Genomic DNA, 287,563 nt, shown 5'->3' with positions numbered 1-287,563 from the left:
CAAAATTTTTTTACTTTTCTATAAAACATTCTCAAATTTTATATCACATCAATCACTTCTTACTACTATTCAAATAAATATCTCACAACCTAACTACTTACCAAACACACCCATGGGTTTAACTCTTTCTTTTAAACACCTTTATCCATTTAACTTTTGGATCATGGAATGCAATCATGACCACCCAAACCGATGGATGATTCAAAATGTTGCCATTAGGCAATGCACTGAGAAAAGTGTGCCCTTTCATACCTGCGTACTAGGCTACTAGCTAGTTTTCTGTGAACCAAGATTCTTTTGCCTTTTAAGTTTGATTGATACAAATTTGAAGTAGACTTCTATCTTTTGAAGATTGGTTTGTAAAGTTGGAGATGTCTTAAAATTTCTATACATATGGTTTAGATTTCAAGATTACAATTAAGTCATGCATGTAACATATCATTATATTTTAAGGTCGATGTTTATAACGGTTCACTCTATTTTAGTAGAAACTAACTTTTTATCTTTTGACAACTTTACTCACCTATTAATATTCATTGACTTAACACTATACTAATACATAGTACTAAGAGTTTTTAATCCAGTCTATAAGTTGCTTCAGGGATGCACATACGGATACGATTGCAGGTATTACAAAATGCGAATATCACTCTTAGATATTTGCATCCGCATCTGTATCATGTTTTTACTAACTACGTTCACACTATTACTACAATTATTAAATGCGGTTATTATTCGATATCCGCATATTAAGTACCGGACCTTTTAAGCCTTCTTTAAGTTTTTATTAGGTATATTTTAAACGATTTTGAAAATAATTTAGGTTGGTTTTTAGTGTTTTGAGTTTTTTTTTTTTTTTTTTAAGCCCAAATCTTTTAAAAATATATTAATTTTCACATTACTTTTGCCTTTTTTTTCAAGTGTTACACGAGAAAACAACACAGTCAACCAAACCATTGTAACCATGACCTATTCCTAATCCAAAACGACGTCGTTTTGGTGAATTTATTAAATATAATATATAAAATGTATGTTGATGTGGTTAAAAATTGCATCCATATATCCTAAAACCGCTATCCCCATCCTCATATGCAGATATTGATTTTTGTTAACTGTATCCACGTGTCCGAATAGTAGACGCCCCTTGGTCGCTCCCTCCATGAATCGACCACAAAGCTATATATAACGCATTTGATCTCATACTCGACGAGCTGCATTTGATTCCAAGCTCAACGTGACGATTGATTCTTATATCAAATAGTACAAAGATCAAGTAGAACTCACCCCGAAAAATTGACTTGTAAAGAGAGAATAACCAAAAATTTATATACATATAATTATAATTAAATTATACTTAAACCATGTAAAACACAAGTAGATAATGACATCGATGTAGACAGCAAATGAATAGTTCAAGATCTAAATAATATTGGTAGCAATTTGTGGAAAAGAGTTCACATTGCAGAGGCTCAGAGAGTCAAGCAGACAGATAGATACCAGAAGAGTGGACATGGGTGAGAGGTAAGGGACATTGAATGACTGAGATGTGACATTATTTTGTTGCATTTTGATAATTCCATGAGATTTGTTTTCAATCATTTTCATAATATGAGTGTTCCTTTGCTGTAGGAGACGATCGGGTTTCCCTCGTCTGTATGCTTTCCTTCACGATAATGACTATATAAGTCGCAGCGAAAATACTGTGTGGAGTTTTTCTTTTAGCTTAATTACAGAGCACTAATTACAAACATATTCACATTCATTCATAACTTATTTACATTTTTTGTTCAATACATGCAATTTACAACCATAATTACACGGTTTACAAGCTAGATCATGAAACTTAATACATATAAAATCAAAACTTTTTTCCGATAGAGATTCTTTCTCTTTTGTTAACTGAAAAGATCAGTGCAAATTCCCTTTGTTGAATTAAACGAGAGTTAACATTGATATACTGAAACTGAACTCATACTAACCTCAAGTACTGCTACGACTACTCAATTCTCATTTGGAGGTTAATTAATTAGTTTCTGTTTCTGAACTTATCTTGAAAACTTTAATATATTCGATTTGAATTCAATCTAAGGGTGTTGAGCATACCATCCTGCTCAAATCAGGGTTGACGAGCGTGCAATCCCGCTCGTCCTAGAGTTTCTGAGCATACAAACCTACTCAATTAACTTAGAGTTGTTAAGCATACTACCCCGCTCAACCTAGGGTTGTTGAACATATGACCCTGCTCGACCTAGAGGTATCAAGCATACGACCCCACTTACCTAAGGATGTTGAGCGTATGACCTTGCTCGACCTAGGGCTATCTTAGGGTTAACTTGCATGTTGAAAATGGCTTATACTTTTCTTACTTTTAATAATGTTCTTAAAACTGATTTTTTATGCTGAAAATTTTCTCTTATAAGTGGTTGATTGAGTTTTAATAACTAACCTCTCTTTTTTTTCTTCTTTTTTTCACTAATCAGCTATGGAATAATTTTAGTACCTTCAATATAGTGAGGTTTTGAAAAATAATGAAATTGTAGAAGAAGAGAATAGTTCAAATTTGAATTTAGACTTAAATAGGGAAATCAAGAGAGAGAGAAAAATATAGAAAACTTATAAAAGAAGAGTTTATATATGAATAAAATATTTTGAAAACTTTCCATCTTCTTAGCATTTAATTTTTTTTTTTCCCGTTTTATTTTGAATGTTAGACTTGTGTAGCATGCTTTACATTAACGTTTGGAATAAATTATATATTATTAACATTTATTAGCATTGAATGTTAAAACAATCCATGTCTCTTACAAGTTCCCTACAAAAAAAACAAGGGATTCACCACGTGGCTACAATAGCAGTTACTGTAGCCACGTGGCCATATAGCAACGTGTCTTCCAAAACACGTTGTTATATGTAAGAGAAAAGCCAAGGTAAGTATTTGGCCACGTGTAATTTGCGCACGTAGCCATATGGCCGCATGTAATTATTTCACGTGGCTAAAATATTCATATTTTTTTATAATTTTTTCAGGAATTGAAATTTTTTCAAACTTTTTTTTAAAGAATTAAAATTTTAGTCACGTGTTTTATTGGCAATGTGGCAATATATTGGCCACGTGGCTTATTGCCACATTGCCAATTAGCCACGTGTATAATAAGACACGTGGCTAAAATATTCATATTTTTTTCAAATCTTTTTCAAAAATTAAAATTTTTTCTGAATTTTTTTGAGGTTTGAAATTTTAGCCACGTGGTTTATTGGCCACGTGGCACATAAACCACGTGGCTAAGTAATTCCCTCAAATCCATTTCTAATTTACCCCTCCCCCTTTAACTTTTCATTTCCCCCCTTTTTTTTTTTCCATTTCCCCCGCCCCTTTATCTTTTCATTTTCTCCTCCCTCTTTTTCATTTTCCCACGCTCCCATTGACTTTTCTTTTCATTTTCCTCTTCTTTTTTCTTCCTTCCGGAGGGTCATGGCCCAACGCCGGTGAAGCCAAAGGGGTGTTTTTCCGGCATTTTTTGAGGTTTTTTTTTTCTTCTGTTTCTTTTGAGTTCTCTAATCTGAAAGTTTGTGATTTTTTATTTTTGTTGTTGATTTTTTGTGATTGTTGGTATTTTTTTGGTGTATTGTTGGTATTTTTTGGTAATGCGGGTCGACAGAGGATTTTTGAGGGATTTCTTGGATTGGATTTCATGGGGGAATGAATGTGATTTTTGGTGATTGTTAGTGATTTTTTGGTATTTTGTTAGTAATTTTTGGTAATGTGGTCAATAGAGGATTTTTGGGGGATTTTCTGGATCAGATTTCATGGGGAAGTTTTGTAGTGATTTCGCCGGCCTTGCAGAAATTTCCGGCGAAGGAAAAAAAAAAAATTGCAAAAAAAGTTTCTGGCGAGGGCACTGGCAAAAAAAAAAAAAAAAAAAAAAAAGGAAGAAGAACAGAAATTAATTTCTGTTTTTCTTCTTTTTTTTAAAAAATGTGGTGTTAGCAACATGTATTAGTTCCACGTGGCTAAAAGTGTTTTATTTTTATTCTTTTCAAAAATAAAATGCATTTAGCCACGTGTGAGTGGCACGTGGCTAAACGTCACGTGGCTAAATAGCCACATATATAAAAGGACACGTCTCTAAATGTACATTTAGCAACAATCTGATTCACTACTCGTAACCCACGTGGCTAACAGTTAGCCATGTGTATGATCCTCATACACGTAGCTAACTGCAAGTGACTAAAAACAAAGTTTTTTGTACTGGTTGCAAATGATTCAATTAGCAGTTAAGATCAAAATTTATTGTTGTCGGAAAATGGGTTTTATTTAAGAATGTCTTTAATATTATTTAATACTATCAATTTTTTAAGACTTATTTCAATAATGAATGGAATGTTAGATAATTAAGTTTTTAGGAAAATTAAATGATATTAATCCCTTTTTAATTACTTATTACAATAATTATGGGCCTTAATAAAAGAATAATGACTATAATTAAGCATTTACATATTTTTTAATTAAAAAATATTTATTAATATTCATTAATTAGAGGCCTTAAGCGACCGCCTAATTCATCTCATGATAAAGCCGACCCAAGTTGTTGTTTCAAGTTTCGACTTATCATCATGGTTCTAGGATCTTTTATTCTAAACTTTAAATTTCCATTTATTTTGATTTTAGTACAATAATTCATTGTAAAGTATATTTATACTGTTTATAAGTATTTTTAATATCAAATATATGAATGTGGTTTTTAAAAAACTTTAAAAAAAGAAGAGAGAAATAGAATAGTTAATTTAATCTCAAAATTAAATGGAGCCCTTGATATATTTGTTGTTTTATAATAGACAAAATACTACATCAAATTTAACGAAGAATTAACTACTGAACAACCAATCTTTATAACATAATCAGAATGCAATGTTGAAATTAAAAAAAAATACTGATAATAAAAAAACTATTGAGAAATACTTATAACGAAATAAAATTAAAATTAAAATCAATAAGTCATATAGACAATCCATTATATTACAAGAAAGATTAAATAGAGAAACTATATTATTTATTGAGAAAAATATATTAATAGACTTGAATATACGAATTTGAATAATTTTTGTATCTAAAAAATTGGAATACTGATTTTAGATATTTTTACATTAAATTCATATAAATATATATTATTGTTTTAAGGCTCTATTTGTTTCGACATAAAAATGTTTTTCGCTGAAAATATTTTTCGGCGTTTAGCGCATACGAAAAATCACAAATATTTTTTAGGATAAAGTCCACATACCCCCCTCAAACTACCACCCAATTGATAATATCCTCCTAAACTTTCAATATAGACAATATCCCTCAAACTATCAAAAAATGTCAATATTCTTCAATGAAACTCAGAATCGAAAAACAATTTACAAAATTTAAAAATAATTTTAAAAAACTAAAGAAATTGTTTTTGTCATACAGAAAATATTTTCAATTTGACTATTATTTTTATCGTACACCAAAATAAGAAAAGCATTTTCAAACAAAAGGAAACTAAAATTACAAAAAAACAAAAAAAAAAAACAAAAAACAAAAAAAACAAAAAAAAACAAAAAAAATCTTAGTTTAACTTTATGCCGACCTCATATTTTATTAAACCATTGATGTGGGGCCGCATTGGTTGGGTTCATGGTCGTCATCCACATGCTCCGACGTGACTTTATGCACATCTTCTTTTTTTCTTTTTTGAATATTAAAAATGAGGGATTTAAAGTAAACAATAAAAATCCTGAGTACGTAATGTCATGTCACCTTTGTTTTATATTGATGGACACCAAGTGTTTTAAGTGCTTTATTATTAATTATATAAAAAAAAATTAAAAAGAATATTTAAAATTTAGTATAAAATAAATAAGTATTAAAAGTTATATTATTAATTTTAAAAAAAAAATGTAAAATTGGTCATTGTGGTTAGCTAAATTTACAAATCACTCAATGTAGTATGAAAAATAATTTTAAAGTCCTTGTGGTAGGCGAAAATTACAAATTACTCTATAAAGTTATTTTTCGTTAACAAACTTAATAGAGTTTGCTAAGTTTTCACATCAATCCCAATAAAAACGCAACACGTAACCACCTTTGGGTGGCTCGCGGGCAATCCCAGAGCTGGCTGAGCGCAGGCCACCCCCAGCCCATGTCAGATCCGAATTTCGACAGTACTCCTCTGGCTCCTGTCAGATCCGACTGTATCAGTGGCCGGATCCGGTCAAATCAGGCCAGATCCCAGCCATTTTGGCAAGATTCGGCCGGGTCCGGTCATATCCAGCTAGATCCCGGCCATTTTGGCCAGATCCGGCCAGATTCTGCCAGAATCTGGTCTGCCGACATCCGACGACGGTGGCCGGATGTCTCCGGATTCCAGCGCCTGGATGATGCCGGATTTCGGTGCCGCCTGGTTTCGGACGACCGACTATTGCCGGATTCGGGCAGTCAGATATCAAACGTGCGTACAATGACAAAGAATATAATTTCAAAAAATGATTTACGGTTTTTAAAATCGTAAATCTTTTTCCAAAAATTAAAGAAGCTTTTACAGTCAAACCGAAAATAGTTTCGTTGACCATTATTTTCGCCCCTACCAAACACCGTAAAATACCGAAATCATTTTTTAGAAATCATTTTATGCCAAAACAAACTGAACATAAGAGTGACACGTGTCGCATTTTTGGATTGATGTAGTAACCTAACAGACTCTATTAAGTTTATAAACGAAAAATGACTATATAAAATAATTTGTAATTTTTACGTTAAATTTATTTTTTATATCACAGATAATAATTAATAAATTAGTCTAGTCATAATTTTAGATTTTTTCCCAAAAGAAAAATCTGATATAAATCCGAAGCACCAATCATGGTTACGGCCCATCCCACTCTCACTGCCTCAAGACTGAGTCAGAGACCTGAGTCCAAATGTCCAATGATAAGTTCCTAACTCTCTCACCCGAAAACGTGTCGTCGTTTGACTCGTCTCAGTTTCAAAACCGAGTTGGCTCGCACGATTCAACACCCAACACCGAGTGTGCTGACTTAACTCTTCGATCAACGCGTCTCACACTCCCCTCCTCGAAGCTCTCCCAACAGTTCAAGCAAAATACTCCACCACACTCCTCATCGCGACTGAGATGCACGCCCCCTCTCATCTTTCATCTATCGGTCTATCCACGTCCTAACCCAACTGTCACGTTTGCGCGTGCTTTTCAAGTGGCAGCGGCGCCCTACTCTTTGCGTCTTATCTTCTCCAGATTAAACGTCTATATATAGAGGGGGTTTATTGGGAGTATATGGGTGGTAGAGAGGCATCTGTTTTGTTGTTCTCCTTGCTCAGTTTGTTTTTGTTGAATTGAGAGAAGGAAGGCCTTCTAAAAATCCTGCAAATCTTTGTATGTATGTTTTTCGCGCTTTCTTAAAGAGAATTCGCTTAGATTTTGCGGAAAAATATAAAATGGTCTCCATGGTGTCCTCCCGCACCGGCAGGTGTTTGCAGCGCTACGATAGGAAAGGCTATCGCCAAGTTGTTGGGTATGTAAATTGGCGCCTGATTTTTCTTGAATCCGTGGGAAATTTCTCTTTGCAATCTTCATTTGAGAAGTTTACCCAATTGGGTATTTGTCAAATTGATTAAAACTGGGAAATTTTTGGATTCTTTTGTCATTTTGTGCAGAATTTCCCTTTACTTTCTGTTCTTCTTTCTTCTTCGAATTTTTTGTTTTCTTATGGTGATGTTTCAAATTGTGCAGATGCATACCGTACAGATACAGAGATACCAGCCAATCTTCTTCCATTAAGGAATTAGAAGTTCTTCTGATTAGTTCACAGAAGGGTCAAGCAATGATGTTCCCAAAGGTACTATTATGCCTTCCTTTTGATAATCTAATAAATTGGGTCATTTCATTTGTGTGATCTTCATCTAACATTGTTTTGCACAATTGCGTTATAACTACAGGGAGGTTGGGAACTTGACGAATCTATGGAAGATGCGGCCAAGCGTGAGACTTTAGAGGAAGCCGGTGTTACAGGCAAAGTCGAAGTGAGTATCTTGAAGTCAATTTCTTATTCAATCTCTTTTGTAATCTTCTGCCAACTCTTTTTTCTGATTCAATTGTTTGGGTTTAATTTTCCAGAAGAAATTGGGCATGTGGTTGTACAAGAGCAAGAGATGTGACATAATGCATGAGGGCTACATGTTCCCTTTGCGTGTCAACAAGGAGTTAGACCAGTGGCCGGAGAAAAATCTCAGGCAACGGAAATGGGTATGTGTCTAAAATGCAACATGCTCTGTTTTTTCCACTACCATCTCGTTTTGATGTTGTGTGTTCTAAATTTCTTTTTGTGTTTGCGTTATGTAGATGACCGTGGCCGAAGCTGGAGAAGTGTGTCAAGGTGCGTGGATGAAGGAAGCTTTAGATAAGCTTGTTAATCGACAATTGAAACCTCAGGAAGCAAATGAAACAACATAGAAGAACACAGGCAGTGTCCTTGGCTTGTTTTCTCAATCTGCCACATCTGGCATGAGGGTGGCCTGCGGCTTCTGTTCTGAACAACGAACGACTGGACCAAGAACGAGTGGGGGAGGGGGCAAAAGATGTCAAGCAGAACCAAAACTTGGATTTCCAACATAAGCAGGAATTGAAGAACTTTTGTATCTGTTCTTGGTGTCTTCATTCTTTGATTTTTTGTTCTCAATTGAGAGTGTTAACACAAATTCGCGAATCTTAGGATGTGTAGTTGAAGGCAGCAGAGGAATCTGTTACCATTTACAAATTCGATTCATTCTTCAATCTAATTGCTTCGATTCTTTGTGTATCATGTTTTGTTTGTGTTTTCCTGGATTTAACATATTAATGGTATCATTATGGTAAATGATTTGTGAGGACAAAGAACATTGTTTGAACTGTTTCCAAGACAGTTTACTTCTCTGGCACCGACAACCTCTAACCAACGGTTATATATGTCAATCGTTTTACTAGTTAGTTGAAGATCATAAGCATAACAAGATCATAACCTAACCGCTCGTTGCTTTACTTATTTTGGGATTTGGATTAGATGCTGTAATAAAATCAACAGCAAGTTCATCAGCATAGTACAATGGAGGGCAGTTATTGCTCTTGCATTGCGCTAAGAGTGTGAGTGTGGATTAGGATCGTCTTAAATTATCTGTACGAATTAAAAGAGAATTTGAACGGGTGATTGTGAGAGATCACTTATGAGACCTATCTGACTGAATAAGTGGTTGGGCAGCCTAATTTTTATTTGGTCAGGTGGGTCCTATAAGTTGTCTTTCACAATCATTTGCTCGAACTTGAGAGAATTCAGACAGATAATTTGAGAGGATCTTGATCCTGCGTTTGGCGCTATGATTTTGTGGATACAAATTGCGTTTTAAATAAAATTGCAAAAAATGCATGTTTGGCGTTTTGAAAAGGGTTAGTTTTTATTTGATTCGGATTTTAGTTATTGGGTTTTTAATTTCAAGAATAGGCTATTGAGTTTTGTCGATGTTTGAAGTAGGCATTTTTGTCGTTTCACCGTCAAAGTTAATAATTTGTTACCGATAACACTTGTCTAAATTAACACGCCACAATCCAATGGGCAAACTGATGTCAATGTCACGTCAGCAAGTGTTTTATGTCATCCACGAAAACACAAACAAAAAAAAAGTATACCTTCCCTTTATTATGAGATAATGAAGAAGAGAATAAAACTTAGAATATTACTAGATAAAAACCACTTTCTACAAAGGCGATGAAGAGTAAATACTAGAGATTGTTTCAATTTTTTAACAAGGAGAGAGAGCAAGGACTAAGGAGGAAACTAACAGTCAGAGAAGTCAGGGGACAAAGATACGAAAAATGAATTACAAAAAGAAATTGAGAAGAATGAGGTGACTATGAAATAATGCTAGAAGTCTCTTTTGTGTTAGTCTTGTATCCCTTTAAAAATGAGATAGCTTTTAAAATTATCATTAGGGTTATGATTGATCACTATTAAATTTTGATTAAATTGTGATTTTAAAAGTCGTCTCATTTTTGTAAGAGCACGAGAAATTCCTAGAATTACTCGGTGACAATGTGGTTGGCGAAGAGCTAAGCATTGAGAACAAGATAAAAACCAGTAATAAGGACCTCAAGCTAAGAAATAAGAAGCTAACATGTCATATGAATCTCTTCACATTTACTTGATGATGCGACCTCCCACTTTCTCAATTCCTATCTTACGTTATGATTTATGAGTAAGCTTATGAATTATCTTTTTATCTTTCCAAAGTTGAAATGGCTTTTAAAATTACAATTAAATTCGTGTTGGATCGCTGTTGAATTTTGATTCAATTATAATTTTAAAAAACATATCAATTTTCGAAAGATAAAAAGATGGTCCCCAACATTACTCATTGCACGATTATCTACATGACAAAATTAGGAAAAAAAAGAAAAATAAATTGTACCTTTTTCAGAAGCGACATTTCTTCGGTGAGAGCTTCTCAATTCACGTTTTCAGATTTTTGTTTTTCTAAAGCTTTTTTTAGATGACTTGCATTTGCCGACATAGCATTGATAATAGGATGTTGACATCGATGCGGATGTATCAAATGAGACATACGTGATAAATGACAAACTGTTCACTTTGATAGTAAAATGACAGAGGGATCTATTTAAAAGATCTCTTACTTCTCCATCTCCAATTTATATATTTTTTTTTCAAACTAACAATTGGATCTATAACCCCCATGTGGGTTCTATATTTAAAACCTAGAATCAAATGGTTGGCTTTTAAAAAAAATAGGCAGAGATGGATGGAAGATGGGCATGAGATGAAGAAATAATATTTTTCTATTTAAAAATCTGGCAAAACTTGAAGACGTTATTCTTGAAATTAGAAATCTAAAGACTAAATCCAAATCATTTGAAAACTAAGAACTAAATATGATTTTTCCTCTTTTGAGAAGAGACGGTCTTAAAGGAGGTCGAATCGCGATGTTAAAAGACAAACAACAATTTTTACAAACGATTAACTTAGTTTTTAAAAATCATATTTTTATTAACTACGTTTCGAAATTATTACTTTTTTTCAACCGCAAATTTTTAAACCTTTAAACAAAATCGACACTAAAAGAAAGAAGAACTCTCATCTTAACACCAACCTTTGGCTGAATTTATATTCCTTATGAGTATGAGGTTAGTGTTGGGTAAATTGTAGTGTAAAAGAGTAAAATAAAGCTTAGCAACCAGCCAAAGGGAACTAATTTTGTTTTTGAAAAAGAACAAAAAAGGAGTTTATTTGTCCGTTGGAAGTTGGAACGGCCATCACTAAACAGGCAAAATAAATAAATAAATTTAGAAAAAAAAAAAAAAAGGTTTCAACTTTCAACCATTCCGAAGGGTGCAATAGACACTCGTTGGAAACGATACAACCATTTAAAATTATGCATCAATTTAGAAAACGTGCAAATTTTTTTAAGAAAACGTGCAATTAATACTCAATACACTTTTTAAAAGAGTTCAGTTGCATAATATTTTCAACAACTACTCACTTATTCTCTCTATTAAATTATAATTACAATTTGAAAAATGCTACACACCTACTCCTGATATTCAACTTTTTTACAATTTGTTGACACGTGTCAACGTGCGATTAGAATTACCTCAGTTATTAAAAAAAAAAATTAATACCTTCCAATCATATGCTGGCACGTGTTAACAAATTGTATAAAAGTTGTAGATCAATTGTAGGTCTAACATTACTCATTTATTCTTTGCGGAAGACAGTTTGTTATTTTGCAAGGCAAACTCTGTGGAATGACGGAGATTATGAGATTGCTGGAGAAGTATGAAATTGCCACTCGCCAGAAGCTCAACAAGGCGAAAACGTCTATCTTTTTCAGCAAGAATACAAGTCCAGAAAGGCAACAAGAAATTTCCCAGCTTTCAGGTTTTCAAGTCACTCAGAGGTGTGAGAAGTACCTTGGGCTGCCTACACTTGTGAGGAAGTCTCGCTCCCGAGCTTTCCAAAGCATAAAGGATATAAAGTGTGGAACAGGCTACACAATTAGAAGGTAAAATTCTTTTCACAAGCAGGGAAGGAGATCCTCCTCAAAGCAGTTATTCAAGCTATCTCTATGTACAACGAGCATCTTGCAGCTTCCCATTGGTTTGTGTAAAAAAATAAATGGTATGATGCAGAAGTTTTGGTGGTGACACAAAGAGAATGAGACCAAGATCCACTAGATGAGCTGGGGCCGAATTGGAATCTTGAAAAATCAAGGGGGTTTGGGCTTCAAATATTTGGTAAATACTTCAATAAGGCTCTACTAGCAAAGCAATCTTGGAGACTTTTGACGAACCCTACTTCTTTGGCTGCTCAGATAATCAAAGCAAAGTATTATCCAAACTCTACTATTCTGGAAGCTACTATGGGTAAACGACATTCTTTTGCTTAGAGGAGCTTAATGCCTACATGTGATGTACTTAAAATTGGGCTTATATGGAGGGTGGGTGATGGTCGAGATATTCAGATTTGGGGTGCCAAATGGATTTTGACTCCAATTTCCTTTTTCTATTCAAACTCCATGCCGAGGCTTTGTGGCGGATGCTAGAGCGATAGAGCTTATCGACCAAGACACAAAGTGGTGGAATACAAGGCTCATCCATGATAACTTCTCTTAAAACGGAGCTCATACTATCTGTCAAATTCCTTTGTGCCCGGTGCAAGCAATGGATTCTCTAGTTTGGCGAGGTACAACTAATTATGTGTTTTCTGTTAAAAGTGTGTATCACATGGAAAAGGAGTTACAAGCTATTCAACGCAGTTGGAGCTCTCGGGAGGGTGTTGGGGATTCTGTTTGGAAGATGATTTGAAACCTAAAAATCATGAATGCCGTCAAAATGTTCATGTGGAAAGTGTGTAATGACCTTCTTCCAACCAAGGTGAATCTTCTCTGACGAGGGGTGGTCTCTGATTCATTATGCCCGATATGTTTGCGAGAAGATGAAATGGTAAAGCATATTCTATGGAGTTGTCCATCCGCCCAAGATGTATGGGGTTGTGGCCCCATAAATATTCAAAAAGGCATAGTTGGAGGTCTCACTTTTTTTGCTATCTTTGAGGAACTCATGGGGTGATGTGATCTTCAGGATCTTGAGCTCGTGCTTGTTATGGCTAGAAAAATCTGGTTTCGACGGAATGGGGTGGTGCATGGAGGCGAATTCACTCATCCCCAACAAGTATTCAGGGAAGCAAATGCCTCCATTGAAGAATTTCAAATAGTTGAAGGGCTAAGTATGACAGTTCCAAGCCCTACCCCTGCTAGTTCTCAAGCACTATGTAGGCCACCTCCCTCAAGTTTGTTTAAAGTTAATTGGGATATACAGATGTGGATAAAAAGCAAGGGAGGATTGGATATGGCCTTATTGTTAGGGATCATGAGGCGGCTGTCTTGGTTACGCGAAGCACTACAAGGAATTATCTAGCAACACTTGAGGTGGCTGAAGCGCTGGTAGCTCACCATGTTGTGGCAACAAGTAAGGAAATGGGTTTCCATGATATCAAACTGAAAGGGGATGCTTTACAGATTGTCAATGTGATTAAGGCGATATGTAACAACTGGAGTAGCATTGGTCACATAGTGGATGGAATCAAAATGGAATTGAGGCAGCTACGATCTTGGAGAATTGACCATGTCAAGAGGGATGCAAATCAAGCAGCTCATACCATAGCCAAAGAGACTGTTTTGGGAGTCAGGTAGAGTTTGGGTTTAAGAAATTCTAACTTGTATCTGTAATATTAAATCTAGGGAGCTTGTACCCCTAGGTGATTGAAGTTTTTTCAATAAAGATTATCATTTAAAAAAAAAAATTATCCATACAATTTGAAAAAGAAGTTCTGAAGAGAACTTTTCAGAATAAGTAATGCTACATATTACATATCATCATCTTCATTCTACTAGGTTGATGTAACAGAATCTATCAGCCATTATTAAAAAAAAAAATAAAGAATTGATAAGTACTGCCACATCAACGCAAAATAATAAGAGTTGTGATTGATGCATAACACAATTATACAACACTTGCACAACACAAGACATATGGGTGGAACCCATGTAGTGGATGGGGAGTGATTAAAACACTTACACTACACAACAATGACACAACACCAAGACACAATGAATGTGGGCCTCACTCCATTGTGCCTTGGTGTTGTATCATTGTTGTGTAGTGTGAGTGTTTTAATCATTTCTCGTAGTGGATTCCACTCACATGAGTCTCACCCTATGTGTCTTGTGTTGTGCAAAAATATTTTCTCCAATAATAAAAGTATAGTATATAACACTACTCTTTTAGAATTACTATACCCAAATTTTAGGTGATTTTTCTTTTTGTATACTAAAGGTGATTTGTTTTGGTAATAATTTTCAATAAGTGGGGACAAATATCACCACAAAGATAGTGTGTAAAGGCTCAAAATCGTTATCCAATTTCCATGTCAAATGTCTTTCTTGTCTACTATTATTCAACAAGTGGGTTTAATAATATTTTTAAGAAGATACCAAGTAGCACTTCTTTATTTCACAATTATTTTAGTATGTTAATGTTATGGCCGGGCTTCGATATTTGTCAGTGAGACTGCTAGTGAAATAACAATAAAAGTAACAATTTGACACTTCAATGAGCCAAGTCATCTTCTAGCACACGGTTATAATCTCACCGGTTTTCTGATAATAATACTCTGGAAACGCATTCTATTAATAATGCTGAATTTAAATACAAATTATTCAAATAACTACCCACAAGATCGATGGAAATGACTAACCACTACCCATAATATAGGATAACTTCTACGGTTGAGACCCACCAACACATTAACTTCCACCTAAAACAGCAGCCCATTAACAATAATTGCTCATAAACAATTAACCCTAATTACATAACTCACAACTACTAAACATATTAATCCTATCACTACTAATTAATTACATTAACCCCAAAGCAATTAATGTAATAGTCATTTACTAATCATTAGATTTTACTATAATGAGTAACCTCTCCTCCCTGATCGAGACGGATGGACATTATCCCGTGTAATATGGTTATCCTAACAAGCAATATCCGAACCGCCAACCAATCACGTGAAATAGCAACTAAGAATCTTAATCCTTTACGAATATGCTGTTGGTTGATAGTGATTAGTGGGTCCATTGAGAGAAGAATTAATATTATTGTTCTTTAATTTGATTGACATTGATTGGCGGTAGGCTTCGTGTAAATTAACCAATGGACAATCTTGCTGTGAGTAACGGTTACGTTCAGTCAGATGGAAAGAGTGCCATTGAAATATTTAGTTTCCGACAAGACAGCCATTTTTGTAGCAATCAGCTTTGCCTTTGATTCATTCTAAGCACCCAATAAATGATGATCATTACACACTCTTTTTTTTTTTACGCAAGAATCACAACCACATACTTTTCATTGGTGTGAAAAGTAGTTCCATATCAATATCATTGCAAAGACCAACCGTTGTAAATGAAGTGAGCAGTGTCTTTTCATCAACTTGTTCCTGTTTGTGTTGGATGATGAGAGATGGTTGAGAAGGCAACGTTGAGTGGAGCTCACCAAATCCTAATTCGAATCTTATGTTAAGACCATTTATATTGGGCTATTAATGTAGTAAAAAGTAATAAAAAAATATATATATTTTTTCATTATTCGACTACCCGCTTTAGGGTGCGTTTGGGATTACGATTTCGTAGAGAAAAAGTGCGATTTTAAACCAAATCGCAGAAAATGAATCGTTTGAAATTGTGTTTTTAAAAAATTGCGATTTGAAAACGCAGAAAAGTGTTTATTCAAATCGCAGGCAATATGGTACTTTTTTGAAAACGCAGTATTTTAAAATGTTAAACTACGATTTTAAAGGCCAAACTGCGATTTTGCCAAACGCTTAACTGCGTTTTTAAAAATCACTTTTTTTAAATCGCACATTTTAAAATCGCTATTTTTTTATATCGCACTTTTTTAAATCGCAAACCCAAACAAATCCTTAATTAAAGAATTGGCTAGCTGCTACGGTTTGCTCGTACCGTAGCTTAATAATGTATAAATAAAAGTAATAAAAAAAAATTAATCTAATTCTATCTCTTTTCTTTGAAAATAGTAAAAGTAGATATAGAAATAGAGAAATGATTAAAACACTCACACTACACAACAATGATGGACCCCACTTCATTGTGCCTTAGTGTTGTGCCATTGTTGTGTAGTGTGAGTGTAAGGATCATTCCCCATAGAAATATACTTCAATTTGAACAATGAAAGAGTTGAGTCGGATGTAGGTAGTTTAGAAAAGTTGGTAGTTAAAATAAAAAAATGTGTTTTTTAGTTAAATTTTAGCTAAATATTATTGAGCCGGATGTGAATGCTCATAAAGAATAATGAGTGGTTTTAGATACTTCCCGAGTAGGATTCAAATCCGCATTATTGTATGGGGTGCAATACATTTTTTATGGACCATTCATTTAAAATGAATAGTCCAAACAGTGCCAACAATGCAAAAAAAAAAAAAGAAAAAAAAAATAAAGGGAAAGAGGTGGCTTGAATAGTTTTGGTGGGGCAGCCAAGGGTGGTTCGACCATGAAGGAGACAGGGTGACTTGGGGCCATGCCTCCCTCCTGTTCCCCCAATGGCCCGCTTGAGCTAAAAAAAAAAATATTTACATGACGTTTTTAGGCTTAAATCCAATGGAGTAATTTAATTCATCACTCCATCAACTCCATTCCTCCAAATCTTATGTGGCGTGGTCATCCCAATTTAAAAAATCAATTTTCATGTATTAAATGCTATGAGAAAAGATGCTACAAAAGCATTTTAGAGATGAGAGTAATGTATAAAATTACTCAATCCAAGGTACTCCCCCACCCTAAAAAAAATCTAAAAAAATAAAATAAAATAATTATTTGGCGATCCGGCTCTCTAAAAAAAATTATATAAAAATGGTCTCTCACAACTGTTTGTAGATTTTTGAAGTCTAAATTCAAAAGCACATAATCTAGCCGCTACAAAAAAAAAAAAAAAAAAAAAAAAAAAAAAAAAAAAGGGAAATGCTACACATTTCAAAAAATTTCTATAAAATTTGATTCACAAATGATATGTCACAATCTTATGTGATCTATCATTTTAGCAAATATGTTTCAATTTCATGGAATTGTAACACATCAGCTAGAAGCATAATTTTAGAAAAAAATAATAATTAGGAAGTCTAGAATTTCTCAAAGAATAAAGCTGGCCTGGACTCAAATATTTAGTAAATCATCTTCCTCTTCTAGCTAGGTTTAATTTTTCTTTTCTTTTCCTCGTAGCTAACCCCATTATCTAGTGTTATTTTGGTTGGATTAATATTGATTAAGTTAACTATTTTAATTAGCAGGTAATTCGGACAAAAAGAATTTAATAAAATTTTACGAAATAATCTCGTTGAGAGACAGTTAGATAGGAGCATGCGAATCGGAATGGTAGGCAGCATAGGGCACACACTTGACTTCTCAATTAGTTTGCCATATATATATATATATATATATATATATCTTTTGTTTATTTATTTATTTATTTTTTGATTAACTTCACTTAAGGGTACCAGACTTTTACCATTTGAAAGAAAGTATCTGAACTTCAAAACGTCTCAATTTAGAGTATCTATTTTTCGGAAAGTCTCAATTAGGAGTCATCCATAAGAATTTTCCGTTAAATTCTATCAAAATTCTGAAATTACTCCGGTATTTATTTTTTTTTAAAAAAAAAATTATAAAAATTATCAAAGATTCAGGCATGGGTATTTTTGTAAATTTCGTTAAATTCTAACCAACACCTAAATCCTAGCAATTTTTTTCCTAAAAAAAATGAGTATTTTTTTTTTTCGAACAAAGAAAAAAAAATGAGTGTTTTAGGAATTTGATAGGATTTAATGAAAAATCCTAACAGAGAACACATAATTAAAACTTTTCGAAAAATTGATACCCTAAATTAAAATATTTTGAAGTTCAGGTACCTTATTTCAAACTTGGTGCAAGTTCGGTACCCTTAAGAGAAGTTCTCCCTTTTTTTTTTTTTTTTTTTTTTTTCTTTTTTATAAATTTATCATTAAATTTGTAGAATTCACATGTAAATCCTACAGATTTAATGATAGATTTGTCCATCTCTTGTACGGAAATTAATAAGGGATGGGCAAAAGATAGAAACCGACTTTTTTTTTTTTTAATTTTTTTTTTTAATTTTTTAGAAAATTCGTTTTTCTTATAGATTTATGAGGATGAGTGATCTTTCCTTCCTCCAAGGTGGAATTGGAGAAAGGATATTTAAGATTATATTGCACGAGTGACCAGCAATAATTATAAAGCCCATGAAAATACATGTTGACTTTATTTTGATTTTCTAAAAAAGAAAATTAAAAAAATTTGATTTAATACCTTCTTGCATCCTCAAATTCACAATCTAGTAGCCATGCGTGTAATGGATCCGGCTTCTGTGCTGTAATTCTCATTATAGCACAGATGCTGTAAAAATATTGAAAGGCTTAGATTTAATCACATTTCTTTTCAGCTACACGTCGTCGTTTTTAATCCAAAGTCGTCTTCTTTTGTTTTTTACCCAAAGTCTTCTTCTTCCCTTAGGACCTTACAGAGAAGAAGAAGACACATTCTCTCCTTGTCTCTTTCACGTGTCTTTTTCTCTGACTCTTCCCTCTCAAATGTCCTTCCCTCCTCAAACAAGAAGCCACTTACCATTCCTTCTCCAGCAAAAAAATTATGCTTCAATGAAATTTCAAGAGGAAACTTTATAGCAAGAAATCAAGAAGCCGAAATTGAAGATTTCAGTGAAAAACATAGAGAAGTATGGAGAGGGTGTGAGGATAAAAGAAAAAAGAAAAAAAGAAAAAGAACCGGAAAAGAGAGAGAAGGCGTGAGGATAGAGAAATAGAGGTGAAGCCGTGAGAGAGAGAGAGAGAGAGAGAGAGAGAGAAAAAAAAGAGGACTAAAGCTGCAAAAGAAGGTATAAAAACGCCTCATCTCTCTCTCTTGATTTTCATGGGTGAGAGTATAACTGTATGTGTGAAATTGTGCAACGGAAGATTTAGTAAAACCGTCTTCTCTGCAAGGGTCCTAAGGGAAGAAGAAGAAGAAGACTTTGGGTAAAAAACATAAGAAGACTTTGCATAAGAAACGACGACGTGTGGCTTAAAAGAATGGTGATTAAATCTGAGCCTTCAAATATTTTTACAACATCTGTAGTTCTCACTAAAGCACAGAAGCCAGATCCCCATTTGTTTCGGTGTAAAATGGTTTTAGCATTTTTCGATGTTTGGTGAGGGGCAAAAATAATAGTCAACCGAAAAATAATTTTTGTTTAACAAAAAATGCTTAATAAATTTCAGAAAATTATTCATGCTTTTTAAAAGTGTAAATCATTTTCCCAAGACTGCAGATGCAGTCAATCCTCTTTTAAACGACGTAGTCGACTTTCACACTCAAGTAGTCGACCATCATAGGAATCCGACAATCATCACCGGATTCTGACAAGTCAGATTCTAGCACCGGTCGAAATCCGACAACGTCCGGCACCGTCGACGAATTCCGACGGTACTATGCTAGATTCTGGCCAGGACGCCCAGATCTCGGCCATCTGGCCGAGATCCTACCAGAACGGCTAGATCCCAGCCAGCTGGCCGTTCTGTGCCAAATTCCATCCGTTCTGGCCAAATTTCGACCTCCTTTGCTGAAATCCGGCACAAAGGGCCAGATTTCGGCCACCTTCGCTAGAATCTAGCCAACCCAGATTTTAGTGATACTGACCGGATTCCGGCCTTCATCGCCAGAATCCGGCAACAATAGCCGAAATTTTACTGGTCAGTGTGGAAATCTCGTCACCAGTAATTTTTTCATTGGTGATTTATGATTGAACTTGAATGGTAATATTTATAATTGAACTTTTGTGGGTAATTTAAATTTATTGTCGGATATTTTTTATGCCTCTCTCAATTTGAAAATATATGATTATTGTTAGTCAATGTGTATTTCTTAGTTAAACGTAAGTTTTTAGTTGTTTTTTAATATTATTTTATATTAATATTTTTATGTTGTGAATAAAAATTAATTTTTATAAGTTAATATGATTGAATGAAAATATAAAAATTTCGTACGCGTCAAACACCGGAAAATGTTTTTCGCCGAAAATATTTTTCTAAAAAATGACTTCCTTGAAAATATTTTACGATGGAAAACATTTTATGCCGAAATAAATGGAACATCAAATGTATTTCCGTTTAAAAACAAATTAGTCATATTTATAATTTTTTTTTTTTTTTTTGACATGTCCACACAAGAGGGGGAGGAGAGATTCGAACTAGTGACCTCCGCTTCATGAGGCGTGGTCTCCAGTCAATTGAGCTACCTCTTGGGGACTAGTCATTTTTATAATTAGTCTAAGAGGGTTACAGCCTTTGTTTTTTTTTTTTGGTAGGGGTTGCAGCTTTTTAATGATGTGAGAAACAACCTCAAAACTATTCATAAAACACAAAGAAAAAAAATTATATTAAATTGGTCATAGTTACGTTATGATCTTTTTTTTTTTTTTTGAAAAATAATGATAAATGATATCATTATTTAAAGGAAATATGTGACAACCCGCCGCCGCGGGGGGGGGGGGGGGGGAAATTGGAAAAAAAATTGTAAAATAATTTTTTGGCCGCTAGTCTCTGCGCATAAGATCTTTTGGCTTCGTCCCTGGACAAAGCTACCTTAGCCATTCGATGGGCAGCTTTGTTGGCCTCCTGTCGAACATGCCTCACATCATAATACATAAGGCTATGAAACCGAACCTTGACATCCTCAATCAATTGCCCATAACCACTCCAACAAAAGGAATCTTGTCGCAAAGCCGAAACTACTAGCAATGAGTCTTCTTCAAGAACCACCCTTTGAGGTACGTTTTGATCTAGTGTCAAATAAATTTATGAGGTTTCAAAATAATTTTATAACTCCTGCGGTAAGCTTTTGTATCAAAATAACCATTCCATATAAATTCCAACCATTTTTTTTAACAAAATCCTAATGAAATCATAATTTTACCTTCAAGTATAAAATAAAAATAAAGGAAATAAAAATGTCAGATGGGGTGTTTGGCCACTCCTTTCGGCTAGTTTTGGAAGTGGTCTCGACCACCCAAAAAATGATCACTAAAAATGGCTGAATCACTCCCAGAAACCTATGGAAGTATTCGAATACCCTCAAACCCAATTAGAAAGGGCGGTCAACCACCCTTAAGGGTCTTCTCTTTATTTTTATTTTGAGTTAAATAACCTATTGGTACCTGACTTTTACGTGTTTTTAAATTTAGTACATCAATTTTGTTTTGTATCATAGGTGGTACATGAATTAGAAGTAAAAACGCATTTAGTACCTCTATTAGATTTTTTGTCCAAATTTTAATGCCTTGCCACTTGTCAACTGCTGAGGTTGACATGTGGCACTATATAAAAAATTAAAAATTAAAAACTTTAAAAAATTAAAAAAAAATTAAAAAAGAAAAAGAAAAAGAAAAAAGAAGAGGGGTGGCTCATGGCAGAAGAAAAAAAAAATTATGGGTTTTGGCCCTTGGGGGTGCATTGGCCACCCCTCTTCTTTTTTTCTTTTTTTTAATTTTTTTTTAATTTTAGTTTTTTTTAAAGATATATATATATATATATAAGTAATGATTCAATGCCACCCAAAGATACAACTTTTCACCATCTTGCCTATGTGGCAAGGTAGTCCCCCACTATTTTTTGAGTTTTTTTATTTTTTAAAAATAAATTAAGGTGGGGGACCACCTTGCCACATAGGCAAGGTGGTGAAAAGTTGTATATTTAGGTGGTAGTAAATCATTACTCTATATATATATATATATATATATATAGTGTCACATGTCAACCTCAGCGTTTGACACCTGGCGAGCCGTTAAAATTTAGACGGAAAATATAACAGAGGTACCAAATGAGTTTTTACCTCTAATTCAGGTACCACCTATTATACAAAAGAAAACTGAGGTACTAAATTTAAAAACACGTAAAACTCATGTACCAATGAGGTATTTAACCCTTTTATTTTTTTATAACTTTATTTATTTGATGATAAAGCTATATTTTATATGAGTAGTGTCGAAAAGATGGCCGACATTCGTATAGAACGAAGATTTTGATATAATGGCGTACTATTACCACATGATAGTAGGGATTTATTTGTTAGAATAATCATTTTAAAATCCTAGGGATTTATTTGTTATGAAGTTCAACCGCATGGACTAAAATTAAAATTCTAATTGATCCTTTCGATCGGTTCAAATTATTAAGCAAAAAAATTACACCATTGGTTCTTGTGGTTTGCTCTTTTTTATATCAAAATTAATTCAGAGATTCCTGTGGTTGGCTTAATTCACAAATTGCTCCCTACAGTCAAATTCCGTTAAATATTTTGACAGATTCCATTAGGCGCCACATCAGCGACAATAAGATGGCAACACGTATCTTTCAGACTAAAAAATTATAAATATATTAAAAATATAAATAATACTTAATTTTTTTTAAAAAAAAATTAGAAAAGAGGAGGCCGCATGCCAACCCCAGCCACCCTTATTGGCTGGGGGTGGCTGCTGATTCTTTTCTATTTTTAATTTTTTTTAATATTTTAAGTTTTATTTATTTATATTTTAAATATATATATATATTTTTTTTATTTTGATCGACATGTGTCGCTATTTTATTCCCGTTGACTTAGAGGCTAACGGAATCTGTCAAAATTTATAACGAAATTTGACTCCTGAGAGCGATTTGTAAATTAAGCCAACCACAGGGATCACTGAATTAATTTTGATACTAGAGAGCGATTTGTAATTTAAGTCAACTACAAGGACCAATAGTGCAATTTTTCCTTATTAAACATGCGCCATCCATGGGGTTCAATGTGGACATGTTAACCTAGAATTTCATATCCAAATATGCAAATCAAACTCTAGGCACTCCTAGTTTAAGTGTGAATAGTAAACCTAATTCAGGTTTGACTCTACCTCTTTGTCTATAAATAGGCTCATACTCTACGTATAAACGATAGACTAATTATTTTATGCAATGAACATATTTTTTTCTCATAAGCTAATTTAGACATTGAAGCGAGATCCCTGGAAGGATCTCTTACAGTTTGAGAAAATCTTGACAAGTCAAAACTCGATCATTTTAAGGAATGATGAGCATTTAAAATGGCAGAAATTCCCAAACAAAAACTCACCTAGCTAGTCTTAAAAAAAATAAATTACGGTGGCTTTTTTATTTATGCACCACTTTTTGTATTTTTATAATCATCCTATCATGTGGTGAATCTCACATTGTGGCATCCACATGGTGAGATGATTCTTGATTTAAGGCTCTATTTGGTCGTCACCTTCTGCTGTTTAATTGGTTCGCATTGAAAATATGAAACCATTAACATCTAAATTTTGAAACAAAGTTTCCTTAATTAATTAAATAATTTCAAAACCTTTTTCATGCTCACCTAACCGTGCATACCTTGCCTATTATATATATATATATATATATATATATTTTTGAACAAATAGCATGTGTTATTATTACATCTGAAAGCCCAAAAGCTACATCATGAGAAATAAGGGACAAACCCCCCACACTCTTAAGTCAGAAGGATCTGACTTAAAAAACAATTACATATGTAGAATCTCAAATTTTACTAAAATTACAATCAGCCCCCTAACAAAGAAAATTTTAGTAAAACTTAAGTTACACATAAGCAACTGTACATAGAAACTAGAGAATACACAAACACATCTAACAGAAAATTCAATCCAAGTCGTCGGAGGAGAGCACTGTCTTCGCCGGAGACCGGTGCGCGTACAACACGCGCCTCCCCCGAAGCCGCCAAACATCAGATCAGCCACCCAGTGCCCGGCCATCGCCTTTGCATGACGAAAAACGACAGAGCGAGACCTCCACGCGCCGGTCGAAGAGAAAACTTCACTGGCGTGTGACAATCACGCGCCGGTCACCGATGATCCCGACGGCCGGAACAAGAAGACACCGGTGAACCCATCTGAGCGGCGCATGTCTCTAAAAAGCCGATGGATAAGCGTAGATCTAGCATCAAAAGTTGAACAGTTTAGGCACTAAACGCTCCACCGGCGAGACAAAACGAAACACAAAACTCCCCACCGGACGCCTCGAGAAGAACCTCCTGCCAGAGAAAACGAGAAGAAAGAAAGAAAAACCAGCTAAAAACAACACAAAACTCCAGAGCCCAAAAGACTCGGAGAACAAAACTCCACAGCCTTACAACTGGGAGAAAACTACCATACCCATGGTACACACCATGGAGGAAACAAAAAACTCCACCAGAAGCCTCCCTTCCCGGCGATCATCAATATGCTTGCCTATTATATTATATATATATATCCCATTCTCAAAACCCCATTTTTCTCAAACCATTTCATTAAACACTTGTCAGAGCATGTCTGGTTTCTTCCCTCATTTTGCAAACATGTCAATCATAGAGCTCTTCACAAACACATAAAAGACACACCCAAGACATAAACACTTGGCTACGCCCGCCAATGAAGTTGGAGTTTTACTCAATTTGTGTGGAATGGACATGCACTTGCACGAGTTTGGAGTATAAACGATATATCTGCCACCTCATCTCGTACATGTGCAGCATCGACTTCATGTCCAGATTCATCGACACGTCTAAATTCATTTGAAGACTCATTTAAACAATCTCTAACTAACGGATAACTTAGAGATAAGATATTCTGTATTTTTGAATTATATTTTCTGTTATATACTTTTGAATTTCAAACACAGATAGGATTATATGTAATCTAAACCTCTATATATACTGTTTTGAAAATCAATGAAATCATTCAAGTTCAAAACCTTTCATGGTATTAGAGCCTTAATTGCTCACGCTACTTTTCGATCTTTGTATTTTTGAATTATATTTTCTGTTATACACTCTTGAATTTTGAACTTGGATAGGATTACATGTAATCTAATCCTTTACATAAACTGTTCTAAACATCAATAAAATCATTCAAGTTCAAAACCTTTCAAGGAGTTTGCCCGACATGAATGGATACACAAAATAGCTTTGCCTTAAAGGAATTCTTGGGTATAAAAATAATAATAAGAATCATTTTATGCATCATATTTACTCTTCCTTTTTCTTTTTCAATATATTTGAAGGTTGTCAATCGATTGCATGTGTTGTGGCATTGAAGAAGTAAAAGAAGGTGCGTGCTAGCTTCTATGCTAAGTTGGGGGAGGTGGCACTAGTAGAGGGTGGCTTAATTTGGTGGGAGTTGGTGTTGATAGTGGTGATTCTGGTGAATGTCTGAAGAGGACTATGGGTGAAAATATTTTATTTTAAGCCTTAAAAAATATAAAGGGAAAGCTACATTTCCCCTCCCCTTCCGACAACTACCCAATTTACAATGTCTCCTAATTTTTCAATATCTTCCTAAGTTAGGAATCTTTGTTAAGTTAAATGGCAAGCGCATCACGTGATCTGCATGTGATGTTAAAATAACCATTAAATTTATCCTTAATTTAAAAAATTCTAATAAAAAAAAATCTAAACGGATCTGTTGCGACACACAGCTTGGCCATGGGTCCATGTGATTGATCTAAATTACAAATCGTTCATTGTTATATCAAAGTGAGTTCAGAGGTCCGTAGGCTATGCCAAAGAAATAATTTAGTTCATGAAGTCAAATGCCGTTAAAACATTTGATGGATTCTATTAAGTGTCACATCAGCGCCAATAAAATAATTACGCGTGTCACTCTTAATAAAAAATATACATTTATAAAACTAAATATATATATATATATAAACAAAAAACAAACAAAAAAAAGAAAGAAAGAGAGGATAGGGGTGGCTGCCCAATGGGTTGAGGGTGGCTTGTAGACCACCCCCACCTCTGGGGTGGCTCATGAGCCATACCCAACCATTGGGATTGATTTTACATTTATCTAATTTTAATTTATTTAGTTAATTTGGATTATCAAATAATGATATAAATTTTTGTACGTTCCATTGATATGAATATAAATACATCATTCAAAATGATGTATTATTATATAATCATATTTCTTAGGGATGTACACGCATGACAATTATTAACTACTAATAATTGCTAACCACATAACCATAAATAACCGCAATCGAATAACCGCTTAAGTCGGTTGCGATTACCGATTATAAAGATTGACAAAAGCGGTTAATAACTTGGTAAGAAGTAACTGGTTTTATAATATATTATATATATTAAAAATATATAATAATAATAATAATTGTTCCTGCTGAGGTCTTTGATTGTGCAATTGCTAGAGATTGACGTTTATGCATGCTTACAGGAAAACATGAAAAAATGGAAATTGTATGGTTTATCAAAGTCTAGCTATACTTGAGCTTGAGGACTCACTCAGCCTGGTGATGATAAATTATTGTAACTACTAATACCAGCCATCTAAATCAAGGCTTGCTTGATTTTATCTGAATTTATGTTTATTTTAATATGCCATTATTTATAAAAAAATATATTGAAATGGTGCAACAATCAAGGGTTAAAATAAAAAAGTGTTTTAGATTTTTATGAAAAACGGTTATAGTTAATAACCAACTTTCAATAACCATACAATCGCCGGTTGCGTTTAACCGTAACAGGCCTAACGGTTATTAGGGCTGAGCATGAGGCGGGGGGGTGGCGGGGATGGGGATTTTTTGACCCCGTCCCGCAGAGGTGCGGTTTCTCCAAAGGGAACCCGCACCCCGTGAAAATCCCCATGCACCCGCGCGGGGCGGGGATCCGCGGGTATGTGGGGATCCCCGCGGGTTTAGTTCCCCCAATAACCAAAAAACAAGACCCAAAATTCAAAATTCCAATTCTTTCCCTTTTCCCACACTTTCCCAGCATCCAAACATAGAACACAACTAAAAATCAACCACAACCCAAAAATCCAGATCAATAATCATAAGTAGAATTCTGTATATATATAATGAGCAAACCATCATATTCAGAGTAATACAAACTTCTCTTTTACTAAATATGGAGTTTCATCAAAACAAAAAATAAATTGGTTAAAGTATATATATACATGCTAGGCATCGTCAAACAGGGGAGAAAAAAAAAAAAAAAAGGGGGAAAAAACTAAAATTTGAAATAGCAGTTCCTGGAGAAGAAGAGAGAGCAGTACCTGAAGAAGGCTTTGGAGAAAAAGAAGAAGAAGAGGGACTAAAATCACGCCCCCTTCTGATTTGCTTGGGAGACCCATCTGGGGAAACACTTCTTGACAAACTCCTCCCTCAGTCAGGAGGTGACCTAGAAAGAAGAATCTAGAAGAAAAGAAAAAGGAAATATGAAGGGGGGGCACTGGAAGATAATAAGAAGGGTTAACAAATTAGGGTTTTTTGTTTTGTTGTTGTTGTCGTTTTTTTTTTTTTTTTTAATTTAGGTGGGGAGGGGCGAGGCAGGGCGAGGATTCGTGGGGAAAAAAAAATTAAAACCCGTGCCTCGCCCCGCACAGGTTGGTTAAAATCCAACTCGTACCCGCGAAAAAAACACTAAAACCCTCGTTTTTAGGGGTGGGGGTGCAGGTTGGGGCGGGTTTGCCGGTTTTTGCTCTCCCCTAATGGTTATGGTTCTTTAAAATTGAATAAACATCTAAACCGGTTGTGATTGAGGTTAGGAGGAAATAACATCAACCGCAACCGATTGTATACCCTTAATCTTTCTTCATACTCTCTTACACCATTCAAAACTTCAAATCTCCCACTAATATAAATATATAAATGTTTGTTTATTGGCATTATTGCTTCTGTTTTTTTCCTCTAACATCAAATGGCGCAAGATAAGTGCGTTTGATTATGCAACTTCATAGGTGGAACGTGTATTTTTCAAACAAAATTACAAAAAGCGTCTTCTTTGGAGTGTTCATAAATAATAATAATAATAATAATAATAATGATAAATAAATAAAAAAGGCAATTTGAAATTATGAAAAAATTCATATTTTCGTGTAGCAGGTAAGGATATACAATTTTAAAATGTATGATTTTTGTTAAGCAATTTCCTTTATGGTGGCACAAACTTCTAGAAAATTATTTTTTATTTCTTGTAAAACAATGAAAATTAGCAAAAGAGCTTGTTGGGGTGTAAGCTGGTCCCACTTCAATGCTTAAGTCAGTCTTTGGGAAGAATATGTATCAACTCTCAATAATCAATAATATCTACGGAAGAATACATGATGGCTTGTGCATATTTATAGTGAGACTTCAACCGTTCACTCCAAATATGGAGAGAAACGATTCTCTGATTCTGAGGGGTAATCTCGGACTATCCAGGATCCTACAATTTGGGTGTCTCTGGTTTTGATATCTCCGAAATACTCCCGGGTATCTCGAAATTTGACATCTCCAAGATATTCCTGGCTATTCGCAAGTTGTTACTAGATGGGCTTAGACTTGTCATCCAGTAGGCCATGTAACTGGCCTATTTTAGGAATAATATATGTGGATGGGCCGCCAAGAATTAGATAAGCTCATCTACTAGCTATTATGAATATTTCCTAATAATTTAAAAACCAAATCATAATTTTAAAAACAAAAAAAGAAACATCATTTTACAAATTTTGCCAAACTCTTAACTATATTTTTAAAATCGTATTTTTATTAATTGTGTTTTAAAATGTTGATTGGTTATAGATTAGAAAATTTTTTCATCCATGGCAAAGAATAAGATTTTTTAATTAATTTGAAGTGATTGTCAGATTGTGGGTTAAAATTTGAAGTTTAGCTGTCGTTTCCGTGTTTACCGTTGAAGTTTTAAATTCAAAAATGTCCTCCCCTTCAATACGACAACACCTGACCGTTGGGAAAACTCAGAAACAAGTTCTACCGCGACGGTCATTTCTCCTTGCAAGACCCTCCGTCCCCAAAGACAAAACCTTGGCCCTGCACGGCTGCGCCTCCCTTTTCCATTTGGTCGAACCAAAACAATGGGAAGACTTCGAACAAAGAGTGACTACGAAGACCTCCGAAATGCAAGAATCTTAGAAAACCAGGTTCTCTCTCTCTCTCTCTCTCTCTCTCTCTCTCTCTCTCTCTCTCTCTCTCTGTGTGTATAGATATATCCAATTTTGTGTTTTGATTTTTTTCTTTGATAATGAATGATTATATATTCACTGATAATGAACTGGGAACAGGCTCGCTTGGCATCACTGGGACTGCAAAAAGCAGTCTCCGTACTCCGGTCAATTGCTTCGTCGGCAAAACCTGCGAAGTCGAAGACCCAAGTTAGAGAATACAATAAAAAAGACAACAAGATCACGCCTTTGCGTCGCTCCGATCGTTTGAAGCAGACAACTGCCACCGCCGACGTCACGCGCAAGCAAATTTCGCGGCGCCGGTCTGAACGCTTAAGAGGAAAAGAAGGTATCTATTTGAGATTTATTTGCTTTTGTTTTTCTCTTTTTCCGTGTGCTTTATTTGGTAGCGGAGGTAGTGTCGGAAAAGAATAAAAAAAATGAAGTTTTTGAGTTGGAGACCTTTTTGAACTACAACTGTTGGGAAAGTGGGTGGTGTTTCAGAGGAGAGTGAAGAGAGATATCCTAGATATGGAAGAGAAGGGAGAAGGCCTGCAAACAAGCCTGTGGTGAAAGTAAGTGGTTTGGAGCTTCATCTGTCGCCTGAAGATTCTGCCCGGCGTTGCAAAAGCAAGGGAAGGGGCAGCGTCTATAACCCTGTGTTTGGAATTTCTTGCCACTACTGCAGGTTTTGTCTATAACCTGGCATCACAATTCTAATTTTTGTTTAATAAATAATAGATTATACTGCAATTTTAATTACCTCCTGAAGTGTTCATAGTAATCTCTTAAATTCGCCCTACGACCCCAAATAACACCTAGATGGGGTGAATTGGTGTTTGTCCAATAATCACAATCAACAAAAATATCGGAACTAACTACACACAATCTCATCAAAATTAAATAAAGTAGTAAAGAGATCAAACACAATAAGTTTGGTGATGAAGTAGAAACTTTTTAACAAAACTCTTTGAAAGTAAAACCATTCCAGGAGCAGCCAACTCCAGGAGACTTATCCACTATAGAAGATTCAAATTACAATTGGTTATATTTACAAAACCTTTGTAGTAAACCTGAATTGTACCCAACTAACGATTCGTTAGTCTCTTCTATTACAGTAGCTTCCAAAACTCTAACCAATCTTCCTCTATAATTCGAAACTCTGGTGGCTGAAGGTTTGATTTTTGTGTTTGTCTAGAAAAGGTTTAAGAATGAAAGCATAGAGATGCTAAAACTTTCTTCAAGAACACAATAATAGCCTCAAGGTCTTGTGAAAATTATAGGTAATGATTCTTATATAAACCCTTGGAAAGCAAAGGCTTTAGGTGCAAGTCAGTTTAGAAAATACATTGTTTGAGGCAACGGTGTTCGAACGAGATAATGACGTATTCAAATGCGTGCTAGGATTTCACAGTTTTCTCGCTAAAGACATTTAAACGGGGTACGAACGACACCGCGATGAATATCTTTGGAACAAGCTTGTGATCAAACTTCTTTGTGGCTCCTTCTGAAACACCTCTAATTGAAAAGGGTTCGAAAGGTATTGTGAACGAGGCTTCGGTGGTATCTTGAAAAACATAGTGTGTTTCATCCTCATTTGAATGCGAGGGAAGAGAATGTCCACTACTGGCTACAATACCCCTTCTCTTGTTAGTTATAAATTGTGTTTTGATTTTGTTGCGCCCCTCTACGTTTTTTATTGAATTTTATTAGTTATCAAAAAAAAAAAAAAATTTGTGTTTTGATCAATCTCCAGCAACTGAAGGAGAGAATGTGGATATTTCTCATGTACCATATGCATATTTGCTATGGTGTGCAGTAGACCAAAGATTGCACAAGCACTGTCGAATCTGTGTAAAGATCATTGGGCTGCTGTGAAGTGGATTCTTCACTATTTGTTACAGTGGTCAGAATATCGACTTGGTTGGTTATATGGATGTAGGTTTTTGTAGGAAATTATGATAAGGGAATGTCCACTACTGGATATGTTTTCAACTTGGCTGTTAGTGCAATTAGTTGGATGTCAAAATTCCAGTTTGTGGTGGCTTTATCAACTACAAAGGCGGAGTACATGTCAGATACAGATGCATATTAAAAAGCTGCTTGGTTGAAAAGATTGCTTGGTGAATTAGGGGTTAAGCAAGATAGAGTCATCGTTCATTGTAACATTTAGAGCGCATTTGACAAAAAAACCCTATGTTTTATGCACGGACTAAGCACATTGATCTTCAATATCACTTCGTTCGTGAGACGGTAGGAGATGGGTTGATTGTTTTGGAAAAGATCCATACCAATGATAATATTGTGGATATTTTGGCGAAACATATAGCAAGAGAGGAGTTTTTATGGGCTTGAGCTTCTCTGAGCTTGTTGTCACTTGACAAATTGTGATGTAGGCAGCATGTTCGCTGTGCTATTCATAAAACTAATCTGCAAGTGAGAGAATGTTGGAATCCTATAGTTTCAAGATTAGAAATCCTAATGCCTTCTTTCATAGGATTGTGTATCCTCCTAGGATTATGAGTCCTATTATTTCTCTATTTGTGAATCATGGTTTTCTCATGAGAGGATTGTATTTGTCTATAAAAAATCCCTTATCAATAGGCTTACACATTGTATCCTAGAGGTAGTTTGAGGTTTCATGAGAAAGAAGGGGAGAGAGGTTCATTGTATTTTTTCTCGATACTAATGAAGAAGAAACATCGTTGTTGTTGCTTAACCACTTTAAATTCTTGTATCTTAATTGTTGCTTCTTCTTTGTTGACATTTTTCTTGAGCGTGTGCTGCGGATTCTGCACATCTTAATCGTTTGCATTCACATCAATGCTGCAAAAGAAAAACTTATTAGAGTTACCAAAATTATTGGGACAATTATCGAATTATTAGAAAAACAAATTTGGTGTCAGATTTAGTGTCCCTTGGTTTTAAACTTTGTAGTGTGTTTTTGTCTGAAATGAAATTGTGATTAGAGATGATATGTCATTGTTAATCCAAAAATTCATAACTGCAGGCAAAAGACATTGTGTGTTGAAGAGGATTGCAAGAGATGTGGTAGTTTTGACATGGATCAACCATGCATAGGTTAGTTTTATTTTTGAAATCACTTGCTGCATTCTAAATATTTCTTGAATGACTTTGACATTCTCTGAACACATTCTTCTGAACAGGGAAGACAGATTGTTCAGTTTGTCATTCTAGCTATGGTGTTCTCTGTCGAGCTTGTCTCAAGGTTAGGTATGGTGAAGGTAAGTCCATATATAAAGAACCAAGGAAAATGTTATATAGATCAGATGAAAGGAAACAAATTATGAGCATTAAAATGAGACATATATTTGGAGCCAGATCATCCATTTTCTATTCTGTTTTTTTTTTTTTTGGACCAAATAATAGGAATAACCTTATTTGAGTGGACACTTGTTCACTTCTAACCGTCAGATAAGGACCTTCTTTAAGAGGGAAACAAAAGAAACATAAGGTGGTGGGTTTGGGGTTATATAATTTGGTGGGGGTCTTGCAAAATAATTACTTTCTCTATGAAGAAAGGGGAGACTTCGAAATAATTACTCTGAACATTTCTATTATAATTCTTTGTTAGAGATGGAGGAGGTGAGAAAGAATAAGGAATGGATGTGCCCTCACTGTGTAGAAGAAACTGGATTGTTACCCTACTGGATATGTAACAGGTATGGCAGTCACTATCTGAAGATTGCCATCAGTTTAAATCATAACTTAGTAGTCTCTTGTGATTTTTTTAAGCAATACTATCATATATCCAAATTCATTTGCTGCGTCCTTTTCTGATGAACTGATTGAAGCTTTTGTTTTTGTTTTGGATAGTTCACTTTGCCTAAGGAAGCGAAAGATGTCTCCAACTGGCCTAGCAATATACAGAGGTTTGTCTAACTTTCTTATTCTGTTCATGATATCCAACTCAAATTCTCATTGCTAAATTTACTTGCAATCTATTGACCTCAAAGCTCGGGAGATGGGATACAAATCTGTGGCACATCTACTAATGGATGAGCTTCTTCAACGAGCAAACAAGAGCAGAAGATAAGGATTTCCTTTTCTAAAAAAGATAATGATGTACTGAAGTAGAGCAACAGATCAGCAATAGAAGCATAGAACTGACTGTTTTTATTGCTTCTAAAATCAGTTGTATTGTTCTTATGACAAAACTGTACACATCTGTGGCTTCGAATGTGTATTGGAACTCAAGCACTTGCATGTTGCAATCTAAATCCATTTTGTACAGTGTAATTATTTGGCCATGAAAAGTAGAAGCTTAAAAAAAATACAAAGGGCAATGAGTGTGTTGAAGACCAGAAAGACCCATCATTTCTAGAATGCAATGAAATGAATCAGAGGTTTGAGCAGCCAAAAGCTTGACACAGGTGTCCTTGATCAAGTAATGCCTCAATCTACTCAACCTTGGTTTGCATGTTTGAATCAAAGTTCAGGAAAGTGATTAAAGATAATGTTTTAAAGGTCCTGTTGTTCACATGAGCCTCTCAGCCAAGAAAAGGTTGATTATGATAATCTCATCCCATTTGCAGTGAGACAGTGAGAGATTTCTTGCCATATTGTTCTATTGCTACTGTAACTGCAATATTATTCAGGTGGAAACAAGAATCACAAACAAACAGACCCAAAATTTCTTGACTTATTCTAAAAAAAAAAATTAAATAAATAAATAAAAAGTTACTGACATAATGCAGCTCAAAGTTTTATCTTTCTCTTTCTTTATTCAACAGTCATCAACTTATCAAGCCACATAAACAGGAACTTTTGTCAAAAACAAACTAGGAGCTCGTTTGGGTGTGCGATTTTTTTGTATTGTATTAACAGTATTATACTATATTTTACTATATTCAAAATACCAAGAAAATTTGTTTTTTAAAATTATGTTTAGATGGTTTAGAAAACCTGTGACAAAATTGAAAAAAAGTTGGATAAAACTTGAATAGAATTTGAATTTCAAAAATCAACCCAAACATATTTTTCAAAAATAATAAAATATAATAAGAAAACATGAGTTACCCAAACATGCCCTACGTTTGGCGAAGAAAAAAAAAATTACTTTATTTAAAAACACGGCATTTTTCTCAAAATCATTAATAAATCATTCAAAATACAAAACATTTTTTAAATGTGAACCGCACAAAAATAAAAGAACATTACTCACCTTTATATAAAATAGTTCATTCCACACGAAAACACTTTTCCAAATCAAAATTAAAAGAATATTTTTCAAAACCATTATTATGCTCTTTATTAATGTGTACAAAATCTTTGAAATTGTGCTTTCACAATATGATATTACCTAAAAGTTTTCAAAATAGTTTTTAGGTGCATAATTAAACAGCAATCTTTATATATATATATATATATTTTAACTTCGTTTAGGGGTATCAAACTATCGTCTTTTTTTACTTAAGAGTACAGAACTTCAAAACGTTTTAAACTGGGTATCCAATTTTTAAAATGTTTTAATATCATGTATTTCATTAAGATTTGCTGTTAAATCTTGCCAAAATTTTTAAAATATCCATTCTTTTTTTTAAGAAAAAAATTACTCGAATTTAAGTATTGGTCAGAATTTAACAGAATTTGTAAAAATACTCATGCATAAATCTTTGCAAATTTTTATAATTATTTTTTTAAAAAAATAAATAGATGGGTATTTCGATAATTTTGACAGGATTTAACAGCAAATCCTAAAGAAGTACATATTATTGAGACGTTTAAAAAATTGAATATCCCAATTTGAGACGTTTTTTAAATTTAATACCTTTCGGTTAAATAAGTCGATAGTTCGATATCCTTAAATAATTTTTTTTTTTTTTTTTGGTGGACATCCTGAGGCTCGTCACCAACAAAACCCCTAAAACCCAAACCCTCTAAACCCCTCACCATAACCACTGATATCCCAAGCTCTGCAACCATGGCCATAACCCACAGTCCCTTCTCTCATGCCAATCTTATAAACCCTATCTCCAACTGCCCTCCATTTCCCAACTCTGCGGTTCGGCCCTATTCCTTTGACGCGTCCTCATCAACCCTTATCCGATTGGGTCTGAGCTCCAATGCTTCCAGATTCTTCAACAAAAGCGATCGGATTTCGAACCCTAACTGTGGTTTCATCAGCAGGAGATCGCGCTTCGCTTCAATCAGGGCCGCCGGAACCGATTACTACTCGACTTTGGACGTCGGTCGCAGTGCCACGTTGCAGGAAATCAAGAGCGCTTACAGAAAGCTCGCTCGTAAGGTTTGTGATTGTTATGCAGTCGAATTTTTATCAATGATATGAATTACTTATCAAACAAGAAAAAAATGTAGTCATTTTTTAACTTTTAAAGCAGATTTCGATATTGGGTCTGAGGCTTTTCTTGTACTCAATTTTGTTGTTGTTGCTGTTGTTGTTATCCTCTGTTTATAGATGGACAACTAAGTTTCTAATTGCTATCCATAACAAAGCTGAAATTTTGAAGCTTTTTGTTAATGTGCTTTTGTAATGAATAATGTGGAAAAAATATGCATGACATATCATTGCAACAGCTCTAACAAAAAATGTGGGATGGTTTACATTTCTATTCATTCATTGTGTCAAGTTACATCCTACTGGAAGATTGATATCTCCTTCTATGGAACAGTACCATCCAGATATGAATAAGGGCCCTGGGGCGGAAGAGAAGTTTAAAGAGATAAGTGCGGCATATGAGGTAATTCTTCTCCCCATATACTGCTCTTTCCTCCTCCATTTATATTTGTCCATCCTATAACTGCCTTTTGAACTAATGAATTCTTAGTTGGTTTCTTAGATATTCTTTTTTTGAATTAATTTTTCTTTTCTTTCCATTAATTTTTTCATTCATTAATTACGTTGCTTGGATATTGTGCTTCATGCGTTAGTATCAGTAAATGTTCTCCTTCTGGGGATGTATGGCTTGATGTTGAATCAAGTAGATTGAAGAGTTCTTTATAGTAAATGATTATATGCAGCCGAATTATCTTTTTATACTTCATTTTTTATTCATGTGGTAATAAAGCATCTGTGTAGGTCCTTTCAGATGATGAGAAAAGATCTTTGTATGATCGCTTTGGTGAGGCAGGTTTACAGGCAGAAAATGGTGGGCCGGGCAGTGGTTCACAGGGGGTAAGTTCATAACCAACTCTTCTGTTTTTCACGATGTCCCCGCTAAGCCTATCTGCTTGGTCACTTAGAGGGAGGGAGGGTGGGGGTTGGCTGCTCATTCCAAGTACTTCCTGACACATCTTTTCTTGTTTCATTTTAATTGTTAAATTTTTAGGTGGATCCATCTGATGTATTTAGTGCATTCTTTGGTGGGTCCGATGGGCTTTTTGGTGGAATAGGTGAACCAGGAGGCTTCAGTTTCAATTTGAGAAACAAGCAGAACGAGGCTCTTGACATTCGGTACCAATCTATGTGCAAAATTAATATGAGTTGATATTGAATCTATTACAGTTGTGCCCCCATTCAATGGCCAACATCACTTTATGTTGATGCTAAAAGTCTACTTCCTCCATGTCTTTCAAAAGAATTTGTTTCCTTTCAGTCTTTTCTAAAGTGTTACTGATAGATGCAGCCTTACCTTGTTTAGAAACACATCCTAAGCTTCTAACAAACTCTAATCATGCAACTTTGCATGGCCATAGAGTTGCAAGTAATCTTAAATAATTTTCATGCAAAATGTTGGAATATTTTTTTGCCATATTCATAAATCTGTCTTTACAAACTCCAATCATGCAGCTTTGCATAGCCATAGAGTTGCAAGTAATCTTAAATAATTTTCATGCAAAATGTTGGAATATTTTTTTGCCATAGTCATAAATCTGTCTTTAGATCCTTAGTGAGCTCTTTGAAGCATGGTTATTACTCTTAAACTAAATTGTGTTTAATTACAGGTATGACCTTTATATGAGCTTTGAGGAATCGATTTTTGGTGGACAGCGGGAAATTGAAGTTCCTTGTTCCGAGACATGTGATAAGTGTGATGGAACAGGAGCCAAATCTAATAGTTCCATAAAATCATGTACTGATTGTGGTGGTAGAGGAGGGGTAATGAAAAGTCAGAAAACACCATTTGGAATAATGTCACAGGTATATGACCTATTAGAACAGAAAAATATTAATTAGTGAGGGCATAATCTGGCTAGCATGAAAGGAAAATTTTGTTTCTTCAGTTTAATTGCATCTCCAGCACAACATGTTGACATGTATTATTGTAACCTACTTTTTATTGCATCCCCAATACGATAGGACCTAGATGAAGATGACACGGCTATTGTAACTACTTTTTATCTTAATGCATGGATGAAAATGGAAGTTAATCATCTAACAAATGCATAATCTGAAGCTTGCAGAAAACTACTTGGCCTATGATTGTTGCCTCCACCAGATATGGCATTTGGGCCCCCTATTTTAACTTTTTCACATATAGAAAGAAAAAAGGTAGAGGCGGTAGCCTTCTCGTTTCTTGTTCCTCTAATATTTGATTCACACATGTACTTCCATGAATTAACTCCCCCTTTAAACTGTTACAAACCTGTATTATCATCAAATAGCTAAATACATATAGCTATCAACTTGCTTATGCTCTGGATCTTCATTAGGCTAATGCTACTTTTCTCTTCTGTGAACCAAGCTCTGCCTGAGCTGATTTTATACACTATAAACACAATAAAAAGGGGTTATCATAAAATATGTCTCCTGCCATCTGCTCTTGTAGATTTCACTTCCTATGTTTGACATATGCTGCATGGATATTATTTTATGGCTTTTAGATATCAACTTGCTTAATGTGTGGCGGTGATGGCAAGATAGTCACTGATCACTGCCAAAGGTGTGGTGGCAGTGGTCAAGTGCGGTCGAAACGAAACATGAAAGTGGTCATCCCACCTGGTGTTAGTGATGGAGCCACGATGCAAATTCAAGGAGAAGGGAATCTCAATAAGAAAAGGTGTGATCAATTGAAGATTTTTCTTTTTGAGTTGTGTTGCTAATGCAATATTTAAATTGGATATTCAAAGCTTTGGTAAGTGACTCTAGAAATTGGCTATTTCTTTTTCTATATGGTACTTTGTGAGCAGCTCTAGGAACTAAGTAAGATCAATCAGAGGAAGGGATATGAGAGAAGTAGAAAGAGTGAAAATGAAGCATACCTTAAAGGCCATAGTTTTTGCTTCTTGCTGACTGTCATAACTTGATTTCATTCTGGTCCTAGGAATGGTTTTAATTTGCTAATAATTTTGTTTGTGGAGAGTTATTTAAGTCCTTGGGGAGTGGAGAAGATACCCTGCAACATAAGTCTAGATTGCAAGTTATATGCAAGGAACTGGTCACTGTGTCAAACAGCCTTATATTACCTTCAGTCAAACTTGTACACTCGGAAGTATTTATCTATATTTCTGATCTTTGTAGTTAACTATGTTTTAACAACTCCAAGGTAGAGCAACCCTTTAATTGGAGATTAGGGCTATATGCGTCAACATCAATGCATTAGCACTATCATTACATAAAATTTATGTTGCATAAGGCAGTGTAAGTTGTTGATGAATTAAAATTTGGTATATAGAATTTTAGTTGGTTCATAGCCTAAAATTTGGGGAAAAAAAAAATTATTTTGGAGTTTCTTGACATGGAGGTATCTTTAAAGATTTTCAAGAACATGAAAAGTGTATAATGGTTTGGATTTTTGAACAAAGGGCTAGAGTACTGGAATAATTCGGTCCCAAAGATTGTGCTGTTTGTGGTTCAGAAGTCTTCACAGCATTGCAAAAAATAAGAAATAAAAAGAAAGACAGTAGAAGAAGAAAGTTTTTTTTTTATAAGGAAGAAACCAATCTCATTAAAAAAGTGTAAGGCCCCCCTTGGTACACAGGGAGTATACAAGGAAGATTAAGACTCACTGATTCATTCGTTGTGGGAGTCTAAAACCCAATGGTGCTAGAACCTCATCCATTCAACCAAAACTCACCAAAAGCACACCTTTATCCTGTGTGGAACTTGGTGGAGCCCAGATTGGCTTTACAAATATCTAAAAATACCATTTTCACTACTTCTCTGTCTCCAATCTCTCTCTCTCTCTCTCTCTCTCTCTCTCTCTCTCTCTCTCTCTCTCTCCACCTGGCATTTCATTCTTCGTCGTCCCCTTAATCATCTTGCTACATGCTCATTTTTAGGGCAATTTGGTTCTGTTATCAGAAAATAGTTTTTAAAACAGTTTACAGAACAAGAAAGAAATCTAGAAACGTGTTTTTGGTCATTTTGTTGACCCTAAAGTGGGAACAAAAAAAGAAACTGAAAACTTCGTTTTGATTCTCTGAATATAGGTTGTTCTTAAGAATATCTGTGACAACAGCTTTAGGAAACACCTATCGCAACACATTTCTGGTCTGTTTTCTGTTTTTATGAATTTGAGAACAGAATACTCTATAAAATTGGAAGCCAACAGACCCTTCTATGTCGCTTTGTATTGTGCTTTTCTTTCTATGTGACATAAAAAAAGATATTGTATCATGAAAGCAACTGTATAAATTTTGGTGCACTCTTTTCTTTCTTTCTTTATTTTTTATTCTTTTCTCCTTTCGGCAGAGGCATAGCTGGTGATCTCTATTTGGTCCTCCATGTAGATGAAAAGCGTGGAATTTGGAGGGAAGGTCTACACTTGTACTCAAAGATTAATATTGACTATACTGACGCAATATTGGGGATTGTAGTAAAGGTAACAATAGTTCCTAGTATTATTAGACATGGAGCAAATCTTTGCCTTTCTTCTAAGTTCTATTAGCATAATTCATCACCAACTAAAGAGATTATTATTACTTTTGTAATCTTTAATTTGCATGGAAAATTGATGATTACGTTGTCTGAGTGCTTTATATGATAAACTATGGTTATTGAATTTTATATGTTTTACCATATATAACTTAGGAAATATTTTTTTTTTAGGATTAAATACATTTTTGCCCCCTGTGGTTTAAAACTTTTATTTTTTGCCTCCTCAGTTTTGCTTTTTTCCATAAGTGGTACATGTGCTATAGGAAAAGATGGAGATAATACTTCCATCCATTTTTCCGTCCAAAACTGAGGGATTTACATGTCAGCGATACATGGCACCATTAAAATTGCAACACATGGCTGCCATTTTTTTTTTTTAAAATAATTCTTTTATTTTGAGGTTTTTTTATATATATATATATATGGCTCAGCCACCCCTTTGGGCCACAAGGGGGTGGCCGGCTACTCCCATTTTGGCCAAGGGGGTGGCTTAGGCCAGTTTTGGGGTGACTAAACCACCCTCATGGCCCTAGGGGATGGTTCGGCCACCCTCATTTGGCTTGGGGTCGTTCGGCCACCCCCAAAGTTTTGGCCCTTGGGGGTGGCCGAACCACCTCCAGGCCAAATGTGGGTGGTTTCGGGGGGTTAATGGGGGTTGTTTCGGGCCTTTGGCCACTCCCATTTTGGCCCTTGGGGGTGGCTAAACCACCCCCAAGGGCCATGGAGCCACCCCTACATTTATATATATATATATATATATGGCAGTCACGTGTCGCAATTTTAATGGTATCACGTGTCGTTGACGTGGAAACCCGTCAGTTTTGGACGGAGGTTCCATCTCCGTCTTTTCTCATAACACAGGTACCACCTATGAAAAAAAACAAAACTGAGGGGGCAAAAAATAAAGGTTGTAAACCACAGGGGGTGTAAGGTATTTAACTCTTTTTTTTTTATGACGAGGAACCCCTCTAAGGCAGGGCCACTTCGTTTACCCACCCCTATCAAACAGACTCCTAACCCGTGCAAAGTGCTCTCTCCACATGGATCGGGTAAGATTCCAGCTTCGCGAGTGTGGTCCCAAGGAATTGTTTGCACTTAAGGGAATTCAAATCTTAGACCTAATGGGAATGCCACCAAGACCCTTACCACTTGAGCCAACCCCTTGGGGTTAATAACTTAGGAAATATAATGATTGTTAGTAAATTAAGTTAATTCAAGTCTGAGAATATATGGTTACAGGTTGAAGGCTTTGTGGACAGAATTAAGTTGTGGTGGACTTCCTATCATTTTCAAGGCTCCCTGAGCTTTGCTTTAGCTCGCAAACTTAAGGCCTTGAAAACTGATATAAGAGTTTGGAACGAGTAAGTGTTTGGTAATGTGGACAATCAGAAAAAGACACAAGATGAGTGATATGTTCTTGATGGTTTGGAGGAAGAGAGCTTTATGTGATGATGAGAAGTTGAGGAAAGACAAAGTTATCGGTGATTTGGAGAGGACTAATTTATTGGAAGAGATGAGTTAGAGGCAAAAGTCGAGGGCGCTCCTGCCAGACCTCTTCAGGGCTGGGCTCATAAATGGGGTGGGAGTGGAAATGGGATTTGCAACCATGCTTGTCTTGAGGTAGGTCATTGTATGGTTTCAGTCACTTCTCTGAAGCCAGGATTCATTATACAAAGATTATCACGGCCTATGAAAGAATCCACCATTGGTGTTGTCAGATTATCACTTTAAGAGGCTGCCAACTGTTTTACATAGGAGGGAATCCACATACAAGATTTAAGTTTGAACCAGGTTTGGCAAAGTTGAAGGTGCTAGTTCAACTAATCCTGCTTTCACCGGCAATTTGGGAGACGTAAGGGAAGGGAAAAGATTACCTCTTGCTGTGTGCTTATAGGCCCATGGGTGTCTAATATACCAGAAAAGTCAAGCAAACTTCTTGTTAAGCCATTTAAATGTTCCATTTTTTTTTCCATTATTATTTAAAAATATTATTATTTTTTCTTGTATTGGAAATCTGTACTTTCATTGTACGATGTTATTGTAGAGAACTCTTTGAAGTTATAGACCTAAAACACAGTTTTTTGTTAGTATATTTTTGGTTTTCATATAGTGGCAACTTTTACTACATGAAATGGAGAAATTGAATCAACCTGATGAATCCAACAAATAATGGCCCTACTTGTTATATAGGAAACATAGAGACTTATTTCAAACTACTGCTAACATATGGTGAAAACTACAAATTGTGATGTTTACATCTAATATCCATTGGAGTAGGATTCTTTCTTTTATTGTTAAATGTTTTTACAAGTCTATTCCCTAACATTTTTTCCTCCATTTCTGTCTCTTGAATATTCTATCTGCTTTGGTGTAATTGTGTATTTTTCTTTCGTTTTCTGCTTTCTGTCATCTTTGAAGTGAAGTATGGGTCTCATAACCCTGAGTTTTTATAGTATTTTCCAGAGCACTATGGCTAGTGGTATTGGTGTGCTGCAAATATGATTACAAGTTGTTTGACACAGAAAACTCAAAGTGACTTCAGGTAGAAACTGTTGAGGGTTGGAAAGATCTTCAAATTCCTTCTGGGATTCAGCCTGGAGAGACAGTTAAAATCTCACGCATGGGAGTTCCAAACATCAATAAACCTTCTCTTAGAGGTGATCATCGCTTCATTGTGAATGTTCTGATCCCAAAAGATATCAGGTCTGTGTCCTTTTACTATTTAGAACACTTCTTTCTTATACAGTAGTTTGATTTGGACAGCTTTTACCTTTGTATTTCCATCTACGTTTTGTGTAATAGTTGAGCTAACCTAATCATTGAAGTTTGTTTTGCGTTTCAACTGAGTATATTCCTCATATGACCTCTTAACCATTGTTTTAATAATTTTGACCAACCATATATGTTTTGTTTTGTTTTTCACTATAGAATATTTTTCTTTTTTAACCTATGTTTTACCATTTATTATATGTTTCTGGGCAAATTTCATTTAAAATATCAAGATGCAACATGAGTTTTCCTTTTGAAACTATGCCGGTTGATACCAGTTTTCTCCAATATGTATGTCTGTGTGCATGTGTGGGTTTTTTTGCCTTTCTTTTTTGTTACTATACATTTGTATCTTGAGGCTTATGCCTTGCTTTGCTGGTTCAAAACATGTTGCACTTTGCAATTGCCTTCAAAACAATGATTAATAATGATACCCGTGTTGGATTAAGCACTGTTGTATCGATGACACTTCATGAAATGAAACATAATAATTTACTGAACAAAGTACAAAGTAATTTGTAGTGGGTTCTCCAAGAGAGTAATAAAAACATACTATTGTGGCTTAGGTGTCAGCTTAGTTGCACAAAAAAATTGGTACAGGATACTTGATTTCTTAGTGTTCATAATGAAATCCTTTATATCTTTCTGAACAAAAAAATTGGTACAGGTCTCACAATCTTGACTGATCATGTCTCTTGTTTATAGCCCTTTTTCTCCCCATGCTGTAGATGAAGGACACACCATCGTGCTATGCAAGCATTAAAATTTTTTAATCTTTGATTGAAATTTTGTTTTTTCACCTTGTAGTAAAGGATTTGATGGACTTCCAATAATTTGGCCAAAGGAGGCTATCTTCTATACAAGAAACTAGATGACCAATTCCAAATTGTAGGCTGTTTTTGTATTGTTCAGTAGAAAGAACGCTGCTGTGAACTATGTTGTCCAACACTGTCTCTCAGAAGTTACCTATGTCTGTTGTGATGGTTGATGCCATTTTAAACAGAGATCATGCTTTACAGGGTCTTTTAGATAACCATTGTTCATGCAGGAACTTTTGGAGGGAAATAGAAAAAGAATTTCTATTTTAATGGAAGTAGGTTAATGACCACATGAAACCAGTATCCAGTTTCATCTAGGTACATGAAACCAGAAACAAAAAAAGAAATCCAGTTTCATCTAGAAATCCAGTTGTTTGGCAAAGTAACTCTTTTCCTGAATATTACTGCTGAGGTCGAACCTAGAGGTATCTTCAGAGTTATATGGAGTTACAATGTATGTGATGCTTACCGGAAGTATAAAGAGGCTGATTACCTACATGGTGACAGTTTTTTGTTATTCTGTTATCTTGTGATGTTTAAATCCAATTGAAAATTAGTGTGATGGTAATGGCAGTGATACAGAACGCAAAATTGTTGAGGAATTGGCTTCACTCAGGGCATCAAGCAGACTACATACTGATTCTGCCAATAAAACTGGTAATGTGATCATTTTACTACCTTTTGATTGAGGTAGATTGTAAGTAAACGTTCTGCTGGATGTTTATTGGATAAGCTGAAGGGAGTTTTTATTGATTGTCCAATCAGGATTTTATTTATCTGTTTTATTCTACCTTTCCAGGGACACTGCAAGGCGACTTTGATAAACGTAAAATTAGAAACCAAAAAAGCCATGCTTCAAGCCCAGGAATCAAATGTGTTGCATCTTTGTGGAACTCAATTAAGGATTTCTTGGGGTACGTTCCACTGGCACTTCATATCATTTTCTTCTTAGCTTGACGATTAGGTATGCAAAATAGATGAAAGTAAAGCATAAAATACCAAGATATTGAATAAAGTAAACAGGAATCCCAAATCATTTGGAGTTGAGAAATCAAGTAATGGTAAAGCCATGTTTTAAGTGGGAAATACTTTGATGTAGCACACTGAGTTAGCCTCGTCTACAAATGTCCCTATGTTTACCAATTGAGATGTAAATTAAATCAAAGGGGGTGCAGAAAAAGAGAAAAGTGGGGTGGGGCATCTAGTATTCACTGAATTTTTATTCACAACTCTGTAGTTCTTATTAATTACAATGGAGTCTATTTAGAATTTTTATTTTTGTTTCTTGGAGATTGATTAGTGTCTCTCACTTGATAATTAAGTGATATCTATTACTTGTGATTGAGCAATGTCTAGGTTCAAAGTACCTTGTAGAATGTAATTAATAATACACACACATACACACCAGAGGAATCCCGGATTTATGATATTCAAACTTGTGTTCAGAGGAATCTTTTATTTACTCATTTAGTAACTTTCCTGCTAAGAGAATTCTAGTGTCATTTTTCCAGACACTCAATGTCATAAGAATGCTTTTGGTTTGATCTCTCTCTCTCTCTCTCTCTCACTCGCTCTCAATTGCTATTTTTCATCTTGAACTTCAACTGTGTGTGCACATGTGATGGGAGTGATGAGGCCCTTTCATTGAAATTAATTTACATATGTACCAAACAAAGCAGTTAAAGATTAATAAACCCATGCCCTGACCTCCTGAACTATGGGAATTTCTTTTGACACTTGTGGCACCTGATGGTTCTCTTAGATCTGTATGAACTTATCCTAGATTCATGTCATTTTATGTCCAACAATGAGCTATTTATATTTTTTATCAACTTGGATTTTATTGGATCTGAGGCTGAAGGGAGAGTGATTTCAGTCTGCTGTATTAATTGCCTGAAGGAAGCTTTAGTGACACAAAGTTTCAAAGTTGCTAGTGACAGAAAGGCAACCATCAAAAGATAGAAGCTCCTAACTATCTGGGAGATGAATTTGCATATAGCACCTTCCATCCAAATCACAGATTAATAAGCCTTCTGTTCATCCATGGATTTCATAACGTAAATACTTCTATAGTATCATTCAAGTAACTTGAACTTAGGGCTAAAGTGAAAATGCTAATTCTCAATCTGAATGGAGCTTAGGGGAACCATTTAGTTCATGGAATCCTGATAGGATTCCTGACGTTTTCTTGGTGTCTGTTAAGATACGTACAATTGGTTCTTGGATTATAATTAAGATTTTTAGAATCTCAAATGCCCACATGCTTTTCCACGTTTTGTGGGAAATTGTTTACCACCGGGAGCAATGATAATTTGAGATTCCTGCCCGGTGGGGATTTTAGGGTAAACATGGGGGAGTGATTATACCACCAAGACGGATGATAAACTGAGATTCCTGTGGGAATGTGGTGGTGTGGTGCAAGGTCTAAAATGCTGGTAACCACCCCTCAGCCATCTTTGATAGCCATCACTCAAATGCCATTTTCAATTGCCACTGCCTACCAGCCACCATTTTTGACACCAAATGGGAGCTCTCCTGTCGACTGGCTACAATCTCCAGCACCAAGTGGAAGTTCTCTTCCGCTGGCCTCCATGAATGTTATATGAATAAATAGATGTGGAAATCGCACATTCGATCACTAGGCATCACTTCTGAAAATCTAAGTTTCTGATGGTGCAGGTTCAAGGAAATCCAGGATTCCATGAACCCAATGACCAGTGAGTGAATTCTGTTGGATGATCTAAAGATTTATCCACTTGAACCACACCTTTCTTATTAGTTTGACATAATGATGACGTATTATTGAACATTTTTCTTGTAGGCCATACCATTTCTAAGAGTGCTACACTATAATCATGAAAGAATTAACAACATTCGTATGGGCAATTATTACATTACCTGGGAACGAGTCTTGAATTTGGTTACTTGTATTTGCCTTGAACTCATCCTCTAGATCTGTCTTTTGCTCATTTACAGGCGAAGGCAGTCTCGAGAAAGGTTTGCATCAGTCAGCCTGGAGCCATCTGCATCATTGAGTTTCAGCAATCCAAATTCCTCATTTGTGATTTCAATTTATATAGTTTTTATTATAACTTGTATATTTACCTTGATTGGAAAGACTGATGACTGCACATCAGCACAAAAAAGAATCATTGCCATTAGTACGCGCAGAAAACAAAAAGAACCAAATGGTTATGTGTAGGAGCAAGAGAACTCAGAAGGGAAACAGATGCTCTTTCCTTGAGGCATTTGCTTTTTCTAAAACTCTACAATTGATATCTGCTCTTCTTCCCTCACTTGCAGTAAGGTGTTTTGTCGAGTTGATGTTGTTATCCACAGATATACAACAAACAAGTAGGGGATTTACTAGACCCCACTCGACGGAACCTTGAGATGGAGACTTGCTACGAGGATATAACACAAATCTTCATCAAGGTATGCAACACCTTTTGAGAAGACTGCTTCTCTTGTTGCAGTGAATCTATTGGCATAATTCATTGCTTTACATGCTCAAAATGAATCTTCTCTCATGCTTTATTTGGTTAACGAGTTCATGTATGAAGTAGAAAAGTTTGAGCCACTAGCTTAGATTCTATAAGAGCTCGAGGTCCCATATTGCTTTTACTTTCATCATTGGATATTCTGTCAGTTATCAGTAAAATATTTAATTTTGTAAAAGAGAAGGATTGTTTGCGTTAGAACTGTTCATGGAATGACTATTTCTTAGGACAAACTGTAAAATCATGTCATTCAATTTCAAAAGCACATAGTCTACTCAAAACAAAGCTCAAATTAATCTACTTTAGGCCAAAAGAAAAAATTTATTGAAACAGAATTCAAAAATATGAACACATGGTTGCAATGACAATCATTTTCCATCCTAACTTTTATCATCTAATTAATGGCAATGCTATACATGGGCCACAAAAGAACAAACAACAGCTGCTATAAAATAATTGTCACTAAACTACTAGAATTCTTCACAACAACAAATATAATGAGATTTAACTTTGTTTGAAGTAACAACATTACAAGCAAGTTTCCATATTATGAGAAATTAACATATGCAATACCTTGAAAGATATATTGTGATATGTGTAGAAAAATACCATGTCCAAAAAATTAGGAACAACTGATTATCAAGTAGTGAAAGAACTAGCCCGAAGATTCAACCAAAAGTAGAAGAAAGATCAGAACTAAATGAGAAAATATACTTCTTATTTATGAAATATGATAGCAATAAGAAAAACTTGGGTTGGACCTAAGTTGGACTACACTTGCACGAGATAAAAGAAGGTTTTTGTGAGATATGATGGAACGAGAGGCTTAGAAGCATGCCTACTCCAAGGCAACTAACCTTTTCAAACAACTTCAACTTTGACTCCTATAAGAGCCTTTTGGATATGTTAAAACAAAATTAAAGCAACAAAGTTGACCATGTAAAAACTATTCCATTACACAAATAACAAGAATAGATTAATAAGCTTATAAATGAAATTGACCTAATAGATCAAGAATTGGAAAAACAACATGAGTGGAAGGAAAGACACTACTTGAAAGTCTACTATAAAGGATAACATTTATCAAAACTATTGCCAAAAATACAAAAAAAAAAAATCAAACCTTTTTGCGATCTAAATCAGTCAAAACCCTACCCTTGTGTTGGACGAATAGGTCGAATATTTTTATTAAAGCCAAGCCAACTCTCCACCCCCCTTACCCAGAGATTGAGCTGAGGAATAAAATGAAAACTTCACTTATAATTTTTAATTTTTCATCACTTTTGTAATTAAGTACTCAAACTTTAAAAAGTGTCAATTTAAGATATCTATCATTCAATTTTTTTCAATTTCAACTTTCCGTTTGAATTTTGTGTTAAATCTTATCAAAAAATTTTAAAATGTCCAAGTTTTTTTAAAATATCCGTGAGAAAGTAGGTACCATTAGGTCCATTATTCATAATTGAGTCCAACAACACCGCATTGAGAGCATCGAGAACTTCCCTGCCTAAACTTTGCAACTACAAAACTGCAGCTTTTTTTAATTTAATATTAACAAGTCTCTCTCTGCAAAAAAGAATATCCTAATTAAAATTTGAGGAGAACATGAAAAATATTAAAATATTAGAAGAATATATATATATATATATATATATCAAAGGACGAACCCTTTGTCCACAATCGTTTCTAAATGAAGAAGCTCGTACTTTCAAAAGAAATCTCCTTGTTAGTACGTATAAAGATGTTGCCAATTTGACGGTTTCGTATTAGCCCTCTGTCTATATTTTTTTTTTGTTTTTTTTTAACTAATAGCATGTGGTATTATAAATTCTAAAAGTTCAAAGACTTACATTTTGAGAAATAAGGAACAGACCCCCCTATACTCTTAAGCCAGAAAGATCTGACTTAAAAAACAGCTGCCTATGCAAAATCCTAAATTTTACTAAAATTACAATCAAGCCCCTATTACAATAAAAATTCTAATAAAATTTGAGCCGTACATAAGCAAACTGACCTAGAAACTAAGGAATATATAAACAAATCTAACAGAAAAATCAACCCAAGTCTTCGGAAGGGGCACTGTCATCGCCAGAATCCGGCGCGTGTACGGCACGTGCCTCCCCCGGAGCTACCAAACAACAGATCGGCCACCCTGTGTCCGGGCGCTACCTTTGCACGGCGAAAAGAAGCAAAGCATGACCATCACACGCAACTCAAAGAGAAGACTTCCCTGGCACGTGACAGCCACGCGCCGGTCACCGATAACCCACACAGCCGAAGCAATCAACGGCGGAACCAGAAAACACCGGTGGACCCATCTAAGTGGCGCGTGTCTCTCATAAGCCGATAGATAAGCGTAGATCTAACATTAAAATTAGCTTAACAAATAAAGTCCGGAAACACTCCACCGGTGACACAAACAATAACAATATCTCCCCACCGGACGCCTCAAAATGAACCTCCTGTCAGAAAAAAAAAGAAAGAAGAAGAAGAAAAACCAACAAAAACCAACACAAACTCCAAAGCTCAATAAAGACTCGGAGAAGCAAAAGCTCCACAGCCCTAATGGTTAGGAGAAATCTACCTCCACTAGTACACAACATGGAGAAACAAAAAACTTCATAGCCCTTGAAGGCTAGGAGGCACTACCACCGAAGAAGAGAGGCCCCGACTAACAACAAACCAGAAAAAGACTTTCTCTCTCAAGAAAATAAGAGCTTCTCTCTATACGAAGGGACACCACCCTCTGTCTAGTCTCTTGTATTTCATTAAAGAAAGAAATAATTTGTTGATTTTTCTCGATTGTATTGTGCTAGAAGGAGGCCGTTGAGGTAAGTTTTATTGTTAATATTAATGCATTAGTACAACAGTCATCAACCAAATCACTATCATATTGTTAACTGTACATTTCCAGGTAATTAAGGTGACATCAAAATAGAAGAATGCATTAATAGAGGGGTCCATCAATAAAGGCATCACCGTACTGTTGCGGCAATGCAATTATAGCTAACAGTATAACATAGCACTCTCAATGAATTTTGCATTTTTATATGTAAAATAACTAATTAAAATTTACTTTATTTATTTTAATTAATATATTTCAAAAGGTACCGACATATATTTGATTATTTATTTCAATATATCATTTCAATATTTTTTTTCTTTCTTTCTTTATTTTAATTTTTATATATTTTTTTAACGATAAGTATTTTTGTTTTAACATTTTGTATTTTTTTTTTTATATATATAATTATTTGCTATAAAATTAGTAAAATTTTTGTTTTCGTCTGAAGTGATTCGAAAAACTGTGACCTTCAAATGACAAATATAGATTTTGTTAGATAGGCATACTTTGAATTACAATTCTTAGATTCGAAGATATATTAGAATGGAAAAATTATAATTTATCCTCTTATGTTTACACCAATTTGTAATTCTGGTACCAATGTTTAAATTGCTTCAATTGCACTAAAAAAAGTTGTAAAAATTTGCAATTCACCCCATTTCGTCCAATTGTGTCGTCTGAAGAGACGGAAGTCACCCCACGTGCCGCACACACGCCTTTTTCGGACATAGGTGATCAAAAATGTCCTCATTTAAACGGAACCGTTTTGTCCAAGTCATCAAAACTACACACATCTTTGAAAAATGATAGAAATACATCACTTTTACAACAAGTGTACAACAATCCTCTCACATGAGGTGGGCCCTACAGTGTGTGGAGTCCACCTCATGTGAAAGGACTGTTGTACACTTGTTGTAAAAATGTTGTACGGATATCAGTTCTCCACATCTTTCAACGAACGCCGCAAACTCACAAACATCGAATTTGAAAACTCCGCCACGTTCTTCTCCGTTGCGCACCAAAGGAATCCTTTTGATGCCACCACGCGGTATCCACGCCAACCCCAATCCTGGGCCCTCTTTCCCTTCACAGCTGCACGATCACCATCACCACCACCAGTGATGGACAAATCCCAACCACACGATCCGAGGTTCTCGAGGAGGAAGTTGAGCCAGACGATGAGGGACTTGGCTAGGGATTTGAGAGAATTTTCCTTCTTGATTTGGGCCTTGCGAGTGGACTTGGATTGCTCGAGCTCGAAGGCCCTGAGCCTGCGGGCAGCGGCCTTGGGCGGGGCAGAGGAGGAGGGCGGGGCTAGAGAAGGGCGGTGGCGGCAAAGCGAGGAGGAGGCGGTGAAGAATTGGGAACAGGGGGAGTGGAAATTGGGGATTTGGAGGGGCGTTTTGAGGTTTTGAAATTTGAGATGTCTTTGAGAAGAGAGGAAGATGAGACGTATGGTGATGGTGACGGAAATGGTGGTTCTTCTGGCCTTCCATTTTCGTCTGACTGATTTTAATTTTTTTTTTTTTTTTTTTATGATTTTGTTGCAAGAGTTTGGGAGGTCTTGATGGGTTTGGTTGTCTGAATCAGAGAGAAATTGAAGCGGAGGAGGAGGAGGAGAGCGTTTCCCCAAACTCAAAAGAATATGTTTCCTCCTCTGTTTATGTTGCGTAGAACAGGGGAGAACAGGGTGGTTTTTTTTTTTTCCGAATATAAATCAGTCTGCTTACATTGCAGACTTGCAGAAACGAACCTCCTCCCCAGTCGGCGTCGTCGAACAGTACTCTTCTTGGCCGTCGGTGCCCACCCATTCCTTCTCCGTCGGGTTCGTGTATATCAGCTTCAACGGAGCCCGTAACATGTATTTCTCTCCCACATGCATGCATTCTCTATTTTTGTTGATTCTCATGATTGAATTGAACCACAGTACTACTCTCCATCTGTTTGTAGCAAAAGCCTTCATCATTGCCATTGTTTGTGGATATAAGTGGGAGCTACGTGCATGCTTTGACACTGCAAATCAGCCCTCCAAACAGTAAACCCACAACAGGTTGGAGGAGAGAAGAAGATGTGGATTTGAAGAATTTTTTGGTTTTATATTGGACAAAACAGTGCCGTTTAAATGAGGGCATTTTTGTCCACCTATATCCAAAAAAGGCATGTGTGCGGCATGTGAGGTGACTTCCGTCTCTTCAGACGGCACAATTGGACGGAAAGGGTTGGATTGTAAATTTTTGCAACTTTTTTGGATGTAACTGAAGCAATCTAAACATTGGTACTAAAATTGCAAATTGGTGTAAACATTAGGGGGGTAAATTGTAGTTTTCCCTATTAGAATATTGCTAAGGCGTAAATGAATTTTGGGAGAGAGAGAGAGATATGAGCGAAAGAAAGATAAACAAATAAAAAAATAGATACATGTGTGAATAGTACAACTCTATATGATGCATTACAAATACATTTTTCATTTAATTTGCATAATCGAATGAAAAAACTTTTTAATAAATTGGTTAATCATTGTAGCCTAAAGGTAAAAATAGCAATATTAATGAATTTCACAATGCATATATTTTCGGTACATAAAATTTGCAAATTGTGTTAAGATTTAACACGTGGAATTTTAGTGTGTATATATTTCTAAGATGGTTTTAATATTATGTCAAATTATTAGTTGTTTTAAAATCATAAAAAAAATAATTTAAAAAAGAAGAGGTAAAATTAATTATTTAATTAATTCATCTATAAAAAATAAAAAATTAATTAAGGACAAAAATTTCTTACAAATATGTTCGTAGGAAACTTCATATTACCCACATATAAAATTGATATGTATCCCTTCACATATGAGAAGCAAACACATGTTATTTTAATAGCATGTACTTTTTTTAATAGTATTAATATAAAAAATATATTTTTCACATATTTAAAAGACACGTATCATTAAATTAATTAATTAGAAAATTTCGAGCCGATTTACAGAAAATTTCTCCTTTAATAAATTAGTAAGCTTCCAGCTTTGCTTCACTGCTAAGAAATTATAGGGTTGAATATCCGTTTCCCCTCATTTACTTCGGAATCACAAACCCTAAAAGTCAAGTCATCCAGAACGCGGCAATTCCAACTACCTCTTCCCCTTAATAAACAAGCCCTCCACTCTACTGTTAAGCCCATCTGAAAAGCCTTTCCCGGAAATTCTCCCACACTTTTCCTCCCTCTTTTCTCTCTCCCCAAACACCCAGAAATGGCGCTGGAGTGGGTAGTGCTAGGCTACGCCGCGGCCGCAGAGGTGGTTATGCTCCTCCTGCTGACCCTCCCAGGCCTCGACCCTCTCCGCAAGGGCCTCATCTCCGCCACCAGAGCCCTTCTCAGACCCTTCCTCTCGGTGGTCCCGTTCTGCATCTTCTTGCTCCTCGACATCTACTGGAAGTACGAGACAAGGCCTTCGTGTGAGTCCCTCAGCACTTGCACCCATTCGGAGCATCTTCGCCACCAAAAGTCCATCATGAAGAGCCAGAGGAATGGGATGTTGATCGCTTCGGCGCTGCTCTTCTACTGGGTTTTGTACTCCGTGACCAATCTTGTGGGTCGGGTCGAGGAGTTGAAGTCTCGGGTCGAGAAGTTGAAGGATTAGTATGGGTGAGAGGAAAGTGGGATTTCCAGCAGTCTAGTGTTCGGTTGCTGGGGAAGTTCTTGAAATGGAAACTGAATTGGAGGTTAGTTTTCACTTGTTTATGAGAAAATGAAAGACCATAAAGATACTGTAGTACGCTACTTCACATAGATATTTTAGTACTCTATACAGGCAGACATTATTCATAATAGGGCTAATCTCTGTATTTGTTCGAATTAGAATCATCAATAAATATATATCTTTATTCTCTGCTCTCTATCTTTTATGATGGTATCAATCTATCAATACATTTTACACTGGGACGGAGGTAAGAATTTAATCTAAGGGATTAGGCTGCACCCTGCACTGGCCTGTTCTTATGGAGCCACAACAGATTTTTGGGAGGCTTGGCCCCCCGTGTATATGTCCCTGATTGTACAATCTACCAGCTCTCCATTTGATGGGGTAATCAAAATGCTATCCCGGTTACTCATTTTCTTCATGAGCCTAGCAAACATATTGAGATTGATTGTCATTTCATAAATCATTACCTACAACTAGTATCCTACATTTTTGTCCTATTGCTTCTATGAACTTGCTGATGTGTGTACAAAGACACATTTGTCTGAATGTTTTCGTGCACTTGTTTCTAAACTCAAGATGGCTTCTATCTTGCTACCTTGAGTTTGAGGTGTTAATTTACTTTGTACATGTACGGTACTATACTATATCGTGTTGCATTATAAACATTGCACTTTACATTATATGCTATATTGCAATTAGGCCTGCATTATTATAAATAAGACTACATCTTGATTCTCTTTTCTCTATATTTTATCAAAAAACTTGAGATTATGGATTTGGTATCTCTTTAGTTTTCAATGAAATGGAATGGGATTTATTTCTTGTCGACACTAGCTTATTGATATTGTTATGCCTTGAGGAAGAGCTTGTCACTTGTCAGTGGCAGAGGGAGTTAAAAAAAAATTGAAAAACTTCCCCTGCAAACTTTATAAAATATAAAAATATTTTATTTGGCCCCTCCCAATAACCCCCATGGGTCCTTCCTATAAATCTCTTCTTAGAAATCTAAAACCGGGATGTGTGACTTTCCTCCATCCTCCCCTTACTCATCTCTTTCTTCTATGCATTATCTCTTCTCCAAAACTTTCAAGTTGCCTTCCAAATCTCCTCCCTCCTTTTCCTTGCAACAATATTCAGCCCCCCAAAATAAAATTTCTCGCTCCGCCACTGTAGCTTGTTGTGATGAAAATGTATTTCTATCAATATGTAGCAAATGCTAGAAGAATTTGAACTTTCTTGTTTACAGACGAATTCAAGGATTGTAATTCCTCTCTCTCTCGTTGTACAATACACTAGTGTCTTCTTTGGATTGTTCTTTATAAGTGGAAGAGATTGATTTTGTTTTTATATGTTGTATAGAAACCTTAATGAGAAACTATAGGGTCATGGAAGCATCCATTCTCCCTATCAATTCCACCCTGCTTGACGTATGAAACAATAATTTAATTTTATTAAGAATGATTGGAAATGTTATATATATGTTATATGTAAGTGCTGGCTACTAGACTTTGTTATCGAAGCTGTTGTGGCCACAACATGCATGGTATAAATGAACTGAACAGGCAAACCAAATTTGTGAAAGATTTTCAAAGAAGAGGATTAAAGAAATAAAGGTTTTTATGAAAAACGTATCTGTTGAAATGAACTGCGTGTTACAGGGACTGGATATGTAATTGGTAGAAGATATTAAAAAAGTAATTTGGAAATAAAATGGCAATATTAGCATGTAACGACGGTTAAAATTATTTCGACATGTGAAAAGTTTCTTCTCTTGTAATTTTGTGGAGGAGGATGAGTGTTGGTTGTGGCCTGTTAGTAGTGCTTGAGGCATTGGTAATTTGGAGCTGGTAGAGATGCATAATGGCATTGTAGTTTTATAAGAGTTGGAAAGGAAATGGCCATGACTGTTTTTTTTGTTGTTTCAGTTGGTAGTGGAACCATACTTTATTTTTATGCTTTCTTTCAAACTTTCAGTCACATAAACATGTGTCCATAGGACAAATCCCGTTTGAATGTATGTGTGAGTTTGTCAGATGCTCAACAAACCGCTACATTAGCGCACATAACAATGTTCTTCGACCAAGTTTGTTCAATGGTCATAACTTAATTGTTTAGGGGAGAAAACCAGGCCAGGATTCAAATCATGTGTGTGCAAATACATACATCCATATGCCTACTTGTTTACTGCTCGGGCTTTAACTAGTTTCTTACATTTGAAAGGAATTTTTTCCTACTTGTTCCATCGAATACAAGGGAAGAACCTTTCGGGTATGCTTGAAGAGGTGATGTCTTGTAAGAAGACATCAATATCATGGTCCTCTAAGTTTGCTTTGCAAGAACTTGCCAAGGTCTAAGAGTAACAGCAAGGAAATGGTTTGTTTTGGCCCTCTAGGTTACACGCAGTTGTACCGATTTAGTCATACAATTTGAATTGGTATTGAAATGATCTCGTATGTGTAACATGGTATCCTCTATTTGAAAGTCTCGCATTGGTTAGTGTAGACTTTGTATGGGCTTTTGTAGTAGTTGGGTCTGTCATTCTAATAGTTTAAGCTTTTGCTAGATGCTTTAATATGGTATCGAAGTATGGTTTTTTGTTTATTTATTGGCTCCACGTGCTAGGCCCGTTTGTGTATTTGGGGACTAGAAGTGATAGGGGGGGGTATTGGAGACCTATCTTGGATTGAAATATAAGTTGTACAATTTTTTTACCATTGGTTTCAAAAACATGTTGTTTACAGAAGGAAATTGTTTCCTTGTCAAAAAAGTAATTGGTATAAGAACTCCATAAAATTCTTGTAGCAGCCACTTTTTTTTTTTTTTTTTTAACATTATTAGAGAGATGAGACTTAGAAAGACTAGCAAGCACATTGGGCAGCAATCAGCATGGATACTAGAGGTTGTCCATAATGCCCTGATTTCTCTCAAAATTTAGTGGATCATGTCTATCATCCGCAGGTGTAGGCAATTGGGCAAAAATGCATTAAATTTTTGTTTTCTTGTGTACATGATTTATTGGTGGTCATGTGATTTTGGTGTAGGTGCATCTTTACTGGTCCCAAACACTAAGTGATTAAAAGGGAGTGGTTGTGGACTTGCGGTGATTGTGATGGCAACTTACCATCGTTAAGTTTTGTCTTGTATTGCTTTGATCCACAAAACTTCAGAAAACTAGGATCAAGGGAGAATCCTATTATATCCAATGTCACGAGGAACGTTATGAATAATCAACCATGCCACTTTGATGCAGATCTTCCCTCAATTTCCCATGCATTGTACAAAATACGTGCAACTCTTGAAGTTTAAAATTCTTTAACAAATTTGAGCTGTGTCTGTTCAGGGAAAACCAGTAGTGACATAGAAATGTATTTATAAAGAACCTAGATGTGTAAAAATTTGAACTCTGCATGAGACTTGGACATTATGAGTTGAGATCAGTTCAAAAGGTAGGGATCAACCCTTGGATTTTATGATATGCGTTCTTCCTAAGTCCTAACTATACTGAAGTCTTTAAGTTCTAGTGTTGCAGGTGAACCATTTTTTCCTTTCAAATTAATCATCTTCTTCTATCCCATGTTGTCTTTAATGTTATAAAATATGTAGTTACTATCCTCTATTCTTGCGTACCTCCTCACCCATTAAGAATGTGGTGAAGAGTAAGGTTGTGAGTTCAAAATCCACTGGGTACACATGCAAACTTTAAAATAAAAGAAAAATTAAGCAGTATATGCTTAAGTTTCCTAGAAGTGCTCATGTCCTGATTCTATTTGTTATTTCAAGTAAGTTTCTTTTTTGTACTCCACTCTTTGGAATTTTATATATTTCTCATGTATTTGGTGTAGAAATTGAATGGCCTCATGGATTTATGTCCTGTGCAATGGTTTGTGTCGGTGAAATGCCTTCCCTTATGCATTCTCCTTCGAAATTGGTCAATATAATCTGTGTTCTTAGAAACCTTTTTATACTTCTTGAAAAATCAGGCTATTTTGTACAGAACAAACAATGCTGGTTATTCTGGAGGAAGCATATATAATTTAAACTTCTCTTATGAGAGGTTTCAGATTCAGAAGTTAGAATTATCTACTTCTTTTATAGGACTTTATTCTTGCATCACTGATTGCATGGCCAGCAATTAAGGTTGGATGAATTCTTATGAGAATCCAAAAGGTTAGAAGAACACCTTAGTAGTGTTTATGTTGTTGTGAATTATTATTCATATTTCTTTTTTTCTTTTAATGTTTTTGTCTCGTTCAGTTGATTGAATAGTTGGTAAAAACTTCTAAGGCCATCTTCAGCAGTTGGAGTTAAAATAGCTACTCAAAAAGTATCAATCTCTACTTTAACTACTATTTTTCCTATATTCTCTCCCACAGATTTACTATTCAACTCTCTACTTACATTTAAATATTATTTCCTATTCTTTTTTCATTATATTTTTTTTTATTCTTTTATTCTCCTCATTTTCCCTTTCCGATCTCTCTTTCTTGTTCTTCCTTTCTCTTTTCGTCTGAAACACACTGAGAGAGAGATCGAGGGATTTAGGGAGAGACCCATGAGAGGAGAGACCCGAGACTTATCCGAGAGAGAACCGCTGAACTCGACGAACCCAGTTGAAACCCATCAACCCGATCCTCCATGAGTCGAGCTCCGGTGGTTTGAGACGAGTTCCGGTTGAGCTAGGTGCAGATCCGGCAAAGTCAGAGGTGATTTTCGGTGATTATGAGCGATTTTTGAGAGAGAACCGCTGAACTCGACGAACCCAGACGAAACCCATCAACCCGATCCTTCATGAGTCGAGTTCCGGTTGAGCTAGGCGGGGATCCGGGCGAGTCAGAGGTGATTTCCAGCGACTGGTAAAATAGGTTGATAATTTTTAGTTGAACCCATCTGATTTTGAAGCTTGAATGTGTCTCCCCTGTTTCGGTTATTTGTATCACGGCTAAAGCTATATTTATGGTTGATTTTGATGATTTTGGTTGGTTGTTCATGGTCGATTTTGGTTGGTTGTTCATTGCCGGCAGAGAGGGACGGAGAGGGGGAGAGAAAAAATATTAATAAAAAAAGTGTAAACAGATGAATAGTGAATAGCCTGTGTTGGCGATTCACTGTTCACCGTTAAGGAAAAAAAGCTTAAAGAAGCTATTCTGCTGGATTGAAAAAAATAGCAAAAAAAAGTCAAATTTAACTATTCTGGTTAAAATAGTAACTCTGTTGGAGATGCCCTAAGCACAAAGTTAGCGATGATTGCATCTCTTTCTAAGGGGCGAAGTTTTCTTCCAAATTGTTTTGAAAGAAATTTTCCAAACTCAGTTCATCAAATTGTCATTTGTCCTTATAGCACGTAATTTTCACATGCATTTCTAAACATATACGGGAGAATCACAGGCTTTGTTAATCTTATTAAAAATGCATGTGAGAATTAAATGCTCTAAAGATAAATATTAATTTAATAGATTGAGTTAGGAGAAATTTTCTTCATTCTAGTTTAGTAAAAAACTTTATCCAAAAATAATATACCAAATGTTTCCAACTCTTCAGAAGATAATAAAATACAATAACTACTATGTAAATAGAAACCATACTTTTTTTCTTTGTTCCTTTTCTGAGCTACAAACCAGCAGCGTGTCAGTACTTGCAATCTTATACACATGTAAAGGAATCTAATATTCAATGTAAGAAAGGATTTATAAATTGATAGCCCTAATCTCACATCTCATTACAATTTCAAATGCATGCTGCAAAGGCATCTATTGACTTTCCGGCTCCAAAGTTTACATAATTCTTCCGACCCAATTTATAAATTTGTCACGTGTCCCTTAGTATATGATAAACACATGATTTTTTTTAATTAGCATGTAAGGATCATTTGGTTAAGAAACATATGACATTTAGAGACGGAGCTGGGATTTGGGGACAAAATTTTTTTAAAAAAAAAAAATGGGGGGTAAAAGAAAAAAATAAAAAGAAAATAATTAGGAGTAAAATTTTTAATTTTTTTTGGAAAAAATCTTGGGGGTGGGGGAGCCCCCAAAGGCCCTTAGTAGCTCCACCCGTGTATGACAATATTATAGCCTCCAACCCAGTTCAAAGAAATTCTATGTCCAAATGAGCAGCAACACATAATTTTTTTAGTTATATCCCCTGTAATTCCCCCTTATTTTCAGCTCTCTCTTCTTGTTTGTTTTCCTCCCCTTTTTTCATGTATTGCTTGGAAAAAATAATCAGAATGAGGTCTTTAAAAAAAAATAAATCTATGGTCAACTTTTTACCAGTTTAATAAGAGGCGAGGCAACATCCTATCCTTATATCACATCACTCTCCATAAAAATCAGATTCTTTTTTGTTTGCATTTAAGCACAATCTTTATTTTAATTTTAAAAAATCAGATTCTTTTTTGTTTGCATTTAAGCACAATCTTTATTTTAATTTTAAAATTAAAATAAAGATTGTGCTTAAATGCAAACAAAAAAGAATCTGATTTTTATGGAGAGTGATGTGATTGGATAGCTTAATGTCTAAGATAGTTTAGGTCTTTATATTAATAAAAGTAGTACTCTAACTCCTACTCCTTTATTTTATTTTATTTTTTCAAGTTATTCAAAATTATTATTTTTTAGGTAAATTGAGATTATGTTAAATGGGATATATCTACTCTTATCTTTTCTCAAATTACTTAATAAAAAAATAAAAATAAAAAATAAAAAAAGAAGAAGAAGAAAGAAAGGTGACTCCTTTGTGTTTTAGAATATTAACTAAACACTTGCGACAAAACAAGACTATGAAACGATTGCCCGTAATTTAATTGAGGTAAAGTTAAAAGTTAAAACTAATTAATGAGTTTCATGCGGAAAAAAGAAAAGTGTCGACATATGTCAGTTTAATAGACCGATTTGAAAAAAATTATTTCTACTCTATTTGAAAAAAAAAAAAAAAAAATTTGTCGGACGAGCGCCGCATGTTGAATGGGTAGTTGGGTTGGGTCTAGTGACAAGTAGACGAGCACCTTCTGAAATTCCAACAAACAATAATTTGCTTAGACCCCACTTATTGCCTACATAATGTAACTTTCTTATTTTTGCAGGCCTTTTGCAATCAATGTCCACTGCAATTATAAAACCTTGACCAATCTAATAATATGAAACATGGAATAGTTTTTGTTTATGAATTATGAGAGTTTACAAAAGGATATGGATTCCTGCAAACAAAACTAGGGTTTAGTTAAGCCCAAAAGATAAGGGGCGGAAGATTTGCTATAAGAACTTTGCACAACCTTGTCAGCACCGGATTATGATCATTTACAATTATTTGTTCGGATTTGAGAGAATTCGGACAGGTGATTATGAGATACTACTTATGGTTATCATCTAACCAAATAAAAATCGAGATGTACAACTACTTATCCGGTCAAATAAGTACCATAAATAGTCACTCACAATCATCTGTCCGAATTTTTTCAAATTCAGACAAGTGATTGTGATAGACCACTTATGGAACCCACCTAACCAAATAAAAATCAAGATGTCCAACCACTTATTCGGTCAGGTGGATCTCATAAGTGGTCTCTCATAATCATCTATCCGAATTCTCTCAAATTCGGGCAAATAATTGTAGGGGATCCTAATCCGTCGATGTCGTAGTTTGAGAGTTTTTTTTTTTTTTTTTTTTTTCTGAAAAAATTCTCTCAAGCCAAACATGACATAATAAAGACATTGAAAAGAGTCTCAGCTGCCAGCCGGTTCTTTTCAATATGATGTACATAATTAGACCTAGAATTTGTTTTTGTGTTGAAGTGCACGTTAGCTTTCAGCTTTCTTTTCTTGTAAATAAATCATCCTTAATTCCTTATTCCTTTGCCTAATAAAACATTATATGCAGTGGATTAAGGAGCAACCTCAATCAAGTTTACACTTTTTACGTACTCCTCGACAACCCACCTCAACTAACCTTTGATTTTTAGCAAGAAATGAGAAAACTTAATTGAAAAGGAAAAGAAGAAGAAAAATTTTTCAAATTGTTCAGGGACTCTAACTTTGGGTAATTAGCGGTTAGCAGTTTTGAGAGAAGTAATATAGTCATGGTGGATGACCAAATAGGGAATAGAGGTTAAAGCATTTTCATCTGCTCCCTAAATTTGTTCTCTATTTTAGTTCTCAATTTTTTAAAAAATATTTACATCGGGCTAGCTCAATAACTTAGGGATTCACTTTCACTATTCCATTTAAATACCCTCTTTTTTTTTTTAGAATTTTTTTATTCTTTCTTCAATATTCATATATTTGAAAATTGATCTTTTGTTAACGGTCATATTTTTCAAAAAATAAGAAATAAATTCTTTTCCCAATGGTCATATGCATTCAATATAAATAAGACAATTTTCTCTTTAATTTTCATTCACCTAAGCCAATGTTTCTTTACATTTGGGGAGTGAAATTAAAAGTGCATTGTTCATGCTCCCCAAACTTCTCACCAAATTGGGAAGCCAGACGGAGAGCCAAAAAATGGCATTTTAACATTTTGGCTCATCAAACTAAAAATTTCAGCAAAATAGGGAGCCGGATGAAAATGCTCTTAGCCCATCAAACACCTAGCCATTTTTGTAACAAAAAGAATAGAAGATCTCGCCTCGGTGACTTCTTATACATTCCATAATCAGAAACAGAACCAAGAGTCGGGGGGTCAAAGTTTTCTTTATATATATATATATATGGTTAAATATATGTAGTTTTTTAGCCTAAAAATTATATTTGACCCATATTAAAATTAAGCCTAATCCCTCCTCCTTCAAGATTTTATGGGGAAAAAAAAAAAAAAAATCTCACCATGTTTGTATGACAAAAATGAAGAGAGAGAGAGAGAGCCGACAGGGCTGGATAAAGCAACAACCTTTGGCTTTTCCAACCAGAAACCTCTTGACAATTGACAAAGGGGCAAATTAACAGCTAATTTTTGTCATTATTGTATGTGTGGCATGGTTGGCAAACTTTATATATTATATGTTATATATCTTCATGCCCTTAAGAAAATGTCTCAGATTTTGTCATAAACACCCTTATTTTGCTGTAATCTGAATTAGTTTATTTTATATATTCTTCATATCTCCTCATCATTGGATTGCATAAAAATTTGATATTCTATATATTTATATATATATATATATAAACATGCTGCCACCTGCTAATTAATCTTACTGAGGTTGATGTTTCTTCTTTCTTTCATATATAATCAAATCTGTCATTAATCATTATCATAATATTGGTTTATTAGAGGGTCCTACCTAAACATACTCCTAGATGATTGATACAACCTCACTCTCATGATCGGATCATATTCCTTTTATTCATTTTGAAAAAAAAAATAAATAAATAAACCCTAACAATATTGGGTCAAACCTTAATGGAGAAGAAAGAATTCTTGTGTCAGTAAAAATATGTACTGGATAGTACTGGACACATATTCTTGCACGAAAGCTTCAAAATAAGTTTGGACTAAGTTTTCTTCTAGATCGATTTCCCACCAAAAAAAAAAAAAAAATTAATAATAATTCTATCTATTAAATTGGTAACTCTATTAAAAATATATATGAAAATTACATAATTTAAAGACAGCTACCAGTTTAAGAGACTGAATTAAAAGAAATATTATCTCTCTACATATGTAACCTCGATTATTCACTCATCTTGAAATGAGCTTGTAATGAAAATGTGATGTTCCGATGGGGTTGGACAAAGCTATGATTTAATAGGACTTGAGAAAACGTTTGCGGTTCTCACCATCCAGACCCCTCCTTTGCGGTTTCTAGCACGTAGGTGTTGTCATAGTTACACTTAGATAGAGTAGTCTCTCTGATTGCCTTCTCCAGCCTTTTAGCTTAGGGGAAAAAGAGTTCAACAAATAAACAAGTTCAAATTGCTCAACCCGAAGCACTATTTGATGGTAATTTTGGCCACAAGTTCACAAAATAAATAGGGTTAAAGACATATTTAGTACCTGTGGTTTAAAAACTTATTTTTTGGTATCTCAGTTTCATTTTGCTTCACAGATGGTATTTGGGTTTGGGAAAAGACTGATTTGGTACCTCCGTCTATTTTTCTATAACGGACTGCCACGTGTCAACCAATGAAGGTTGACACATGGCACAATATAAAAAAATAAATTTTTTAAAAATTAATTAAAAAATTAAAATTAATAAAACATAAAAAAAAAAAAAAATTTCAAAAAATTTTTTTAAAAAAAAGGTGGCTGGCAAAATTTTTTAATTAATTTTTGAAATAAAATGAAACTGAAGTACTAAAAATAAAATTTTTAAATTACATATACCAGATATCTCTTTAACCCAAATAAATATCAAGTTTGCTCTCTCAATCCATGCCCTCGAGCCACTTATATATATTCGAGAAAAAAAATAGAAATAAATTTATAGAGTTAGTAATTTGCACAACATGTGAACATCGTTGGTGATGTGGACAAGTGGCTCAAAAATATCAAGCTCAAGTGAAATTTTCGTGGAGCAGACAGCAGATTCAAGCTTTAATCAAGATTCATCCAGAGTAATATTATTTAAAAATAATCAAAGATTAAAAGGTGATTATAACCTTTGACCAGCATGATTATCCATATGCCATTGAAATTATTAAGATCCTCATACAACTCTTTGTATAAGGTCAAACATGTCTATTGATTATTATTTTTTTAATGAATAAATTTGATCTTAAGGGAAGAATCAACAAAAAAAAAAAAAAAAAATATTGGAATCAATTAATTTCATTTTATAAGATTTATTCTTTAATGTTATACCAATAACATAAAATAAGATAAGTGAGAAAAGTAGGAGAGAAAGATAGCATACAAATTTAACGGGATTCAACCTTAGTAACCTACGTTCACCACTGAAAGAATCCAATATGATTACATACTTATTGAATTACATGATTATAAATATATGATTTATATATAAGAAAAATATAGTAGGTGATTAGGCTAGAAAAGGGATGTGATTACAAACAGAACCTTAAAAAAAAAAAAAAAAAAACAATGATTAATACAAAGGTTAATTGGGACTGTCACGTTACCATTGTAGGATAGTTATGGGATGAAAATGTGGGTTTTTGCATTACTTGGGAAAAATATATTACTCACTAAGGGTCTGTTTGGGTTTGCGATTTCAAAAACTGCGATTCAAAATAAGGATTTTTAAAATGTGCTATAGGAAAAAATGATTTTTAAAAACGACATTAAGCTTTTGGCAAAATTGCAATTTAGCCTTTAAAATTTCAAATTGGGCTTTAAAATTTTGCGTTTCAAAAATATATCATCTTACTTGCGATTTGAAAATGCTGATTTTCTGCGTTTTGAAATCGCAATTTTTAAAGATGCAGTTTTCAAACAATTTATGTTCTGTGATTTGGTTTAAATCGTACTTATTGTCTACAAAATTGCAATCTCAAACACACCCAAAGTCCCTAACTAATATGATTTAGGATTGAGATTCCCAACAATTTATTTCTAAAATTGCCAACAATTTAGGCAAAATTTAAGTTATTTGGACAGATAAATTTTATATAAGCTCTGTGATCTGAAATCAGTTGTAATTGAAAGAGGAAATTAGTGGTCAGAACTATGTGTAGAGATTCTTAATTTTTATGGCATATATTAACTACAAAATATGAGTCATCAGAAATTCACAATAAAGTTTGGTAGTGATGTCAACCTTTCGAAAATGGCGTAAGCAGCAAGTTATGGAGCATTGCAACCCATCAACTGCACGTGAGAGTGAGAGTCCGAGTGTGTGTGAGACAGTGAGAGAGAGAGAGAGAGAGAGAGAGAGAGAGAGACACCAATCGGCAATTAAAGACAGGTCCCACCGACAATTGACTTTTCTTTCAACCAGAATGCCATACGACCCTTTATTACGCCGTATAGTCGGTGGGTGATTTAAGATTATTTAACCTAACCCTACGTTTGTTTTGTGATTAACTAGTTTCACCAGTCTAATTTATTTATTTATTTTTTATTATTATTTTTATTTTTATCTCTATTCAGTTTCTGAACTTAAAAGATATCATTTATTGTTTAAAAAATTATATATATATATATATATATATATAATTGTAGTTGATATATAAAGTGAAAAACAAAGGTCTTCAAAAATCATACAAAATACAAAATCAATCCAAGGCTTCAAAACACCATATTGATGAGCCATTTCCGATTATTGCCCCTCTTCTTTATCTCTTTTTTTTTTCATTAAAAAAAAAATCCCAATTTTATTTTTTTTCAATTTACAACTAATTAATATAGAAAAACTTTCTTACCTCTACAAATCTTTCCATATATTCCATATTAATCAAATCTTAAATAGAGGGTATTTTGATATCAACCTGATACGGAATATATATTTTCCATATACTCTAACACGTACACCGAGTCAAATCTTAAACCTATTCCTTTAATTAAGGATATCTATTTTATATTTTATATCACACCAAACTGAGCGCGGTCGAAATGATTTTTTTTTTTTTTTTTTTTTATATATATTTTTGGAGACAATGCCACATCAGCTTTGAAGAGAAGAGAGAGAAATTATTAAAAAAAACATAACCTATAATGTTTGCCTATGATTTTTGCCTCATAGTCATATGACTCATAGAGCATCTCCGAGGTGCTCTTAACAGGAAGGGGAAATTAAAAAGTGGTCCCTCATTTTTTACCCATTTATAATATAAAATCGTATGTTTCTAAAGATAAAAAAGAATCACCCTATAGGTTTTAATCATTTTGAAAATAATTCATTTCACCTGTTTTTTTCTCGATTAAATTGTTGGCTAAGTTCCTGTAAGAAATTTCGATTACATCTAGCCACCAGAAAAAAAAAAAAAAAAAAAAAGAAAAAAAAAATGTACCCCTAGTTTATTTGTGAGGTGCTGCTTCCACCTTCCTCTTCTATCGGCCTCTGCAAGGTGGTGGGCGGACAAGGACGGAGCTAGAAACTCTTATGAATAGGGGTCAGTGGCCTTTTTTTTTTTTTTAGGGATCAGTAGGCTAAATTTATTTTTTTTTTACCTTTTTTTTATTATTTTTTTAAATTTTTTTTTTCCAACTTGATAATTTTTTTTTTTAAAGAAATTGGGGTGGCCATGGCCCCTCCCTTCCTCCTTGTGGCCGGAGGTCGCCACCTGTCCACCTCTCTATTTCTGTTTTTTTTTTTAACACAAATTAAAAAAAAATGATGCAATTTAAATTTTTTACATAGTTTGTGGACAGAAATTCGTCAACAATTCGGACCAAAAAGTTTATTTAATGATTTCAAAAATGATTAAAACTCTGAATATTTTTTTTGCACAACTCTTACACAATTTTTATACAACTCTAATAACTTCTTTTTTTTAAGAGTAATCATTGAATATATAGAGCTCACATGTAGGAAATCAAGTCCAATAGTTGATTGTAAAAAAAAAAAAAAAATAGTTGGAGTTGTACAAAAGTTGTGCAAAAAACATTACTATTTTAAAAATACTATACTCGTTGAGTAATGTTTCTTACACAACTTTTGCACAACTCTTATACAACTCTAATAACATTTTTTTAATATTGAGAAATGATCCCTACACTCATTTTTCACAACAGCCCCACAACAAGCTGACGTGGCTGGTAATATTTTATTATTTTTTTACAACAAGAAATGAAAACAAAACAAAAAAATAATAAAATATTACTAGTCACGTCAGCTTGTTGTGGGGCTGTTGTGAGAAATGAGTGTAGGGATCATTTCTCTTTAATATTAACTATTGAATATTTATGGCCCACACGTAGAAAAATAAATTAAATATATGATAAAAAAAAATTTAATTAAAATTATACAAAAATTGTATAAAAATCATTACTCAGCATCATTAATGTAAGGATACGGCAGTAGTACGAGGCAACAATAATATCTGCAACAACAAGAAGTACTAATAACCATATCTCCGGCATAATAAAGAGAAGTATATTTATTATTTTCAATTTCTCACTCAATTTGTATTTTTTAATATTTTAATTTTTATAATATATTTTACCAATCACTCAATTTACAATGTCTTTTCTCCATTCGAATATTCTATTAACTTAGACAGCAAGTACTTCACGACCCCTACATGTAACGTAGATTATAAAAATACAATTGTACCTTTAATTTTTCTTTTCTTTTCTTTTTTTTAAAAAAAAAACTCTCAACTTTAACATTTTTCAGCACGCATGGACTCAAACTACCTTTTAATAGGTGAGGTCCATCGTTTAAATATTTAATTGAAATTAGGAGAGTCAAAGTTTGAACTCAAGACCTTTAACTTTGATACCATATTAATGTTCTGTTTGTTTCGGCATAAAATGAATTCTGAAAAATGAATTCGGTATTTTCCTGTGTTTGGTATGGGAGAAAATAATAGTCAACCGAAAAATGATTTCCGTTTGACCAAAAATACTTAATAAATTTTGGAAAATGATTTACGCTTTTTAAAATCGTAAATTATTTTCCGTAGATGGTAGATGCAGTCGACTCTTTTTTAAACAACGCAGTCGACCTTAACGTTCAAGCAGTTGAATATTGTCGGATTTCGACAAGCCAAATTCCGACTCCAGTCGGTGCCAGAATTCGACAAATTAGGCCGACATCGCCGGATTCCGAAGATACCGTGCTAGATTCCGGCCGGAATCTGGCTAGGTCTCCGGCTTGGATCTGGCCAGAACGGCCGGACCCTCGGCATCTGGCCGAGATCCGGTCGTTTTCTGCCGGATTCCAACAAAGATCGCCGGAATCCGGCAAAAAATGGCTAGATTCAGGCAACTTTGCCGGAATTTGTATCTGCCAAATATTAAAAAACATTTTTTTATTATTTTATATTAACATTTTTTATTTTGTGAATAAAATTTATTTTTTTAATTAATATGATTAAATTAAAATTTTAAAAATAATTTGTAATTTTCCGCATGTGCCAAACACCAAAAAATGATTTCGACGGAAAATATTTTTTTGAATAATGACTTTCTTGAAACTATTTTACGACGGAAACCATTTTACACCGAAACAAACAGAGCATAAATTATCATTTATTCCAAAAACTTAAACCGATAAAAATAAATAAATCTAATCCACAGCCAAATACTTTCCGTTTGCCTTCACTGACTTGTAGGCACAAAATAAAATACAATTATGGTTTAGGTTTGTATCAAATCCATTCTTGGGGTACAAAAATTATCTCAAAATTCATTGTGGTGAGCTTCGTTATAAAATCAATCATTTCGTCTAATTCTGTACAAATTTTGTTAATTTATTTTTAATAAAATCCTGAAAATTTATAATCCTACCTCTAATTAATTAATTAAAAAAAAAAAACAAACAGAAAGAGGGATCACAACTTCACATTAACGGATTTTGTCAACTTTTCTATCTATATGGACTAATTTATCATTTTTTGTTTATTTCAAGGAGTAATTAATCACTTTTTAAAACTCAAAGAACTATTTGTCAAAACTTGATATTACAGGGACCAAAAAAACATTTATCCCTTATACATACAATGAACTTTTTGGTTGTTAATTTCAAATTAGCTAATTTATTTTGGAATGTTTTGGGCTCGGCATTAGCTAAATACATTCACTATTGAGCGATATTAAGTATATTGTATGCTTTATTATCATTAGATTATAAATTTGATTTTTTTTATTGCTATTGGGATGTCCAAATCTCACCCGAATAAATAAAAAGAAAATGCTTAAGGTGTTACAACTTTTATTACAATCAATTACAAATTAATGTGGTAGTCCACGTGACACTGCCACGTCAACAACAATCAAATTTAATTGTTTAGCAGCTAACACAGTAAATGGCACGTGAACTTCCAAATTATTGTGGCAATACTCCATAGCTCCATGTGACACTGCCACATCAGTCACAATCAAATTTCATTGTCTAGCAACCGACAAAGTAAGTTCCACACAGAATGTTACATCAGTTTGCAAAAGACTTATAATAAAAATGGTAGTACTCCTTATATCACTTTTTAAATAAATTATCTATTATTTTTTGGGATTGCCCCATATTATGGATAGACAAAATCGACCAACATTTGAATTTTTTTGCCACATAGGTTCAAGGGGATTCCAATGAAAAATACCCAAACCCCTAATGACGAGTGGCACATAATGGAAAAAATAAAAGTAAAAGTAAAAATTTAACCTTTTATTCAGATGGAAAATAGAACCACATGTATGAGCTGAAATTCAAAGAAAAATCCTATTTTAAGTCCTTGTATTGCTAAATCACAACTTCCTAAAAGCTTAAGCTGATAAGAAAAGGTAAATTTAATTACTTAATCAATACTTTAACACACCCCGTCATGTGTGGGTTCAAACTATCTTTTAATAGATAAGACCCAACACGTAAAATATTTAATTAAAATTTGATAAATGACATAGTCAGCAGACGCAGCCGACCCTCTAAAAGACGCAGTTAACCTTCACGCTAAAGCAGTCGACCATTAGCGGATCGAGTACTGTGCTAGATTCCGGCTAGAACGGTCGGATTCCGGCCATCTAGCCAGAATCTTGCTAGAACGGCTAGATTCCGGACTTCATTGTCGAAATCCGGCAACAATAGCTAAAATCCTGCTAGACAGTGATTGAATCTCGTCATCGGTAATTTTTTACTGTTGGTTATTTTCCCGTACAAACCAAACGCCATAAAATATTTTCGGAGAAATTATTTTTTCTGAAAAATGATTTCGTTGAAAATATTTTACGACGGAAACCATTTTACGTCGAAACGGAGAGCATAATTGTAAATTTTGTACAAATGGATAATAGAATTATAGATGCTAATGTATGAATTAAAAAAGTTTAAATACTCTAAAATGAAGTGGATTTTCTAAGTCATAGGAAATTCTATGTTATCACTTTGTGTAAGAGATTGATGATCCATATAAATGCCTTTATTGTTATTACTTTTGTCTTGTATTGTTTGTTCAGTCTCAGAATATTGTTTTATTTTCAAAAGTCAACAACAACTGTCTAAACAACTTGTCTAATTTACCCTTTACTTTATTTAAAAAGTCAATATTCGTTTTTCATTTACTTAATGATAGTTTAAATTAAGGAAGGAAGATGATTAGTTTCTTATTAATCCTTATTTTTATTTTTATTTTTATTATTTTTATTATTTTTATTTTTGTTTCTACTTTTTATTTTATTTTTTCTTGAAAATAAGTTTTCAGTATTTCATAAGCGAATATGGGGATGATTAGTTTCTGAATATTGAAATACCATACAAATGTTGTCTCGACCAATCTTTTCTTCTTTTCATCTAAAGATAGTCACGAGAAATGCAAGGGATATATTTGTTAGAAAAAGACAAAAAATTTTAAAAATATGACTGTTAGAATAAAACAAATATTCATAAATATAGCTATTAGGAAAAGACAAACGTTCAAAAAATAAATATTATTAAAGAGACATTTTAAAAATAATATTTAAATAGAATAATGAAAGTAAATAGTTAAAATTGTGAGGCTGCAGGTGTGCTTTAAAAAAGTGAATAATTAAAATATAGAAAAATAACTTTTAACTATTTTGATTAGTACAATTTCATAAAGCTACTTTGAATGCTTTTAATTGAATTCTTCAATTGAAATACATCCCTCTAGTCCTATTATTTTACCAGATATCTAGAAAGTTAGAAAAAAAAAAAAAAAACAGTTATGATCATCATAGAGAAATTTAATTAATTAATAGTTTGACTAATTAATAATTTTTTTATCAATACCAATTATTAATTATACGGTCTGTTTGGCACGTAGAATAGGGAATGGTTATTCCATAATTCTTTTATTTAATTGCACATTATTTTGAAGAATAACTATTTCTTTAGGAATAAGAATATCTACATTTTTCTCATTTTGCAAGAGGAATCGACTATGTTTTCACAAAAAAAAAAAAAACACACACACACACACATTATATGTTTTGTTTTGTTTTTTAATTTTCTTTCAAACTTAAAAAAACAAAAGAAAAAAACGTAAGAATTATGTGGGTGGTCGGCCACCCATAACAGACTTCGGGGGTCGTCGTATCACCCTCAAAGACCCTCATGGTGAACCCCCCAAGGGGCTTTAGAAGTGGTACAGCCTGCAACCGCCCTCGGTGCATTTAGGGGGTGGCTGCGACAACCTATAAAGTTAATGGGTAGTTGGCCACCCACATAATTTATACGCTTTAGTTATTTATTATTATTTTTTTTTCTTTCTTTCTTTCTTTCTTTTAAATATTTGAGTTTCAAAAAATAAGAAATAATGTGAGATTTTTTTTTTTTTTTTAAATGGTTATTTTAGTAATTTCAGTTCAATTTCAATGAGAGCAAATGTGTTGCCACCAAATTGAGAAATAATAATTATTATTTTATTCCACACTCCTCCATTCTTAATAATATTATTCATTTTTTTTAATAAAATAGTTATTCTGCTGCAATTTCCGCATGCATTCCGTAAGTGAATTAATTATCTTTGTTATATTAGATACACAATTTAATTTCAATATATGTTATTAATCGTTGTAGAATCCGGAATAACATCTCTCTGTCTTCATAATTTACCATACAATTTGCAATATCTATTTAATCTTTCAATTTGATTTATGTGATTTAACTATTTACCATTGAGAATACAATGTTTCCCTTTTGTCCTCCAAAAGACAAAAAAAAATAAAAACAAAAACAAAAAAGGCAAAGTCATTACAAATTGAGAAATAGAATCTCTCTCTATCTTTCTCTCTCCACATGAATCAAAGTTGATTCGTTAAAAATATAAAATGTGTTAAAATTTTAAAATAAATAGAATATTTGTATATATTATTCTTGTTTGGTACATCCGAGGATCTTTGAACTATTGAAAGGTTTAAATTATCAAATATTAAGATGAATAATAATAATAAAAAAGTGATAAAACTATATTGATTAGTTTGATAATTTTTAATTAATTATTTGAGAACTCTATGGCAACATGGTAGATCATGGGATCAAATTTCGTTTTCCTTAGAAATACAAGGTTTAAATGGTTGGAAAAAAAAAAAAAAAATTAAAATGGCACAATGATCAAGAATTCACTTGAAAGGACAATAGACCCATGTGCAAGCTAAAAGCGTAAAATTAATCAAAAAATTATTTCAATTTGTTACTAATATTATTCAAAGGGACAAATAAAACTCAATGCATGAGTTAAAAGTTAAAGCTTTTAAGAAAAAAAAAAAAACTTTGGATTTTTACTATTTCTTTAGTATCCTTTATACAAGAGGTTATGAATCTATTAAAGGGTTTAGATTATTAATTGGGTGTACAATTTATACAATTGTTTTGTTTACTAGCTGTTCATCACATGGGTTCGTTTGGTAAAACTTTAAAATGATGTTTTATGTCTTACAGTTTTTTGATTTAACATTAATATAAAAGTAATTTTTGAGTTATATGTTAATACATTTATTTTTTTGGTAAAATGCAAAAAACTTGAACAAGAGTAAAAATTTTGGAAAATGCTATAGATACTATTAATATTACTACAATTCTTAACGAGCTTACAGTATATGTGTTTTAGTTTTATCAATTGTTTAAATATAATTTTTTTTTGGAGAAACTCATATTTAGTCCTTAAATTTTAAATTGATTTGAATTTAGTCATTGAGTTTTCAATTTCAATAATATGATATTTAGGTTTTGCCAAAGATTAAAATATGTTTATCTATTACTTTACTGTAAAAGTTAACAATTTGTCCACACGTTAACATCTCAATACAATGCCACATAAACAAGTATCAAGTCATTTATAAGAAATGAAAAGAACTCCACAAAAACTAATCGGTTTAATATCGTACAATTTAAAAAAACTCAAAATCCGAGAACCTAAAGATATAGCAACCCCACAATAACATTTGTTTTTGTTATTTTTTTTTTTTCATGAATGATTTAACATCTGCTAACATGACATTGCATTCAGAGGTTAACATGGCTGCTAGCGTGTCAAATGAGACACATGTAATACTTTAACTTTGACGATAAAGTGGCAGAAAAATTTATTTTAAACTTGGAGAGAGAAAAAAAAAAAACTAAAAACTGTATTCTTGAAAAATTATATGAAATTCTACTGTTTATATGTACTTTTTTTTTTCTTTTTTTAATATAAATAGAGAAAAAAAAAAATTACAGTATTTGTTTTTAGAGTACCTAATAATAGGGTGTAGGGATAGAAGGGTAGTAGCTAGGCAGCCAGACGGATAAGGCTAGTGTTGTCTATTTATTGACAACAATTTAGTAAACAAAATCAGATATTTGATTCTGCCCCCATGAAATAAAATCTCTCTCTCTCTCTCTGTGGAAATATATATATATATTTCTTTAATTTTCTGAAGAGAAATGGCCATAAAGTCATGGTAGATTTGAATATAGAAAATCCAAAAGAGGAGGACTTTTATTTCTTTGATTTTCTGAAGAGAAATGCTCATAAAGTCCATGGTGGATTTGAATATAGAAAATCCAAAAAAGGAGGATTTAAGAAAAAAAAGATAAAAAGGGGAAGCACAGTTGACTGGCCAACTCACACTATGTAGTACTATGTATATAGAGTATGCAATACAAGTAGGGTTTCTTTCTTTCTTAAACTTGCTTAACCCTTTTTACAAGTAAATTTTTTTTGCATCAAATTGGCATTATTAACCCAAACAGCCTGTCTGTATCTCTTCCCCCTCTGTCTCTCTGTCTCTCTCTCTCTCTCTCTCTGTCTCTCTCCCCAATCCACAGACAAAATGCAGCTTCCCCAACTCACTCTCTAACCCCCAAAACCAACCAATGCTTGGATATTAAACCAACACTCCAAACCCCACAAACCCACTTCCTCCTTTCAAAATCTGGGTGGTTTTCTCCAGAAGAAAACCAACCAAAAATGCTGCCTCGAATGCTTCCCATTTTGCTTTTTACGCTCCTCGCTGTGTTGCCCTTGGCAAGAACAGATCTGGGTTCCGACCGATCTGCGCTCTTGGCCCTCCGGTTGGCAGTCGGCGGAAGAACGCTTCTCTGGAATGTCACAGAGCCCAGTCCGTGCTCTTGGGCCGGAGTCAATTGCGAGGACAACCGCGTCGCCATCCTCCGCCTCCCCGGCGTGGCCCTCTCCGGCCAACTCCCCACCGGCGTTTTTGGCAACCTTACCCGTCTGCGCACTCTCAGTATGCGCCTTAACGCTCTCACGGGACAACTCCCTTCTGATCTCGCTTCCTGTGTGAACCTTCGCAATCTCTACTTGCAAGGTAATCTCTTTTCAGGCGAAATCCCGGACTTCCTGTTCACTCTTCGTGACCTCGTCCGGCTCAACCTCGCTTCCAACAACTTCTCTGGTGGGATCCCTCTGGGTTTCAACAATCTGACCAGGTTGAGAACGTTGTTTCTCGAGAACAACCAATTCTCCGGGTCGATTCCACCCACGTTAGACCTTCCAAAGCTCGAGCAGTTCAACGTCTCCAACAATCTGCTCAATGGGTCAGTCCCAGCGAAACTGCAGTCGTTTCAACAGGACTCGTTTCTGGGGAATTCACTCTGTGGCCAGCCCTTTAAAGCTTGTTTCTCTCCCGAAAATGTGACTCTTCCGAGAGGAGGAAACAATGGCGGCGGAAAGAAGAAGCTTTCTGGCGGTGCAATTGCGGGCATTGTGATCGGATCCGTACTGGCTTTTCTACTAATCCTTGTGATTCTGATAGTAGTGTGCCGGAGGAAGAGTAGCAGCCAGAAGACGAGCGCGGTGGACATTGCGACGGTGAAGCACGCGGAGGTGGAGATTCCGGGCGAGAAACCGGTCGGGGAGGCCGAGAACGGCGGGTACGGAAATGGGTATTCGGTGGCCGCCGCGGCAGTGGCGGCGATGACCGGGAACGTGAAGGCGGCGGATGCCAATGTCAACGGTGGAGGGGTTAAGAAGTTGGTGTTTTTCGGGAACGCTGCGAGGGTGTTTGATTTGGAGGACTTGTTGAGGGCGTCGGCGGAGGTATTGGGGAAGGGGACGTTCGGTACGGCGTACAAGGCGGTGTTGGAGATGGGGACGGTGGTGGCGGTGAAGAGGTTGAAGGATGTGACTATTACGGATAGGGAGTTCAAGGAGAAGATCGAGACGGTAGGAACGATGGATCATGAGAATTTGGTCCCTCTCAGGGCTTATTATTATAGCCGTGATGAGAAGCTGCTTGTGTATGATTACATGGCCATGGGAAGCTTGTCTGCGCTCTTGCATGGTGAGCCTTTTTGTCAATTGGTGTGCCTTTTTAGTTTTGGGTGTGGTTATTATTTGTTATGATTTGTTCTGAGGCATAGTTCTACAAGGTGATTCGTATATTTTTTTTCTCTGTTAGTTTTTATATTTTCCTCTCTTTTTGTGCCTTTTCTGTTGTTTGTAATCTAGTTTCTACTCTATTAAAAGTTAAAACATAATGAAAATGTTAATTTGAATCGTCTTGAGGATTTTATTAGGCTTGCTACAATTGTTTTTGCATATCCAAGAGGGCTAGCGGGCTATTTGTTTAGATTCCCTCAATTGGTTTTGCTGTTGTCTTAGATTGTTTTGCACTGATCCAACTATTGTGATGTTGCACCCGAGGAATGGTTGCATTATTAACATAATTATTGTTAAGTTTCATTTGTTCATGTGCAGCAATTCAGATTTGAGTTTACATTAAGGAGTGATATATATATAATTTGTGGTAGAAGAACTCTTGAATTATCCTGCAACTCATTGTAACAATGTTGAACACATATAAAGAAAGACCAAATGAGAAATACAACTTTAAATCCTCATCAGTTTTTATCTTTACTGCCTTATTGTCTCTAAATTTCCAATACAGGGAACAAAGGAGCAGGTAGAACTCCATTGAATTGGGATATCAGGTCCGCCATTGCCCTCGGGGCTGCTCGCGGCATCGAATATCTGCACTCACAAGGCCCCACTGTCTCTCACGGAAACATAAAATCATCCAACATCCTCCTCACCAAATCCTACGATGCCCGAGTTTCCGATTTTGGTCTAGCGCACCTTGTCGGGCCCTCTTCCACTCCCAACCGAGTTGCCGGCTACCGTGCCCCCGAGGTCACCGACCCTCGGAAAGTCTCCCAGAAGGCAGATGTCTATAGCTTTGGTGTATTGCTCTTGGAGCTGCTAACTGGTAAGGCTCCCACTCATGCCCTTCTGAACGAGGAAGGGGTTGACCTCCCCAGATGGGTGCAGTCCATAGTTCGAGAGGAGTGGACTTCTGAAGTTTTCGATCTTGAGCTCCTCCGGTACCAGAATGTTGAGGAGGAGATGGTTCAGCTCTTGCAGCTTGCAGTAGATTGTGCAGCACAATATCCCGATAAACGCCCTTCAATGCCTGAAGTGACAAGGCGCATTGAGGAGCTGCGTGGTTCTAGCTTGCGAGAAGATCAAATCCCACAACCCGATATCATCAATGATTCAGATGATATGTCTTCTCGGTGAGTTCTTCTTTCATTCAGTGCCTGCCGCCATCCTTCCTAATGTATTGTAAAAGGGAACTTCATTGCTTTGTTCTTCTTGAATGTTAATTCTGGTGTTTTGGTTGTATGTTTCATCCGGGCCTCTCTCTCTCTCATCTTCTTTCCTCAGGAGCCAACCTTCAATTTATATTTCTTTTTTATTTTTTTTTCTTTTTTTCTCTTGTCGAATTTCCCCATTGTACTAGTTTTTTCTTTTTTTCATTAATACTTTGGGGTGGATATCTGTTCCATTAGATATTGTTGGGTGGACGATGGTGGTTGTAATTATTACTTCTGCTTTTAACTTTCGCTTTTGCTTTTGTCACAACTTTTGGCCTGTCCCAAGTTTGAGATGTGTTATAGCCTGCATTTATAGGTGGTTGTGATGTGATCACTCCCCCAAACCTCTTTCTTTGTAGCAAAAGCTTAGATTCAGATATGAATCCTACCTTTTTCTTTTCTTTTTCCTATTCAATATTGGGAAAGATGGTCACAGGGAAACAAAATAAATGAGGCCAAGGGGCTGCTGGGGGGCCCCCAACAATAATGACCAAGCAGAAAATATAATGCTATAAGATAAAACAAACAAATAACTAGAAATAGGCCATAAAATGGTTCGGTCCAATGTTTCTCGGATTGAATGAAATTCAAGAAAAAGTACGCCTTGAGAGACGGCTGTTGATTCAAACCATGAGAGAGGTTGCTTGGTATTTGGTGTTGCAACAAGAAGGGTAATTTGGAGGCTGCGACAGGAGAGAAAGCAACTGTAAAATCTAAAACTAGAGTCGTTGACAAGGAGCTTCAAATCGATGTCCCATACCAAATATCTGCAGCTTGGGTGGTGAGGGGGGATGGAAGGGAGGTGCATGAGGCCGACACAGAGGGAGGTGGAGGGAAGGCGCAACGGAGATGGAGGATGAAGCTGGATGGTATATTTGAGAGCAGAGAAGGTAGTGGTTTTGAAAATTAAAGAAAAAAAATTAGAAAAGAAAGTCCATTCCTCCTCCCTTGACACTTACAAAGGAGGTGGCGCGGATGAGGGTCTCACAGGGAGAGGAAACTATTTCTCGCTTAGAAAAGCTAAGAGCTTCTCTCACTAGAAAGCTACAGAGATAAGCGGTTGAATCCCACCTTGGTAAAGATGAATTGATGCTTACCCGAGGCCAACTCAATTGGCTTTTTATCCTCCAAACGAGTGGGTCAAACAAATATGGTGCTGCTAATGGATGGGGGGGGGGGGGGGGGGGGGGGGGGTTGGTGGTGATGTATACAACTACAACTCCCGACAGCCACACGACTCAGTCGGTGATGTACATTGTTTTCATCTGAATTGAGTTTCTTTCAACTCGGTCTATTAAACTAACATTTGTTCTTAAAAAGCATGTGAAAATCACATGCTTTAAAGACAGACGTTAGTTTAATAGACTGAGTTGAAATAGTTGTTTTTCCAACCTCGTTTGGAGGAAGACTTTCCTTACCAAATATTGTCTCTAGACACAATAACAACATTGTATTGAATGAGTGATTGAGCTGGAGTGGGCAATGCCAATTCTTGTTACCTCACAAAATGCCAATATTGCAATGAGTAAAGCTGAGAAAAATAAAAAAAGAGATGGAGCATGCGTACAGCTGATACTCTCCTCCTATGTTTATTCTCATCAGTAATCAGAAACAAACAAACAGCTAGAAAACCATTAAGGTATCATTGAGAGAATCAAAGCTGCAGCCACACAAAGTAGACAAATTGAAATTTCAAAATATGAAACTAATGGCTGTTGTGAAGATGATGATGAGTTTCATGGTGGACCAAAGTATTTGCATATAAATGGAGGTTCAGCTGTAAAAGCAAGTAGACAGTCTGATATTTGTGGTCCTACTGGTAGAGGTGATGGTTATTTTTTGTTGGCATCCAAAGCCTGAAGGATTTGGAATATCTTTTAGGGTTTTAGTTAGTTTGTTTGTTTCCCTCAGAAAAGTTTGAAAAGAAAACGAAGGAAAAGAAACAAAGATAGATCTGACCTTCCATTTTCCAAAATGGGGCTCGTTTGTCTCTTTGCTATTGCAGTGTTGCTGTCGTTTGCCTTGCTGAAGAATCAAAACGCCTCTCGAGTAGGATGAGTACAAATATTTTGATCACATAATACAAAAATTACACACTGCAAGTCCCATGCCCATATGGACAAAGAGCCCACTGAAGATCACCTTTGCCCCAGGCCAGTTTCTCCCAAAAGTTGATGCAATATAAACCTGCATTAGAATCCTCTGAATTATCATTTCGTTATTCAGATTAGATTTTACAGATCTAATGGTATATATTAGGTTTAATCAAACCTTGTGTGCGCCAAATCTCAAGAATAAGACGTGCTCTAGTGCAAGTGGGCGTGAGATGAAGCATCCTAGAAAGAAGGATCATGTAGGAACTGGTAGAAAACAGTTGAAGGCAAGTTAGTATAAAAGGTAACCCACAGTTAGGTAAAAGGGACTTTTGGTTTCTTTCCAAAACTCCGCTTTATTTGAAGTTAATCAAATTGTCTTTTAAACACCTTGCTGACTTAAAGCATTAGAATTATCCTCCCCCCGGTATTCCTACCAGGCTCTATTACTTACTTCTCTTTTTTATAGGTGCAAATTTATCAGTGTTCGACACGAGAAAAACTGTTCTAACTACATAATTTAGAATTTTAAATGATGTAGCACCATGAGTAAATAACGTCACACCGGGTACACCATTAAATGGAACAAAACAAAATCTAAATAATAAAATGAATCTCCTCCTTAAATTAGAAAGGATCTTATGCAGGTAGGAAGCAGGGCCATGTGGGGGGAGATTAATTAATGGAGATCTAGAATTATTTTTTGAATCCTCTTTGCATATATTATAATTGTGATGATAAAGTTGTTGCTGACAACATGGGGGGGCCGCATAGGGTATGTAGTTGTAATTTATAAATGGCAAGTACTATTCTTGTCTAATAAAATAAGCATTATTGCAATTTAATTATTTAGTTGGAAGCATATGGAGATGGAGTAGCTACAGCAGGCTTTCTTAATAATATGGGGGCATAAACATTGCATTTGGAGCATTGGAAACTTTTACTATTAAAAAAAATGGGTAAATATAAATATACTCATCGGGTAATCACGCTATTTCAATTTAATCCCTGTTTTCTAAATTTGATTTTTAACTTTTTATAGGGCTTGTTGGGTGTGCGATTTTTTAAAAAAATATTCAAAATTGCTAATACCGACAAAATTGAAATTATGTTTGAATGATTTAAAAAACCTGATACAAAATTAGAAAAAGTTAGATAAAATCTGAGTAGAATTTGAATTTTAAAAAGCAGCATTTGAAAAACAAAAATCACCCAAACATGCCTTAAGTTTTTTGAAATTTTCATTTCACTTCTTACATCCAAAATTGTCTAAAAATGCTGGGGTTAATGCCACATTAGCATTTTTGCCACCTCACATATTTTTTTCAACTTTATTAAAAAAATGAAAATCTAAAAAAAAAAAAAAAAATTGCGCTGTGGAATTAGTTTTTTTTTTTTTTAGATTTTAATTTTTTAATAAAGCACAAAAATATTTTTATTTTTTTAACTGATGTGGCATAGTTTTAGATGCTTTTGGACAGGAGAAACAAAAAATTTGAAAAACTTTAAGAATTAAAAGTTGAATTTGGAAATTGAGAAAGTAAATTGAATCACGCGATTAGTTGGGAGTAAATTTATATTTACCCCAAAAAAGAAAAGAAAAAAAAATCATTTGAATTTGGAAAGGAATGTGGATTTTAATCAAGTTTAAATTGCATGAATGAGGTATAACATAGAAATGTATAGCTAGATTGGAGCCTTCTTAATATGTGAATATTCATTTAATTAGAAAAATCTGAATTTGAAATTCTATTTTCAGTCCCCTTCACATTTCATTCAGGATAGTGATGGGGGTTGTTCAAATGGATGACCCACCCCCATTACTGATTAGGGGCGATATGGGCTGGAAATGGGGTTTAAAGTCTATAAACTGGCCCTGCCCAATTTTTACAATCTCATCCCAAAATTTAATCCTCATACTTTCTAAGGTTCATTGGACTACAGGTTTCATGATTATTATTATTATTTTTAAAAAAATTATTATTATTTTTTAATTTTCTAAGTTGTTCTGAACTCATTTCCTTCGTAAAATTACTTTATTGGGTCAAAGGGACGGTATGAGCCGGGGACGAGGTGTACATGTGATATACTTTGAGTGCGTTTGGCACTGTGATTTTGCAAATAAAAAGTGTGATTTTAACCAAATCGCAAAAAAATGTATCGTTCAGGAGTTTTCTTTTTAAAAAGTTGCGATTCAAAAATTCATAACAGTTCGTGTTTTCAAATTGCAAGCAAGCGAGTGTGTTTTTAAAATGCATAATTTTAAAAGGCCAAATTTTGATTTCACCAAATATTTAACTGCGTTTTAAAAATTTCACGTTTTAAAATCGCAAACTCAAACGGATACTTCGTCAATATTCTCCCATTCAAACTTAAAAACCACAGTTTAAGGAAGCTCAATGGGTCATTAGTTAGGAAAACCCTGACCTCAATTCTAACAAACCAAATGCAAACATATCTAGCAGCATTGATGGATCAATATATACTTATTTCTCCCAGTCAACTCTATTCTCTTTTGCTTCCAAGCTGGATTTTAATGCACATCATTCTTTACAGTTGCAATTGTGTTTTGAGAGTAATGCTAAAAGTACTCTTGCGCTCTGAGTTCTTCCAATTTTGACGCGATTTTTAAAATTATCATTAAATTTGTGATAAACCACTATTGAATTTTGATATAATGATGATTTTTAAAAAACACATCAATTTAAAGAGAAATCAAAGAAGATATGCATCCTCCTTATAGCATTACTCGTCTTTTAGTGCAATGGAAGAGGCCACGAGGTATAATGACTCAAACTAAGGCCCAGGGAAAAAGCAAAGAAAAATGAGCAAACCCACAAGGTTTTTGTCTTCCTCCTGGACCAGCTTTCTTTTTAGGGTTAGATCATCAAATGCATCACTGGTTACCAAAGCAGAAGGGCCAAAGTGGCATTTAAAGTCTCATTCAAGAAAGAAGACTAAACTTCAGCCCACCATGGATTCAGGAAGAATATAGGATTTGTTATTATTATTATTATTATTATTTTTTATTGTTCTATCATTTGGTAAATAAATAAAAATACTGAGTAAGCCACCACCATAGCACCACTCTTTTTGAACACTTTACAAGATTTGGCTTAGGTGCCTTAAAAAAGCTTACAGAAGAGATCTTTTGTAGTCTTTTCAATGGCCTAAATTTAATTCCAAATTTTTGAGTGATAGTGTAAAGTTAAATCTAGACCGTTAAAAGAAACTACAGGAGATCTCATGTAGTTTTTTTACAGACGCCAAATCCTTCCAAAAGAAAAAAACATGGGAGGACTTCACAGGAGCTCAGAAACTAAAGTTCATAAACTACATGCTAAACTGTACATAAATAACATAAGGGTGTCTCATTACTATGGGGGGAAAAAAAAATTAAATAAAAAATAAAAATAAAAAATCAATCGTACACCATGAGAGGAGACTGCAACCAACATTGAGGCATATAAATTGGGTAAAGGTTCTCAAAATGAAACAAAACAGCTCAACGCTAAAACTGAAATTCCACAGAGTAGGCATGTTAAGTATGTGGAAAGAGCACATCCCGAACCAGTCAGCCTCTCATTTTCTTCTATTTCTGCGAATAGAACACATCAATCAAGTTGCTGCACAGCATAATATATATATACAAAACATGAAATGAAAATCATTAAGGTTTTGAAATCATACATACATGTACAGGGGTATACAACAACACTGATTGGGCCCTTAAATCAACCTAATTTCAAAACCCAATCCCGGCTTTCGATGGGAAGATAGGTCATCCGTTGGGATTTGTTGGGTTATCGTAATGCAAACCCTTAGTAAGCAGATCATAGTTGATTGATGCCAGCTGAGAGAGATTCTGATAACCACAAGAAATAGAAAATTAAAATAAGAGGCTGCATGACAATATTCTATGAGAAAGTAAAAATATAAAAGACTAGATTAAGGCATGAAGAGACATCAGGGGGCAAAAAACATTAGTTAACTCAGGACCATCATTCTCTCAGAAGTTAATAAAATAATATCCAAAATAATATTGAATATCCTACCAAGTCATTGCTCTGTTAATCATCAAGACACAACCAGTTTCACATGAACCACATTGATCAAGGCCAATTTTCTAAACATGGAAAGTGGGAAACTCTTACCGAAAGGAAATTTTTTAACAGGTATCCGCCCCACCTTGGGGCCGCACAAAAGAGGTGTCTAAGCAGCCATTCCAAAAGCTTTAAACTATTAAGGCAATTTGCATTCTTAAACAGGTGGATAAGAAAAAGAATCACTTGTATCCACAATGCCTATTAACAGTTTGAGCAACTTCTACGGACAAATCAGAAATAAAGCCATAGAGATAAAAGTTACCTTGAATGAAAAATTACTGAAGGAGTAATTGACTGATGAGCCAGACTCAAAATCAGCTAGACCCCCACATTCATCTCCCTGTTTATCAATATGTTGCCAAGAGCAAAGCAACCCAATGAGCATTATATAACTACGACAAACTGAGAAGTTCTATCATAATTCTTACGTCCAAAGAGTTTCTAGAATACAATACCACTTCATCCTGCCGATGGCTTAAGCAACTACTGCTGCCACTTAAGCTATCAGCATCACTGGAATCCTCAGGTTCACTGACTGGATAATCATGGTCATCCGAATGATTCCATGAGATGCGACTTGTGAAGTAACTGGTATCTAGTGCACTCTCTGAAGAGGGAACAAATGCAGCCTGTAAAAGAGACAACAAATCGAGTAGTCCATCTAAAATAGTTAGAAATATTGCATCTATGACTATAATTTTTTATGGATCAGGCAATCGCACGCTTCGCACCTTCTGCCTGGCAAGTGTGTCCCAGTTGATATTTTTAAAGAATAAATGTTGCTTCACCTGGATCATAAATTTCACTTTTATTAGTTCAACATCTAAGGGTATCATGGAAACATGTAAGCAAAAATAATGGTAAAGGGGATTAAGAACCAAGTACCTCTGATGCTCCTCTGGCCCCAAGTCTCAGATGAGGATCTTCTGTCAGTAATCTGAAAAATGAATGTACCGCATCTGTGAACTTACTATAAATACACATTACCAGAGCTAGCAACCATCTTGGTTACGTAAGTAGAGTCCAGAAGTATAACCATTACATGAAGAAAATCAAATTAAATCTAGCAAAATATGCGCTCACAATGGAGTTTATATTTTCATATGCCAAAAATTTATTATAATACACATTTACCAGGGTCAACAGCACTGAGAAAATAAAATGTTAAGAGTATTAAACATTTAACATATAAAAATGCCAATAAATTTAATGTATTGAAATCTTAGCTATCTCATGTTGTGTCAGAGTTAACAACTGTTTTGGTTGTGACACAATCATATTGCATGTAAATTAATCCACATCCACATGACACTAACAAATGTGTACTACCAGCAACTGATACAACACGCATATGATGAATATTCTATTTCAACTCTTCCAGTAAAAGCATTTTGTATTGCAGCATATACCAGCAACCATCATAGCAATGACATACCCAAGACATCACATGACAAAATGGCAAAAATATATGCACCAGTCACTTTGAATTGATCCCACTTTCCTAAATAAAATTCTAGTATCCAAGTATGCACCAAAAACTTTAGACCATCATGCATTACTAAGGACTGAATAAATAGATTATGCAAATATTTTCCTGTTTAACTATCAAACTATTAAACTGTCAGTTCAGCATTAATGGACTCTCTGCATACAACCGATAGTTACAACTCACAGCTTTCTTTTCATAATACCAATTCGCCATATGAGCACATACTGCATTCATGGATGCTTAAGGGAATTTAAAAAAAAAAAAAACATTCACTGGATACACATGGTTGACAAAGCAAGGCTTTGCAAAATCAACTTAACCTACATTGTTTCACTTAATGTTTTTAGATGTATTTCAGGTTTTTTCAAGAAACATGACCTTTCTGACACGTGACATTTTTATTTAAACAACTTCTATAACTCAAAAGAAACTTTGTACCTTATTTCTTATATTTTTTATAAGTAATTTTTATTGGTAAGTTACACAAGCACCCGGTGGGACTTGAACCCATGACCTCACCCTCCATCTTACTACAAAGGGTGGAAGTACCATTTGAGCTAACGCTCATTGGTATAATAAACCCCGTTTGGCCACCCCAGGGGCCAAACCCTAAGACGATTTTTTATTTTTATTTTCTTTCCTTTTTGGCCTTGTGGGGTGGCCGAACCCATCCCCAAGCCAAACAGGGTAAGCCGAGCCACCCCCAAGGCTCTTGCCACCCCCATTTTGTCCAAAGGGGTGGCTCAAGCCACTTCTTTCTCTCTCTTTTTTCTTGTTCTTTTCTTTTTTCTTTTTTTCAATTTTTTTTATAAATATTTTTAGTTTTTTAATTGTTTAACTTTATTTTTAATAGGGCATATGACAAGTGTCAGTTTCTTAAGAGTATTGATGTGGACTTCCGTTGGATAGAGGTATCATCTCCTTCTTTAGTCATAAACGACGTACTATCTGTGATACGAAATGAAGCACAAGGGGCAAAAAATATAGTCGTTAAACCATGGGGGGGAAAAAAGGTATTTAACCCTAATCTTTTTCTCTTCCCACCACATCCTTCAATTCAAGCCATATTTACCAAAATAATATCTTATCGACGAACGAACTGTGCAGAATATCATGTCACAAGGGCATGCCAGGTTAGAACTAGGGGGCAGGTTGGTGTATCATGTTCGGATCGACCAGCTTGACCCGTCAACCCGTCAAGGGTCAACCCGTTAACTAAATGGGTCAGCCTAGTAAACCCGAACACAACTTGTAAAAATAACGGGTGACACAACAAGACCTGTCTGACCCGTTTAGTTAACGAGTCGTGTCAACCTGACACGACAACACAACCTGTATGACCCTTCAATGGGGAAGATGGGAACTTGTAGAAGGGGATGGAGGAGGAGAAGAGGTTTGTGGGGGTGGACTAGTGCTGGAGGGTGGTGGAGAACTAGTGGAAGGTGTCATTGTGGTAGAAGCCGGTGGACAATTGAGGCGAGGGTGATGAATCCGGAGATGGCATTGTGCTTGCCATCTATTCAGTAATCCAATCTGATGATCACAATATAGCTAAATATATCTCATATATTAGAATCATTCATGAAACTTCCACAAAAACCTCTTAATTCTCATGCGGAAGCCAAACCAAGTGACCATTTCCAATCTTACGCCAACCCCAAGTTTCAAAACGTGAAATTGAAGCGCTTGCCAAAAGTTGTACAAAAATAGGCTCCTTTTCTCGCATTTTATGAGTTTTCATAAGGGTTGTTGGCATTGTTGCATAGAAGTATGTGGAAGAGACGAGAAGGTGGAAGATGGGGAAACACGTGAAAGCAAGTGTGGAGCTCAAGGTGCTGATAAGTCAGAAAAGGAGTGGTGTGGTACAACATGGGATAACGTGTTGGATTTTGTCTAAAAAAAAAAAGATACGGGCTGACCTATTTATGACCCAAACCTGATTAACCTAAACCCAAACCCTATAACTTTGTGTCGTGTTTGTTAAATCACCACTTATCTTAAAAGCTTAAGCTGATAGGAAGAGGTAAACTTAATTACTTAATCAATACTTTAATACTCCCCCTCACGTGTGAGCTCAAACTCCCTTTTAATAGATGAGGTCCAACACGTGTAATATTTAATTGAAATGAGAGGGTAAATGAAAGGGACAGGCTTCGAACTCGGGATTGTTGGCTCTAATATCATTTTAAATCATCACTTATCCTAAAAGCTTAAGTTGATAGGAAGAGATAAATTTAATTACTTAATCAATACTTTAACAGTGTTTGTGTCGGACTCGCGGGTCGTGTTAAAAATTGATAGTCCTATTCAGAATCTTGTTGAAAAAACTCAACAAAGGTATTACTCACACTTCAAATTTCCCATCCCATCCAACTTTAATTCCAATTCCTACCTTGCTCCAACTGACTTGCCAACACTTTAAGAACACGTTAAATTAGTATAAAAACCAGCACATCTGTCCATGAATCATGTAGTATATGAACTTAATATTTTAAAGCAAGTTTGGGCTACCTAATTCCAGTTTGTAAGCCCATGTTTTACTTCATATTTCAAATGGACATGAAAAATAGGCAATTAATAAATTTGCCTATACCAAGCAATGAGTAGTCATATGAAAAAATAAATCAAGATCACATGTCCAAACCAAATACCACAAACTTTGAAAAAAAATCAAATATCACAATTATTTTATTTTATTTTTTTATAAGTAATAATACCAATCTCATTGAAAGTGTGAGGCACCCCTAAGTATAAAGAAAGTATATAAAATGAACAACCTCACTAGAAAGAGCAAAACAAAAAAGAGAATTACAAAACTAGTCGACAGAGGAGACACATACGCTGCCGTCCAAAGATACAAAGTTTCAAAGAATATAGAAATAATATCCCCCATAAACCTCTCCCTATCCTCAAAATTTCTATCATTTCCTTCCTTCCATAAACACCAAAAGAAGTGTAAGGCACCCCTAAGTACAAAGAAAGTACATAAAAGGAACAACCTCACTAGAAAGAGCAAAACGAAAAAGAGAATCACTAAAACTAGTCGAAAGAGGAGACACATACGTTGCCGTCCAAAGATACAAAGTTTCATAGAAATAATATCCCCCATATACCTCTCCCTATCCTCAAAATTCCTATCATTTCCTTCTTTCCATAAACACCAAAAGAAGCACGTAGGCACCATTTTCCACACCGCAGCGCTCCTTTGCCTACCAAAGGACCGCCAACAATCATACAATTCAATGACACGTCTAGGCATAACCTAGGACATCCCAAAGCGAATGAAAAGAACACTCCAAATAGCGGAAGCGACATCACAATGAAGAAAAGGGTGGTCCACAGATTCTCCATTGCTCTTGCACATGCAACATCCGTCCATCACGATGACACGCTGCCTCCTAATATTATCCAAAGTGAGGATCTTGCCTAGAGCCACCGACTAACCAAAAAAGGCAGCCCTCGAAGGAGCCTGAGTCCGCCAAACACTCTTACAGGGGAAGCCGCTACCTTCCGAAGAAGCTAAAGAGCTGTATAAGGATTTTACCTTGAATAAACCTATTTTGGAAGTATTCCACCACAGCTTATCTACACATCCTCTTCTCACTTTACTAGAATGCAATACCTGAAAAAAAGAGGCAAAGGCATCAACCTCCCAATTAGGGGTGGGCAAAACCGTGCAAAACCACACCACCCCACCCCGCCCCTACCGGTTTTCACGTTGATATTTGCGGGCACAGTTTGGATTTTTGTCAAACCGTGCAGGGCACGAGTTTAGGATTTTTTCAACACCGGATCCCCGCTCCGCCCAGCCCCGCCCTGCATAAACCTAAAACACCTAAAAATAAAAAAACCCTAACCCCCCTGTCCGGCGACTTTGGCTGTCCCTCACGAGTCATATGACTCACGCCTCACTTCAAATGAAATGAGTCATCCTTTCTTCATCTTCGTTACTACTCAGTACTCACGCATTGGATTCTTGAAGCAGGACAAGAGGAAGACGGCAGCTGAGATGTTGGCTGTTGAGACGGCGGCTGAGATAATTTGATTTGCGAAAAGAAGACAGAAAGAGAAAGAAGAGACGAAGCATGAATTTCAGGGAAAAGGAAAATCGTTTTCATCGATTATTGAAGGCCTTAAGGGTAAAATTGTAAAAGGTGCGAGGCTAGAAGACTCTAGAAACCACCTGGCAGATGAGGATTGAAGTTTGTTTCAAAGTGACTTGTAGCTATAAGTCGCTACTAACTCCAAACGGTGCGTTTTGCATTTGGTTTGAAGTTTGACAAATCACTTTCATACGGTGTGTCGTGCGTTCTGACTTCTGCAGCCTGTTTTCATACGATGCGTTTAACCCTAATTTCCATAAAAAAAAAAACTTGAAAACTGAAAAGTAAAAACGCTGCGTAGCCTCTTTCATTTTCCTCATCTTCTTCTTCCATCTTAGACCATCTCTGTCTTTCTCGCTCCTCCACTTCTTCTTCTGGTTCTTCTAGGGTTTGCATAATGATGACCATGGAGTGCAAGAGCTTGATAGGCCTCGTAAATCGGATATAGAGCGCGACGAGCATGGCTGATTCAAGACATTCGGTTGTGGCTCAGGGATTGCGTCCTCGTCCATAGGTTGATGTTTCTCTGTTGCTATAATTTTTTTATGATTTGTTTGTTTCCTAAGAAAATCGAGGAAACAAGAAATTTGGTGATTTGTTTGTGAATCTGCACAACCCGCACTCTCCGCCCCGCACCACCCCGCCCCCCATGTACCCGCCCCTCACGGTTCCACTCTGTAACACACTGTTCACAGGTTGAGAAGTGTCAACCCGCAAGGGTGTGGGGCGGGGGCAAAAAGGGCAGAAATCCGCCTAGCCCCGCCCCACCCCGTGAACACCCCTACTCCCAATCATTTGCTGCTCTAGTGAAGCTCACATTCCACTGGTTGCAATCTCCCAAAAACTCTAAATTATCCGCAATAAAGGCGTCCTCACGTGCAAAACCATATAAAACCGGAAAAGCTACATTTAAAGTCGTTTCCCCACACCACTGGTCATGCCAGAAGCAAATCTTAGACCCATCCTCCACCTCAAAATTAGTAAAGCTAGAAAGTTTATCCCACAATTTCCTGATATTCTTCCACAATCCCACCCTAAAGGCTCTTGCAGGCTCAAGAGAGCATCACCCTCCCCATATACTACCATATTTAGAGCCCATTGCTACTCTCCACAAAGCCTCTCTCTCAAGCCCATAGCGCCGCAACCATTTACCTAAGAGGGCACGGTTAAACATCATCAAATTCCTGATACCCAACCCTCCCTCAGAGATTGGAGAGCAAACCTTAGACCAACTCACCAGGTGATATTTGAACTCTTCACCTAACCCACCCCACAAGAAATCCCGTTGGATATTCTCAATACGATTAGCAACACTCGCCGGAATAGGGAAGAGAGACAAGTAGTACATACACAGAAACAACTCCTCCCACTTCGGGGAGATAAGGAATCAATAAATCTTGGACCACACAGGGGGATCGCGAGAAATCGACCAAGTAAAAGCACCACCACCAAGGAGAAGGTCCATCAAGCCCTGATCAGAAGTAAAATTTGGAAACTCCATCATGGCAGAACGAGAACGAGCCGCACCCAACCTTTCACTAGGAAAGCAAGTGACATTAAAATCCCCACAAAACACCAGAGCAAGTTCCACCAACTGTGCAAGCCAGCCAGCTCATCCCATAAAAGCCTTCTATCCTTATCCGAATTAGGGCCATAAACACCTGCAAAGGCCCAAGTGGAATGATCAGCAACGTTCCTAAAGGAAACAAGCAAGGAGTAGACCCCCCACACTCATCCACCTCCTCCACCACCCTTTTATCCCACAAAAAAAAGATGCCTCTTGAAGCCCCACTGGAATCCAAACAGGACCAATCCACATGACTACAACCCCATAATCTATGCACAATACTACACGACATAGAATCAAGCTTGGTTTCTTTAAGGCAAACAACGTCCACCTTCCAATTCCAGAGTAAATTCCTAACTTTCAAGTATTTATACCCCTCGTTCAACCCTCTTACATCCCAAGAAACAATTCTAGGCTTCATAAAAACATCGGATGTGCCCTCACCTTTCCTTTACCACGGATAGACCACTCACCTGTATAATTGTAGTTAATTGAACACTCCAAATTCTTGAGCTCCCTTCTAACTTTTGAACCACATTTGGAGAAGGCAGCCATCGCCTTGAGCTGGCATTCCTCTTTAAGAAACGTCAAGAGGGCCAAAAGTTGATCCTTATGACCCTCACACAAGATCCCCACAATGGGATAAATCGCACTGCACAACCCAATTAGAGTGTCCCGGTTCACCCACCGAACATGGAGAATAAGAACCCAAAGGAGAAAGAAGATCACCTTCTCCAACCCTATTACTCTCATCCTCAAGGCACTCATCCCTGTCAACCTCATCCCCAATGCCCAAAATACCAGCACAACCTTCCACTTCAAAAAAAAAATGATCCTCCTCTTGAGGTGAAGCCAAAACAAGGAGCAACAACAAAACCTACCTTTCCTGGCAAACCCAGCTTTTCCCCACTATCTGGCACCATAGAGGTTGAAGAGGATTCCTCCAACTCACACGTAGAGCCACTAACTGGCACCACAGAGGTTGAAGAAGACACCTCCAAAGAGGATCCCACTGCTAGAAAGGACTGATCAACAGAGCCCGTGACCCGCAATACACCTAAAGAGGAGCCCACTGCCGGAAAGGACTGAGCAATAGAACCAGCGGGAACCCAACCTGCTGAACACCATCACAGGCGAACATAGAGACGAGAATTCCCTCTAGCAGGATTTGGGCTCCGAGCTGACCAATTGGCAGGAGCAAGAAAGGACCATCGACACTATCAGTTTTTGTCGAAGAAGACCCAACCTGCCGAATGTCAAGATTCGCAATTGCTGAGACGAGCACAACCTCTTGAGCCATCGGCACCCTCTGGCCTTGCCGAAGTCGGCCCATCATACCGTACACCACCAGACCCCGTCACTGGGACCGAAACCGCTTCCTACGACAATACTGTCAACGCCTAAAGGGAAAACTCGGGGCCCCACACCCAAGCTTGGCCCAGACCCTAAGACATCCTCAAACTGCATATCATTTTTAGGATTGCAAACAAGCTTAGTATGTCTCTTCGGAGCCCATCTTTTCCTCACCTTACGTCTACACCATTGGGCTTAAAGGCAGGCCCACACTTTTCTAACCCTTCTAGAATACTTAACAAAGCTCGATCCACCTCAAATTTTAACTTCACGAGTTGTCCCTTCCATGCCCAAAGAAGAGCATGCCTCTTCCCCTTTACTATCAACCTGCCCCCCTGCGATTTCATCACCAAAATGGAAAGCTAGCTTGCCTCGAGCGGCAGAACCAGTCTTGGCGTCAGACTAAGACAAACCCAGCAGATACTCGACATCATTGAGGTCCTTACCCAACGGATCCCTTAACCGCATTGTCGTCTTCTCTGCTGCTGAGAGTCTGGTTGCTAATCTCAACACCTCCACATAAGACGGCGCTCCATCTTCACCGATAGACCCAGTCCCTCTGGTAAGAGCAGAACCCTGAAACAACCTTAGCCCAACTATCTTCCCAGGCTTCTTCATCATTGGCGACGGAGGAACTCTCCCAGACCCAGCCGAAGCTTCGAGAAACGCATACACCTTACCCAACGCAACAACAAAACAGCCCTAGCCCCGCCCTTCACAGCCCTCAGGAATCAGAATGAGCCCGCTCCAACCAACCACTGTGTAGACTGCCACCTCTAAGAACCTGCCGACAAAGTTACCACCTCTCCTAACGATGATGACCTTTGACCCCTCTCTGGAAGACTTGACAAACTCCTTATCACCAGGAAACCACAATAATTCCTCCACCATCGATACCAACCAAGCGGTACATTGGGCTCCCAAAAACACCAACCCGGAGAAGCCCCTCCTTTCTTCCAGCCTCACTACCGAGGCTCCTTCCACCACCGAGAACACAAATGTTTTAGCCTCCATGAAACACCATGTCTCCATATCACAAAATATGATGCCATTATTCTAGGGAAGTGGGCAAGGAAAAATGTTCAAACTTTCAACTCAGCTAATTTTTTTTTTAGAAGTAAACGAAACATCATTAAAAGCACAAAAGGTGCAACCCAATTACACATGGAGTATACAAGAGAAACACTTGGCTAGAAAAAGAAAACAGGTTGAGAAAATTATGAAAACTAAGAAAATTAAAATCTAAGGCAGCTGTCCAGAGATAAAGAGTTTTGACGAAGAAAGACTTTAGTTCCGCCACTATCCTCTTGCGATCTTTAAAACATCTATCATCTCTTTCCCTCCAAAGACACAAAAAATGGGCTGGAAGCAACTTCCACACAGCTACACACTGAGGACTTCCTCTCAACCCTCTCCAACAAGCAAAAAGGTTTACTACTCTTCTAAGCATAACCCAAGACGACTAAAGATAGCACTAAACAAAGCACTAGCGATATCGCAATGGAGCAGAAGATGATCCACAGTGTCCCCATTCCTTTGACACGTACAACACCAATCAACTACAATAACACTTTGTTTCCTTAGGTTATCCATGGTTAGGATTTTCCCTAGGGCGGCTGTCCAAGACAAAAACGCCACTCTCAATGGAACATTATACTGCTAAATACCCTTTCAAGGAAAAGAGGCACTCTAATGAGGTACAAGGACGTTATAGAAAGATCTTACATCAAACATCCCTCTCTTAGAAGGGGCGCTCTCAACTCAGCTCATTATAGATGCTTTAAGCAATCATCTCTAATTTTTTTGCCTTCAAGCTGTTAATCAACTCTACATCATATCCCATTAGTCAAGAAAACCAAAGCGCAGTTAAAATAATAATATGACAAAGAACAAGAACTTCTGAACAAGAGTCTGATTGAGTCTCACGTGAATTAAAGTCGATCACAAATAGCAATTAATAGATATAATGGTCCATGTTATGTAGATGATAAAACATTATTTAGACCAAGTATTTATATCATGTAATACTCACTTCAATGTATATTAGATCCTTGAAGAAAAATATAATAACAATCAGATGCTGCTCTTACCGATCAATTAGATCTTGTGCTTCAGGGCTCATTTCTTCTGGTAACCGAGGCCAAGGTACTTTACGATTGAGAATATTATCGAATATTGTCTAGAAGCAGCCAAAAAAAGAAAAAAAAAAAAAAAGAACAAAGAAAAAAAAAAGAAAAAAAAAAAGGGGCATAAGTAAGAACTCAATCAACAACACTCAACTTAAGGAACATATACGTAAAAATTAGTTTAATGCTTTTAGAAGGTTAGTTTGTCTCAAGAGTCTTCAAGAAACATACAAAAAATCAACATTAATATACCCAATCCTATGATGAAGTATTATTTATCATCTACTTTTGAGGAAAACAGTCTTGCAAATAAAAACCATCTTATCACGCCATAACTTCTAAGTGCATGATTTATTAGATATGAGGTGGGAGATGGGTCCAAGGTCAAGTTTTGACATGATTTGTGGAGTGGGAAACAGCCCCTGAAGATTTCTTATCCAGACTTGTTTAGAAAAGTGTCGGTCGTGTCTGCGTTGACTTTGGTTTTTAAGGAAGTTTCCCTACCGCCATTAAGAGAGAGGTTTTCAAGGTGAATGGTTTGACCCAATCTCAAGAGTGGCCAGTAGATTTTGGTTTATCTGGGAGGTGGTTGCGTGGGCACAAGGCGACAAGGAATGAGATAGGGAGAATGGCGACTCTCTTTACTCTTTAGGTGTTTTACCTCCCAATTTGGCCTTGGATTGGGAGTTGAATAGTGACGAGGATATGGATCCGCCATTGGCGTTTTTGGAAGCCATTGAAGAGGACCTCCATCGAGGAGTTAAGGCAGCGCCCAAAGACCAAAGGTAGGAAGGAAGTTTTGAATCTGGTAAGCTCCATTAACTACGTTGATTCTAGCGCGTTCTCTCAGCGTAAGAAAGGCAAGGCGCACATGGTGTAGAGTGTTAAGAGTCCCACATTGCCAAGGTATACCTGGGTTATGGGCTTTATAAGTCTTGAGCAAACCTTTTCTCTTAAGGTGCATTTTGTAACAGAGTAAGGCTCAATGAACTTTATCATGATATCAGAACTTAAGGGCCTTGGACAATGTTGGGCCTTCCCTCCTGTTGTAAACATGTTTAGACAATAGTGCCACATGTAAGGGGGCGTGTTAGGAGTTTCACATTGTCAAGGTATACCTAGCTTGTGGGCTTTATAAGCCTTGAACAAACCTCTTCCTTTAAGGTGCCTTTTGTGAAAGAGTAAGGCTCAATGGATTTTATCATAGGGTTGGGGTCTTCCATTGGTTTTGGGTTTGAGGGCTTGGGGTTTTGAGGGTTGTTGGGTTTTCTTTCTTGTTGTAAGTTGCTTTGGTAGTTCCTGTGTACTTAGAGGCCCCTGACGCTTTTTTAATAAAACTTTTATTACTTATCAAAAAAGTATTGCACATAATAAGGACGTGTGAGTGGCGATTCATTTGAAGTTCCGAAATGAAAATTTTCAATGAAATCTATTTTTTTACCAGACCAGTGTATGATTGGGAGGTGGATTTGGTCTCTTTTTTCTTTGAGCTATTGTATTCTCTCTTAATAAAGGTAAGGAGGTGAGGACAAAATATATTGGAACCTTCCCAAAAGGAGAAAGTTTGAAGTGAGGTCCTATTATCAAGTGTTATCCATTCCTACTAGTTCCTCTCTTCCTTGGAAGAGTATTTGGAGAGTTAAAGGCTCTTTCGGCAGTGACATTCTTTGTGCGAATGGTGGCATTAGGAAAAATCTTGACTTTGGATAACCTGAGGAAGATGAACGTCATAGTGATGGAATGGTGTTGTATGTGAAAAAATTGAGTATGCCTAGAAGGGTGAGAGAGTTGTTGGTGAGTTGGAAATGTTAGGTGGGAAGCCGTAACTTTTTAGAAGTTTTGAAATTGGCTCTTTGTGTTTAATGTAGCGAATTTAGAGAGAGCGGAATGCAAAGAGCTTTGAAGATATAGAGACTTCGGCGATAGAGCAAAAAAATATTTATGTTCAAATCCCTTTACACATGGACAACAACAAGAGTCTGCATTTTTTAGTTTTTCTGAGTTTTTGGACTTTTGTTCTTCTTTTTCTCCCTAATAAGGGGTTTCAGGTTACTTATGGGTTGAGTGCTCCTTGTGGGTTTTGGGTTTTAGGGTAGGTCCTTGTGGGTTTGTTTTGGCTTTTCTTTTGTTGCTTTGAATGCTCTTTGTGGGTTTTGTGCTTTAGGGCCTAGGTCCCTGTGGGTTTGCTTGGTGGGTTTCTTTCTTTATTTTTTTGGGCTGTTTCTTTTTCGCTTTCTAGCTAAATTCTTTCTCTTGTATACTTCCGGTGTACTTAAGGGCACCTAACGCTTTTAATAAGACCAGTTTATTACTTATCAAAAAAAATAAGGGGTTTCTCTTGTATTCTTCTTGTGTACTAAGATTGCGCCACTCTGTGCTTTTTTTTTTTTTTTTTGATAAGTAGAGAATTTTATAAAAAGCGTAAAAGGCGTCCCTAAGCATACATGAAGTATACAAAGAGGAAACCAAAACAGGAGAGCGAGGGGAGGGAGGAAAAACACCTGAAAAACCCAAAAACAGGAGGAAACGCAAAGACCCCTACAAAACCAACCCACAAAACCCAGAGACTAAAACATCACATCAGAGGCCCTCTTGCCTTGCCCCGGCTAGAACCAAAGCCCCTGGCATCATAATTAATTGTGCACTCTAGGTTCTTCACTTCACAGCACCCTTTAAACTTAGGAGTAGAGACTAGAGCCTCTACACGATGCTCCGCATCAATTAGAGCCATGAAGTCTAAAAAGGCCTTCTCATTCCCCTCGTGTGAGATCCCCAAAGTTTGAAAACAGAGGCTAAGATCAATTGCTACCTTGGGAGGACCACCAAGCTTTTCAAGACCACCTCCCCGCGAAGAATCATCAACAAAGGCTGCTCCGGGAGACTCGCCCACTTTTGAAGGAGAAGGGGTCGTGCCCCTTGGGAGAAGAAAACCACGCCGAAGAAAAGGCCGACAACCCTCGTCTTGAGTAGGCATAGACACTAACCCGTCCTTTGTTGGTACTAATAAGGGCTTGGTAGCAACCCCAAATGACGGCAAGGAAGAAGCCTTGGGAACACCGAAAGTCTCAAGAGCCTCCTTAAGCAGAAGCTTATCCAATTTGCCAACCTTATTCTTCTGGGAGTATTTAAGCACAGACTTGGATTCCGACGGGTAAATAGGCGCTCCAGACTCCGACATCACAGGGAGAGAAAAATGCAGCCTTTCACCAAGGGCTGCCGCTTCTGATAAGCAAACGTCGGGGGCTAGACCAAACCCATCTAGAGCCAGAGAAAGAGCCAAGGACGCCGAAGACAGCTCAACTGCAGAAAGCATCAGGATCCAACCCACGGCTGATTGCTCCGGAGCAGCAGCAATCACCTCCACAAAAGCCTCCGGAGATGAGACCTTCAAAGAAGAAGGAGAATGCACAGCAAACACCGAGCACTCTCCTGGCGAGCAGCTTGAAGCAAATGGTGCTGGAGAAGCAACGGGGCCCGCCGAAGCCGCGAGGCCCAAGGTCGAACCCGAACTCGCTCTCAAACCCACAAAAAAAAAGCGTTGGAGCCCCGTACTTGATCAAAACCTGACATGGAAGACTTCTCAGACCTACAGCTCACTCTACTGGACCTATCCCTAAAACGCCTCCTGCCCAACCCATAACCACTCTTAAGCAACCGACCCAGCCAAAATCTGCCCATTCTCCACTTCAGCCCAACAGAGGAGTGCAAGCCCAAAAAAAGCATATGCTCACAAGCCCAACCAAGCCACGCATCAAAAAGACCAAGGAGCTTCTTGAGAACCCCAAACTCCTCTGAGGCGTCACCATCACACTTCTTTGAGCATGCCAAACTGCCTCTTCTGGACACGAAACCCTCTGAAGCGTCACCTTCACCCACTGCAGCCCTCTGCATGGAACACGCCAGACTGCACCCACAGGAACCTCGAATCTTGGAGCCACCAACAAGAGGGTCTTTACCCAGAGGATCAGAAGAAAAACACTCCATTGCGTAGCAGTCCGGATCATCTCCTGCTCCCAACCCATCGAAATAAGCTTCTCCATCTCACACCAGACCACAGGCACCAACTGAACCTGAGGCCCGTCAACTATGACAGGAGCCAACGAGCGTACCGCCACAGCAAACGACCAAAACGCCAGCAACCTTACCCAATATCTTCCCCGCCAGAGCGCCACTAGAGGATGACGACACCATCGTGGAACAAAAAAAAAACCAACACTTTGCTCAACTCCCCAGAAACACGACCCCACCCCCGCCCGTCACGGCCTTCAGGGAACACTACCATTCCTCTTCGGCCACCCACATCGTAAACCGCCACCTCCAAGAACCGGCCGGAGCTATTACCACCTAACCAAACGATGGTCACCTTCGAACCCCCCCTGAAAGATTTCACGAACAACTTGGAACCACGATCTCGCAGCACCTCTTGCACCATCAACAGCAACCAAGCTACGCAACGCTCGCCCAGCAGAACCCACCCCGAGAACCCATTCCTCTTTTCCACCAACCTCAACTCAACAGACCCTTTCACCACAGAGAAGGTGAAAGATTTCGCCTCCACAAAGAATCGGTTTTCCATACCCAACCGCACAGGACAACCCCCGAGGGGGTTCGCAGTAGCCATGCAGTGCTCACATGACTGAAGACCAAGAGACGCAAGCTGATCAAATCCAACAAACTCTATGGAGTGCAGAACCACTCTTTACTTAGCACTCCTATACAAGTCAGAGAGAAAGAAAGGAGGAAGGGAGATATTTGAGGCTGAAGACTAGCGGGACGCGCCACCACTGGGGAGAGGAGAGAGCGTTTGTTACTTAGTCAGATTGGGGGACTTGTTTTTTTTAATTCATTTCTATCATTCTACCACTCTGTGCTTTTCTAATAAGATTGAATTACTTCTTAAAAAAAACTTCTAAGTGATCTGAATGAGCCAACCTGTGCGAGGCCACATTCTCTAGTAAGCAGCCTAATGCCTCATGCAATAATAACTTGCATGAGATTTAACGTATTTTCATTACACCAAGTGACACGTTTAAAAAAAATAAATTAAATTATTTCTTATGTCTCACACCTGTAACTTAATGTCATAAACAAGTTTAATCACAAAGGCTTGCCTGCATATACTAGACATTATTTTGACAATAATATCACCCAATTTACTCATTGTACAGACAACTGTTTTTAAACATAATCACTAAGGCATAGTAAATGTTACTTCTAGCACCAGTGGTGAGTAGAATAAGCAAGATATTAACCTGAGGATGTTCAGCGTTGAAGGGTGGAATGCCAACTATCAACTCAAATAATATGATACCCACAGACCACCAATCAGCAGTTGCACCTGCAGGAAAAAGGTTCAATGGTAGACTATATTAATCTTACCACTTTAATACTTGCTCCTTTTTGGGGGCAAGCCTTTAATAACTGCTCAATCCAAGAAAAAAAACACAAGCCATCAGGAAGAGAATAAAATTTTGCATGCACGTGCATTAGAGAGGGGGGGGGGGGGGGGGGGGGGGGGGTGTGTGAAGGTTGAGTGCCGCTTAGTTTTAGAGTTAACAGATCCAATCCACTTCATTGGAAGTCTATTCAAAGTTTGAAAACCTTGACGGTTATAACTACTACTATTCCACCTTGCTCGAGCTTTATTTATTTCAACATTACCAAAGGTAAACCTGAAGTTGAATATCAAGAAAAATAAGATAACCATAGCACCTTAAACCAAGACAATGCTATACAAACCATGTCCAGTTCCCAAAAGTATCTCTGGTGCCAAATAATCTGGTGTACCCACAGCAGAACGTTTTTTCCGCCTTTCTCGCTGATGCTCGGATACAGATAATTGCGGTTCATCTTCCCCAAGTAGGGATGCCCCACTGACCGCTGGACCAGACAAGTCATCAGTGCTGTTGATTAGACCAACCTTAGAAAGTCCAAAGTCTGTCAACTGCACAGGTGGAACAAAGGAACTCTTTATAAGTTTATGGAGAATGATAATTTCCAATGCAAACAAAAACCTAAACCATAAAAACAATGTTATAAACAGTGAGTCTCAAGGTCGCGTGAACCTAATATATGATTTAAAAAAATGAGCTTCAAACCAGCTAAGCAAAGGGACAACTTTCTCTTTCTTTTTTTGATAAGTAATAAACCAATCTCATTAAAAGTGCAAGGCGCCCCTAAGTACACAGGAAGTATATAAAAGGAACCACCTAACTAGAAAGAACAAAACGAACAAGAAAGTCACTAAAACTAGTCGACAGAGGAGACACATACGCCGCCGTCCAAAGATACAATGTTTCAAAGAACAAAGATATAATTTCCCCCATAGTCCTCTCCCTGTTTCTCTTTCTTAATACTAATATTTTCCGTTATCTGTTAAAATTTATACAGATCTCAGGCTGTCAAGTGCAAGAGCATAAGTTTGAGTCTTGAGAATTGCCTCTTTATGCAAGAACTCTAGAAATGGACCATACACTAATCAACCCTCCTAGGACCATACTTCACCGGGCTAATTCTGAGTATTGACCTCTTAAACTTTTATGAATATACATAGGCATGCATATATCTGTCTATATATACATACATCAAATATATATATAGCAATCTATTCGAAGCATACATTTTATTTGATACATACCCTTTTTTTTTTTAAACATGTAGGGATTTTGATATTGGGCATGTTTGGTAAGTAATTGTGTTGTGGAATATTTGTATGTTGTATAATAAGAAGTGATTGATGTGATATAAAATTTGAGAATGTTTTATAGAAAAGTGAAAAAGTTTTGTTTTATAGTGAGTTTTTTTATTTGAATAGTAATAAAATATGATGGATGTGATATAAAAAGTGTAAAAAAATTAGAATGTTTTTTATTTGATTTTTTTGAGAGAAATAAAAAGAAAAAGAGGGAAAGTTGAGAATGGTTTGTCAAACAAGCCCATTATCAATCGATTTGTGTATATGCAAAAATCTTTCTCATTATTACAGCGGATCCTAAAAAAAAAACGAGTGTGTATCGAATAAAATATATGCTTCGACTTTCATTGTGGGATCATTTTCTCACAAGAGCTAGTAAGTAAAAGAAATTATATAATGGATTGCTATATTTTTTTTTTTTTATAAGTAATTTCAAATTCATCAATAAAGCGCAGAGGGGCGCAACCTATATTCATCAATATGGATTGCTATATATATATTACAGGAAAAGGCAACATACTGCAGAAGCAATGAGATATGGCAAAAGCATTTTGCAGAACGCTTGATAATAATTTACCAGCTGACAGTCCTCCAAAAAACCAAATTGCACAACTAAAGATCAATTAGCAAGGGTTTCACAGCTATATTAATGTCTTGCCTTGGTGAATAAGGCAACTTAGGAAAGACCAGGAAAATGCTTAGCTATACTTGAAACAAGTAGGAATGTTCGAAAAAACTGCCTACCCAACCCGACCAATTTTCCACCAGGGTCAGGTCGAAGTTGGGTGAAAATTTAACTTCTGACCTAGGGTCGGGTCAGAAGTCAGTTTTAGGGGGTCGAAAAACCAAAAGAACCCAACCCAACCCCCTTTAATATTATATAAATCTTTTACCCTTATTCTTAACCTAACCCAGTAACCCTAGCGCCATCAGCACCCCTCACTTTGGCCATTTCGGCTTTTTTTCATACCAAGAAAAAAAAACATGTTTCGCCTCACAATGAAAAAACTTTTGGCTTTCTCTCATAGTCATGGCCGCGCTTCCCTAGCACTGCCCTTATCTCACCATTCTCACTGTTTCTCACTGCTCTTACTTTCCTTTCATGGCCTCAATTAGTTACTTTCTCACCGTTTCCCTCACTGTCACAGCCTCACTTGTCACTTTCTCTCACTGTCTTTCAGGTGACCAAGATCTGCCAATCTTGTGACAGATCTGCCGATTTTGTTTTTGTTGACCTGTGTTCCTGAGTTTTTTCATTTTCTTGTTTCAGTTGCGTTTCTTTCTTCTTCTTCTTTTTTCCTTATATATATATATATATATATATATATATATATATATATATATATATTTTGCTGGGTTTGTTTGGACTCTTATTGAATAACACCTGTTTCTTTCTTTACTTTTTTCCATTACTTTTTGAGTAAGTGTAAGATTTTATTTTTCTACCCAACCGACCTTGACACGTGAGCCGACCCAGTGGTTGGCTCAGCCTGAATTTTTCACTTTCGACCCCTCTGGGGTCAGAAGTCATAAGTAGTCCAATTCCAAACCGAGCGTATCGGGTTACACCCCAGAAACAAGAGCAATAAAAGGAAGCTCAAGTGCACAACAATTAAAATTCATGCTTCATATGACATTCTAATGTTCTTTCATTTTCCTTGCTGTTCCTTCCCATATTTTTACAACCCTCAAATTGTTGTTTCAAGATACAAGTAAATTAACAACCTCTCGCCTCTCTCCAAAAAAGAAAAGAAACGAAAAATGAAATATTTTCATATAATTTTTGTATTGTTTGGGCAACATGGCCAAGCAGGCAGCGTACTGCAAACTCCAATAAAATAACCAATAGAAGCAAAATGTAAGGCAGGTGTTTATATTAAAATGAGGAAAAAAAAAAACGATACCATCTAAGTCAAATCAACTTTCAATTTTTCACAATAAGCTGAAGCAAAACAGACAGAAAGAAATAAAGATAAAATAATACTGACAGCATTCCATCTAATACTGGGGATTTTAACGACAAGCACAAGATACCATCTAGATGCACATTGTCAGTATCAGACTTTTTAAAAACAATTGTTTGACTGGGTATGAGTAAATTGAATCTAAACACCTCGTTCAGTGCCAAGTCAATATTAAATAGTAAAGTACAATAATCAAATTCACCTGAGTCAACCATAACCAATCAAAAATAGTAATTGGCAAATCTTTTGCATCTATTCTGTTCACCAATATTGACCCATTACTAATTCTAAAGGGAACCAATAAATTCGTCATGGGTCTGGTTATACCATCCAATCTATGAGATCGGTAAGCTAGAAACGTTAAGAATGTGCAACCTCAACAATCTGCGTCAAATAGGAGAACAAAGAAAATAAAAGATATTGTCACCTTAATATGACCATCATGTGCAATCAACAGATTATCAGGCTTCAAATCACGATGAACCACGCGCAGAGAATGTAAATATTCCAAAGCAAGCACCTGCCCCCCAACCCAAAAAAAAACAAAACAAAACAAAAAAGCTCCACAGATATTAGAATCACACTATAACAGAAGCAATAGTCATTTTCTTTCATAAGTATAAGAAATAAAAACATTTCAAAGACAAAAATATACTTACAACTTCTGCTATATATACACGAGCAACATCCTCATCTAAGCAGCCCAAATTTCTCAATAACGAATACAAATCTCCTCCATTCAGATACTCCATCACGAGGTACAAGTTATCACGACACGTAAAAGAATAAAAGAAGCGAACCTGATAATGAACCGTTCATGTTATAATAACTTTAAAATTTTCAAGCAAAGAAAAAAATTCTATGCGAGCTAGACTTGCTCACCACAAAAGGATTGCGGACTGAAATTAAAATATCACGTTCTGCTAATATACTTTCGACAGCATTCTTACGGATCATATCTGCCTTTTTAAGAACCTGTTGCAAATCACACAAATATCAGATGCAATTAAAGCCTAAGATTCTTCACAGCTCAATGACAACATGCAAGCATAGAATGATAATGTCACAAGGAGAGGCTTCCATGGGTAACAAAAAAACAAAAAACAAAATAAAAAAGGTGGAGGAAGGTGGCCCCCTATAAAACCTGGCAAAGACAAATATAAGATACTATTCTCTGATGCACCCAAAACAAAGAAAATGCGACTATTCAAAGCATAGGAGAAAAATGAAAACAGGGTTTATTAGGCCATGCCAAGAAAGAAAAATCTGAGAAGATAAAACCACAAGTGAAACTTAAAAATGTAAAGAAAACAACAAAATGAAAGATTAGAAGAAGCTTATCAAACAAATGCAGAAAGAAAGGCTATAAATCAACAAAGAATACATGGCTAATTGATGCTGCACTAAACAAAGATGAACATTCAGCCACAAGAAACAGAAATCAAAGCCTAGGCATAAAATATGTTATCCGAGCATTAATCGACCATTTTATATGATTTCATTATAAATATTATTCCTCACATAAATGAATGCAAAAAAAAGAATTCTGAATACAAAATATTATGCTCTATCATTGTAGTGTAACACATGTCAGGTAAACCAAACCAATATAGAAATCCCTAGAGTATAAGCTCCATAAATTATGGCAACGCTTCAGTCTCCTCTAGGCGTAGTAAAGGAAAGGCCCGCATGTTGTAGGGTTGTGTGCTTTGGGGGGTTGTGGGTATTCTCTCGGGTCTTTGGGTTTTTTCTCGTGTCTGGTTGGGCTCTTTTGTGGGTTGTTTTGGGCTTTCTTTCTTGGGTTCTGAGGTTCTTTTTCCGTTTTCTGTCGGTTGTTGCGGGTTAGCTTTTGGTGTTTCTTATGTATACTTCTTGTGTACCAAGGGACGCCTTTACACTTTTTTAATAAATCTTTTCTTACCTATCAAAAAAAAAAAGTTATTATAAACATCAGGCTGTCCACAGCCGGTCATCAACAGATCAGGCAGCCCATTAAGCTTTCACTTGTTTCTACCCAAGAGCATCATCCCATTTGGAGGGTACTGTACATTGGCAAGAGTAAATCTCCCCTTGAGATTCTAGAATGTAGTGATGTCAGAAAACCCTAATTATCGAGTCATTAGGGCCGTCTTCAATCAGTATCAAGTGGTAGCACAAAGTTTGAAACTTTTAGTGAGTGAATGCAGAACGAAGGAAGCTGAATGGAACACAGCTTATACTGGCTACAGTCATAATCAGTTTATACTCAAAACAAGGAGAAAAGCTAGCTGAAAATTTCCGACAGCAAGGGCATTTAACACACACACAAGTATCAGCCTAGGGTACTGTACTATTAGAGAAGGGCGAGGTTAGGAATCCTCAACCAAGAAATGATCTACATAAGATATCATAGCACGATATAGGTATGGCTCATCCGTTACTTATCCAAGCGTGTTTCTGGATAGCCGGATATGTCGTACTTTGATTTTTGAGGTTAGGAATCATTTGCTGTTACCAGCATTACTCATTATTAGGAAACACATTCCCGTTTATCGATTTTAAGGTTAGTGACACATTGTCGCTTTCGCTTTAATAATGAATGATACAAAGTCATGCAAGGAGCACGACTTACTTTTTTTGTTTGATAAGTAAATCAATCTCACTAAAAAGCGTAGAGGGGCACAACCCGTGAAATGAAATAAGGGGTTTTCACTTGGAAGAGCATTTGGAGAAACAAGGTCCTTCAAAAGTGGCATTCTTTGTTTGGCCAGAAGCATTAGGGGAGATTTTGACTTTGGATAACTTGAGTAGACACGTCATACTAATGGATGGGTGTTACATGTGCAAGAAGAGTAGGGAATCCATCGATTATCTTCTGCTCCACTACAAAGTAGCTAGAGATTTTATACATATATATAGATAAGTAATCGAGATATCATTAAAAGCGTAAGATGCCTCTATGTACACAAGAAGTATACATGAGAAAATAGCAAATTAAAAGGGTAAAAGAAAACAAGGAAATCATGATAACTAATAACCAAAGGTGAAACAAAAGTTCTTGTCCAAAGATACAAAAATATAGAAAAATAACGACTTAAACTCATCAAAAATCCTCTCACGGTCCTCAAAATTTTTATCATTCATTTCCCTCCATAAACATCACAAGAGGCATGAAGACACCATCTTCCACACAAAAGCACTCTAAACGCTCCCGACAGTCCACAAAAACGCATATAAGTCAACTACTCGTCTAGGCATAACCCAAGACAACCCAAATCGATTGAAGAATACATCCCATAAGGCATCGACAGCCTCACAATAGAGAAGAAGATGGTCCACAGACTCCCTATTCCTTTTACACATACAATACATATCAACCACGACGACATGTCATTTTCTCAAATTGTTCACGGTAAGGATCTTTCCTAGGGCCGGTGACCAAACAAAAAAGGTCGCCCTCAAAGAAACCCTAATCCACCAAACACTCTTCCAAGGGAAGCATAAACCATCATTGCGAGCCAAGACACTATAGACGGATCTACCAACGAACAAACCTCTTTTGGATGATTTATGTTGTAGTGAATGGGGGACTGTTATCTGGCTTCTCTGTGGGGACAAAGATTGATATCTTGCATCTTTTATTTGTGGATGATACTTTGACTTTCAATAGGGTTGACCCAAATCATCTTCGACATCTGCAATGCTTGTTTTTATGTTTTGAAGCAGTCTCAGGCTTGAAGGTTAATTTGGCTAAGTCAGTATTGGTCCATGTGGGTCATATTGTTGATGTAGATGGGTTGGCTGGTATTATGGGCTACGGGGTTTCCCCATGCCTTTGAAGTACCTTAGTCTTCCTTTGGAGGCCTCCTTCAAGGCCAAGTCTATTTGGAACGACGTTATTGAAAAGATATAATGTCGCTTGGCTAGTTGGAAGATGATGTATTTGTTTAAAGATGGTAGGATTACCCTTATAAAGAGTACACTTTTCAACCTACCTACGTATTTCATGTCCCTCTTTCCTCTTCCTGCAGGTGTTCAAACCGTATTGAGAAGCTTTGACATGATTTCCTATAGGGTGGGCTAGGTGAAGAGTTCAAATATCATCTGGTAAGCTGGTCCAAGGTGTGTTCTGTGATCTCTGAATGATTGGGGATCTGGAACTTGTTGATGTTCAATCGAGCTCTCATAGGGAAATGGTTATGGCGCTATACGCATGAGAAAGAGGCTTGGTGAAGAGTGGTGGTAGACTCCAAATTTGCCAGTTCGTGGGGTAGGTGGTGTTCTAATGAGCCTCAAAATTTTGAAAAGTAGGAATAGTAATGGGGATGAAGGGCGCTATATTCTATCTATTGTGATTCATAATAGTAATGTGACACCACAGTCCTATAGTGAGAAGATGAGTAGCCCACATAGAGCGAGTAATTCATAAAGACACTCATTGGTGATAAGGCTTATATTGCTTTCTTATTAGGTGAAGCTGGGCTTTATAAGTGATTCTAGGGAAGCCTCAAATTAACTAGTCCTTTTAGGGTGATAGCGCAAATGTGGCTAACGTTTTTCTGGGTCATTATAAATGGTATCAAAGCTACCTAGTAATGTCATGTGGTGCTGTCAACATCGCATGACATGGCCATGACGAGAATACCAGCGGGTGTAAGGAGGAGAGTTTGTAACACTCCAGTCTCATATTGAGAAGATGAGTAGCCCGCATAGAGTGGACGGTTTATAAAGACACTCATGGGTGTTAAGTCCCATATTACTTGCTTACTTACTAAGTGAAATTGAGTTTTATAAGTAATTCTAGGAAAGCTCCAAATTGACTAGTCATTTTGGAGTGATAGCGCAGATGTGGTTAGCGCTTTTCCTGAGTCGTTACAAATGACCTATGCACTAATCAAAAGATCATAGTAACCCATGCATATCATACTGGTAGAGCATGATTTATTGAGGATAAAAAAGTTCTAACTTCAAAAGTTATAGAAGCAACAGTATACTTGTACCTTTATCGCAAATAGATCCCCCGTTGTTCTCTTTTTAGCCAAGAAAACCCTTCCAAATGCTCCACGACTAATTGGCTTTATAATCTCAAAATCATCTATAGACGTGCGATCCTTAGATGAATGTATAGGGCTTGTTCTCAAGCTTCTAACCACATCATCCTCCAAAGGAGCTTCTTCATCAATTACAGTACTGGTTATGTCAACCTTTTCATCAACCACCATCTCACAAAGCTGCAAATACTTCTCCCTAGAAAATCAAAATTTGTTACATGTTAATAATTTCACATACAAAGAGTCACATTAAACCCTTCCAATCAGAAGTCATAGGTACGGATACTTCAGCAATAGAAAGTACTGAACAAACTTTTCAGAACCATTCATAGTAAATCCAATGTCCTCTGTGATTTTTAATTTGAAACATTCAAGAAATACAGCAACAAAGTACTTGCCTAATCAACTTCTCAATGCGTGCCCCAAATGTCGCCACTATAAGTGCATCAACCTTCCTACGGTCAATGACAACCCTCAAGTCTTCAAGACAAGATAATAAATAAGGTATAGTGCGATCATCATCCAAAGGTGTATTTGCTACACATCTTGCAATATCAGCAAGTTCATTCATCTGCATTGACCATATGGAATTTAACTAGATAACATAAATAGTGAAACTTTTACACAGACTAATAGTTGGGTATTAGCAAGACCAAAAAGTGTGAATTCGAACAAATAACAAGTGGAATACTACTACAAACTATACAAGGCACACCGTGCATTTGCAGTCTTATTATATATTTTAGCATAATATAGATTGACTTTGCCAATAAGTTAATAAATTAAACAACATACCCTTCTACAAATTCAAAATGTACAAATGCACTGCTAATATAAGCAAACAATACGTTGGTACAGAAAGACAACAATCTAATTGCCAACAAATATACATTATTTGATGGTCCCTTCTATCTCCTTCTGAATGCCATTTTAGACCCCCAACAACCCCCCCCCCCCCCCCACCAAAAAAAAAAAAATTATCTGCAAATGAATGATTAACAAATACCTACACATTGGGAGTAGACCTTATTGCCTTGCACCACCACTCAAACTGCATATAGAGCTGCTAAAAAGGTCCATTTGCAAAATAAATGTGGAATAACCTTTTAGATGGATCTAAAGTTTGGAATCAAAGTATGGGATCATCTCTTTTGATGCAATGTTGCTCTGAGAAATTATTTCCCTTTCTTTATGGGCTTGGGTAGCCAAGGGAGCAAAGAGGTTGCTAATTTACAGGTAGAAGCAACATTTTTCCTGGAATGTACAATGCTAGGTTATGAGAAAACAATACATAGTATGCCTCTGTTTTTAAAGGTTCATCAGTTTTGGTACATATGTATTATTTGATAATAGCAATGTCTTTTCTTGGTCATCCTTTCTTTTATATATATATATATAGACACACATACATATTTTTATTTTTTATAAGTAAAGCATATTTCAAAAAAAATACAAAGGAGCGCAACCCAAAGTACACAAGATGTATACGTAATACCCCTAAACCAAAGAGAACAAAAAACACAAATCTAAAAAATCAGAAAATGAACAATCAGACATAGAATGTAGCGTCACTCTCCACGTAAACAAGGTTTGTATCACCAACTTCTTCAAATTAAGCGAACCAATCTCACAAACTTCAAAACTGTGTGCATTCCGTTCCTTCCAGAGACACCACATCAAACACAATGGAGCCATATATATGTGTGTGTGTGTGTGTGTGTGTGTGTGTGTGTGTGTGTGTATTTTAATGACGAGAAACCCCTCCAAAGTAGGGTCACTTTGTGTACCCACCCTTGTCAGGTAAACTTCGGACCCATGTAAAGCGCCCCCTCCACACAGATCGGGTAATACTCATATATATATTCTCTTTTAACAGCTTTTCTTTTTTCAGATTTAAGAAAAAAATTTAATAAAAAATATCTTGGGGAAGGACTTGAACTTTTGAGCTTGTTGTAACAGCTACACACTCTAGCCCAACTACGATTCTCTTTTCAACAAGTATAATTATTTTTTGCCATAATGAAGATAAATGTGTCATGTGCACTGGAACAACTACGTGTTCAAAGAACACAATAAGATGGGAAACACTTCTACAGCTGATAGCCTGATATAGATTATTAATTTTTTTTAAAAAAAAAAAAATCTGGAATAGATTAATCAACTATTGGTCAGGTTAAACATTGGCCACGAAGAGGCAAAACACTTTCTTTTTTTTTTAATAATCATAGGGGCATAATATCCTCCACCTCCCCAAACCACAGAAAAAAAAAAAAATATATATATATATATATAGGTTTTCTTTTTTCCTTCTTTTAATATAGCCTTGCAAATAGAAAAGATAAAGGAAGAGGGAAGTTTATGTGATAGCCAAATTTGTTATGCAAATCAGTAGGGATTTAAAATCTGACACATGAGAAGGAACACACACATACAAAGAGAAGTGAAATAATAATGTAACTATCAGTAATAATAATAATAACAACAATAATAGTAATAATGATATAACCCCTGAATTTTTACCATTTTTTAAAGAAGGTACCTAAACTTTAAAACGTCTCAATTTAGGGTATCTATTTTTCAAAAAGTTTCAATCTCAGTCCTCCGTTAGAATTTTCCGTTAAATAATGTCAAAATTCCCAAAATACCCCTCATTTTTTATGAAAAAAAAAATTGTTAGTATTTAGTTGTTGGTTAAAATTAACAGAATTTACAAAAATACCCATGCCTGAATCTTTGAAACTTTTTATAAATTTTTTTTAAAAATAAAATAAACACGGGAATTTTGGAAATTTTGATAGGATTTAATAGAAAATTCTAACGGAAGACTGAGGTTGAAACTTTCTGAAAAATTGATACCCTAAATCGAAACATTTTAAAGTTTAGATACCTTCTTTCAAAAGGTGTGAAAGTTCAAGGGTTATAAGTGAAGTTCTCCCTAATGATATTAATGATGGACCATCAATACGCTCAACAAGTATATTAAAAAAAAAAATCATTTTAATTAATATAATCTACGTTATTTATGTTAGAGAAATGCTAGATACTATAATTCTATCCAACAATGCTGAAATGGTACTCCCAACCAACCATTAGATCTTTTTTTATTTAACAATGATTAATCCAAAAGTTAGTTGAGAGTGTCATGTCACCATTGTTGGATAAAATTATAGTATCTAGCAGTATTACAATTTCACATCAAACCTAATCTGTCTCAATAAGCCACACTTGACAATGTTGTGTAGGAACCATCTTGTGAGAAGTGGAACCAAAATCATTAAAATTATCATCAAATATGAAACTAAATTCACTGCAATGCTACAAATTTAAATTTTTTTTTTTTTTATATATATAGATACGTGAAAAAGAAATTACAAGAACTAAATTACAACAAGAAGGGCTGGGCACCCCAAACACATCAAATTTACAATTGAATTCAGCCACTTCGTGAAAAAGTAAAGTCAACCCATTTTTCATAGAAATAAATGTTGTCCTAGAAAACAAGAAGCACTGCTACTGTGTATACTCCCTGTGTACTTAGGGATGCCTTAAACTTTTTTTATAAAACCTTTCTTACTTATCAAAAAAAAAAAAAAAAAAAAAAAGCATTGCTACACTATTGGGAAAACCAAACCAAGGGATTTTTTTTCAGTGTGGATCAGCACCATTATCAGGATTAACAAAAGCCCTGATAATAAATAAGACATGCCCCACTAAATCCAGATCTTATCGCCAGAATGTGTGTGTGAGTGTGTGAGTTTAATACTAGTGAATACATCAAATGTAAACAAATAAAAGAAAAGAAAATTAATTCTGTTTTGTGAAACCAGCTTTTTTTTTCACGCCAGGGGGGAGGGGGGTAAAGAGAACCCTTTAGTTTTTCTTTTCTTTTATTTGTTTACATTTTATCTATCTACTAATATTACACACAGGCACATGCGTACGCATAAAGACACACGTGTTCCGAAGAAATGGTCTGGATTTATTGAGGCATGTACCTTGTTATCAGATCTCTTGTTAGTCCTGCTAAACGAGTTTTAGGACTACTTAAATGTTGTTGGTCCACACTGATGAGAAACATTTGCTCAGTTATGTTAAGAGTTCTCATCTAAGCCACTGTAGGATAAAAGAGCAGTTCAATGTTATTTGAGCTGTCTTTTGACAATATTCAAGACCTTCTTTCATCATTTCTCCCATTAAATGTGAAATCCACAAACTAAAAGGTTGAAGTTTGAAAGTTTTAATTAAAACTTGAATGAGTGAGATACCAGCTCTCTGTTTTTTTCGCCTTGGGAATTAACTTAGGCACCCGGTAGGATGTGAACCCGCAGCCTCAACCACCAGAAGATGCTAATGGGGGATTAAAATGCCATTAGGCCCAAAGGCTATTGGCAAATGAGAAACCAGTACATCACACATTTCACCACTTATAGTAATAAGTGGTGCTGCAACTCCCAAACAAAGAACCAAATAAGACAAGGTAAATACCTGTGGAACATCATCATGCTCGGAGTAGGCACCCTTTCCTGCCAAGAGCAAGTCAATTTGACTGGTCCTTGGCGTCAACAACGGGGACCTAGGTGTCATGCTACCAGCAGATGACGTTGTCATTCCTTGATCAGATTTTGGACCAAAACGAGTTTTACATGTCATTGAAGGTAAGCCTTTCATGTCATCCATAAACACAGAATTATCATTTTCAGGAAAACAATCAAGCATGTCCTCTGAGCCTCTACAGGACCAATCACTAAATTTTGGAGAGAGAATATCAGATTCTTCTGTCAAGCTTGAATTAGATACTTTTGCAACATCTGGACTTCCTACTGCATTTTGAATATCCTTCAGTGCAAATGATTCCATCATCTTCACAAGAGTTTCGGAAATGCTGACAAGACGCTCATTGACACTTAGACCCTTCTGATCACATCGATCAGCAATGGCACAAATTCTTGAATGGTCTTCCACATTTGAAGTAGGGACCTCCTCCTCGCAAATGCGACATATTATTGAACTTTCATCAGAAATATTTTGCTGATCTCCCCAGTAACCCCAAGAAACTTTGTGCTGGTGCTTTGAAGAATGGTCAAGAGAATCTTTCGCAGAAGGAAGCTCGGGAGGCTTAGCAGAAGCCAAATCTACGTCGAAAATCCCCCTCCTGTTGCTTATTGTCTTGAAAGATTCACTTTTACCCTCATTCTGCTCCTTCAACTGAGCAGCTTCTTTTGTGCTTTTTCCAGCTGGTGATGGAAGTTTCTTCCACGATGCAATCCGGTTCCTACCCGAGGGAGACTCCAAGTTCTTTGAAGTGTCATCTGCAGGAGGTGAGAGAAACTTTTCTGGCTGTATGAAATGGTCTCTCTTCCAATTCAAGCCATGCTGCTGCTCCTGACTGTAATATTTCCTTGCTGAAGCAGCCTCTGAGGCCTTTGCAGCACTAGAACACTTGGACTCCCTTCCCATGCTGGGAGGAATTCGTTTTTCCGCAGGATGCAGGATGCTAGATTTACGAAGGTGAATAACATGTTCATCCTCAGCCAAACTTTCTTTGTGGAACTGCAACAATCTGGTACACCTTGTGAGAATGAAAAGCATTCGGGTGTGAAGCTGCTTCAGCATACCCGGCGGAAGTTCTTGACGCCTATCATCCAATTCCTGAACTATGCTTTCACACTGAAGCCAAAACTCCCCAGGAGATGTCATAGCACAGCTCCGAGCCAAAACCAGCAAGTCCTCAATAGTTTCCTGCCACTCAGGATGACTATCTGCATTTTTTTCAAGAATTCCGACCAGATCTGCTGCAAAAATAGCCAGATCATTGTTTACTTCTTCCTTTGCTTTGTCAAATTTTGCCCGTATGACAACCAATATTTCCTGCATAAAACAGCAGGGAAATAAAAAGCAAATGAATCTTCCTGAAGTATATTTATCATTTGCAAGAAAATTTAATGCAAAAGATAAACTTAAGTACCTCCAAGTTATTTAAGCCTCGAGGCTTCCAAAATGGGAAAGGGCGAACGCCCTTGGAATTTAGTTCATGAGAAAAACTTTTGATATCAGCAGGAAACCTCTTTCTAGGTGCACTTGTAACACGTAGTATGGCTTGAAAACGGGGAGACTCGGACTCCTTTGGATTGTCACACTCATAGGCAGTCTGGAAGCAAATATTCAAGCTATCAACTATATTGTGAAAAGTAAATAATGGATAGAAAATATAATAACTAAATCAGATAAAACAATTGCATGGTTATCATCAATAAAAATATTTTCACAAGTACCTCTGGTGTACAAACATCTGGACTGATTAACCCTCCAGACTGACCCCATGATGATTCATAGCGCCCTGGTAGATGATTCAAAATATCAAAAGCAACTTTTGAGAAACACATAACAAATAGCCAGTTATTTAGAAGAAATGAAACCACAACTGAATCGTTTCACTAATTGAATCTATCCTAGAATGACCAAAGTTTAAAATGATGCAAAAGTTCTAATCTTGCATACTCCCTAAAATACAAGCAGTATATTTTAATTGAAAAAAAAAAAAAAAACCGAGGCAAAGAAGAAGAAAGAAGATGAAAATATATGAAATGCAAAAGCAAATGCCTAGGCCCACAAGAGAAGGTTCATAGGAACTTCTGGAAATGTGTATTTTCAGCTCAGCAGCATGTCAACCTCTTCTCTTTCTATAAAATAGGCAAATTAGACAGCAGGTCAAACGTTTGTAATTTGATAATATAACAGATGTGCAAAAGAATAAGTGAGACAAGTTATGCTCCAAAAGCAGTGTAGCTTAAGTACCAGGGTAATTAATGTAACTCTAATTGAGCTTGTAATAGAAAATAAAATAAAATAAAAATCATTTCCATTTCCCAAACATCTCAATTCCAGTTGAAGGAAAACACAACAAACGGGGGAAGATTTGGGAAGCAGAAAAGCAAGTGACCAAGAAACATGTAGCAATTGCACCTGAAATTGTACTACATGTCATATATTACCACATTTTTCAGGCTCTCATAATTTGCATTGCTATCTTCCATTAGTTTCCATCCAAGTATCCTACTCATCACCATTCCTCTCACAAATTTTGTTTTCTTATGATGGTTGGGGAAGAAAAACACCCGTAAAGCACAAACCACCTGGAACTTTTCCTATTTTTTCAATACAAGTATTTCCTATACAAATCACATTTATAAGTTAGCCATACACTAAAAAAAAAAAATCAGAAACTAAGATAAGATAAAAATCCAGATATCTATATCTAGTTCAATATAACATTTTCTCTCATGGCATTTCCACCATCTACTTCTACATGGACCTAGTCACTCTTGCTCATAGATAACTTCTGTTACAATTTCATTGCTTCATTTTAAGAGTTTCATGATTTTTTTCCCTCTTGTTCAAAAGACCGTAAGAACAATAGATTAAGATATGTAGCTTGACACCCTATACATCACAGACCTTTGTAGTCTGCTCATATAAGTGTAAGAAAATGGCACTTACAAAAACATGTAGCAAGTTGAGACAATTGCAAGCCTTATTTTATTTTATTTTTATTTTTTTGTGAAATGTCCAAATTTAAATTCTTTCAATATCCAGGTACCCACCCCTTATACTTTTCTGTTAAAATCCTCAACCAAATGGATGACACAGATATATAACAAGTATAGTTTCTGAGAATATTTGTAACCTATCCCACTCTGTTATTCCTTCATCACACCATGTGTAGGTTAGATCAAGCACAATAATAATGTACTAGTATGACACCTAAATCAAACTTTTTTACTTTAATAATATAAATTTATAAAGATGTATTTACATTTAAGAAAAATTATGTAAGTCGATGCTCGGGCATTTTTCCATTTTGAGAAAGTTATACATAAAGGTAACAGTTTTAATTCTTTAGCTATCAAAGGCTACAAGATAATCAAGTTTGAGATCTTTTATCTACATATTGATGTATTTAAAACACCAACAAATACAAGTCCTAACCATATCTCTTTTTCTTTTTTCTTTTTTTCTTTTTTCCTTTTTTGGATCTGGTTTGGATATCGTTGTTTGGAACCATATCCAAACAAAAAAAATGCCCTATCATAGGAATTTAACTTTTATCAGTACAAACTCAAAATAATGTGTATCAGTACAAACTCTATATAATGAGTAACTCTCATATGATTTAAATCTCCCACAAACCAACCAGGCCCCAGTAACGAAGATTGACAGGGAGCCAAAGGAGGAATTGGAGAAGACAAGGGTGCTGCTAAGATTAAACAATGATTTAAAAAGGTAATCCACATAGCAATGGCTTTGGTAGCATCTAACAGAACCACCCATGAAATCTCTCCCGAGAATATCAAACCATGTCTATAAATACACTGTTGGAACCGGTGCTCAATTCTACAAACTGGGGGCACATATAGGCCATTTTCAAGAGCTCCGTTACTCAACTTCTCTCACTATCAAAATGCTAAACTCCCAAATTAAACATAAAATCTTGTGTTCGTAAAAAGGAGAGATGGTTGGCATCTCCCCTGACAGGGACGGGAACAGCCTTCGGGCTTTCCTGTAATCCACACATCCGGTTAAGGCTCCCCACCCTTCGGGGTGGATCTATAACCCAATTTTTTACCTATCAAAAAAAAAAACATAAAATCTACCTGAGCATTCTTCAACTACCAAAATGCCAAATTCGCAGTTAAACAAGAACGGCATTGGACATTCTTCCCTGTATGAACTCATTTGCAAAATCCCACAAATACAAACTTAATGAAAGAACAAACAGATACAAAACATACACATAAGGAAAAACCATGGCAATCCAATCGATCAAACGAACAACAATCTCTCATTCGTGCATAACCAGCAAGTAAGGCTTGACTGCTCAAATAAGTAAAAATCAAAAAGAAAACAAAAACCCATACCAGCTTGAGAGGAGGACTCCCCATTCTGTAACCTCGAGCGCCACACTACATTGGGGCTCTGGTCCGTGGATTGCGCGCTCCCAGTGGACACACTATCCGAATTGCTCCCATTATCCACCCAATGCTCTTGGAACCCCAACATCCTACTACTCGGCTCCGCCACCGCCTTCTTCTTCCCCCCACTCCCCGAACCGGAGCCGGCATCGGCGTTGCCGGGCCTGGACAAATTGCTGGCGCCGAGCGTGGGGCCCTTGTCACCGCCGCCGCCGCCACCTCTAAACCCAAAGAAGCTCTCCTGCGGCAACGGCCCTGATCGCGTCTTTATCCTATTCAATCCTAGTGACGACGCCAGTATCGGCGACACCTGCGAGAGGGGCTCCGCCGACGTAGCTTCCTTCTTCCCCTTGGACCCAGAACCCGAACCGAAAGCTGAAGTGTGTTTCGACGGGGTTTGAGTTGGCGTTAGAGTTTGTTTGTCTTTGGAATCTTTCTTCTTGGCTCCATCTTTTGCTTGTGTTTGGCGGAAAGTAGAGAGGTGGTCTTCCTTGGAGGAGGATTTGGGCTTTTTCTTGTCCGATCGGAGCGGGGAGTTGGAGGCGAGGGATCGGGGGGAGTTGGAGGTGGAGTTGGATCCGTCCGGGCTGGAGGAGTCGGATTTCTTGGAGGAGAAGAAGCGTCCCTTGAACACCATTTCTGCAGTTTCAGAGGGATTTGGTAGTGGTGGCGTTGCAGCCCTAGCATAGGAGCAGGGCTGCTGAGACTGACATTGAAGATGAGAGAGTAGAATTCTAGAGAGAGAAAGTGAATGAATTGAATTCTAGAGAGAGAGAGAGAGAGAGAGAGAGAGAGAGAGGAGAGAGATGGTGGCTTTTGTCTTGGTTGGAAGAAGTTTGGGTCTGAGTTGATAGATTGAAAAATGGGACCGAAGCCTCTGAAGGCTGAAGCAACGAGGAATAGAATATATGACTGAAAAGGCCAAAAGGTGGGTGAAGTTTTGCAAGTGGTAAAAAAACTGAAGATATCCAATCTGGACATTTACCGCTATTTTTATAATTTGAAAGTCAAATAGATTTACTGAAATTTTTAATTTTCTACCGAAATTTCTGTCCCATTTTTTAATAATATTAATAAATAAATAAATAAAATTCCCTCTACTTTAAGTGCAATCAAATGATATAATCTTTTAGGATTTCTAAAAAATTTTAAGGATTATTCTCTTCCAAACGCTGCAATACTTTAACGACTTCGTTTGATAATATTTTTTATATTGTGTTTTTTGTTTGAAAAAATATTTTCACATAACATAAAAATGAAAAATAATTCCAAGTATTTTATGATTTGAGTTAATTGTTAATGTTTTCGTTTAAAAATAAATAAAACAAAACGGACAAAAAAAAAAAAGTATTCACTTACATCTCTCCCTAACGGATTCAGATTCAAATTCGAGTAATAAGAATATTCACATCTAATTTAACAATTTTTTCTCATTTTTTAACTAAAAAATCTTTTTTTTTTCTATTTTAACTAGTTACTTTTCTATTTGAAAAACTATTCTTACAAATGGCAAAGCATAAAGATCAACCCCATGCCATGCCAAAAACCTTTGAGAAAGGGAATGGGGTTTTTAAATAGATTACTCTCGGGGCTTTTTTTGACCCACAAGTGTTTTTTTTTGGGGGGGTTGGAGTAAGTAAAAGTTTTATGTATTATTTTTTCGTTCATTTTATTGGAAAAGAAAAAAAAAAATAGAGAGAGAAGAAAGATAACATATTTAAGTCATGTATAAGTCTTCTGATGTTAGGAGAAAAGGCTTCTTCTTTTTTTTCTTTAATTAAAAAAAAAAAAAAAATCTTTTGGTCAAGAGGCAATTAGTGAAAATGATGGCTACTATTGACCATGCTCAAGAATTCCAACCCACATATATTTTTATTTAAAAAAAAAAAAAAAAAAAGTCAAGCACGGTTGAAGGTTATCGAATTAAGTATTAAAATGTTTGGAGTAGAAAATGAAGGTGCTACATATTTAATTTTGGAGACCCGTTTAAATTATTTTGCTTTGGGCTCGTTTGGGGGTGAGGATTTATTATTATTATTATTATTATATTATACTATTTTGTATTATATTTAAAATTATGAATACTGAGGGAACTTGATTTTTGAAATTATGTTTGGATGGTTTAGAGAACTTAAAACAAAATTAGAAAAAGTTGAATAAAACCCGAGTAAAATTTGAATTCTAAAAAATAATCCAAAATTTGTTTATGAAAAATAATAAAATATAATTAAAAAATAACCCTATTTTTTTCAAAACCACTGTACATAGATGTAAAGCTGGAGTAATTTCTATCATTTTTCTTAATTTTTTTTTTTTAAAAAAAAATTGTAAGTAAATGTAAAATGTTTTTTAGAATTGTGTGCAACAAAATGGCATAGATAGAGTAGTTGGGTCCAGATTTGATGACCAAAAGGTTTGATCTTGTATATTCAAACCCACGTGAAGTTAAAGAAATTGAATTATAGTGAACAAATTGTATTTTCTCAATTCTCTTTTGTGATGCAATTATTCTTCAATCTAACCAAACAAACTTGACCTAAAATCCCTTCCCACCATCCCCAAAAAGCCACCGACGACTCAGCTTAACTTGTGTCAAAAGCAAATGCCACGCGTTTAGACTCATTAGACTTCACCGTCTTGTCGTTTAACAGGACAGTTTTTTCAAAAAGTGTTTAAATGAATATTAGATCGACATGTGTCTTAAATACACGTAATTTATATACCCATTTTAAACACATGTTAATTTAATAAACAATTGATTAGTAGACTAAATAGGAAAAATAACTAGTATAATATTATTCTTCACGCCCATTTCATGACGGCTAACGTGACGTGTTTAAGTAATTTTATTATGTCAAACACTTAACATGATGTTATATGAGATTTCTCTTGTCCAACACTTATGAAAACAAAAGTCTAAACTACTTAAAATACGCAACATCCGTCAGTGTGACGTGAATACGATAAATTAGTTATAATCTTTACTCAAATAACTAACATTTGTTCAAAATGACGATAAGAAAAATGAATGTAAAAATTGATGTTGCCGATAGGCCAACATGGATCATGTATAAGAATGGTTCCTATGTCAGTGCTGACACTTGGGACTTCCTACGGCAGAAGAAAAGTATAATCCCATGATGGTCTATTGTTTTGTTCCCTCGGGCTATTCCGAAGTAGGCTTTTTTGTTTTGGCTAGTTGTTCGCCTTTTTGCTTTGGCTAGCTGTTCAAAATCGATTAACCACAGATAATCGTCTTCTGTCATGGGAATTTTCGGGTGACACTAGTTGTGTTTTCTGCACTGAAAGTCGTGATCACTTGTTTTTTCAGTGTAGTTTTAGTAATCGGATTTGGAGGGAGTGTATGCATCGTTGTGGTATTTCGCAGCCTCATTTTGCTTGGCAGGATGTTATGGAAGAAGGCTGTAGAAATTGGAGAACTAAATCAATGTTTGGAGTGGCCTGTCGTTGGGTGTTAAGTTCTACAGTGTATGGTGTGTGGAGAGCTTGTAATGAAGTGAAGCATGCTGCTGATCCTCATACAAAGGAGCAAATCTTGAAGCACATTTTCTGGGAAGTTAGATTTCGAGTTGCAGAAAAAGGAAAATTCAAGAAAACCAAGGCTAACATTAGCCTTTGTCGTAGATGGAATATGGATATTGCTATGCTAGTTTGATGTTTGTTGTTTTGTTTTGAGCTTTACTACTTTGTTTGTAGCATGTTTCATTTGTTTGGTGGACTTTGTTTGTACAACTTGATTCTTTGAGTTTTACTAAAGTTCTACTTATTCATTGAAAAAAAAAAATATGAATGTAAAATTCACATGCTTAATATGTAAAAATGGGGCTATTCTCATATAGGTTTAGAAGAGTAAATAGGAATTCCCTTTATCCTCGTAAAAACTTTGTTCTTCCGAGACTGGAAAAAAACACAAGCCCATTTTCAAACTATTTCTCACTCTCCCTTACCTTTTAAGAGTAAAGTTTATTGCACAACTTTAACAAATTTTTTTAATGATCAACTATTAAATATTTATAGCCTACATGTAGAAAAATAAATCTAATGGTTGATCATAAAAAAAAGAAAAAAAGAAGAAGAAAGAAAGTAGTTATAGTTGTGTAAAAGTTGTATAAGAGTTGTGCAAGAATCATTACTCGCCTTTTATACCAAAAATCATGTATCATTCCAGCTTATAGAACAAGACATTTACTCCCAACAGTTCTATTAAATCGCTGCTTGTTTTAAAAACTTAAACTAATAATAATAGATAAATTTAATAATTTAATAAATACTTTAACATCATATAGAATATTTAAAATATTTAATTGAAAAAGAATGACGGACCGAAATAATGTTCGAATTCAAGACCTTTGGTCTAATATTATGTTAAATCACCACTTATCCTAAATAGCTTAAATTTTTCATTTAATTAATACTTAAAAAAAAAAAAAAAAAAAAAAAAAAAAAAGGGAAAAAGAAAGGAGAAGATCAACCCCATGCCATGCCAAAAACCCATTTAAAGGCATAAATAGAAGACAGACAATTGACAAGGATTGGCAAACAAGAGTGCACCCCACAAAAGATATTGTGAGATTTAATTTCCTTCTAATTAGTCACAGTTCTTGGACTGTTATGCACCCACACCTGTTCCCAATGCCAATTATTCAAAAGCATATAGAAATTAATTAAGAACTGAAAGATAAACAACATCACTCGAATTAGTCAAATATTATTGTAAACTAAAAACAAACAAGTCACTCATCATCTTAAGATTAAATTAAAGAGACGATGACATGAAATTTTTTTCTGGCTGTATGACATGGTCTCTCTTCCAATTCAAGCCATGCTGCTGCTCCTGACTGTAATATTTCCTTGCTGAAGCAGTCTCTGAGGCCTTTGCAGCACTAGAACACTTGGACTCCCTTCCCATGCTGGGAGGAATTCGCTTTTCCGCAGGATGCAGGATGCTAGATGCTAGAATTACGAAGGTGAATAACATGTTCATCCTCAGCCAAACTTTCTTTGTGGAACTGCAACAATCTGGTACACCTTGTGAGAATGAAAAGCATTCGGGTGTGAAGCTGCTTCAGCATACCCGGCAGAAGTTCTTGACGCCTATCATCCAATTCCTGTACTATGCTTTCACACTGAAGCCAAAACTCCCCAGGAGACGTCATGGCACAGCTACGAGCCAAAACCAGCAAGTCCTCAATAGTTTCCTGCCACTCAGGATGACTATCTGCATTTTTTTAAAGAATTCCGACCAGATCCGCTGCAAAAATAGCCAGATCATTGTTTACTTCTTCTTTTGCTTTGTCAAATTTTGCCCGTATGACAACCAATATTTCCTGCATAGAACAGCAGGGAAATAAAAAGCAAATGATACTTCCTGAAGTATATTTATCATTTGCAAGGAAATTTAATGCAAAAGATAAAATTAAGTACCTCCAAGTTATTTAAGCCTCGAGGCTTCCAAAATGGGAAAGGGCGAACGCCCTTGGAATCTAGTTCATGAGAAAAACTTTTGATATCAGCAGGAAACCTCTTTCTAGGTGCACTTGTAACACGTAGAATGGCTTGAAAACGGGGAGACTCGGACTCCTTTGGATTGTCACACTCATATGCAGTCTGGAAGCAAATATTCAAGCCATCAACTATATTGTGAAAAGTAAATAATGGATAGAAAATATAATCACTAAATCAGATAAAACAATTGCATGGTTATCATCAATAAAAATATTTTCTCAAGTACCTCTGGTGTACAAACATCTGGACTGATTAACCCTCCAGACTGACCCCATGATGATTCATAGCGCGCTGGTAGGTGATTCAAAATATCAAAAGTAACTTTTGAGAAACACATAACAAATATGCCAGTTATTTAGAAGAAATGAAACCACAACTGAATCGTTTCACTAATTGAATCTATCCTAGAATGACCAAAGTTTAAATGATGCAAAAGTTCTAATCTTGCATATACCCTAAAATACAATCAGTATATTTTAATTGAAAAAAAAAAAAAAAAAAGCGAGGCAAAGAAGAAGAAAGAAGATGAAAATATATGAAACGCAAAAGCAAATGCCTAGGCCCACAAGAGAAGGTCAGCAGCATGTCAACCTCTTCTCTTTCTATAAAATATGCAAATTAGACAGCAGGTCAAACGTTTGTAATTTGATAATATAACAGATGTGCAAAAGCATAAGTGGGACAAGTTATGCTCCAAAAGCAGTGTAGCATAAGTACCAGGGTAATTAATGTGACTCTAATTGAACTTGTAATAGAAAATAAAATAAAATAAAAATCATTTCCATTTCCCAAACATCTCAATTCCAGTTGAAGGAAAACACAACAAACGGGGGAAGATTTGGGAAGCAGAAATGCAAGTGACCAAGAAACATGTAGCAATTGCAACTGAAATTGTACTACATGTCATATATTACCACATTTTTCAGGCTCTCATAATTTGCATTGCTATCTTCCATTAGTTTCCATCCAAGTATCCTACTCATCACCATTCCCTCACAAATTTTGTTTTCTTATGATGGTTGGGGAAGAAAAACACCTGTAAAGCACAAACCACCTGGAACTTTTCCTATTTTTTCAATACAAGTATAAATCCCCTAGAATATATACAAATCACATTTATTTTTTTTTATAGGTAATAAACAGAATATTATAAAAAAGCGTAAAAGGCGCCCCTAAGCATACATGGAGTATACAAAAAGGACACACACAAAAAAAAAAGAAAAAAAAAATATATATCTGAAAAACCCAAAAAAAAAGAAAATTACATCAAACCCCCATCTTCTTGCCCCTGTCCCGACTAGAACCCATTCCCCTAGCATCGAAATTGATAGAACATTCTAAATTCTTGACCTCTCTTTTCCCCTTTTTCCTTTTTATCTCCTTATCCTTCTTAGGAGGGAATTCAAAGTCAAAGCGCTCATCCTCGATCAAAGCCAAAAAATCTAGAAATCCCTTCTGATCAGATCCCACAAACGAAACCCCCATCGTGCGAAAACACGACTTGCTCTCTTCCACAACCCTGGAGTAAACAACAACATTATCCTTTGGAACAACCCCTTTAGAAGAATCCCCCACGTCAACGATTCCAGACGGCAACCAGGAACCAGGGGGCACCCAACAACACTTCCTTTTGGATCAACCCCCTTTAAAGATTCCCCCACCTCAACGACCCTAGACGATAAACCAGTTAACTGGGGGTGCCCAACCACAAAGGGGACCGATCTTGGCCAATGAGGAAACAAAACCCACTGACCACAGGGAAAGGAAACCGAAACCCCAGGAAGACCCAAGAGATTAACCCCACCAAAACTCCTTCCCAAGGCAGGGACATCCGCAAGCATCCCTGCCTGCCGACGGAGAGACGATGTTCGATACAAAGAATTACCAGAAGGCGCACTAAGAGCAACGCCAACGAGATCACGCCTAGCACCGACAGACGAGTCACCAATCTCCCCAAACTGAAAAACCTCAACGCCCGACCTCACCCCAGCTGACGGAAGAACCCCTGCCTGCCGAAGGATGAACCCTGATTCGGAAGAACTTGAAACTAAAGAAGGCCGCACCCCAGAAGGAATAACACTCAGAAACACCGGCGGACGCAACATCAGCGCTGGAAGAGAGGAAGGGACGGCACCCTCATTGACTGACTCGACCACAGGAACGAGCACCCGATCACTGGATCTAGCCCCGGAAAGAGACAGAACCATATCCACCCCAGGATCTGCCGCCGACGTCACGTCCGGCCGAAGGGCGCTCCCATGGAACTCCATCGGACGCTGAAGACACCCCAGACCCGAGCCCCGCCCCGATATTGCACCATCAGCCGACGACAACTTACGGCCCGAAACATTGTCCGAATTGGCATTGGGCTTAAACTTTGCCCCAGCCCGAAACCCTTTAACAACAAACTTTACCCTCTTAAGCACCCGACCCGCCACAAAATCCACCCTACGTTTAAGCCCAAGAGAAGACTTATAGCCCAGCTTTTTCGGCAAGCCACAGGCCCAAACCAGCGCCTTGGAGAACTGGCCCAGGATTTCAAACACCTTCTCGAACACTCCAACCAGTCCCTCCCCTTGCAGAGAAACGTCACCCTCAACAGCTGAATTCCTGGACACGCCAGCCTGCCTACAGACACAACCTCGATACCTGGACTGGTCTTCTGCACGAAGGTTCAAACCCGAGACGCCGACCGGTTGCTCCTCCAGAACGGAGCAATCACTCACCTGACAGACCGCCCCCATCTCCATTCCCCGCAGCTGCATCTTCTCCACGTCGCACCCGACCAGCAGAGGCCAATCACCAATCATCTTTGTCTCAACCCTAGTTCCTGAGACGGTAGCTGCTGAACTCACCACTGCCGCAAACGACGGACGTCCTGAACCTATCCCCAATTTACCGCCCAACGGCAAAACACCAGAAGAAGAACGACCGCCAGAAGACGAAGGCCCACACATGTTTTCCAGAAAATCCAACATTTTGCTCAGCTCCCCAGAAACACGGCTCCACCCTCTCCCGTCCCGACCCTCAGGAAAAAGGATGCGCCCTCTCCGACCTCCGTCGAAAACTGCCACCTCCAAGAACCGCCCAGACCTGTTTTCACCTCTCCGAGTGATGGTCGCCTTTGATCCCTCCCTAAAGGATTTGACGAAATCCTCGATCCCAGCATTACCCAAGACTTCTTCCACCCTCGACAGTAACCAAGCAGTGCAACTCAACCCGAGAACAGCATAACCTGAAAACCCTTTTCTCTTTTCCTCCACCCGAAGCTCGGCAGACCCTGCTTCCACTGAGAACCGGAAGGACTTTGCCTCCACATAGAACCGGCTCTCCATAAGGCTGAAGCCAACACCCCTACAGGGAAGACATCCCTTCCAAACAAACGGAAAAAAACTAATAGAACTATGGTTACACACCTAGACTGGTGATTTTATGGGAGTAGTAATTTGTCTATATAAGTGAGCCATACACTAAAAAAAAAAATCAGAAACTAAGATAAGATAAAAATCCAGATATCTATATCTAGTTCAATATAACATTTTCTCTCATGGCATTTCCACCATCTACTTCTACATGGACCTAGTCACTCTTGCTCATAGATAACTTCTGTTACAATTTCATTGCTTCATTTTAAGAGTTTCATGATTTTTGTCCCTCTTGTTCAAAAGACCGTAAGAACAATGGATTAAGATATGTAGCTTGAAACCCTATAAATCACAGACCTTTGTAGTCTGCTCATATAAGTGTAAGAAAATGGCACTTACGAAAACATGTAGCAAGTTGAGACAATTGCAAGCCTTATTTTATTTTATTTTTATTTTTTTGTGAAATGTCCAAATTTAAATTCTTTCAAATCCAGGTACCCAACCCTTATACTTTTCTGTTAAAATCCTCAACCAAATGGATGACACAGATATATAACAAATATAGTTTCTGAGAATATTTGTAACCTATCCCACTCTGTTATTCCTTCATCACACCATGTGTCGGTTAGATCAAGCACAATAATAATGTACTAATATGACACCTAAATCAAACTTTTTTACTTTAATAATATAAATTTATAAAGATGTGTTTACATTTAAGAAAAATTATGTCAGTCAATGCTCGGGCATTTTTCCATTTTGAGAAAGTTATACATAAAGGTAACAGTTTTGATTCTTTAGCTATAAAAGGCTACAAGATAATCAAGTTTGAGATCTTTTATCTAAATATTGATGTATTTAAAACACCAACAAATACAAGTCCTAACTATATCTCTTTTTTTCTTTTTTATCTTTTTTGAATATGGTTTGGATATCGTTGTTTGGAACCATATCCAAACAAAATAATGCCCTATCATGGGAATTTTAACTTTTATCAGTACAAACTCTAAATAATGAGTATCAGTACAAACTCTATATAATGAGTGACTCTTATATGATTTAAATCTCCCACAAACCAACCAGGCCCCAGTAACGAAGATTGACAGGGAGACAAAGGAGGAATTGGAGAAAACAAGGGCGCTGCTAAGATTAAACCATGAGTTAAAAAGGTAATCCACATAGCAATGGCTTTGGTAGCATCTAACAGAACCACCCATGAAATCTCTCCCGAGAATACCAAACCATGTCTATAAATACACTGTTGGAACCGATGCTCAATTCTACAAACTGGGGGCACATATAGGCCATTTTCAAGAGCTCCGTTACTCAACTTCTCTCACTATCAAAATGCTAAACTCCCAAATTAAACACAAAATCTACCTGAACATTCTTCAACTACCAAAATGCCAAATTCGCAGTTAAACAAGAACGGCATTGGACATTCTTCCCTGTATGAACTCATTTGCAAAATCCCACAAATACAAACTTAATGAAAGAACAAACAGATACAAAACATACACATAAGGAAAAACCATGGCAATCCAATCGATCAAACGAACAACAATCTCTCATTAGTGCATAACCAGCAAGTAAGGCTTGATTGCCCAAACAAGTAAAAATCAAAAAGAAAACAAAAACCCATACCAGCTTGAGAGGAGGACTCCCCATTCTGTAACCTCGAGCTCCCCACTACATTGGGGCTCTGGTCCGTAGACTGCGCGCTCCCACTGGACACACTATCCGAATTGCTCCCATTATCCACCCAATGCTCTTGGAACCCCAACATCCTACTACTCGGCCCCGCCACCGCCTTCTTCTTCCCCCCACTCCCCGAACCGGAGCCGGCATCGGCGTTGCCGGGCCTGGACAAATTGCTGGCGCCGAGCGCGGGGCCGTGTCGCCGCCGCCACCTCTAAACCCAAATAAGCTCTCCTGCGGCAACGGCCCAGATCGCGTGTTTATCCTATTCAATCCCAGTGACGACGCCAGTATCGGCGACACTTGCGAGAGGGGCTCCGCCGACGTAGCTTCCTTCTTCTCCTTGGACCCGGAACCCGATACTGACATTGAAGATGAGAGAGTAGAATTCTAGAGAGAGAAAGTGAATGAATTGAATCTAGAGAGAGAGAGAGATGGTGGCTTTTGTCTTGGTTGGAAGGAGTTTGGGCATGAGTAGATAGATTGAAAAGAGAAATGATACTGGTACACAGATTTTACAACAACGTTACAACAGCTTACGTGGAAAGTGGGCTTAATCCTTTTTTTTCATTTTTTTTTTTTTCCATCAAAACTGGTTGGAGGGGGAAATGAAATTTCATTTCCCCCCAAAGCTGAACGCACCCACCCTCTCTCTCTCTGAAGTCTGTCCGTACAGTCCCCAAATCGCCCTCCGGCGTCCTTCACCGGAGTTCCGCCCCCAGCCCCTCTGTCTCTTCCGCTCGCTCCGGACCGCCGCCCAAATCAGCCTCCGGCATCCTTCATCGGAGTTCCGCCCCCAGCCCCTCTGTCTCTCCCACTCGCTCCGGACCGCCGCCGCCAGCCCCTTTGTCTCTCCCGCTCGCTCCGGACCGCCGCCCGCAGCCCCTCTCTCTCTCCCGCTCGCTCCGGTGCCGGTCGTCCCTGTCCCTCCGGTAACTCTGTTTCTCTCTCTGAAATTATTGAATGGTGTTTGTATTTTGCTCAATATGGTGTTTGTATTTTGCTGGTTTTTTTCATTTCATAAGGGCCGTCTCATGATCCAGTGACAACATGTATTTGATCCGACGGGTCAGGGTCAGATCTGTAGTCTATAAAATCTCTATCTTTTTGTCAAGATTCTCGTTGAAAACAGAGGCAAGCAATTTAACCCACAGGCTAAAATAGCTTAGAAGTTAGATGGATCATTAGTAGCAAGGCAGAGAAAAAAAAGTAGACATCATCGATCCAGTGTGTACCCACGGTATTATGAGGCAGATAGATCCATTTACAACAACAGATTTCAGTTAGCATTGTAGCTCTTGTAAAAGGGTTCAACAATTTGTTCTTCCAATAGCAAACACGTGAAAGTTTAAATAGAAATCTTTCACATTTTCTATCCCTTTGTAAAGGAGACATGTTTTCTTTTGATTAGGTTTCTTTCAGTTTTGCAACTCCGCAAAATCGGACTATAAAAATTCCTCTTAGCACGCCTTTAATTAAGTTGCAAGTGGTTTGACACCCACAGAATGTCTTGCTTTTGTGAATAGGAAGGTTTAGCCTTTAGCTTAGGCCGTAGCTAATTGGTCCCAAAATTTCTGAAATTTGTTTTTAGAAACGGTTTTATATGAGCTGAACTAAAGAAACAGCAGAATTTTATCTTCTTTTTTTTTTTTTGGTTTAGGCATCATATGTGACTTTGCCTGGATCCTTGTCTATTTAAGTTTGAGTAGATCCTAAACAATTTTTTTTTTTTTTTTTCTATTTTTTATGAACAATTGTTGTATCAGTTGTTCAATGTCATTATATGTCTAGTGAAAAGTGCCCCATCTTTTGTACAATGAGGAAAACATACTCGTGATTTCTATGGTTTTTTATTGTCAGACTTCCATGAGGAAAAATGAAGGCATTAAAAAGCTAGTGCTATGACTGCCTTTATGTAGTTTAATTTGTATAATATTGTCAAATTACATGCTTTTAAGGTTATGTAGTTTAGTTTTTTCATTCAATTAACTTATATTACTTTTTAATATAGCACTTTTCTAAATGGACTCTTCAAGTTCACGATTGGATAATGAGGGTGAATTTGACGATGATCTAACCCATCAAGATGACCGTCAAAATGGTTAGGTTTTTCACTTTTGTTTGAGTTATAGTTTTGTTTTGTTTTTTTCTTTATTATTATTCTAGGCTTTTTTATAAACACATTTTGTATACTTTTTTGGATAGATATGGGTGAAAAATTTGAGAAGTCGAAGGATTTAATGACATTTATTTCTGATGAAGAGTTGAATGATGAGGAAGAAAATGTGGTACTACCTGTGGTGTTAAAGGATGATGAGAAAGTTGAAGAGCCGAAAGAATCAATGACATTTAGTTCATTAGACGAAGTCTGCTCTTATTATAGGAAGTATGCTAAGCAAGCTGGGTTTGGTATAGCGCAGAGAAGCTCGAGAAAAAAGAAGGGTAGAAAAGGTTACGTAATGCTTATATGTACTCGTGGAGGTGCAGAGCGACCTAAAACAAGTGATTGTTCGAAGCCAATTCCAATTTCAAATAAAACAGGGTGTGGTGCTAGGATTTGTGCAAATTTATGTGATGATGGAACGTGGTTTTTGAGTAAAGTTGAGTTGATGCATAATCATTCGTTAAGTCCGGGCAAGGCGAGATTTTTTAGAAGCAATAAGAAAATTAGTGACGCTGCAAAAAGAAGACTTGAGCTAAATGACAGAGCAGAAATACGTTTGTGTAAAAATTTCAATTCATTAGTTGTTGAAAGTGGAGGGTTTGAGAATCTTTCCTTTGGAGAGAGAGATTGTCGGAATTATATTAACAAGGCAAGAGAACTCAATCTTGGTAAAGGTGGTGCTCAAGCACTTTGTGATTACTTCAGAAGAATGCAAAAGCAGAATAGTGGCTTCTACTACGTAATAGATGTGGACGATGATTGTAGGTTAAGAAATGTTTTTTGGGCTGATGCACGGAGTAGGGCAGCGTATGATTTCTTTGGAGATGTTATTACGTTTGACACAACGTATTTGACCAATAAATATGACATGCCATTTGCTCCTTTTGTAGGAGTGAATCATCATGGTCAATCTATACTTTTGGGGGCAGGACTAATTTCAAGAGAAGATACAGACATATTTGTGTGGTTGTTTAAATGTTGGTTGGAGTGCATGAATGGTCAAGCCCCTAAAGCAATTATGACAGACCAGGATAGAGCTATGAAAAATGCAATCGCTATTGTTTTTCCTGAAAGTCGTCATAGATATTGTATGTGGCACATTTTAAAAAAATTGCCTGAAAAGTTTGGATCACATGCTAATTTTGATGGCATTAAGGGTGCCATTAATAAATGTTTGTATGACTCTCAAACATGTGAAGAATATGAGGAAAATTGGAAAGATCTTCTGGAGAAGTATAATCTTCATGATAATGCATGGTTGAATGGGTTATATATGGATAAGACATTTTGGGTGCCGGCATACATGAAAGATACGTTTTGGGCGGGAATGAGTACTACACAGCGAAGTGAAAGTATGAACGTATTTTTTGATGGTTACGTGCACTCACGAACCACATTGAAAGAATTTGTTGATGAATATGATAACGCTTTAAGGAGAATGGTCGAGAGTGAGGCACGTGCTGATTTCGATTATTTCAATCGCACAATCCCATGTATAAGTGCCTTGCAATTAGAGAAACAGTTTCAAGTTGTTTACACAAATGCGAAGTTCAAAGAAGTACATGAGCAATTTGTGAAAATGATGTCTTGTAATAACGCTCTTCTCAAAAGTGAAGGTGCGATTTCTACCTTCGAAGTTGTTGAATATGTTGCAGTTGGAGATCACTTAATAGAAAAGACATTTCTTGTTTACTTCAATGAAAATGAACTCGAAGTGAAGTGCACATGTGCAATGTTTGAAGTAAAAGGCATCCTATGTAGGCATTCGCTTTCCGTGTTACGGACAAAGAAAGTGACAACTCTGCCACAAAGATATGTTCTTGACAGATGGAGGAAAGATATTAAGCGAGAGTACTCGAAGGTTAAGAGTAGTTATGATGTCATTAGTGATAATTCACATGCCCAAATACATGACAAAGTAAGAAACAATTTGGAAGAATTACTGTCGCTCACGTCGGTAAACACGGAGAAACGTTGCATGGAACTAATGGAAAAAATTGATCAATTAAAAGAGTTGTGGCGTTGCGAAAATCAATCTTTTGGCATTTCAGCTACTGTCGCATCTTCTAGCTGCAAAAATGTGCTTAGTCCTGTGAAGATTGACTGTAAAGGGAGACCACGAACAAAGAGAAATGTATCTGTTATAGAAACAGTGGTGAAGAAATCCAAAGCATCGAGCAAGCCACCAAGAAACAACAATGATAAAACGAAGAAACGAAAAAATCAAGTTAGTGAATTTATTATTTATTATTATTTTTTTTTATTACTTCTGTCCACATTTTACTTACTTAAAAAACATGTGTACTTCTCCACATTGCATAAACCATTTTTTAATTGTAGGCCTCCAAATCAACGGAAAATCAAGACAACACTAGTCAATCTCCATTGCCTTCTGTGCCTTCTGCAGCGCGCGATCATAGTACTCAGGTGATTAGCCAACATCTCTTTATTTATTAATTGGTTTTTGACAATTATTTGATATTTCACGTACTTATTCAATGTCTGTTTTTGCAGGATTCTGTCGCTTCGTCATCGACAGTTGCTCACACGTTCAGTGGTCACCATCATTCTATTCTTTCTCAGGTATAATTTGCGTTTTTCAAATTTTGTGTTGGCATTCATTCATATGCGTACAATAAGGGAAACGAATCATGTGTGTATCAGGTGAATTTGTCAATGGACCCCATAAATTTGTTATCTACATTGATAAGCCAACACAAATACCAAGAGGCTTTCAGTACAGCCTTACAAATGCGTGATGTGTCAATTGTGAATTGGCTATGCTCCCAGGTAAATCAATTGATAGTATTGTGTTATTAAAATGCATCCAATTTAGATGTCTGAATATTAACGTTGATTTTCAGGTTGATATACGGTGGGTCTTGACTATGGATCCTCTGCCTTTGAGTCAAGAAGTATTACTCCAGTTGTTCTGGCTTTTACCCTATTGTTTCAATACCAACCCAGCCGAAATAATTGCTTGGATGACAGACGTTTTTAATTCCATAATTCCAACTGATCCGGCAATTGAAATGCATGTGCGGCCCATCTTCAATCAAGTCTATGCCGCACTCAACCATATAAGTGTCCTGCCGACAATTACTGATGTTATGCGGTCAACTATACGTCTTCTGATGAATGGTTTACTTCCACCTTGAGGCCAATATGATAGTTAATGGTATTTGTGATGGAGTTGTAATGGAGCTAATGGACTCCTGGATGTACTGGAAAATATTGACGACTCTATTTTATTTTATTGTAATTTTTTTTTTTTTTTGGTTCTTATATGATGTTCATATATGTTGTGTACTAGCTAAAGAGATGTAGGTCAATTTTGGATGGTGTATGCTATTTTCTTTTTTATGTTATTTTTTTTTTCTTTACATTTTGGTTGGTTGATTTTGAATATACAGTGGGTTTTCAGATACGAACTACACCCAGTTGATTGAGCTTTACAACAGATACATGGACAAAGGTTTGTGTTCATAATATTGCCTTCTGTGCACCGCAACTAGATCATTTATATTAGTTTTTATTTAAATTTGTTTGTTTGTAGTTGATGATTGTCTTGGGTGATTGCAGGTTTTGGGTGCTGCAGCAAGGTTTGCACCAATGGACAGTTTATGTGTATAGAATGCGGAATATGTTGATTAATTAGTGCAATGATCGTTTGTAGAAAATTTTAAAGCAAGTTAATAAGTGGTTTATTGATATTTTGATTGCTTCAATGCAGGTTAGGAGATGTGCTCAAGATTATCTTGAGAAGGTTTTTACTTCTTTTAAAGGCTCGGCTGTTATCAAGGCAGCGAGCAAGTTGGTACTGTTTTTGCTTAAAAATCATATGCCTCTCGCAGTTAAATTAAGTGGTTTGAGAGCTGTAGATGGGTCAAAAGATAATACCTCGATGAAACCCGAACATTTGGAGGTTCTTTATGAACATCAGGAGAGCATGGAAGCAAGCACAATTAAATCGATATGTGCTGTCTTTGAGAATGCCCTCAGTGCTCATAATGGAACTCCAAATGAGCATATTTTAGGGGTCATATCTGTTTTGTTCATCAAACTTGGTATGTACATGTTTATTCCCATATTCTCTAGTAAAATCTTTTGTCTTTTGTCTTTTTTCTTTCTTTTTTTTTGCCTTTTTCAGTTAGAAAATTTCACTGAGTTCAGTTAATAGATTGTGAAATAGAGAAATAATGCATATATAGATTCTTGTTGATCTACTGCTTTAGTCCTCTGAGTTCATTGAAGTAATTGCTGAATTGTTAGTTGCACACTCTAGGCATTCAATATTGGTTGATCTACTTGCACAATTCATCAGGTTTTTACATGAGTTAAAGTTTGTTTGTTTGTTCATGAGAGCTGGATATCTTGTATTCTCTTGAGCTGTATTGAGACTGAATTGCAGACGAAGTTGATGTTGACCTGAATTAAAACATGATGAATCGCGGGTAATGGTTTTCTTAGACTATGCTGGCATAGCTGGAATTGTTTGGTCAAAAGTTCTTGATCAGCATCTTTATTCTATGCATATGAAATGTTCACTTTTTACTATTCTATCAGTATGTACAGCCTTGCCTTGTTTCATGCTTTTATGTTGACTATATTTTGCTTATGCTAGGACTTCCTTGTTGCTATCAATTTGAATATTGGATACAATCTCTGCATATTCTTGGTTAAATGTCTAACTTACCCCTCATCTCTATTCAATAAAAATTTATAATGTCTGATATCTCTTAGAATTTGCTTTATGATGATAGATGGACAGATGCTAAAAAGTCAATAATAGGAGTAACAGAAGTAGATATGAATGAGAACAAAGGGATATTTTATTGTAGTCCAGATTTCATGTTAGATGAATGAGAACAAAGGGATACATCTTATTAATTTCTACCATATATAATCTCTATAGCATTTTAGAACTACTTGACTCACTTTTGAGAGACTTGGGTTATACTATAAAAAGAAGTAATATTATCTTGTTCAATATTTTGCAGGCAGCCAATTCAAATACGTGAAGCACAAGGTTGAGGAAATTGACCACGCAAACTTTACATATAGCTACAGTGTGATTGAAGGTGATGCTTTGTCGGACATACTGGAGAAAATCAATTACGAGATCAAGATAGTAGCATCCCCTGATGGGGGATCTATCTTGAAGAGCATTAGCAAGTATCACACCAAAGGGGACCATGAGATAAAGGAAGAGCAAATTAAGGCTGGCAAAGAAAAGTCCTCGGGACTTTTCAAAGCTGTTGAGGGCTACCTCTTGGCACACCCTGATGAGTACTAGGGCTTGTCTGGTTATATTTGCTTGTTTAATTTCCGCCATCACAAGTTAAGGTTGTGACTCTATCAAGTTGTTTTGTGTGTAGCCATATAGTTTTGGATTGCTAATAAAGGAGTTTGCGGTTCATGTGATCGATTGTATGGTATACGGTTCTTTGTAATGTTCTGCTTTGAAAGAGAAAAGTGAATGTTGTAATAATTCCAATACATGTATATGAAATCATCTTATTTGTTGTTTCAATTTTTTGGAGGCCAGGGTCTGCCCAGCGATGGGTCATGTGTAAAATAGAACAATATATATATATATATATATATCAGTACCGGTCCATATTATAAATCGAATTAGTGCTTTTATCTATTTTAGTCATTGTCGTTGCAAGATTATTATTTGTTGAATAGCTATTGCTTGTTGTATTTATTGTTTTTCAAAAATGATTGCAGCTTGAGCAACAAATTGTGGCAGCTGGTGGGTCAGTTCCTATGATAGAATCCAGCTTCTAAATTGCAGAGGAGCAAGTCTAATTGGGGAGGGTTTGTTGTAGAGAAGCTTTTATATGAATTTATGTGACCCACTTTTGTCACTTTATGGTTCTCTTTAACTGATGAGCCTTTGCTTGTATGAATGAAAATAGAGCTTTGTTTGCTACAAAAGGTGGATAGAAACGTGGAAATTAGTGGCAGAATAGGATGCCCCATCTTCTGTTGTTTGTTGAAGAAAATGTATGGTAAGAGAAAACAGGAAAAGACCAATCACCATCCAAGCACTTTTGTCTTTGGTCAAAATCATCATCCTTAGTTGTTTTTTGGTGGAAATAATTCTTGTTTGGTGGAAATAATTCTCCTCCTTCAGATTTAAAGTTGCTAATGCACTTACATATCTACTACTATAGAAAAGAGATGTTAAATAGCATTTAAATAGACGTGTCAATCATAATATATGAGGAAATCCAAGTGGCAAAAGTAAGGTTTCCTTCAACCACTTCTATTCTGAAACTAATAAGAACATAAAATATTTGACAATGACAATTTTTAACCTAATAATGTTTTCATCTTTCATTCTAACATCAAGTAGCTAACTTCAGAACTGCTATAACTACTAAAATAAATTACAATGCCCAAAATGATTACAACTACTGCTGCCCAAAACATCTTTCTATTAAGACCCAACTCCAACCGAAGTCTCTCATATTGTTCGTTGTGTCTTGTTTCAATTAGTTTCTCAAGTCTGTCAATATTGGCCATTGTCATCTTCTCAACTTTCTCAATATCAGCCCGTCTCCCTTCCTCTATGTCTCTCATATGTTCCTCCAATCTCTTCTCATAAGAAGTCATTCGGTTATCAGCCCACATAAAAAAATCACAATCCCCATCTTTCTGCGTTAAAATATAATAGTAAATGTCATAAATTACTAAGGAAAACATAAAGCACAAATAATTTATTTGAAAATTACCTTATACTTTATACAACCGTACAACTTTCTTCCGGGGTTGTCACTAGTCCATGAGTACCTTAAACGTGCATGCACTCCACAGTAACATAATGGATGGGGTATTGACGCATCACTATTTACTGACATTTTTTCGGGCCTACACAAAAAAAATAAAATAACAATAATAATAATAATCATGCCAATCGGGTAAACTACTCTTGCCCTTTTTTCAATGCTGAGATCCTCATATTTATTTTATAGCAAGCAAACCCACATGTAAAGCATGGACCAAAGAATTTTGCCTATTCAATTTTTCCAAAAACAGAGAATTCATGCCATACCAACCTGGCCAAGCAACAGAGAACAACAAACAATAGAAAAATAAACAACCATTCTTCTTATGTAAAACATAAATACAAAGATGTAATATAAACAGAACAATTATCAAAAGTCTTCATCTTCATGAACAATCTGACAATTGAACATTCACCAATAGGAATACTGACTAATTTTTTTTTTTGGGAAGAATATTCTCTAATAGTTTAAGCATGTCAAGCAATTATCTAATAAATCAACTATCATATTGAATGGCATGTATGAGCAGAGGATCTTGCATGCAAAGGAGGCCTATCTGGAAGAATGCCATGGCAATATAAGCACATTACAACATGATTTTGCAAGAGGCTAACAGACATACCTTTGCTAATGTTCTAGATGCAAGGTTTTCCAGCCTAAGCCTGCTCCAATTTTAGTTGTCTTCAAATCCTAGTCCATTCAAAGAGAACCCAGAACAAAGAAAAAAAAAAACTAGATCATTGAATGTTGAAAAAGCAAATCGAACCCAAAACATAACAAAATTAATGGACTGTTATTTTTACACTAGTACACTAACAGATCTTCAAAAACTTAAAATAAACAACAGAAATTATATATTTCGGAAATGAAATGGATGAATCATTACTTTTGCACCCTTCCTCAGATCACAGACGAATAACCCATTTGTGGAACCCGCAGATAACATCCGGCTGCTAAAAGGTGTTATATAAACATACATCTAAAAATCTTTGAAGCAGTTAATCAGTAATCAGGCAGATGAGTAATGGAAATTACAAAAGGGAGAGGTAACGCTCAGATATACTTACCAGATCGGAGCAATCAACCAAAAGTAGACGGAGGAATAACAGGAAACCATTGGAATGGGTGGACTAGGAAAGAATGTTTCTGCCAACAGTTATTCTTTCCTGTCCGCTGGAGCGAGCTGGAGAGAGAGGGGCTGGGGGCGGCGGTTTCCGACGGACGGAGCAGGCAGATCCGGCCACAGAGAGAGGGGCTGGGGCCGGCGGTTTCCGACGGACGGAGCAGGCAGATCCGGCGGGAGAGAGAGAGAGGGGCTGCGGGCGGCGGTTTCCGACGGACGGAGCAGGCAGATCCGGCGGGAGAGAGAGCGGGGCTGGGGGCGGCAGATCCGGCGGGAGAGAGCGCGGGGCTGGGGGGGCAGATCCGGCGGGAGAGAGAGCGGGGCTGGGGGGGGCAGATCCGGCGGGAGAGACCGCGGGGCTGGGGGCGGCAGATCCGGCGGGAGAGACCGCGGGGCTGGGGGCGGCAGATCCGGAGGGAGAGACCGCGGGGCTGGGCGCGGCAGAAACGGCGAGAGAGAGAGCGGGGCTGGGCTCGGCAGATCCGGCGGGAGAGAGAGCGGGGCTGGGGCCGGCGGTTTCCGATGGGCGGAGGGGCTGGGGACGGGGACTGTACGGAGAGAATTCAGAGAGAGAGAGGGGGGGTGCGTTCGTTCAGCTTTGGGGGAAATGAAATTTTTCATTTCCCCCCAACCGGTTTTGACGAAAAGGCTACTGTGATATTCAAAATTCAAAAAACGAAAAAAAGGTTTAAACTCACTTTCCACGTAAGACTGTTGTAACGTTGTTGTAAAATCTGTGTACCAGTATCATTTCTCGATTGAAAAATGGGACCGAAGCCTCTGAAGCTGAAGCAACGACGAATAGAATATATGACTGAAAAGGCCAAAAGGTGGGTGAAGTTTGCAAATGGTAAAAAAACTGAAGATATCCAGTCTGGACATTTACCGCTATCTATAATTTGAAAGTCAAATAGATTTTACTCTCACTCACTCTCAAGAACTCTTTTATACATAAATTTTTTAAAAATCAATTTGTAAGTAATTTTAAACTTCTCTCTATTATGTGGTGCGCGTGAGGGCTATGCTCCGTCTTTTTTCTGGTCGTGCTCGGTGGCATCAGGTATTACGATGTCAGATCTCCGTCTGGGTGGCCTCGGTGACGACGCGCATCCTTCACGAGCCGCCGTCCGACATGTCGGCTCTTCCCCCACTGATAGCAGGTTGTTTTGGATGTTTTTTTGCCTCTGTGTTTTTGGTGTTTTTCTTTTGTTTCTCCGGTTTCAGCCTGCTTGTGTTTGGTTCAAATTTTATGAGATTATTTGTTGGCTAAGTGCTAGATCTGCTCTCTTTCTTTAGAGAATGAGCGTTATTGTCAGAGAGACTTCAGTGTTCTTCTTGTAAGATTTGTATTTCTGCTTAGACAGCTGTTTTACTAAACCAGATCCTTCTGACTTAGAGAGTTGGAGGTCATGTCCCTTACTTTCAAGTTGTAAGCCTATGGGCTGTTTGCAGTATTAATTATAGCACATGCTATTTTGTTAAAAAAAAAAAAAAAAAACATTATCACGTATAAAAGTGACATGTGTCATTTAAATATATAAAAATCACATATTTTTTTATTAATGCTATTAGAAAAGCATGCGAACAGTACGTACTATTAAAACAACATGTGCTTCTAAAATGCTAATAAACACATGTCAATTTTTAATAGTATTAATAAAAAAAACATGTGTTTGTTTAAATGACACATGTCACTCTTATATGTGGATTGTATAAAATTTTCTACAAACCCATTTTTTATAAATTTTTATCCTTTTGTTGAGCAAGTAGAAATTTACCCTTAAATATACCTGGTGTTTGATTCACATGACCTAAACATTTTCCTTGATGTTTATATTCTCATGAATGTGATTCTTCAAAATTTCAATTTTTAGTTATGTGATTATTTTCACGTTTGAAAATGATTAAGAATATGATAAAGTTTCATGAAATATAAGATTTCTATGCTTGGTTGATAATAAAATTATTTAAAAAATAAACAAAAAATGGCATATAAGAAAAATTATATATAAGTCGTTGTTTTTCTTTCGTTTCTTAATATTTAAATTATCTATACTATTTGATTTTTCATCAATAACTAAATAATACTTGTTAATTTTTTTGTGGAATAAAGTATTTCATCACGGTTATATTTAGATTTTACAAATGTCATGGTCAAACCCAAAAAGTAACGAAGAATGCTACATATCATCCTCTTGTCCTCTTTTTGTCCTCCCAAAATTAATGTGGCTATTAAAATCACTATTGGATCAAAATCCAACAATGATCTATCATAAATTCAATGGTAATTTTAAGAGCCACATCAATTTTAGGAGGATAAAAGGAGGACAATGGGATGATATGTAGCATTCCTCAAAAGTAACATTAAAAACAATAACCATGAGAAAATTATTACATAATTTAACTTTTCTTGTATAACTGAAAAAATGTCCAATAAAAAACGTATATAACGTGAAGATTCTAAGAATTTTAAAATATTATTTTCTTCCAAATGCCCCAATAATGTAACGATAATGCTTTTTAAATTGTGTTTTTTGTTTGAAAAAATATTTTAACATAACATAAAAATGAAAAATAATTCCAAGTATTTTATGTTTTGAGTTAATTGTTAATGTTTTAATTTAAAAAAGATAAAATAAAACGGACAAACAAAAAAGTAGTCACTTATATCTCTCCTTAACGGATTCAGATTCAGATTCGAGTAATAAGAGTATTCACATCTGATTTAACAAATTTTCCATCAATTTTAACTAAAAAATCATTTTTCTTTTCTTTCTAAATAAATCTTTTGGTCAAGAGGTAATTAGTGAAAATGATGGCCACTATTGATTATGCTCAAGAATTCCAACCCATATATATATATATATAAAGTCAAGCACGGTTGAAGGTTATCGTATTAAGTATTTTTTTTGACATGTTTATCGTACTAAGTATTAAATATGTTTGGGGTTGAAAAGGAAGGTGCTACGTAATTAATTTTTTAGAGTAGTTCAAAATTATTTTACTTTGAGCTCGTTTGGGTGTATGATTTTTTTTTTTTTTTTTTTTTTTTTTTTTGGTGTATTATATTTTACTATTCTGCATTATATTTAAAATTGCAAATACCGAGAGAGAAAAATTATGTTTTGATGGTTAAGAGAACTTAAAACAAGATTTAAAAAAAAAAAAAAAGTTTTTAAATAAAACTTGAGTATAATTTGAATTCTAAAAAATAACCCAAATTTGTTTCTGAAAAATAATAAAATATAATTAAAAATATATATATATTACTCAAACATGCCCTTTAAATCTCCAGTCCATCCCTATTTAGGCTATTTTTTTCAAAACCATTGTCCTGGGAGTGATTTCTATCATTTTTCTTAATTTTTTTTTTTTTTTTTTTTAAAAAAAATTGTAAGGAAATGTTGTGTGATTAAGAAAATGTTTTTGAGAATTGTGTACAACAAAATGGCATAGATAGAGTAGTTGGGTCCAGATTTGATGACCAAAAGGTTTGATCTTGTATATTCAAACCCACGTGAAGTTAAAGAAATTGAATTATAGTGAACAATTTGTATTTTCTCAATTCTCTTTTGTGATGCAATTATTCTTCAATCTAACCAAACAAACTTGACCTAGTAATCCTTCCCACCATCCCCAAAAAGCCACCGACGACTCAGCTTAACTTGTGTCAAAAGCAAATGCCACGCGTTTAGACTCATTAGACTACACCTTCTTGTTGTTTAAGAGGACAGTTTCTTCAAAAAGTGTTTAAATGAATATTAGATTGACATGTGTCTAAAATACACGTAATTTTCTTACCCATTTTAGACCCGTGTCAATTTAATAAACTATCGAATAGCAGACTAAATAGGAAAAATAACTAGAATAATACTATTTTTCACACTTATTTCATGCCAGCTAACGTGATGTGTTTTAAATATTTTTATAATATCATACACTCAACATGATGTTATAAGTATTTTATTATGTTATACGTAATACGTGACTTTTCATGTCAAAGACTTTGAAAACAGAAGTTTAAACTACTTTCAATACGCAGCATTGCTTAATGACTTTGAAAACAAAAGTTTAAACTACTTACAATATGTAGCATTGGTTAATGAGTCATAAATGAGTGCTACTTTTTACTCGAATAATTATAGTTTGTTTGAGTGTTGAATTCGAATATTATTTGAATTCACTGCGCGAATTATAAAGTTTTATTATGTTAGATAAAATTTTAAAAAATTAAATAAAACATGATTTATTTTTGAAAAAAGTAGAATATTATTCAAAACAAACACGACACGCGTTTAAAATGAAGACAAGAAAAATCACATGCTTAATAAGTAAAAATCACATGCTTAATAAATAAAAATGGGTCTATTCTTGTATGGATTTAATAGACTAGATAGGAAGAATTGAGAATTCCCTTTTCCCGCATAAAGATGTTCTTTCGAGACTAGGAAAGAAAAAAAAAAAGAAAAAAAAGAAAAAAAAAAAGCCCATTTCCAAACTATTTTCCATTTCCCTTACCTTTTAAACCAAAAATCATGTATCATTCAAACTTATAGAACAAGACATTTACTTCCAAATGATATGTTAAATTACTATTTGTCGGATAAAAATAGATAAATTTAATAATTTAAATATTTTAACATCATATAAAATATTTAATTAAAATAGAATGACTGGTATTTAATTGAAGAAGAATGCTAAAACTCCTTCTAGTGTTATTCTAGTGTCCATCTGAAATTAGATAAATGTAATTTTTATTTTACATTTATGTCATTTCAGATGGACACCAGAAGAATACTAGAATGAGTTCTAGCATCCCTCTTAATTAAAATAAAATGATTGACTAAAAAATGGTTCAAATTCAAAACATTTGATCTGATACTATATTAAATCACCACTTATTATAATAAGTTAAAATTTTCATTTAATTAATACTTTAAAAGATTAAAAAATAATAAAATAATAAAAATAAAAGAAGATCAACCCCAATCTATGCCAAAAACTCATTTAAAGGTCTGAAAAAAAAAGAAGACAGTTGACAAGGACTGGCAAACAAGAGTGCACCCCACTAAAGATATTTTGAGATTTTTTTAATTTCCTTCTAATTAGTCATAGTTCTTGGACTGTTATGCACCCAAACCTGTTCCCATTGCCATTTATTCAAAACCATATAGAAATTAAGAACAGAAAGATAAAGAACATCAATAACTTACCTTTTTAATCCAAAAGTCATGTATCATTCCAGCTTATAGAACAAGGCATCTACTTCTAAAAGCTTAAACCCATAAGAATATATATTTAATAATTTAATAAATACTTTGGAATTATTGTTAAGACAATATTCGAATTCAAGACCAATTGATTTAATACCATTAAATCATTATTTATTCTAAACGGATAAGTCAATAAAAAAATATAAATTTAATACTTAAAAAAATAATAATAATAATAATAAAAGAAAGGAGAAGAAGAGAAGAGAAGAGAAGAGAAAGAAGAAGAAGATCAAGCCCATGCCATGCCAAAGTCCAAAAACCGATTTAAAGGCATGAAAAGTAGACGAAGACAATTGACAATGATTGGCAAATAAGAGTGCACCCCACAAAAGATATTTTCAGATTTAATTTTCTTGTAGTTATTCAAAAGCATATAGAAATTAAGAACAGAAAGACAAACAACATCACTCGAATTAGTCAAATATTATTGTAATCTAAAAACAAAGCAGCCACTGATCATCTTAAGATTAAATTAAACAGACGATGACATGAAAAAAGAGCAAGTTTCTAACACGTACGTAGATCTCAAATATGGTTCTTGATCACTCTATCCTACTAACACATAGAGCGCATATATGATTCCAGGAATGTACCCGAACAGTGTCAGAAGCAAACATATCCAGAACTCCACCTGCAACAATTCAAAAAAAAAAAAAAAAAAAAATGTTCATGAAAATACACAACGTATTTTGGTTAAGAAAATGTGAACAGATTAGAAGAATTAGTTACTGCACAGCCGTAGCGCAGGAAGACCCCAACAGGTGGGAGGAGTATTGCGAGTATCACTTCCAGGAAAGTTTCTGAACCCATGAATTTCTGCTGAATTTGATGGAGGTTTTCTGGAGAGGGTAGGGTAATGCTGAAAGCTTTGGGAGAGAGGAAATGGTTTTGCGTCTAGATCTGAGAGTACGTGTTAGGGGGTATACGGAGAAGGAGGAAGGAGCAAAAATTGGTTTAGGACAGATGTCAGTGTTTAGGGGTACAGTACGTGTTAGGGGTATACGGAGAAGGAGGAAGGAGCCAAAATTGGTTTAGGACAGATGTCAGTGTTTAGGGGTACAGTACGTGTTAGGGGTATACGGAGAAGGAGGAAGGAGCCAAAATTGGTTTAGGACAGATGTCAGTGTTTAGGGGTACAGACTGCCACGTTAGTCAGGTTTTGCCACGTTTTACTTTTTTTTTTTTATTTTATTTTATTTCATACTAAGTTTAATTAGATTAGGGTAGTTGTCAGAGAAGTTGTGTAATTGTTGTATAAAAATATTGTGTTTGTATCATTCATCTTAGACTCTTAGTTATGAGAAATGATCCTTACACTCATTTCTCACAACAGCCCTACAAGCTGATGTGGCTGGTAATATTTTATTATTTTTTTTGTTTTGTTTTCTTTTCTTTTTGTAAAAAAATAATAAAATATTAGTCACGTCAGCTTGTTGTGGGGTTGTTGTGAGAAATAATCCAACAAAATAATCCTTTGATGAAATAAAAAATATATGAAATTAATTTTCGTAATTTCTCTTCCCTTAGCCTCTCTTTCTTTCCCCCTTTTAACTTCTTTCGGTGTGAGTGTGATTTTTGCTGATTATTGTTGATCCTACATCACTCCTTAGTCCCCAGCAAACCTAATCATGGAGAAACAACGGTTTTATTTTATTTTTTATTATGTCAATAGGAAAAATGTTACAAGCGAGGGTCTTTCTCATTCTTGATCCGAATGGAAAAGAGAATAGGTGACCAAATGAGAATGCTTCCAAACACAAGGTTAGAAGCGGCCCATCGGGTTAAACGATGTGTACGGTAATTTGCATTCCAAGAGACTTTACAAGCCTTCCGGCTATACAAAGAAGACAAGTTAACAGTTATATCAGAAATAATGACAGCAAAATTCCAATTTTTAAAAAGAGTCAAACTGCTGAATGACAAGAATTATATTGATAGCATCTCCTTCCAAAATAATCGAGTAGCATAAAAGGCCATATTCTATCTATTATATTACAAATGAAAACAAAAACGCTGCAACTATTAAGTCTACAAAGATCAGACCAAGAATTAAGGCACCTGACAATACAAAGAGGTAGTTTGTTAGCCAAGGCAATCCCAAGATCCCTAAAAAACTTGCACATCATATTCATTTTGATGACGACTAAAACTACCCTGCTGATTTAGTTCTCAAAATAGTAGTCTTATGTTGTGACAATTTTTTTCTCAAAAGCTTCAGCAATCAGAAATGGAAGGGAAATGAAGAACAATCAGACAGAAATGACAAGAAGAGGCTGTTGCAATTTCAAACAGATACCTGGATCTAAGGAGGAGTGATTTCACGATGGCCTTTTAAAAGAGAATCAAGCCACAGGCTCCCTGCAAAACTGTAGCCTGGAAAATTAACACAAGATGGGGAGGGAACCCTCACTTGAAAATTAACCTAATCATTTGGGTTACAGAACCCATTAACAATTGCAAGTGTCAAATAAAACATCATAATGGGGATGGTTTCTTCCAATGTGACCTTCAAGAACTACAAAGTAAAATTTTATGAATTCTAGCTCTCCCTATTTTCCATTGATACACTTTATAAGCTCAACCAATACAATTGAGCTTCTCTTTATCAAGATGAGAAAACAGTGCAGTAACAAAACCTTAGGTTCAACTCCGTTGGCAGCAAATGAGTTAAACATAAAGACAAAGAAATCATAGTCCGATAAAGGCAGCTATTTCTCCACAAATTGGTAAATATGAAAGGCATGAAAAATAAGACAAAAGTAAAACAAAAACCCAACCATCAAGGCTGATAAACCTCCGGAAGGACCCAAAATTGCACGTTAGTGAGGGTTTAGGGGTCTAGAGTGCCATGTTAGAGCACTCCAAATGGATTATCTATTTGCAACTTTAAGGTAGAATAGATAACAAAAGTGCTAAAAAGATATTCCATTGGCCTATGTATTCCAACTCTAGAATAGATTTTTCTTAATTCCATAAATTGTGCAACTCTACAAGTAGAATTATACTATTCACTTCTCTATTTTTTTTTTTTTGTTCTTTATCTCCACATTTTCCCTTTTTTTTTTTTTTTTTTTGGTCCCTTCTCCCTCCATGACTCCACGTTCTTCCTTTTTTTTCTTCCTTTATAGTGGAGATCTAAGAGAAAGTGTGTAAAGTAGTAGAGTTATCAAACGAGACCCACGTGGAAAAAAAAAAAAATAGTATAATGAAAAAAATTAATGAAAAATAATAAAAATAAATAATATAAAGTTAAGAATAAATAATTTGATGTATGGTGAATTTTAAAGCTCATTAGTTAAACTAGATAAAATAGATTTGATTAAATATTCTAGATTGAGATATACATAAGCCATTGGGAATGCTCTTAGTGAGGGTTTGCCACGTTTTACTTTTTACCGGTTCTTTTTTTTTTTTTTATTGGACTCGTATTAGAAAATGTCAAACTTGATCCAGGAGAACTAAATATAACCTTCTGCAGCAACACATCGTTTAACTAATGATGCCCGTCATTGCAAAATTGCAATGGTATGCACGGGTATAGCTCAATCTTATCCAGAAATGAAACCAAGATTTCTCATCAGAGCATCTAATTTTGATAACAACCAAGCTTAAATTTGAAGCCTAAAAATATATATAATTTTGATAACAAGCACGTAGAAGGAATGATAACATAATTGTTTGGAATGCAATTCCTTCTTTCTTATTCAGATTCATATAGGAAGAAAGAAACGCTTGAAGCTTTAATGATCAAGAGAGAACGAGCCCGGTTCTACGGACCTATCTTACCAAAACCTTATTTGTGTGGAGCTTTGCTACAGCTTTACCCTTTGTCTCTAGCCATGCAGACTTATGTTTCTTTTGAATTCAACCCCGATATGGTATAAAATATACCATATCGGGGTTGAATTCAAAAGAAATATAAGCCATATTCATACTATCTTTTTTTTCTTTTTTCTTTTTTTTTTTTGAGGAAAAGAAACCTTTCATTGAGATCAAATAGTCTTACAACAGCAGACACCACAAGGGTGAAGCATAAAACAGACACCTTAAAGGTGTACAAACATCTCAATACAATACAGACAGTTGCTACTAAATAAAACCCAGCCAACAGAATGATGCCTCTGCGTTGACATACACCTTTACTGGAACAGGGAGTCGGTCACACATTCTGGACGACTGCCAATGACTTAGATTAATGTACGTACAAAGCAAACTGTCCAAACAAACACAAACAATAAACAAAACAGGAAAAGCTCAACGGAGGAAAGTCTCTGCCGGGAAAGCCACCGCCTGTGGCGGCGCGTGCACCGCACGCGCCGGCACCAGAAAACAAGCCCATCAACCCTGAAGCGCCAAAACCTTCGAACAACCAGATCCACCAAACCACGGCGAAAAAACCAGGTTTGCAGCCCTCACGCGCGATCCGAACCGAAAACCACCCCAGGCGCGTGAAGGCCACGCGCCGATCACCGAGAGACCGCACAACCGTGGAGAGCGGCTGGAGCACCAGAGACTGACGACGAACACAGCTGACGGGCGCGTGTCCACCAGAAGACGGCGAAAACTTGTAAATCTGGCCTCCAAAAATCTGACAGTGAACAACACAACCTCAAGCTCCGCCATCGACACGCCATGGGTGACTAGTCCCCACCGACACCTTCACCAGAGAGCTCTCCTGCCTTTACAAGCTAAAACCATAAAACCTAAAACACCCACCGAATACACACCGGGGCGACAAAAACTTCCACAACCCAAAAGGTCGGAAGACTCAAACAACAAACTAAAAAACCATCTTAACAACTAAGACTAAGATGGCCAACAACAAAAAACTCAGGGAGGAGGGAGGCGTGAAAGCCTCCCTCCCCCAAAACCAAGACAAACTGCCGGCTCTCTCTCTCACTAGAAAACGGGAGCTTCTCTCACTGGAAAATATTGTTGAGCATATTCATACTATCTTAAAACAACAGTAGAGCTATCAAAACAAACACTAGAAACCCAACCAAATAAATATTTACATATAAAAAAATGAAAGACGAGTACAAAAAAATTAAATACTAGTAGTAGTAATAATAGGAAACAACAACAAAAAAAGAAAAAGAAAAAAAAAAAAGAAACAGAACCTTATCGAGCAAGGCTCAAGCTCAAAGAACCCAGCAGTGTAAGCCATCCTCTCGCTCTCCTACACCTCTTTCATTTGGCATCTACAGCATTATCAATAAGAACAACAACCATCCCATCTTTTCTTCGCTCAAAGGAAAAAAAAAGCTGAGAAACAAGACCGAAAACCAAATGATTGAATACCAATTCTCGTGTAGGGGCCAATTTGGGTTTCGTCACACTTGTCAGCGTCCAGTCCAGTCCTCCTTGACAGTGCAACTCACACACCGTTGTGTAGGGGTGGGAAAAGATCTTGATGAGAGCAGTTCCGACAAAGTCGTGGGACCAATGGCATATCGACTGGGTCCTGAGAATGGTAAGTTGACTCAATGTCTTTTGTTTGAGATGACAGTAGTGTGGAATTGAGGGAGTGATGAACATAGGTTCTCAGTTGCAAATTGATTAAATGAGGTTGTGGGAAAGAGCAAATAATAGAGACTAACTATTTCTCCTTATATTTGAAGAATCAATTTTTTTTTTTTTTTGATGAGTAAGAGAATATTTGAAGAATCATGAATGCAATGCCTTACGTTTTTTAAAGTTACTCTTCTATGCTTCAACTAGTTATGTTGCTTCCATGTTCAAAGTTAAGAACCAAGAAATACTGAGAGAAAAATGAAGCAAATGAAGGTGAAGAAGGTGGGTACATCAAGTTCTATGGAGGATTAAGAAAAAATGACAAGTAATATACCTGAATCAGTTGAGCATGCATGGTGCTTGAATTTTCTCTCTATCGAGGCAGATACCGTAAGTCTAACTCTGGAATGTGAGCAATCTTAACCCAATCCTCACCTGTCTCTCTCTCGCATCTTGGCAATAAGATGGGACAATAAATAATTTGTAGCCTCTGCAAAGACGTTAGCCTAAGCATCGCTTCAGGTAGTGATGCCAAACTCAAGCATCTACGAATTTCAAGCACTTGAAGTGATTTGCAATTGTGGATCCACTCTGGAATAGCCGTCAAGCTTACACAATCTGAAATCTTGAGCTTTTGTAGAGTGGTAGCATGTTGAAGCCCCAAGGGGAGAGACACCAATTTTGGAAGGCTTGAGAAACGAAGAGAGAGGAGGCTCGTAAGACCTTGCCACTGCATCCAATCCTCATCTTTGGCTAGCTCAAGCTCAAGACAATCCTCAAGATTCAGGACTTGAAGGGCAATGAGATGTTGTATACCTGGGGAGAGAGACTTTAATCTATGGCAATTGGATATCTTTAAAGACTCGAGAGAAGTGAGGTTCTGCAACGACAGAGTTTCTAGATCCGCAATGGAACTCAGTTGTAGATACTTCAATTTCGAGAGAGGAGTGGATGAAAAGGAGGTTGTTGATGTTGACGTTGAGCTTTGCGATGCTGCCGTATTCATCATCATTGTCTGTTGCAACGGCTTCGAGCTAGCATTGTCCAGATCCAACTCTCTTTCAAGATGTGGAAACATTGGCATGGAAGTCAACGTAGGGCAATTCTTTAAGGATAATATTGAAAGACAAGGAAATGAAGGGAGTAAACAATGCTTTGTCAACGATGTTACCGTTGTTATTTCAACGAAATTATCACTATTCACCTCCACAGAAGAATCCCCCCTCCTCCACCACCCCTTGAGATTAGGGCAATCACGGAGTTGGATTTCCTTAAGGGATGGAAAAAATGGTACTAGCGCCGATGAAGAAGAAGAAAACTCATTGCCATCATCACTGTTTGATATGTACTGCATAGCCTCCATATTTTTAAGACTAAGAAACTTGAGAGAAGGCAGTTGACTCAATGGTGGCAGGTATTGACATTTCTTACACATCCATAATTCAAATCTAACAAGATTGGTCATTAACAAAAGCCAACTCGAAAGCCTTGAACCCCAGTAATATAATAAATGAAGTTGTTTCAGATTTGGGTGTGGTTGGAAGCCTTCCAATGATGCTTCATCAGTAGCAACGTCTAAATCATTGACATCTTCTTCATCAACCCAGCATAAACCCAAAGCATGAAGATGTTGTTTCTCCTTTAGATTTGCAGCTTTATATTCTGACGCAACGCCTTTCCGATGTCTCAAACCGAAAATCACTAACTCTCCTCTCAGCTTATTTAGTCCGTTTAGTTCCTGTAAACCACTGCTACGCCTGGAGTGAGAACCTGAGGGGACCACAAAACTTGATAACGTCTGAAGATTTGTTAGTTGCCCCAATCCACGTGGCATATAAGTCAAATCATAACATTCTTCTATCTCCAGATGCCTGAGGTTGACTAACCTTTTAATGCCTCTCGGCAATTCTTTGAGTGACACACAATTGGAGAGTCTTAGTGTTTGCAAATTTTGCAACCTGGTTATAGAATTAGGCAGCTTCTCAAGTTTGAAGTTCCAAGAAAGATCAAGATATCTTAAATGCTTCAACTTCCCAATAGAGCTTGGCAGAAGGTGAAGATCTCCCCCGTGTAGATCCAACACACGCAAGAATTTGTTACTTGAAAAAATTGCATCGCAATCAATCTTAGCCTTAACGCCAAAAAGAAATGTTCGTATCCTTCTTGCATTACACAATGAAGATTCATAGTAACCGACAAACGATACATGACGAGTTTTTTCATCAACGTTACTCTTCTTATCATCTAATGTGGTGATCAATGATCCTGCCACCAATAGGGCAAGATCATGCATGAGGTCATGCATTTTGCATCAAATTACATTACTAAACTTATCCATTTCAACTTCTTGAAAGAATGATCTCCTGAGTAAATCCATAAAATACTCATTGCCAACATCTTCCAAGCATCGGTTTTGATCCGATAACTTGACAAACCCTTGTGCTATCCAAAGCTTAATCAGTGTTGATTTATCAATCTCGTAATCCTTTGGAAACAAACTACAATAAGCAAAGCAGTGCTTCAAATGTGAAGGAAGCTGATCATAACTGAGCTTCAAAGTTGGTAAGATGTCATTTTCTTTCTGAGATATTTTTGAGAGTTCATTGTTCTTAAAAGACAACCACTCTGTTTCGGGATTTTTGGAGCCTAGTAAACTTCCAATTGTCCTTATGGCAAGAGGGACACCTAAACACCTTTTTAGGATCTCCCTCCCAAGTGCTATGATGCTTGAATTCTCTGGCTCTTTTCCTTTCTCAAACGCCATTTGCTTAAATAAAGACCATGACGCGTCTTCATCTAAACCCCTTAAGGAATATGATTGAACTATCCCGGCAATCCTTGCAACACTTTCATTGCGGGTGGTCACTAATATTCTACTGCCTCTTGCACCACCCATCAACACTTGTTTCAATCGAGACCATTTTTCCTGATCCTCATTCCACACATCATCCAACACGAGCAAGTATTTCTTTCCATTGATTTCTTTTCCAAGATAGTTTACCAGTGTATTCATTTCAACAATTGGTTGTTTCGTGTTTGTTGCAGATTCTAAGATTTTTTCAACAATATTTTTAACATGGAAGCTATCAGAGACACACACCCACATTTTCACCTCAAAATGCTTTTCGATTTGCTCATCATTGAATATGAGTTGAGCCAGTGTAGTCTTTCCTAATCCACCTATCCCAACAATTGGAAGGATTGAAACGTTTTCTTCAAAATTGTAGTCCATCAGACAGTCTATAACTGCCTTCTTATCATCCTCTCGACCAATAACTGCTTCCGCAAGTACAAGAGAATGGGTGTTATCCCTCTCCCTGTTACCCACCTCTGTCTCTACATGGCGTACCTCCAAGTGGAATCTCTCCCTATCGGCGTTGATGGCATCTAACCTCTTTCTAATCGCCTTAATCTTAAGGGCGATTCTAAGACGATAGGCAAGCTGATTTGATCTGGAAAAGAAAATACGTACCTGTTTTGCCTTCTTCTCCAGGGTCCTTATTTCCCTTCGTAGAGCTTCAGTGGAAATAGCATCCAGCAAGTCATCCGCATCATAAATGGCGTCGTTTAGCTTTCCCAGCCAATCACCGACTGCATGGTTCCCAGCCTGTTTCTTCTCCGCATCCAGAAGCACAGCTTTGATCGTTGAGACGGTGTTCCTCAGGCTTTCAATCTCATCTTCCACGCCCCAGAGCAGTCTCATCTCTTTGCCGGCCAGTGAGCTCAAAGTCTCAATGATTTGGTCGGCAGTGACGAAGAGAAGCTGTTCTGCCATTTCCCAATGGCGAGTGAAAAATGCTCAAAAAGCCGAGCGCTCCTGAAGAAGAATGAAGAAATTGTGTGATGTCATTCATTCGGTGGGCAGCAATAAAGTTGAATAAACCAAACGAAGTGATGCGTCAGTGCTTTCCAGGTGTATAAAGGTGTGGATGATTTATTTAGTTAAAAAAAAAAAAAAACTAAATTAAATTGGGCAAAGAATTCAACGATGGCATTTAATGTACCAATAAGACAAGATTTGCCTGCATTTTTTAATTACAACCCATTGTTTTTCTTTGGGTTAAGATGGTTGTGGTTGGGAATTTTTTTTAAAAGAAAAAAATAAATTGATTGATGTGAGATAAAAATGAAAAGAGTTTTCAATTTTTTTTGAAGTGAAAAATGAAGAAAATTATTTGTTAATATGAAGCTTTTGCTAGAAAAAGTATAAAAGATGAAAAAACTTGTTGTCAAACATGCTCGATATGTACTCGGTCTTTATGAGAAAAGACTTTTACTACTTCTCCGATTCCGAAATATTAGGCTTGTTTGGCAAAGTCATGTACATAACAGAACAGAATAATGGGTTGTTAATTTTAAAATTAGTAAAAAGTGATGATGTGATATAAAATAAAAAAAAATTGTATAAAAAAGTGAAAAAGTTTTGTATTGTAGTGAATTTTTTTATTTGAATAGTAATAAAAAATTATTAATGTGATTTAAAAAGTAAAAAAAGTATTAATATTTTGATGTTGATTGGTGGTAGAAAATATAAAAAAGTGAAGAAAAAAAAAGTACATAAAAAGTAACAGCATTATCCTGTTTTGTAAGTTATCAAACAAGCCCACTAACTTGGTGAAAGGTGCTAAAGAAGTGGTGGAAGAGTTTCAGAAGTCTTTAGAAAAGGTCCCAAGTCGGGAGAGTGAAGGCCCTAGACCTTCTTCGAGGTGGAGCAAACCAGGTGCCGGATTCATCAAGCTAAATTGGGATGCTGCCTGGATGCTAGGCAGAATCGGATGGGTGTGGGCATTATCGCCAGGGATGAGTTGGGCAAGGTGAGGGCAGCTTTAAGCACAGCGCTGCCTTACATTCAGAATCCCTCCGTGGCTGAAGCTTTTGGAGCGAGAAGGGCAGTGGAATTCGCCAGAGAAAGGGGGTTTTCCTCTATCGTTATTGAAGGGGATTCTCGTGAGGTGGTCCTAGCTTTGGGAAATTCAGGGGATTGCTGTGTCTCTTACGGTGACTTAATTTCTGATGCTCGGGCTTTGCTCTCCTCTTTTCCTCACTGGAAAATTGCGCACGTGGGGCGTGAGGGAAACAAAGCAGCGCACTATTTAGCTAAATTTGCTGTCTCCCAGCACAGTAGTAGAGTTTGGATAGGAGTTTGTCCTTCTGCTATTGTGGATATTGTTTGCTCCGATATTGATTAATGGAAAATCTTATTTTTCCCTTAAAAAAAAAAAAAAAAAAATGGGAGTTGCAAAAAAAAAAAAGACAAAGAAAAAAGAAAAAGAGAGAGAGAGAGTGTTGATAACTGTTTAGACATATGCCGGAATTGCTGTCTGGATGCACACTAATTGCCCAAACTTCACACAAGTTCATATGTTGCTAAAGAAAATCGTACGTTAATTTTGTTGTTCAATGGCAATCTTGCTGCCATCGAAAACATTACAAGCAATAACCGTTTTGAACATGGCAAGACATCATCTCTTTCGGACATTTCATCAAATAAACTTCTAGGAACATCAAATATTAAATACTACCTAATTTTGCACACCCATATATCGTATTTGCCCAACTAACCACATCCTGTTTTGGAGAAACTAGATTGATAGTCACCGTAATTTAGAAGCATGAAAGATTGCTCTCCATTACTTGATGTGGTGTAAAAAAAAAAAAACACGTAATTTCTAAAACTTTGAAGATTGTGAGAAAGCGATGGTAAAGATTAAAGATTTGAGAGCCCCTTCTGTCCGGTCATGGCAGAAAACATGGGTTTTTTGCCCACCAATAACCAGTCGACACGTCAGCTAAAAACAATAAAAACAAAAAAATTGAAATGTTGCTGATGTACTGAATCGGTTACTCCCTTCTCTTCGTTCTTTCTTCTTCTATTCTTTTTCTTTCCTTTCACCAAGACACGGTGAGGCAGAGGGAGAGAGTGGGGGAGATCAGGGGAGAGAATGAAACAGAGAGAGAGATGCTGTCGGAGAGAGAAAGAGAGATGCCGAGATCCAATCGACGGTGGGCCAGCGCCGGAGGAGCACCCCGCTCCACAGGAACTGCCGGACTGTCCCTGCCTCGCCGAAAGTCGGTTCTAGCCACCGAAAATCGCACCTCCGGCCACCGGTCGACGACCCATAATCGGATCCTCTCTCTATTCGTCTCTCTCTCTCTCTCTCTCTCGGCATCTCTCTTTCTCTCTCCGACATCATCTCTCTCTTTGTTTCACTCTCTCCCCCGATCTCACTCTCCCGATCTCCCCCCCTCAAACCCATTCAGCGCATCTCCACCGAAAATCGCACCTCCGGCCACCGGTCGACGACCCATAACCGGACGTCGCCTCCTGCTCCTCCGGCGCTGGCCCACAGTAGATCGGATCCTCTCTCTGTTCGTCTCTCTCTCTCTCTCTCTCTCAGCATCTCTCTTTCTCTCTCTCCCCCGATCTCCCCCCCCCCCCCCCCCCCCCCACCCCCACCCCAAACCCATTCAGCGCATCTCCGGCGTTCTCAGCTCCGATCGGCGCCAACCCCGCTCCACAGGAACTGCCAGACCGTCCCTGCCTCACTGGACTTTGCAGATTGAACAATAATGGGAGCTTTGCTTGTCGATTGATTTGAGAAAGGAGTTTTGCTCGTGTGTGTTCTTCATAATTTCATTTGGTGTAATATGCTGATGTGTCTGTTTTCTATTAGAGGGCATAAAGGGTTTGGTTTCTGCCAAGTCCAAACTGAAGTTATTCCCAAAAGGTTTCTGTTCAAAACGCTTTATGGGTGGATGACGGCTACCAACGGTGCTCGCTTTTCTAATTTCCTAGAATTTTTGAATTTGTGTTTTTATTTCTCTTTATAAGTGGACGTTCCTCTTGTATGCTCCAGCCTCCATGTATACTTGGATGGCGCCTTTTTGTGCTTTTAATAGGATTGATTTACTTCTCTCTTCTTCTTCTTTCTTTTTTTTAGAGAGAAAAAAATAATAATTAAAAAAAAAAAAATCTCCCATGCTAATTAATATGCTATGTTTCGGTTGTCTCAATACAGGTAGGTTTGCCCACCGCCACGGGGCAAACAAGCATTCACAGTCAATACAAAAACTTGGGTCAGTAAGAAAACCAAGCCAATGGCCGTTAAGGTCATCTAGCAATTCTTACCGATCTTACTCCAACCCAAGCCGATTCTACATTTAGTTTGAAGCTTCCTTACAGAAAACAAAACTATAATCCATTTTCTTTAGATGAAAAGATAAAGAATTACATGTTCTAAATAACATGAAAACATTAAATTTAAGTCTTTGCTCAACCAGTAAACATAAAAAGCCATATTCTATATGTGATTTATTATTCCATTACTTCTCTCTTTATTCTGGTGCTAGGAATATGATATCATCATCTGTAAATACAAGCTGAAATTGCAGAGTTTATCTTCATATTCAAAAACACAGACCAGAATCATGATTGGAGTCTGACAATCATAAATATTGCAGCAGGTAACCATAATTTACTTGAATCTAGGACAAGACAGAAGGAGCTGATATTACACAGATGTAGTTTGTTAGCCAAGGCAATCACAAGATCCCTCAAAAACTTATACATCATATTCATTTAGATGACGACTAAAACTACCCTGCTGATTTAGTTCTCAAAATAGTAGTTATATGTTGTGACAAAACCCTTTTTTTCTTTCTCAAAAGAGCTTCACCCTATCAGAAATGAAAAACAAGCAGACGGAAATGACAGCAAGAGGCAGTTGCAATTTCAAACGGATACCTGGAGGCTGGAAGGCTGGATCTAAGGAGAAGTGATTTCATGATGGCCTTTTTAAACAGAATCAAACCACAGGCTCCCTGCAAAACTGTAGCCTGAAAAATTTACAGATGGGAACCCTCACTAGAAAATTAACCTTATCATTGGGTTACTGAGAATCCATTAACAATTACAAGTATAAAAAAAAAACATCATAATGGGGACGGTTTCTTCCACTATGACCTTCAAGAACTACAAAGTAAGATTTTATGGTCTCTCTCCCCTATTTTCCTCTGATACACTTTACATGCTTAACCAACACAACTGAGCTTCTCTTTATCAAGATGACAAAACAGTGCAGTAACAAAACCTTAGGTTCAAGTGTTCAACTCCTTTGGCAGCAAATGAATTAAACATAAGACAAATAAATCATAGCTCACCAAAGGCAACTATTTCTCCACAAAATGGTAAATATGAAAGGCATGAAAAATAAGACAAAAGTAAAACAAAAACCCAACCATCAAGGCTGATAAACCTCCGGCAGCTGAAGACCCACGCTCGCAGCAGATTTTCCAAGTATTCTTTTCATTTCCTCCGACCTATCCACAGCAATGTTGTATGAAAACAGTAGGTCCTGCCACAACCATTACCGATTCAAACATTAGAGCCAAAATGGGGAAAAATATGTCACAATTTCTTCCATTTATTAAGTGGACAAAACTGAACCCATTTGTACGAAGCAAGCAGAAGATAACCCAGAAAAGAACTACTACACCACATTCACACCATTACCAAGACTAGCCCACTTTCACAGAAACCCTTCAAAGGGCATTCACAACATGTTCAAATAAGAAGTTATTCAGTTCAAACCCAACGCTATACCAAATCAAAATTCAAATTCCCCCTTTTTCAAAATGGAACAAAGGGAAAAGCCAAATTGCATTGAAGGGATGAAAATTGAGCAGTGCCTGGTGATGGTGGACACTATTGAGTAAAAAGGTGTAGTCATTGGCAAGCTTGATTTTGTGCCGAACAGCGGAGAGGTCCGATGGAGTGCACTTCTTGCGGAACTCCTCGGTCACATATTCCTTGAAGCGCCTCTTGCTGTCTTCCTGAGCAATGTGCTTCTTCACAGCCTTGAGAAGCTGCCGATACGCCTTGGCGGCTTGCAGTGCTTCGGAGCTCATCTCCAACAACCCCTGCTTCTGCTTCCTGCATCACAGTTTCCACTTCAATTCAATTAAACCCTTCTGATACTTTTGGTTGACCGGAAAAAAACTGTACCGAAAAAGAAATTGCCGGATTTTTTCCTCTTGCTTCGATTCGTACCTGAGGAAATCAAAACCCTTCAATAATTCAATCGAAACTACGAAAAATGGTCCCTGGAAACTGGAGAGTTCCTTTTCAACGAGGGAGATAGAGCTGCTGAGCCCAAAGATGGGACTGATTGCTGTAATCAAGCCCAGTTGGGAACTTTTCTTAAAAAAAAAAAAAAAAAAAAAGCCCAGTTGGGAAATTGGGACGTAATCTAATGTCGTTAGGTTCAAGGGCCCATCTATCGTGCTCTTATAAGATGCAACAGGATCCTCTCGACCAACTGGGAGGAGCCGATCAATTATAATTAAGGTAAAATTATAAAAATACCTCTAATTAAGATGCTTGTTTATTGACACATTAATTTACGTGTCATTTATTAGTCATTAAAATATAGACCGTTATGTGGCATTAAGAAAGCAATGATGGCTTGGTTGGAAGGGCATTGTTAAAAGACCTCCACATAAAAGTCTTCACTACTTGGGACACCTCCAACGACCAGAGACACTTCCACGCCTCCTTCCCTTGCTCCTGATAAGAGCATTGCGCCCGCCCCCCCCTTATTGTCTTGCAGCTCCTTTACCAAGTGATAAGCATTGCGGACAGTGAACATCCCAGTGGTAGTGCCTCTCCATATTAAGTAGTCTCGAGCAAGTGAGGGGCTATCTTGGGGATCGAGGGATCCCCGAGATAACCTTTGCTTCGTCTAAGAAAAACACTACAGAAATCATATCAGCCTTCCAACTCTTCGAAACCGAGTCTATCAACTCTAGCACCTTAGAAGTTACAGGAATGCACCACGAGGTTGACTAAACAGAGAAAGTGGAAGGTGTAGGTAACCATCTATCACCCCAAATATTAATCTGCCTTCCATCTCCAACTCGCCACCATAAGCCTTGCTTAAGTAAATCTTGGGCATTGAATATGCTGCGCTACGCAAATGAAGGCCGATTACTCAAGTTAGCTTTCATAAACACCAAATGAGGAAAATATTTAGCCTTTAGGATCAATGCAGCAATATAATTTGGTTCCTTAAGAATTCTCCACCCTTGCTTGGCAAGAAAGGCCTTGTTGAACAACACAAGGTCCCTAAAGCCAATGCCTCTAGCAAACTTCGCCAACCCCATCTTGTCCCAATTCAACTAATGAATTTTTGAAGTTTTGGCCATGTGACCCCACCAAAATTTTTGCATTAGGGTATTGATTTCTTTACACAACGTAACAGGCAATTGGAAAACTCTCATACAGTAGGTAGGGATTGCCTGCACCATAGCTGTTAACAAAATCTCTTTGCCCGTTTTAGACAAGAACTTCACCTTCAAGTTGCTGATCCGATTCCAAACCCTTTCCTTGATTGACTTGAAAGCTTGAGACTTCGACTTCCCTACAAAAGAGGAGAGTCCTAAGTAAGAGTCAATCCGATGCGTTTCAGTGAGGCCATAGTGGTGTTTCTGCTAAAAAAATTAAAATAGAGGTCTTCTGGAGATTTATTTTTTGCCCCAAGCCAACTTCATAAACTTTTAGGATTCTCATCAACCTTCTCCACTCCACAGATTTTGCTTTGTAGAATAGGAGACTGTCATCTGCAAAGAGAATATGACTAAGCCGTGGCCCTCTAGGAGAAGTAGGAACCCCAGTAATAACTCCCTTTTGCTCAGCATGGCTCAACAAGGCACTTAAATTTTCCGCACAAAGGAGGAAAAGGTAGGGTGAGATGGGATCACCCTGCCGAATACCCCTTGTAGGTCAGATCAACCCTACTGGATTCCAATTGACAATAACTGAATAAGTCACGGACCTTACACAGGCCAGGACCAACGAAATCCATTTAGCATGAAAACCCATTTTAACCATGGCCGCCTCCAAGAAAGCCCACTCAACTCTATCGTAGGCTTTGCTCATGTCGAGCTTAACTCTTGTGAAACCAATATTTCCCAACATTATTGTCTGCATAGAATGAAGAGTCTCATATGTAGCAAGTATATTGTCAGTTATCAAACGTCCCGGGATAAATGCACTCTGCAAAGGGGAAATGAGAACCAGCAATAACACTTTAAGCCTGTTAGCCAAAACCTTTGAAATCACTTTATATACCACATTACATAGGCTAATGGGCCGAAACTCAGACACATGTTCAGGGTTCTTCTTCTTTGGAATAAGGGCTATGTGTGTTAAATTGGCACGTTCATCCATAACCCAGTATGAAAGAAGTTTAAGATAACAGAACATACCTCTTGATGAATGGTCGCCCAATTATGTTTATAGAAACATGCCAAGAAGCCGTCAGGTTTAGGGGTGGGCACAGGGCGGGGCGGGGCAGGGCGGATTTCCGCCCTTTTTTCCCCCGCCCCGCAACCCTATGGGTGAGAAATTTTTCACTCGTGAATCGCAAGAAAAAGGGTTAATCAGTGAGGGGCGGGTTTTTGCGGGGCGGGGGGTGTTGGTTGGGCGGAGCGGGTTCAAAAAGGTGAAGAAGATGAAGAGAAAATGAAAATATACAAAAGGAAAAAATGTTTTGCAGAGATGGAAAACATGAGCATTAATTAGTAATTCCATTTTCAGAGATGGAAAAGTCTCTCTGTAATAAATTAATAATTCCATAAATCATTTACAAATTACAGGAAGCATCTAATAATTCCATCTACAGATGCAAAACATGAGCTTTAATTAGTAATTCCATTTCCAGATATGGAAAAGTCTCTGGCAATGGAAAAGTCTCTCTATAATAAATTAATAATTCCATAAATCATTTACAAATTACAGTAAGCATCTAATAATTCCATCTACAGATGCAAAACATGAGCATTAATTAGTAATTCCATTTTCCATATATGGAAAAGTCTCTCTGTAATAAACTAATAATTCCATAAATCATTTACAAATTACAGGAAGCATTTAATAATTCCATTTACAGATGCAAAACTGCCAAAACCCAAGAGAAAGGAATCCAAAAGATTAACCAAACGCACATGAGCATTAATTAATAATTAGTAATTCCATTTCTAAAGATGGAAAAGTCTCTCTAAAAATGGAAAAGTCTCTACAATAACTCCATAATCCATTTAAGGGAGCATTTAATAGTTCCAATTACATATGCAAAACCAAAGAGAAAGGAATCTAAAGGATTAACGCATATTTTCAAACCGTATGTAGTTTACAGCTGTAAAACATTAGTGCCTATTCAATCCTCAGCTTCCGCCACGTGCCTTCTAGATGCTTCCACCATGGTCATTCAGGCTTCAACGCAGCAACGCTTTATATCTTCATCTCTTTAACACTCTTTCAAATCTTTGCATCTTCATCTCTTCGTTATTGTACAAGTAGAATGAAGAAAGAACGAAGATGGAGAATGAACAAAGATGAAAAATGAACAGGCTGTACATATCTCAGAAAGAAGATGAAGAAAGAACGAATAAGCGAGGGCTAGAAAAGGTGAAGAGAAATTGAGAAAATGAAGACTGGGAGAGTGAGATGTGAGAGCGGCTCAGGTAGGAAATGAGATAAGGTGTTAGGGTTTATTTTTTTAGGTCTTATATGCTGTGCGGTGCGGGGCAGGGTGGGGCGGGGACCCGGTAATTTTTAAAAGCACAACCCGAGCCTCACCCTACCCCGCCCCGAACAGTTTGGCAAAAACTCAAACCATGTCCGCATTTTTGAACGTGAAAACCGTGTTTGGTGGGTCGGATCGGGGCCGGTATAGCGGGTCGGTGCGGTTTGAAGTGGTTTTGCACACCCCTAGTCAGGTCCAGGGACCTTCATCGGGGGCATCTGGTTCATTGCATCAGAAATTTCCTCCACCGAAAACTCAGCTACCAGTTTATCATTCATGTCCGGAGAGACCCTTGGTGTCAACACTCGGGTACAAGCTTCAACGTCAAGTCCAGTGCCTGAGATGAAGAGGTTTTGATAGTACTCTATGAAGGCTTGGTCTATAGTATCTTTCCCGGAACAAAGACTCCCATCCATAGCCACTATGTGACTGATTTGGTTATGTCTCTGTCTCTAACTTGCACAGGCATGAAAATATTTAGTGTTCTTGTCGCCTAGATTCAGCCAGCCTTCTTTAGCCCTTTGATGCCAGATAATGTCCTCCTCCTCCAAAATGATATCCAAATCAGCTTTAGTTGCAGCCTTAGTCTATGGATCAGCAACCATGTCATCCGACTGGACACCAAGTAAATCTTTCATCTTTTGTTGAATCTGGATTGCCACTGGATTCTTGTGTTTTCGGACCCATTGCTTCAAAAAAATTTGACAACAATAAAGCTTCTCATGAAACGAGGACCACAGATTTAGCCCATGATGTTTGACACGCCAAAATTTCTTCACTATAGTAGCTTGCTCCTTGTGCTGGGTCCAACTATAGTCAAACCGGAAAGTTTTACACTTCCTCCACGCTACATCCTCTGTTTTAGCATACGACACCAAGAGAGGGCTATGATCCGAACGATGGCGAGCCAGAACCTACACTTCAACAACATTAAAAAACAAGCTCCACCTATGAGAAGCAACTGCCCTGTCCAGCCGTTCCTTGTTGTACTTCCCCCCCGAGCGCTCATTACACCAAGTGTACTTCGATCCCCTGAAGCCCAAATCGAACAGTTGGCAATCTTCCAGAGCGCGATGGAAAGCTAACATTTGTGACCGAGGGCGTGGAGTCGAGCTAGATTTTTCAGAGGGGGAGAAAATCTCGTTGAAATCTCCAACACACAACCAAGGCTTTGGGCTCATCTGAGATAGAAATCTAAGAAGCGCCCATGCTTCATGTCTTCTGGCCACTTCAGGATGCCCATAAAAGCACGTCAGCTTCCATTGGAATGCCTTAGAATGACACTAGATTGTAGCATTCATATGTCGAAGGCTATAGTTTTGAATGGTCACCTAGACACCCGGATTCCACAGCAATGCCAAACCACCACTCCTACCTTTACAATCAACCACAAAAACACTATCAAAGCCAAGTTTAACACGAATAATTTCCATTTTAGACCGTAGAAGCTTGGTTTCCATAAGGAAAACTAAGTTGGGTTTCTTATCCCTCACAAGTAACTTGAAGGTTCGAACTGTCCAGGGGTTTCCAAGCCCCCAGCAGTTCCAACTCAGGTGAGTCATTGGGAGGGGGGGGGCTGTTCCACAGCCTCCACCGGTACATGCGATGCTCGGGCACCACGAACATTATTTTTCCTTCCCTTCTTTGACTGGGCCTTCGTTCCAACTTCCGGGGCCATTCCTCCATTTCGCTTCCCCTCCAGACTTTTACCCCGAGCCGGAGTAGGCACCTCGGACTGGCCCTACCGAGCACGTTTCTTCCAAGACAAAATGCTTCGGGGTTTTTCTGGAGGTTTCTTTGATTTGGGCCCTTCAACTGTTTTAGAAGTAAATGCACCCTTACTCACAGGTGATCGAGAAATAGCCATGTAGTTCCCCTTTTTGCGGACATGTGGGTGATACGTGTGAGTCACGGGATCCTTCTCCAGCTGGATATCGCTCTCTTTATCCACATCCTGCCACATCATGCCTCCATTGACCGGGTCCCAGGATCCAAAATATTTCTTTTTGGATCGACCATTCGCTGACCCCACCAAATCATCCGTTACTGTCTTTTCTGGAATACGTTGAGAACAGATGGTTTCCTTAGAAACCTCCTGTGATCCCCGCGTATCAGTTTCGGAACGCTCCTCCATAACGTTCGCCTCCTAAGTAATTGGAGCCTTTGCACTAACTTCTTGCCCTAAATGCCAAGCTCTTTCCTTTTCGGACGACATCGGAGAGTTGCTAGGGTTAGCCCAAGCGCTTCCCCGCCGCCTTCAGCACTGTGCACTTCCTCCGTGGAACCGTCATCTCTATAGCTTCCTGAGTTACTCCTCCTGTCCTTGGATCCAAATGAGGGGCCCCCCCGCGGAAGAAAATGAGGCATCATATGAAGCCAACTACCGTACGGGAGAGCATTTTCCTTAATTGGGAAGCGTCGCGACCCCATGTTAGCACACCCTTGACTACCGTGCTTGATGATTCCACAACTACAACAAAACTTGTGCAATTTTTCGTACTTGAACGCCACCCAAATGGACTGGTTCGAGACATGGAGTACACGACCTCTTGCCAGTGGCTTTGTTATATCAATGAAGATTTTCACCCTTAGGAACTCCCCTCATCCAGCTTCACCGTCAGCAATACCTGCTTCCTCCACACGTCTGACTGATTCCCCAAGTTTTTGACCAGCTGTCTTCCCTATGCAGGCAAGGGGTAGGTTGTACATCCTCACCTAGAAGGAGGCTATATCGAAATTCAGACTTGATGGAGGAGTAAGACCATCGAACTCTTTTAAGGAAACCAGGTTCCCATCATAAAGCCACGACCTACCCTCCAGGATACGAGACTTGACCCACACATGTTCGAAATCCATGATAAACATGTTGTTACCAATGGCGTTGAAGGATACCTCTCCCATCGGACGCCATGCCCTGAGAAGCAGGGCTTTGAGGAAATCCTTAGGCAATATCCTGTCTGCCATCAGTTTTCCTATCAAACAATGATTTCCTCGTTTGACCATTGGCACGATTTTGGAAGATTCCATAGAAACCTCCGCTTGTTCTGTTTCACCCAATGAAAACTTTCCCCATATCATGGATAACTCCTCTTCCATGAATCACAAAATCCTTCGCCACAATCAGAACACCAAAACAAGTAGGTGATGCCCTACCAAAAGCTCTACATCAAAACAAAGACGAGAGGGCGACAGCTTTACCCCAAAAGTTGCAGAGAGAAAACTAGAGGGAAAAGGTTCTCAGCAACTAGGATAACCTCCATAAAAAACAAGTAGTGGAGGATCCGATTTGCTCAATCTGTGGCAATTCAACTGAAAATGTTCTTCATGCATTGTGGAGCTGCCCTTCGGCCAGTGATGTTTGGGGGGGGGGGGGGGGGTCCTCTCCTTTTCAAAAATGGTCCAGTCAAGGTGCCAGTTTTATGCAGGTTTTTGAAGATTATATGGGACGTTTTAATAGGGAGGAACTGTGCTTATTTGCAGTACTGTCCAGGGGCATATGGTTGCGGAGGAACCGTTTTACTTTTGAAGGGGATTTTACCCTTCCTAGTGTTATCCTTACAGATGCCTCAAAGTCTCAGAAAGAGTTCAAGAAGTGCTGCAATGCAGTAAAGGCTTTAACGCAGAATGAAGAGTCCATCCCTGCTACGGTGACTGATAGGTGGTACCCTCCTCCCCAAGGTACTATTAAAATGAATTGGGATGCAGCAGTTGATGGCTCAAATGGTTGGATCGGCCTGGGGATTATGGCTCGAGATTGCCATGGGAGATTTTTTGGGGCTAGAAGCATCCCTTTTCAATTGCAAGTGGCTCCTAAGATGGCTGAGACCAGGGGCGGAGGGAGGGGGGCAAATGCCCCCCCTCACTTCTTATAAATTTTTTTTGCAGAGGGTATATTTTTTTCTATACCCCTGGAATGCCCCCCTGGAATCCCTTTGTTGTGAGTTTTTTTTTTTTTTTTTTCACCTTTCTCATTCCTATTTACAGTTTATTTACTCTGTAAGAAGACTAGAAAATAGGTAGTTTGGTCTTTCAGAAGTTGATGAAGGTAAAAGACGACATTTTTTTTTTCTTTCTTTATCCAAAAGCTCAAAACGCACCGTTCTAGTAGAGTCTGTAGATGCAATCATGATTTGCAAGCTGGCAGTGGCAGCAGCCTATCAAGTAGACCGACTGACCGAATGCGTAGCTGGTGGCTTGGTGCCTGCCGCCTGGTGTGATCTTGTGAAGACTGAAGAGTGTTCTGTCTTCACATTTAATGCAAGGCAAATAAACAAGTCAAGTGAAACTGTGAAAGTTGTCCAACATTTAATGCAAAAGGCAAAGAAAAAAAAGTTAAAAAACAAATGAAATCGTGCAAAAATTTAATGAAAAGCAAATATATTTAATGTAAATGAATCATGTGTAAAAAATAAATAAATTAATGTAGAAAAAACAAATGAATTGAATTCTTTTTGCTTGGAAAAAAATATATACATCAATTGGTGTGGCGGCTATAGCCTTTTGGGAATCGGGACGACGTGCGTGTCTCAGTCTAACAGTGCGACTTGCTTGATAGCTTGAGACAATTGAGTGTTGCATAACCTGCCGTGTGAATGTCAAATCTCATTCAGAAATTTTGAGAATTTGAGGCTTTTAGGCGGATGTTTGGTTAAACTTAACACAATGACAAAATTCAAGCAAGATTGAAATCACTGATAGTCTGATATCAAAGAAAGGAGAAGGAGGAGAATGATTCGACTTCTAAGTTACTCAAGTGTTAAGGTTCATCCATTCAAATAAACCTTCAAACCTCAAAGTTCAACCGACCTATCAGGTATGTAAATATGTATTTAACTTTTATTTTGATTAAGATTTAAGCTTTTTATATTTAAATTGTTCTTTTGAAATTATTTTTTTATATATTTAGATTGCTTTTTTTTTTAATAATTGTTTTTATATTTAATTGTTTAGGAATATATATATATAATTGTTTTGGTTTCATATATTAATTGTATAAAATATATAATTGTAGTTGTGTGAGATTATGGAGATCAATGATTCAATTGAGCTACAATCAAATTCTAAACGAGCTCGTTTTGAGGTAGATTTAGCAAATCTGCCAACCAATCCAGGCTTAAGGAAAAAAAATTCAGATTACCATCCTAGTGATAGAGACAAAATTCGAAGAGTATATCTACAAAAAAAAAAACCTTGTCAACCATTTGAGCATAATTTTCCACAAACACAATTTGGAAAAACATGGCGTCGTTTTAATCCAGCATGGTTCGAAGAATATTCTGACTGGTTGGAATACAACATTTTAAAAGATGCTGCGTATTGCTTGTTTTGTTATCTCTTCAGACCGGACATTAGAAATCAAGCAGGAAGAGACTCATTTGTTATTGAAGGGTTTACAAATTGGAAAAAGAGAGAAAAGTTACAGAGTCATGTAAGGGCTCACAATAGTGCACATAATCAAGCTCAACAAAGATGTGAAGCTTTGTTAAATCAGAAACAAAGCATCATAACATTTTTTGACAAGCAATCATATCAACAAAAAAGAGACTATAGAACTCGTTTGAATGCATCAGTTAATTGTATTCGCTTTTTACAGCAACAAGGTTTAGCATTCTGTGGCCATGATGAATCTAAAAACTCAAGTAATCAGGGAAATTTTCGTGAATTGTTGCAGTTTCTAGCAAAACATAATGAAGAAATTGACAAGGTAGTCTTGGAAAATGCTCCTGAAAATCATCAAATGACTGCACCGGACATTCAAAAAGAAATAGCAAATGCTGCAGCAAGTGAAACTCTAGATGCTATTCTTAAAGATCTTGGAGACTCGTCATTTGCTATCCTAGTTGATGAAGCTCGTGATATATCTGTTAAAGAACAATTGGCAATTGTTTTGCGATATGTAGATAAGAAGGGTCATGTGATTGAACGTTTTTTAGGCATCACACATGTTAGCAATACCACGGCTGCAACATTGAAGATGACAATTGAGTCAGTACTTATCAAACATCATTTAAGTATTAGCAAATTGAGAGGACAAGGATACGATGGAGCTAGCAATATGCGAGGTAAGTTGAATGGACTTAAAACACTTATTTTGAATGAAAACTCATCTGCCTATTATGTTCATTGCTTTGCACATCAGCTTCAACTGACTTTAGTTGTTGTTGCTAAAAATCACATCCAAATTGCAACTTTTTTTAGCTTGGTTAATAGTGTTTTTAATGTTGTTGGAGCATCATGCAAGCGTCGTGACACACTTCGTGAAAAAAGAATTGCTGAAGTTGTTGAAGCACTACAAAATAATGAAATTTCTACTGGTCGTGGCTTGAATCAAGAAATGAATCTAAAGAGACCTGGAGATACACGTTGGAGTTCTCATTATGGTGCAATTATTAATCTTATTATCATGTTTTCTTCTATCATCGAGGCGGTTGAAGATATTGTGGAAGATGGTTTATATTCTGAACAGAGAGCAGAAGCAAATATATTGATTCAGTTGCTACAGACTTTTAAATTTGCTTTCAATTTACATTTAATGAAAAGTGTTTTGGGGATTACAAATGAGTTATCTCAAGCATTACAACGAAAAGATCAAAATATTCTAAATGCAATGAAGTTGGTTGAAGTTTCAAAGCAGCATTTACAGGCTATGAGAGAAGAAGGGTGAAACTCTTTATTTGAAGAAATTTCTTTGTTTTGTGCAAAAAAAAAAAAATTGTTGTGCCCAATATGGATGATATGTACCAATCTCGATCACGGAGAAAAGCTCAAAGCATGACAAATTTGCATCATTATCGTGTGGAGCTTTATTATATTGTTATGGACATGCAACTCCAAGAACTTAACAGTCGCTTTACTGAGGCGAATTATGAATTATTACTTTGTGTTGTGTGCCTGAGTCCAGATGACTTGTTTGCTGCCTTTAATAAGGATAATATACTTTGTCTTGCTCAGCTTTATCCGAATGATTTTTCAGCAATTCAACTTATGACTTTGGACAACCAACTTGAAACATATATCATTGACATGCGTTCTAGTGAAGAATTTGCCACACTTAAAGGGATTGGACAACTTGCTGAGAAGATGGTGGAGATGAAAAAATATATCACCTATCCATTAGTTTATTCATTGGTGACATTGTCATTGATTCTATCAGTTGCGATAGCAACTGTTGAAAGAGCATTTTCAGCAATGAATATTGTTAAAAATCGTTTACGTAACAGAATGGGAGATCAGTGGATGAATGATTATTTGGTCACGTACATTGAGAAGGATATATTCAAGACTATCAACAATGAAAAAATCATGCAGCGATTTCAAGGAATGAAGACTCGTCGAGGACAACTCAATTAAATTGTAAGTTACATTTATATGTTTTAAAAATTAGTTTAATTTTGATCAATTATTTATTTATTGCGTTAGTTAAAATTTCTAATTAATTTTTGTTCAACTTTAGTTTTTTTTATTCATTAAAAAAAAAATTCTTGACCCTCCTCACTCAAAATCCTAGCTCTGCCACTGGTTGAGACAATGGCTGCCTACCATGCAGTCCAATTCTGTCGAGAGGTTGGATTCTTTGATGTTATTTTTTAGGGTGATGCTAGTCAAGTGGTCCAAGAGATCAATCAAAATTCACCCAACTACACTACAGCCGGCCATTTTATTGAGAGTATTCAACAGGATCTTATTTTCTTTCTGGCTACAAAGTTTGTTCATGTGCCTAGAATTTGTAACAAAGTAGCTCATAAGTTAGTAAGAAAGGCTATACGTAATAAGGTTGAGTGTGTTTGGTTGGAAGAAATTCCACCAAGTATTTTTTCCATTGTTTGTAGGGAGCTTTCCGGCCCCTATACCCTGTATTGGGGTCACTATTTTTTTACCTTTATATGCAAGATGCAATTTTCCGTTCAAAAAAAAAAAGAAAGCAATGATGGCATTTTGTTTCGACGGCATTCAACATTCAGATTTTTTTTCCCAATGTTCAAAATTTTCTACTAAAACAAAATCCAATTTCAAAAAAAACCCATCCAGCAAAAACAAAAAGTGAGTCTCAAGCACCATACCACACAAACCACAAGGATCATTTCCTTTCACTTTCTTAATAACTTTGTTTAATTTAGTCAAACACTAACACACCACCGTCTCTATATTTGTAGCAAGTTAAATTTTCTTAGTAACAAAAATTTGCCTAATCTCTGGTACATAAATCGCAGGCTCCCAACAACAAATATGTACTCCAAATTAAATTAAACCAACAAACTGAAACTACCATCTGTAGAATAAACCAGAAACCCAAAAGCAAAAAATACAAGCAAATCATCAAACACATCAGCTACACAAACAAACATGTAAAACAACAACCACAAATACAAAAGCCAAACGGGGGAAACATTAGCCAACTAGAAAGTCTAAAAGCAAAAATCGTCTGCCAGAGGGAATCAAAATTAATTCGTGAAGGCAAACTGGGAAAAAAAAAATCTAGATCAAAACCATTATGGGTTTAGCTGAAAAAGTAATACCAATTTACCAGAAAAATGTAGTGTCCGACAGTGGAGGACGTTTTATGATTCCTAAAATATTTTATGATTCCTAATATTATAGACCAAAACCAACAACTCTAAGCAAAACCCAGATGAGTAAATCCCAAAAAAAAAAAAATCAAAAGAAAAACAGACCGGTGGGGGGTGGCACTACTGGTGGTGGGCGGCGGCACTGCTGGTGGTGGGCAAAGGCACTGGAGGCGACTACATTGCTTGGTGGTGGCCAGTGCTGCTTGGTGAAAGAGGGGGGAGGGAAAGAACTTGGCCCCACGATTTGTCGCCGCACTAAGGGATGGCTGATCTGGAGGGAGGAGGGAGAGAGGCCGCGACGTTCACAGGGGGAGGGAGGAGTTGCACTACCGGGAGGAAGGAGAGATACGAGAGGGCGGAGCTGAAAATTTTGGGGGAAAGGTTTGAAATACGCTAGAAGGAGACTCTTTTGGAAAAATGTGTCACAATCTCATGTGATCTATCATTTTGGAAAAATGTATCACAATCTCATGAGATTATGACATGTCACTTGGGAACAAAATTTTGGAAGAAAGTTTTGGAAAGGCTAGCATTTATTTTCCGATATGTATAAAAGAGACAAAACGGTCTAATATTCAGGGTTACAAAGATTCCATAATAAACTAAGTCAGAGGCACAGTGACAGAGTGTCCTCCACCCAGGCAAAGTTAGATTCAGACCATTACAAACCACATCTGCTACAAGATTACCTAGATAACAGAAGATGCATCTACGTATACATAAGCCTCTGCTTGATTTAGGAGAGAGCACACATTCTGAGCTATAAAATAACTTTTACAGATTAGGTATAGATCTAAAAAAACAGAGCAGGCTGCATGAGAAAATACAACAACACACACAAACAAAAAACTTCAAGCTCATTGGTCGAACACATGGAAATGCCAAAACCATTTCATCAATGTCCCCTATATTCGCGTTGGTTCAAGGCCCCTTTTTACTTGACGGTTTTTTCCATCTTTTGTTTCCCGAAATCCTAGGCTTGTTTCCCCTTCTGCAGGAGAGCGGTTACCTTAGATTGTAACTGCTCTTCACTCGAAACCGTCCTAAAGAAAGTCGTTTACCGTTGTTGCCGGCTCTGGCGGTCCTAATTTGTTCATCCTCATCAGCCAGACCTTTTTGAGGAGAAGCAAACAGCTCTAGATCAGGGGACTAAGGCCATTCTTAGCAACAAAAAACCGAATATCTTCCAGAACATCCTCTTGTTGCCCCGATTGGAGACCCTTTCATCGCATAACAAATCTATGCTTTCTAGGAAGACCCATTTTGATACACAATCAGCACCGGACTCCACACATCAGAACCGAAAAACCCACGAATCAAAGCTCAATGGTTGGGAAATGGAGAGATCCACCACCAGTATAACCCACTGAACCAAAAGAAGAAGCCACAATAAAACAAGAAACAACTACTTCTCCATCCCTGAGCAGGATGAGAAAAAAAACCCCTTCTTCTCTAGGAGTCCGACTACGCCCCAAGAGAGATTAAAAAACCTACTAGAATCTAAAGAAACAAACCGAAAACATCTTGGGAGGAGAGAAGCATAGGGCTTCCCTCCTCCTAAACACGAAAATGCTTGTGCCCTTAACTCTCTGCATTCAGACTTCGGGAATCGCTAGAGCAAAACCCCACATTTTTGTTAATTCTTGAGATCTTATTGCTAGAAGGAGACTCTTAGTTTCATTTGATATATATATATATATATATATATATATATATATATATATATATATATATATATATATATATATATATATATATGAGCTAGTTAACGCCCTTTTTTAATGCATATTTTTTAAGAATAAAAAATTGCATTCACATCATTCGAGATGGACGACGCAGGATGACGTTGTAGCATTCCTCATTAAAAAAACATATGTTTCTTACATGTCACTTTATTAACTGATTTGTAAGAATTGGCTACAAACCAATTTGTAACTAATTTCTGTCCAATATAATATTAAGGACAATAGTTTACTTTTTGTTTTTTATTGGTTTTGATGTCCTTCAAAATTTTGAAAAATAATCAATAAATAATTTGTTAAAGTTTGTATTAAAAATGTATATTTTAAGTAATTAAAAATAGCAATTATTACTGAAAATGCTCTAAATATTATATTTAGGGAAAATGCTACACTTATCCCCAAAGTCCCACACCCATTTTTTATACCCCGACTTGGTATTTTCAGGTTTTTTATTTTTTTTTCAACCAACACTCTCTCTCTTTTTGGTTCTTGTTCTTCTCTTTTTCCGGCTGGCGACTGCATCTCGAGATTTGGAGAGTCGACAGTCCTCGCTTAAGCCAGAACGGTCGGATCCCGGCCGGCTAGCCAAGATCTGGTTGTTCCCCAGCCAGAACAACCGGATCCTTGTCGGCTGGGCAGGGAAGGGCTAGAACGGGTGGTTCGGGTCGATGTGGGCGATTCGGGTGGAAAACGAGAAAATTAAAATATATATATATATATATATATATATATATATATATATGAGACGTGACATTAGGGTGTAGAGATTTAGGTGTGAGGAGTTGGGTGTAGTTGTAGCAGCCCTCTTTCTATTTAGGGGAGCATCACGATCTTCAACATTCGTTCAAATTTAGAAAGAAGTCCTTAATTTGTGATTTTACCCTTTTCGTTTTTACTTTTTTCACTTTTTTCACTTTTCGTTGATTCTGGCCGTAATCGTTGCCGTGGCACTGATCCAAGTCCTCCACATGGAGGCTTCCAAGGGAGAGACCATGGTAGAGTGAAGACCCAAAAAACCCTTTGTGTCTTTCACTTCTAACTTGATCCTCATCGATACCGAATCAGGCGTATCTTTGCCACCGAAGAAGAAAGAAGAGGAGTGTTGTCTCACGCTGAAGTCATGTCGCGGGAGAGACCCAAGAGAGGCACACTCCCTCCGGCTCAAGAGGTACCCACTACATCATGTGTGCTTTAATTCTCTGTTTTTAGTCGGTGAGAAGACAATGGAAGAAACATCGAGAAAGCCCAAAATCTGAATATTTTTTCCACGTTTGCTGTTGTTTCTGATATTGAATATGCTTAATTTTTTTTTACTCATTTGGTATTTACAATTTTGTTTTCTTTTAGTATACTTGTGTATAAACAGTTTATTTTCTCTTTTTGGATTAATAATTTAACTGGGACATTACGTTTTCTCAGATTTGAGCTCATGTTCATTTTTGTGTGCATATATGCGTTTTTCAACCAAAAATCAAAAATCAAAAATCAAAAATCAAAAATCAAAAATCAAAAATCAAAAATCAAAAATCAAAAATCAAAAATCAAAAATCAAAAATCAAAAATTGTATTGTGTAGCTGGGGTTTTTATCAGCAACGAAGGGCAGCATAAACGTAACTGATGGGATTGAAAGCAAGACAGTGAGTCTCAATTATATGTGTAGATTCGTTATCAGATTTTGTTGGGTGGTTTGAATGTCTTATATCACATAAAAAAAACTCTTTGCAAGATTCTGGGACTGATAATTTTTGTTCCACAATGTAATCTAATATTTATTTTGGGGTTTTGACTTGTCATGGATTCCACTTTGTTGGTCCAAGTGGGTTTCAATGAATTAAGATAATGAGTTTTGATTATGCTACCTTCTTTTTGTTGTTATATGCAGCATATAGAGAAATTAGAGAAAGTTGTGGAAGAGGGTAATTATTATGGAGCTCAACAAATGTACAAATCTATCAGTGCAAGGTATACGCATTATCCTAACCCCGCCCCCAAACCATATTTGACATAATTATTTAATGAACTCAATGTCTTTGTTCTTTAAAGGTCATTCGCACTTGTCACTTCTCATTAGCATATAAGTGAATTACTCCTGTTTCAATCTAAGGTATGCACTCTGATGAAACATGCATGCTTTGTCTCAGATATACATCTGCTCAGAGGAATTATGAAGCCTTGGATATCCTTCAATCGGGTGCATGCATCCAATTGAAACATGAGCAGGTTATTCTTCTCCTAGTCCAATATTCCTATGTTGTGGAGTTGACTTTTCTCTGCTTTGTGTGTTATAAATAATTATAAGATATGGGATTTGACAATCGGCCTGTGAATAAATTGGATCTGGGCTGGATGCTGATATACTGATTTTGCATTCCTAAGAATCTAAGATGATAATTGGTTCTATTTATGTCTAGTGCTGTGGATATTGCATTTGATACTATCAATGATCGATGCAGATAATTATAAAACACTAAATAAAGATCTCACACATTTCTCCCATTGCCATATTTTTCTACATTGGCATATTAAGTGTTTGAAATCTTGTTGCTGCTTACATGTATATCTTCCACTAGTTGATACACAACTTTATATAATTTAGATATGGGGTTGCAAATGACTATGCCTAACTTTGGGATATAAATTTGGATTGACTAAGGACAAAGCACAATCTTCTCCAATAGAAAGGTATGCCCGTGGATGGCTAGTTGGGCACATGTTTATGGATTTATCCAAATCTTTATTCATGTCATTTATTTTAATCATGTTTTTGAAGATTTATATAACCGAAATTTTAATGAATTGTGCATGATTTGTCATAAAATGATAGTTCTTCGTATCTTTTTTGAATCTATTCCATTGACACACTTGAAAAACATTTCAGATTACTTGTGGGGCGGAGCTTGCTGTGTTGTTTGTGGAGACACTTGTTAAAGCGAAAATTCCTTATGACAATGAAACCCTTGGTCAGTTCACTTATCTTTCCCTGTGATGTAATTTTTAATGATCATGAACACTCTCTTGGTCAGTTCTTTTTTTTTTTTTGATAAGTCTCTCTTGGTCTCTTACTTCTAATGTTATCTTTTTTTTCTTACTAACTCTCCCTGGGCCAGGTCTGCTAACTTGGTTTTGATTGTTCTCTACATGTGTTATAACTTGGGGAAGTTATGTAATTTAACTGGATTGTATAGTTACACCACATGTTAAGTTGACCATCTATGTTTTTCTGGTCATATTAACATTTTGATGCATGTCTTTCTTTGTGATTATGACAAAATGTCTATGTTAGACCGTGTCAGGAAAATTTACAAGATGTTTCCTCAGATTCCTCTGCCACAACACTTACCAGATGACGATGAAATGCAACAAATTTCTGAAGCCCTTGGGGCAGCAAAAACACGTGTAGAGGGCTGCTCATCATTCTTAAAGGCTGCGATAAAGTGAGACTGCACTTGTTTTCTTGGTTGTAAAAGATCTTCATGGTCATGTTTACTCTTGCAATTGTTTGGGTGCTTTTAGTGGATGTTAGTATGTCCATTTTTATTTCAAATCTCTTTGTTGGTGTAACAGTGTATTTGGTTTGAAATTCATGTATTAAAGCTTCCAATATCCTACCTTGTGCTGTTTGTCTCTGGAATAATCTCTCGGAAAAGCATTATTGGAGGACTATCTGTAGGATGTATCTGAAAACCTATTGCTTTTGTACCCAGCTTGTCATACTGCTTTTGCATCAGTTGTGGGTTTGTCATACAGCATGGAAAATGCATTCCTAAATATTCGTCTTATGTTTTACAGGTGGTCTGTGGAGTTTGGAGCACATAGGAATGGATCTCCTGAATTACATGTTATGCTGGCTGAATATATATATTCCGAATCTCCTGAAGTGGTAGGTTTGATGACAAAAAATGTAGTCTTCAAGAAGTATCTGGTTGTTGCTGCTGCTCTCTAATTTATGAGCCTTATTTTTCCCTTTTTTCCTTCTTTTTTGGGGTCTAACTATGAGCCTTACAGTTCATTGTTGGTTTTTTCTTGATTAAGCAACATTAGATTTCTTAGAGAGGCCTTGTGTAGAGTTGTAGTGGATTCTAAATATGGTAGCTCGTGGGGTGGGTGATTTTCAAATGAAGTTAATCGGTTGTCTGGGGTGGGGTTATAAAAAAATTATTAGGAGGGGCTGAGGGAATTTTCTAGCCCTAGAATTGAGGTAGGGGATTGCTAAAGATTAGATTCTAGCATGACATGTGGTATGGAGTTCAGGCTCTAAAGGAAGCTTTCCCGGATTTGTATAGTATTGCTTGCATTAAGGATGCTTTCGTGGTAGATTCACTTGGAATTATCTAGTGACTCCCATTAGTGGAATGTAAGCTTTATTGGAGCGGCTCACGATAGGGAGGTGGATGTCTTTACTTCGTTTTTCAACTTCTTGTACTCATTTAGATTGAGATGAGGAGGTGAAGACAAGCTTTGCTAGACCCCTTCCAAGATAAAGTTTTTCGATGTTATATCTTTCTATAACATCCTTGTTCTTGGAAGAGTATTTTGTGGAATAAGGTTTCTATGAGAGCAGAGTATTTTGCTTGGCTGGCCGCCCTTGGGAAGATCGTTACCATGGATAACTTAAGGAAGCGGCATGTCATTGTGATTGATTGGTGCTATATGTGTAAGAGGAGTGGAGAGTCTATGGATCATCTTCTACTCTATTGTAAGGTTATTAGTGCCTTAAGAAGTGCTATTTTCAGTCATGTTGGGTTAGGTTGGGTTATGCCTAGTTGAGTGGGAAACCTTTTTGCTTATTGGAGAGGGTTGTGCGGCAGTCCTCAGATTGCAAAAATGTGGAAGATGGTTTTGTCCTGCCTTTTATGTGTCTTTGGAGGGAAAGAAATGATAGAAGTTTTGAAGCCACGAGAGGACAGTGGTGAAACTGAAGTCTTTCTTTTTCAAAACTTTTTACCACTGGACAACTGCTTTAGATTATCTTAATTTGCTTAGTTTTATGATTTTCTTGACATTTTTCTCTTTCTAGCCAAGTGTATCTCTTGTACACTTTTTGTGTATTTGGGTTATGCCTTTTGCGCTTTTTAATGATATTTCGATTACTCCATTCATGTGGAGGAAACGCTTTGCCCATAGCCGGAGTTTGTCTGACAGGGGTGGGTACACGAAGTTGCTCTACTTTGGAGGGGTTCCCCATCATCAAAAAATGATATTTCGATTACTTTTATAAAAAAACAATTTATTGAATATTAGGTTAAATTCAAACATGTTAAGCTGGGTATTATTATCAATTACATTTGCTAGATACAAAGTTTTTGGGAAGAATTATAATAAAAAAAGTATATAGGGGAAGATGAAAAATAAAATCACAAATTCTACATTGTAGCGGTTCTTTGGATTGAGGGAGTTGTTCTCTTGAACTGTTAGAGATAGTGGCTCATATTCAAAATGTGGGATTTACACTAGTCTCTAGTTCTAAGGCCTCATGGGTGGAGCATAGCCAAATGAGCGGAGTGAACCCATGGGTCCCAATGTAGGTCTTTCTTGGATGAAGGAATTTTTTGTGTTGGGTTGAACAATAGGTTTTGGGGGGTGCTGGGGGCAAAGCCCTTGGTGGTATGGTAAGGGTTTATGGGTAACTTTCATGTACCAAGATAAGGTTTTAATTAATAACTGTAGGGCTATAATCGTGCTGAGTATTGAATTTTTAAGCTTGATTCGTCTAATTTTGTTTCAAATAGCAGTCGGGCTCGAGCTTATCACCAAGTTAGATAATTTGTTCGAACTTGGTCATTTATTTTTCGAACAAACTCGAACTTGTCCACAAGATGTTCAATTAGCTTATTTATTCCTTATATAAATTAAATATTGCCATTGTTTATTTTTTTCATAAATCCATGCTAATAATTAGTTACTTAAGTATGTTTAAGATTTTGTCATTTGAGTTAATTAGATGAATTAAATTTATTTATAAACTTATAAAAATTAACTTCACCAACTTTGTATTTGTAATAAATCATATATAATTGTTTATAATGAACTACACTATTTATATTATATTTTCTAATTTCTAACCTCATCTAGAATGTTAAACACGCAAATCATTTACGCACACGCGTATGTATATTATGACTCACAATTACAAGAATTCAAACTGTATCCATTACATTGGAAGAGTTCCATTTGATCCTTTTAAATACTCAAGATGTTCTCATTACAAAGTAATGATAATAATAATTAAAAAAAAAAAAAAAACCTAGAAGAAATAATAAAAATGAAGTTATACGAGTTGATACTAGCCTATACGAGTCAAGACATGTTTGTACAAGTTTGGTTCCTTTAATAAATGAGTTAGCTTGATTCATTTATTAAATAAATCGAACTCGAGTTGTGTTTATACAAGTTGAGCTTGAGCTATTTATGAATAGTTCAATTCATTTACAGCCCTAGGTGACCCTACTTTGTTTTAATAATATAGTGAAAAAGCTGCTCGCTTCCATGGATGAAGGCATAATCCCGAACCACGTAATTTTTTTTCAACGAATTGCTTAGTTCAACATGGACTAACATGCTTCACCCATTTGGAACATATTTTCACTTTGTTGATTTCGTATTATTATTTTCGTGATAGCATCATTGTTCCTCGAAACCTGAAAGTACATTTTAGTCCGTGTGTAGTCTTGGCCTTCATTTCGGTGGCTCATTATGTACCAATGCACTGCTTTCTTGCAGGACATGGCTAGAGTATCATACCATTTTGTTAGAGGAAACAACCCAAAGAAGTTTGCTTCTGTTCTAGTAAATTTTATGGGAAAGGTTAGTGTCCTTACTCTTTATCTTTCATTTTCATGAATATTACTAATAAGATGCTGAGGTACCAAAGATTATACCATCCATACTTTTTGTGTTGAAACATGATGTGGCATCCCAGCTATATTATTTGGTTTCACTTTTTAAATATTTCATTACATTTTATTGTTGAAATTACAATTTACTTTCTTGATTGTCTTCTTAGTCTTAAATAAAAATTTTGAGTTATTCATCAAAGTGATTCATGCTGAAAACCAATATGCAAATTTCTTGAAATGTGCCCATCTAACAGAACTTATAATTAATAATTGGATATCTTGAGCAAGCTACTATCTGTATCAGCTTCACCATAATATTTCCTTTTTTGTTTTTGGTTGGATAGTCTTTTATTCAATTAATTTAGTTCTCAACTTTGCAGTGTTATCCAGGTGAAGATGATTTGGCCATTGCACGGGCAATTTTAATGTAAGAACACTCAAGAACTCGATACTTGAGTTGTGATTGACTAGTATCATTATTCATTAATATCCTTTTTGAAGGATGCTCAAAATTGGGAATTACGTAAAGAAAGCATGCTTCATATACTTGATAATAATTGCACAATATTGAGTTCCTCCCCTGGCTAGCCCCTCTTCCTTGTTTATTTATGTACTTTTTAAATTCCACAATGAGGTACTGAGTTTCGAAACCTATTAAACATTTTTGTTATTTTCATGATAGGTATTTATCTGCAGGTAATCTGAGAGATGCTAACTGTCTCATGGATGAGATAAAGAAACAAGTGGAATCTAAGCAGCTTGAGTTTCCCCAATCAGATCTGATCCAGTTCATCATCTATCTTTTGCAAACGTAAGTTGTATTTTATTTTTCCTTTATATCAAGTCAGTATTAGTACAAGCTGCAGAGGATGGATGCATTCCTTTAGTGCCAGCTCAATGAAGTTGGTATGCAATGCAGGGTCGCTGTACAGTTTGGAATATGTTGATATGACGGCTCTATTATTCAAATGCTGGCATTTTTTCAAGTGTGCTCAGTATGATAATTGTTTTATTAACCTCCCTTCCTCAAAAAGAAAATGTCAATAAATAAAAATCAAGTTAGATCATTCGTGAGATAAACAGAAATACTACTTAAATAAGTAATAAAAAATAAAAAATTGAGATATGAATATAATTGTTGGAGAAATCAGGAAATTTCTCTATTCTTGTGTTCTGTTGGGGAATTACTAAACTTGTGGAATAACAAAAGAAATAAGTAAAGAAAAGATAAATTTGATATGTTTTACTATGTCATCACTGAAACAAAATTTATAACAGATGTGAATCTCTGATTCATAATCTGTAGTGCCTATATCTTTAAATGGTGATGACTGGAGAGACATTACATTCAAACTTCAAGTCTTTGTCCTGCTTCTGCTCCAACTATTTTTTCCATGCACGCTTTTAGTGAAACATTGGTGCTCAACATTAGCCATACTTTCTGCTTCGATTGTGATTTTAGAGAGGTTTGGTATGAGGATCATTGATTAATCCAAATATTCTTTCCAATCCAGATTGCAGAGAGATGCTCTGCCTCTTTTTAATATGTTGAAAACAAATTACAAGACAAGCATAGAAAGGGATCCTGCATTTAATGAGGTGTGCATTTTCTCTATTGATTCCAATTTCTTGATTTTTAAGAATACATCTCCTACTAGATATAAAGAGTTATGCCCTATTTTGCGATCTGTCAATTTTATATTGTCTGAGTTCTGAGTGAATGAGCTATTGGCATTTTTGCTTGATTTTATTTTACTTTATACTTAATTCTTTTGGCCTAACTTTGTGTTAATTCTAACATGAAGATTATGGTTTATAGTTGCTAGATGAAATTGCTGAGAAGTTCTATGGAGTGCGGCGTAGAAATCCCCTGCAAGGGGTGTTTGGGGATATCTTCAAGGTATTATTCATTACCTTGAAGTGATTCTTCTATGGGTTAATTATATTTTTCCACTCTAAATTATCCAGACAATTGTAGTGTATCTATAAACTATAAAACTTTAAAACCAACCCCTTTGTTTTAGAAAAATTTGCATTGCCCCCCTACCGTTCAAAGAATGAAATATTTCATTAAATAGATGATCTGCGAAGGAAAGAAACTATTTGTGAATATCTGAATACCTTGTGCTCATGCAGGGTGCCATTTTTAAATTTTTTTTTTCCCACCCCCCCTTTTTATCTGGCTTTGTATTAGTTCTCTTTTCCTTTTTCTCTCTTTCTTAAGATGGTAGAGAAGGGGGAAAAAGGCTTTTTGTTTGAATAATAAAAAATATTTATTGAGATGCTGATATTTATTGTGCAGTTGATGGGAGGTGAATAGCAATGTGACACAAGTTCAATCACTCTCTACCTTTGTGATCCTGCAACTACCTTTGCTGTGCCTTCAAAAGGAGTAATTGATCCGTATGGCTCTTCTTGCCCATTTTTTTTTAGTGTTTCTGGGTTTCTAGTGATTGTAATTTTATTTTCTTCAGTGAGGAGAAAGACTTCCATTATTTTTTATCCCAACTGTATCCTTGCTTACTACACAAAAGTCTATACTCTGGGCTTTTATTATTGATAGATTATTTGAATTATACCCATGTTTCTGGCTGCTACATTATCTTGATATTCTAGCAAATGTGTCTTACCCAGCTTCCATACCCCACCCACAAAAGACCATGTGTGGGTTATTCAGCTTTCATCTATCTGCATGCTTTGCCAGAGGTTAATTAAGAGGGTTTTGCCCATTTAAGGGATGAGAATGTCCTTAAGAAGTTGGTAGAAGAGTAATACTAAATGGGTAATTCTAAGAGTCTCTCTAAAAATGATGTGGCTTTTAAATTCACCATTTAATCAAAATTTAATAGTGATTTATCACAAATCAAATGGTGATTTTAAAAACTATATCATTTTTTGAGGGACGCAAGGGAGACTTCTAGCATTACTTGTGCTAAATACTACACTTCTAGCATTACTTGTACTGAATACTACACTTCTATTCAATAGGGTTGATGTGGCAGTGTTTATCAGCCATTTTTAATGACTAATGGACACTGCCACATCAACCCATTGAGATAGAGGTGGGATGAGAGTGTAGTATGTGGCATTACTTGCAGTAAAAAGAAAGACCATGCTGCTTCCACCTTTTTTTTTTCTTGATGAGGGGAGATAATAGAAAAGTTGTAGGGGATCCTTTCCACTAACTAGAGGTAGATTCAGCAAAAGAAAAATAGAGGGAATATTTTCGAAAAAATGTGCTAAATTGTAAGTACAGAAATTTGCGCTTTCGTGAACCTTAGAAGTTGACTAGCTATTGAGGGAGGTTAGCAAATCAAAGATGTCTGAAACTAATGTGGAGATCATCCAATCTAATGTAAGGTGACTCTATTGGAGGTCAAGAACTATGGTTAGAGAGTCACTTTCTAGGATTATGTTCTCTATCTTAAGATCAATGGTCAAGTTAACTGTAAAATCTCTTCGAAAAAAAACAGAAAAAGAAAAGTTAACTACAAAACATTTAAATCACAAGTGGGCTGCTAGAAGGTGGTTGCGGGGCTCATCTACTCAGGCAAATTAAGATGCGGAACTTACCTGCCTAAAATAGGTGGGTTTTACAACCATTCTTTCTTAGGTTATTTGAATTTTTGTAAAATTCACAATTAAATAACAAAGAATCCCAATCTAATGTGATAGAGTCTTAGGACCTTTTTCAAGTGTTAGCGTCTAAGGACCTTTTTCAAATGTTCTAGGCTTAGAATACTCATAATAAGCTCTTTATATTTTTTGTTTGTTTTTTTTTTTTCCTACATTTTTAAAAAAATTCACAAAAATTACCATTTAACAAGTTCTTTATCGCATATTAACTTTAACATTTGCCAATAACCCAATTTACATTCAAATAGCAAAAAAAATGAATGTTATAATTTTTTTAACATTAGTTTTTGCCTCGAGTTTAAAGCGTTTGGCTTAAATTGAATTTAATGCATTAAAGCTTTTGATAGTTAACTTTATCAATAAAATATAGTATTTATTTAAAGTAGATAATCATTTATAGAGTTTATTGTTTAATAATTTAAAAAGTAACTAGCTAAATCAATAAAATTAAATTAAAAAAAAAAAAAATTAAAGACCTTATTATGATTGGTCACTCAAAGGCAATCCGTTGAAAAAAAAAATAAAATAAATTCACAAGTGGCATTATAGCCGTTGAAACGTTCCCTTCTTATCTTCAATCATTTTTAAATAATATGATTACATCACAATATCAAATCACCTTTTTTGGGTGAATGGCTAATATTTTTTCTCGTTTATCTTAACCGAAAGTGTACTTAGTGTGTAGGCACCGCCAACGGTAGTAATTTCTCCACAATCCAAATATGTAATTTTCAAATGATAACATCACCCATCAATTTTCAAATTTTTTTCCTACTATATATCACACCATTATTTTAGTGTGTTGATAGAATACTGTCGATTCACCGTTAGATCATTCGTTGTTAAAATAATGTTAATAAAAAAATAAAAAATGAATCGTTAATATTCAAAATGAACGGTTTAAATTTAGCCACATAAGGAACAATAATAATAACAATAAAAAAGACATAAAAGAATCAAAAGAAGTTAATGGCTCGCTGTCAAAGGAGTGGTTTGTGATCTAATAGTGTAGTCGGGACAGATCAACCGTCGCTTCAAATGTTGAGCAGGTGGTTGGGTGGTCGGTCATCTCAAGAGTGTTACTAGAGTATCTCGGAAAGTGATTGTTCATTTCAAAAGTTTTTTAGAATGGTCGGTCACTCTTCAAAGAGTAAAGTAGTGGTAACAGATCACCTCCAAATGGTGGTCCGAGCACTTTATTTTTGTTTTTATTTTAATTTTTAATTTTAATTTTAAGGATTTACGTGGCTCAATAGAAGTCCTTTATTTTGAAAGAAGAACCTAATAAATCTTTGTAATTACAAATAAGCCGATGATATAATTTTGAGAAAGTAAAAGGCTAAAAGCTCAAAGGAAATGTCGGCATCAGGAACGTGGCCCACGTGGCGTATGAAGGATGCGTCGGACCAAAAATAAAAGAAAAAGAAGGTTGAAAAGACATGACGTTGCAAATTGAGGTTGGGCCCCGCCATTCACATGGCCGCATCTTCAAGCACCACATGCTATCTATTCCTCCTTTCTTTTTTATTTCCATTTTTCTTCCTTTTTAATCATTCATTTAATTATTTCCATTTGTTTCTCCATCTATGCTAGATTCTCTTATTTGCTGCATTTGCTGTTCACTAATATATTATTTAGAGATGTACACGTGGACATGGACGTGAACGCTGATGCGATTATTTGTGATATTTGTATCTGCATTTGTAAAATATGGATTTCATTTTTAAATATTCATGTAATATTTTTGTTAACTGCATCCGTGCAATTATTGCGGTTATTATTTGCTAATTCGCATATTAGATAATATATTTTTTGAGCATATTTTAGTCTTTTGATCTTTACGATGACATATTTTAAACGATTTTGAAGATAATTATGCCGATTTTTAGTGTTCTGAGTTTGTTTTAATTTTTTAAGCTCTAATATATTGATTTCACATTAGTTTTATTTTTTTTGTCCAAGTGTTACACGCGAAAGCAACAAAATCAATCAAATCAGTGTATATATAACCTATATCTAATTCGAAACGACGTCATTTTAGTGAATTTATTTTATATATATATAAGGGTATGCGGAACCACATACCTTAAAACTGCTATCCGCATCTGCATATGCGGATAGTGGTTTTTTCTAACTGTATCTGCATCCGTATGTGTAGATAGTGGATAGTTATGAATAATGAATGCGGCGGTTAGTATCCGCCCACATATACAACTATAATATTATTATAGTACTAATTAGACGATTAAATTCACAAATTATTATTTTTCAATCATTTTAAGATTTTTAAAATAAGTTGTGATTTTTTAACATGATATCAAGTAGAAGGCAACTCCATGTGTGTAATTTCAAACTTGAAGAAGGAGGGACCTTGCTAGAGTGGATGTGGCCAGTTGATCTTTGATACGAAGCTCATTCTTTCTCGTTTATCTTATTATGGTGTTCAACATGTTAACAGGGATGCCAATAGAGCGGCTCATTATATGGCTAAATTTGCTCTTTCTTAATTGTTAGATAAATTTTGCGTAGAGGCATGCCCCTCTGTCATCCAGAGTATTGTACTTGCGGAACAAGCGGAAGACTCCTAAGAGCATAAAACATAATATTTAACAAACATTATAATTTTTCCTATCAAAAAAGCTAAAACATAAGGGTATAAAAATTGATACATTCAAACACGTGAAAGTGGAATAGAGATATTGCACCTAACAGTCCACTTTCATGGGTTTTAGGTACAAGTAGTGCTGTAGTGTCATAAATAACACATAGGTCTAAATAAATTGAATAAACATTTCTATTTATAAGATGCTTGATATATATATATATATATATATATTTTCTTGACATTTTTAAACGAAAATTCATTCTAAAGGCAATCCCTTTAAATCCTACCCAATAACCCTTGAATTATTATCTTTAAGAACCAAGAAGGGCTTTCTTCATATACTAGAAGACTAAAAATATTAACTTAATTTTATTAATTAAAATAACTGAGGACAACAAAAATTTATTTCAACACTAATTAAAACAAACCAAAACAGTTTAATTTTAACAATATTAAATTAGTACAATGATTTTTTTGGGGCAAATTGATCTCGTTTGAAAAGCTAAACCAAATTTAGAAATAAAGATAAGACGAAGCTCAATTCAATTAAGCTATACAATAAATAAATTAGTCAAATTTAAATAATTAGGATTCAGATTTCGAACGATTTTTTTTTTTTTTTTTTTGAATTGTTAACAATTCAGACCGTAAATATGAGAGCCCTATAAAACACTTATTCGAATAAAAAGGCAGCCTGTCAAAGGCTTGTCCAAATCTTTCGCATTTCAAATTCAGTTTTACTTTCTTTTTTTTTAAAAAAAAAAACTTGAAATTAAATTTAAATTATTAAAAAAATTGTAATACATATGCTGTAATGAGTAATGATTCACAGGAAGTGATCATTGCACTTTTTGTGCACAACAATAATACAACACCAAGGCACATTGGGGTAGGACCCAATGTGTAGGCTCCACCCCAATGTGCCTCAGTGTTGTGTCATTGTTGTACATTGCGAGTGTTTTAATCATTTCCTATGATTCACTACCACCTTAATATACAACTTTTTCACCACATTGTCTATGTGGCAATGTGGTCCCTCACCTTAATTTATTGAGAAATGATCCCTACACTCATTTCTCACAACAGCCCCACAACAAGCTGACGTGGCTGGTACTATTTTATTTTTTTTTACAAAAAGAAATAAAAACAAAACAAAAAAATAATAAAATATTACCAGCCACGTCAGCTTGTTGTAGGGCTGTTGTAAGAAATGAGTGTAGGGATCATTTTTCTAATTTATTTTTAAAAAATAAAAAAACTCAAAAAGTAGTGGGTGTGGCAAGGTGGTGAAAAGTTATAAAAAAACTCAAAAAGTAGTGAGGGACCACCTTGCCTCATAGGTAAAGTTGTAAAAAATTATATATTTGGATGGCATTGAATTATTACTCATGTCGTAATATATATATAAAATAATTTTTTATTTTTTACGGCTAAATCCACGGTTTATTACCCTAGCCGCCAGGCAGAAACAAATGTTTTAGCCACGCGGCGCGATCCAATTGGGTGTTCAGACATTTTCTCCGCGTCACTCGTCTCGCCACCTGACACGCCCACATTTTCCTCGTGAAGCGTTCGCGCGGGCGCACAAACTCTCACGGCGCGCAAAATAAAATCAAAGAAGAAGATAATTCTAACGAGGCTCGCCACGTGTCAGACCGGCCGCCACATAATCAAACCTCAAGAGCCTACGACCCACCAGTCCCGAGGTTCGCTAGCGCACGTGGTCGCTGATAGCCAACCCCGGTCCCCTCTCACCGGACCCACCGGTCACCATCAACCCCACTCAAAAAAGTATCTTGTCCATCCGACGGTCCAGATTTCGCATAGGGTATTATTCAAGAAGCTCGCATATTTCACAAGCTCCACTCTCTTTCTGTGTTGGACAATGCAAGCATTTTCCCACATGGTTGAAACTTTGCTTTTATGCGGCCTTTCTTTGGGTTTTTATAGTACTCTTGGTTGAATATTTGGTGGGTGAAGCTGCTTTCTGTGGGTTTTGAGAGAGAGAGAGAGAGAGAGAGATGGAGAGGGACTTTCTGGGTTTGAGCTCCAAAAATGTTTCAAAAACGGTGAAAGAGGAGGCCAACGATGATTCTAGTAAGTCAGGTATGGCTGCCCTGTTTTCTTTTCAAGTTTGCTCCTTTTGGTGCTTGTTGTAGCTCGTTTTAGTTTGCAATGAGTTTTTGAGCCTTTTTCTCTCTGTTTGGTTGCTTGGAGAACTTGGGAAAGGAACGAAATTATGATCTTGAGCTTTAGTTTTTCCTTATGGGTTAATAGTTTGAGGCTGAAATAACATGGAGAAGGCAATTTTTGATTTGAAAATCTTGGGGTATAAGTGTATTCAGCATAAGGTACAAATACTTAATTTATGGCGGGCTTTGGTTTGTTGAGCATCATAAATAGTGAAAAAAAACAGAAACCAATATTTTGGGTCCATGGTACCAGCATGTACAGCGTAAGGTACAAGTACTTCAGGGCGGACCTGGGTTCTTGATGGTCCCTTTTCTTGTTGTTCAAGGATCTTGAATATCTTTTTAATGAGTCGTAGAAAATAAATAGTTATATTCCTGTTTTATATATTTTTAAATGCTAATTTGCGCTGGCCGCTGGGGTCTTAACTGTGGGTCATCAATGAGAAAAGTAAGCAGTTGGAGAGTTGGTTGGTTGTAGAGACATTTTTGTGTGAGATATGTTATTTACGTAACTTTTATACAACAATTGAACAGTAATATTGACTAGCATTTTTTAAAAAATAATAATAAAAAAATGTTGGACATATCAGCATTGTTGCGAATATTTATTGTTTCTTGTCTTTGTAATGTAAAGAAGACTTTGGTTTTATTTAAGATAACGGCTCGAAACTTGCTCACACGGGTCATAATTGGAGTCATGTCAGCCACTAAAAAAAATTTAGCACCCTCCAATTACATGTCCTTTGGGGGCACTAGTCCCAAAAATTTTAGAACTCTCTTTAAATTTTATGTTTTTTTAATTATGAGTTCGACCCCAAAATAAATTTTTTACCCTAAAATAATCTTCTTCTGTTTTAGTTATGTCCCCTCTCATCTAAAAATTCAATGTCTTATTTTTTAATATTAAAAATTTTCTTTTCCTGCTTTTGCTTGTTGCGTGGGGGATAGGACCATGTGTGCTTGGTAGTTGGTAACATGCGCATGAAGTGCTTATAAAAAAGAGCATAGTTTATTATCCTAAACAGGAATGCCCTATTAAATTTAATGTGTCACATTGGGTTGCCTATAAAAAAGAGCATAATTTATTATCCTAAACAGGAATGCCTAGCCAGATGCAACAAGTTTATAGTAAATTATTTATCTGTTAAAGAAAGATTGTAATAATATATTCTAAAATAAAATTATTGTGCTCTTTTGTATAGTAAAATGGAGTTAAATAATGCTTGTGATCACAAGGAGTTAGTGATTCTTTGTTTTATAGTTTTTAAATTTACTCTTCTGAAAAGTAATACCTGGACAGGTGCTACTGGCATTTACAATAAAATACTCCCAAAGAAACGTTTGTTATAAACTATAATATAATAGCATAGTTTACCATGCAGTCTTTGCTCCTTATTACAATGCGTGAAGCTCAATGTTCTTCTTACCAATTTTTTAAGGTGTTTTGGCGATATTCAGTTCATTAAGGTTGATCATAGTCTTTGAGGTCATATTTTGTTTTCTTGCTCTTTGGCCGAATAGTAATATAAAGTAAGTAGACAATGTGCTGTACTCTTTTTTGTTTGTAATGAACTTTTCTTGTTAAAGATTTCTTTTGTTAATGATAGTTTAATCTTACTTTTTAAATTTTTTGTTGCAAGAACACGTTGCGAATATTCGACTCTGTTACTTATACTTACCTTGTAAGAGAATCAAGATTCTTGTTGGCACAGTGTTGTAGATGCCATTAATTTAATGCTCTTTTGGGACATAAAGTATATCAAGTTGCCACTTTTAAAATTTGAGGTATTCAAGGAATTTGTTATCAGTATGATAAAATTAAGGAAACGCTGGATTTTTGCATATTTATAGCATATCTGTAGTTCACTTGTGGTTTCTAATCATTCACATTACTTAATTACTTGGGCATCGCTTTCCATTTTCTTTGATTTTTCCAGCAGTGCTGAGAGGTTCAGGGATGCAGTGGTCATTCTCAAACAAGCTTTCTGCCGTTCCTCAGTTTCTGTCTTTCAGGGATGCTCAAGAAGATAGGTCCAGAAAGATTGTCCATGATCCAGTAGCATCATCTGGATTTATGAATATTTCAGCTGCTGATGTTTTTGAATCTAGCCAGAAACCATATTCTGGTGTAATCCAGGTTTTTTCTTTTGCTCTCTCTCTCTCTCTCTCTCTCTCTCTCTCTCTCTCTCTCTCTCTCTCTCTCTCCCTTATAATTTCCCTCATGTTTTTTAGATTAAGAATAGTTATTTCAAATTATCTCCCTGCTTAAAACAAGTGAAGTTAATCTTGAAATAAAATAATCAAAGGTTGTATACCTATACCCTGTCTTCATATGTTAGGACTTGTGAACACTACTGTCAGTTTTGTGAATTGCTGAATGCTGATGATGTTGGTTGGAGTTTGAACCTTTTTCTGATGCAATATATGCTCTAGGTTGTTTGGTTCTGTATGAACTGATTTTTTCTCAATCTTATCTTGTACTGTTTTAGAGGAACTTGATTGTTGATAAGCAAGTGGGGAATCACTATGCAATGAAAGTCCATCCTCTACAACACCATGATGCACATTCGGTTCATCGCCCCCAAGAAGTGAGAATATTCCCAGGCTACAATCAACAAAATCAAACGAGTACGGTTGCTTTGGGCACTACTGTTCTCCAATCTCATCTTGCTCCCACAGGCCAGAACATGGTTGGTTCTACCATAAAACCACAACCTCTTAGAGTTGTAGCCCCTGCTTCTTTTCTTCCATCTACTGGTTCCGTTGTTGGCACCACTGATCTCAGGTATTTAAGTATCGAGTATTATCATATTTGCGATTCTAATGAGAAAACTACTAACGATACTAAATCAAAACTATTATTTTATAAGGATATGGAGAAGCTCAATTGAAATTGATCTTTTGTAGGAGCCCTTCCAAATCCTCTGGGGCACCTGCTCAGCTGACCATCTTTTATGCTGGTTCAGTGAATGTTTATAATGATGTTACTCCTGAAAGGGTAATCTATGTTTCAACGCATTTTCTGGTCCCTTTGTTAAGCTCAGCGTGGAACTTTTTTTTTTCTTTTTCATTTTTTAATTCCTTATTTCTCTACACAGGCTCAGGCTATTATGTTACTGGCTGGACAAGGGTCTTCTTCAACACATAGTCACACACTTTCAACAGCTCAAGTGCCTTCCCCATGTAATGGTTTGATTAAAAATCAGTCCCATACCATAATGCTGTTGCCAGGGCTCCTGAACCCTCTCACATCGCAAGCGTGTTCTCAGTCTGGTGTAGGAACAAGTAGCACCAATGAATTAGCGACAGTCAAACCAACTAGAGCTTCACCATTTTCTACTAACACTTCAGAGCCCCCTAAAGTGGTCAATCTGGCAGAATCCGCAGCAACAACCTTAATTCCAACAGGTACGTATAACTTTGTTCTATGTACAGTATATGCCTTGGCTTCTTGATTCATTGTCGAAGTTATAAAACGTATAATTGATACCCTGCTTTATAAACAATACGATTGATACATGTGTAACTGAACCTTTGTTTTGTGATCACAGTGGCTTTGCCTCAAGCACGCAAAGCATCCTTAGCTCGATTTTTGGAGAAGCGCAAGGAAAGGTAATTACTAGTTTGCTTTTCCTTTTCAGACTGAATTTTTATAATTTTATCGGTCCATTTTGAGATTTATTCGACCATGAGAAACTTACCTAACTGTTGTTAGTTGCCCCCAGTGCATATGAGTAGGTGTTAGATGTTAAGTAACTATGTTACAATTTTCATTTGCTAGCCCGGGCCTTGGAACTGTAAAATTTAGCTCATTACTTGTTGGAACCGGTTCTGAAATGAAGTTGGTCCGGGGGTGTCCATAATTTCTACAGACCCTTACGGATGTTCTTTTAGATTTACTCAGCTGTCACCTACATTCCAATATATTAGGGATACTGCCGGTGAACGATGAATTGGGATTGACCACAAAATGGCTGATTCAGTGTCCATGAGCCTTTCAAAAGGTTCTGTTAGCCTTTTGGGTTCTTTTTTTCTTAGATTGAATTCTCCATTGATTCTTTTTGGGTGACGCTTCGTTGAGATCAAATAAAGTTGGTCAACCTGCTCGAGTTTTAGCAAAAGCCGCTCTCTGGGACCGTATCGATTGATTGGAAGGTTTGAAAGAGAACGGTTAATCCCAATTCAGGTTTAATAGTACATAAATCAAGTTAGACATCCTGAAAAAATGGTGTTTAATGATGGAGAGGTTGTTCACTAATTATATTATAAATTCTCCATTGTGTTGAGAATTGGAGCTTCTGAGCTTTAAAATTTTGTTTGTGTATATTCAGGGTGATGTACACCTCGCCATACAATGTCAGCCAGAAATCTGATGGTTCCTGTCCTTTCACAGCAACCAATTAGCCAAGAAATAGAGAAGCAAAGAAGAGATGTCTTCATTGACAGTGAATTTTGTTTTTTATTTTGAGCTCAATTCTTTTCACCCCAAGTTTTAGATGAATTATTAGTTGTACTATTCTAGTTTTTTTTTTTTTTTTTTTTTTTTTTTTTTTTTTTAATTTATTGAAATTAGGAATGAAGCCATTCTGTGCCTATAACTTTATGACCAACTTCTTACTCATTATCAAATTCATTATGCTGTAAAATTATTATTTCTTAAATTTGTATGATTTCATCTGCATCCTCCACGTGGGTTGACTTTCAAGTGGAACAAATTTTGGGCAAGTGCAAGTGCAAGTGCATGTCCATGTGTGGAACATGGGAGTACTTCTTAGTAATGATTTCTTGTGTTAATTATTCTATACTCTTTTTTTTTTTTTTTTTTATTCTTTTTTTTTTTTTAGATGCAGAACAGAAATTACAATAAGAAAAAACAAAAAACAGGATCTGGGCAATCCAAAATGAAACCTAAGAAAGAAAGTACGCGGTGACAATGCTTCCGAAGATGCGGGCCAAATGAGTCGTGGCACGGATGCCAAAACTCTGGGTTACTAGTGAAGGTAATATGGGGTGTAGTTTGAGCCACAAGGACCAAAGCTACAATAAGAGGGGTGAACAAGGGGAGAAAACAACTAAGATACCCAGAAACAATCAAACAAAAAATGCAGAAACATAACCCAAAATACAGTATCGGAGGAGGCCAAACTACCGTCAGAAGTCGGACGAAGCGGAGGAGGCTGGTGGAGAGCCGCTGCATCACAAACGGGCAGTGGTGCGTGGAGAACACGCGCCGGCGCAAGGAGCGCGTGAACTGGCGCAAGGAGCGCGTGAACTAGCGCGTGTGTGACACGCACCCTCCAGGAGAGGTCCGTTGGTGACGCAGCAACAGGTGGATCGAAGCTGGGAAGCCATGGAACCTGGTGGAGTGGAGGAAAGAGCGAAAAGGCCTCCTGAAGTTAGTAGATCTAACTTTGAAAAAGTCAGATCTAAAAACTTCAAGATACCGAGGGAACCACAGCTTTGAGCGGAGGGAGGAAGGGGAGACCGAGCCAACAAGGGAGAGACCAGAACCGATGACGTAGCGGGTAGATAGATGCTCCGATGCTCGCCGGAGAGAGTTTGATGGGTATGAGATTGTTGGGTGTGTGAGAAGGCAGGTAGAACGGGAGAAAACTCCCAACCAGGAAGGTGGGTTAAGTGGTAGGGTGAAAGGGTAAGAGTTAGAAGGGAGAAAGGAGGTGGGGAAGCTTCCCTCCCATGGCAGTGACGGTGGGAAGTTGCAGGGGTTCTAGAAAGAAGGCAGAGAGATTTTTTTTTAGAGAGAGATTTTACTTTTCAGTATACTCTATTTTATACTTAACTACCAAACAATCAGGCATATTATTTTAATGAAGACTGGAAAGTTTACAATCATTCATTGAAATCAACATTTGTATTCCTTGCTTGAGCCCTTTAAAAGGTTAAGGTTAAATCATGGGGACTTGATTTAAACTCTCTCTCACTAATATCCAGTTAATTTTTGGGGTACATGGAGATTGATCACCAAGGCATATGATGATTTATTAAAAACCATAAGACAAGCTTGTGATCGTACTGCTTGGTGCTTTGTTTTGAAGTAAAAGTTTTTCTAATGTATTTTGATGTCCCTATGACTTTTTAGATTTGGGTTGCAATATTTTTATATTTGACATAGTCACCCGTCTTTGAACAAGATACTTAGGGCCGGCTCAATAAATTTTGGGGCTTTAGGCGGTTATTTTAAATGAGGCATTCTTTTAAAATTTAAATATTAAATAAAAATAAATTTTTTAATTTTTTTATTATACTTTTATATTAAAATTATTGTTTTCACTTTTGAAATTCAATGTTATATTACTAGTAGCAAGCCTGTATAAATTTTACAGGGGCAAAAATATGTAATATTATATTTTTTGCTAAACATTTTACTACTCAACAAAAAATCTACTTAACTCAAGTTTTTGTGTTTTTTTGACACAATACATAAGTTTTGTTTGACAAAAACGATAAAGTGATATAAGAGGTTAAAAAACAATAATAAAATTAATAACATGACAAGTTTTTGTTGGCAAGCACATTAGAACATGTAGCTGTGGATGACCGATAAAAATAATGAAAAATGTGTGGTTATGACAGGTGGTCTTATCTTGTCTTCACAATAAAGAAAAGAAGGCTGAGCCATTAGTTTCAAACTCAGCGCCATAGATCCAGGAAAAAGAAAAAAAAAAACTTGCAGAGAAAGAAGAAAAAGAAAAAAAGAGTACTCAAGAGTCATAGATCGAGAAAATAGTAGATGAAAATCCTACCATCCATCACGGTGGTCAGCATCTTAGTGTTTGTGTCTTTACCTTGGGTTAATGGGTGCAAAAGTTTGCTGGAAGGAGAGACTGAGTATTAGACGAGCTCAGCGGTCTTTGCCCTCTTACCACCTGGCTGCTGGAAAAAAATTGTATAGCTTTTCAAGAAGTGATTTTGGTAATTTGCTGAAATTACGAGAATGATATTTTTTATTTTTTACTTTCAAATCTGTGTTCCTAGATTGACTGTTAATTTTTCTACGTGGAGTTCTAGAGTCTCTCAAAGGGTGAAATAATGTGCTGTTTTTTGTTTTTTGTGCAAAAGTGTTGTGTTCTTGTGCCTTTAATGATTGATTTTTCTATGGGAGTTGGAGTAAGGGAGAGATAATGCACGTTTTTGTCTTGGTAATCGTTGTTTTTTCAGGCCTTGACGATTGATTTTTTAATAAGAGTTAGTATTCCAAAATAGAGATAATGCACTATTTTTTTTTTTTTTTCTTTAAATAGTTGTTGTGTTGTTTTTTTCAAACTTTGTCTCAGTTTCACGGGGCCTTTTTCCATCTTTTACGGGGTCTCATAGGGCCTTCTTCCGTTCAGGGCCTTAGGCGACCGCCTAAGTCGCCTAGTGGAAGAGCCGGCCCTGAAGATACTTGATGGTTTCCATATGTTAAATTATGTTATGATGTTTTTATTTTTTACTCTGGCTATTATGTGATGTGATGTAGAAATGACTATCTTGTAATACAAGTGACTTAGTCTTCTGTTGTTAGCCGCCTGGCCAAAGGGTCCTAGATCCCTTTGAGCTTATTTACTTGGTAAATAGGTTTGGAGAGGCGCACCGAATTAATTACAAGTTAATTAATATCGGAGGAGTTACAATTGGCCACTGTTTTGTGGACCAAACAAGCCTCGCGCATATCAGCCAAATGCTCTGAGATGGAGAAGAAGGAAAGAAGAGCTGCTCAAGGCTAAAGCACTGCGTAAAAACAAGCGTCGTATGGAGGCTGCTTTTCTCGCATAAGGACCGGTGGTTGGGAAAGGACAAATGAAGACTAAAGAACTAATGATGAAGGGGTTTTGAGACCGTTTGTTGAATGAGGGGTTTGGCCTTTTTTTTTTTTTTTTTTTTTTTTTTTTTTAATTATTGGTTAGCCCTAAGGCCCCCAACTCCAAACACACTAGCTGGAAGGCCCCAGCTCCTACAAAGATCTTCATTAATCTTACTTCTTATAAACCATCTAGACATATTCTTTGCCTTGACCTCCCATTTTATTCTCATTGAGAATTTATTCTTCAGTTTGCAGTTGTTTACCATGTCGTATGCTATTCCTCTCCAATCACAGGTTATAAATGGAGGCACTTAAGCACAATTTACATAACACATCTCTCAAGCACTTTCCTGACCTATCCTTGCTACCTCTATTAATAATATCATCCCATTGTCGAGGAGGATATGCTATAAAGCACAAACGAATAGCATCCAACTAGATTCTCTTACAAAAACTACAGGCAAAGAACAAATGGTATCTATCCTTAATACAACCATGATAAAAAAAACACAAAGGACATTACCTCCAAACCCCCAACTGAGCAATCTAATCCCAGTAGAATGGTTATCCCGAGCAGCTAACTACAAAATTAAAGCCTGTCGAGGAATTGCCATGGAGAACTAAACCAAGCTCCATCATTCAACAATTTGTTGTTTATGCCGCATAAGCTCCCAAGAAGCAGCACAATTATGTTATTCGTCTACTTTAACCCTTTGGTTTTGGGGTAGAATTCCATTTCTGAACCTAAAGCCACCAAACTACTTCTAAGCAAATCCTAAAGCCTCAATATGATCCCTAACAGAGTCCTAAACCTCAAGAACATCTTCATGCAACATTGGTTCGTTAAACTATGGACATAACACTAAACCGGTGCTAAACTATTAACAAGGTCAAAACCCAAGCCAGTATGTATAATTATCTACAGATAAGGCCTAAACAGTAAATAAGTAACATGTTATTTCTACAAAAAAATGAACAAGGTCAAGAAGGTTACTGTGTGAAAAGAGCTCATTCCTCCTCTAAAACATTTCTCTCACAAACACAAGGGATATTTTGAGCAAAATGGCATGTAAGTGGGTTGAATGGACATGGGGGTGGGTATTTTTAGAGTTAGGTCGTTTGAAAACACGAATGATTTGGTTATTATACAATTCAGCAGATCATCGAACGTTCGGTCACTTTAGGTCGAGCGTTCAATGTACTATATTACCTAGCAGCCAGCGATTCTGGGTCAGATCAAAAGTTCGATGGTCCCTTCCGACACAAAGCTAATGTTTGAACAATAACTTTTGTCAGATCGTCAAACGTTTGTTGACTAAATATTCAAACTTTTGATGTATCATGGTATCGAACGTTCGGTTAAGGATAGAAAATTATAATTTTTCTCTTATCCAACCCTAAACCTTTATTCACACTGATTAAGTCTTATTTAACCTTAATTAATGTTCAAGGTATTACAAGAACTCGTGATATCTATTTTACAATGAATATAGCTTGTTTCGTCATTGTGGTATCTGGGTATGGGTTAGATTAGTTCGTGTGATTATTTGATACGAAGTACAAAGAATATACATAGAAATGAAAAACCCAGAAAGAGTAAAGGTACATCACGCCACCTTTGACTGTGATCTAGTTCGTGGAGCCTTATTTGTATGAGTCGTCCACCAACAATGTTAGCAGTCACCACTTGAGGTTGGACCGTGCGTCCCAGCAAGTGATTCTGATGAATATGCCTACAAGACCCTGTGACATGTAGAATACATTGTAGCTAATCCATTTTATATCCGAAATGGATTGAGACTTGGTAAAGAGATTCCCAATATCTTCAAATTTGTACTTTGAGAAGATGGCTCATGAAGAGATTTTTTAGCCAGTTGTATTATGGAAATGAATCTTCAGTGTACGAGCTTGTGGAATGAAGGAAAAGACGGAGAGGAATAGCTTCTGAAATTGCAAGCAGAATAGAAGCAAGCTTCACTACCCTAAGGTTGTTGTGGTAAGGGTGAGGAAGAGTAATCATTGACATGTTTCACCTGCCTTCAAGATTTTGTATAGGGCTTGAAAGATTTTTTTGCATGAATTTCAAGGGAGGAGTTGCGGGAGGGGGTGTGAGGGTTTGAATAGTAAATTTATGTCAGGGGCTTATCACATGCTTCACAGGCCTCCAAATTTTTTTACAAGGTTTCACAAGATTGCAGGACTTTCAAAGAAGGAGTTGCATGCGTGGGGGGGGGGGGGGGGGGTGGGGGAGAAAGAGAGAGAGCAAGTTCAAAAAGTCAAGCTTAAAAGTATAATTGTGGCAAAGAGTAGGTTAGGGCATAGTAGAGATTTTAGCCCAATCATAATTAAGGGTGCCAAAGGCTGAATTTGGGGGCATGTGTATTCAAATCTTGGAAAGACAAACCATAAATGACGCTACAATGAGGGGATTAGGATCCCCTCAGATTTCTTCACTCAGATTTTAAGATCTGAGCCATCCCTTGCATCCAAGGGACAAAAAAGTAGCCACCTCAACTGCCATTTTAAACTTAAAAATAGAATAAAAAATCCAAAACTATCTTAAGATCTCAACCGTTATTTTAATTTAATGGACCAACACATGACAACAACTTTTATTTTTACGAGGCAATGGTTTTTTCCCTCCAAGAAACAAAAACTCTTCTTCCTCACTTCCTTTATCTTCCTCGCAAACATACCAGAGATCCATCATAGGCTTCTTGTTCAAGCTGGAGTGGAGCTTCTACTGTAATGTTGTGCCTTCTCCAACATAGGAGATTAAACTTCACCATCTTGCTTCCCAAGAATCTGGTAAGAATCATAATTTGCTTCGCTTTCTATCACTCACTATGATAAAAACATCGAACACTGTTGGTTGTCTGACCCTTGTTGATTTTCCCTTAGTTTAAAATTATCATTCTTGTTCAGCATTTTATTTGATGAGGGCCAAGTCATTTGGAAAAAAAAAAAAAAAGCATCAGGTAATATTAGGGTGTGATATGAATATATGTGGGGGATTGAATTTTGATGCGTAACTTGTTATGGCTATGCCCTCATTTGTTTTTTTTTTTTTTTGTTTTTTTTTTTCCTTTTAGATAGAGAAGTTTTAGAGAATCTATGTTTGGTTAAGCTTAATACAGGCAATGCCTCTTGGAGTTTGTTTGTTGATTTTCCCTTAATTTAAAATTATCATTTTTGTTTAGCGTTTTATTTGATGAGGTCCAAGTCATTTGGGTAAAAAAAGCATCAGGTAATATTAGGGTGTGATATGAATATATGTGGAGGATTGAATTTTGACGCGTAACCTGATATGCCTATGCCCTCATTTTTTATTTTTTTATTTTTTCCTTTTAGATAGAGTAGTTCAAAAGAATCTATGTTTGGGTAAGCTTAATATAGGCAATGCCTCTTGGAGTTTGGAGTTCGTTTATTGAGGATTCCATTTCAATATCAAGGTGTTTTTTCAAAGGTTATTTCAATTTGTACTATGTACCTATAAAAAATGAAGAATAATAAGGCAACATTTCCATTTGCTTGCTTACAACCACTGTCACGCCCCCGTTTTGGGATATAAGGGGAAACGCGAACTTGAGTGTTAAAAACAAACATTTTAAATGGAAGCGTTCATTTGCAACATATAAATTTAAATCTCCTACTTTATTTTACCTTTCTATTAATAATTCTTTACAAAACCTTGAATTCTCCAAGAGAAACATACTATACAAAATAAAGATTTGATCGGTCTGCAATGATCTATTGCTCTTTGCGAGTTCTACGCGAATACCAAGAAATGACGTCATCTTATTGGGTCATCTGGAAAGGGTTGAGGGAAAAATGGGTGAGTTCGACAACTCAGTAAGGAAAATACAACACCAGGAGAATAAAACATGTTATAAACCTTTATGCCATAATCTTTAGTCATACATAATGACAGATTTATTCTACTTACTGATAAGAATTAAATACACATATGATGAATTGCATACTGTATATTGTTTTACAACCTAAACCAATTGTATGATTGATTTTAATTTATTTTGAATGATTTGAGTATTTTTGAATATATTGAAATTATAATGATCTTTAGAAGTATGAATATGCTATGTGATTTTAGTGTGAGTATAAGTTGGAGATTAAAGCTTTGCATATTATTTAAGAAATGATATGCTAAACTGTTTATGTTTTATAAGAAAGCATGTGTTAAAGCATGATTCGTGATATGAAATGTATTGTTTTAAGGTAGGAGGCATAATCATACGAACAATTAACATAATTTATGAACAAGTGAATGAAGAATATGAATAATGGCATATGAAATTATTAATGATCCAATAAATTCTTTTTATCTGTTTTCTCTTTAATCCTTTCTCTGTGGTTTATCCCTTTATAGACTCTATACCGCCAGTTCCCGTGAGCGGCGCACGTTGGCTTTGTCCAAAGGACCTATAGACTCAGCCTGTCGTCACAGAGAAGAGTCGCCGGGTTGGGGATCTTCCCTAGGTGAAGGCCAACCCCGGCCGGTAGGACATACCGTAATTTGATATGCTTGCCATGCTACCCTATATGGTATTGATCTTAACTGTAGTAGTGCCTCAGGGTTAAACAATTACTGGACATGAACATTTTCTGTAATACTGTAGGCTCTGCTATAACTGTAAACTTTATTTTAAAACTGTAAGGGCCACTTTAATAACTGTAGTCATGTGCAGATTTTTAAACTTTAGATTCTCTTTTCTTTCAACACTGTATTCTTGAATAAAATCATATACTTCGGAATGCTCTATAATCTTAACTTTCAAATGCTCTTTTTCATGACTATAAGTATGCATAATCCATAACTTTGAAAGGCTCTTAATTATAATTGTAATTATGCATAAATCATAACTTTAAAATATGCTCTTAATCATATTTGTGATTTATGCACAAAATTCTTGAACAATAACATATGAGTAATAAAGCTTGGCATTAAAAATCACATAAGTAAACGCTTTGTAAAATTCCCCAACACTTTCTCAAAAGATTTGTAATAAAATCTTGTTGGGGGTTTTTCGGTGTTGTATCCCCTTACCTGGACTTGCCATTAACGTCAGGGTCGAGCTTTTACCTAAATAAAACACGAGAATAAATTTAGCGGAGCGTTCTAAAATTTCGGTTCTAAGACTTAAATTAGATTATCCTATATGTATATTCTATATACAAAATCTCCATCCAATTTACAGCATAACTTATATTCATAAATCAGCATCACTACTTTAATAGACCAAAACTTCAATCCTAAGAAATTTCAACAAAAACACAGCTAACACCCATAGCCAAAGAATCAACTAAAACTATTTTACCCACCAACTAACCAAATCCATAAAATACCCAATCCAAAACCCTCACTCCAAATTATTCTGGAATCCTACTAAAATCATAATAATCATTTACAATTTTAACCCACAATTAACAATCTAAAATACCCATCAAAACACACTTACTTCCAGTTAAGAACAAGGGTCACGAATCCATCCATCCAAATAATTCTAACAAGAAATCAAGCTTCCAATCCACATGGATTCAACCCAAAATTAATAATAATCCTAATCCCAGAAAGTCATCAAACACTCAGTAAATCAACAAGATTAAACTAAGAATTAATCTAGTTTTACAAAACCACTTACTTTGGGGATTTCTCATAAATCCACCGGAAAACCATGCTGAAACAGCCGGAAATCAGTTTTGGAAGTTGCCAGAAAACGCCATGGAGAACCGGGTTCTGGGTCTTTCGGGTTACGGTTCTGTTGGGTTACACACACACACGGGTCACGGGTTGCACGGGTTCAAGGGACTCCGATTTACGGGTCTTCGTGGTTCGGCCAGAAAACATCAGGCCCGTCGGAAATTGGCCTCTGGCCGCCGGAATTTGTGTTTCAGATCACCGGAAACCAAGTCCTGGGGGATTGGGTCTCCACCGGATTTCCTGATTTCCTCTCTGTCTCACAGTTCCTCTGGTTCACCAGAAGTCACGAACGTCTCCCACCATGAACCGCCAGAAGGTCAAACCTCCGGTCTCCCCTGGGTTCGACGGGTTCTCTCTCACGGGTCTCCCGGAACTCTCCTTTAGGGTCTCTTTGTCTCCCTCGGCATCTCTCTCTCAGCAATCTCCCTCTCTCCCGATCTCTGAGTCTTCCTCTCTCTCTGTCTCATCTCGTCTCTACTCTCCCTGTTCTCTCCCTCTCACTCTCTCTCGCTCGGTGGGTCTGCTCGTGCAAGTTTTTCTTTTCTTTTTTTTTTTTTTTTTTTCAACTTATTGGTTAAGTTATTTACTAAATAAGTTATATTTTATTTTATTTAAAAAAAATTTGGGGTATTACAACCACTCCAAGTCTCGAACTTGATAGACGAAAGGATTTGAAATCACAAATAGGAACAAGTTAAGAACTTGGTCGAATATGCAAAATGTAGAAATAACCTGCAATTTGCATATTGTATTCTCCTGTGTTTACTTTGACACTATACCTCTTGCTCTTCTTCCCCTTCTCACAGTTTGATGCTTCTTTTGATGTGTTGGTTATGACATTGCCCGTTCAGTATTTTTCGACATACAACAATTATTTTTGATTTTATTTTGACATATTTTTATTTTTATTTATTAGTTGTTAATGACAGTGATATACTTTTACATACAAAAAAGAAAAAAAGATGTCATTGTGGGAGATTCCTCTCAAAATGTGAATACCTAGATAGATTAGACACCTCAAATTGGTATGGAATTTGATAGTGTAGAGGATGCATGGAAGCATTGGGGAATTTATGAAAAGCAAATGGAGTTTGGTGTGAGGAAACATTTTCAAAACTAAAGTAAGTTAAATGGAAAAGTAACAATAAAGGGATTTGTTCGTTGTAAGGAAGATGCTCGAAGAATAGACATGCGATATCATCTTTACACTTGTCATCGAGATGAAATAAGAACTGGTTTGTCCTGTACGGTTTTTTATTTCATTAGTACGAGAGACTGGAAAGTATAAGGTTTATGAGTTTGTTGCTGGTCATAATCATATTCTGCATCTTGAAGAAACCGCTTATATGATGAGATCGCATCGTAAAATGCCAGAAGTTCAAGCATATGAAATTGATTTAGCATGTGTTTCTGGAATCTCTCTAAAGACAATCCATACACTGATGAGTAGAGAGGCTGGTGGGAGGGCAAATCTTGGATATACTGAGCTTGATCAAAAAAACTATATTCGAACAAGACGGAAAAGAAATTTGATCTATGGTGAAGCAGGTAGCTTATTGAAGTACTTTCAAGAACAAATTAATAAAAATCCATCATTCCATTTTGTAGTCCAATTAGATACTGATGAAAAAATTACTAACATTTTTTGGGCTGATGCAAGAATGATCGCTAACTATGCCTATTTTGGTGACGTAATGACTTTTGATACTACATTCGACACTAATAAAGAATTGAGACCCCTAGCTATCTTTACTGGTTTTAATCACCATAGAGGAGTTGTGATTTTTGGGGTTGTATTTCTTTATGATGAAATGGTAGAGTCATTCAAATGGTTTTTTGAAAGTTTCTTAAATGCACATGCGGGTAAAAAATCTTGATTGATCTTTACAAATCAAGATGCTGTAATGGAAAAGGTATTAACTGAAGTGATGCCAGAAACCTGGCATGGATTATGTACTTTGCACATAATGCAAAATGGTATCAAGCATTTTGGGAATTTCATGAAAGGTGGTTCTCATTTCCTATGAGACTTTAAATCTTGTATCTTTGAGTATGAGGATGATGCTGAATTTCAAAATGCTTGGGATGAAATGATTCAGAAGTATAACATCGAATCAGTTAGTTGATTGGTTGGTATATACAAATTGAAGATAAAATGGGCCAGGTGCCACATGAAAAATGCATTTCTTTGGGAGTGCGAAGTACTCAACTCAGTGAGAGCTTGAATGGTGACTTGAAAGCTTTCTTAAAATCAAGCTTGGGTATATTGGAATTTTTTCAGCATTTCGAGCGGGTGGTAGAGTAAAAACAACATAAGGAATTGGAGACTGAATTTAATGCTTGAGAAAAATTGCCTACATTGGGATTGAAGAATTCCCATTTGTTGAAGCAAGCATCACAAACATATACTCTTGTGATATTCAAAAAATTTCATGATGAGTATGACTATGCATCAGCATCATTAATAAAACATCACAATGATAGCCAAGTAGTGCATGAATATATTGTTGGGATTTTCAATGAAGGTAGAGAGTATAAAGCAGTTTGTGACCATGTCAATAAGATAATTTCATGTAGTTGTATGAAGTTCGAAACATTTGGGATTTTATGTTGTCATGCTTTAAATTTTTTTTGACTTACTTGATATAAAGATAATTCCTGATACATATATTTTGAAGAGATGGACAAGAGAAGTAAAGAGTGAATGCATCTTAAATACTACAACGAGGAATGTGGAAGAGAATAGGAATTTAAATGATACATAACGTTATAGAAGATTGTATCCAATGTTAGTGGAATTAGCCATTGAAGCAGCTGACAATGAAGATGGTGAAGATGCATGTGCTTTTGTAAAGAAGATGGTAAAAGAAATGAAACAGAAAGTTTAAAATATTGAAAAAGGTTCGAGTGCTGCTCTTGATAATGAAGATCAATTGTTATAGTCAAATGTCAATGAAATTGTAAATCATAGCTAATTCGTTGAGAAATTACTTGAAACAGTCAAAGGGTTTAAGAAGATTCAAGATTTTTCGAAAAACGTTAGGACGGTCCCTTGTGTTGTCCGAACGATATTGTCCCAACGATTTAAACCGTCCCAAAAATATTGTCCAAACTATTTGAATACCGTTCGAACGGTATTATTGGGCAACATGCAAAACCGAAGATGAATAACCCTAAAAGCTATTTCAAATCCTCTCTTTCACCAAAAGCCTCCCATAAACGTTAAATTCATCCAAATCCACCCAAAATCTATGCAAACATTTAAAGTAAGGGTGTACATGCTGGCAGATATTAACTGTCCACATCCGCTATTTGCTATCCAGACATGCGGATGTGGATGCGATTAGCAAAAACTATTATCCGCATATACGGATGCAGATAGTGGTTTTAGGGTATGCGAGTGTGATTATTAACCAAATTCGCATACCTTTTATATATAATACATAATTTGTATATTTCTTTTCTATATTATATTTAATAAAAATTCACCATAACAACTTCATTTTGATGTTTAATACCAAAATGATGTCGTTTTGGATTAGGTATATGTTATGTTTATATTGGTTGGGTTGGCGTTGTTTTCTCATGTAAGTTTATAACACTTGACAAAAAGGCAAAAATAACGAAAAACCAATATATTTTTAAAAGATTATAGCTTAAAAAAGAAGAAGTTTAAAATACTAAAAATCGGCTTAAATTATTTCAAAAAACGTTTAAAATATGTCATAATAGATACCTAAATAAGGCCCAAAATGCCAATTGCTTAATATCCAGACAATTGATAAGAACCGCAATAACTGCTCATATGCAGATGGTAAAAATATGATGCGGATGTGGATACGAATATCTAAAAGTGATATTCTCATATTACGGACACTATAGTAGTAAATATTACAAATAACCGCATTCATATATACACTAGTAAAGTCACTTTTACGACCCTAGATGCACACTCCTGTTTTTCTAATCAATACAGACTACTGTTGCACGCTTGACCTTTAGGCAAGGATTTCGATTCTCAGGCACAAAAGCCCGCGAATTTATTCAAAGGTAAAGTAACGAATAATACTTTGGTAGGTCAGGTCCGTCGCGACCATCGTACTCTTCACCAACGGCAACGATCCATCCACGTGGCATTGGGACCCGCCATAAACTTTAGACGGTGATTGAGCGTCAAATCCATCGAAACTGACACTGCTCACCCGCACCAAACCCCAATCCTTCGAGAAGAACTTTTTCCAGAAAGAGAGAGAGAGAGAGAGAGAGACAGAGAGAGGCACCGAAGCACCGAATGGATGCGGAGAAGATCATAGAGGTGGAGCAATTCATCAAGCAATGCAAATCCAACCCTTCACTTCTCCACGACCCTTCCCTTGCCTTCTTCAAGTCGTATCTCCTAAGGTATTGTGAATTCACACCCATATCTTGGCGTTAATATCTACTATGGATTCTTTCTTTGACTCACCTCTGGGAATTTCTCTGTTTGAAGCTTGGGAGCTCGAATTCCGCTACAACCAAAAACGGTGCGTCTCAATTTTACTATTATTGTGATTCCGTAACCTGAACTTTTATTGCTCCGTTTCAACTCCCAGTGCGGGCGGGACGTTTTGGAATTTCCTAGTGTTTTCACGCTGATTTGTTGATTTTTGTGAGTCTTGATCATGCTGTTATGTCCTTTAAACGGATAAACCAGTTGATTAAACTCTCAAGTTATCTTCTTTTCGAATTTTATAATAAAATGAAATATGTGCATAAAAAGCGGAAGCGGAGAGAGAGGAAGAGACATAATAGTCCACCACTGGGAACTGTCTTGTAGGCTACATCTTGCTCTTATTGAATTGATTAATACAGTTGTGTCATTTGCTCTATTTATAAATAGGGAAAATGTGGTAAGTGAGGTAGTATGGAAAAGGTAATCAAATATTAGAGATTTGATTACAGACTATAAGGAAAATATATCGAGGCTTAACATAGATTATATCCTAAATATTCTAACATTCCCCAAAAACTTAAGGTGGAAGCTTGAACCTGGAAAGAAAAATAATTAGCAACTTTTTTTTTTGGGGCTGAAGTGGATCTAGTGTGGCAAGAACAAAAATATGGGCGTGAGCTCGAGTGTCAGATTAGGGTCCTGTGTGGCAGGAGTAGAAACCTGGACGCGATATTGGCAGGGTCAGAATTAGGTGTGACACAAAAAGAAATCCAGGCGTGAAACTGAGTGGAGAGGATCTGGTGATGGTTGTAGGCATGACATAGTGGTGGCCGACGGGGAACTGAGGCCGGGCGATGGCTGGTAGTAGGTGGGCCGAGAGGTGGCCGGTATACAATTGAGGCTAGATGATGGCTGGTTGTAGGCAACCAAGCGGTGGCTGACGTTGGGCTAGGTGGTTACCGGTGGTGAACCTCGTGGTGGCGGATGACAACCAAGTGATAAAACTTCAGCACAGTGGCCGGCTTTGTACGGTTGTTCGGCATCGGCACGGTGGCTGGCTTCGGATGGTTGTTCGGCATGAGAGTGGTGGCCGTCTTCGACACGGTGGCTGGATAATTGGACCGTTGAAGTGGGCCAACAAGGGCCATTTACTAGGTTGGCAATAGGCCGCAACTGGGCTGACTACAGGCTAAACTGGGCCTACTTGGGCTGAAAGTGGTATGGGCTGACTGAACGGGGCTGGTACGTTGGGCCGAGTAGGCTATCTAGGTTGGATCAATGTCAGCTGATCCAATAGATGTAGCTGTGCGAAGCCCGTGAATTGAAGTTGTGGTGTGTGTTGTGCAACGCTTGAAGGCATGAGGGGGCACATGAAGATGTCGTGTGATGCATGGGCGTGCGAAAGTGCGTGGATAGAGACGCAAAAAAGCTCGGTGGTGCTTGAGGGAAAGTGGAGAGGCCGTTCCAGTAGGCATTTTTCGTTGATCTACCAATCTTTTTTTTGATAAGTAATCTACCAATCTGCACCTTGTGAACCTGATTATGAGATTAGTTTCCTAGAGTCAGCTTCGGTGAAGGCTTGGGATGGATTGGCAACGGCAGGAGAAGGCGTGTGGCTGTTGTGTGGTGGTGCATTGAGTCTCTTTGTGGTGGCAATAGTGGGAGAAAAACGGATTCCACAAGAAAGTGACTCTAGTACAATGGAGAATTTTATAATAAGATGAAATTTCTGAAAGAAGAGCGAAAACGAAGAGAGAGAGAAAGAGACACATGAACTCTGTGGTGGGTTGGCCTTAGCGCCCTACGTCCACCACTAGGAAATGCCCTGTAGGGCTACATCTTGCTCTTATTGACTTGACTAATGCAATTGTGTTGCATGCTCTATTTATAGGGAAAATGTGGTAGGTGAGGTAGGCTTGAAAAGACCTGTAAGGAAAATATATGAAGGCTTAACATGGAAGCCTTCATATAATAATTGTTGTTTCTATCAAATTGGGCGAATTTGGAGGGAGAGGATACCAAGTTTATGACTTTTTAATTGCTTTTGATTTATAACAATTATTAACAACCCAAGTAAACCCTAAGCACTTATCTCCATATACTTGTTGATATACACGATACCTTTCCACTCTACAACCAAATAAGGGGAGGGATATCCAATCCCCTCTTCCGCCTATTATTATGTTCTCCCTATTATTATTTAAGAGAACATCCAAACAAAGGAATGGAATAAGTACTCCCTCTTCTCTGGTCTCCTTGTCCTCCCACCCCAACCCCCCGTTCTCTCTCCTTCTCTACTTTCTTCAGCTTCCAAAATCTCAAATATAGTTTAAGGTTGGTAATATACATTTGTTGGAAGGTTCATTGCACACCTTTGGACCCTTGACAATTACTCTCCATGAAGTCTGAGTAGCTGACTGGGATAGCTTCAGAAATGTTCGTACAGCTTCCAGTGGACTATCAAATGATATTCTTAAAAATCATAGGGTCTTTTTTATTCCTGATTCTTAAATACAGTTTTCTATTTTTTAAATTCAGAAGGATAGAAAACAAAACAAAACTGTTCTACCAAGAAATTTTTTAAAAACTGTTCTTAGAGATTTTTTCTAATTTTTTTTTTTTCTTCTTCTTCTTTATTATTATTATTATTATTATTATTATTTTTCAGTTTGGAAAAAACATGACCATAAATTATCATTTTCATAAGTTTTCTTTTTTGTTCTCTAGATATAGTTTTTCAAAATTATTTTCCAAAACACAAATAAACAAAGCCCATAACTTTCCATTTTTTCCAGTCAAATTTTCTTTAGTTCATTTTGCTAGCTATTGTTGTAATGCCTAGTCTGATTATCAGAAAACGTGCAGGAAAAAGGTGGTGACAAAATGTCAGACACTAAGGAACATTTTGATGCCAAAAATCCATCTACATCGACTGAGGATGATGATGAAATTGTTGAGTCTGATATTGAGTTGGATGTTACTGATGTTGTGGAGCCTGATGATGATCCTCCACAAAAGGTGGGTGGAATAAAACTTGGTTGGGATGCTTACTGTAATTTCCCTTTTTCTTGGGGGGGTTGTCAACTAGTTCCTCAAACTAGTAGATTTTTGTATTGCTTAATGGCAGATGGGAAACCCTTCAGTTGAAGTTACAGAAGAGAATCAGGAAGCTGCACAAATAGCAAAGTCAAAAGCTATGGATGCAGTTTCTGAAGGTATGGGATCATTTTTTATGATTATCCTTTTCAATTGAAGATTTCTTCAGTTCTGTTTTGTGGCCACTTTTCTATCTGTTAATTAGATTTTATTATATTTCAGGTAAGCTGGATGAAGCCATAGATCTTCTAACAGAAGCCATCATGCTGAACCCGACTTCAGCAATATTATATTCAACTAGAGGTAATCTTTCTCAAATGAAAGTTATTTTATTTTAATGTGATCACATTCTTTGGCCTTATCTCAACATTGCTTCAATCTCTTGGAAACCTAACTTTGTTATGCTTTCAGCTAGTGTCTTTGTCAAATCGAACAAACCAAATGCTGCAATCCGTGATGCTGATGCAGCTTTACAGGTTGGCTAATGGCCCTTCTTATACCTGTGCCTGTGCAGACTGCACAAGAAGTTTCACTTAAAATTAGTAATGAACTAATGATGCATCCGAGTTTTTAATTTACCGTGTCTGACACAAGAATGATGAGTGTTTTTATGTGTTATTCAGATCTAAAAAGACCTATATTTATTTGTCCCAGATCAACTCTGACTCAGCAAAAGGATATAAAGTACGAGGAATGGCAAGGGCCATGTTGGCCCAGTGGGAAGAAGCAGCAAAGGATCTGCATGTAGCATCAAAGTTGGACTATGATGAGGAGATCGGTTTGGTGCTTAAAAAGGTAAAATTTCTTCTTTTGACAGGAGAAGTCACCAAAGAAATTGTTGCTTGATAATTCGTTTAATTGGTAGGTTGAACCCAATGCCCACCGACTCGAAGAGCACCACAGAAAATATGAACGTCTGCGAAAGGAAAGGGAACTTAAAAAAGCTGAACGTGAGAGGCAAAGACGGCAAGCTGAACAGGTAAGTAGAGTTAATATCATTTATTTATTTTTTCATTTCTGTTTCCTTTTCGGTGTGTCGAAAGATATTACATAGATTATATACTTGAGATTTTCTCTAAGTGAGATATGATTGGCATGGGAAGATTGAATATCAATGTGATTTGAGATAAAACTTTGGTATATCTGGCAATGCTAGATTGGTGCTTTGAGATATGGGTTGTGGTCAGGTTCTTAGTTCATTTATATCTCTTCTCTTATTAATTAGGTTGAAAGGGACCTAGCTAACTCTATAGTTAAGTCTATTGGCAATGTTGGTGTCAGTGAGATGGGTATAAATATGTATGAAGCGTATACTAGGCCTTGGATCAAATGTTTGGTATCAGAATTTGTTTTTCCTTGTTTACTTTTTGGTGCTGCTGAGTGCTAATGAGATGGTTAGGGTGGGTGTTGTTATACTTACGGTCAGAAGTCTTGGGTAATTGAATGATCACTTCTCTGTTTATCCCCATGCTTGCTGAATGTCTCTGTATTTCAGAGGTTGATGTCCTTTATTCTGAATCTTCATGCAGGATCGAGATGCGTTATCTGCGTTAAAGGATGGTATGGCTGTTAATCCCCTTTTCCATCTATAATACATAAGTCTTCAACTTTATGCAGGGTTAAATGTGGCTTTGCTTTTCCTCGTCATTTATCCCTTTGATTGTCATAAGAAGGTCCTGACAGTAACAGCCATTTTCCCAGAAGTAATTGTTTCCCTAGAATCTCATCCTATATTTATACTATTTATCCTTGAAAAACTAAGCTTGGATTACAAACATGGTCAGAGTTTTACCAATTATTGACCAAAAGTAGGAAGAATAACAAGGAATCTGCAGAGCTCATTTATGGGTTGTGCATATTTAGGTAATTATATCATCATTAAGTTGTAATTTCTGTTTGTTGTGCATATTAATAAGATAAGAAAATGATTTTCTGTCTTTTTATTTTTTATTTTTTTGTGATTTTTATTAATTGCTTTTCCACCTAGGCTGTGGGCACAAGCATTTTATTAATATAAAACTACATGTGTGATTGTTTTGTTTTTATAACTAAACCTTGATGTTTTGTTTTGAGGCAATTCTGTTTGTTCTTATTAAAGTCTGTTACCTCTCAAATTTCCCTAACATAAGCTTGCTGTCCAAAAATCTTCCTACTGATATTCTGATGCCTGTAATAGTTTATTAGTGTTCACAAATGGCTTATTCTAACCTTTTTTTCCTGACAGAAAACCCCAACATTTACATTTTCCCCTGTAAATTCAGATGCTAACTTCTCAGTAATAACTGTAGTTATTGTTGTCATGTTAATCATTTTTATGGATGTTGTTCTCAAATGCGAAGTCCCTGGAGATTTTTTTCCCCCTAGATTAGATTACAAACCACACCAATGTGTTTCTTTGATATGCAGTCTCCCTCTTGAACACTTGCCTTTTCTGTTGCATAAGAACATGCTAGGGAAGATTTCTTGGAAAGAATTGCATGCAACTTAGGTGAAAGCTATCAGATCTAGGTGGAAGGTTACAGTGAAATGCAGTGCATTAGCTATATATCTGAGTTGGAGAGACTGGAGCACATCATTAAACTTGAAAAAACTTGTATTCAGCCGAATTCCTTGATCTAATAACAGGTATTTTTTTTTTTTTGTAAGTAATAAAATTTTATAAAAAAAGCGTAAAACGTTCCTAAGTACACATGCAGTATACATGGAAACAACCAAACCAACCCCCCAAAAAAAGGAGACCCAACAAACCCCCAAAAACCCAAAAACCCAAAAGACCTAAGACCCACGAGAGACATTCAACACTACATCATTTGAGCCTTGCCTTTCTAAAGCCGGGTAGTTGGAGAGGTTTCCGAGCCGCCTTGAGTAGGTAGTACCTCAAAAACATCAGAGGCATGTAGTATACGATAATTGGTTTGAACAAATTTTTTTTTCCCTACTCAGTCATTGATTTATGAAAACATAATAACAGGCAATGGTGTTTTTAAGACAAATTTTGCTCTAGCTTAGCATACCATAATTTTGGTTTACAACAGGGGAAGTTGTTGGCATTCACTCTGCTAGTGAACTGGAAACGAAGTTGAATGCTGCTTCAAAGACATTTCGCCTGGCAATCCTGTACTTCACTGCAACGTGGTGCGGTCCCTGCCGTGTCATTTCTCCTCATTACACAAGCTTAGCTGGGAAGTACCCGAAAGTTGTTTTTCTGAAAGTTGACATAGATGAGGCCAAGGATGCAGCTGCACGCTGGAATATTAGTAGCGTTCCGTCCTTTTTCTTTATAAAAAATGGCAAGGAGGTGGACAAGGTTGTTGGAGCAGACAAAAGTGCACTTGAAAAGAAGATTGCACAGCACGCAAGCTAGATGTGACCTAAATCTTGATGAGAATATGAATTCTGTTGTTTCTTGCTCTTGCCTTCTGTGTTTGGTTTTGTCTACTATGTTCTACATGGAAGATATGTCTGTGAAGTAGTACTGATTCCTGTTAATTGGCTTGTTGAGTCGTGTTGCTTCAGTTATAGCACTAATAAGTTTGCTTATGTTTGCCGTGACTAATGTGATGATATAAATGTGGAACTTATTTTTGTGTTTTGAGTTCTCTTATAAATTTAGGACTTTTATATTTTTTTTGTTATTACTATTATTCTCTTGAGGAGTTTTAGACTTTTAGTATCCTTAGGATTTGTAGTCTATGTAATGGATTTGATCAAACCTTAATTTTTAATAATTGGGCTATTAATTAAGTTTAATGAAAGAAGAGATTTCTTCTTTGTTCATCTTCCTCGTGTCTTGAAGGATTTAATTATTCTATATTATACGGATTAATTAGTATCAAAGTCTTGTTTTCCCTGGCTTGATAGCTAGCTAACCCTTGGATTAATGTGGCAACCTCTTTGGCGATGATACTAGCGAGAGAGAGGCTGCTATAAGAAGCGAAGTCCATAAAACGTGAGAAGCATGCATCAAGCTTTTTACGAGCCGCAGTAGGCTTTGTGTAGTGTTTAGACAATTCTTGCTCGGTTAATGGTGGAAATGATATTTGGAAATGATATTATTCACTGCCCAGGAGGGGTTAGACGGTAAAAACTGTAGGTACTTTTTCAAGTCCGATTAAAAATTTCAAAAATTCAGTGGAACTAAAAGCGGTTGATACTAATAGGATTGAAGATTTCAATTTTAAAAGTCAAATTCTCACTCTAGTACACGTTTGCAAATGAATGTGCAAAGAAGACTTGTCGGGTGTGCTGACGTGTGTTTTTGGGCTGTGAGTGTGAGTAGGAGGGTTTTAGAGGTTTTTCTTTATGTTTGTTGGTATTTATAGCCGAGGAACCCACGGGGAAAAAAAGTAACAAGCTTTATTATTCATATTCAAAAGAAATATTTTGAAATATATGGTATGCTTCCATAAATATATGATTGAATAATAATGTATTAGCTACTCTCCAACTTGGGAGATAAACATAAAATTAAGATAGTAGCAAATGCAAAGAGATAACAGATCACTTCATTTCCTCTCAATCTTGGAGTAAAATCTGAGAACCAAGTAGAAGAAGAGATGATGAAGAACTCCCCAAGCCAGCAAGATTGCTATGTCATACCAAATACTATATATCCTTCTCCCCTATATCCATCGAGAACAACACGTCTTGTCCTATCGACATGCAATCTTTTCGCAGTGGTGAAATGGTTTTGTTGTGGAGATTGCTGAACCTCACCTCTCTCCCAGAGGACCTGGTGAAAGATCCTGTGGCTGCCCATTGTAGCATCTGCTCCCTTTGAATTCATATGTCAACAATTAATGCCTCAAAACGGGTATTTGATTGCCGATATGTAATGAAGCCACCTCCAGTATATTGGTATCTGAGTTCTCTTCAGGAAGAAGCCACAAGTCAGGAAGAAGAGAGCTGTGGTGCCAATCACAACGGCATATCCTGTAATGTAGCTTGGAACAAGTGCCCTCAGGACAAGCATCACATTATTCACATAAGCATTGGTTGTTATGCATGAATGAGGCATAGATCGAGGATTAGCCAGAAGTAGAGGATGTTGCTTTTGAGTTGAAGGATGATTTTGGTGATGGCTGCCAATGTAAGACCTTGGATTGCAAAGAATGGGAGGTACACGATGAGCGATGAGGGAAAATGATTTGTGGGGGACGGTTTTTCCGTCCCCCACCCGTCCATTTTTATTAAAAATCTATTTTTTTAATAAAAAGGGTCGGACAGGGGACGGTTTCCAGTCTCCTGTGAATCACTCCTTAGCAAGGAGATGACATAAGGAGTAATGATAGACAGGGGACCATTAGCCGTCCCCTGTCCAGCACTTTCCACAAGGAAAATGTATTTTATTAAAAAAAAATGAAAGAAAACACTTTCCTTGTGGAAAGTGCCGGACAAGGGACAGCTAATGGTCCCCTATCTATCATTACTCCGTAAGAAGAAGCTAGCACGATAAGCGTTGTGGGTGTATGTAAAACTAAAACATACACTCAATTTTTCATGTCTCGTCCCGCACATACGGTACGGTATATTCATGCCCAAAATCAAAGTTTATGGACGGTTACTCTATGCTTATGTCAGTTTTAGAATCTCCAACAAAAAACATAAATAGTATTCAGACAAATATTGAATTGAATGCATTTTAACTAACTACAATATATAGTGATGTCCATCCTTTAAAAAAAATAAAATAAAATAATGATGTCCATTGTCCGTCAAGAATCTATATATAGGGTTTAGAGTAAATACCAGCCACCCTTAGCTCCGTCACTGCATACGTTCATCATTACAAATTATCCTTAAGAGCTACATTGCGTTCATTAACTTATTTCTCTACAATACAAAATATTTATATTTATAGGGTTTAGAGTAAATACAAGTATGGTAATCAAATCTCCAAGATTTGATTTGATTACAATCCTAATATTTCATTATAATTAATCCGTAAATAAAGAATACTTCAAAATCAACCAAATATGAAATATACGAATAATATTATATATTTTTCGCATATTCTAAGAAAGGCAATTGTTTGCTCCCCATAATTAAGAGATGATAATCTGTCCATGTGGGAAAACCTAGTTAAACAGGCTAGGCCGGCTATTATCTGGAGAACCTCGCCGGCAGTCCTAGAGAGATCAAACACATCTCCCTGGCAATATTCTCCATGTCTTTTTCCAACCACTAAATATTTGGTTTGTTTTCTACAATTTGGACGCCCCAACAATAAACAGGCATTGGAAGCTACAAATAGATGATCAAGAAGCAATATCTCCAGCAACTCCAATAATTCTTGCCCATGTTGATCGAGGCATGCACCAACCCGAGGTGTTGGCGTGGTTCAATCTTTCCATAGCGTCAATGAATGACTGACTCTGTGGCCTGATTGAGCCGCGCCAATATCGCGTGCCTTCCATCGTCTTTTTTGTTTTTTTTTTTTTAAATACTGGACAGGGTTATTTCGTGTACGTACCCATTTATTTTTTTCAGGTAAAACCAGAACCAATGCCTCACACCCCTCTCAACATGGACCGGTTGAGTCGAGGGCTTCGTTCAAGATGTAGTTTGTATTCATTAAGTTTCAAACCTGAGACTGGTCATGAGGAGCACTCAAAGTCCCAGGCTTTCACCAGCTGAGCCAACTCATTGGGGTTCGTCGTCTTTGTGTTTTTTGTTTTTTCAAAAACTATTCATGCAGGATCGAGCAACGTCGATGATGATGATGATGATGGCGGCAGACCAGCGGCGGTTGTAGATGTTGATCGAGCTTGCTTTGCTAAAGCTGGAGTGCCAAATGTGAGTACTGTAATACGCCAAGAAGCAAGCATGCCATATATTTTAAGGTATGGATCATGGATGCATGGCTGTCACGTAAAGAAGGTCTTCCTTTTATACTTACATTGGTTTTATCATTTTTTCAAGCTTGATTGGGCGTATGTTTCTGTGTTAATTAATTGATTGGGATCAGGTGTCAAGCCAGATTAATTAACACCCGGTGGGGTTTATCTCATTGATCATCATTGGTGGTTAATTTGAATCATTCCTTCAAGTCTTTTATAACTTCCTTCTCATTTACTACTCTAGAGAATCCACTAACCTTTGATGATTTTGAAGATGAACTATTGAGTCATGAAATGTTGATTAATCAATAACAAACTGCTGCAAGCGACGCTTCCAATTTTGCACTACTGTTTACTCAGAAGCAAGGCTAACGATAATTTCCCCCAAATTAAGAATAAGCTGCTGCAGCAGGGGATGAGCCGATGAGGTTTCCTTCTCGACCATTAAACTCCAACCCATCTCTAGTTTGTGTCAATATCTCTCTCTTAAACTACCAAATAATGTCAATATGCCCTATGCACGATGACAAAAATAACCTTCATAAAATTATATAAAAACAAAACAAAACAAAAAACAAAAAATTATTTTTCAAAAAATTAAAAATAAAATCCAAGGGTTTTTTTTTTTTTTTTTCCAGGAATTTATAACGATATATTTGTCTTACTAAAACTTTTTAGGGTTATTTTTGTCTTTTTGTTGGCTTTAGGTGGGACATCGACATTTTTTAGTAGTTTAGGAGAAAACATTGACACAATTGATAGTTTGGGGGGCACATTAACAATAGAATGATAGTTCGAGGAGGGTGTGTATACTTTTCCCTATATTAACTTTAACTCATTTCTTTGTCAAGGAAAATAAGAGCAATGTCGTACTACCGAAGGCGAGAAGTGAGAATAGGCTTTATCCAATACGGCTCTAAAGGAATTCTCTCAAAGGCCTTCAAGCTTTTGCTGTCATATTTGGAATAAAAACATCTTCCATGGGATCACACTTTAGAGTTTAGATTAGGTCATCCTGCTACATTATGTAGTTTCTTGAGTGATTAACAAATTTCAACATCTTGGTTCTTGTCAAGATTTCAATAAAAATGGCATTTGAAATTCATGTCAGCTTGGTAAAAGTAAAAGGCAACCCTTATCCTTGTCTACCCTAGTATCTACCCAACCATGCATTGAAATTAATCTGTAGTGATGAATGGACATCTCTTGTGCAATCTGTGAGTGGTTACAAATTCTATGTGATGATCTTTATAGATGATTACTCTAGATTTACTTGGTTTTATCCATGTACTTGCTCACAAATTACAAGTGTTTGACAATTTTAGTAAGTTTAAATTGCTGGTTGAAAATCAATTTTTCTCTAACATCAAGCAACTTCAATTTGATGGTGGAGGCGAATACACCTCCTTGCATTTTCAAGCATTTCTTAATAAACATAGGATCGATCATACATAAAAAATCTTGTCCGTACACCTCACAACAAGGCCGTTACGAAATTGAGACATATTTTGGAAACTAACCTTACCCTTTTGGTTTGCTCTCAATTTTCAAATTAGGTTTTGGGTAGATTCCTTCTTCATTGTTGTTCATATTATCAATAGGCTACCTACACCTATTCTTGATAATGTCTCACCTTTTACCAAACTCTATGGCGAGGACCCTAATTACAAAACCTTAGGTGTTTTTTGCTGCAACTGCTACCCTTTTGTCGAACCTAACAGATATGACCAGAAGAGGCTCATTGTGAGGAGTGAGCTTGGGAGCAATCTGGCAGCAGCTTTCTCCTTGGCCGGAAAAATTTTCATCAAATATCTCATGCCGTGACAAGTAAACCTTATTGGAAGTAGGACCAAGGTATTTGTAACTTGTATGATAATAGCTTACCGATAGCCACTAGTACTATAGGGTGCCTCAGCAAGGTACAATAGCTAGCCATCCTCTAGTCGTTCGATCGGGTTGATACCTTGGATGTGCATGCAGCTAGCAATGCCACAAGTGTGACCTCTACCTGTGAATAGTTGCCCTGGTCATGGTAACCCTCGGATCCAGACTAGATACTCACATGCATAACAACTAGGCCATAGAGTCAGTTTGTACAGTCTAGTATGCTTATGTCACATATTTCTTTCGCAATAAGTTTCACATATTAAACAAAAGTGGTTACGTCACACAAGAACATTATCATTTCATTTATATATATGTATGAAAAATAGCATTGAAAATATATAATACAATCATTCATTTGCAAAATCATTAGCTTTAATTAAAAACTTAGGGTTCACAACATTAAATCACAAAGTATTTCAAGACATTATAAAATATGCACATTTAATATCAACAATAGGCATCCGAGAAAATATTGGTTGTAATATTCCTTCTCAAACTCTCCTTCAAACGTTTTGGGTCCTTCGTTTGCGAGATATCCTATCATTAGTAAGGTCCACTAGGCTAAGACCCTACCCCTATACCCTAAAACCCCATTTCAAGTATTCTACCTTAATATCAATCGGTCACTCAAAATGGGTGATTGATAGCTCAAAATGGGCGATTGATCACTAGAGTTGATCGATCACTCAAAAGGGGTGATTGATCAATGCTATACAATTATCATAGTACATGTCAACCAATCGATCAATGATGAACAATGATCGATTAGTTACACTGATTATTGTCTTCAACCTTCAAAAAATCGCATTTTGAGTTCCAATAAGGCTTTTAGAGCCCCTAAGAATAAAAAAAGACGCTTCCTTTATCACTAATAGCACTGTCTAACATCTATTGTCCGAACCTTTTTGCATGAAGTGCATAAAGTTTCCAATTTTTTGGTCTTAAAATGTTTAATGGGTTTGCTTGGGAAAGTATGACAGTTGGATAATGTCCAATAAAAGAAAAAAAAAAAAAAAAGGGAAGATATGATCGTTGAGAAAATATGGCCGTTCGAAAAGATGAATGTTTGAAAATATGAGTGTTGGCAAGAATTTAATAAAAAAAGAATGAAAAATAATATTTAAAAAAAGTAGAAAAGAGAATAGAGAATTTGTTGGAGTGTGTATTAAAACAATAATAATTAAAGTAGAGAATTTCACTTTTTAAATAATAGCATCTCCAATGTTATGCATTTCAACTAACCAAAAAGCATTTTTCTCTATTTTACCCCCCCTTTTTTTTTTTTTTTTTTTTTTTTTTTTTTTTTTTCTATTCTATTTGTCTTTTCATTTTCTAGGCTTTCGCGGGAGCCAAACAGAGGGATAGCCGGATAGGCCATGACCGGTACTACACGTACGTACGTGTTGATAACTTCTTTTTGTGCTTTCGAAAGCCTGGTTGTATTTTGAAGGAGTGCAAGGGGCAGCGCTCGATCGATCGGTGGCGGCTAGCTTTTCAGAGGTTGGATTTCCTATCCCAATTGATATACCCGCTTGAGTAACTTTTTAGAGGTTGGATTTCCTGTTCTACAATTTCTCAGTGGACATATATTCTCTCGTACGTGGTTACTTTTGGTTGGACATTATCATGTAATTAACCTCGTCTAATTAACGAGATTAATTAATTGTATTTTCGACGTCAAGCTTATGGAAAATTGAAAAATCTCCTCAACGGATTTCTTAAAATTTCATAAAAATACCAAAATAAACCAAACCCATTGGATTACCTTGAAAAAGATTTGTAACTGCCGAACAAAATGGCCGTCTTTTAGTGGGAAGAGAGAGACAGATTCATATATATATATATATAGCACGAGAGAAGAAAAAGAAACAAACAGACCCATCATTTTCTGATTGAAAAATCATGGCTTCCAAGCACATTTTAACGTGGTTTCTTCTGTTTTCTTCATGGGTGTTTGTGGGTTACTCTCAACCGTCATGCATACAGAAACTCCTTCCATGTCAGCAATTCTTGAAGCCACCTGCCTCCACCCCGACGGCGGCGTGCTGTTTGCCGTTGAAGGAGATGGTCTCCGGTGATCCCAAGTGCCTCTGCGACGTATTCGACAATCCCGACCTCCTGAAGTCGCTCAACGTTACCCAGGATGATGCCATGAAGCTTGCAAAGGCCTGCGCTGTCAATGCCGACATATCAGTTTGCAAAACAGGTTTTTTTGGAGATTTCTTTTCCTTCATTTTTTTCCCTACTTAATTAGGATCCAGTTTACGTTTGTTATTTTTTTTTTAATGGTATTAATTAGTCTTTAATAATCATAGCCTACTAAGCCTAGTTTTTGAAAAGAGGAATGGAGATCCCCTTAAATTAAATTGCTTGCAAGTACAACATCTTAACTGTTCGAGGCAGATGAATCTCGCATTGCCTTTTCTTTTTTTTACTCGAATTTTGTACAATTCAGACAGAAAATTTTAGGGATCCTCATCCCAATTATTATTATTATTATTATTATTTCTTTAAAAAAAGAAAAAAGAAAAAGAACTTTTAGTCATATATCTTTAGTTTCGTTCTTGGAAACCTTCATTGGTTAACAGATCCAGTTGAATTAATTCCTTGTGAAAGTAATTTTTGTTTCTGATTTTTCTACTGTACTTTTGATGTTCATGTGCAATAACAAAGTTTAAAGCAAATCTTGCGATTTTTGTGAGAAAAAAAGACTACTAAATTGTGGATATGAACTGAAACGATTAGTGCCTTTTAATTATTGTTTCCCCCCCTTCTTTTGGCCTAATGATAGGATAAAAGCAAGCCAGTTCGAGGCTAGAAGTTTAGGCTTTGAATACTCTAGTGTTTATCTATATGGAAATTGGCAGAAAAAAAAAAAAAAACAAAAAAGACCCTACTTGAATCTATCATTTTGTATAAGTTTGTACTCATATATTTTTTTTCCACTATGCTCTGTTCTAGAGAATACAGATTTTTATTTTTATATTATTTTTTAACTATTAGAAATTTTCATTAGCAAGAGAAAAGAGCATCATCCAATCACCTTGTCTTTTGCTTTCAAATCTTATTGTCCATTTCATTTGGCTGACCAACCTTTTGAAAGCCCATCAAAGAACAGGTTTTTGTGGCTTTCCTCATTGATGACCTTTTTTAAGTGCTGTTTATGGTTAATATATTCCTTCCCCTTGCTTCCTTTATTCGGCTTTGATTATTCATCAATTGGTGAGTGAATTGGTTAGGACTATTTCATAGATGCATGAATTGGGCAATCTGATAATTATTGCCATCTCATTAATGTATACACTTTGGTGTTGTGGATGAGTTCTTCAAAGAGTTCTTGTTGGGATTGTTGTGTTGTTTATGGTTTAGCAGTTTTAGGGGTGCGTAGATTTCTTATCTACCGACGGTCGATCCAGCTTCCGATGGCAGGCGGAGGCGGAGGCGGAGACATAAGTTGATTTTCATTTTCGATGAAAGTTCGACCAGTCTGACACTTTGGTCCGAATCCGTCTCCGACATTTTTTCAGAGGTGGAGGCCGGACAAAAATAGCCTCCATTGAAAAAGAGCCAAGGGTTTTCCAACTCTTCCGATCCTGATCGAGCAACTCCAATGCACACCTCTAGGGCTAGTTAGTCAACTGTTGTTATTCCCTTCGTTGTGTTAGAAATCAGCTGTGTGCTTGTGCATTTAGTTTTGTTTCTTTGATATATTATCATTCATTAAAAAGAAAAAATAGTTAATCAAAAGCCAAATTTTACATCAGACCATTTTGTGATTATCTTTCAATTTTTTTTAATGCATCTTATTTTTTTTTTTCATTACTGAAGCGTCCCCGCCAACCAGTTCAGGAACTGCCCCTCCTCCTACGAACAGTAAGTTCCTAGATTTTCCATTCAAAAGAAAATCTGAATTTTAGGGCCTGGTTTTGAACACATAAATAGAACAAAATTTTTATTTATTTTTTAATTCCTGTTTTAAGTGAAATATTGAAATTAGAAAACAAAAAACCTGTTTTTTTTTTTTTTTTTGTAAATTAATTAAGTCTTGTAAAATTGTTTTCTGGTAACAGGTTCTTCCTCAAATAATACAAGCAATTCAACACCAAAAGGTGCAGCCTATGGGTTCTCTCACTTTGGTGTATCTGGTTTTGCAGCTTTCATTGTGGCTCTTTTTATTTCAGCATTCCAGGCCTGATAGAAACTGCTTCAGTGTTCAAGTTTGTTTGTTCTTCCAATAAAAATACTTTCAGCTCTTTTTCTTGATGCATTTTTAGAATGTAATTTTTGTATTTTGTTTAAAAAAGACATAAGATCAAAGAAAACATTGTTTCATGTTTTCAAGTGTATTTTCTATTTGAGTTATTTGTTAATGTTTTTATTTTGAAAAAACAAAATAAAACTCCTAACAAAACAATGCTAAATTGTTTACGCCCGAGCCTATTCGCGAGCGACCAACGTGACTAAAACATAGCTAATATTTTAAATTTGCATTCGTTGATTGGTTCAGCATTTAATAATTTCGGATCAGGATTTTCCCTGTAATTTGTTTACAATTGTATATTTTCAAATTATGCGAATTTAGATCATTTCATGTATCGAATAATATGAAAAATGTTATATATTAAAAATATAACATGTTAACAATGAGAATCGAGGTAAAAAAGCAGTAAAGAAACGTCTTTTCAAAAGTGAAGAAAGAATTTTGGAATGAAATATATATATATATATATTACCTCGATAACATGTTATATATTTAATATGTAGCATTTTTAATGTCGTTCAATGAAAAATAACTTAAATTTAAATAATTTAAAATTTTAATTTTTTTTTAAAATTGTAGAGAATCTTAATATAATAATATCACTTTATATGTGAGTTGATGCTACTTTTAGATTTAAGATTAGAACCAATCATTCCATGGTAATTTTAGAAGGAATAAAGTTTTTTTCTTCAACCGGATTAGAGAATTTTGATTTTGAGAATCACAAGAACAATCTTAAGATAATTTAAAAAATTTATTCCAAGCCGGATTGGACTTAAAAATAATTTCATAAATTTAGCTCTCAAATAATATGCCAAATTCTAGTCATCTTGCGTGTTCAATTCTTCGAGTAGGTGATGGGATTATGCCACATTATTTGAAAATTAAATATTTTAGTTATTTATTTTATAAAAGAAACCTAGTATTTCTCTATAAAAAATAAAAAATAAAAAATAAAAAATAAGAAGAAGAAAGCGAATGAAAACAAATGAATAAACCCCAAAACTAATTCCAAAAGAAAACCCATAACAATATTTTTATAAAATAAAATATTAGTCCAAAAAAAAAAAACCCAAAATAATGAATAACGAAGAAAATAAATAAAGAAATAAAGAAATGTACGAGCAGATGAATGCAAAAACCGTATAGGGTTGAGACGGCAAATGCAAGCATATCTGCTCGCGCCGGTACCCAAAAGCACCGACAACGATTTCGGCAACGAAAAGGGCTGAATGCGCTACAAGCATAATGATCAAGCGCATCAGTGACGCTCACTGATTGCCTTCTTCAACAAACAATCTTGTCATATCTACAAAAAGCAAACAATTTAACCCCAATAAACCCTAATTAAACCACAAAAGCAAAAGAAAGATTCTTTCAGAAGATGATGAAGAAGCTGATCGCCACAGCGGGTGGTGAGGCGAGGAAGGAGATGCGGAACGTATATATAGAGGGATTCAGGGGTCGCGGCTTGGAGTGAAACCCTAGTTTGAGAAATGGGCTTCACAAAAAGGCCCCAATTTTGGGAAAGCCCATTTTGCAAAAGTCCAGGGAAACTGGGAAAGCCCTCCGTAAACCCCTGGCGACGAAGAGAGAGGGAACGCAGTGGGAAATGAAATGAGAGAGGAGGTTGTTGATCAAAATGGGTGCAGCCTCCATTTCCAAAACGCTGACCAGGAAGTTCTGTAATGGCGGTGGGTCGCTGGTTGCCCTGGGCAGGCCCTGGGTCCCTCTGCCACCACAACCACAAGCATTCTCTTCTTCTTGTTCCTTCTCTAGCTCCGCCATCTCCTCCTCCGTGCCTCAGTCCCAACCAGCGTCCTCTTCCCAAGTTCACGGTATTTGCTATGTGGGTTTAGCGTTTTCTATTATCTTGAATTTCCCATGGTTCTTTGATCTGAGTTGGTGAGGATTGGTTTTAGGGAATGAAAGAAGGTGGGGATGGTCAAAATTGTTGCTGTTCCTCCCTGGAGCTATCACTTTTGGCCTTGGAACTTGGCAGATTTTCAGAAGACAGGACAAGGTAACATACACGCAAGTACACACGCTTACATTTGCACCTATTCGTGTATGTAAACTTTTTCAATCCTTTAGATGAGGTTCTAGTAAAACGCCATTACGCACAACCTTGGGGCTTAATAGGTCTAATGCTGTCATTGAGTCTAAATTTGCTTCTAAATTATTTTCAATTGAAGGAGAATAATTTTGATTACAACTATTATTGTGATGGGTGGCTTCACAGCTTGAAAGTTTCTAGAACTTGAAGTCAGAAAATTTTATTTTTTGTCAACCATTGAGTGGTTCAAAAAAATTAAATTCTTCATGAACAGGTTTACTTTTACATAAGCTCGACAGATTAGGACACTTATGGTTAGGGCTGTAAATGAACCGAGCCATTCATAAACAGCTTGTGTTCGACTCAAATAAATTCGACTTGAGTTCGGTTCGTTTATTTAATAGAACTGAGCTTGAATAAAAATTCAGTAAACAAGCCAAACTCATATAAACTCGGCTCAACTCGTATAAGTTTGTATCTCGTGTAAATTCATTTTATTTTTATTTTTTAGAGATTGGATTGTTTAGTAATTTAGGTAAGGTTATAAGATATAATATAAATAGTCCATTTTAGGATAAAAGACTATATATGATTTATTACACATACAAAATTAGTGAAGTTAATTTTATAAGTTTATAAATAAAAATTAATTTATCTAATTAACTAGAATCATAAAAATCTTAACAATAACCAAATAACTATTGATTACGATGAATTTATGAGAACATATAAACAAAAGAATGAATAAGTTAATTGAGTAGCTTATGAACATGTTCGAGTTCGTTTGAAAAATAAATGAACTGAGTTTGAACATATTATCTAGCTCGCAGATAAGCTCGAACTCGGCTCATGTTCGAAACAAAATTAAATGAACGAACTTTGAATGTACAATACTCGCCTCAATTATAGCCCTATTTCCAGATGATGCTTTATAGAAAGCCTCAGCCTGCCGGCCTGCCCATTGCCTTTTGACCTTTCACATTGGAATATATGCTTGTGAGCATGTGTGCTCTCATCTTTCTTGTACAGGAAAATTTTTAATTTCTTTAGACAACATGATATGGGTTGGCTCATTCTTAATGTGTCAAATTTGTTTTTGTCTCTGTAGCCATGTCTGCAACGATGAAACTTTAGAGTTATTGTATAGTATCTCCTAACGCTGTGAGTAGGTTTTGGTTAAGTTGACTACTATCTTTGACAATATCTTATATGTTGCAGATTAAAATGCTAGAATATAGACAGAAAAGGCTGGAAATGGAACCCCTGATGTTTAACAACATATCTCCATCCAATGGAAAATTGGATTCTCTGGAGTTTAGGAGGGTGAAATGCAAAGGAGTTTTTGATGAGAAAAGTTCAATCTATGTGGGCCCTCGTTCAAGAAGTATTTCAGGAGTGACTGAAAATGGCTACTATGTCATCACACCCCTCATGCCGATACCCAACAGCACAGAGAGGTAGAAGCCTCAGGAGTATTATTAGCTCTATCAATGATAGTAACATGTCACTTTCTTCTCTCCATTCCTTTGACTCATTAAAGAGTGTTAAGTCATTAAGCTGTTAGAAAGTGATTTTCTCTATTAAACCACTTAGGAGTCATGTTCCTTTTTTTAGTAATATTTCTTATATCTGATTCCAAGTTTATCAAGAGCGACTGAACTCTATTTGGCCTTCACCTGAGTAGCTGATGTTTTAAATTATTTTAAAAAGTAGTTTTTTTTTTTTTCTTTTCTTATGTTGTCTTTGACTGATGCATGAATTGTGTGTTATGGTTCCCTTTCAGCTAACAATATGTTGAATATTATTCTTCCAGTGTGCAGTCGCCAATTTTGGTCAACAGAGGATGGGTCCCTCGTAGCTGGAAAGACAAGTCTTTAGAAGATTTACGATCCGGAAAAAAGCCTCCTAATATAGCACCCCTATCTGTCCAAGGTAGTGAAGGAAGCTCTTGGTGGAGGTTTTGGTCCAAGAAGCGTAATAACGTTGAGGTAGTTTTCTGTCATTACTTGATGCCTTGTTTGATGTGAGAAACATTGAAGATACAATCTTAACTTCTTGCCACTTACAGGTCAACATCCCTGCTGTTATTCCTACAGAAGTTGTTGGAGTAGTTCGTGGGAGTGAGAAGCCTAGCATATTTGTTCCAGCAAATGATCCAAGCTCTTTTCAGTGGTTCTACGTTGACGTTCCTGCGACTGCCCGTGCTGCTGGACTGCCTGAGGATACTGTCTACATTGAAGACATAAATGAAAATTTCAATCCAAGTAATCCTTATCCTATTCCAAAGGATTTCAATACCTTGGTTCGTAGTTCAGTCATGCCACAGGACCATCTCAATTATACATTGACATGGTATGCTTTTGCATCTTTTGATATTCAACTTTTTACATGTGCTTGCCCCTTTACAAGTGACTGATTTGATATTACTGTACTAATTAGATATTCATCTATGCCCTGATCTTTGTTTATATCATTCATGATTGTTCCAAGAATGAAAGGAGTTCATTCTTCCAATTCCTGGCAAAAGAATTGTTTACTATTTTTTGGACCAATATTAGAGGATGGTAGTTTCCGTGATGATATTTACTGGGCCCGGAGATCTTTCTTCCTCAATCACATGGGTTTAGGAAAGGTCGAGGTCTGATTACCCTCTTTTTTGAAATCAATAGCTGGGGCGGCCCAGTTGATAGACTTATCAAATCAGATGTCTTTGGGTATCAAATCAGATGTCTTTGGGTTGCAATAAGGTGATTTGATGAGGTAGCTTTAACACATAAAGAGAACTGGTCAACTAATTAATAATAGAATGAATAATGGTTCAGTTAAAGGTTCATATGATTTCTGCCAGTTGCGTGTTAGTCTCTCAAAGCAATAGGTTCTTCAGAGCATCCATATGCTTAACCCAAAGGACAGCATCCATTGCCTTGGATGAAATTCAGAGTTTGATGATATTTTTAGAGGCATATTTTGGACTTTTGGGTTTTTAGATTCTGCGGAAACATCTTATTGTAGATTAGAAGCTGTTGTCTCTTCAAACATCATTCCATTCCTCAACATGCCTGAATCATTTCCTCCTTTGCCCATACAGTCCACATGCCAATAGGATTGAGCATGTAAAATGTATCAGCTGTTTGAAATTGATCTGAAAATTAGGCTTGATTTATGGCAATGTAACAGAACCAAGTACGTGGTGGTCTTGACTAAACTCTGGAAGTGTCAGAGTAGGAAACATAATGGCTTTATCTGGGCAACCGCCTCCCTTGTTTGGTTTCTCTCTCTCAAGTATACCTCTGTATGTTAAGCGTGTAGCACCATGTCGATGCCCTGCAATGCATGGAAGATTGATAAATGAATCCTGTGCAGGTTAAATCTTTAATAATTCAATAGTGTAGCCAACGTAAAAATATGGTAATAGGACACTTACCAAAAAATAAAATAAGATAATAAAATCATATTGTAGTAAGACGAATTAAGTAATGATCTGAAAATATAGTGGTGAAAATTGAGGGGTGATCCATAAAGGAAGTCTTTATCTTTCATACAACAAAGTCCCAAGCTCAGAAAAGGGGGTGAGTTGTTGTAGGTAGAGAACTATGCCAAACATGTAGTCACACTTCATAAACATGAGACATGAATGTTTATAATCCGTTCTCAGATATGCTGGGACTGATGTGATTTATCTGTTGATGGATGTAATGAGAAATTAGCATGGCTTTGGTGGGATATTTCTTAGAAGCCTTGCCCTTGTTCGAATGTGATTGTGGCAAGAAGTTGGTGTTGGTGCCTATGATATCAAAACCTTTTCAAGCTTAGTTAGATGAAGGTGATTGGACAACCTACTTAAAAACAGAGAGTTGAAAAAGAAAGAGTAAGAGGTTGAAATGAAGGGAAAAGAAAACCTTTTGGATGTTCAGCAAAGAAGTAAAAAAGATCCTACCGAGATGGTCTGTCATGTTCATTGACTTCTACAATTAATTCCATATGCCATAGGTTATATATCATTTTCTATTAATTCTATATGCTATATGTTTCATTATGTTGGTTTTGGGTATGATATGAGTTTGAGTGGTGAAGAGTTCATTCTTAATATTATCTGCAGTAAAGTCCTAGATTCCATTTATCTTGAAATGAATCAGTAGTTCAGAAGCTAATATGCATAGCACAGGTATTAAGAAATCATAACGAGATTAAAATTCATTTGTTAAGCTCCTGCCATCTTCAGGAGGTTGGAACAGTGCTTTAACTATTGTGCATCAATCAAAAAGAAAAACATGCATCTTATTTTGATTTGTGTAAGGCACACTTCGCAGCTCTACCTACAGGCTCGTAGTTGTAGTTTACATGCTTATATGATACATCAAAGATATGAAATCATACTCTCTAGTTGAATTATTCAGCAACTTTCAGTGGTACGTCCCAAAAAATATTGAAAAAATAAAATACTAAAGGATATTCACATACACAATAGCATCATTTCACTTGAAAGTTTAAAGAACTCAAACACCTACCACAATATCTTTTTCTGGATGGAGGAGTTGAAGTATTTTTTTTCTTCAATACTCTTAATCTGTGGACAGCTGCTTATATTTCTCCTTTGGTCCTAAGTTTTCATGATTTTCTTGTTCTTTCTTCTTCTTCTAGTTAAGTATTTTCTCTTGTATACTTGGGAGCGCCTTACACTTTTAATGATATCTCAATTACTTATCAAAAAAATATTTTTCTCGGATGCTGGTTTTATTTTGAGCAGGTATTCTCTTTCTGCTGCTGTCACATTCATGGCTTTCAAGAGATTAAAGCCCAAAAGGAGTCGGAGATAGCATTTCTTGTAAGCAATAACTTTTACAAATCATATTCTTCCTCTAGGTTACATGCATGAATTTGATCTGCGAGAACGTGGAGCTGTTAAATCCACTTCCCTTGTGTAATTTCCTTATCAAAGAGAGCGAAATGTTGTTTGTTAGTTCATGAGTTCTCAGGTTGACTGGAAGACATTTACTGGATCAGCTGCTTTCCTCATTAAACAAACAAATATACATGAAGGCAGTCAAGTCATTGGAAAATAATGTTCTATTTTGTGTTTTTATTCAGTGAAGTATCCCTCACAAATTTTTGCGTAGAAACTTTTTCCAATTTTTCTTAGCAATATTATTTTTTTAACAAGCATGTAGATTTGCCAGAGGATATGGCCCATTGGCCCTATATAGAGCTGATTTTTGAAGTTGTTCTGTAATGGATCTTAACTATAAGGGATTAAGACTTCGTTTGAGTGGAAAGGTGTACTATTATGTACTGTGCCATTAGCTCATGAAGTTATTGTATACTTTTCTTTCTTTCTTTTTCTTCTTCATTTTTTACTTGCAGTAACAATTTCTTTGCAATAAAGCATGCTGGGAAGGAGAAGAAAGGGGAGGGAGGCCATGTTGGAAATTGATTTTCCTTTCTGAAAGTTGAGAAGGATTACAGGCAAGCAAGGCCTGAATGAACCAGTTGCCACATTCTTGGGTGGAGTGAGTTCTGGATATTATTACATTTTCCAGGACAAAATTATTGTCGATATTAGTTGGGTCAGAGAGAGCTTCAGATGAAAAAACTTTCTGAGGCGGACTTCTTGGTTCTGTATTTTGTCATAGGGTACTGCTTGGGTACTATAGCTTTTACTTTTGATGAGTGTTGCTTGGCCGTCCACGTTTTACAAGCTACAACTTTCATTATAATTTACAAATTCACGTGACAGTCCATGTTTTATGAAAATAAATGCCACGTGGACTCATAAATTTTGAGATAGTTAAGTGTCGGGGTAGGAGTCGGTTGAATAGTTCGCTTTGTTTTTCGTTCCTGCTGGTTTTTTATTTTTTGCATGAGTAGCTTGTACTGCAACATTCTGTTTGATTTTAATAGAATTTGAATTCATCCAAAATAAACAAATAAATATAACCATTGATATCAAGTAAAATAATAAATACTCAGTGCTATAAGTGAATAACAAGAAATATTTTTTAATTTTTTTTTGAGTATTCCTTGTTTTAACATCCTTGATTCCTTGTCATGATGAATGTTTGAATACCCAAATAAAGATGACAGTAGCTTACAGTGTGAAGTATTGAGCTGATAATTACTTGCTTCAAGGAGAAATGTTTCAAAAGCCAACATAACATTTGTACATCGAAATACAAAACCATGGAAATAATTAAGCAAAGAAATTAAAACTGGAGTGCTATCGTTGAACCATTTTTTACCAATAATAATTAAGCAAAGAAATTAATGGATAAATAAAGAATAAAGAATAAAATTACAGGGAAGCCAAAATCCATTTCTTTCAAGTGGGTCCTGGTGTAAATACTAAATACTCTTCTAATGATAATTGCAAAACAATTTTATTCCACCATTCTAAACATGAGTAGTCATAGGTTTCTTGGGAAACCAAGGGTAGTTGTTCTCGCTCTCTAGACTCCAGAGTTGGTCCCCATCCAAAGCTCACTAGAACGCCAACTTTTATGCTTACAATTTAGTCAAATAGGTTCTCACTCCAAATTTTCTGACAGCATTCCCTTTTTCATTTTTTCTTTGTTGGATGTTTCCTTAATATTGAGCCTCAAGCAATACAAGTAGATTCAAGTTTTGAGTATATGTAAATGAAAAAAGTAACAATGAAAAGTGAAACTAATGGGGTTTCATTTTCGCCTACGCCCAACTTGTAAAATTTTTTAACTTGAATCAAATTAGAAATTAGCTACAAAGGCGACAAATCAAGTTTTCTCAAACAAAGATGTTTTATTAGTTTATCAACCTCAATGTTCCACTGCATTCAGGTTTAAGAGGAGCTCTCGTCTTTCTCTCCTCCCTCTCCAGTGAACCTCCTCCTTGTGAGTGCCTGATTTATCCTGGTGGCTCGCCTTTGTCTCCATCTCTCTTCTTTTGTCTACAACTTGGAAGCCATATTTACTAGCCTTCTCCACCACACGTACATCTCATGCTAGAAACGCATCGCCCCTTGTTGTGGTTTCCATTGGGCCATTGCAGTTTTTTTTTTCCTCCCATAGTCTGTTTCTTCTGGATCTCCATAATTGGTAACAAATTTTTCCTTTTTTTTTTTTTTTTTATGAAAACCTTCAAGTCCAAAAGCGATGTCCTCTACACCTTCATAGCCAAGTGCCTCCCTCGCCAGACATTGCAATGGTGCTCCTTTTCAGAGACTCCGGTCCAATCACTATCGGTGCTCCCCTCCCTGCTGCGGTTCTCAAGTTTGTTTGTTGCTACAATAAGTATTATTTCAGACAGATTCACCTTAGCCTGTCCCTACAAACTATTGTTTCAAGCAGCACCTTTCTTGGCCGGTTAGCCAAGAATCCAATGAGCCGGACATGCCCACTCATTTAGCTCATTCCAGTTTTCATTGCATTGTATTGATTGTACTAGAAACTTTGTTAGATTGCCCCACCTTTATTTTTTTTGTTTTTCCTTGGATGTATTTTCTCCCCACCCCTATTCCCTTGTACTTGCTTAGAAAGCCTCTAGGTTCCCTTTGGATGTTAGAATCTGTGAAGATAAGGCGCACGAAAAATAGGAAAGTGCTTCAGAGTGCTTAGCCTTTGTTACTGAAATCATATATGTAAGTATTGGGCATTGCAGTCATTTGCTCGAATCATCGCCATTTTCACGTGAACAGCCCATAATTATAGAAGCAAACATCACATGCATATGCCACGAGGGCATCCGTGCCAACCAGAGAAACCAACCTTCATTTTTTTGGCAAACCAGTACATAGCACAAAAGCATGAGAGAAAAGATAATGATCACATGTCTTTGGCTTCTCATACAATCAGAACACGCGACAGCGAACTCAACACCAACCCAACACAAAATTAGCGGGATTAAAGTTGAGAGATGGCTTGTTTAATTAAATGTTATACCTATGCCGCGACACGACCCGAACCCGACACGCAAATACGAATTGACCTCCTAGCTTAAAAGCACAAAATTCATTGAGTTTTTTTTTAAACAAACTAACATTGGTTGTACAAAATCAATTTCCTTTGATGTGGTATACTGCACAAAATCTGTACATGATTGACTGCTAAAAGAATACAAATCAAAGAATACAAAAGGAAGCTACTGACTCACCACACTTGGGGCTGCTAAACAAACTATACGGAATGAAAGAAGAAAACAAAATGGAAGGGGCCAGATCAAAAAGAATGAAATGAATAGAAAAGCAAAAACAAGAAATAAAAAAAGGCTTCACGATATACATCTTACAAGCAAAGTAGACATGGATGCTCCTGCATGGATTGCCTTCAACAATGCCACGAACTTGAACAGACTCTCTTCAGAGAACCACCTGATCTTCCATGTCACAGAGCCTGAACTTGTCTTTTCATCATCGATTGCTGCAACTTCCTTGTCAGCTTTGGCAGCGGAGTAGTGCGTTGATGCTGCACATTTAAGAGCCAAAGTCACGCACCGACTCTCTCTAACCTCAATGACCTGGAAATGGAGTTCAGTTATGAATTAACGTATTTTCCACAAAGCCAACGATTTAAAAATAAATTTTTTTAAAAAGGAAAAAAATATCATATCAAGTATAAAGCAATGAAGCAAGGAAACCAACTATATTAAAGTATAGCTCGACGCATACAGTAATAAATTCCTTCATTTGAATAAAGATCACCATTGGTGACAAAGCAAGGTATACAAGAGCCCTTGGCTACCATTGATAATAGACATCATCGTTCCATTTGAAGCCTCAATAATATATTGTTCAAGAAAGAGGCATTGTTACGCCATTGGAGACTGAACAATAACTAAGACTTGAAGGCTACCATGATCGTAACGATAATCTATAACATGTTTCAGCAACAAAAACACACGTACACAACAACAAAAAAATACATGTATGAAAGAAACACAATGGAATCTTAGAATCATAAGACAAAAAAGAAAGATCATGTTACTAAACGATTGAGGTGAATGTGACATAAAACTAGTAAATGCTTATAAATCTAGGCAAAATCTCAAGGAAAGGTTTAGTGAATTCAATAAGTTACCATCTCAAATATGTCATCAATGGAGCAACATGAATCAAGCGAGAAATATGGAGGCAAAGATGAATCCATTGAAAGGGAGCCGAATTGCATAAGGTCTTCAATGCACACAAGCAGATGCCTTCCAATCACAAATAGTGATCTTGAAAGCCACATATCCTCTGCTGCATGTTAAAAGATTAAGCATTACCAATATGACGATTTTATGTCAGGTTAAAGAAATTATATACTTTTTATAACCATTTAACAGAATTCATTATGTCCTTGAAAAGTAAAATGTAAATACAAATCATATCCTCTGTCACATGTTCAAAAGATTAAGCATTACCAATATGAAGATTTTATGATCAGGTCCAAAAAATCATATAATTGTTATGATCATTTAACCGATATCCATTATCTCTTCAACAAGTAAAATGTACGTTCAAATCATTTTAAAAAAAAAATTAAGAGTGGAGCTTCCCCTAAACTTGAGTGAAAACAAAAGGAACAGCATAGGTTTTTTTGCGTACAATAACTATCTGGTCCTCCGCCATTTATGCACCCAAGTGAGCTGATAAACATCATTGTTGATGGTATACCAGTTCGAGGGGTACCAAGTCCCAAACAGATCTTGCAAAATTTGATCTGCCCCCAAATTCCTTGGTAATTCCAGATTCTATACAAATTTTGGATACAAGTATTCCATATCTCGCATTGAAAAGCTCCAACGAGACTTTCTATGGGGAGGGAATGGTTAAGAATTTAAATATCACCGTGTTGGCTGGGCTAAGGTTCGCTCCCTGATCTCTGAGGGTGGGTTGGGTATCCATAACTTAAGAATGTTCAACAGTGCTCTTCTAGGTAAATGGCTGTGGCGCTTTGGTATTGAGAGAGATGCTTGGTGGAATCCAAATTTGGCTATTAACGGGGCGGATGGTGCTCCCACGTTCCTACAGGAGCTTTCGGGGTGGGATTATGGAAGAATGTTAGAAAAGGTTGAAAGACTTTTTCAGGCTACACCAAATTCAAAGTGGGAGATGGGACCAGGATTAACTTTTGGCACGATCTGTGGGTCGGGAATATAACTCTCAAGGCAGCTTTTCCAGCTCTGTTTGGTATTGCCGCTGCTAAGGACTCCTCTATTGCAAATAACCTAGAGTTCTTGGGTGGTTCCAACCAGTGGAACGTGAGCTTTGCTAAAGAAGTGCATGATTAGGAGGTGAATGTTTTTGCTTCTTTCTTCTAGATGCTGCATTCAGTTATAGTTAGAAGAGGCAGCGAAGACAAGCTTTGGTGGGTCCCTTCCAAAAAAGGTCTTTTCAAGGTCAAGTCTTTTTTCCTCTCCTTGACTCGTCCTATAGGTACTCGCTTTCCCTGGAAGTGTGTGGTGGACCCAAGCCCCCCAAGGGCGGCCTTCTTTTCGTGGTCGGTGGCTCTTGAGGAGATCCTCACTTTGGACAATCTCAGGAAGCGTCATCTTATTGTGATAAACAGATGCTGCATGTGCAAGAAGACGAATGAGTCAATGGACCATCTTCTTCTCCATTGCGATGTGGCTTCTACCTTGTGGTACGCCTTGGGTTGTCTTGGGTTATGCCACGATGAGTTATCGATCTGCTTGCTTGTTGGTAGTCTTCAGGCCAGTCGATGAGTGCTATGGTGTGGAAAATGGCGCCCACTTGCCTCTTTTGGTGCTTATGGAAGGAAAGAAATAACTTGAGCTTTGAGGATGTGGAGAGGACCCCTGAGGAACTTTTATCCTCCTTCTATCACACTCTGCATCTTTGGACTATGACTAATGTGTTACCCTTATCTTTTAGCTTTCTTGATTTCCTTATTCGTTTCTCTAGTTAGACGTTTCCTTTGGTATACTCTCAGTGTACTAAGGGGCGCCCCATGATTTTAATAAGATTGGCTTATTACTTATCAAAAAAAAGTATCACTCAGAACCAAACCATATTGATCATAATTATAGCTTCTTTTTAGTGTGTGTTCAACTTGGTGTAGAAGTTGCTAAAATTACAACCATCATTAACTTTCCATTTTCTTATTGGGAGGAAAAAATGAAGGTTGATTTTATTTGTTCAAAGGCTACCATATGCAAACGAGGCCACTTCAGCGTGTGTGCCGTGACAGGAAAAGCATCTAATCGAACAGATGTTTTGTCAGAATAATAACTTCAAAAACAAGTGCAGTTTAAGCTCAATCTATAATGAGCATCCAAATGTTTACTATTATTTCAATAAAAAAAAATAATAATAATTGCAAAAGCCTTCATTATTTTCCTTTCGAAAGGCTTCTCATTATGTTCAATCAGCTTTTCTTGTACCACCCAAAAGAATTATTTTCTTTCAGTGGGAGACTGAACTATCTTACGACATGCTCAGGGACATACATACAAATCATAACCAGGGTGATCTAGTGAGAAGTGAACCTTCATTGTTGTTGCGCCAGAATAGCACCATAGAGTATTGAAATATGCTCACTTTTGAACCTCCACATATTTGTTTCTCAAACAATTCAACCTGAACCTGCTCCAAACTGCCATTTAAATTTCCAAAACCAGTCTATCATAACAAAGAAAAGGAAATATGGGCACAAAACCTAATATTTGAAACTAAATAACTATTAGCACAGAAATAGTACAGAAACAAAGTAATGCCAAAGCAAGTTCCATAGCTATATGCTTGAGGCCATAAATCACCTTTGTATGGAATAATTATCATTTGCCGCATCTGAATCAAAAACTTTCAAGGTACTAAGTAATTCTCTTGACTTCTCGATGCTTCTAGTTAAAAACAGGTATGCTGAATCCTTGTCAATGTACAACCTAACCCAAACACAAAAAAGAGACCATTTTAGGAAAATGATTAGTTCTGTGATTGCTTAAAGTACCAGAAATCACTAACCTCACAACCTGAAGTCCTACACCAACTGACACCCCTCTAACATCTTCAACTTTGTGGCAACCTAGTAAACTTACAGTACTTCCTGCAATAAGCCACTTCAGCAGTCACTAGTCTGTTAATCAGTGGAAGAAGCTCACAAGTAAACAACATTAATCACAAAATCAACGAAAGTTAAACCTCCAGCAAAAACTTTGTAATCTGACCTGATTCATCACCTGCAATGCCAATAAGCAGCACATACAACTTGTTTTCACTGCTCAGTACCAGAGCCACTTCTCCGCATCTGGAACAATAAAGATAAACACAACATGAAAATGCCAACTTCTATGTAGAAAAAAATAAATATTTCCAATATACTCATTTATGGTTTATGCCCAAAATGCAGTTGTATCTCACTGATCCTTAGAACTTAAGGTAGTTGGGTGAATACATGGCACCTGACATCACCTCATGAAGTACATAAACACCAGGGTGATTCTCAACACAATTGCAAAATTCAAAAAATACAATCCATTACTTGTAACATTGAAGCAAAGAATAAAATGACCCATAAATCCATCGAACATAAAGAGGAAGAAGAAAAATTACTAGTTACTAGTCAAACGATGAACTTCAAGAGGATCTTAGTGCCCAATTTATGCACACATGTATATTATTGTAGTCATTAGCGCATACTGTGTTGCAAATACTAGCTAAGGAAAGCACAAGGCTAAAAAAAAGAATGGCTTACAGGATCACAAGACATCAAAAAAACAGTAAAAGTTTCTTACAGGACCACAGAAAATTGCTGTATGGCTATATGGGTCATTCTATTCTTTGCTTCAATGTTACAAGTGCATTTTATTGGACTACAGAAAACTACCATATCAAGGGTAATAGTTAAAGAACAGATTGCAAACGCAATAAACGCCCGTATGGATTAACATAATAAAATTCCAGAAGAAATAATTTTTTTTTTGATAAGTAATTCCAGAAGAAATAATTATAACATAATCATATATATAGTGCTAACTATTAGTCCAAGCATCATTAATAAATGGTTTAAAAACATAATAATACCACAAAAGGATTTTTTTTTTTTTTGGCTTGCAGGTGCTAAAAAAACCTGTATCTCCCATTCATTTTCCTACATTCACTGTAATATATTTACCTTTCTCTATATTTGGATTCTGGCTCAAGCACACAATCACAAAAAAAATACCGCTGACAAGTCTCGTGGATGCTGGAATCTGCAACATTTGTATTGAAATAGTTCTCAACAAAATCATCATTCCCTTGAGATGAGCACGTAGGCCCAAAAAATCTACGAGCATTATTAATTGGTGGGGCTACGATGGCGTTTGTCCGCATCTGTTCCTTATAAATAACATCCTGAAATTCACTCCGATACGAAATTTGTTTCCTTTGCTCATTTTCCATATCAACTCCACAAATCTTCAGATTGCCATTTGATTTTTCTAACACTTCTGTCTTGCCAACCACATTATTCTCCCCTACTAGGGCAATAACTCTTTTCTTCAGTTTCCTTTTGCTTTTTCTCTTCTCCAAATAATCAGCCTCTTGGTTGACAGGATGAGCAATTTCACCATCAAGAGCAACAGCAGGAAAATCATTGCAGTGCAATTGTCCAGACTGGTATAAATTTGGAGGTTTCTGCATACCAGAATTTTGGTCAGCAAATGAATAAGATATGCCATTTTCTCTTACATAGAGAATTTCATGTCTTTGGTCATAATAACCCTTATCCTCAAAATCAACTGAATATGAGTGCCCTTCAACACCTTTATTTTGATATTTTTCATTCAGTGACTTATCAACTTCAGGTATTGATTCACAGAAATCATCATCACTACAGCTGGTATTACTATCAGATGATGCCACTGAATAAGACTCAGCAGATAGCTGCAAAGTTTCTTCGACTAAGGTATGGCGACGATGAAGAATGTCCTCTTGATAATGAGGGGGCGATGCAGGGCAAGCAGAGGATGAATGAGACTCTGCTATATCATCAATGGCTGATAATGGTGATATCATGACATTTTCAACCACCCTATTAGCTTGCAGAGAAACACCACTAATCCCATCATGTGAATAAGATTTTAGATGCTCCTCTTTTAGATCAATTCTCCCCATGCCAACCAGAGAAACGTCACCAGTATTCCCCAGCCAACCAAATCGGCTATAGTACGGATTAGCAGGCAGAACAGAAGACATATCTGCAAAGGAATTATCAGATTCTAAAATATTTGTACTACTCTCATCTCCAGAAGCTTGAACAGAGTCTGAGACATATCTTGAATTTTCACCAATATACCTTTTGCTTGACTTTTTTTTCACGTTATTTTCTTTTTCATTATGCAGTTTTTCCCCAACAGAATTAGTTCCATCCACAAAATTCTCAGAAGTGTGATCCATCCACTCCTTAAACTCACGCAACCAAAGAACAGACCGCTCTTTCTTCATGAGTTCAACTCTATTCATCAAATCAACTATTTCCGCTTCATCATCAGACATGACAGTCTCTTCTCTGCTCTGAATCTCAACATCAAATGATACAGACTCCTGGTCAGAACATATACATGTGCTTTCTTCTTCATTTGCAATTGAAGCAAGACGAGATACCTTTCTCTGTAAAAAGAATAACACCAAGAGATGACTGCCTAAATGAATACTAATAAAGCAAAAGTTTGAGTAACATATTAATACTGAGTGCCAAAACTGAAAAACAAAAATAACATCTAATTGAAAAAGGGTTTACATGCTAAAAACTTGGGATCTAGGGAAACGCATTATATCCCATAATCTTCTCCAACAGGAAAGGAGAGCAGAGCAAGCACCTCATCAAATTATTTTAGTTACGGGTAAAAATCAATTACCCGTAAATAAAGAAATTCAATGTGACCCACGAGACCCAAATCTCATTGGATATCTAACGTAGATTTTAAAACTCAACAATCAATTTGTATAGCTCTGCACATACCCTTTTTTGGTTAATATTTCCCTCTTCTTTAGCATCGTCTTTTGCAGGAGAATAAAATCCAAAGGTGGCAGGTCGCTTCTGCCTGCTAGCAATAATAATTTGTCGTTTCCAGAACTCTCTGGTGCTGATGAGCTTGTCATCTAACTTCAACTAATCAGCATAAAACAGGGGATAGAGAGAGAGAGAGAGAGAGAGTTTGTAAGTTTCGCAGGGGCACAAAATTGCGAAAAGAATCATGAAATGCTTGTCACAAATATTATGATTCAATAAATCCACCATACAAAACAATGGGGTTTTAAAGTTCAAAAACGAGAGCAAGAAGAAGTCGCAAAAGTTAAATATATGTAAAGTATGACTTACTTTTTCCGGATGAGTGAAAAAGCTGAATACTTGTGCTCTATACCATCGGGCACAACACAATGGATTTCCTTCCAACCACAAGCTCCGTAGAGATGGAAGGCAACCAAGGAACTCTAACTCTGAAAAATTGGAAATTATGTTGTAGGAAACATCAAGCCCTTCAAGTGACTTCAAATTCTCAATCCCATGGAATGTAGTTAGAGCATTGTTCCTCAAAACAAGTTTAACAATATGACAGGAGACCTGCATAGTCCAACAACATCAGATTATGGGTCCAAAGCTAATTCCTAATTAAAAATATAAAGCAAAAGGTAAAGAAATTGGCATTTACACTATAATGCATGCTGCCTAACATTCAATTTATGCTATTTTATCTTATAGAAAAACTAATAAACATCAAGTTTAGAAAAATATTAACCATAACGCTGCAGCTGTGGTTGATCACTTAATAGGGCAACAATAGAGAACTCCAATTTTATGATAGGTTCTATCCTAAGCACTATGAGAAGCCTAAGTCAGTTCAAGATCCACTTGCTATGCATCCAATCCCCGAGTTTAAACTTTAGCTTCCTCCCTTAGTCGCCGAAATAATCTGAGTAAGCCTTTTCTTTTCCTTTTTCCCCCCTTCTCTCAAATTTAAATTCTTGGAAAGAACTTCTTAATGAAGCAAGATCAAGTTGTCAACAAATGGCTTTTCCATTTGCAGCTCTAATCTTGATTAACTTCCTGAAAGTAATCCTGAAAACTAAACACTTAAGATGAGGTACATATGGGCTAAAGCTCACTGGCAAACCATTCATCACCACAAAAACCGGACAACAAGTTGAAGAGAGGGCCAAAAAGTGTACTTTAAGACTACTATATTTAAACATGAGTCAAAAACTACTTTAAGTAAATACCTCGCTGAAGTACACAATTGATCGCAGGTGATTGAAACCAAGATCCAGGTGCTTCAATTTGGCACACTTGCGAAGATTATCCACTTTCGCAAACTTGTTCCGGCTAAGATCAAGAGTTTCAACGGCAGGAAGAAGTTGCAGAGACTCATCCATGAGAACCAAGCCATTACATGCACACGAAACAAAGGACAGCCGGTTCCATAGCGGAGAGTCCTTTATTTCAGCAATTCTACTCGCAAAAACATGGCGAAGAGCATCCTAGATTAATCCAAATAAAAAATTAAAACAAAAATTAAATGGAAATTTCAAGCTCTAATAGTAGACCAAATGATCATATTATTCAATTTACACATTAAGCAAAAGAAGGAAAGAAAATATTAAATCCAAAAAAAAAAAAAACAGAGAGAGATTTTCATTACAGATGTACAAAACTGAAAGTAAATTGCTAGTGTTAAACTCAAGAACAAAAGGCGCTCCGTTCAATTTCTGATAGAAATCTAGAAAAAAGAGAAACTCCCAAGAGGCAAAAATTTCATAATCTCATATTTTTCAGTTACAGGCACGACAAAGAAGGAAATATCATTCAAGTTACGTAAAAATTCCATTCAATATCTTTCCAAAACCAGACTCAGAAGGCATTTCTACAAATCATGGCATAGCAAGTAAGAATTCCAATTACATTCATCCAAAAAAGAAAAGAATTCCAATTACGAATCCAAACCCCATTTTTTTATTTTCCATTCCCTAACTCTCTCAGCAAGCAAGCAAGGAAACAAACAAACAAACAAACTCACAGTGGAATTGTGGCATACGATCTTCTCCAAAGTGTGTCGGAGCTCCAGCAACCCTCTAGCCGCCGACGTGGACAAGTCGCAGCCTCTGAGCTCCAGAACCCTCACCCTCCCGAACGGCATCAAGGAGAGCGGCGTGGGGTCCCTAGCCGGAGGTGCCAGCGTCGAGACGACCTTAAGCGAGGGCAGAAGCCGCAGAATCCGTCGCAGCTGCTCGAGCGCCCGGTGGTCGCCGAGGTCCGACACGTAGGCCCGAAGGTAGTCCACCGGCGCTCCCGCCAGAAGGCTCTCCAGTTCGCTCAGCGCCTCCAGCCTCGACTGCACGTAGTGCAACCCCGCCGGGTTCAGCTTCAGGACCACCGCCCCGTCCAGCAGCGCTCCGACTTGGCCCTCCACGAATAGCACCAGCATCTCCAGGTACCGATCCCCCGTCACAATCGCCATTTCCTCGGCGATCTTTTCGGCACCTATAACGGCGTGCGTATTTATATAAATTTTTAGAGAGAGAAATCGAAAGGAGGTTTTGGTGGGATTGGTGAGAGAGAAACGGCCATGGCGCTCACGGAGAGAGAGAGAGAGAGAGAGAGAGAGAGAGAGCTTGCTATTTTTGTTAGACAGGAGGGGTATAATGATTGGTCTTAGACTTTGTCGTTTTGGGAAGATTATGGGAGATAATTGTATTTTTCTTAATAAAGAATTTAAAACAATATGACCAACGCATATTGTAGCGTGCCACCTGGCGTACATGCAGTCAAGATTGGGACCCAACGCGTTTCTTTGTAAAGATGTTACGCTTAATTCAGGTAAACCGTTCGCAAATTTGTCTTGGAAAACTTTTACTTTACTTACCCTAAACTATCCAATATTTTTCAATTATTTTTTAAATTTTAAAAATTTGTAATCCAGATTTTGAACCCTTTTTAATCACTTTTCGTTAAAATCTTTTTGTTAAATTTAAAATTTTAAAATTTTTATAAAAATAAAAAAATGAAGAAAAATTGACCTTCTATCTTTTTACCGGAGAATGTCCTAATTGTCCTTTCCTTCCCGATCAATGCAATAGCATTCCGTACAAAATAATTGAAAGAGGGCAAGTAAATTTTCCTTAATACATAATTGAGAAGAAGAAAAGCACGTTAGCTCTATATTCATTGCCTATTTGCCTTGTCAATATGTGGTTCTGTTTGCTTATTGTTGAGGATTGAGACAGTGGGGCTGCTTAATAATATTCGTGTTATCAAGACATTATACACATACATTTTTTTTTATATATTTTATGTACATTTTTTTTAAAAAAATTAAACATTAATTCTGCAGACTTACATATAGATTCTACAGATCAAATGATTAATTTAAACATTGTCTCTGTTGATGTCAAATTTTAAATATAACACGTGTCAGCTCCTGGTGCTCTCGGACCTCGAACAATTAGACCAGAAGCCAGAGTGCAACTTTCTCCAAGTCCTGCAAAACAAAAAGGACCGGCGGGGTTTCCGGCCAAATCCCCTCCGACGATCAAGTTAGTAGGAGTTTTTCAGTGTGTAGGATGGATAAAACTTCTCTGGGTTCTCTCACCTGAAAACATATCATGTGTTGCTTCTTTTTCCTCATTTGTTCTTTATCCTCTCCTTTTTCCCTTAGTCCGTACGACCATTTATTACTCTGAGATGCTTATCTTTTCCTCATTAATGCCTCTCAGCCGTTCCAAACGGTCACCTCATGCCGCAGCTCAGGCTTTCCTGTATGGCGGCGGCGTCTTTGACCCGATGGACCACTACTTTCCTGTGAAGTGATTTCTCCCATTAATGCCCTCATTTAATATTTCACTGTTCCGCCTTTCTTCTCCGGACTCTCCACGTCGTTGTCGTCGGACTCTGCCCTTGTCCGGGGTCATTAAAAATCTCTTTTTAATTCATGTAAATTTCCCTAACAGTCTCTTTTGGTGAATCTCAAGATGCAAAGAGAGAAAAACTTTCCAAACAAGCTGCCGTGCTCGGGAGGAGGATATTATTTCCTCCTCATTCCCCTCCCACTATGGCATGATGTTTTTACATTTAGTCTTTTTGGATTGGTTTATTCTTTATTGTTTTTTTTCCTTTTATTCTTTCTCGCTTAAGGTTTTAGAGGTCAGATTTATATTCATCCTTCTACCTCGGTCATCCTCGCGCCTCTTCTCTACCTTCACCGATATGTTATATTCCTCCCTATGACTGACTCTGCTTCCTACGGGTGTACAATACACACCTCCTTAGCGCGTGTCAGTTACACATGTCACATTTACTATGGATATGTCACAGCAGATTTACTGTTGCCTTACTCTTTTTTAAAGAGCAATTTTTGGTTTCTCGTATTTTCATATTCGTATCTAAGCTCAAACAACTTACGATCTGGTTGAGCGTCAGACTCAACGTCCTAGTAAAAGATCCCTCAATTGTTGTATATTTATATTTTAACCTCTCCAATTTTCTCGAAAGTTAGTCAAGAGCTAAGTTTTATGAGGTTAAGGTTCTCTTGTTAACACTCCCGATTAAAGGGCCACCATCAGCTTCCCTACTGGCATTCTTGCTTAACCTTCTCTTTCGAGGTTTCTCTTCAAAGCAATGGGATGCTAAACAGGGGCAACTCAATATAGATTGCGGGTCGAGGCAGAGAGTAAAGATGAGGCCTTTTTAAATATAATATAATAATGTAATACATTTTTATATTAAATATAAAACATTAAGAAACAATTATTCTCGTATTTTTGAGCTGCAAAATTACAAATCAAATTTTTAAGGGGTATTTCTTTTTGTTTTAAATATCCATTGTTACCTTTTGTTTTTTGTTTTTTGTTTTTTATTTTAAATGCTCTTGTTACATACCAAATGGCCTCCTCTATTTTTTTTTTTCAATGACTTTCACATTCTCTTGCTCTTTCATTTTTTTTTAAAGGACATTTTTTTAGGAGGCCTTTACAAAATATAGGGGGCTTAGGGCAATTGCCTAAGCGACCTATACTATTGAGCCAGCCTTGGGTGCCAAATGTCCGTCTAGATTGAATTTCTCTTGTTCTTCTTTGTTGTGTCTATATAAAAATAAAAAAGAAAGAGTATTCCTTTTGGCTTATTCATTTCTCATTCTTTCTTGAATAAAGAAAAAATATTTAAGTAATATAAAAAATAATTGGGTGTGAAATGCATTAAAAAGTCTTTAGCTAAAAAAAAAAATAGCATGTTAGCTAAAATTTAGAGAAGCAAATAATGGCCTAAGAAAAATATTAACCAACATTTCAAAATATGAAACAATCAAAACTAATTTCACCTTTACACCACATCATAACACTCTTAACCAAAAAAAAAAAACTCTAAAAGGCATTAACAAACAGAACTTAATTTTTTTATTTTCTTATTTTTTAACAAACTAGAAATTTTAATGATAGTACAGAAAAAGAAAGTACGTTAGTTTTATATTTATTGTCTTGTAAGGACCGAGGCATTCCACACAGTTATGATCACTCAGTTTAAATGAACGACCTAAAACGCGCTAACTTAAAAGAAAGAGAAAACTGGTGGCTTGCACTATAAGGTGCTTGTTGTAACAATGGGAGATGATTCGACCACCCCATCTTGGTCATTGGGGATGACTTATGTAACACTTTGGTTCTATATTGAAAAGAGATGAATAGCTTACTTAGAGTGAGTAATCTATAAAGATAATCATGGGTACTAAACCTCACATTATCTAGTTACTATATGAAACTGGGCTTTATAAGGGGTTTAAGAAAGCTCTAAATTGACTAGTTCTTTTGGAGCGATAGCACAGATGTGGCTAGCACTTTTCCCTGCGTTATAAATGGTATCAGAGCTACCTAGTGACGCCTACTAGAGCATCGCATAACGTGGCCTTGACAAGGACGTCAGAAGTTTAAGGTGAGGGAGAAATTTGTAACACCCCAATCCCATATTGAGAAGAGATGAATAATTCACATAGAGTGAGTGATTTATAAAGATATCTATGGGTGCTAAGTCTCACATTGCCTAATTACTATGTGAAATTGAGCTTTATAAAGAATTTTAGAAAAGTTTCAAATTGACTAGTCCTTTTGGGGTGATAGCACAAATGTGTCTGGTATTTTTTCTGGAGTCGTTACAACTTAACCCTTCCTTATTGCTACAAGGAGTGATTCCGCCGCCTCCAACCGTCTCTCCAACATAGCTTAAAGGGTAAGTTAGCATCCATCAGCTCAAGGATTTTAAACCCATTACTACATGTCTGATGACATGCTTAATTAACTGTTATTATTGCCCATTTTCTTAGCATGAGCAAACTAATAATTGCTTCTACCTAAAAATATACATAAATGTTTAAATGAATAGGCATTGAACTATTCTATTTAATGTTTTTCTAACAAATGGACTGCAATTATTTTGGCTCTACAGTCTACTCTCACATGCAATCAGCAATCATTATTTAATTCTCCTGCATCAATCATTCTGATTGTAGAATTTGGACGGCTATGAACACCCGTTGAACACCCCCTCTGGTGTCGATTGAAGGCCCTTTTGTGTATGTTGAAAGGGACATATGGGGCTTCCATTGTTGATTCTGAAAACAGCTTTTCCAATACATCATCAATTTTTGGCTAGCCAGTATAAATGTATAGTCATTTTCTCATGTAGATTGTAGTGTATCGTAGACAAACAAAGCATTTTATTGGCCACAATTCTAGGCACACAAATTTGTTTTTTTTTTTGTTTGACTCGAATCAAGACCATCGTACAATTTTCGATAACGTGCCAATGAAAATCAATCATTGGATCAGCACTCATAAAAAAAAAAAATATCAATTACTGATTTTCACTGCCACATCATCTCAGTCGTATAACAGTCATATAAGGAGAGATACGTTTGCCATTGTTTTGTTAATTTTTTATTTTTTCAAAACAAATAAATTAATAAACAACTCAAAATACAAAATATGTTTTTATAAATCTGTATTCTTCCTTTGTTGTAGGAATGTTTTGACGAAACAAGTAAGAGCTAACTTGCAAGTAAGAGCTAAGTTCTAGAAAAGTGGTGACTTGCACGGGGTGTGAGGCATAAGGTGATTGATGGGATTTTTATTGAAAAATGACTCCATTTTTTGTAGGGGCTTCACCAGTATACTTAGCACTCATACAGAAAATGACTAAAACCCAAGTCTCTAATGGTGTTAACAGAGTGGCCCACGAATTTTTACTACTAAAAACAATAAATCAATATTTATTTTGGGAGTTTTTTTGGTGCTTGTTTGGTAATAATTTGTTGAAGAATTTCTGTCTTAGCTCTGTTTATGGTTGAATTTGTATTGATTTTTTTTTTTTTTTTAAGATTCTTTGAAACAAAGAAATAACAAAGCAACAAGGAAATAAAGCTAGATGTTAGGGGGTGGAACTTCCTCTTGAAACAGGGGAGGAGGATCCTTAGTTCCTTACTACTTGCAATGAGAATTGAAGGTAGTGGCAGGGGATAGGTGGGAATGCCACCAGAAAAGGATTTGGTTGCGATTCAATGTGCCACATGGTGGGTACATAAATTTGCACTTCTATTAATTTTGTGAGATTTCCAAGAGAAAGAGGTTGAGATGGATCTAATTATGTTTAAGATGAGGGAGGAGATCCTCCAATCTCGATCAACAGACGGTGTCTCGAGAGCTGAGATTACTAATTTGTATTGGTTAGATGCTTAGATATCAAACATAATATGGTGGTATTTGTTAAGTACTCTTTGATATATTGAGACCAAGCTTATATGCTTTTTTTCTTCTTTTTTTTTTTTTTCGCATATTACCATTTCAAGCAAGAACCATCCCACATATTCTTGGATTGAAGGAAATAATGGTTGAATATATATTAACGATTTTCTCAGTTGAAGTGTTGGTTGAATTTAGCTGGTAATGTAATTGGGTGATTTTTTCTTGTGCTTGACTTTAAAACGACTAGTCATTATTAACGAAACTTTTGCTAAAAAGTTATTTTTGACTTTAAAAGCTGTATTTCACAACGCAATCCAAAAGAAAAATGATGCACATACATTTCATACACATCTCTATACAACTAAGTTTCAAATTTACCATTGAATTTGTGGGATCCAATATGGGTCACATAAATTCAATGGTACATTTAAAAATGAGATGCGTAAGAAAAATGTAAGAAATATATTTATATCATTTCTCAGCTTCTTTTGATCTTTGTTACGTTACAAATTTTGAAGTATAAATTGTAACATCCATCATAAAGTGTCATACCAGTTGCTTTGTCCCACTTAAAGATTAAAATTGAGCAATCAAACCCCAAATATTTCTTAAAATTCTAAGTAGCTTCTTGTGACCTTGTCTTTTCAATTTCCATCGGATTGAAGGTAGGTTAAGGGGCAATAATACTTTGCACAAGTGTTAGGAAACCCTAGATGTTTATTTCCTTTATAAGCTGTATCAACACATTTTGATTAGATTTCTCTAATAGGCTGTTCCCTAGTAAGTTAAACCCCAAATTTTCTTAACTAAATAAGTCCATGCTTTATTCTATAAATTCAACCTTAGGTTCCCCTTTTAATTCCTGATTTTCAATATGTTCCTATCAACCTGCACATGAAACTTCCATGTTTGGAGAGTTAATTTGCTCTAAATTTAACTACTTTTCATCTGGAATATTGCATTCATTTGCAGTAGTAAAAGGGATTTTGCATTATCAACCTGCTGTCTCTATTGGGCAAGCAGAGACAAGGCAAACATAAAAAAAGAAGTGTATGAACTAACTACCCCATATACATAGAGTTGTACATCAATAACTGTGGTAATGTTTTAGAAACTATACATGACAAAGATCTTAATTTAATTAACCTGCTCACCACTAGCTAGGCGTCTCTTCTCTTCCTCAACTTGTTCAAGCAATCCTTCCAGCTCTGCTTCTGTCAGGCCCTCTATCCGCTTCTGCAAATCCACCATCAACCCCCATCCAGTATTAGGGAAAACTACACTTACTCCAGTGCAAAAGGAGATCAAGAGTAACCAAAAATTGAAAGAAAAAAAAAAGAAAAGGAAATCAAGAACAGAGATGAGTTTAGTTTTGAATATTTATAATTAGATCAATAGATATGAAAGCATTCTATTCAAGGTCTTCCATATCATGAGCTAAATGGAACTGGAATATCTATCCTTCCAAATATAATGAATGAAGTGGCACATCATAGTTTATAAATAATGCACTTAAACTGCTGTGATGTAAAAGACAGATGTGCGAGGGACTTTTTCCAATAAGATTTTCATAGTCTGAATTTCCCAAATATTAAAGAAATTGCAAGTAAAGTGAGTTCCTCTGAAATTCGATCATTTTCTTTCTTTCTTTCTTTCTTGAAAAAGGAATTGATACAAGACATCCTGGAAAATACACTGCCTATATACATTGCATATATTTCTGTAGCAAAACATATCAGTGATACCCACTTTGAGTAGCAGCATGAGGACCAACCGTTTGAAACAAACTTAATTTTCTAGTAAGAAATTGGGCACCTATAAGAAAATTAAAGAAAAAAGTATCCAAGTATTATTTCAAAACAGAATTGAGCTTCATAATATACATTTGCACTAGACTGTGCAGAATGCAGCAAGAAAACTGTTGTCTGAATAAGTATTTCAAGATTGTTTCGTTGTCTCTATCAACCAAATTTGCAGGATGTATCCATAGACATTTATTTACAAGTGAAAACATTAGTTGAACGACAAAAACTAAAAAGGAAAGAAAGACTTTCTTTGTTGTGCATAAGAACCAATGGTTTCTTACTTTCAGAAAAGTATGCTGAAAGTAAGAAGAAAATAAATCTTAAAAAACTATACCTCCATGACTTTGTTTTCATAGTCGCGTAGTTGTTGAGCATATGTCATTTCCTTGTTTGAAACTCTAAATATGTATGTCGAAATCCAACCAACAGTTAGGCCCAAAACCAGTACCAGCTGAACTACATTTCCAGCTTGCAAAGGATCAACTCCTGCAAACTGCAGATGACATCATAACAAGAACAACTAAAAGGCTGGACTAGCAGTGAACCAACTTGACGCATTGTATTTATAACCAATGCCTTACATTTCAGTACACCAAAAAAAAAGAAAAAGTGAAGATATTATGGGCAAGCATAATTGTGAAAAGAAGAAAGGCAAGACTTTTCTTTTTATAAAGTTTTGACGGATGTATTTCTTAAATGACTTCTTTAGATTTATCTAGATTGGGAAAATCATATGGTTGGGCATATCTAACACAGTCCACTCCATTTACCATAAGCCAGTGTGTAAAATAAAGAAAAAGAAAAAGAAAACCTAGAAACAAACATCAAGGATAACAAAAGGTTGAAATTATTACGTAAGAGAGACAGATACCTCTAATCCAGTTTTCAAGCCAATACCGAAGACAGTAAGTCCAAGTCCAATCAGTAAAACATCCTTCCTTGTGTAACCGAAAGGCGTCTGCGGTAGAAACAAGAAAAAGTTATGACAGATAGGTAGCTATAAATGCCCTTTTTTTAGTGTTTTTCTTTTCTTGAACTGCTATGGCTCTGACGGTAGCATCCAAATAAATAAAATTTTTGAAACCCAAAAGTCATAACTTCTTTTTTTTGGATGAATGAGTTATTTCATTAATCACAACAAAGAATACAAATACACTCTAGCAACAACTAGATCCCAGGAATCAACAAATCACTCTAGCAATACAGCTAAAGCCAAAGCCACCCAAAACAAAACCATCCAAAACTATCAACAAGCACTATAACAGACGAGAATATGTTTGTTTCTAAAAGGATGACCCATTAACCAAATACAATTTAAAACTAAATATATACTTTTTCAAGCCAAGAAGAAGCAAAGAGAAAAAATGATCATATTCAATTCTAAATCAGTTTTGTTGTGCAACATCTCTTTCCTCTTTCCTCTCCCCCCCCCCCCCCCCCCCCCCCCCCACCACACCACCACCACCTTTCTCCCTGGGCTGCGGAAAAGGAAAATAGGAAGAATGGGAACAAATGTGGAAGTTTTTTGTTGTTATATTTTGAGTTTAACCAATAGCATGACATGATGATACAGCTCTAGAGGATAACTTCATGCATTGTATTACAGAAAGATAAAGAGAAGCACATTCACTGGTTGTTGCGCATACATACCTTAGCCTGTTTGGAGGAGTCATTGTCACTACCACTGGAGTTTGAAGAAGGGCTACATCTAGGGATGGTAAAGATCACCTTCTTTGACAGCATGTGGTTGGATCCTTTCCCAAGAAAAACAGAAGTTTCCTTTCTACATAAGCTTTGACTGATAATTTGTCCTTAAAAATTCAATAAAAGATGTGGCATCACTAAATAGATGTTATAGTCTTATATAAGTGATGAATTCTGATTTATAAAGTCTTATAATCGACATCAGGAAGGCTTCTTGCAGAAAACCTTAAAAACAATTATTACAGAAAGAAGTCAATAGACAAGAAAATGCCAGCAGATGACTCATGCTAGTATTTGAGCATCATGCATCAAAACATTTTTTATCTTATTTTATGGCTTTTTCATAAATTATGTTAAGTATCCAATGTTCTTGTCACTATTTAAGTATTTTTAAGTAAAATAATTTTTTTTTGTGAAATGTAATTCTGGCAGACCTTATGAATATGTCTTATTCTTATCTAACGAACCAGAACAAATTGTAACAATGTTGCCTAATTCCATTTAGTCTATGAATAGTACAGCACCTTAGAAATGCAATTACGAGCCATCTAAACAACCAATGATTATACAGTTGCTTGCACACCATTTCAATCCCCATGCAGTTAAGAGACTTACATATTCTACGATAATGCTTCGCAGGTATGATCATAGATAGGATGAAAGAGATACTTTAACTAAAAGCCTCAACAACATTTTACTTGTAAAAGGTTAAGGTGAGGATGGGTAGGGCTGAGCAGCGGGCCGGTTAAAACCGGCTCACCCACTCGAATCCACCAACTTGTAAGGGTGACAGGCGGTTTTTCGGCCTATTACCTGGGCGGGTGGGGACCCTTGTAGCTATCCACCCATTTGCATGCAGATAATATATGGGTATGGGTGGAAGATGGGCTCCACATACCCATATATAATAATAACAATAACAATAACAATAATAATAATATTTTCTTAAATTAACCAAAATGACGTTGTTTTAGCAAGGGAAATGATTTTTCTAGAATCCATTTACCCTTGCCAAAACAATTCTTCGATTTCGTTTAGGGCCTTCTCTCACCTCTCAGCATAGGGTTTTTGTTCTCTCTTTAAAAATTCACCAACTGCCGCTATCAGCCTCTCTCACTCCTTTTGTCTCTTGTCAATCGCCGCTCTCTCTGTCTTCATTTATCTTCATTTCAACCTAGGGTCTCTCTCTCTCTCACCAACTGCCGCTATCAGCCTCTCTCACTCCTTTTGTCTCTTGTCAATCGCCGCTCTCTCTTTGTCTTCATTTATCTTCATTTTAACCTAGGGTCTCTCTCTCTCTCTCTCTCTCTCTCTCTCTCACCAACTGCCGCTATCGGCCTCTCTCACTCCTTTTGTCTCTTGTCAATCGTCGCTCTCTCTGTCTTCATTTATCTTCATTTCAACATAGGGTCTCTCTCTCTCTCTCTCTCTCTCTCCCTTTTGAGTGGATCTAATAACTTTATTTTGCCTTACCTCTTAGATCGAGTCTCAAAGCTGAAAGAATTGTGATTCTATGATGGTGTGCAACATTGACCCTACCTAAGATTAGCTTGGTATTGGGTTTTTTGGCCTTGCCTCTCACTAAGGATTTTGTGATTCTTTGAGCGAGTGCAACAGATTCATAGGGTGGTTAATTGAAATTATATGTTTGCCCATGTGCGGGTACAAGCGGACTCTGCCTCCTGTTGACGGGCGGCTAGATGGTGAAATCCACTCCCTGCTAGGGGTGGATATGGTGGCGGAATAGAGCTGATCTCTGCCTGTAGGGGGCAGTGCCGTTCAGTCTCAAGGAAGGGACATGGAGGCGATAGTTTAAAAAAAAAAAATTGAATATCAATCAGGAACTAAGCATTATGAAAAATGGCATGGCTAGTGGAAACCTTAAAAACCCAACATTCTACTGCCTTTTTTCTTGATAAATAAATTCTACTGCTTGACTAGGAAGCTATTAGGATTTTATGGCACAAAACTGTTCCTATCCTTTATGTGAAAAGCCCAGTTTTGGAGGCAATGAATAGCAGTTTCTATCCTTTAGACTCAAGAATCATCCTCATACAATTCGGGTGATTGGAGTAGGCTTAATCACAATTAAAATAAAGCCAAAGTAATATAAGTTACCTGCAAATTTTAGAGAGAAAAGGCATTCTACCTGATCCAGAACTCTATATGGACCAAAGGCTATTCAATTACTCTTGGCGTTTTTCTGTTATACCCACTTTATTGGCAAGCTAAGGTAATTTATGAGGATGCGGTGACCATCAAAACAAAGTTCTAATATATCAACTATCTTAGGATGCAGAATCTGTAACAAGCACATGCATGCAATTTTGAGCTCTGTTACAAAAAACAAATAAACAAATAAACAAAAACAAAAAAAATAAATCTGTAACAAGCTCTATTCATGGAACAGAAAAGGATGACAAAAGCACTGGTAAATCTCGGCAGGGGCCATTAATTATACATTATATAAGAGCCCCAACAGACAACACTTTATTCTGAGGCCCTCCAAGGAAATTTGGATTCCCCATTGAGAAAAAGGTTTATTTAATTGCATGTAAGGGGACACGGTACGTTCTTTTGAGAAGGTGAATTAGAGTGAGGAACAAGGATAAGTAAAGACCGGATCTTTGAGAATATACATAGCCTAACATGCACAAAATAGTGGTGATTTCAATTTATTTCTCTATTGTAGTTTGGAATAGATGGATGTTTGGTTATACTATGGTCTAACCATATCCTAGAAGATGACTTCTAATTCAGTAGAACATCAGATATGGATATAAGCTGATCAAAGCATTAAATATAATTGGCAGTTGGAGAGAATTTTTGTAGTGAGAAAGATCTCTTGACAAGCACAATTTTATGATAAATATCCCAACTATAACACAAAAATGCCTGAATTTTACTTCTAGAACCCTGGTTAGCTCCTTTGAATTCTGACCAAACCCTGGTCAATTTGTATTTGATGGAGCGCTGCACCAATGATTGTGAGGACCGTCAATCATAGGTCGCCATTATTTTATGGCAGGCATTTAATACATGTGCAAACCAAACAAGTGAAGAAAATAAGTGAGTCTTTACTCTTTTTTTTTTAAAAAAAAAAAAAAGATTTTTCATGAGCATCTTCAATGAGAAAAAAATTCCTCTTTTGAAATAACTCACAACCATATAACGCTAATACCTTGGATAAATTGCTCGTACAACTTCAACAAAAGGAAAGGTAATGAGCCATGAGCCATAGAACGTGTATTTGAGTTAAATTTTCCCTAACAGAAGCTTACCAATAAAATAAACTTCATACGCTCTCATCTACAAACAAAATTATCCAAGGGAGAGTTTCAAATATCGAGGAATAATCCCCATTTTAGTAAATGCATTCCAACTTTTATTGATTAAAGGAAAGATGCCAATCATATACACATGAGAAATAAAGAAGATGCCAACAATATATACATATGAGAAACAGCTAGAGTAAAACTGAGGGCTACCAAGAGGCCTATGCTGTGACATAAATTGAAATACTTATCAAAGAGGCTTTAAGAAATAAAAATAAATTTTTAAAGTCTTCAATTTTGCGTGCCTTCATTCATCTAAAAGCACTAGCTTTTTGAATATTTTCTTTCTTTGTTTTTTTTTATTTTTTTTATTTTTTATGTTTTATCTTTTGGAAACAATAGCTCATTAAGTTCAACTTTTCTGCTCATCCCAAAGGCTGACGCCTTCCAGGCAAACGCAACTCTAATTAATCGAAGAAGAGACACAACATCCACACATCTCATCAAAGCCAGCTAAAACAAAGACACACAATCCTCAAGTTAAGATTACTCCAAACAGAACTGCCTGAAGAGGGAGGAAAACAAATCACAATTTTTGATCGATCACTTTCAAAAACAGAGAATCCGATTCTAGTAAAGCAAACAAATCACCGACTGACCTCTAACCAAACCTTCGAAAGATCTCACCCTCGACTGAGAAAATGGAAGAGCAGCAAAACCCACGAGTGAAACCGCTCCCCTTTTGCATAAAATGCTGCAATTCATATTTCCATGTGGAAGTGTAGCCATTCCTGCATATATTCTTCACACACGCACACAAACCAAGTTAATCCCACATAAAAAAAAAAATAAAAATCAATGCATCAAGTTGAAGAGTTAACATGTAGTTAAATGCTTTACAATGAAAGGTTGTATGACGCACAAGAACAAGCACAAGCAAGACCCAGATGCTAAACCACAAATATTTTAGCAAAACACTTGGAAAAAGAGAAAAGAAACGAAATTTTGGAAAGAGAGGGAGTAGCTGTATGTACCTGGTACTGGTAGCGGGGAGGGCTGGAGACCGTTAATGGATGGATAGATGGTTGAGTCAATTCCAATTAAGATATTCTGAGGGAGGGAGTTGTTGGGCCAATAAGATGGACATCTTGAAGGAACAACAATATGCCTACGGCCCGATAAGAAAATAAATATTTGCGGTAATTACCCTATGAACTATTGGTTATTGTCAATATGTCGTCATGACCTAACGCTTCAACTAAAAAAGAGCATGTAACTATCATTTTGGTATTTTTACCCCCGTTCCGTTAGGAAATCTCGTTAAATTGAACGGAATATTCAATTTTTAGACATTAAATTTTGTTTAAAGGCAAAAATGCTCTCAAACAGTAATTTAATAAAAAAAATATTTTCTTATTAAAAAAAAAAAATACCAGCAGCCACCCCCTCTCTTTTACTTTTCCTTTCTTTTTTCTTTTATTTTTTTTAATTGTTTAATTTTAAGATATTATATGTAAATTTGAAACTTGAGTTAGAGTATTTAAGTCTTTTCACGAATTTGACTGACAGAATGGAATAAAGGTACACAAATGGTAGTTGCATGCTCTCTTTTGGTCGAGTTATCAGTTCGTGGTAATATGTTGACAATGGCCGATAGTTATGAGAAAAAATAATTACCCCTAAATATTTAGAAAAATAAGATTTTTAAAAACCTGCAAGGCTGCCATGATTGTGGATTCGATTATTTGACACTTTCTTTTTTTTGTTTTTTTTTTTTTTTCTTTGTACACGATTATTTGACACCTTACCTTCATGGATAATGGAGTATGATTAGCAACAATTTCATACAAAAAAGAGAGAATTATTCCACCTTTATTTAGGAAGAGGGTGGGTATAACAATTTCGATTCTCTATTAGGGTAAATCTAAGCATAGCTTTTGGATATTAAAAGGCTGAGCCCGAACCAAAAGGTTACCCTAAGCATTGTTGATACCCATGTCGTGCAGGACCGGCTCAATATACTTTAAGGCTTAAGGCGAGAATTTTAAACAAGGCCTCTAAGAATTTTTAATTTTTAATTTTTTTTTTTATTATTCTATATGAGAGTTCTAGAGTTTCCTAATAAGAGAGAAAATGTACTGTATTTTTGTTGGTATTAACTGTTGTGTTATTGGGCCTCTAACTATTTATTTTTTATTGAGGTTAAATAGTCTCCAAAGAAGAGACCATGCTTCTTTTATTTTTTCAAAACCGTTCGATTGGGCCTTTTTTTTCTTCTTCAAACAAACCTATCTTTTGGGGCCTTTTTCCATTGAGAAAAAACCGTTTCGGTTTGTGATTAGGCTTTTTCTTTTTTCTTTTTTTTTTTTTAAAAAAAAAAAAAAACAAAACAAACTTGTCTTTATGGCCTTATTCCACTGGAAAAATACAGTTTCAGATTATGATTAGGCTTTTTTTCTTTTTCTTTTTCAAATAAACCTGTTTTTGGGACCTTATTCCACTTGGAGGCCTTAGGCGACCGCCTAACTTGCCTAGTGGATAAGTTGGCAGTGGAGTGTAGAGAAGTGGAAGTGTGTGTAACATTACTCTTGAGAAAATTGCAGTAAACGTCACCAATTGCACATATTCCACATTAACTTGTAGGGGTGTAATTGGCAAATCGGCCAACAAGCCGGCAACCGATAATTGACAAACCAGTCAACCGCTTTGGTATCCAGTTAGAAATAATCAATAGCCGTCTAACAAATCCTATCGTAACTATTACCGGTTTTAAAAATTATTTAACTCGATTATAATTGGTAACCGAGAATATATATATATATATATAATTAATATAATAAAATTCTAGCTGGCCTCTAGGTTTTACGGCTTACTCTCCTTTCCAACTTTCGTTACTTTCCGCATCTTACTCTTTACATACTTTACTTTCTTGTTTCTTCGTCAATTCTTCGTTTATTCTTCGGTTCTTCATGAGGTCTTCTTTTCTTTTCTCCTTCAGTTCTTTTTTCTTTCTTTGATTTTTTTTCACCTTGTTTGATTTTCTTTCTTTTGAACCAGACGGTCCATTGGGTTGGTTGCACCTATATGATAGCTCTCCTAATGTTCAAAATGAAATGTAATTTGTGGGCCAGAGAATATATTATCCAAACAATGAAGCAAAAAACAAAATAACCTGAATTCATTCATCAAATATATTGATTTCTACCAATCACAAAAAATTAGAAATGCCCTACAACAGAACAGTACCTTGATCTATACAGATAATGGAAATGGCAACAAGCATCAAACAAACTCACCGGGCCGTCTTCCGGGACTTGAACAAACAACTAGAAGGCGGGAACAGGGAAAACTTGAACGGCAGGTGGGGTGGCTAAGCCTTGCCAGCCACCATCCCCACCATGTCTTTGGTTGTGGGTCGCTTACTAGGCAATTTTTGAAGACACAAAAGGGCAATTCTGATGCAATTTTTGAAGACAAAGGTATAATTGTGATGCAAAGTAATGCATGTTCCTTTTCCAACGGATGAATAGGTATTCTAATATGTTTAGGTGTTCAATTTTTGAAATTAAAATTTAATTTTTATTTAGTGTGTGAATTTCGAGATTTAACTTTGTGAGATAATTTTTTTTTTAAAAAAAAAAAAGTTGAATAAAATATAATTTGTTTAGAAAATTGTTGAATAAAATATGATTTGTTTTTAAAAAAATTTAATTAAATATTATTTATTTTTGAAAAAATTAAATAAAATATGATTTATTGTTAAAAAAAAACAAAAACAGAATCATATTTATTTTTAAAATAATGGTTGTCAAACAAACCTCAAAGGTTTGGCAAATATCAATTACCTGTGTGGATATTCGAGTACCAATCGGTAAACGTCATTTATTAAATATCCAGCTACTTGGTTATCGGAGTGGATTAAAAATTTTGGTCAATCGACTATTTTGATTATGATTACCGATTTTAGTCAACAACTAAAACCAAATTTTCATCCCTATTAACTTGACCAATAGGCAGTAAATGTGACCAGTATAAAGAAAAAGAAAAAAAGAAAAAAGCAATTCTCACTGGGGTATCCGTGGGCTTGTTTGATAAGTTACAGAACATAACAGCATAATGCTGAGCTTGTTTGACAAACAACGTTACAGAACAAGGTAATGTTTTTTATTATTCATGTACTTTTTTTATTTTTTCATATTTTTTAATATCAATCAACATTAAAACATTATCACTTTTTATATTACATAAATAATTTTTTATTACTATTTAAATAAAAAAAATTCACTACAATACAAATTTTTTTTATTTTTCTATACAATTTTTTTTTACTTTATATCACATCATTACTTTCTACTAATTTTAAAATTAATAATCCACTGCTGTGTTCTGTACATGTCTTTCCAAAACAAGTCCACTTGCCTTGGAAATCTGTCAAATGAAAGGACAGAAAATGAAAACTTTCTGATTTTTCCTTCTCTCTTAAATCTGTCAGATCAAAAAAAATCCATTTTTGTTTCATACTTTTTGATTTCTACGTCAAAAAGTATTATCATGTAATGTATTATCACGTCAGAAAGGATAAAAAGATTTAACCGTTCGGTTGTTTGATTTTTAAAATTAGAATTTAATTTTAATTTAATGTACAAATTTTGAAATTTAACTTTGTAAAATAAAATATAATTTATTTTTAAAAAATTGAATAAAATACGATTATTTTTTTAAAAAATTGAATAAAATATAATTTAATTTAAAAATAAAAATAAAAATAGAATCATATTTGTTTTTGAAATCATGATTGTCAAATGAAGCTTCATTTCTAAGGATAAAGTTTTTTTTTTCTTAATTTAATTTAATTGATAAAATTATCATGTCATGTTTTTAAACAGCATTAATGAAGATGAAGGAAATTTTATTAACAGAATATGTATTTTTTAATGCATAATAATTTTATAATTTTTTTTTTTAGAACTTCACTTATAACTTATAATCTTTTATCATTTTAAAAAAAAATGTACTTAAATTTTAAAAAATATTAATTTAGGGTATTTATATTTCAATTTAAACCCTCTGTTAAAATTTCCCGTAAAATCCTATTAAAATTTTTAAAATACTCATCTTATTTTTTGGAAAAAAAAAAATGAAGAAAAATTACTAAGATTTAAATATTGGTCAGAATTTAATAGAATTTGTAAAAATTCCTATGCTTGAATATTTGAAATATATATATATTAAAAAAAATATAAGGGTATTTTGAAAATTTTCTATATATTTATTTTAAATAATTTTTAAGTTTTATTTATTTATATTTTAATATTTTTTTTTATTAAAAGTGACATATGTCGCCATCTTATTAGTGATAACGTGATGCCTAATGGAATCTGTTAATATTTGTAACAAAATTTGACTCTAAATAGCGATTTGTAAATTATGTTAATCACAAGGATTTCTGAATTAATTTTAATACGACGGAAAGTGATTTGTAATTTAGGTCAATTACACGAACTAATAGTGTAATTTGGCAACAGTGTTGAATCAGGATTCTTCTCTACTGTTTTAAAAAACAAATCATATTTTATTCAACTCTTTCAAATTTTTTTAAATTTTATCTCATAAAGTCAAACCTCGAAATTCGCACAGTAAATTAGAATTAAATTCAAATTTCAGAAAATTCAATTCCCAAACAGATCATTAAATGTATTGGTAGGGCTGAAAAGATTTGAAGGGCTCGTTTGGGTATGTAATATTTTTGAAAAATATTTAAAATTATATGTACCAAAAAAAATTATTTTTTAAAATTATGGTTAGATGGTTTAAAAAATCTGATATAAAATTAAAAAAAATTAATTTAAAAATTTGAATTCTAAAAAATAATATTTAAAAAGTATTTAAACAACATGCCCGAAATGATAGAGGGTACTTGAGTTAGAGTGTAGCAGTGGAAAAATGTAAAGCATTGCATTTAATAATAATAAAAGATGTGTTGTACTTGCATGCATTGTATTGGGGTGAAATGTGGACCGTCGATTCCATTCGTAAGATGATGCTGATGATGATTGTTCTGAATCTTCTGATAATGGCAAAAAGGGCGGGGTTTCGTCTAGCAGTGGCTAGACAGGCAACACACTTTTGTGTTTGCTCCATTTTTATTTATTTATTTATTTTTTTGGAAAAAAAAATGATTGAATTCTCATTTTCTTAAATCACTTTCAATTGTTTATGTATTTTTATATGCAAAATAGTTAATTAAAATTTATTTTAGTTAATGAGTTTTAAAAAGTATTATGCATCCCATATATTATTTCTATATTTATTTTTTAAAGATTGTATTTTTTTTACTGTCATTTTTTTCCAACTTTTTTTTTTTTTTTTCATACGGACATTTTTTTAACGGTCATATTTTACAATAGTCGTTTCGTTAAAACGGTCATTTTTCTAACGCACTAATTTTTCAAATGTCATTTTTGCAATCTTTGAACTGTTTATACTGTAGTACGACTAAGTTCTATTAAAACTAAATATCATTAATGAAATTAAAAAAACTGTAAATGCTAATACGAGCTTTTTTTTTTTTGTGAAAAAAGTAAAAAATAACAACTAATTAATTATAATCACAAGCAACCTTGTTAAAAAAAAAAAAAGTAGGGAAAGGAAAGAGAGAGAAGGAGAGATGCCCAAGAAAAATATTTTTTTAAAAAAAAAAAAGATGCATATGGAGTTACACTATTTACAAATTCAAGACAAATTTATTTTACATTTTTAGTAGATAATGGAATAGAAGAATTTTTTATGATTTTGCTTAGCTATTCTAACTAAAAAGTAAGAGATGCATAGTCTATTGAGATTTAAGAGTGCTGTTAGAAGATAGATCCGTAAAAAACTTAATTTAATTAGTCTTTCTTTATATCATGCAATTCTTTCCTTGAATAAATTTCATTCATCATGTAATTTCTACTGAGCATCAGTTCTATGCCAGTTTTTTAATGAAAGTTACAACCATTTTCTTCAAAAAAAAAAAAATACTGGTTATGTATAGTCATAACATTAATGTTATTTTGTTTTTGAAAAAATGAAAATCGTAGACTTTTATATATGGTCCCAATCAAACGATTCAAACGAAAAATATTTGAGAAAATTATATATAATTTGTTTGCTAATATTTTTTTTTTTTCTCTTTCTACCTAAAAAAGTCCAAATATTAAAAAATAACTCTCTTTACAAAACATTTACAAAAAAAAAATAAAAAATTCAAAGCTCTTTTTACATTTATGTCAAATTACATAAAATAAACCTATTAAAAAGGGTTATCAAACACAGCCTTTATTATTGAAGATAGTCTTATTGAAATGAAATTACAAATCCAAAAGATAATATGTCTATCCTTAGAGCTATTAATCCAAATCATAATAGGGCGCCTAATAAATAAATAATATTTCTAATAAGATTACATGCTCTTAAAACATATTCATCATATATTTAGAATATTTACCAGATTTGCTTTATTTATTGTATTTGCTTGATTTACGATATTTTCTTGTATAATTAATGATTTTATTTTGTAATATTATCAATTAATTCTTTGATTTTATTTCCTAGTTTAACTCTATTCAACTATAAATATGTCATTTCTTTTTAATAAATTTCTTTAATCTCTAATATATTTATAATATATTCGGAATAGAAATATGTTATTTGTACACATTTTTTTATACACACTTTGTACCGATACTCACATTTGTTGTGGGACCTATTACCCATGAATGTAAGATGAATCACACACCAAATATGAGTATGTGTACAAATATCATTTGCCTTCAGAATATTTACCACATTTGCTTTATTTACCGTATTTGCTTGTATAAATGATTTTATTTTGTAATATTGTCCATTAATTTTTTAATTTTATTTTCTTGTTTAACTCAATTTATCCGACTATAAATAGGCAATTTTTGTACACAGAAATACAAAACCTCAGTTCTATCATATATTCTCTAATTATTTAAATATAATATCAAAGCCTAATTTTTTATGATCTTGTCTAGAAAATTAGGGAACGTACGGTGTTTCTCAAGATTTGAAACTTATAATGACAATTTTGAAAAACACCCTATAAAACATCAAAATTCAACTATGTTATATATATATATATATATATATATATATATATATTTTGAAACTCGATTAAAATTTTTTTTTTTAAAAAAAAAAAACATAAGAAAAATGTTAAAGCATTTATTGTCCTTTTTTTTTTTTTTTTTTTGTTCTTTCGATGCTAACTTAGTACAGAAAAAAAAAAAAAAAGAGAGACAGATAAAAACTGGTTACAAGCTGTAATTTTTTTTTATTAAAAAAATGGAGTCAATTCTGCACGGATAGAAAATAAATAAATAAAATTAAATGCTCTAATAAATATAATATATATTAGGGTTTCTACTATTTCCAACTGTGCGTCTCCTTCCTAGTTCCCGCGGCTGAAGCTCCATTTCTACACTCTCACAACACCTTCTGTTCTCAGTAATTCCGGATGATTTATTTGAACACTCTCATTGTTTTAATGTCTATTTTTGCTCTCAACTGTGATTGATCTGTTTCATTTTATTGTAGAGCGGCGATGAAGATGATCAATATGGTGTTATCCTACCAATGTTCTACGCCCATGCCCAGAGTTTCTCTCTTTCCTGTTGCTTCACATCGTTCTTCTCGCGCTGTGTTTACGCCTCCTCGTTTGAAAACAGCAAAGAAGCCCAACCTCTGTTTTTCCACTACTCCATTGCTTCTCCGGCGAAAGATGCATTGTGTTGCTGGATCGTCGTCGGAGTCAAATCCATTGACGACGATGGAAGCGGATGATGTGGAGGACGAGTCACATCCATTGTTGATGATGGAAGCGGACGAGGAAGACGAAGATGGCATGAGTCTTTGCGTTTTCTATGATATCCAAAACAAAGAGGATGTAAATACGAATATTGAGATCCCTGAAGAGGTTAAACATGCAATATGCGTTGGATCATCTCATGGCTGGCTGGCTTATGTCTCCCGTCTCGACTGCTCTGTTTTCCTCTGGAGTCCCTTCAACACCTCTCCGCTCATCTTGCTTCCTCCCATTGATACACTACCCTACGTAACAGTTGTATCTTCTGAAGAGTTAGATGAGAATGAATACAAACCCGATTTTGTAAGTGCATACGAAGATGATTTTTCCCCTGATTTTGGGTTCAAAATTTCATGCGATTGTGTCCATCCAGATATATGCCAAGTTCATCGTATCATTTCGCCAAAACTTTTGAGTCTAAGGATTATGGTCAAGATTGTTTTGTCATCTTCTCCAACAAGTGATGATTGCGTCGTTGTGGCTGTTCCTAGGCATAATATTCGCCGCAGTATTGCCTTTTGTAAACCTGGGGACAAGGCATGGACCTTTGTAGACCCGCCGCTTCAGAATGGTTTCCACAGTATTTCCGATGTCATACATTTCAAGGACCGCTTGTTCTACACCGTGTCCAGCTGTGGAACCGGTTTATACGCTTATGATCTTTCTGATCTTTCTTCTCCGAAGAGTTACCTTCTCGAAACTTCGTTCAACTTTCAAACCTTATCCTCGTTTGACCAAAATGTGAGGACTTGGTTCCATGACAGATATTATCTGGTCGAATCGTTAGGTGATCTTCTGTGGGTTCGTCGGCTTATTTCTAACAATATGAATGACGATGGCGAATTTACATTTTCCCATGATGCTCAAATATTTCCGGACCAGACAGTCCAGTTTGATGTTTATAGGCTGGATTTCTCTAAGAACACATGGGAATTTACTGAATCCATAGGTGACCGAGTTCTGTTCTTGGGTACTAACCAATCTCTCTCTCTCTCTGCTCGGGACTTTCCCAGTTTGAAAGCAAACTGCATATACTTCACGGATGATTCTTCTTCAATACATCGGAAATGTGATTTTGGGGGCCGGGATTTTGGGTATTACGAGCTGGGAGGATTTGCATATGGAGAATACCGTTTTCGTGAGGACAAGATTTTGCCACCACCTTTCTGGGTTATGCGCCATTTTCAGTAATCTCGATCGTTTAAAGATCAAAGGCTGCTTGCCAATGTTGCCATGCCACGAAAAAGGTTCTACGCCCACCTACCACCATCTTATAGCTTTTAGTTGTCTTGTTTAGTGGGTGTTCATTTTGCTTTCGATCAACTTATGTTCTTGTTTTCTTTTTGGTCGGGTGGGTGTATTTTGGATACGCATATTTGCTATTTTCTTGGACCTTAATTAGTGTTGTTTCGCCTATAGATTTATATATATGCTATCGACTTCTGATCCTCCAAATATTACAAATCTAATTATTTTCCACTAGCTGAAAGATTCTTTCAACTATTCCAGCAGAGGAGGCATAGTTGGTCACAATGCATAAAAAGATTGCCCTTTTCCAAAGCATTCCTCTTAATAAACCAGCTTAACTTTTATCTGTCAATCCCCAATGCACCTTCAACAACTCACACAAGCATTGCTCATAGAATGTAGTATTATATGTATTTCTCAGACACGTTAGATATTCATCTCTTAAAGAGCATTGTCAATAGACTCTCTAAATATTTATCTACTTTAACTAAATATATTTTTTTTTATTATTGATTTTAAAACAACCGCTTCATATGTGGGAAGGGAGACATAAAAAATTGGAGTAGAGATCGAATAGATTCTGTTTTCCAAATCATTTTTCAAGTGGGTTTTAGGCAGCTTGTTGTGGATGCTCTAATTAATTTATACAATTAAGTTTCAAACCAATTATTGAATTTGGTAATGAGTCCACCAAATCTAATGCCAAATTTGAAAAATGAGTTGGTTAGGAAATAATTATTTGTATCATTTTCATTTCTCACTTCATGGCACCATTTGCTCATTCATTTCAACCCCCAACTCTACTTACCTTTTATAAGAACGATAGGAGGATGATTTGAAGCTAGGTTAAACGGAGCTGCTACCAAAAGGGCATGCAAAAAGGGGGTTTCCAATCTCCATCAAGCTTGGAACCTTGTTAATTTTTTGGTAGCAAAATTTCAACAACCAATTTCATTTTCATGATGGTAAATTATCTCTGTAGCATTTTATGAGGAATCCTTCTTGCTTTCTTTAGTACTTTACTGTTGAAGTTCAACTGATTAGATCAAAATACAACAAATAGTTGTTGGTAGAATAAAAACGAAAGGGATCGCATCAAATTTGTGTATGCTTTGCAAGTGTTTTGACAGGCTAATGCTACTCATTGCACCGGCTAATTACGCTCACTTTATACCTGGCCTATTGATGTGATATGGTGTGTTTTAAGTGGCTGATATTAAAAAACTATTTAAAGCATACCAAGTCAATCCGTATGAAATGGGTATAGAACGTAGCAACATCTCCAATGATAAGAGTTATTTTAGCTGCACAAAAAAACCCTCCTATTTTATCTGCCCATGCATTTTCAATACAAACTCTAGAAAGATTATCTATTTCACCTATTACTTTCTTTAAATATTATTTTTCAATCATTTTTTATTATTATTTTTTTCACCTTTCACCTTTCACCTTTCTCTATCATTCTTTAAATATTATTATATAAGTCCAAGTTGCTACAACTTTCTTGAAAGTCTATCGCAAGAAATTGGACGAGAAACTTTTATTTTAAAAGCTCTGTTAGAGGGTTAAATTGTTAGAAATTTATATATGGGAACTACAAAAATTAATGAAAGTAAAATAAAACTGTATGAAAAAATTACTAACTTTTGGACAGTAAGGTGAATATTAATCTGTCTCTTAAACAAATATGGCCTCCCACTTACATGACAAGTTTTGCAAAAGGCAATACATCAATTCTGTTATCAGGATATAATACTGTCCGGATGGGCCAATATGTGTTTATATATATATATATATATATATATATATATATATATATATATATATATACAAAATTTGTAAAATAGGATTGTTCCTAGCCTATATATATATATATAGCTAATCAAATAATTTTTCAAAGTTGTTAATTAATCCTATTTACAGTTATAACACTATTAATATTAATAACAACCGATGATCACCAAGAAACACCTTCTATTGATTGATTAACATTAATAACTACTAGTCGCCAAGGAACACCTTTTTCTTCTAGCAACAATAATAGCACTTGTTTTAATTGACAACTAATCCCATATTCATTGAATCATTACCTCTTAACTAAAAGTTAAATTTCGTTAGAATTTTTAATGGAAAAAACACGACGCATGCATATATAAAACTATGACAAAACTGTTAAAATGTTAGCACGTAGATAAAATGCCACCTAAACTTGAAACATGGAAAAATCAAATAATCAAGAAAGAAAGAGATTTTGTTTTTGTTTTGCTTTTTTTACATACTGTATCAAACTAAGGTGATGTTTTTGTAACATATGTTGACATTCTAGGGGTGAACTTGGATGGTTAGATATAAGTACGAGGTATATATAGATCTACACTAACACTAAGATATAGGATAAGCTGGATTTAGGGTAGAAACATAGTAAGGATGGGTTCGCAATAGGGTTCAACGTTTGAACTAAGCTAAGCAAATGATAGTGGTAACGCAGAGATGTCACCGCAACCAAGACAAGATACCATAGGGAACAAGTAAGGCAAGGGACCCTCCCACCCCGATGAAGGAACGACGAGGAATACCTTGGATGCTACCCAGGCAGTGGAGAAGGTGGTTAGTCTTCTATTGGAGGCTTTGGTCAACGTTCGAAGAGATCGAGAAGGGATTCCAAGTGCAAAGAGATCGAGGTTGTCTTTTAAGGAATTTGATGAGTAACCCTTCATATGTTTAACGGAACGTGAACCCTGAGGGAGCAAAGAACTGAATTATGAACTAATTAGAGGAACTGCTCCAATCTATGGATTGCACTGAGGAGCAAAGGGTCAAGTACACAACCTACAAGTTCTCTGGAGAAGTAAGACGGTGGTGGCACGCCAAGAGGGGCTCATTAGTAATGGAATTAGGAAGCAATGAGTCTATTGCGTGGACCAGATTCCAGGAATAATTATGCTGGAAAGACTCCCCTAGCCTCAAGAAGATGATCATGATACCTCAAGAGTGGCGGTTAGGAAGGAAGCATAGGCGTGTACGTACGTGTGCCGAGATGTGGCCAACTACATTTTGAGAAATGTAGATTGCATGGGAACAAATTGGTGCTATCGATGCGGCAATGTGAGACATTTCATGCAAAACAACAACCGGCCAAACAGGAACTGTATCGCATTTTTTCTGTACAAAATCGCAATCACAAACGCACCTTGTGTTTGGGATTGCTTCAAAAAGCTACTTTTACTATATAAAAAGTTATTCAAAACAAAAACAGAAAAAACTTAAAAAAGTGCTTTATTTGATTTGATTTTTGATTTTTGATTTTTTTTAAAAGTCTAAAACTACATTTTAGGAGGATCTTTCTAAAACGCACTTTTTAACTTTTTCTACAAATAAAAACTCTATTTCCTAACGCAATTCCAAGCCGAGTTGTTTACCTCAAGTGCCTTCCACAACTCATTTTCTTTTTCCATTTTTGGTTGATGTCTGTGCGGGAATGTAGGAATTTGAGAATGGCAGAGTGGGCCTGCAATTTGATGGGCCCATACATATTTCACGAGCTTGAGAGGATTGAAATCATGGGCTTGTGGTTGAGACACGTAATGAATGGGCCATAATGTTGGAGAATCGTTATCTCATATAAATTTTCCATAATCGATTCATATGAACTTCATTCAAATGGGATTATTTTCCATTCAAATGGAGATCAGAATCCTCTCAAATTATTTATCCGAATTTGAAAAAATTTAGACGGGTGATTGTAAAAAATTATTTATGAGATCCACTTGACCAAATAAAAATTGAGTTGTCCAACCACTTATTCGGTCACAGATTACCTTGATTAACACGGATTACCTTCCAATCAAACATGACATTCTGTTTCTCTAAATTTTTTCTAAGTTTCAAGCGTAAGTTCCAACTTAAATCGATCTTTAGACCTAACCACGCTTTATTTCAACATGATTGAGACATATTTTTCATTATCCTTACTAAGTTACTATTTTTCAGTCTTTAATCCATCCATGTGGGTTACAGTATTCATATATGACAGTTTTGGAATAGGGAAAATTGCCTCTTTTCCAATTTTCCACCTCCAAAGTCCAAACAACCTCTCCTTCAGCAACCAGTGTCACAACAGTCACGGAATAGCAGTTCTAGAATTAGATTTATGTGAAAAGCCAAGTTTTGGAGGCACTGAATAGTAGTTGAAGCAGTTCCTATCCTTTAGACTCGAGAATAACAAGATATACAATTGGGTCAGGGCCTGCCCTACAAAAATTTTTAAATAAAATAAAATAAAATCGGTTAATGTTCTCAATTAATGAATATTAATAATAATTTTTGTTTTTTTGTTTTTATAAAAAAAAATATTTGAAGGTTTAATTATAGTCAAGATTCTTTAATTAAGGCCCCTAATTATAGTAATAAGTAATTTAAAATGCCTTAAAATCATTTAATTCTTCAACATTCAATTATTGAAATAAGTCTTAAAAAATTGATAGTATTAAATAAAGGAATCAAATAATATTAAAAATATTTTTAAATAAAACTCATTTTTCAAGTTTAAAGCATCGTTTGGTTTGCAGAATGAGTATTCCATTGGAAAATGGAATAGCTATTATTAGGTATAAAAAATGGTGGAATGGAATGGTTATTCTTACTCTTTAGTTTGGTAACAACTCATATACTTTGTGAAAAATTACAATTTAGCCCTTATAACAGAAATTTTCTACAAACCGGTTTGTAGGAAATTTTCTACGACCCACATATAAAAATGACATGTGTCATTTAAACATGTGAAAAGCACATGTTTTTTTATTAATGCTATTAAAAAAGCATGTGAGAAGTAAATGATAATAAAACATGTGATTCTAATATGCCAAGAGACACATGTCAATCTTATATGTGGGTTGTAGGAAATTTTCTACAAACTGGTTTGTAAAAAATTTATGTCCTCCAAACTACCAGTCATGCTACAGATAGCTTCCCGAACTACCATCGCTTGGACTATGGCCTCCAAACTACCAAAAAGTTTAAAAAATGCTCAATTTGACGATAAATGCATATAATACCCATACCACGTGTCATTTTTCAATTTTATCTTTTTATCTTCTTTTTTTTTTTTTTGAAAGAAAAAAAAAAGTAGTGTTTGGGGGGTGGTCGTGCAAACACCAATATTTTTTTTTTAATTTTTTGTACAGATCTTGGTTGTCCACCTGCACAGTTCTTTGTTGTAGATCGTTCGATTTATAAGGTTATAAATCAATATGAATTTATCGGTTAGTAAATCAAAAAAAAAAAAAAAAGTAATGCCCCATGTTTCTGATATAATTTTTTCATAATCTGGTAAAGATATCAAATATAATATGTAGCTTTTTTTTTTTTTTCTACCATTTTAGATATATAAAAGCATAACTCTTTTAGCATATTTTATAAAACCTATTAAATCGAATGAAAACGTAATTTGGATCGCAAATTTTAGATAAAGATTTTATTAAAATTAGTCGATAGATTCATTTTGCAATATTTATTAAAGAAAATTTGTTTTAGATGGTGATTTGTTGACTCGCTGATATGACCAAAATTCTGTTAATAATTTTTTTTAAAAAAAAAAAAAAAAAACTTACAAAAAGAGTGACTTTTTAAAATGATTAAATCTAATATATTTTTTTAAAAAAAATTAAGTTCATAGTTTTATTTCGAGAAAAGTTTTTTTTAAAAAGAAAATAAAATAAAATTTTAATCAATTGAGATTATTCTCAATTTTTATTTTTATTTTTAAAATTAATTTTTATATTTTTTTAATTGAAAAATGACACGTTGTAGGGGTATTATACGCATTTTTCGTCAAATTGAGCATTTTTGAAACTTTTTGGTAGTTTGGAGAGCTAGAATCCAAGTGTTGGTAGTTCTGCGGGCTATCCGTAGAATGACTGGTAATTTGGGGGGCTAAACTGTAATTTTTTATATACTTTAATTGGAATTCAATTAAAATTACTAAAAAAAAACCCTACATTATTATTATTTTTTTTTAAAAAAAAAATCATATTACTAAACAAAAAAAAAAAAAGGGTGGTCGGCCACCTACCAAAGAGCCAGGGGTGGTGCGATCGATGGGTGGTCGGCCAGCCACTTTAAAGATTTTTTTTTTCTTCTTTTTTTGTTTTTTTTTTTTTTTAAATAAAATAAAATTGAGAGAAAATATAAAATAATGAGTTTTTGTGTGGAAAATGTAGTCTATTCCGGTAGGAATAGCGATTCCTCTTACTTTTTAAAGGAATATGCATTCCTCTTTGTAAGAGAATAATTATTCCAATGGGAATAACTATTCCATGGAATAGACCCTTACCAAACAAAGTCATTCCATTCCAGGGGTGTATTTTGCAACCAAACGAGATCTAGACGTTTTATTTTTGAAAATAATGGAGTGAGTGAAAATAATAATAATATTCAATTACGTTGTGAAAATAGATTATTTGGGCATTGTGATGAACATTAGCAACCAAAATTCCAATCAAAATTTAAAGAGACAACAATTTTGCATCCCAAAAAAGGAAGAAAAATAACTTCTAAATAAAGTAATATTAGTATTAAAAAAAAAAAAAAAAAAAGACTTCACTTAAACTTGTCGCCTTAAGTCTCAAAATGCATCGAGTCAGCCATGATTGAGGTGATTGGAACAAGAGTAGGAGCTCTAGACTAGGTTGATGGGTGGAAAGAGACCATTAGAACATTTTCGGCAGCCACTTAATAATTTTTTAAAAATTTAGGGAACAAAATTACTTTTTATTATATATATATATATATATATATATATATATATAGAGAGAGAGAAAGAGAGAGTAATGATTCACCACCACTAAAAGATACAACTTTTTACTACCTTGTCCATATGACAAGGTGACCCCCCACTACTTTTTAAGTTTTTTTTTTTAAAAAAAAAAAAAATAAATTAAATCACCTTACTACGTAAACAATATGATAACTTTGAGTAGCCTCGTGTGTGTATATATATATACAAGGACTCTCTTCGTTTCAATATAATAGCGTTAGTCTGTTCCAAATGAGAGGCAACGGGCTCACTTGACGAGGGAGTTGTTGGGGGCAAAAGAAATATTAAATTAAAACTTTTCCGCTGCCGGGATTTGAACCCGGATTCTTAATGCGAGAATTGCCATAGTGCTACAGCGGATTTCTTGGGAGTTATCCCTTGATTTTATTATTATCTACTTGTAGCCCGATTATAAAAGAAATAGATCGAACTGGTCTTCATATACAAGTTTATTTTTTATATATATATATATATTTTCTATTTTTAATTCACTTCATTGTTGTGGGACGTCTACTAATTAATTAATCTTTTTGGATCTCTTAGTCTTATTGCCATAGTCTTACAGCCAGGAATCTTGCTAATCTTCCCAAAATTTCTAAAGCTCATGATACCATGAGGACCTTCCATAATATTATTGATGTGGTTATTAACGATATATGTATCTTCATAATGCAATTATCACTTTAAACATTGATGCAGTATTTAGTAGGAATAAAAATGCGGATGCAGTTATTAAAAATATTTGTATTTTGCATAATACGGTTATCACTTTTAGGCAATAGCAGAGCCATGATTTTGGTTCATTGGGGTTAACAATTTTTTTTTTTTTTTTGATAAATGAAACAAAAAAAGTCTAAAGTTAATAAAAAATTAATTAACTTTTTTAAAAGCCGTGATATTCAGTTTTTTTTTTTTCTTTTGTTTAAAAATAAAAAATAAAACTAGCCTCTCACAGACAGACAAACGTCATAGACCCACTCTTCAATTGAAATAGTGTGTGGGCATCTACTCCTTTGACTCTCTCACCGTCTCACACTCTCACTAATCATGATAGACTCACATCACTTTCATTAAAAAAAAAATAACATAGAGACAAAGTTACACAGAGTCACTATATCACGGTAAAAAAACAAAAGCCTCACGAAGTCTCATAGAATCGCAGATAAAAAACAAAAGTCATTAAATCAAACTATGCGTTTGACTAAATGCAACTCCAGTAAATAAATGAACCAGGACGTTTGAATTAAAAATTATGTTTTGTAAACTCTTCTGCTGTTCCACATGCTTAAACATTATGTTTTACGAAATGCATAGTTCGTCTTCAACCTTTGTTTCTTATGAAGAATTTGAACAGCTCTAAGCAACCTAATTTACCAAAACGCGATAAATCATTGGCTAAGAATCATAAATCTCAGTCCTTTTGAAAAATAATTTTCCCCTTAATGAGTGAATGAGAGTGGGCAACAAAGATATTCAAAAAAAATTCACAGGGAGTAACGAAACTTTTCAAAAGGTGAGGTGGGGCACTTGCCCACTCTCGACCCCTGGCTCTGCCCCTGCTTTTAGATATCCGCATTTGCGCAGTTATTGATGTTATTAAATACAGTTATCATCCGCTATTCGTATATGAGATAATGAACGTTTTGTATTACTATCTAAATATATATACAATATTAAATAATGCGATTATTACTATATACAAGCTTAAATAAACTAAGATTTCACTTATCCTAAACTTGTCCTAAGATTTCACCCCTGCTCTTTACTTCGCATCAATGCATCAAATGGAAGAGTTAAATCATCTAAAAAAAAACACACAAAAAAAAATGAAGAAAGAAAGAAGACATATCAATGTATCAAGTGAAAGAGTTAACATGTAGTTAAATGTTTTCTTTACAAGGATTGGTTGTATGATGCATAAGTACAAGTATGACCAAGATGCTAAACCACAAATATTTTAAGTGAGACATTCTGTCCACCTTGGTGGATAGAGTATATTAACTCAACTGAGAATGTTAAGAGAATGCTACATAGCATTTCTTATTAAATGGACAAGTGAGAATCTAGCTATATAGGCGATGAGTAATGCCTGGGAACACTTTTTTTAAAAAAAAAAAAATATAGATTTCATTCGAATAAAATTAAATTGGTGTATATGAAGTCAACATTGACACATCTTTTAAAACTTTTAAATAATATAAAATCACGTATACTGTTAGATATGTACCAACTTTAAATCCGAGCCATGAAATTGATACTGTCTATTTCATTTAAAATAAATATAATCATTGTCTTGTTTGAGGGCCTTAACTAGAGAACATTAATTACTGACTTTTTTTTACCATAATCAAGGGCCTTAATTAGAAATGTTTACAAACTTTTTTACCATATTTAGAGTAATAAACACTTTTTTTATGTAAAGAATATTTATTATATAATTATTATTTGGAAGCCTTTGGCAACAGCCTAATTTGCCTAATGAAATAATATGCCCTACCGGAAGGGTCTCCTTTATTATAGCATCCCCAATAAGTTTTTCATTTTAAAATTTTTACCAAAATTTAGAGGATATCCTTAAAAAAGTACAGTTGATCAAACACTTTATCCTTTTGTCCAAATTGAATCTTGGAGAGGGAGCTGTTGGGGCCAGAATAAATATTTAGAAATTAAAACTTTTCCGCTGCCGGGATTTGAACCCGGATTCTTAATGCGAGAATTGCCATAGTGCTACAGCGGATTTCTTGGTCGTTTTCCCTTGTTTTTATTCTTATCTACTTGTAGCCCGATTAGAAAAGAAATAGATTGAACTGTTTTCCATATACAAGTTTATATTATATATATATTTTTTCTATTTTTAATTCACTTTATTGTTGTGGGACTACTAATAAATTAATCTTTGGATCTCTTAGTCTTATTGCCAAAGTGCTACAGCAAGGAATCTTGCTAATCTTCCCAAAATTTCTAAAGACCATGATACTACGAGGACTTTTTATAATGACATTGATGCGGTCTTTATTAGGGGTAAAAATGTTGATGCGGTTATTATCAATATCCGCATTTGCATAATATGGTTATTACTTTTAGACATTTGCATCATGCAATTACTATCCGCTTCCGCGTGGCTATTGCTGTTATTATCCGCTATTCACATATCAAATAATAGGCGTTTTGGATTACTATTTAAATCTAGGGTAAATGTCTAATAAATCTCTGAGTCGAAGCGCCATTTGAATTCGAACTCTCACTTTTTGAAAGTAAGTATTCGATACTTAACTTTTTCCCGAATTTGAAACAGGTCATTCCGTCATTTTTTCATCAATTTTTCTAACCACCGTTAGTGCCACGTCACATTTTTTGCCATGTCATCCTAAAATATTATTATTTTATTTAATTATTAATTTAAAAACTTAAAATTTATTTTTTATTTTCTAAAAAAAGAAAAAAGAAAAGTAGGGCGTATGGGGCGGCAGCCACCCCCTTGGGGAGGGGCGAGCCACCCCCTTGGACCCCGGTGAGTGTTTTTCTGTTCTCTATCGCTTAACCCTAGCCTATGCAAATCCAATCACAAATGATCAAGACAAAAAGAGCCTTGAATAAATTGAAACAAGCTCATACTTATAGACGCCAATGCAATCACTAAACAAAATTAATGTTCAAGAATGAAAGAATCGTGGACTAGACTAGTAGTAGTTATCTTCCTAAATATCACTCATTGAAGGGATTCCAATCCCATCATCACTAGAACTAGCGGCCGTCTCTGGTCTAATCTCTTCTAGTTGCTAGAGAACCTGCTGAACTTCTGGTCGAGCCGACAGTGACGGATCAACACAATGCAAAGCCAGTTTTAACGTGTTCAGCAACTCATCACCGATTATAGATGCATCCCTCATCAACTTTAAATCAAATACTTCATTTGTCCATTCCTCCTTCAAGATAGAGGCAACCCACTGAGGCAAATCGTGACCATTCATCGCCAATCCCTCATCGGCAATTCCTCGAACACCTTTTGTGCCTATTCCATCAACCCAAATTTTAGACAAGTATGGACCAAACGCACTTCCAACAAACACATCCAACTCCCACTTGGGTCAATCTGCATTCATTGAGTTCTTGACCCACTGTTGCTATTACGGTTCTGGAGAGATTGAGAGGGATGACCTAAACCCTTTGTTATTCATGAGATTGAGGCTTGGAGGGCTATTTCTCTCTGTCATGATTTGGGTCTTTGCAAGGTGCATTTTGAAAGGGACTCCTTAACTGTTGTCTCAGCTCTTAAGAAGGAGGAACCTTGTTGGACCAAATTCGGACAGTTGGTTAATGATTCAAAGCTCTTACTTCCGGATTTTGATTTAATCAGCGTGAGGCACTGTTGTAGGACTGCAAATGGTGCAAGTCATACTCTGGCAAAATTTGCTTTATCTCATAGGGTTAATTGTGTATGGTTGGAGGAGAGTCCTCCTCCAATCCGTAGTGTCATTCTTGAGGAGAAAATTCTCCCCCTTTGATTAATAAAATTTCTGATATTTATCTCAAAAAAATGTACACTATTATATATGTACTAACTTTAAATCCGGACCATGAAATTGATATTATAGATAGTTTCATTTGAAATAGATATGATCATTATCTTGATCGAGGGCCTTAATAAGATAACATTAATTACTAACTGTTTTACCATAAATAATGGCCTTAATTAGAAATGTTTACAAACTTTTTACCATATTTAGAGTCATAAACACTTTTTTTTATGTAAAGAATATTTATTATATGGTTATTATTTGGGGGCATTAGGGAATAGCCTAATTTGCCTAATGAAATAACAGGCCCTACTAGGAGGGTCTCTTTTATTAGAGCATCCCCAACAAGCTCTTCATTTCAAAATTTTCACCAAAATTTAGAGAATATCCTTAAAAAGAACAGTTCATCAATCACTTTATCTTTTTTTCTTAAAGGACAAAAATTTTCTACAAACCAGTTTGTTGAAAATTTCTTACAACCCACGTATAAGATTGACATGTGTCCTTTAAACATGTGAGAAACAAATGTTTTTTATTAAAAAAGCATGTAAGAAGCACATGTTATTTTCTCACATGTTAATTTTATATATGAGTTGTATGAAATTTCTTACAAACTGGTTTGTAGGAAATTTCTATCCTTTTCCAAATTGGCTCTGGTCAGATTCTCGATCCAAATTTGGTTCACAATTTCTTTTGAGTAATGCTATACATCATCCTCTTGTCCACTTTTTGTCCTCCCAAAATTGATGTAGCTCTTAAAATCACCATTGGATCAAAATTCAATAATGATTTATCATAAATTCAATGGTGATTTTAAGAGCCACATCAAATTTGGGAGGACAAAAGGAGGACAAGAGGATGATGTGTAGCATTACTCATTTCTTTTAGCCATTGAGTTTTTTAATATTATTTCTTTTCTAAGAAGTCTCTTCCGGCCTTCACTTTCCGTCACTTTCCTCTCATCTCTTCATAGTTCCTATTTCTCTCTCTCTCTCCTTGTGTGCACATATAGAAGCTCACTAAGGTTCTCAAGCGGGCCACCCACTTCATACCTGGCACCATGAATTCCCAAAAAAGAAGGTCCTCTCCCCCTTTTTTTTTTATTTCTTAGGGCCGAGGGTAGCCGTGTTCCAACCCCCCCCCCCCCCCCCCCCCAACACTTTTTTTTTAAAAAAAAAAAAATTGTTGTTAAATTTTTTTAAATGAAATTATTAAAAAAAATATGTATTTTAAGGTGATGTTGTGAAAATAGACACGTGGCACTAATAGAGTTGAGAAATGTTAGAACATTTTCTGGTGTTCTCCTAGTGTTCTCCTGGAATGGCATAGATGTAATTAAAAAATTACATCAGCATAGATGCAATTTTTTAATCAAAAAAATTACATCTATGACATTCTAGGAGAACACCAGAAGATGCTCTAGCATTCCTCAATAGAGTTTGCAAAATTGGATGAAAAAGTGATGGAAGGGCCCTATTCAAAAACGCTAAAAAGTTAAGGAGTCCATGTTGAAAATTAAAAAGTTAGGGCCAAAGGGGCATTTTCAAATCACTTATGTGAAAAGCCAAGTTTTGGAGGCAATGAATAGCAGTTGAAACAGTTCCTATCCATTAGACTCGAGAATAAAAAGATATACAATTGGGGTCAAGGCCCGCTCTACAATAAAATAATAAAATAAAATTAGGCGGTCGTTTATGGCTCTCAATTAATGAATATTAATAAGTTTTTTTTAAAAAAAAAAAAACAAAATTGAAGGTTTAATTATAGTCAAGATTCTTTAATTAAGGCTTCTAATTATAGTAATAAGTAGTTTAAAAGGCATTAATATAATTTAATTCTCCATCATTCCATTATTAAATAAGCCTTAAAAAATTGATAGTATTAAATAAGAGAATCAAATAATATTAAAGGCATTCTTAAATAAAACTCATTTTTCAACTTTAAACGTTTTATTCGTGAAAATAATGGAGAGAGTGAAAATAATAATAATATTCAATTACATTGTGGGAATAGATTATTTGGGCATTGTGATGAGCATTAGCAACCAAAATTCCAATCAGAATTTAAAGGGACAATAATTTTGCATCCAAAAAGGAAGAAAAATAACTTTTAAATAAAGTAATATTAATATTAAAAAAATTAATATTTTTTTTAAAAAAATTCACTTAAACTTGTTGCCTTAAGTCTCAAAATGTATCGAGACAGCCATGATTGAGGTGATTGGATCAGAAGTAGGAGCTCTAGGTTGGTGGCTGGGAAGAGACCATTAGAAACTACTTAATAATTTTTTTTCTAAATTTAGGGGTTAAAACTACTTTTTATTCTAAACGCAAGGATTTACAGCATTTTCAGTTTAGAGAACAGAACCGCTAGATGCTTATAGAATCAAGTAATTATCAAGAGTCCTCTCTCCCGCTTACTTCTGCTAGAAAAATTTAAAAATAAAAAATAAAAAATAAAAAATAAAAAATTGTCAAGTTATCTCAACAAAACATAATGGTATTCCAATTTTTTTTTTTTTGTTGATCAGGCGACACCCAGATTTGAATTGGGGAAAAAGGATTTGCAGCCCTCCTCCTTACCGCTCGGCAATGTCACCAAAACGATACAAAAAATATACGAAAATGTTCCATTTTATTTTTGGGGGGTTATTATTTTTTTGTACTTGTATCTTGAACACTGTTTTTATATATATATAACGGTACTCTCTTCCAAGGAATGGTTTCAATATATAGCGTTAGTCTGTTCCAAATGAGAGGCAACGGCCTCACTTGACGAGGGAGTTGTTGTTGGGGGCAAAAGAAATATTTAGAAATTAAAACTTTTCCGCTGCCGGGATTCGAACCCGGATTCTTAACGCGAGAATTGCCATAGTGCTACAGGGGATTTCTTGGTAGTTATCCCTTGTTTTTATTATTATCTACTTGTAGCCCGATTAGAAAAGAAATAGATCGAACTGTTTTCCATATACAAGTTTATATTATATATATATTTTTTCTATTTTTAATTCACTTTATTGTCGTAGGGACGTCTACTAATTAATTAATCTTTTTGGATCTCATAGTCTTATTGCCAAAGTGTTACGGCCAGGAATCTTGCTAATCTTCCCAAAATTTCTAAAGCTCATCATACCATGAGGAATTTTCATAATGACATTGATGTGGTTATTAGCAATATTTGTATTTTTATAATGCAATTATTACTTTTAGGCAATAACAGAGCCAAGATTTTTCTTTTTAAATGAAAAAAAAAAATCTAAAGTTAATAAAAAAAAATTAATTAACTTTTTTTAAAGCCGTGCTAATCCTTGATGTTCAGTTTTTTTAAAAAATAAAAAATAAAACTAGCCTCTAACAGACAAACAAACCCACCCTTCAATTGAAACAGTGTTTGGGCATCTACTCCTTTGACTCTCTCACCGACTCACACTCTCAGTAGTGGTGATAGACTCCCATTACTTTCATTAAAAATATATATATATATATATATATATATATATATATATATATATATATATATATATATATATATATATATATATATATATATATATATATATATATATAAAATTAGCATAGACAAAGTCACACAGAGTCACTATATCACGGTAAAAAAACAAAAGTCTCATAGAATCACAGATAAAAATCAAAAATAGTTAAGTCAAACTGTGCATTTGACTAAATGCAACTCCAGGAAATAAATGAAACGGCGCATTTGACTAAATGCAACTCCAGGAAATAAATGAAACGGCGCGTTTGGATAAAAAAATTGTTTTGTAAACTCTTCCACTGTTCCATTTGCTTAAACATTGTTTTACGAAATGCATAGTTCGTCTTCAACCTTTGTTTCTTCTGAAAATTTTGAACAGTTCTGAGCAATGTAATTTACCAAAACCCGATAAATCGCTGGCTAAGAATCGTAAATCTCAGTCCGTCTAAAAAATAATTTGCCCATCAATGAGTGGTTGAAGGTCGGCAACAAGGATATTGAAAAAAAATTTCACAGGGAGCAAATAAACTTTTCGGGAGGTGAGGGGGGCACTTGCCCCCTCTCGACCCCCTGGCTCCGCCCCTGCTTTTAGATATTCGTATGATGTGATTTCTATTCACATCCACGCGATTATTGATTTTATTAAATGCGGTTATTATCCGCTATCTACATATGAGATAATGAACTTTTTGAATTAATATCTAAATCTATATGTAAGATTAAATAATGCAGTTATTACTATATACAAGCTTAAATAAACTAAGATTTCACTTGTCCTAAACCTGACCTAAGATTTCACCCCTGCTATTCTTCCCAAAATTTCTAAAGCTCATCATACCACGATAACCTTCCATAATAACATTGATGCGGTTGTTAGCAATATTTGTATCTTCATAATGCAGTTATCACTTTTAGGCAATAGCGGAGCCAAGATTTTGGTTCATTGGGGTCAAGAATTTTTTTTATAAATGAAAAAAAAAAAAATCTAAAGTTAATAAAAAATTAATTAACTTTCTTTAAATTGAGTCATACTCTAAATTAAAAAAATAAATAAATAAATAAATAAATAAATAAATAAATAAATTGACTTGCAGAGCAGCGTTTGATTACTTAGAAAACTAAAATCCACCATTTATTCTTTTCTTTTCCTCATTTTTCGAACAACTAAACAAATTATAACCTTTGATTTCCCAAACATAATTCACGGCTTAAAGAAAACAAAAATAAAGAATTTATTTATTTATTTATTTATTTTATGAATGAATATGATATGTTGCAACCATGTCTAAAATCAAAATCAAGAGAAAAAATATTCTTTTACATTACTGCAACAACAAAGCAATAGACAACACAAAACACCAAAACTTTTACAACAGAAACACTCAATACTACAATAACAAAGCAGCAAAAACAGAAAACTAAACAAAACAACAAATACATCCTTGATGCTTTCAACAAGCTTCCATCAAATTTAATTACAATATCATTTGGACAGATCCAGTACGATCAGCAGAAGATTCAGGAGCTACCTAGTCAAAAAGTGGGAAAACCATAAAAAATGAGCAACATATATTTTTTTCAAAATCAAAATTTCAAAACTCAAGAGGCCCACCGCTGGATCTCAAGGGACCTAGTACGTGGGTCTCTTGAGACCCACGTCAACAGTGGTCGGAGAGAGAGAGAGAGAGAGAGAGAAGAGGGAGAAGAAGAAAATGAAAGAAGAAAGAAAGGGAAAAAGGAAGATGATAGAGACTTATGAGACATGAAAGTCACGATCAGAGAGAGAGAGAGTAAAGAAAGAGATTTATATATTTTATGGGTGAGTGAAAGGAAAAAAAAATTAAATTCAAAAAGTTGATTTTTTTTTTTTTGCTGTGCACGCGGGACACGAAAATTTCATGTCCCGCCCAAATTTTAGAGCTGTTTTCCAAAAACGGCTTTAATTGGAGCCATTTCCAAAACGGCTCCAAATAGAGCCATTTTCTTTCAAAACAGCTCCAATCACTTATTTTTATTTTTAATTAATTTTTTGATAACTAAGCATATGATATACTAGCTAATTAAATATAGTATTACATATTAATTATAGGAAAAAGTACACATAAAAAATATTTTTTAAAAAACAAATTAAAAAAAATTAAAGGAAAAAGGAAAAAACAAATAAAAAACAAAATTTTGTTTTAAAAAAAATTAAATAAACAAACGAAAAATAAATAAATTAAATGTGATCGACCGTAGTATGATCTATGTGATAGATCATGGTACGATCAGTGTGATGGATCGTGGTATGATCATGTGTGATCGATCGTGGTACGATCTATTTGATAAGTCGTGGTTCGATCTATGTGATCAATCGTGGTACAATCTATGTGATCGATCGTGGAACAATCTATGTGATCGATCGTGGTACGATCAATGTGATCAGTTGTAATACGATCTTTGATCGATCGTGATATGATCTATGTGATGGAACGTGGTACAATCTATGTAATCGATCGTGGTACGATCAATGTGAAACATTTTCTTTTTTTTAGTTAAACGTCTCTAATTTGAGACCTTTTTTTTTGTTTTTTTTTTAAACGGCTGCAATTAGAGCCATTTTGATCAAAATGACTCAATTTTGAACCGTTTTGTTGATAGTTCTAATTGAAAAGCGGCTCAAATTAGAGCCGTTTAAAAAAAAAAGTCTCTAATTAGAGTGACTATTGTTAAAACGGCTCAAACTAATTTGACTTGTTGTAACAAAAAGGGCTCCAAGCCGTTTTAGTAAAAATGGCCCAAAATTAATTAGAGCCGTTTTGAAAAAGCAGCTCTAAATACAGTCGTTTTGATTAAAACGGCTCTAATTTGAGCCACTTTTTTAAAACGGCTCTAATTAGAGTCGCTTTTTTAAAACGGCTCCAAAAGCCGTTTTTTTTTTGTAGTGCTGTTACTTTTTAGTTTTGAGTTTTTATTTTTTTTTTATTGAATTTATAAGGACATTTTTGTCTTATTGAAAAAAATTATGGTCATTTTTGTCTTTTTATTAGTCTTATTTAGAGGGAACATTGACATGTTTTAGTAGTTTGAGGGGAGAACATTGACACAATTGATAGTGGAGAAATTTGACCATTGAGTGGTAGTTTGAGGGGAATATGTGTTATTTTCCCTTTTTTCTTTCTTTTCCAAAATCTATATCTTGGGCATTAAAATTTTTGCTTCTCAATTGGTATTTTTTTGTTTTTTTATCATAATTGAGGGGATAAAATCTTCTCAATTTCAAATGAAATCATGATCATAATTTAAAGTTGGTGCATATAACAGTGTATATGAAGTTAACATTGACACATCTTTTAAAAATTTTAGAGCAGTAAAATCATGTACACCATTATATATGTGCCAACTTTAAATCCGAACCATGAAATTGATACTATCTATTTCATTTAAAATAAATATGATCATTGTCTTGTTTGAGGGCCTTAACTAGAGAACATTAATTACTGACTTTTTTTTACCATAATCAAGGGCCTTAATTAGAAATGTTTACAAACATTTTTACCATATTTAGAGTAATAAACACTTGTTTTATGTAAAGAATATTTATTATATAATTATTATTTGGAAGCCTTTGGCAACAGCCTAATTTGCCTAATGAAATAATATGCCCTACCGGAAGGGTCTCCTTTATTATAGCATCCCCAACAAGCTTTTCATTTTAAAATTTTTACCAAAATTTAGAGCATATGCTTAAAAAAAGTACAGTTAATCAAACACTTTATCCTTTTTTCCAAATTGAATCTTGGAGAGGGAGCTGTTGGGGCCAGAATAAATATTTAGAAATTAAAACTTTTCCGCTGCCGGGATTTGAACCCGGATTCTTAATGCGAGAATTGCCATTGTGCTACAGCGGATTTCTTGGACGTTATCCCTTGTTTTTATTGTTATCTACTTGTAGCCCGATTAGAAAAGAAATAGGTCGAACTGTTTTCCATATACAAGTTTATATTATATATATATTTTTTCTATTTTTAATTCACTTTATTGTTGTGGGACTACTAATAAATTAATCTTTTGATCTCCTAGTCTTATTGCCAAAGTGTTACAGCCAGGAATCTTGCTAATCTTCCCAAAATTTCTAAAGCTCATGATACCATGAGAAATTTTCATAATGACATTGATGCGGTCTTTATTAGGGATAAAAATATTGATGCGGTTATTATCAATATCCGCATCTGCATAATATGGTTATCACTTTTAGACATATGCATCATGCGATTACTATCCCCATCCGCGCAGCTATTGTTGTTATTATTCGCTATCCACATATCAAATAATAGGCATTTTGGATTACTATTTAAATCTAGGATAAATGTCTAATAAATCTCTGAGTCAGAGAGCCATTTGAATTCGATCTCTCACTTTTTGAAAGTAAGTATTCGATGCTTAACTTTTTCGCGAATTTGAAACAGGTCCTTCCGTCATTTTTTTCATTCATTTTTCTAACCACCGTTAGTGCCACGTCACCCTTTTTGCCATGTCATCCTAAAATATTATTATTTTATTTAATTATTAAATTAAAAACTTAAAATTTATTTTTTTATTTTCTAAAAAAAAGAAAAAAGAAAAGTAGGGGGTATGGGGCGGCAGCCACCCCATTGGGGAGGGGCGAGGCACCCCCAGAGGTGGCCGGCGCCACCTCTGGGGTGGCTCGCTGCCACCCCCTTGGACCCCGGTGAGTATTTTTCTGTTCTCTGTCGCTTAATCCACGGCCTATGCAAATCCAATCACAAATGATCAAGACAAAAGAGCCTTGAATAAACTGAAACAAACTCGTACTTACAGACGCCAATGCAATCACTAAACAAAACTAATGTTCAAGAATGAAAGAATCGTGGACTAGACTAGTAGTAGTTGTCTTCCTAAATATCACTCGTTGAAGGAATTCCAATCCCATCATCACTAGAACTGGCGACCGTTTCTGGTCTAATCTCTTCCAATTGCTAGAGAACCTGCTGAACTTCTGGCCGAGCCAACGGTGACGGATCAACACAATGCAAAGCTAGTTTTAACGCGTTCAATAACTCATCATCGATTATAGATGCATCCCTCATCAACTCTAAATCAAATACTTCATTTGTCCACTCCTCCTTCACGATAGAGGCAACCCACTAAGGCAAATCGTGACCATTCATCGCCAATCCCTCATCAGCAATTCCTCAAACACCTCTTGTGCCTATTCCATCAACCCAAATTTTAGACAAGTATGAACCAAACGCACTTCCAACAAACACATCCAACTCCAACTTGGGTCGATCTGCATTCATCGAGTTCTTGACCCACTGTTGCCGTTACGGTTCTGGAGAGATTGAGAGGGATGACCTAAACCCTTTGTTATTCAATCAGAAAACAACTACCCAACAAAACAAACAAACAAAAACGAAGAAAAAAAAAAAGACACTCACCGGTCCAAGGGGGTGGCTCACCCCTCCTCCCATACCCCCTACTTTTCTTTTTCTTTTCTTTTTTTAGAAAATAAAAAATAAAAAATAAATTTAAAGTTTTTAAATTAATAATTAAATAAAATAATAATATTTTATGATAACATAGCAAAAATGGTGACGTGGCACTAACAGTGGTTAGAAGAATGGATGGAAAAATGACAGAAGGACCTGTTTCAAATTTGCGAAAAAGTTAAGCACCGAGTACTTACTTTCAGAAAGTGATGGATCGAATTCAAATAGCGCCCTGACTTAGAGATTTATTAGACATTTACCCTTAAATCTATATACAAGATTAAATAATGTGGTTATTATTATATACAAACTTAAATAAACTAAAATTCACTTGTTATACAATTCATGATTATCAGCCATAAATGGTCATTGTCTCATAAAGTAATCGGCATTTGGATTATCTGAAGAAAAGAAAAACAAAAAAATGTATGAGGTATGATTTTGAGATGTTTGTGAAAAAGACCTAACATAACCTAAAGGTCCTAAACTTGACAAATTCAAAACGACGTCATTTTAGTGAATTTAATTAAGGGTTAAATACTTTATTGGTACTAGTCGTTTAGAAACTTTATTTTTTACCTCATATACTTTCATTCGTATCACAGATGGTACCTGTGGTTTGGGAAATGACAGACTTGGTACCTTCGTCTATTTTTCCGTCCAATATTTAACGGTCTGCCACGTGTCAACCCTTGGAGTGTTGACACGTGGTAGAATATTAAAAAAAAAATTAAAAATTAAAATCAATAAAACTTTTTTAAAAAATAAAAAATAAAAAAAATTGTGAGGGTCCCTGGGGTGGCCGAACCACCCTCATGGCCCATGAGGGTGGTTCGGGCACCCCTATGGCCAAACAGAGAAAAAATAAAAATAAAAAATTGTGATGGTTTTGACCCTTGGGGGTGGCCGAACCACCCCCATGGGCCACGGGGGTGGTTTGGCCACCCCAATGGCCAAAACCCTCCTGGGCCTCCTCTATGTGAGTGTGTGCGTGTGTGTGTCTATATATATATTCTTTTTGGCCATTTTGGGTGGTCGAACCACCCTCAAGGGCCAAAACCTTCACAATTTATTTATTTATTTTTATTTTTTTTCTCTTTGGCCATAGGGGTGGCCGAACCACCCTCACAATTGCGCATTTGAATTTCTATTTCCATTTTCAGGCAAATTCCAGCACTAACGGTTAGTTTAGCTACTCAAAGTACAATTTTTAATTTTTAAATTTTAACTACTAATTTTTCAATACATTTATCCAACAGATTATCTATCACAGTCTCTATTTTCTTTAAACTCGTTACTCCCATTGAGCTGTTGTTCCTAGATATATTCTATGACTTATAGACCACGCAATTTATTCACGATTCAACCGTCAACTCCGGGCAGTTGGTTTAACTCAAAAGAATGAAAAATAAAAAGGTGATGGAAATTAATAAGCATTTGTTTGTGGTAATCATTTAGTTGTTGCAATAAAGATTCTTGATTCACAGTCAAATTTAATATTAATTCCTCCTCAGTGATCAGTTACACCAACCGGTTGCAAAAGCATTTCAATTCTGTATGCCTTGGAGTTAATTACAACTAATTAATCTATTCAAATCCCATTCGTCATGATTTTGACCCTACATTTTTGTTAACATTGAAGAAAAGTTACTTGCTACTCTACATCATAGAGGAAAAAAAGGAGAAATTGTCCTTCATTGAACATGTTGTGCATTAAGGATTTAATCCTCTTTTTTTTTTTTTTTTTTTTTTTTTTTTTTTTTTTTTTTTTTAAAGAGAACCCTCATGAATGCAACCCCCAAAGTTTCTTAAACTTTAATCTTGTTTTGGTTGGCCATAAGAGGAAATATTGAGAGTTCAAAACTATTATTGGGCACCAAAAGAAAGATTAAAAGAAAAAAGAGGTTAAAAACACTCTTTCACACTTTTGGACTGCAGAAATATATAATATGATATATCTAAAATGTGGAAGAGAAGAGCAGAAGTAGAGAGAGAAAGAGACTGATGAAATCGTTAAGGCTACGTCTTGACTATATTGAAGTATATAAAACTATAGACCGATTGGGAGTGGTGAACAAAAAATTCCTCAACTAAATAAAGAAGAGAATAGACCTAGCTACAAGCCTACAATGAAATAGAATAAAAGCCTAATATAGAGAAATTGATTCTTGTTAAAAAACAATAGTAATAATAAATCAACTTGAACCCCAATTCATCCTTATAGCCTTATTGGCTAAATAGTTGCAAAGAACCAAAAAATACCCTGAGCCATTTTGAGGTTCTGTATTCAATATTTCGCCATTTAACAAAAATGGAAAAAAGAAAAAGGTTAAATTATTGATTAAAAGATTAAATTTACATTTTTCTATCAGCTTAACCTTATGTAATAAATGATGATTTAACATAATATCAGAGCAGAGGTTTTGATGAGTTCGAACCATGTCTTCTTCATTTACCTCTAAATTCAATTAAATATTCAACGTGTTGGATATCACCGATTAAAATGGAGTTTGGGCCCATACGTGAGAGAAAATGTGTTAAAGTATTGATTAAATGATCAAATTTACATTTTCTTATCTGTTTAAATTTTTGGGATAAATGATGATTTAACAAAAAGAACCGCTTGTGCCAACCAAAACCAAAAGCAATCCTAAACCTGATAAATTGCAAGCCATAACTTGAACAAAATGTCAGTTTCCTTGTTTATACTACCTAATCTACAGAGAAGTTGGACGAAAGTAGAGAGAATCAATCTAAGCCGTTACTTGATTGATAGCTGGAGGTTTTCTATTTTATCATGAACCATAAAGTTGAACTAATTATTACAAACTAGATTCCTAAAATTATAAGTAATCTAGTGTTTGGAATATTTTGTAAGCTGGAAACCTAGAGCCTTCGACAATGACCACACACCTAGCAAAGATTTTACAATTTTCTACATCCCTTTAAATATTCCTTTTATATATATATATATATAGAGAGAGAGAGAGAGAGAGAGAGAGAGAGAGAGAGAAGGGGGGGGGGGGGGGAGGTTTCTACCAAATTTTTAAATAAGTAATGCTACATACTCATCTCTTATTTCATTTGCATACCATTGGGCAGTGTTAATTAGCCATTAGATCAGTTTTTATAAAAATAATAATAATAGTAAAAATAAAGAAAAAAAAATTAAAGGTGGATTGGCACTGCTACATCAATCCAGTGATATGAAAGTGAGATGGAAGATGAGTATTTAGAATTGCCCATTTAAAATATATGTGAGAACTACATGCTCTATTAAAAGAGTAATGCTATATAGCATATTGTTATCCCAACACTATCTCACTATGCTGACGTGACATTATTAATCAATCCACATTTTAATCAATCTTAATTAAAAAGGAAAAAAAAAAATTCAATGGTAAATTATTAATAATGTGATGTTAGCATAGTGGGATAGACTTTCTCTACACGTGAGATTCGCATGTTCTAATGATAAATGCCGGTTAACAAACTGAGTTATAGAAAATTCCTTTAACCTAGTTTGGTGAAAAACTTTGCCCATAGATATATTTGCGAGTAATGCTAGAAACTTATACAGTACTATTATTATATATACACTGCTGACTTGATACTACCACTTAGCTATTGAACTTTTATTTTTTTAAACAATAACTAATTTAAGTGTTGATTAACACTACAATATCAAAAAGTAAAATAATAATGAGATAAAAATGTGCAATTGATATTATTCTTATGTTTTACTTCCTATCTCTCTCTTGATAGGTGGTTAGGATAGTTTATTAGGGTAGGCGGCCCTCTAGATGGAATAAAATCAAAGGAATCGCTTGTTACCACATCCAATCATGAGTTTGGTGGTGTCCTTACTGAGAGCTTTGCTACAAGTTCCAAACACTTAGCTTGGTCCATGCCTTACCATGTGCTCGCCTTAATAAACAAATTGGATATTCTAAAATATAACGATCGACCATAGGTATATATTAAACAACAAAACAAATTGGAAGCAGGGTACTAGCTAGGGTCACTGCTGTATGTATTGCCTTTTCATGCAATTGAAGTTAGGTATAGAACATAAGGAAGTGGTTTTATTTTTATTTTTTCCCAATTTGAGAGTGATGCTATTATTCATGTCCATTTATCTGAGTGATGCTATTACTTACGTCCGTTTATCATACACATATCATACCGGTTGACATTACGTGTTTTAAATAGCTTGTCTTGATCTTTTTTTTTTTTCTTTTAAGTTGCTGACATAAAAAGTCACTTAAAATACTTTAAAACACGCTATAGATGCTTGTGACAAATAGTTTGAAGTTGTAGAGTATGTAGCACTACTCGCCCAACAATCATTAAAAAGAAAGGGGAAAAACAATAGAAGGAAAATTGCATAATTAGCCTATAAAGTTTGAGACGGTGAATAATAGTTGCCTACAATTTAAAAAGTGACAAATAGCTTTGAGGGTAGTTCGGTCTCTCTCTCGTTAATCTAGGGGTAGCCGACCACCCCTGTATTCGTTGCTCATTTTTATTTTAGTTTTCACTTCATATATTTTGTAGGGTAAATTTATAATTTCATTATGATCCGAATAGAAAAATGACCAAAATTTGTAAAGATGAATTATGTGACATATAGGCGTAACACAATAAGCTATTTGTTACTTTTTAAACTCTAAAAAGTTATTTATCATACCCTCAAATCCAATCAAAGGACTAATTAAGTATTTTTTTTTTTTTTCAAAAGAAAATGGTCTTTAATTACCATTCATTGAAGGCACGCGGAATTTATATGCTTTCTAGGTAATTAATTACTCAATTACACGCATTTTATTTACCACCCTTAATCCTTTCTGCATGAAAATCCATGCACCTCCGGTCCTACCTACCTATAGGGGTGTAGCCTGATCTCCTTAAATAATAATACATAATCGGCGATGGCCCATCTCTCTCCTCTCCTCTCACCCACTGCCCCTCTTGGATGCATAAATTCATTCATATTCAGGAAGAGCACACATCTCCTTCACCTCTCTCTCTCTCTCTCTCACACAAAAACACGTACATGGGGAATGTGACATCTTGTGCTCCTTCCATAATCTCGAATGGAGTGGTGAAGGTCTTATTCAGTGATGGAAGGCTGGAAATCTACACGAGGGCAGTAAAAGCAGCAGAACTCATGGTAGAGAACCCCGGAAAATTTGTCTGCGAATCCAGCAGCCTGAAAATTGGGCATCGGATTCACGGACTTG

General features: G+C 35.9%; 21 protein-coding genes, 1 long non-coding RNA gene and 1 other non-coding gene across 42 annotated transcripts in view; 14 read left to right on the top strand and 9 right to left on the bottom strand.

Annotated features, from left to right (window-relative positions):
- The first annotated feature begins 7,309 nt into the window (after nt 1-7,309).
- LOC133866831 (nudix hydrolase 18, mitochondrial-like) lies at nt 7,310-8,841 on the top strand. Its single transcript, XM_062303482.1, has 5 exons — nt 7,310-7,554; nt 7,773-7,878; nt 7,979-8,062; nt 8,157-8,285; nt 8,382-8,841. The coding sequence occupies exons 1-5, from the start codon at nt 7,418-7,420 to the stop codon at nt 8,490-8,492; spliced, it is 567 nt and encodes a 188-aa protein (XP_062159466.1). The 5' UTR covers nt 7,310-7,417; the 3' UTR covers nt 8,493-8,841.
- A 20,121-nt stretch (nt 8,842-28,962) lies between these two features.
- On the top strand, nt 28,963-33,674 carry LOC133867190 (uncharacterized). Of its 2 annotated transcripts, none has more exons than XM_062303901.1 (8): nt 28,963-29,171; nt 29,313-29,541; nt 29,697-29,880; nt 32,203-32,273; nt 32,360-32,437; nt 32,788-32,875; nt 33,030-33,085; nt 33,170-33,674. In XM_062303901.1, exons 1-8 carry the CDS (start codon nt 29,106-29,108, stop codon nt 33,247-33,249), a joined length of 852 nt encoding a protein of 283 aa, XP_062159885.1. In that variant the 5' UTR covers nt 28,963-29,105; the 3' UTR covers nt 33,250-33,674. The 2 variants fall into 2 exon arrangements, with proteins under 2 accessions (XP_062159885.1, XP_062159883.1); XM_062303899.1 differs by having other exon boundaries at nt 29,682-29,880.
- A 1,379-nt stretch (nt 33,675-35,053) lies between these two features.
- LOC133867363 (uncharacterized) lies at nt 35,054-47,117 on the top strand. Its single transcript, XM_062304101.1, has 11 exons — nt 35,054-35,460; nt 35,846-35,914; nt 36,253-36,348; nt 36,503-36,627; nt 37,119-37,314; nt 37,998-38,173; nt 39,808-39,937; nt 42,536-42,696; nt 44,155-44,237; nt 44,380-44,494; nt 46,557-47,117. Exons 1-11 carry the CDS (start codon nt 35,137-35,139, stop codon nt 46,780-46,782), a joined length of 1,701 nt encoding a protein of 566 aa, XP_062160085.1. The 5' UTR covers nt 35,054-35,136; the 3' UTR covers nt 46,783-47,117.
- A 5,839-nt stretch (nt 47,118-52,956) lies between these two features.
- LOC133867138 (uncharacterized) lies at nt 52,957-53,806 on the top strand. Its single transcript, XM_062303828.1, has one exon. The coding sequence runs from the start codon at nt 53,167-53,169 to the stop codon at nt 53,554-53,556; it is 390 nt and encodes a 129-aa protein (XP_062159812.1). The 5' UTR covers nt 52,957-53,166; the 3' UTR covers nt 53,557-53,806.
- Nucleotides 53,807-74,189: 20,383 nt separating this feature from the next.
- On the top strand, nt 74,190-77,489 carry LOC133865555 (probable inactive receptor kinase At1g48480). Its single transcript, XM_062301976.1, has 2 exons — nt 74,190-75,909; nt 76,516-77,489. The coding sequence occupies exons 1-2, from the start codon at nt 74,574-74,576 to the stop codon at nt 77,142-77,144; spliced, it is 1,965 nt and encodes a 654-aa protein (XP_062157960.1). The 5' UTR covers nt 74,190-74,573; the 3' UTR covers nt 77,145-77,489.
- A 5,134-nt stretch (nt 77,490-82,623) lies between these two features.
- LOC133866610 (probable serine/threonine protein kinase IREH1) lies at nt 82,624-117,559 on the bottom strand. The gene is made up of 18 exons (XM_062303187.1): nt 116,662-117,559; nt 114,019-114,083; nt 113,712-113,894; nt 112,232-113,614; nt 108,141-108,317; nt 107,696-107,938; nt 103,599-103,691; nt 103,376-103,516; nt 103,144-103,236; nt 99,798-100,002; nt 99,311-99,396; nt 94,023-94,111; nt 84,306-84,357; nt 84,152-84,208; nt 83,876-84,049; nt 83,683-83,760; nt 83,009-83,179; nt 82,624-82,912 (listed from the first exon to the last, which is right to left on the bottom strand). Exons 1-17 carry the CDS (start codon nt 117,350-117,352, stop codon nt 83,096-83,098), a joined length of 3,894 nt encoding a protein of 1,297 aa, XP_062159171.1. The 5' UTR covers nt 117,353-117,559; the 3' UTR covers nt 82,624-82,912; nt 83,009-83,095.
- Nucleotides 116,237-116,368, top strand: LOC133867544 (U6atac minor spliceosomal RNA). Its single transcript, XR_009900099.1, has one exon. It is a non-coding gene; the product is annotated as a U6atac minor spliceosomal RNA (small nuclear RNA).
- Nucleotides 117,560-121,375: 3,816 nt separating the features above from the next.
- Nucleotides 121,376-127,788, bottom strand: LOC133866609 (probable serine/threonine protein kinase IREH1). Of its 2 annotated transcripts, none has more exons than XM_062303185.1 (4): nt 127,251-127,788; nt 122,468-122,532; nt 122,161-122,343; nt 121,376-122,063 (listed from the first exon to the last, which is right to left on the bottom strand). In XM_062303185.1, the coding sequence occupies exons 1-4, from the start codon at nt 127,390-127,392 to the stop codon at nt 121,965-121,967; spliced, it is 489 nt and encodes a 162-aa protein (XP_062159169.1). In that variant the 5' UTR covers nt 127,393-127,788; the 3' UTR covers nt 121,376-121,964. The 2 variants fall into 2 exon arrangements, with proteins under 2 accessions (XP_062159169.1, XP_062159170.1); XM_062303186.1 differs by having other exon boundaries at nt 121,376-121,987.
- Nucleotides 127,789-137,083: 9,295 nt separating this feature from the next.
- LOC133865322 (uncharacterized) lies at nt 137,084-137,439 on the bottom strand. The gene is made up of 2 exons (XR_009899693.1): nt 137,333-137,439; nt 137,084-137,215 (listed from the first exon to the last, which is right to left on the bottom strand). It is a non-coding gene; the product is annotated as an uncharacterized LOC133865322 (long non-coding RNA).
- Nucleotides 137,440-143,057: 5,618 nt separating this feature from the next.
- On the bottom strand, nt 143,058-143,565 carry LOC133867186 (low temperature-induced protein lt101.2). The gene is made up of 2 exons (XM_062303896.1): nt 143,391-143,565; nt 143,058-143,292 (listed from the first exon to the last, which is right to left on the bottom strand). Exons 1-2 carry the CDS (start codon nt 143,469-143,471, stop codon nt 143,209-143,211), a joined length of 165 nt encoding a protein of 54 aa, XP_062159880.1. The 5' UTR covers nt 143,472-143,565; the 3' UTR covers nt 143,058-143,208.
- Nucleotides 143,566-147,649: 4,084 nt separating this feature from the next.
- LOC133866409 (putative disease resistance protein RGA4) lies at nt 147,650-150,480 on the bottom strand. Of its 2 annotated transcripts, XR_009899875.1 has the most exons (3): nt 148,510-150,480; nt 147,963-148,125; nt 147,650-147,862 (listed from the first exon to the last, which is right to left on the bottom strand). XR_009899875.1 is itself a non-coding variant. In XM_062302922.1 (2 exons), exon 1 carries the CDS (start codon nt 150,478-150,480, stop codon nt 148,549-148,551), a length of 1,932 nt encoding a protein of 643 aa, XP_062158906.1. In that variant the 3' UTR covers nt 147,650-148,125; nt 148,510-148,548. The 2 variants fall into 2 exon arrangements, 1 of the variants encoding a protein (XP_062158906.1); XM_062302922.1 differs by having other exon boundaries at nt 147,650-148,125.
- Nucleotides 150,481-150,486: 6 nt separating this feature from the next.
- Nucleotides 150,487-152,037, bottom strand: LOC133866410 (putative disease resistance protein RGA4). Its single transcript, XM_062302923.1, has one exon. The coding sequence runs from the start codon at nt 151,948-151,950 to the stop codon at nt 150,487-150,489; it is 1,464 nt and encodes a 487-aa protein (XP_062158907.1). The 5' UTR covers nt 151,951-152,037.
- Nucleotides 152,038-155,549: 3,512 nt separating this feature from the next.
- Nucleotides 155,550-157,345, bottom strand: LOC133866757 (uncharacterized). 2 transcript variants are annotated; one of them, XM_062303388.1, is made up of 4 exons: nt 157,225-157,345; nt 156,861-157,107; nt 156,414-156,526; nt 155,550-156,011 (listed from the first exon to the last, which is right to left on the bottom strand). In XM_062303388.1, exons 2-3 carry the CDS (start codon nt 157,080-157,082, stop codon nt 156,416-156,418), a joined length of 333 nt encoding a protein of 110 aa, XP_062159372.1. In that variant the 5' UTR covers nt 157,083-157,107; nt 157,225-157,345; the 3' UTR covers nt 155,550-156,011; nt 156,414-156,415. The 2 variants fall into 2 exon arrangements, with proteins under 2 accessions (XP_062159372.1, XP_062159371.1); XM_062303387.1 differs by lacking the exon at nt 155,550-156,011 and having other exon boundaries at nt 156,037-156,526.
- A 7,539-nt stretch (nt 157,346-164,884) lies between these two features.
- LOC133866265 (uncharacterized) lies at nt 164,885-168,109 on the top strand. The gene is made up of 3 exons (XM_062302794.1): nt 164,885-165,076; nt 166,353-167,208; nt 167,661-168,109. Exons 1-3 carry the CDS (start codon nt 164,885-164,887, stop codon nt 168,107-168,109), a joined length of 1,497 nt encoding a protein of 498 aa, XP_062158778.1.
- Nucleotides 168,110-171,856: 3,747 nt separating this feature from the next.
- Nucleotides 171,857-180,502, top strand: LOC133867490 (protein GET4). Its single transcript, XM_062304287.1, has 12 exons — nt 171,857-172,236; nt 172,952-173,031; nt 173,211-173,289; nt 173,948-174,029; nt 174,353-174,503; nt 174,859-174,949; nt 177,790-177,873; nt 178,286-178,332; nt 178,588-178,716; nt 179,420-179,504; nt 179,725-179,805; nt 180,208-180,502. Exons 1-12 carry the CDS (start codon nt 172,189-172,191, stop codon nt 180,223-180,225), a joined length of 975 nt encoding a protein of 324 aa, XP_062160271.1. The 5' UTR covers nt 171,857-172,188; the 3' UTR covers nt 180,226-180,502.
- Nucleotides 180,503-186,018: 5,516 nt separating this feature from the next.
- LOC133866857 (protein TIFY 6B) lies at nt 186,019-191,135 on the top strand. 2 transcript variants are annotated; one of them, XM_062303511.1, is made up of 7 exons: nt 186,019-186,252; nt 188,279-188,475; nt 188,828-189,123; nt 189,246-189,336; nt 189,437-189,746; nt 189,890-189,950; nt 190,670-191,135. In XM_062303511.1, exons 1-7 carry the CDS (start codon nt 186,168-186,170, stop codon nt 190,740-190,742), a joined length of 1,113 nt encoding a protein of 370 aa, XP_062159495.1. In that variant the 5' UTR covers nt 186,019-186,167; the 3' UTR covers nt 190,743-191,135. The 2 variants fall into 2 exon arrangements, with proteins under 2 accessions (XP_062159495.1, XP_062159494.1); XM_062303510.1 differs by having other exon boundaries at nt 188,276-188,475.
- A 12,935-nt stretch (nt 191,136-204,070) lies between these two features.
- Nucleotides 204,071-210,984, top strand: LOC133866606 (TPR repeat-containing thioredoxin TDX). The gene is made up of 10 exons (XM_062303183.1): nt 204,071-204,262; nt 204,351-204,384; nt 207,159-207,311; nt 207,421-207,508; nt 207,612-207,692; nt 207,801-207,865; nt 208,044-208,184; nt 208,255-208,368; nt 208,919-208,949; nt 210,425-210,984. The coding sequence occupies exons 1-10, from the start codon at nt 204,153-204,155 to the stop codon at nt 210,751-210,753; spliced, it is 1,146 nt and encodes a 381-aa protein (XP_062159167.1). The 5' UTR covers nt 204,071-204,152; the 3' UTR covers nt 210,754-210,984.
- Nucleotides 210,985-217,961: 6,977 nt separating this feature from the next.
- On the top strand, nt 217,962-220,461 carry LOC133867081 (non-specific lipid transfer protein GPI-anchored 3). Its single transcript, XM_062303761.1, has 3 exons — nt 217,962-218,321; nt 219,944-219,988; nt 220,186-220,461. Exons 1-3 carry the CDS (start codon nt 218,018-218,020, stop codon nt 220,308-220,310), a joined length of 474 nt encoding a protein of 157 aa, XP_062159745.1. The 5' UTR covers nt 217,962-218,017; the 3' UTR covers nt 220,311-220,461.
- A 1,099-nt stretch (nt 220,462-221,560) lies between these two features.
- Nucleotides 221,561-228,185, top strand: LOC133865239 (surfeit locus protein 1). Of its 3 annotated transcripts, none has more exons than XM_062301607.1 (7): nt 221,561-222,214; nt 222,299-222,399; nt 223,651-223,889; nt 224,246-224,420; nt 224,501-224,784; nt 227,180-227,257; nt 227,794-228,185. In XM_062301607.1, exons 1-6 carry the CDS (start codon nt 222,019-222,021, stop codon nt 227,247-227,249), a joined length of 1,065 nt encoding a protein of 354 aa, XP_062157591.1. In that variant the 5' UTR covers nt 221,561-222,018; the 3' UTR covers nt 227,250-227,257; nt 227,794-228,185. The 3 variants fall into 3 exon arrangements, with proteins under 3 accessions (XP_062157591.1, XP_062157590.1, XP_062157589.1); XM_062301606.1 differs by having other exon boundaries at nt 227,816-228,184; XM_062301605.1 differs by lacking the exon at nt 227,794-228,185 and having other exon boundaries at nt 221,562-222,214; nt 227,180-227,698.
- A 2,260-nt stretch (nt 228,186-230,445) lies between these two features.
- Nucleotides 230,446-240,006, bottom strand: LOC133865740 (uncharacterized). Of its 10 annotated transcripts, none has more exons than XM_062302197.1 (11): nt 239,398-240,004; nt 238,604-238,861; nt 237,705-237,947; nt 237,345-237,494; nt 235,515-236,992; nt 234,580-234,647; nt 234,365-234,446; nt 234,160-234,285; nt 233,890-233,996; nt 231,477-231,637; nt 230,446-230,916 (listed from the first exon to the last, which is right to left on the bottom strand). In XM_062302197.1, exons 1-11 carry the CDS (start codon nt 239,836-239,838, stop codon nt 230,671-230,673), a joined length of 3,360 nt encoding a protein of 1,119 aa, XP_062158181.1. In that variant the 5' UTR covers nt 239,839-240,004; the 3' UTR covers nt 230,446-230,670. The 10 variants fall into 10 exon arrangements, 7 of the variants coding, with proteins under 7 accessions (XP_062158181.1, XP_062158179.1, XP_062158180.1 ...); XM_062302195.1 differs by having other exon boundaries at nt 234,568-234,647; nt 239,398-240,003; XM_062302196.1 differs by having other exon boundaries at nt 231,477-231,634; nt 234,568-234,647; nt 239,398-240,003.
- A 6,066-nt stretch (nt 240,007-246,072) lies between these two features.
- Nucleotides 246,073-253,036, bottom strand: LOC133865313 (uncharacterized). Of its 4 annotated transcripts, none has more exons than XM_062301694.1 (6): nt 252,926-253,036; nt 252,551-252,693; nt 248,563-248,723; nt 247,784-247,870; nt 247,247-247,405; nt 246,073-246,343 (listed from the first exon to the last, which is right to left on the bottom strand). In XM_062301694.1, the coding sequence occupies exons 2-6, from the start codon at nt 252,678-252,680 to the stop codon at nt 246,245-246,247; spliced, it is 636 nt and encodes a 211-aa protein (XP_062157678.1). In that variant the 5' UTR covers nt 252,681-252,693; nt 252,926-253,036; the 3' UTR covers nt 246,073-246,244. The 4 variants fall into 4 exon arrangements, with proteins under 4 accessions (XP_062157678.1, XP_062157681.1, XP_062157679.1 ...); XM_062301697.1 differs by having other exon boundaries at nt 248,563-248,666; XM_062301695.1 differs by lacking the exon at nt 252,926-253,036 and adding an exon at nt 252,792-252,922.
- A 7,508-nt stretch (nt 253,037-260,544) lies between these two features.
- LOC133866264 (uncharacterized) lies at nt 260,545-261,951 on the top strand. The gene has a single exon (XM_062302793.1). It carries the CDS (start codon nt 260,545-260,547, stop codon nt 261,949-261,951), a length of 1,407 nt encoding a protein of 468 aa, XP_062158777.1.
- Nucleotides 261,952-287,307: 25,356 nt separating this feature from the next.
- Nucleotides 287,308-287,563, top strand: part of LOC133867377 (uncharacterized) — a 676-nt gene continuing 420 nt past the window's right edge. The window contains exon 1 of the mRNA XM_062304115.1: nt 287,308-287,563. This exon is cut by the window's right edge and continues 420 nt beyond it. Within this exon, the coding sequence (XP_062160099.1) occupies nt 287,377-287,563 (187 nt within the window). The 5' untranslated portion in view covers nt 287,308-287,376.

This window comes from Alnus glutinosa, chromosome 4, assembly GCF_958979055.1.
Source record: "Alnus glutinosa chromosome 4, dhAlnGlut1.1, whole genome shotgun sequence".
In the NCBI taxonomy this organism is placed as follows: Eukaryota; Viridiplantae; Streptophyta; class Magnoliopsida; order Fagales; family Betulaceae; genus Alnus; species Alnus glutinosa.
The sequence above is the reverse complement of the archived record's forward strand: the minus strand, read 5'-3'. Positions and strand labels throughout refer to the sequence as shown.

Excerpts from the sequence above, each read along its gene's own strand:
- LOC133866831 (XM_062303482.1), top strand. The coding sequence starts at position 7,418 with ATGTATGTTTTTCGCGCTTTCTTAAAGAGAATTCGCTTAGATTTTGCG. Across the intron at positions 8,063-8,156 it reads GTGTTACAGGCAAAGTCGAA|AAGAAATTGGGCATGTGGTT; the intron begins GTGAGTATCTTG and ends TTAATTTTCCAG. Across the intron at positions 8,286-8,381 it reads ATCTCAGGCAACGGAAATGG|ATGACCGTGGCCGAAGCTGG; the intron begins GTATGTGTCTAA and ends TGCGTTATGTAG.
- LOC133867190 (XM_062303899.1), top strand. The coding sequence starts at position 29,106 with ATGGGAAGACTTCGAACAAAGAGTGACTACGAAGACCTCCGAAATGCA. Across the intron at positions 29,881-32,202 it reads ATTTCTTGCCACTACTGCAG|GCAAAAGACATTGTGTGTTG; the intron begins GTTTTGTCTATA and ends TCATAACTGCAG. Across the intron at positions 32,876-33,029 it reads CCCTACTGGATATGTAACAG|TTCACTTTGCCTAAGGAAGC; the intron begins GTATGGCAGTCA and ends TGTTTTGGATAG.
- LOC133867363 (XM_062304101.1), top strand. The coding sequence starts at position 35,137 with ATGGCCATAACCCACAGTCCCTTCTCTCATGCCAATCTTATAAACCCT. Across the intron at positions 36,349-36,502 it reads CGGGCAGTGGTTCACAGGGG|GTGGATCCATCTGATGTATT; the intron begins GTAAGTTCATAA and ends TTAAATTTTTAG. Across the intron at positions 39,938-42,535 it reads TATTGGGGATTGTAGTAAAG|GTAGAAACTGTTGAGGGTTG; the intron begins GTAACAATAGTT and ends AAGTGACTTCAG.
- LOC133867138 (XM_062303828.1), top strand. The coding sequence starts at position 53,167 with ATGGCGCTGGAGTGGGTAGTGCTAGGCTACGCCGCGGCCGCAGAGGTG.
- LOC133865555 (XM_062301976.1), top strand. The coding sequence starts at position 74,574 with ATGCTGCCTCGAATGCTTCCCATTTTGCTTTTTACGCTCCTCGCTGTG. Across the intron at positions 75,910-76,515 it reads CTTGTCTGCGCTCTTGCATG|GGAACAAAGGAGCAGGTAGA; the intron begins GTGAGCCTTTTT and ends TTTCCAATACAG.
- LOC133866610 (XM_062303187.1), bottom strand. The coding sequence starts at position 117,352 with ATGGTGTTCAAGGGACGCTTCTTCTCCTCCAAGAAATCCGACTCCTCC. Across the intron at positions 100,003-103,143 it reads CACATGATGGTCATATTAAG|TTGACAGACTTTGGACTTTC; the intron begins GTGACAATATCT and ends CCACCTGTGCAG. Across the intron at positions 83,180-83,682 it reads TCAGTAATTTTTCATTCAAG|AATCTCTCTCAGCTGGCATC; the intron begins GTAACTTTTATC and ends TGTGGTTATCAG.
- LOC133866609 (XM_062303185.1), bottom strand. The coding sequence starts at position 127,392 with ATGTTGGGGTTCCAAGAGCATTGGGTGGATAATGGGAGCAATTCGGAT. Across the intron at positions 122,533-127,250 it reads GGAGTCCTCCTCTCAAGCTG|CGCGCTATGAATCATCATGG; the intron begins GTATGGGTTTTT and ends ATCACCTACCAG. Across the intron at positions 122,344-122,467 it reads CAGATGTTTGTACACCAGAG|ACTGCATATGAGTGTGACAA; the intron begins GTACTTGAGAAA and ends ATTTGCTTCCAG.
- LOC133867186 (XM_062303896.1), bottom strand. The coding sequence starts at position 143,471 with ATGGGTTCAGAAACTTTCCTGGAAGTGATACTCGCAATACTCCTCCCA. Across the intron at positions 143,293-143,390 it reads TCCTGCGCTACGGCTGTGCA|GTGGAGTTCTGGATATGTTT; the intron begins GTAACTAATTCT and ends GAATTGTTGCAG.
- LOC133866409 (XM_062302922.1), bottom strand. The coding sequence starts at position 150,480 with ATGCATGACCTCATGCATGATCTTGCCCTATTGGTGGCAGGATCATTG.
- LOC133866410 (XM_062302923.1), bottom strand. The coding sequence starts at position 151,950 with ATGGCAGAACAGCTTCTCTTCGTCACTGCCGACCAAATCATTGAGACT.
- LOC133866757 (XM_062303388.1), bottom strand. The coding sequence starts at position 157,082 with ATGAGCTCCGAAGCACTGCAAGCCGCCAAGGCGTATCGGCAGCTTCTC. Across the intron at positions 156,527-156,860 it reads GTGTCCACCATCACCAGGCA|CTACTGTTTTCATACAACAT; the intron begins CTGCTCAATTTT and ends TTGTGGCAGGAC.
- LOC133866265 (XM_062302794.1), top strand. The coding sequence starts at position 164,885 with ATGATTTGCAAGCTGGCAGTGGCAGCAGCCTATCAAGTAGACCGACTG. Across the intron at positions 165,077-166,352 it reads TCCAACATTTAATGCAAAAG|CAACAAGGTTTAGCATTCTG; the intron begins GCAAAGAAAAAA and ends CGCTTTTTACAG. Across the intron at positions 167,209-167,660 it reads TGAAGATATTGTGGAAGATG|ATGACTTGTTTGCTGCCTTT; the intron begins GTTTATATTCTG and ends GCCTGAGTCCAG.
- LOC133867490 (XM_062304287.1), top strand. The coding sequence starts at position 172,189 with ATGTCGCGGGAGAGACCCAAGAGAGGCACACTCCCTCCGGCTCAAGAG. Across the intron at positions 173,290-173,947 it reads TCCAATTGAAACATGAGCAG|ATTACTTGTGGGGCGGAGCT; the intron begins GTTATTCTTCTC and ends AAAACATTTCAG. Across the intron at positions 174,950-177,789 it reads ATTCCGAATCTCCTGAAGTG|GACATGGCTAGAGTATCATA; the intron begins GTAGGTTTGATG and ends GCTTTCTTGCAG.
- LOC133866857 (XM_062303510.1), top strand. The coding sequence starts at position 186,168 with ATGGAGAGGGACTTTCTGGGTTTGAGCTCCAAAAATGTTTCAAAAACG. Across the intron at positions 186,253-188,275 it reads CGATGATTCTAGTAAGTCAG|CAGTGCTGAGAGGTTCAGGG; the intron begins GTATGGCTGCCC and ends TGATTTTTCCAG. Across the intron at positions 189,951-190,669 it reads TTGGAGAAGCGCAAGGAAAG|GGTGATGTACACCTCGCCAT; the intron begins GTAATTACTAGT and ends GTGTATATTCAG.
- LOC133866606 (XM_062303183.1), top strand. The coding sequence starts at position 204,153 with ATGGATGCGGAGAAGATCATAGAGGTGGAGCAATTCATCAAGCAATGC. Across the intron at positions 204,263-204,350 it reads TTCAAGTCGTATCTCCTAAG|CTTGGGAGCTCGAATTCCGC; the intron begins GTATTGTGAATT and ends CTCTGTTTGAAG. Across the intron at positions 207,866-208,043 it reads ATGCTGATGCAGCTTTACAG|ATCAACTCTGACTCAGCAAA; the intron begins GTTGGCTAATGG and ends TATTTGTCCCAG.
- LOC133867081 (XM_062303761.1), top strand. The coding sequence starts at position 218,018 with ATGGCTTCCAAGCACATTTTAACGTGGTTTCTTCTGTTTTCTTCATGG. Across the intron at positions 218,322-219,943 it reads CATATCAGTTTGCAAAACAG|CGTCCCCGCCAACCAGTTCA; the intron begins GTTTTTTTGGAG and ends TCATTACTGAAG. Across the intron at positions 219,989-220,185 it reads TGCCCCTCCTCCTACGAACA|GTTCTTCCTCAAATAATACA; the intron begins GTAAGTTCCTAG and ends TTCTGGTAACAG.
- LOC133865239 (XM_062301607.1), top strand. The coding sequence starts at position 222,019 with ATGGGTGCAGCCTCCATTTCCAAAACGCTGACCAGGAAGTTCTGTAAT. Across the intron at positions 222,400-223,650 it reads TTTTCAGAAGACAGGACAAG|ATTAAAATGCTAGAATATAG; the intron begins GTAACATACACG and ends TATATGTTGCAG. Across the intron at positions 223,890-224,245 it reads ATACCCAACAGCACAGAGAG|TGTGCAGTCGCCAATTTTGG; the intron begins GTAGAAGCCTCA and ends TTATTCTTCCAG.
- LOC133865740 (XM_062302195.1), bottom strand. The coding sequence starts at position 239,838 with ATGGCGATTGTGACGGGGGATCGGTACCTGGAGATGCTGGTGCTATTC. Across the intron at positions 234,286-234,364 it reads GTAGGACTTCAGGTTGTGAG|GTTGTACATTGACAAGGATT; the intron begins GTTAGTGATTTC and ends TGTTTGGGTTAG. Across the intron at positions 233,997-234,159 it reads GATAATTATTCCATACAAAG|TTTGGAGCAGGTTCAGGTTG; the intron begins GTGATTTATGGC and ends TTTAAATGGCAG.
- LOC133865313 (XM_062301694.1), bottom strand. The coding sequence starts at position 252,680 with ATGGCTACACTTCCACATGGAAATATGAATTGCAGCATTTTATGCAAA. Across the intron at positions 247,871-248,562 it reads ACTCCTCCAAACAGGCTAAG|ACGCCTTTCGGTTACACAAG; the intron begins GTATGTATGCGC and ends TTTCTACCGCAG. Across the intron at positions 246,344-247,246 it reads ATGAAAACAAAGTCATGGAG|AAGCGGATAGAGGGCCTGAC; the intron begins GTATAGTTTTTT and ends GTGGATTTGCAG.
- LOC133866264 (XM_062302793.1), top strand. The coding sequence starts at position 260,545 with ATGCCCAGAGTTTCTCTCTTTCCTGTTGCTTCACATCGTTCTTCTCGC.